The sequence below is a fragment of the Nesoenas mayeri genome (genome assembly GCF_963082525.1).
Source record: "Nesoenas mayeri genome assembly, chromosome: 1".
NCBI classification, from domain to species: Eukaryota; Metazoa; Chordata; class Aves; order Columbiformes; family Columbidae; genus Nesoenas; species Nesoenas mayeri.
Window position 1 is genome coordinate 126,048,180 of NC_137541.1, and position 241,176 is coordinate 126,289,355.

Sequence of the window (241,176 nt, forward strand, 5' to 3'; positions counted from 1 at the left end):
AAATATAAACAGAGAAAATATTACTTTTCTAAGTAGATAATTGTTGACCTGCAACAAGTAACAAAATGGCTGCAAAAGCAATAGGCAATAACAATTACCGTCCTGCTTTGGGTGGAACAGAGACACAGTTTGACCTCCCAGATGTTGAATGTCACTGAGTAGCTTTGACTTTTTTCTTTCATCATTGGGATCCAAAGGCCCCCTCATTTCAAGAAGGACAGGGAACTGCTGGAGAGAGTCCAGTGCAGAGCAACAAAGATGATGAAGGGAGTGGAGCACCTCCCTTATGAGGAAAGGCTGAGGAAGCTGGGGCTCTTTAGCTTGGAGAGGAGGAGACTGAGGGGTGACCTCATGAATGTTTACAGATATATAACGGGCGAGTGTCATGAGGATGGAGCCAGGCTCTTCTTGGTGACAACCAATGATAGGACAAGGGGTAATGGGTTCAAACTGGAACACAAAAGGTTCCACTTCAAGATGAGAAGAAACTTTTTCTCAGTGAGGGTGCCAGAGCACTGGAACAGGCTGCCCAGGGGAGTTGTGGAGTCTCCTACTCTGGAGACATTCAAAACCCGCCTGGACGCCTTCCTGTGTAACCTCATCTAGGTGTTGCTGCTCCAGCAGGGGGATTTGACTAGGTGATCTTTTGAGGTCCCTTCCAATCCCTGACATTCTGTGATAGATTCTTAGTCTCTGAGCTTCTCTCTCATTTGCAAAAGATGAATTTCAACAGGCACTTCTCACTGACAAAACAAACAAACTCCCCCCAAACAAAAACCAAACCAAGCACCCAGACCAAAAACAGACCAAAAAGACAAAACCCAGAAAGTAATACTTAAAAGTAAAGTTATGACTGAAAAAAAAAAAAAAAAGTAAAGGAGAAAGAAAACAAATACAAAAAAGTGTTATTTCTTCTATTGCCTGGTATATTTTAAGCTTAAGAATCAGAAATCAGGAGACTGTGACTGTATTTGGCTTTTGTTATTTAGGTATTAGTGAGAAGATTTCCTGGGGCCGTCTTGCACTGACTTTGGAGTCTTTGTTTTAGAGTTTACTGCTTTATCTACTCAGAATTTGAAAGCAAGAGAAAATAGCTTTGGCCGCAGAGCTGCACCAACCAGTCTCACTCCTTAGAGAAGAGGGAGATGAAGAACCATCTCCCTTAGACACACCTTCTTCTTACCCCTTCCAGAGGTCCATGTGGCATAGGTACTCCTTCCCACACCGCACTGCTGTTCAGAAAGGAGCCTTCAAGATTTCAAGACCTAACTTTGCAACTAGTAAGGCTCCTGCCAATATATATCAGCTGAGCCTCTAGTCCACGAGATCTCTTGTCCATAATGGTACACAACGGAGCAAGAACCCAAGATGACCTTTCAACCAGGAAAGCCCTCTGAAAGCACAGTGAGGTCAGAAAGGTCTAAGGGGCCCAAAGTTTAGAGGACCTAAAATACCAAAAAGCAGTATTGCAACATCTCATTATGAACTTTGCTATTTCCTGTAGCAGTTAGGCCTTGAGCCAACGAAGTCTTCATATAGCTGCTTAAATTAAAGCACACAAGCAGCTGTACTGCAGCCAGTAGGATCATTCATATGTTAAATATTGACTGCAGTAAATGTGCTGGATCGGAGCCACCAGATATTTGTCACGAAGGGCTATTCCTTTAAAGAAAGCAACCACATCTAGCAAAAAAAGAAGAGAACAGGGTAAGCAGAAGTCTACCTGAATATAGGAAAGGGTGGGTTCCACTGCCTGGGTTGCTACAATAATTTTTTTTAGGGGTGTTGACTACCCAGGAGTAACGTATGGACAATTCTATTACAGTCCTCATCTGCCCAATGGAAGCGTGAAATGCCATTACTAAAGAGTCGATGGTGTCTAATGACCTCAGAAATCCTGGGGCTGTGTCACCTAGGGCAGTGGAACTATTTTACATCCATTCCTGCCATAAATGAGAGGAAAAAAAAGTTTAAATTTGTCTGGGTATTTCTTGTGGTTTAGTTTTCTTGTGTAGTAACCTATATTTAACTTTTAAAATTAAAAGCCTGATCTTTTCAGTTCCTATTTCTACTAACAGTCTCTATTCATTTAAATAAATATACAGATGGAAAGCTATTTTCAGAGGTGCTCAGCATTGGCTTATATTCTGTGGAAGTCATGAGTAAAACTCCTACTGATTTTTACTTGGGAGTAGAACTATGTCAACTCTGAACAGTTTTGAAAAGCACAACTTGAGCATCATTTTGACTAAATGCTGCCCAGGTATAATCTTGGAGAAATGAAGTCAAAACATGTAATTGAATATGTCATCATATTTTCCGTCCACATTTTCTCCTTAACGTGAGGGCCTTGTCTACACAGACAGAGACATACCACAGAATAGTCAAATACTTCCTAGGGATACTGCTGGTTTATTCAAGCTGCTATTATTACATGTTATGTAGCTCACAAAAGTTACCTGAAAAGTGTTGGAAATATGCCAGCTGTTTGCATCCTTGCTGCTACACATAACTCCTTTCCTTTATTTCTTTTTTTGAATGCATATAGCTGAAGAAATTTAGGTAATTTACATTTGAGCTTGAGCAGTACACCATTAACTAAAACAGTAGATGATGCAGTTCTGCCAGAATAGAAAAAAAGCATCCTTAATCATGGTAATTCCTGTTTATTCCTATATATTTACATCCATAGACACGTACATGGACATATGTATTTTAGTAATTTCAGCATGCTGATTTTTAATGCCCCTTTCACACTAGATTCAGGATGTTTCCTGAAGAATGAGGCTGTGCTTCCATGATAATTGAAGCCCATAGGTTGGAATAATTGGGCAATTGGGATAATTGCACAAACAAATCTTACAAAAAAAATGTGTACTACAGCCAAATCAGTGCTGAGTGGAGTTACTACCTGGGTTCTGGTGCTGAAGTAAGACAGACGGTAGAAAAGCTTGGCTGAAGGCAGAGGCACAGGCTACCCTCACACACATTGGTTTAAATGGCTGTGGAATTGCGCCAGAATATTTTCAGTATTCCTTGATGTGGACTGGAGAATGTAGGATGGTTCCCTTCAAATTCTGTCTCATATCTCCTAGTTAATAGAAGGGCTTTTGTTGATCACGATGAGACCTGGATCAGCCCATAAGCATGTAAGAAGAACAGTAAATATCCTGCTTTCTTAAGCATTTTTCATGAGGTAAGTGATTAGTGATGGTCTGGTCGTTTTTGAATTGTCGCCAATGCTGTTGCAACACTAACGTGTTGCTTCCACCAGCCCACATGATTAATAGGAGTCAGGGCTGTTTTTCTTGCCTAGACATAAAGTTACATCAATAACTACCTTAATAAATGTATACCTAAAAAATACACCATAGTGAGTGTACCATATTTTTAATATATATTTTTATATGTGTATATGATATATATTTTTTAAAATAGTTATGTATAAAAATAATTTCTGGGTATAGATACAGTGTTTAGGTGCCAGGAAAGAAATAGATACTTTCACATTGTGACAGTAAGAGGTCTACTACGTTTGGTGTAAAAGGCACTAGAAACGGAATGAAATTACTTAGAAATTAGACCCACTAATGCTGGATTTATTGGCTTGATTTCCTGCCTTTTTTTTTTTTTTTGCACTTTAGAGGCAGAACATCACAATTTTAATCTGTTTATTATTTTCAATATATTTAGGTTAATAGCCATGGTTTAGTAGATATACTGTATAGCTATTATGATAGAAACATTTGCCCATTATGTTTTGAGACGCTGCAAATTCCACTATAACTTTTCATTCATTTCCTCTGCCATAAGAAGTTCTCCTTCTGTCTCTTAAAACTGAATTTGCATGAGGTTTTCTGAATGTACTATGTTCAAAATTCAGAGCAATTCACAGATATATTTGCCACCTCAGCTATGCTGTACAACCCCCTGCCACCTTTTCAAAAAGATGGTTTTGTTTTTTTTAATTTGAAAAAACAATCAAGGCTTCATTTGGGGCAATGAATGTGTAAGTAAAATATGTCAGGTGATGTATTTGAAATAACCTCAGTGATTTCAGAGTCATTTCACACATTTTCAAAAGGGCCTTTAAACGAAATTAAGTCAACTTCAAACAAATCATTTTCAGAAGTAGGACTCTGTGAGCTTTAACTGGGTATTAGCTTTTCCAGCGTGATCTGATTCCCCCTATGATTATGCAGTGCAGTAGCTCACAATAAACTGAACTGGGAGTTAATACCCAGGGAGATCTTTCTTTTGTGAACAAAGCTAGGCTTCCACACGCAGGTGTTGGAATATCTCCTCTCTAGTGCACTGTGTCGATGTTTTGAAAAAAACAGATGGTTCTTCAAATGTCTAACATGACACTGACCCTCTTCAACTCTGCATATTTCCATGCTCTCATAAAAAAGCAGCCATATCACTTTCAACGCTTCACTAGTAGCTCATTAAAAGTATGCAAAGAATAATGCCAGCATCTCTGTTACGCTGAATATTCTGACGTTTGCACCTCTGCCGATGGGCACATGAGTGAACGGGCTGTGTGAGCTGGAGGGGTGCTGGGTGGGCTGGAGGGGTGCGGGGTGCCTGTGACCCACCCCCACCCTAAAGGCAAGGAAGGGACAGCCCTGCATCTCTCTGGTCCCATAGGGTGACGAAGCGGAGGGCACAGTGTGAGCAGATTGTGATGCTGGATTTGCGTGGTAGCAGCTGATGAGAGGAGTCTTACTTTAGCTTGCCAGTATGCAAAGTCTAGTTTTATCGCCTTTTTCAATGAAGCCTGCTTTGTCTGTATCAGTGGGCGCTTTTCACAAATCCTGCTATGGGAGAAGGAAATTTCACTCTCCTACTCTCATTATGTTTTTGTGTCTCTGCTATAAGTCGAGGAAAGATATGTCCATTTTTGTGTGTGTGTAAAGGAATAAGGCAGACGTATGCCAAATTAACTTGAACAAATATTTTAAAATCCTTTTGCTGAGAGAAATTGCAGGGTGATTACAAAACATGGATGATCTAAGGATGGCATTATTCTTGTATACAGAACAGTCTGCAGTTCTTCATTTCAATCCCCTACCCCCACCCCCTTCTTCAGCACAAAAACATCCATTACAAGGCTCCTGCAGTCACTGATTTATGTGCTTGTGATCAAACTTTCCTGCTTCTAATACTGTGAGCATTTTATAAAAGATGGTTGCAATTCCTAGATGGACTGAGCATGTCTGTTCCTGTGCCGTTGTGCAGCTGCTTTATTATGCTCCTGGCCTCCCATCAGTGATTTCAGTCTTACTATGAGACTCTACAGAAATTAATCTCTCGGAAGAGTTCATTTATATTTTGATGATCACCCAATCTGCATAGCTGCACGATGCACTATGCTTTGTGATAGCAGTCCATGATCCCAAAATCCCGATAGCTAACCTACAGCCAATTTTGGAGGCCACATGAGATGATACCTGTCCTTGTCCCAGAACAGTATCAACTGTCTCACCAAGAAATCTGATCAGTACTTCCTCATGCATGCATATTAGCCTTGATGCATTATTTTGAGCACCAGCTAATAGAGGAGAAAATGCCTCACATTCCACAGTTGCGTGCAAATTTCTGAGAAAGATACCAAGTTAGCTTACCTGGCAAGTGTGAATTAGAGCTGCATGCAGATTTCATGACAGGAATCAGCAAAGGATGTCATATTTTGAAGCTTGCTCCTCTTCCACATTTTTACATTTTATTCTGTGAAATAAATTTACTTCTAGATGATAAGCATAGTAGACATTAGCAATCTCTGTAGCATGTAAAAATATAGGAAGCCAACAAGAAGCAGTACTTTTAACTTAAAATGAATGCTTCCTTTATTTTTGGGTCTACCACTTGATTTGAACTGCAGATCATGAGGACAAAACTACTAGTTTTTGGTAAAAGAAATAAAGGAAGATTACATTTTTCTTTAATAACAATCTTGCACATACAGGGACTGCACAGGCTGATCCATGACATTCTTTCACAGTCACCTAACATGAATTTACAAAGAGCAAGCTAAGAGAGTAACAGAGGCACACTTTAACCTCTGCCTCTCACTCCTCCCATCACAAATGCTGCTGCAGTGTGGGACTGGGAATGCAAATGTACCGGCACTGTGGAGGGTGACAGCAGTTGTCAGCGTGAAAGCCCCAGTCACTTCCAGAGAGAGCATCTGGGGCCACAGCAGCATCACCACTGTTTGTAGCTCCCGTTTCTGTCTTAGCAGCCGGAGCCACAGACTTCCAGGGAATCGCAGAATCACAGAATGGTTGGGGCTGGAAGGGACCTCTGGAGATCATCCAGTCCAACGCACCTGCTAAAGCATGTTCACCCAGAGCAGATCACACAGGAGTGTGTCCAGGTGAGTTTTGAATGTCTCCAGAGAAGGAGACTCCACAACCTCTCTGGGCAGCCTGTTCCAGTGCTCTGGCACCCTCACTGTGAAGAAGTTTCTCCTCAGATTCAGATGGAACCTCCTGGGCTTCAGTCTGTGCTTGTTGCCCCTCATCCTATTGTTAGGCACCACTGAAAAGAGTCTGGTCCCATCCTCTTGACACCTACCCTTGAGATATTTATAAACATTGATAAGATCCCCTCTCAGCCTTCTCTTCTCCAGGCTGAACAGACCCAGCTCTCTCAGTCTATCGTCATAAAAAAGGTGCTCCAGACATCACGGTACTCCAGATGCAGCCTCAGATATCTGAAGGTACTTGTTCTGTCTCTCTTCCTTCGTCTTAATCAGCTTAATATTCTGTATCCACGGTTTCTAAAGACTACTACATATTCTCTGACATAAATACACATTAATGAGATGAAAGTATATTTTAACTTGCTTTTCTTAGTTCTTAGTCCAGAGGTCTGGAGACTGAACACAATGCTCTAGGTTTTGTATTTTTATCTACATCACATGCAGATGGAAGGGTGCATAATGCTTTTAGTCCTTCAAAGGGCTGTGTAGAGAGTGAAGAGACACAAACAGCCATCTGCTGCTGAAATCATCGCACCCATGTAACAGTTTCTTGGATTGGGTGCTTTTTGTCCACATTTGAAGTGTGGGCTTTTGGCTCAAGAGACTTCCTTGTTGCCTGATGAATATTGGTGGAGTTGTGTCCCAGCTGAATTTGTCATTTTATAACATAAAGCCCTCAGACTTCACTTCATCTGAACAGTCTCTGTTGACTGCTTCAGATTTTCACAACCTTCAGAAAAGCTACTATTTTTTTTTCTCCAGGGACAGTTGAGGAAAGGCTAAATCATGTGGTGAGTTAAGTCTCCTATGAGCAAACTGAGGAATGGAGATGCTTTTGTTAATGTTTCCTGACAAACAGCTGTCCTGTATTAAGTGGGGTCTGCTACAGTTATTAAATTTGTAAGTTTTAATTTCACTATTGCAAACTAGCTGGGACTTTCAAAATAGAGTCAAGCATTGTATTTCTAGCAACAGGTGGTAGGACAGGTCTTTGAGCATCTCAGCCTGGTGTGTTAACAATTAAGCAGGTATTTTAAGATGTGAGACACTATGCTGGAAGAATCAAAATAACAATGTATTTTCTTATCCTGTACAAAAGGTTTCAGTAAAATGAACTCAGAATCTATTATAGATTTTATGTATATACATACACACTATGTGCTAAATTTCCTGTTTCTGTTTTTTATTTCAGTTTCAAGATACTGTTGAAACAAAGCACCAAGTCTAACTTTGTACAGACTGTTCCTCTTGCCCAGTTAGTAACCTCGTTTTATCTTGGGATCCATTCAGACATCCATAGAAAGCTTGTGTGGCCTGAAAAAAAGTGGAAACTTATTCAAAAATACCAAGATCTTTAAAAGAAATAAGGTGTGTTAATGTGTTCCATACTATAGAAGAGGAGGTAACAAGACCCTAAGAACTGAGAGGGGTGTTTGTGGAGTTCTGGTCTTTGGGGAGGGCTGGGCACATGTCAGACAGGAGAGCAGCTCTGGGCAAAGCTACAGAAAAGCCAGGTCCCATGGAGGGGAGCCTGATGTGGGCAAAGCTTGAGAGCTGTGTTTGTGGAGAGATGGGGAAAGCTTATGGTGGAAAAAAAAAAGGAGGGGATAAAAAAAGAAGTCGATATTTAATAGCAAAAAATATTACTTTATGACTTTTGAATAGTGCTGAAAAAACTTATTAGGGCATTCAGAGATTGAGAGAAATCAAAGGCATTCTGTTAGTTGCCTCTATTTTTGTTAAATGTTAATGATTTGGGATATTCACACCACAAACTGCAATGTTGTTTTATCTGGGAGGACAAATCATAGTAGAAAAATGCTGAGAAGACCGTAACCATTTCATTTGGTGGCCTTCACAACATGTAAAAAACAGATTATAACTTTCAGTTAGAAGGGTGCAAAAAGCTAAATGTCATTTGCATAGTTGCTCTGGAGTTCCTGTGGAGCTAGGTGCTCCATGACTTGCCTGAAAAGAAATTGGCCTGTTGTACTGTAGGGTGACGTTTTTATTTGTTGGGAGAAGCATGTTGGTATTGAGATGTTTGCATATAGGACAGTGAGAAAAAACGACATAATACTTTACTAATAAATTGACCACATGAGGCATGAGGCCAAAAATATCTAGGAGGTTTCAGTACATGCAGTAGGAAAAAAAAAAAAATAGAAAAAATGTTAAAACCTGATTCTGCTAGGAGTATTTGCATTATGTAGTAATTGGGCAATCCAAATCAGGAGAATAGAATCACATGAAGAAGCAGACATTCTGAAGATCTCTCTACTGGCACCATCAGCAAGCAACAACAGCTTCTGTCAACACAGAGGGAAGCCATAATAATACCGTATTTTTTTTTGGTACAGAGTGATGTCCATGTGTGCTCACATCCTAATCACTGGAGCAATTACTGTTTTTTGCATCTCCATTTCATTTCCTTGGCTGAGCACTCCGGGGATTTTGGACTGTGATTTCATTATTCACTTGGCTCTGCCGTTTGTATTGTGTACCTGCTCCAGTAGATATCATCAACTCTTAATACTCCTGTGCTATGCAGAACAAAACATTTGCATTTGAGAAGGTCGCTATGGCTACTGGCTACCTAACTGTGTACTGCATCTGTAAAAGCCCCAAACCAAAGGTTCTTCGCAGAATTCAGACAAGGATCAACTGTTCGCTATTTGAAATCATATCCACACCCATTGTTGTTGCTAACAGCACGTACTTGTGTAGGGTTGATTAGGTACAATCTCTCTTCCTATTGTGGATTAATATTTAGAGAGGTTCTTTCTCAGGGCTGCAGGCTGACTCCAAAGGAAAAAAATGTCTTTAGAGGACACTTGCATGACAGCGAACAGATTAATTATACCTGCAGTGGTTCAAGGTATAGCATAAAACGTAAAGGTTTTCCATTAAAATTAATTATGTGCTATTCAAAAATACAAATTCATGCTGGAGTTGTCCAAAACAAATCTGGTAATTTACACTGTAGTAGTTTCCAGAGTACAGAAAAATGCCGTAACTGGGACTAACACAGAAGGTGCCCGCTCAGTAGGATCCAAGTCTTTAACTTGCAGAGGTTCATTCAGAAATACCAACCCTAGTGCTTTGTTCTGAATCACAAAGGCAGGGAAACAGTATTATCCACGGTAAAGAAAATGATGAACAGTGAAACGGAGCGACTCCAGAAGGAGACAGTGAGTCAGCATCAAAGTCTGGACCAAAACTTAAGTTTGCCAACTTGGAGACCTCTCCTCAGAGCTGAGAACAAATGGAGAAATCATCTCTGTGAAAGCACTGGGTGTAGAATTGTACCGAAAGAATCTGCCTGAAGAATCATTGTTAAGAACAACAAAATACAGCTGAGAATTGGGCTAATAACAATAATTTTCTTGATGTGGATGAAATAAACCTCCTTGAGCAGAAATTCAGTGAACATTGCATGTATTCTATAAAACCTCTTGCACATATTTGGAGACATCTGGCAGTGCCATAATTGCGGCAGTGTCGTAATTGCGTCCATGCCACAGGTTGCCTGTCCCCCTTCAGAAACTACGTACTAACCCCATCACAGCTCTCTGCTGCGATATTTATGGGAATAGCAAGGGAAAGTTTATTGCTTGAAATTAACTGAAGATTGTTCTAAGTGCTGCAGTTCAGCTTTTCCTCCATCCTAGCAAACATCTTCAATTAGCTATTATTTTGGGAGGGGGGCTGGAGGATTAAAAAATTTCCCTCTCTCCTCTTCACCAGAAGAACAGACTCTTTTTGAGGACAAAATATACGTCTGACTTGACAACATGCTGCTTTGGTAACATAGATGGAGTGAAATATCTGTTCACTTATTTACCACTGAAATTTGTCAGGTTATGAAGAAGGCTGAGGTGTTTTATTGCCAGTTGTAGAACAACATCAGCATTTGTGGATAAAGTCTACTTGCTTCATGAGTGTTCAATGAGAAATTGTGTGGCCGAAAAATGCTTCCATATATGTAATATACTGAAATGAAAAGGCTGTAAAACAATGATATACATCACTTGCACACAAAGATACATAAGCAGAACACAAAAGCATCTGAAAAATGAAACTGGACATGCATGCTTGGTTGTCACTTTGAAAGTTATCACATTAAGATGGAACAAGGAAGCTCCGCAATTAAAGGGAAAATCACATCTGAACATAGTTTGGCATTATTTCCTTAAAGCATTTTATTAGATTCTAATGTAAGCCCTATAATTTTGTGATCCAACCTCCTTCTTCAGGAAGATGCCTTCCATTATTCACTCTGTTGTAGGGTGGCAGTGGACTTTGTTGTGTTCCAGCTATGACAGCTTCCTTTGGTAAGACTGAATTTCAGTACCAAGACAACAGGTAGAGAAAGCAAGGAAAAAAATAATTTCAGACCTTCTATACAGATTCTGAAAGAAGATAGAGAGTGGGAAATAGGACACAATCACTTTTTTTTTTTTTTTCCTGACAGCAGGTCATCTACAAATTTTGTAGACCTTACAAACAGCTTTCAAAAGAGTCTTTAGTTATGACTTTTCAGTATGGCTAACAATGAAATCTTAACAAATATTGTCACTGGTTTAGATTAATAGACAGGTTGTAAATAGAAACACCTACCTGACAGGTCCTACTGTACCTTTGAGTTATCCCCACCTTTTCACTTCAGCCTTCCCTGCCCTTCCTCAAGGTGTGCAATGCCATGGGTCTTAGCCACAGGTAAAAGGGGCCTCCTGTCTGCCCACCATCAGGAAGGAAGCCTGCTTGGCTCATCCAGAGAAGCAGCTGTTGAAATACTGTTAAATTTTAGTACTAGGAAGAAGTGATTACAAAGAACTACCAAGCCAACTTATAATAAAAGGGCTACATAAATCTATTTCGGTCTTCCATCCACCCCATCTGGAAGCCAAATTTTTTCTGGGAACTTGCAAAGAGCTTCCTTCTGATTGCCTCCATTGTTCCTGGAAAGAATTGTTTTTGAATGACCTCCATCAGCTTTAGCAGGAAGTTGCTTGTTTGCAGCCATCACTGCTGAGTTTAGAAGCCAACTGGTTAGAAACATTTGCACAGCAAATCCTTCCCTAACCCCTCAAAGCTATGTGATCATTACCCTGACAAGCAGATGACAGTGTTAAATTATTGCAGCTAAGCCTACCATTGTTGCTGTTTAACTCATTTTAATTTACAGGTTGTGTTGTGTCACGAGTGTGTGTTTCTTAACAGCACCTACTAAGTGCACTTGTTGGATGTACTTCACATCTGTATTTTGAGGGGGAAGGAGGGGCCTCGTTTGTTATCTGCCTGTCAGATTCTGCATCTGCCTGTCTCAAATTCAGTAAGCGTGACTCAAGCGATTCCCCAAAGCCTTCATACATTCATACATACATTCATTTGTTTAGGAAGATTCATGTTTGCATAAGGACGGTGTTCTGGGGTCTGGTTGTTGGGGTGCAGCGCACCGAGGTCTCTCACTGCGTGTTACAGCCTGCCTGACCCAGCAGCAGCCCTGGTTGCTGTCACCCGGTAAAGTGTCCCCTGACGTGCCTTGGCCAAGTGTCTCAGTGGATTCCGTTCTGAATTTGGAAGAAGATGAGGGTGAGCATAGCAGGGAGGACAACACAGCCCAGGTGTCTGTTAGCCAGCTGTATGGTGAGGAGATGTCCACCACCTGCCCCTGACAGGGCCTGGCTGTGGGTCCCAGTTACAGGGTGGGTCTATTGACTGCCATTTTGGGGGCCTCGCTGGGTACAGAGATGCTGCCATGGAGTCTGCAGGTCCAAGTCAGAACGGGTCAAGCTGTGTCACGCTGCATTTCAGCTGCAGCAGCAGCTGCTTCATGATACTCTGTTAATGCTCATGTTTAGCTCTCCTTACAGGTTTACTATACCAATGATTACAATGCTACTGAGAAGACAAGAAAGTAAGTTTGCTTTGGCCTCCTGATTACAAGCTGTTTGACAAAACCCGACATTTCAATTTGATTTCTTCCTTGTTCAACTGTCACAAGCCTCAGCTCTGCCCATGCTCCCCTGTGCCTTTACTATCAACAGCACTCGCACAGATTTCGCATTCCTCTCGCCATGAGCAGCGGGCAGAGCCGGACCGCGGGAGCCAGGGCTGCCGCCCCAGGCTGGAGGCTGCGGCTTTGCCCGTGTGCACCGGTGTGCCGGGTACGGCCCCTGGGCCACGTGGCTGTGCTTACTCATCACCTTCCACCTGGAGACAAACCGCAGGTCTCAGGTTGGCGTGCAGCCTGCAAGCGCAGAATTTGTTAAGCAGCCTCTAAATCACAGACACGTGTTTGGGTTCAGGGTGCTTTTCTGTGAATGCCTTGCATTTCTGTACACAACACCGCAGAGAGGCAATGGCCCGCCGAGGCCCCGGGGCTCCCGAGGGCGTGGGGGGCTCCTGCAGCGGCGGGCAGGGCGCCTTTTGGGAACGGCTACTCAGGGTGCCCGAGCGGCTGAGGGGGCAGGTGATGCAGCAGGGAAACGCCCGCACAAGCGCAACCCCCTCCGCGCTCTAAGGCTGGCCGGGGTAGCCGAAGCCCCGAGCGGCCAGGACTGGGTCTGTGGAGCCGCCTCACAGCTCCGGGCTGACTCCTGGGTGGCCAGGCCCAGAAGGAACCGATGCGGTGGGCAGCGAGGAAAACGGGCGGGCCGGGCACGGCAGGACGCGAGCCGCGCCCGGGTTGCCGGCGCCGAGGCCGCCCGCCGGGCTGCACCGCTCGGGCGCTGCCGCTAGGGGTCTCCGCTGGGCGGGGAGGCCGGGCCGGGCCGCACCGCCCGCTCGGGGGCGGGCCGGGCCATCAGCTGACCGGCCCCGCCGCGGCGCTCGGCTGGTGCCGCCGCAGTTCAGTCGCTCTCCCCGGCAGAGGTGCAGCCCCGCGGATTTACAGCCGGACCCCGCCGCGTCTCGCCGGCCGGCCTCCCTCTTTCCCTTCCTTCCTTCCTCCCTCCCCGTCCCCCGCGATGCTGCCCCACTTAGCCCTACTGCTGTTGGCCTCCGGCGCCGCCCGGGCTCTCGAGGTAAGCGGGGCAGGGGGCGGCCGGGAGGGGGCTTCCCCGCCGTCCTCGTCCGCTTCCCCGAGGCTTTGTCTGCCCGCGGCCGCCCCTGTGGCGTGGGGTCGGCCGCGGCGAGGCGGCCGGGTGGGGGTCGCCGGCGCACGTCACGCAGCCGGGCACAGCGGGGAGATCCTCGCCCGGCTGCAGTCGCCCTCCCGCCGCCGAACAATAGGGCCGCTCCCGCCGAGTGGGGCGACGAGGAGGAAGAGGGTTGGGAGCAGCCGGGGCGGGCGCCCCCGCTCCCGCCACGCGTGTCCGCGGCGGGCAGCCGGGACCGTCCCTGCCGCCGCGGCAGGCTCCCTGCGCGGATCCGGCTGTCGCCGCCGGGGTATTTCCCCGTTAACTTCGGCCGCCGCCCGCGGAACTGTCTGGCGCGGCGGGGGGCGGTGGCGGGGGTCCGCGGGGAGGGGCGGCGGCGCCGCCAGCCGGGCAGGGCGGGGAGGGCTGAGCGCGTCCCGCGGGGGTGCCGGCCCCGCCGCGGGGGTTCCTCTGGCGGGGGCTGCGGAAGGGAAACTTTCCCTGCAGGGGAGCGAGGGGCCCAGCGGCATCCCCCCACGGGGCGGCGGCTGGCGGTGCGGCGCCGGGCTGCGGGTGCCGTGCAGCCGGAGGCGGGCAGGGCAGTGCCGTGCCGTGCCTCCGCCGTCGCGAACGCACGCAGGTGTGTGGGGTGGCGGTGCGGAGCTCCCCGCGCTCTGGCGCAGCAGCCCTGCGGGGGCGGGAAGGCGGTGTCCGCGGAGCTGCGTGGGGAGGGGGTGGTGGCCGTGCGGCCGTGGCCGTGCCCCCGCGGGCGGGCCGGCGCCCAGCGGCGCGGAGGTGCGAGAAGATGGCGGCTCTGCAGTGCAGCAGCGAGGCGCCGCCGTGTGCGCTGCGGCCGCCAGCAGCCCGCGCCCCTCCGCGGCCGCCCCTGCCCTCCCCTCCCCGGGGCGGCTCCGCCCGCCCGCCCCCGGCCTGCCGGCACCTTCCGCTGGCCCCCCCGCTGGGTGAGGCGCGGGGTGGGACGGGCCCCTCGTACCCCGCCTCTGGATGGGGGTGTGAGCGCACCGCGGCTCCTGCCGGGGCCGGGGGAATTCGGGGGCACCCCGGCGGGGCAGCGCAAGTCCGGGCCTCGAAGGAGGAGCCGGCAAGGGTGGGTGTCGTTCCGCCCGCCCACCCGCTTTCTCCCAAAAGAAAAAAAAAAAGTGTGGGAGGGGGGAGTTATCTCCCGGTCTCCCTTGGTCTCTGGTTGTCAAACCTCAGCCTTCAGAGCTTTTTGTCCTTCTCTGGTAATAACCATACCCTTCTGCCAAGGGGGGCTCGGGAGGTGGGTGTGGGTGAGGTGCATGACAGTGTTTAGTGTAAGGAGAGCGTGGAGCTTGGCAGTCACTCTTGGGCAAGGGGCTGCGGCTCAGGTGCCCTTCACAGGAGAGACCCTGGTACATGATGGTTGAGAGCAGACAACTCTGCATCCTGGCTCTCCATCCCACCACTCAGGCTGCCGACCACCGGTTTGCACTTCCAGCAGTGGTCTTGCCAATGTTCAGTGGGGTATATCAAGCTGAGCAGCTGTAAAGGTGCTCAGAGGTTTAAAGCTTCCAGTTACAAAACTCGTTTGGGTTTTAGCAGCTTGATGCAATGTTTTGTCATCTAAATGCAATGGAAGGAAATCTCTGCCTTGGGTGCGTAGCTGAAGTAAAAAAATGAGGTTTTATGATTGAGACCATGTTTCAGGATAGACCACAGAGGGATGGACATTCCTGTTAGATCCCTGTAGCCCTGGCCTTACCTATCGGTGCGTAGGTATTGCCGCTGTCCAGATGCTTCCAAGAAAGGGGGCTTGGATTTTGCACCAGAACTGTTTGAGGGAGTGTCTGTATTCAGAGACCTCTGCAATGGTGTCTGCCTTAGCAATATCCAGAATTTTCAGAGACGTTCTTTGCCTCAAAACGCTTGCTTAAATGGGCACTGTTGTTTCTGCAGAAGCCTTCAATCTTGTTCTGTCATTCCATATGAACATTTGAGGTTTTGAATTTATCCTTCCTTTTGATGTTTGGTAGCAAGGTAGGTTTTAACATCTGGTCTTCTTGTGATCAGGCATTTATCAGTCTTAATACTCTAAGGTTGATGTTTTGAAGAAGTAACTGCTTTTATAATACTAAAGTATTTCATAATAGGATTTGCATGCATGCGTTTACTGCACTTGAACTGTCTTCATATGCTCGAGTGTGAAATTTTGATGTTTGAATTAGGCTCTCTTTAGATCTCTTATGAAATGAAACATTTTTCCTGCCATTTTAACAAATGCTTTCTGGAATGCAGCAAAGAACCTGTACTTGCTTTCAGAGCAAACAGTATAAGGAAGAGGAAAAGCAGGAACAAAACAAATTCTTTCTGTATTACACATGGAGAATTCCTTTCTGAAATTACAGGTAGATGAATATTTATTTGTGGAGATTTAAAGGAAATGTTCCATAGCGATGCTGTGGTGATGCCATAATTGCTTAGCATGTTGCTTCTGCCACTCAGGTGAATCATAGTTACTGGGGTTAGGAAATCCATTGGCCAAGAGCCCTCATAATCTGCAAAATCATTATATTCTTCAGTAGCTTATTTTCCTTTTAATCTCTTTCCATTAATTTACTCATTTCAGAAGATAAATGCAACAGACAGTAGCAGTCCTTGTGAATTTGCTTGAACAATCTTGGTTTATAAATTAAGATTTCTTCTAATTAGCACACTGAGGTTATCAGCACTTCAGCCGTGCTTGTTCTGCTTGCTGCTCTACTTCCATAAGAGACTCTTCACACCACCTTACTGAAATTAAGTTGTTAAGACGTTGACATCATGTGCTGACCCTCAGAAGGTTAGTTGACAAAAAGTATGTTGCCTGACAGCTTTTTTTTTTTTTTAAACTTGGTAATGTAGTGCTTTATAGGTGTTTTGTTTGTTTTTATTATTTTTTTTTAATGGAAGACCCCAAATACGTGTTTCTTTGCAACGTGGGAAAGGGAAGGAAGCTTCTCCTTCACTTCCATTAGGGACTTTCATTTCCTTTTCCCATTTTTTCTGTTCCCAAATTTCCCTGGCAAAGGTTCAACATTTGTTCAAGAGTCCCTTTTGCATTTCCTATTTAAAATGCTGCTGTGTTGGGGCGGGTAAGTGGGACAGGGCAGGTGCTATGAGTGCTGTTCCCTTGGCAGTCAGGTGAACAAATTAGGGGAGTGAAAAAAGAACATCTTTCCAATTTTTCTGTTGTTTGATTAACAAATATCATACAATTTAGAGACTCACATTCTCTTCTAAAGCATTTTCTAGGGGGAAAAAACTGATCAGCCATTGTGCTTCTTCACAAAATGCATATGAAAACATGAGGGTGATGACAAGATTTAGAGATCTTTTTCCATGAGCTGTTTATTTGACAGACGCAAGTGATTTTTCTTAATCAGTTCTAATTGAGCAATGTTGAGTTGCATGCAAACCTGCAAGAAGTATAGATCATCTTTGATGGCTTTTTATGGCTTTCTCTTTGCATGTGTTTAAACTGTGGAGAATAAAACTTACAAACCAAATTGTTTTCTATGAAGAACAGGTATGTTGATTTATTTCAATTGGCAGTTCTTTTCCAATACAAAGCTCAGCAAAATACCTTCAAGCATAGTAACTTCATGTAACTGCCTGATGAATTTGCAGGTGGCTCTCTGGGCAAGAATTTTCCTTTTTTTTTTTTAGTGACTCAGTAAAATAATTAACACAAGTTGCTGGGTGTGGAGATGAGGTCAAGAAATAAGTAGATAGGATCACAGGATCCCTCAGGAGGTCTCTGGTCCGCGCCCCCCCTGCCCAAAGCAGGGCCAGCTCTGGGCTTTCTGCAATTGAGTCTTGAAAATGCAGCTCCAAGGACAGAGCCTGCACAACCTCGCTGGGCAGCCTGCTCCATCCACAGTTTGGTTGGTTCACCCTCTGGTTTGAAGCAGGTCTCCAAGCTGTTATTTGTTTGTTTTTAAGGTAGTGTCTCTAGGCTTAATTTACATCCTCAATCCTGAATACTCTGAATGTCATTTTGACATGTCGCATCTTCAAAAAATGCATGTAATAATTGGGAGTTGAAAAAAATGTATTTGGATTTAATTAAAAAAGTATTTCCTGTCAAATGTCCATGCATATGTATTAACATGTGTGCATACACGTAATGCATTAAAATCACCTAATGTGTCAATATAATGTATGCAAAATATTGAAATCTCCAATTTAATATGTGGCATTAATCACATGAATATAGCGTATATACACACGTGTACGTGTATAGGCTATATTAAACCAGTAGTCACTTACCTCCTTATATCCAGGTAATGAAGAGGTGGAGTTCTTGACTGCTACTGATAAAAATATAATTGGGTTTACATATGGTAATAGATTCATTGAAGTTGTTAGGTGAGCTGTCTGGTGTGGTTTTAACACAAGTCTAGAGCTGTGTGTTATTGGATTTAAATTCTGAGGATTTTGGAAAAAAGAATCCTGTGGTGTAAGAAGATTAAAAGTAAAGCAAATTGAAAAAATACTGAATGACTTTCCGTAAGCTTGGTTAACTGTTCAAGCGTGCTCTTGCGATGAGAGTTTACAACAGCTGCTGCCAGGCTGAGGATTGCCAAGAGCAATGTTGATACCAAGCTTGAGCATGGAATAATCTGGAGACAAAGGACTTGTCTTCAGCGAACTCAAAACTTTTGCTCTGACTTGTTTTTAGTTTTTGTTTAAAACTGAATGAAGTTGGTCTCGTGAGCCCTTGTTCTCACAGCTTGGTCTGGAATCTGCCCTCCTTCCCTGACTCTCCTTCAGAAATACCTGCAGCTGAGGTTTTGAAAATGTGTTTTCCTCTCTTTTTGGCGATACCAAACCACCTGAGAATATCAGCCAGTAATGGCTGGTGTGAGGTTTTGAGTCTTCAGCCCTAAATAAGTCACTTGTCTGCCCTTGATTGTAATGGGACATTGGTTCTGAAACCTGGGTATTTGTCATCTTCATTTATTAATTTTGATTAAAAACCTTTAGAGAGCTACCTGACTATTAAATCCTACTGTGTTCTATTGTAGATTACAAAAGCTCTGGAGTTACCTCGTTACCAAAAATAGCTACTCTTCCTTGTGAGAATTTAGCCGTATAACAAATGAGAAACAAAATAAATGAGGATAATGGCCTCTGTTCTAGGGGATCAGTTTGAATGACAGCCAATTAGTACATGTGTATATACATGAGTGTTTGTTTAAAAAATAAACATGAATCCTCAAGCACCTTGCTGTATAGAGGATATAGGATTGTTTTGATGCTGCACTTTGTATTAGAGCAAATACTTGAAAGTGATTCAAGTTAATTACAAAACAAAATTTCACATGATGGAAATAATGGATAAGGGTCAATACACTTTGCAGTATGTAATTAATGCCAGTGTCTTGCGGTGGCTCATAAAATGGACTTCCTAGATGACAAGCACATGTCGGTAAAGATATTAAAATAAGTGATGCTTTTTAGAAGGGTGGAAAAGCTTAAACCAGCTACTGATGGTAGGGACACTGCTCTTCTACAATTGTGTGCTGCAGGTTTCTTGCTGTGCAGTGACTAATAGAAACAGAAGTGTCATAGATTATGGGTATTGCTGGTTTCTTTACTTTAGCTTCCAGTGTAACAGCATTGTAAGCACTATGACTTCTTCAGCTGAGAAGCAGGACCTTTGACTTGCTGGGCTTCCAGCAAGTTCAGGAAAACTTTATCTTCTTTTGAGGACTTAATATTAAAGGATAAGTGAAGATTGCAGTGATTTACAAGGCTTTCCAAAAGGAGCAAACCTTCTGGTCAACTGATGGCATTCCATGGACTGTGGGACAGCCAAGCTTTCAACAGAGGAGCCAGCGTGCTTAGTGGTTTTGTAATCTGGCTGCTCTTCTCAGGCGGTAGCCAAACGCTGCCGTTTGGCGGCAACCCACCTAGCTCAGGAGCTGGCTGCCCAAAGCTGCTCTTGCTGCTTCTGCCAGTGGCCACACTCTGTAAAGTGAGCTTTTCAGCTCTCTTTGACACTTCTCTAGGTTGTTTTTGCGATCCTGTGCCTTATGAAAGGAAGGAGCTGTGCCATTTTTGGTGTCATCTCCTGCCAGATGCTTCAGAGACCTGAGTCAGAAAATGGCCACAAGCAGTTGAACTGGCCCAGCTAAAAGAGCAGGCAGCTGCTTTGGGGAAGAGCACCAACCTCTGAAACCACATTTGCTGAAGTTTACCTTAATAGTGTTTAATTAAGGTGCTAGTCTCTTTGCCTCGCTCTGGTGACCTGCAGCACAGGGCGTGAACAGTCTTTTCACACCTGACGCCTCGGTTCCCGGTTGTGAAAAGTTGGCGTCTGGTCACTGCAAAAGGCAAAAATCCCCAAGGAGCTTCATTCAGGGATGGGTAACTCCATTCAGTTCCCACTGACCCATTTTGAGCTAATCCAGGTAGGAATTCCCTGATCAGCCTTTACTGGTCTGTTTTCCCTAGAGCAGAGCTTATCTATTCAACCGCAGCAGATAACATATGACAGGAGTAGGGCAGAACTGGCTGCACCTGTTAGTAAAAGCATTTAAAATTACTCCTTTTCACAGCAGGCTACTAATGTGATCCAGTATGGCAGTCTGTAAGATTTATGTAATTTCTATTTGGAGTTGCAATTAGTAAAACAGAGCACGTATCTGATAGGAGTTTAAGATGGGGGCAAGGGTGAGGGTGAGAAAAAAACCCCCATATAGTTTGGGAACTGTATTAGTTCAGGACTTCAAGGGTTTTTTTTGAAACTGAAACAGGAGTTTATGCGTACACAGCTCAAATTTAGGTAATACAGTTACTTGGTGCTAATAGATTTGAAATATGCCATTAGTTTATTTTTTCACTGTGAGGGTGAAAACCGACTCCTCACCCATCTTCAAAATTTAGGAACAATATTTAATGGACACCCATTGGAAAAATAGCAATGGGGCAGGATTTTGGAGTTATTTCCAATCTCTTTGTCAAGTTATCACATCATATTTGTTCCTGCAGCAAACCACCTCTTACCTTCTCAGCACATTTTTAAAGTAGAAATTGTTCATTCTGAAGATCTGACCCTGTAAAATTGATTTTTCTCTAAATTATGAGCTCTGCAAAAGGGCTGATTTTTTTATTTTTTCCCCCTCTTTCTCACCTGCCTTGTCAGATACCATAATGCCATTCCAAGGCAAACAGCTAACTTGAGTTCTTCCTTAGTTATGTAAATTTATCTGTAACTGGAGTTTTAGATCTGAAATATGGCGTACTGAGATGATACAGTAGTTTTATTGCATTCCGCTTTCTCATCATTTGAAAGGTATCTTGAAAAAGTACATTTTTTCCCTATGTCTCACCTCAAAATATGGGGAAATAGATTTTTTGATGTATTAATGTTAAAGGAGTGATTCTATTGTAGTTAATTTTTGAACCTTCTCATAAGCTGAGTCATGGCTTCTAGGGCTTTCTTTGCTCTTTAATACACATCCCATGTAACACCTGTATATTTGTTTAAGTAAACAGTGAAAAATACAGCATTATCTAGGGGAAGGTAAACCAAGGAAGATAAGAAAACTGTAAATGCAACAAAAAGGCTGTGGCTTTAAAATGACATTCATTGTTTTGGGGGTATTCCTTTTTCTTTATAGGTGATGTAAATTTAAATGTACTACATGTCGATTGGTTGTAGTTTAATTGTTGAGCACTTACAATATGTAAAATCGGAGGGTTTTGTACATGCATAGCATTAGTAAGCATCTAGACCTGTAGCATTCATTAAGCTGTAGGGTTGTTTTGAAGCTTTTTTGATATTCCACAGCTCTGCTATGTGTGCCTTGTCTGTTCTCTGCCCAGTTCTTTTAACTAAGAAGTGCAATAAAATTGCTTGTAATGACATGTCTTTCAGGATCCTAATTTCATCGGTTTCTTTTCGCCAGTTCTGTCTTCAGTGCCATTAAATCTTGGAAGGGTAATATTGATCTGAAGTTGCTTAGGAGCAAACTTTTTAAAACAAGAGTTTTAGAACTCCAACTTTTCCTTCTTTCAGAGTTGCTTTGCTCCTAGAACTTCATTGCAAGCAACTTGGTGGTGGGAACTTGCCTGTAATCCCAGTGTCCAGAAGAATGTGATTTTACCACGAGAAAGTCAGCTTTACATCATTTAAAAAAAATAGCAAGCCAAAACCCTCTCAAACTTAGCGTTTATTATTTAAATTTAATGCAAGAGAGTAAGAGGGGGATTGGAAAGCCTGAAAAGTCAAAGACCAAATAAGAGACCGACAGTACATGTGAGTGTCTGAGAGAGTTTTGAGGACTTCTAAATGTTCCCAAGGGGACCTGGACACTGGCACTTGGTTTTAGATTAGTTTCTACTTTGGTGTTGTCTCTTTCTGTTTCTCATAGTGGTAATACAAGCTGTGGGGAATTTTTAAATTTTTCTTGCTAGCTTTAATGCCTGAAAAGCCATTTTCTCCTTTTCCGTGTTCAGCATGTTGTTCTAATCATGGTGCCATCTCTGAGTTGTTGAGGTGAAGTGTTTCGTCTTTGCTGGCCTGTCTGGCCTGTTTGAATCCAGGCTGACGTACCATCTCTGATAAAAATCAGCACTTGCTTGCTTGGGCCACAAACTGTGTTATTTTGGTGGACGGCCAAGATGAGATGGGTAGATGCCCATGATGGGCAGTTCCTGCTGTGCTGTCAGGGAGGGTTCTGGTAATTATCAATGCTGATAGCAAGCACTGCCACTGACCTGCTTTGTTAAGTCTCTGCTGTGATTATGGGGGGTCTTTCCTTTGGGCAGAGGAGCTAACGCCTTTCTGAACGTATTTGCAAGAAAACCCTGTGAACAGCTGAGCTTGGAGAGAAAATGTAATCTCTGATACAAACAGCACGTTAAAATTAAATCAAAGCATTTTATTTAGAAATCACAGTCTAAACTATTTCTGAAAACGTATTTGAATGAGGTTTAGGATTTGTCGAACGGCTTTAGATTAATGTAGAGCTACAGTACAAATTAAAAACTACTAAGTTCCTTTTTAAACCAAACAAAACTTTTGTGAGCAATGAGCAAAAAATACAGAAGAGCAAGACCAGGCCCTGAAAACTGAGGCTGATGTATGTTGTCCAGCTCATGTGAACCGTCCCCCTTTATTTCAGTGAGGCTGCGCACACTTAAATATAAATGTGTGCCTAAGTGTTTGCAGTTTTAAGGAAATTGTATCTCTTAACTGATAAGAGGAAGAAAGCTTTAATTAAGCTGTCACTTAAAAAAACCCTTCAGAGTTACAGTGGCTGTTTTGTACTATTTAATAAGCAGAAGGACGAGATGTGATTTAAACAGTGCCTTAGTTGCCTTCACAAAAAGAAAATGCTGGCCATGGAAAGGCATGCCAAGTATCACTGTCTGGAAGGCATTCAGGTAGGAAAGCAGGGACGTGTTCATGACAGTACAGCCTTGGGGCAAGCTGAGAAAGGAAGTAATTTCCCCCTCCCCTCCCCAGATGTGAAGACTGTGCAACTATTTTTCCAAAGAGGTAAATATGAGATGTGGGGCTCAGGCATGGTAAACAGAAGAAATGTAATAGCCTGTGGTGTGCAGGAGGAGGTCAGATCAGATGTTCTCTGTTCAAATAATCGGATTTAAATTCTGTACCCACAGGAAACTTCCAGGGCCTTTAAACACACACCCTGAGGGGAATACATTGGTGTTTGGTCATACAGTGTTTTGTAGACTATAACACTCTTTGCAAATGCAGCATAAGCTATTTGCTTGCTGATTTTAGGATATGAGTTTTGGTATTATCAAAACATAATTAAGCCTTAAATTTGATTATTTTTATTTTTTAATCTGTTGTGAGTTAGCATTTTCTGTGACAAACTGCTTAGTGTGGTTTGAGATTTCACAGATATAAAAATGCTTTAAAATTTGCAGAACTATTCAAGGAAACAGTTGGGAAGTGTTTGTTCTTAGTGTTAAATTGTGATTAAAAAAAAAAAAAAAGAGTGCTAAGTTTTCTGAGCCCTTGAAAAGTCTTATTTTTTTATCAGTGGTGCTGAAACAAAACACGCTGGAGCTGGCAGGCTGGGCTGTTTGGGTGTGTTTCCCATGCTGCTGGGTAGTGCCGAAGGAGTTTGGATTGTATCTGCTTACAGTTGTCTTTGCTCCATGCATTCAGTCCAGCTCCCTGGCTTTCTGAAACAGAAATTTTAATGAAAGAAAGAAACAGTTTTTAAGGAGTTGACTCAAGTTGTAAATGACCTTAACAGATAAGGAGTCCTTATACATTTTCAAGTGTTCTCATTTTTTAAATGTTTGAGCCTGCAAAAGAAAAATCCTTGGGAGGATAACAACTAAATAATGTATCTTAGGAGCAAAGCGATAGCTCCCCGGTGTATCTGTAGTAGCTGAGGCTGGTATAAAAGGCCATGTGAGCCTTTGGGGAATGCTGCATTTAAGCTGGAGCACAGGCTTGGTTTATGGTTCTTACTTACTGATTTTTTAATTACAGGGAATAATTTGGACAAGGAAAATATTTTAGATTTGAGGAACTGGCCACATCAGAATTCTCCAAGGTAAATTTCAGTATGGTACCCTTGCCCCTGCTGCCAGCATCTCTCCTTGGAATTAGGCTTCTTGCAAGGTCTGAGCTCGTCCAGGGAGGTGTAAGGAATCTTGAGAAATTATGGGTCTCTTTGCTTATCTCACCTCTCTATCAGAGTATAGTTTTTGTTGTCATTGTAATATGTTCGTTGGAAGTCTTAAGACTTGCTTTGAATTCTTGCCTTTACGTTGCTATTTACAGAAGGTTGGGTGGGGAGACCTTGTGTTCTCCCTGCCCTTGCCAAACAGTATGGTGCTGATGCTGCTCCTCCACAGCTCTCCAGCCACCCGGTTGATGTTGTCAGGAGCCATCCCTCCACGGCTTGAGGAGCTTTTGGATGTTTTCCACAGAAATGAAAATTCCTGTTCTTATTTACTGTGCAGTCAATAAACTCTTTTGTAATTCTAGGTTTGTCTTTGGGTCAGGGCTGCCTCTGCCAGGGCTTTTTTGATACTCGGCTGTTTTTGTCTTGCTCTAACAGTTTCAGTTCTTGTTTCAGGGGAAACAATGCAGTACAAGATTAACCTCAAACAAAAAAAATCAACAAAAGAAAAGGAAAAAACACCCCAAAGAAACAGCCGCCCCCATCCCCTAATTCTCACTCTAGCTGTCTGTCTTTGAGAAGCATATGGTGTCTCTGGCTTCCTAATTCAAAGACTGCTTTTAATCATGTCAGCAGCCAAATTGCTGGTCTGCCTGCAGGTGATCTGCAAGGGAAGAAAAAAAAAATTACCTTTTATGCTTCTCTGTGGTTTATGTTGTGAAGAACAGACTAAATGGTTTTTCTGAGTTGCTGGGAAGAGGCAATAAACAACTTATTTAGTGTTTTTTGGAAAATTAATGAATCTCTCCCAAGAATCAAGTGGAAGACTAGGGAGAAAGCCTTAGAATTACTAATTAATCTTTGGTGGTTTAGTACTTCCTAATTAAAATGCCTATAAATTTTAGGTAACACATATCTTGAAGATTCAACCTTCTACTGCTTTGTTTGAATTAACAGTATATGTTGTAGGATACCAAGTCTTCTTGCTCAACCAGGTGATACAGAAATCCAGGACTGATGTTTTTGTTTGTTTGTTTGTTTCACTCAGAATGTTCAGAAAAGAAAGGAGGAGTGTTTTCAGCCAACCATTCCCATGACTTCAATTACATGTCATAAAAAAGCACATAAAAATTCCTTTGGGAAGTGTCTCTGGGTTTTTAGTCCTATGCAGTCAAATCATTGGGGGCATCTAAATTGGTACAATGTTGGGAACATCAAAGGCGTTGAATCGTGTGTGCTGTGTCCCCCTTGTCATTCTGCTTGTGCTTTGAAAGGAAAAAAAACTTATCTGGGACACAAACAGCAGGCAGGTTGTGCATAGCCTGCCCGGCCTGTTGGGATGTGGCTCATTAAGTCAGTGAGAGATGCTTTGCTATGTATCAATTTACCTTTTCTTTTAGGAAACCGGGGGAGGCACAGCTTTCTGAAGAACTTCCTTTAAAATAATGTTTGTTTCTAGAAATGTTATTTTGGAGAAGTTGTTTAAATTGGAGGTGGGGAAGGGGTGGGTGTCACTAATTGCAAGTTAGGTATTCTGGCTACACCTTTCTGTCTTTCAGAGAGTGTTTATTTCTGTAGTCAGCAAAGCTGAGTATCAAGGGCAGAAGATACAAAGAGAGTAGAAGTGAAATAGAGACTTACCACCTACAGTTAAACTGAAATGTTGTATGTCTTTTAAAATGTATTTGTACAAATTTGTGCTAGTGGTTTGTTTCAGTCTGCTTAGAAACTTGCCTTCCCCCTCTATCTTTTCGTCTCAGACATGAAATGATACTTTAAAAGTTTCTTAATTAAAAACAAAAAACCCCAAACCAAAACAATGGCAAAAACCCCACAAACCCCAAACCAACCAGCCAAGCCATGAATTTTTGATTTCATAGGGTTCTTTTTGGATGTGGTGTTTTTTGTTTCGTGTGTGTTTTGTTTTGCTTTACCCAGCACTTGGTGGCTCCCTCTCTGACACACCTCAAAAATATTCTTGAAACTTCTCAGGCTGATTCTCCCATTTTTGTTGAATTGTGTGTATTGTACTAAAAAGTGTTTTTGGTGCCCAGAATAGTAAATGTTGTTGGTCTTTTGTTTTCAGTCTTAGGCAGATTACCCTGTAACAAAAACAGGCAAGTGGCTCGTAAACCAACAGTTAACAAGTAAATTGCATGAGTTTCAATATACGTTTTAAAAAAAAAATTGGAAGGATATAATGGTGTTGTTTTCAAAAGCAGCACTCTGGTTATGAATTTCTGTTTGCAGAACAGAGTAAATAATGCAGTTCTACAGCTTGCATTGTTTTGATTAGGTGTTCAGAAATGTGTATTATAATTGCTGGATCATTGGCACTTGCAACAGGCAGCTGGGATTTTTTGAGAAATTGCTGCCTTACAACACACCACAGGAGTGTTGGAAAAACAAAATTTCATTTTTTCGTAGTTAAGAATGCAATATTAATCAAGGAGAGCTTGTCATTTGGAATAAAAGGGCTTCATCCCACTGAGGCTCTACTGTCGCCTCAATTTACAGTAAGTTTTTAGTTTTTAGCTGGTTTCCATGTTAATGCAAGGGATGTTAGGACTTGTGTAAGGAAATAGGCTGCTTTAATCTTGTGGATGTGGGTATAGATACTGCAGTTGTCATATCATACACATAGGTTTATTTCTTTTTAATAAAAAGGTATGCTTTTATGTAATGGTGGTGTTGTATGGTTGTTTTGTTTTGATTGTTTTTTTTCTTCCCCTAGGTGAGTTGTTAGATCCATGTACATAAATCCTTAACACCTTCTTCTCACTGAGACATTTAGTACCTTGAGTTACCTGCAGAACTAATTTTGAGTTACAGAATGGGTTTGGTTGCCTGAAACTGGTTGAAATATGCAGCCCAGTTGTACCTGAAGGTACACATAGAACAAATATTTTATTAATGCTGGGTTAGTGGACACACCCATGTCTCTGGGTGGATTTCTTTCTCTTCCTAGCTCTTAATCATGGGAGGAGATGGGAAAGATGCATTAAAATTACATGCTTTGCTTGTAATAGTCATGGTTATGAAAGGTGATGCTCAGTACGTGCCTGCATTGGCTTTGGTGCTGGAAAGTCTTACTAACTTATGTTGGTTCTGCTTGGCGTGTCCCCTGCTCTGTCGCTGCTATACCTGTCACTTCTGCTCCTTGGCTTCTGCCTGCCTTTGTTCCTCAGCCTCAAAGCTGGGATGTGGGCCATGGAATAGCATCATAGAATCATTTGGTTGGAAGAGACCCTCAGGATCACAGAGTCCAACCATAACATAATGCTAGCACTAAACTGTTGTCCCTAAGAACTTCGTCTAAATGCCTTTTAAACACCTCCAGGGATGGTGACTCCACCACTTCCCTGGGCAGTCTATTTCAATGCTTCACAACCCTTTCTGCGAAGAATTTTTTCCTAATATCCAATCTAAACCTCCCCTGGTGTGACTTGAGGCCATTTCTTCTTGTCCTGTCACTTGCTACTTGGGAGAAGAGACCAACACCCTCCATGCTACAGCCTCCTTTCAGGTAGTTGTAGACAGCAATAAGGTCTCCCCTCAGCCTCCTTTTCTCCAGGCTGAACAGCCCCAGTTCCCTCAGCTGTTCCTCATCAAACTTGTGCTCCAGGCCCCCACCAGCTTTGTTGCCCCGCTCTGCACCCTGTGTGGGTTTCTGCTACATGCTGTGACTGTCTCCAGGAGCGGCTCTCTTGAGCCCTCTGAAGGGGTGGTGTTCCTGCCATCCTGCTTTAATTTTTGGTTTGCGGTAGCATGTGGGTGTACTTGACTCGGATTGTTGTTTTCCTTTCTCCACGTGTGAGCACATACAGTTCCCACACAGATAATTTTTCTGAGATGTCAGAAGGAAACAATTTGCTCTGGATTAAGCTTACTTCTCAGTATGATGTTCTTCTGAAGTGGGGGTGAGTGAATGTCTACCAATTCCCTTCTCCTGGGGAAGTGATGCCAGACCAAAGAGTAGGCTCTGGCAAGTCACTGCCGTTCCCCTACTAGCTGCATCTTTTTGTCAGATTTCCCCATTCTTTTAGGAGGGAAGGCACTCCTGATAGTTGTGAACAGTTTTTATGGCTTTGAGGGCTTCTTTTCCCAAGAGATACCAGTTCTGAATGAATGGCAGTGGTTGTCAGTTTGCCAGCAGGTCTCATAGGTCTATGGACTGTTCCTGATAACTTTCCAAAAGTAAGCTAAGAGACCAGCTGCCATAAGCCTGACTGTTTTGGACTAGGATGGGCATTTCCTCAACCTATTTTTAGAGCCTCTTAGGAGGTGGAAGCAATCGTGCTGAGCCTCGTCTGGTGGTATGGCACCTGCTGCTATCAGCTGATAAGGCCCATTGAACAGGCATGTTAAGCCTCGAAGAGGAAAATGTTGTCACACTGAGCACAGAGGATGGAATAGGTTTGTGTTGAGGTACAGAGGGAGTGGTTTGATGCAGCGCTTTGGTTTCAAGAAACCCAGTGAGTCAGATATTGGTCTTCCCTTTTGATTAAAGCTGGTGACTTTGTGCTGCGCCTATATTAGCATTTATGTTCAAATCACAAGCACGTGCCAGGAGAAGGTGCAGATGGGCTGACTCAACTGAGCTCAACACTGCTGTGGGGTGGCCTTGGGGCACAGGGGCTGGCTTCTGCCATGGTGGAACCCAACCGGAAGGTGTTCTTCAGGGGGGTATGCCTGAAATGTGTAGGCACCCATGCCATGTAACTGATCTAGGTATGGCTGGAAGTGAAACATGCCAAGGACTGGTGGAAACACAGCTGTTCTGCTCTGCATGTCTTCTCCATGTCTAACGTAGTTGTAGCTGCAGAGGTGACAAGAAGGACAACATCTTCCAGCTGTGACAGCTTGTAGGGACACTCAATTTGTTTAAGGTAGCGCAGTCACTGAACCATAGTCAGAAATGTAACAGTGCATGCTGAAAAGAAAAATGTGAGTATCTAGCTGCTTTGGAAATGTCCTTGTGACTGGCTGGTGCACTGCAAGGAGTTGCTGCTTCTCCTGTCTCCCAGTGTCACCTGTCTAATAAAGGCACTGGGGCCACTGTGTCCGTGGCCAGAAGCTGAGCTTACACACCACTGTCCTTCTGTTAATGCTCCAAACAAAGGGGATGTGGGATGTGATCTTAAATAGTGTTTGCAAAGAGAAAAGTTCAGCTTGAAGTTGATAGGTTTTTTTACACCTCTCCTCCTTCTATAGGGGCAAAAAATGGTATGCAGCCATTTGGGAAAGACTGATTAAAGCAATCCATATCTCTTACAAAGCTCTTAGTGACTCCTTGGTGTAATCTACAAGCACATTCCTCCAAGGGCACAGTCACATCCGCTGTCATCAGCACTGCGGAAATGTGCTGAGCAGGCATGTGGCTGGGACCCAGGTTCCCCAGGCATCTCTTCCCAACCTCAAGGAGTTTGTTGTTGTGTTTGTCATTTAAATGAACAGTACAAGGGCAAGAAATAGTTTCCTGCCTCCTTTTGGGGTAATTGCTGCTGGTGTTTGTTTTTTTCTGAGTCATCTCCTGTGGTGCCTCTATTTGGTGAAAACATTAATAGTTTCATAGATAGGAAAATAAGACTCTTGTTTTAGGTAATGACCATAGGGTAGAAGTATAAAGCTTATTGTAGGTGAAATCCAGACAGTCTGAAATGACACTGTTGGGGTTGCATATTTGTGCTTGTGTGTTGACGTGTGTGCATACTAAAGATAACTAATGCTAATTATGGCTAGCTGTAGAATGCCTATCTGAGGAAAGAGTCAGATGGACAGGGCTTATTAGCGTCTCAAAATTTATATTTGCTTGCTCAAGTAGAAAATATAAGCCTGGGGTTACCTTACCTGCCCCTTCCCATTCCTCCCAAATAAATAGTACATTGCCTCTTATCCTATGAAGATGTTCCTTAAATTAATCCTGCTAATAGTATCCTAAAATTTACCTCTAGAGTAATCAAATGTGGAGTGTAGCAGCTCAGATAATAGTGAGATGTGACTCTTCTTGCTCTGATTGATTGTGTTTGCACATGTAAATGTAATATCAGCTCCATGGCATCATGCAAAAGCATAAGGAGCATGGCTGTACATGTGTAGGGTTAAATGCTCTGACTCTCAGTGGGAAACCCAACAAACAAAATGTTACCCAACTGGAAAAATAAATAAAACCTACCCTGACTTTTTCTTTTATAGGTCTGTAAAGGTTTTTAAGAGTGTATCTGTATTTTCATACTATTTTGCCGAAAGTTGTGATACTGTTAAATTACTATCCAGTACTGTGCTCTTATGGCTCCTTCACTGAGCATATGAATTATATTTCCATTTTCATGTTTCACTTCTTAAGAACAACATGGTTAGTTTTAGCAACACAGCTCAGATATTATGTTTAAGTTGAGGTAGTTCTTAATCATCTTTTATTAAAATTGCTCATGTATAATTAAATTAATTTATGGTTAGATCTCAGGTGACTTGCAGAAAAATTGATGGTAATGCTCTACCATCATATTTTTCAGAACTTTTAGCTAACTAATTAAAGTGCTACTTATCTATTCTTGTGTTTTTCTTAAACTAACAATATACTATCTGTTAATAGTTTCTAGCTGTCATTTAGTATTTTTTTTTTTTTTTAGGTTTGCTTAATACATAAAACTAAGAAGGAACATAGCTATCATAGTTCTTGTAATTTCAATAAGCACCTTCCTTGTGCCCTTTTTATGAAAGTGTTCAGTAGTGTTACATAATTTGACAGTCAAAGGTCTTGAAAGGATGGATTTGGACAGAATTGCAGCATCAGTTGCTTCAGTGACTGCTGTAGGTATTTCCCAACATGATGCTTGGGAGTGCAAAAATGATCAAGCTACACAATGTAAGATGAGTAAACCATGGTCAGTTATTGTCACCTAGGTGATAGTCCCAGTTTGTTTCGCTGGTGAGTATGCTAATTTTTTCTTAATCACCTAGAGAGCTTCACTTTTTAGTCTGTTGTGAATAAGGTATAGATGTGCATTATGTGCGATCTGTTCTCTCAGTGCAGAATATTTCTCTTCTAATTATGTATCAGGTGTAGCGATGGTAGACACTTTAAAACAGTGAAGTTAAACAAATGTCAGTTGTAAACCTGGTCTTGCAGATGGAATAAATGACCAAGTGTAATTGAAGAATATATTGTGTTGACTATGTATGCATTGCATATCTTGAAGCTGAATGCAGTTACAGAGACTGGGAATGTGTACAGCATGCACTTGTCTCTTATGCACTGTAGCACCGGTATCCAGCATGTCTTCCTCGATCATTGTTATTGCTGGAAGAGATGTTCTGTCTTACCTGTAATTGCAAATAAATTGGTCTGACAGAGATGCTGCTAGGCTGGGCTCTGCTGTGTGTCAGGACCTTGGAAACGAGAAAAGACTGGAACTGGAAGAAAATGAAGAGGAACAGCTGGATGTGGCAGCTCGCATCTGAGTGGAAGGGTTTTCTTTTGCAGAAAGAAAGCAATGTTTTCAGAAGTGTAATAAACCTTAATGAATGCAGTAATATTCTCATCAAAGCATTACTTTTGCTCACGGTTTTCAGACATTTCGAGTTGCGGTGTGCTAGGTTGGCAGTGGAGGGGAAACCTGTGGAGGTGGCTGACAAAAAGCAAATGTTGAGTTGCTGCTCTTGAACGAAGACAAGATAAAAAGTCAAATGTTCCGTCTGTCTCGGAGGGAAATGTCTGAACTCTTCAATTCTAAAAGCTGGGCTGCTGGCTTTGGTCTGGAGTTGGTTCTCTAGAGGTGATCTTTTGTCTCTGTAAATTCATGGGAGCAGAAATTTTGCAAACCCAAGTTCGTGTAGTTGCTGTTTTGAGTAGTGTGAAGTTATTAAGGTTCGATATTGGTAGGCACTGATGTATTATTGCAGGGGTGAAGAGGCTGAGGCAAGGGCTTCATGCAGTAGTCACGATCAGTTTATATCTAAGTTTGTGCCACTGTCCGTCTGCCCAAATTAGATTTTGTGTAGTCTAGTGAAACTTAGACTGAGGTTGTTTGTGATCCAGGATACAGAAAAACCAGATGTGAAATCTGATGACCTAGAGGAAATGTTTGACTAGATAGGTGGACTCCTAAATCTAAATACATTGGAATCTCAGCACTCTGAGATGAAAACACTTCCTATTTATATTTCATTTTAGTTTTGGATGCATCACACGAGGCTGTTTGCTCGCAACTTCAACCTTTTTGATTTATTGAGGGTATTGCTCCATATTTTATGATGGCAAGTGAGGCAAATGGCATCAGTCACGTGCTCTGATGGCACAGGAAACTGCCCTGAAAATAAACAGCACCATTGCGTGTAAGGTTATATGCAGTGCTTAAGCTTGGGAATTTTGGGGTCCTGTGGGATGCAGTTATTCTGTAAGAAGTAAGAACTGAAGGTGGTTGAAGTCTTGAGGTTTTAACTAGCAACACTGGTACGGTAGGCACAATTAGTAATTTTATTCTTCTGCCATAGCTGAAGTTAAAATGTGTGTAAACAAGAAGTATTAAGAATGGTTTGAGGTTTTCTGGCTACCAGGCACTCAAAATTATCATCTTCCTAGAGGTGGATGGTGTTTTATATGGCTGCCTGGTGTTTATGGATCAACTTGTTGGAAGAACATCTATTCTTGCTGCTGTATCCTTATGATTTCTGTTGAGCTGGAATAAAAATAAACTTAGAACCATGTTTATAGTCAAGAGTAACAAAAAGAGCAGCCAAAATCCAGCTTTTTTCTGTCACTGACTTTACTTTCAATGCTGTAGCTATAAAAAAAGCAAAAAGTAGTTGTTTCCAGTTGTCACTTTTTTAGGGCGGTAGTCAGTGTTGCATCTGGACAAGAAGACAAAGAGGTTTCTTGTTTACTGTACTGTGAATTTCTGTGTATGCCTGCTAAGAGTCCCCACAGAAATGGCTGACAGTGTCACCATTATATGTTCCCCTGTGTTCGAGGAAGAAAGACCAGAAAAACAGGTCAGAAGCGAGCCTTAAGTACACGTGAGAGACTGGGTGGCTTTAGTGCCTGTTTACTTGCTGTATGAGGATCATCTCTTATAAGCGCTTATCATTTATACTGGTGTGTTAAGGGATGATGCCACAACCAGTTAGGTGTATCACTGTCCTGAAGCCTGTCCTTAGATTAATTTGGTGGATTTAATTAATTTCTCACATGTTCCCTTTTCCATAGCAATGTAAGAATAGAGTCTGCATACTCATCAACACTGTGTAAAACATTCCAGGTTTTTGAACACTTTGTGTGTTTGCTGAAACATGTTGAAACTTCGGGTAATAACACACGGGACCACTGCCAAAAAAAAAATTCTGATTCAAATGGAAATCTCAGCGCCGGAAACTTCATTGCAGCGGCTGCTTGGAGATGGACCCAGGCTCCTCTTGGTTCAGTTGTGGGGTGGCTGGGAAAGCCCCAGTTAGATGCCGGGGCGCTGCCTGTGCAGGCTGCAGTTTGTGTGGTGGGGGGGACAGGCATGATGGGGTGTGGTTACCTGGGGACACAGAGGTTTGCTTGCTTTGTTGCCTCAGGTTTGGCTTTGGTTTTTAGATGCCTAATTAGGTTTTCTCTGCGTGAGGCATGCCTGTTTGTTTGGGTTTTTTTCTTCCCTGTATTGTCCTCTCTGCAAGTTGGTGTTAATTAGGCCACCGCTCTACACCACTTTTGCTGACAGACGGGTTTTGTAGAGGCTCTTGCAGCGTATTCCTGCGCTGTGGCTGCTCTGTCTTGTGTAGTGCCAGCTCAGGTGCTGGTGGATGCCTCTTAATCGATTTGGCCTCGGTGCGACCAGATCAGATGTTGCTCTGTGTGATATTGTTACGGTTGCATCCTGTATCTTACGCTGAGCGGTCTGATGCCTGCCTGACCGCAGACAAGTTTATTTTCTGCCTTTTCTAATTTGTTTGTGATAAACTGAGTGGAGAATCGGAAAATGGGATAACATTTCTGTAAAAAAAGATCCGTGTGATCTGTATGCAAGTGTACACAGTTAGGTTTGTGCGGTAGCTCAGAATTGGTTGTCTCAGCCCCTGGCCCTGCGGGTGAAAGAAGAGCGGGCTTCTTGGTTGGGTTGGTGGCTCAGTTCATTATCGCCCTGACCTGAAGAAGGTAGTGGTTCCTGGGATTGTCTAATAGTCAACATTGTTCTTCAAAACAAGAAGTCAACAGAAAATCTGCTTGGAGTTGGTCTGTCTTGAGATGAGCATTTTGGTTTATAAGTGGTTTTGGTAGCTTCAGTGGCAGCTGGTTTCATGGGGAGCATCGTTCTACTGTGGGGAAGCGAGGGATGTTCCTCACCCGTGTGGTGATCTGGTCAGGCAAGGAACGTTTCACGCATCACCTGTGGGTTTGTGTGGGACGCCTCTCCTGAGGTGACTGTTTGGTTTGTTTGTGAGAAAATAATAGCACCTTTTACCCTTTAACTTGCATTCTTGGCAAAATGGCTAGAGGTCTATGTGTCCCACTGGACTTGGCTGGTGTATGAGATGGAGCAGTCATTGCTGTACCAATTTGTACATTGTAGCAGTCTTGTTTGTGCAGGAAAAATCAAAGGTTGTCTTTTTTTTCTTCCTTTTGTTATATGTTTTCTCTGTTTGTTTTCTTTTTTTAAAAAATGAGTAATATTGCTTTTGATTTTCCAAGTTTATTATTAATAAAAGTAACAAACTTTCATAGATCAGCTAAGATGGCTGTGGAGGGAGACTACAGATCCAAGAAAACAAATGTATATTTTAAATATATTTTTTTTTCCTGTGGCTATCTAGTGGACATTTGTATGTGTTTTGTGCTTTTTCTTAAAACTTTAAAGCAAGGATATAATTGCTGGCAATTTCAAAGTAGGTTTAGTTTCATGTCCTCAGTAAGTTGAAGTGCTCAGTTTGGGAGGGAAATTATTTTGGCTAATTGTATTAAAGTCAGGTTTGATAGTTGAATTGATGCAGAACCATGTAAGTATTGACAAAAACGTGCTGTTCCGTTCTCATATCTGGATTGTGAAGGTTGATTTGAGAGAAAAAAAATTAAATGGAACATTTTTTGCAATGTACTCCAATTACAGTTTCTGAAACTGGCTCTTGACAGCTACTTCATTCTAGGTTTTGCGTTTATTTTTGTATTCCTTGACGCTTGATAGACAATTAAATTGATACTGTCTTTGTGTTTGCTCTGCCTCAGTATATTTGTCCATAACAAATGGTTTCTAAAACTGAATTCAGTATGTCATATTGCCTAGTAGCAAATGCTTTCCGCGAAGGTTTAATCTTATATTTCAGCCTTTCCGTAGTCAACAGAACTGCCTGGGTAAGGCTTGAAGGTGGGCTAAAAGGGGAAAAAAATGAGGGATTTTTCCTGTCCCCTCAGTCATTTCCCCCTTTTCCTTATCACTTTTTTCTCTCTCAAGAGCCTGAATTGGTTTCTTCCAAAAGGACCTGTTGTTGTAGGGAGTACTTTTGTTGCAGCTGAGGTGATTTTACTAATGGCGAGAAACCTCCTGTTGAAGTTCGAAGGCTCCACTTTCTATCCATTGTAAACTGTCCTTTGCAAAGAGTGAGGAAGAACTCCCTACGTTTCCTTTGCACACATGCATTATTTTTTTAATATGATAATGTTGTAAACAAGTGATCCCTTCCAAGAGTAAAAGCTTGGTTTTATTTGTATTGTGCTGGGATTCATGGAAGACTGAATGGCATCTGGGGCAATGCAGGCTTCATAGCCGTGTACTGGTTCGAGTAGAATAAAGAATGAGAGAAGGAGTGCTTGAATGGTGATCTGAAGAAGCGATTTTGTAAACAAAATTTATTTGGGGTGTTTGCTCTTAAAATAGTTTGCTAATAACTGTCGACTGTACTTCACATCGAATTTTAGCCATAGTAAATTGCGTCATAACTTCTTATTTTTTCCTGGCGGACTTCACAAACTGTTTAATATACAGATAGTAGAGTAGAAATAGTTCCATATCTGCAAATCTAGATTTACAGAAAGAGTTTTATAAGTTGTTTGGTGTGGTGTGTTGTGTTGTTTTGTTTTTTTTTTCACCAACCTTGCTGGTTAAAGTTTCTGCCTTCCTCAGCATATTTTGAGTGAAATGCCAATATTGGGTGGGGCAAAGGAACTGATTGTTTTGTAACAAGCTTGTCGCCTTAATGTAGAAAGCAGAGTAAGGTACTTACTGTGCTGCGACATAATGTTTGAGCATTAACGCTGTCTGTGTGCATAGCTGCATCCCCAAGGGATGCCCGTCCTGGGAGGGAGGGTGGACTGAGCAGGACTGTGTCCTGCTGGCTTCTGCCATGGCCCTGACACTATGCAGTCTGGACTACTTATGTTTTCTAGTAAAACACAGTGTTGTTTTGCAGGAGTGCAGAAGACATCCTTTTGAGGAATCTTCCTGTAGGAACATTTATAAATCTGTCCACCTTACATCTCTCACCCAGATTTTCAGCATACTTTCAGCATTCTCTTCAATAGCAGTGGTGGATTTTCAGTGGTTCAGGAGTTTGTTTGGACATCTCTTATTAAAGCTTCTTGCGTTTCACTCAGTGCAGAAACCAGTGGCCTGAATGGTCCTGAACCTGGAAAAGAAGCATAGTGGTGGTTTTGTCCCTCCCTTATAACAGTCTCTGAAAACATCTTAATGTTGCTGGCCCTGTACTTCATTTACTTCTCACAAGCCCTAATGCAGAAGATGAAACAGTTTTTTTTTAGTGCTTCAAATGTTGCTGTACATATAATCATATGTGTCCATTGTGTGATGTTTGAAATGGATTTATGGTGTCTTTTTATTCAGGCTAATTGGTTTTGACAGATTTAAGAAGTTTTTTTGAATCAGGAGTGGGCAGATGCATATTTGGACAGCTTTTATCTTAGAAACAAGAAAGTTGTCTGAGCCAGAGACAGAACGTAGTATCTGTGTGAAGAGAGTTTTTACAAGTCCTGTGAAAACAGGCTGAAAAGGTCTGGTGGCACAGCCAACCTGAAACCTTGCAAACGTCAGAAAAAATGGTATAAAATACCTTACTTGTTTGAAAAGGCTAAGAACTGATGGTTTGACATTTTAAACAAGCTTGCATTTAATTCATTCTGCTACACAGTGTGGGAAGAAATGTATGTTATGGATTCTAAATTTGTCAGGCAAACATATTCTAAAGATTTACTAAGATGGTGAAAGTCATGGATATGGAATCCAGTTCACTGTGAATATGTAAGGTCATGCCTGGTGAAAACAATAACTTTTTCCGATTAAAAGCTGAGAAATTGTTGTAGAAGAACTAAAATTCTCACAGTGGTTTGCATTTGAAAACCAATAAGGTGAACAGATGTTTACCAAGAGATGTCAAGAGATGGTGTGTGTGGGGAAATCCGTCTGTGATAATTTACCAGTGCTTCATGCTCTTTGGAGCCTGGCGTGAGCTCATTGCTGTACTTTACTTCTGAAATGCAGTAAATGTTATTTTATTGTGATTGGACACAACTGAGTTCGCTTTCCAAAAACATTGTGTTATGTTGATGTGGATTAAAACTCTTGAGTACTATCTGTATCATGTGAAAAATTACTTGACTTCGTATGCTTTTCATGTTTGAAAAAATAGGATGTTTTATCTAAAATCTATATATGTTCTCAGGGAAGTAAGTGAGGCTTTGCAGGCGCTGAGCATTCCCATGGGCAGTGGGTCTGTGCAGAGGTCAGTACGTGGGACCGAGGGCTCCACGCTGGAGGCTGCGAGGTCCCCAGGGAGCATGTCTGGAGAAAAGGACGTGCATCAAGTCATCATTCTTATAGCTTGTCTAAAGCGTTAGCAGTCCTTGGCTGTTATCATACTGTTTCTGAACCTTATTTTATTAATGTAGATTTGATGCTTATTTTCTGCCTTTATGTAACAAAAGAAAATAAAAGTATCTGAAACTAAGTATGTGTTCTTCTGATGATAATCTTGGTTACCCTGAAGCAACTTTAGCTCTCCTTGTGGTTGTAATAGTGTGAGTAGAAAACAATGCTGGTGTTAATTGATAATATTCCCTATTGCAGTAGCAGAGGGAAAACCCACAGAACATACACTGACTGACCCCAGAGATTGAGGATGAAAGAAAATGTGGCCATGCCAGCAAAATGGAAAGCTGTACTGTTGGTTGGAATGAGCTGAGGCGCTCTTAAAAATTATTCTGTTTTCGAAGTGATGTAGTTGTGGGTGATTTGCTGATATAGAACTGTACTGTCAATAAAGGCCCATTCTTAACCAGGTACATACTGGGAATGTAATACCAAGCCTTGCCTTATTAATAAATCCTCAGTTTCGGGTTCTGTGTTGTGCAAGGTATCTCACCACTGCTGACTAAACATGATGATGAACTCTCAGCTTGGCTGAGCCTGCGTTGAATGCAAGTAAGGCAGCTGCTGTGTCCTCTCATGAGTGTTGCCAAGGCTTCTGGACCCAAACACTGTCCAGCTTCTGTGCTGTTTTAAGCTGGACCCTCCTGACATCTCAGCAAATGTTGGGAAACTATGCCTGCCTTCCTGAGCTTGTGGGCAGGAAGGTGAGAGCTGGAGGAAAGCTACTTGCTGATAGCTCGCTGTCAAGCTTGTCTCTTGCTGGAATGGTGGTGGTTACCACCTGGAAGAAGAACCCTAAGCTCCAATGCAAGTCTCCAACCTTTTCAGCTAGCTTGGGTTGAAAGCGCTAAGCAATTCTTGGTCAGTTTCTGTATGAATGTAGTGCTTGAGATGGTCCCAAGGCTGACATTAAACTGGATGCTACCCTACTTGGACATTTCAGCTCTGTGATGTGCTTTCAGGTCATCATTTTACTGTTTTCTCACTTTCCCTTTGGCATGTGCAAGGAATTCTGCCGAAGTGTTATTGTGGCTGTTATTCAGAGCTGCTGCTTCCAGAGCTGAACAGGCCTGGAGATGGGAAGGAGAATGAGAAATGAGTTTTCCTAAGGTAGGAAACAGGAAGGCAGCTGTGGACTGCTCTAGAATTTCATAGCCTGTACATGGAATTAGAGTGGAGTTTTAAGGTAATACCCAATGTTAGCTGTATTTTCTGCTGTATTTTTAGTGGTACAGTTTCTTTCACCCTCTCAGTATAACAAGTGAAGTGTAGTTGTATAAGACATGTCAGATTTAAAGGTTTCTTGCCTTGAGATTGAGAGTGTGAAAATGAATGTGCACAACTTTCAGAGAGCACATTCTTCAGAAGGGGGAAAAACATCCAGAGAAGAGACTGTGTTGCAGCTTGGGGCAACTGTTTTGTCAATGTAGGTCAGAACCAATTTTTAATATCTGCAAATAAATCTGTGAGGAGAACTGGAGGAGAAATGATCCGTTATGTTGCAGCTCCATAGTGTTTGGATCATGGATAGCTTGTGTAGAGCTTGTGCTGCTACATCTGGTACTCTGGTCATATTCCTGGTGAGGGATAAGCATCCCTGCTTAGAGTCCTTAGGCACAGCATCAAGTGAAAGAAAATAAATGTTATTTCTGCTTTCAATGCACATTGAGACCCAGCTAGTCTTAAATAAAAGTTGACAGCCATCGTGCTTGTTTCTCTATTAGTGAACAGAAATAAGGTTTCCTGTACTCTCCTTACCAGGCATCATTAGTACTCAGTGGGACTTTTTGTAGTAGAGCTCCAGGGTCAGTAACCAAATATTTTTCCTTCCTCTCTGTGGTTGGAGAGTGTGTGAAATCTTTCATGGTATAACTTGTTCTTAACTACATCTCAATAAAACAACAAGTGGGAGGTGGGAAAGCATAGTTTCTTTGTGATGATGGTTATCAGGATGCTATAAGTGATTAGTTTTAAAAAGCAAGATGTTGTATTAATCTTCCAGGTTAGTCATTTAAAAGACAGAAAGCCCCCACAAGCCACTGTTTGAAGGATATATCTGTTCAAAATAGCAGTAATATTGTGGGGCTATTGAAAAAGGAGCATTTTTTGTCTTGAAGTATGTGGTTCCAACATGATTAAAAAAATGGAGATTTTTTTTCTCTTAGGAGAGGGCTAATGCTTTGGTTTTCTTATACTTAATGATCTGTGGTGATTTCAGTCTACTTATTGCTAAGGAAACAGCACTTTATCTTTATTATGTCCTCTTATTTGGATCAGTTCTCTCATCTCTGATAACAATGGTTTACGATGAATAATCTCATTTATCTGCATCATTTGAGGATCTGAAAGTGCCTCAAAGTTCATCTTAACCTCTTTCATAAAAGTCTGTTAAATTCAATTAGTATGAATTTGAAACAGTCTTTTTAACGATGCTCCTTTTGAATGTGATACTTCTCAGGAGCCTTAACAGCAAATGCATGTGAGCATCTCCTCTTCTCACTCTTGGCAAGATTGAGAGCAGCTGCTGTTAGTGACTGTGAATTAGCAGAGGACTCTGGGAGTCCTTAGTATAGTTAAAAAAACCAAACCCAAACAAAACATAAAAAAAACAAAACAAAAAAACCCCAAAACAACAACAAAACCACCCAAACTCTCATTCTGAATTTTGGCATCTATTTCACCTCTTCAATCAGTTACTTTCTCCAGCCTTGTCTGAATGCGAGACGTTTGTGCAAGCACCATAATAACAGTCTTCTCATGGAAGAGCAAGTGCTGTCAGGCACAATTTTTGTTGTGTTTCAAAGTTTTGCATAACTAAACTCACATGAGGCCAGGCTTTCTTTCTAAAGTGCTACATGATTATTATGAAAAAAATCATGACACTTTAAATATTTACAATGAAAACCTGTAGTGAACACAGAGTAGCTGCTCAGAAAGAGCAGCTGGGTGCACAGTGACGGAGGAGAAAGCTTGTGTCTACTAGGATAGTAGGGTGTGGAGTGTGTTTTTTCATTATCTTTTTTAGTAGCAGGTGACTCGAGTACCCTACAATCAGATGCAGGGCAGGATCTGTTTCAGCATGGGATGTCTAGTAATGCCGTAATAATTCCCTTCCCATCACAGTATTGATGCTATAGAGAGGTAGAAATTAATACATTTTTAGGGAGGAAGGATTGGACCTTCAATTGAACTCAGAATGAATCGAAATCTGTCAACCATCTGTTTGACTCTGGTTTGTGTCAACTAGTATCAGGCTTCTGTACATCCAGGTAATTTGCTGTGTTGTTTAATCCTAGGGTTGACAGAGTAATTCCTTCGAGTTTGCTCATATTGGTGTTTTTGTGAGCTAAAAAAAGATTTGTGTAATTAGAGATGTGTTGGCATCTTGGGTAGCACAACTAATGTCTCAGGAAGGATCTTATGGACGTGCTCTTCCTTGTAGCAGTCAATGAGTCCTCACCTTGCCAAATGCTGATGGATAAAGTCAGTGAATGCCAGAAATATTTTGTTAATTCATCTTCACTTTGTTTGTGGAATGAAATTGTGAAATTGTTATTGTTATTAATAAAATAATTTTAGTAAGCCAACCAGTCAGACAACTTTCAGAGAAGACTGAGAGGCACAGAGAATAGTTCTGCATGAAATGAAGATGAAGACCTTTGATGTATGGAATGCTATAACAGTGCAAAATAGCTGAAACGCTTCATTTTAAAATTAGTGAGTTACATCAGACTTCTCACATGGCTCTGTTCAGATGTTTGTGGTTCAGCCAAATGGCAGCAGAGGAGGATGCCATTCTGCATTGTTTGAAGCATAACATAAGCAAGGTGGTCCATGGAGCAGTTGCTTTAGCAGCGTAGGTTGCATTTCTGTGTTGAGCGCAGATAACGGACTAATGAATGCAAATAACAGATAACGAATGCAAAATAAATAATGAGAATAAAATGTCAGAGCTTCAGAGCTTGCTTTGAAATTGAGTTGATGCAGGATGGAGGTCCTGTTTCAGAAGCAAAATTTCAGCTCTTCTGGCCGTGGTGAGCAGATGGGTTGCAGCTTCTGTTCCTTCTTGGAGCAGCTTGCAAAGTGCAGTGTGCATTTCTTCCACTGCAGTAATAATGATGTAGGAGGCTTAGAGTAATTAGTTTAGTAGTTTAGTGTTGTCTTTCTACGATAGGAAAACCTGTAAGTCTATGGGATTTTCCAAATCTGGTATCTATTTTTAGGGAAGTTTGTTTCAAGAAAGCTCAGGTGCCTTGTATACTTTAGCTCACTTTGTCTAATTGCTATATTGTCAAAAACAGAGGATGTTAGTACTGTGTAATAAATCAGTCATGTAAGAGTCATGCTTGGAAGTGTGGCGTGGGTGTTGTGATTTTCATACTGTTCTTAAAAATTTGTTGTTATTTATTTATTTAGAAAGTTACAAATACAAACATTTAAACAGCGGTGTTAGTCATATTTTCCTGTGTTTTGGGACTGTACTATAAACAATGTCTGCTGATTTGCCAGTAAAAGCATCCCATGTAGGATCTAAAAAGAATGAAAACAGTACTGAAGCAGTAATTTAAATGACTTGTTTCCTTCCTTTCTTCCTTCTTCAAAAAATGCTTCTAAATGAAAGATCTAATTCTGTGAGAGGTTGAGTATGAATAAATGTTATGCAATGGAGGTAAGATGTAAGCATCCCTGAAATGGAACAGCATCCTCTTACAAACTATCCTTTTGCAGCCCAGTTTAAGCAGGAAAAGTTGAAAAAATAACATTCAAAAGGAGTGATTATATTCTTCTTCCATGAGATGTTTAAGAGAATGAGGTGCTGGAAACGTGACAAATGAGATGTGAAGCTGTCTTAAAGTCAGCAGCTACTTCAAATGAATTCTTGAAAACTGAAGACTGCTAGTCTGTTTAAAAATAAAATCAATAAATTACAGAGCACTGACATTTGAGTAATATAGTTCATTTCAGAAACTGGCATTGCTCGAATGTTAACCTGTTTATCAAATTTGAACTAGGATTGTTCCTCAAGTTTTGATGTGACAAATATAATTTAAGTTTGTTTCACTGTATGGAGTTTGACTCTGCATATAGTAATTTTCCTTTTCACATCCTTCCCAGATACACATGTATTGAGATAGGTTTAAAATATATCTTGCAACAACTTGAGGCACCTTTTTTTGCAAGGAAAAAGTGCTTTAATATAAATGAAAACTAGATCTTATTTAGGGCTATTTTGTTTACTTTACGTTGTAGTTTCAGTTTTACAAGAGTGATTTTTCAGGGGTGAAATAGAAACCAGAACGTTACTACTGAGCTTGAAGCAGTTTTGTAGTCTGTGTTGCTGCGGAATATACTCTTTCTTAAACTTCATGTATTTATTTAAGATAAAATAAGCAATGGTGATTCTGAGCGTTGGAATAGAAAATAGTATTCTGGAATTACATGGATTACAATCTATGTATTTCAATGCAAAACTTTAATTTGATGCTGTAAAACAGTGTCTTATGTTTGTTTTGGGGTAATGAAAGGCTTCCAGGTGATGAGGTTTAAATGCAGTATCATAGCATTTCTGCACGTGTAGGTATACCAAAGCAAATTATAGCATTTGTCATATTTATCAGTATCATTAAACACTTCTTTCATCAAACTTGCACACCTGCTCGGTTGCATCCTTTTTTTTCTTTTTTGCCAAATGAGACAGAGGATATTTAATGCTGATAGGAGTTTTCTTGTTGTTTCTTGTTTACCCTGCTGCTATTAGTCAACACATTATATAGCCATGTAAATGACCAAAGACTGTTTCAAAATCTAAATGAACAGCTTGGCAGCAAGACTGGCTTTTTTTTCTACTTCCACCTTCTTAATGCACTTTTTATTCAGCTTGTGAAATCTTGATTCCCCCTGCCTTCCCCCCCAGCCCTTGTTAAGTGATAGTTGGTGCTGCACTAGCTTTAATACTTCCTGAAAGTAATTCCAGTCATGGATAATTTTGCTCAACCTACTTGTCATCATTTTTCTTCCTGCCCAAGCAGCAGTTTTTATATTAAAATGTGACTAAACCGTGCACAAGTATGTTCAGGCTGTTGTCATCTGGTAGGAATGAACATTTCCAGTTAATGTTACTGTTATATTGATGGCTAACTGCAAAATCCATAAATTTGACTATGGGCTCTTAAGTAACTCCAAAAGAGACCTGCTTGGGTCTGTCAGGGTTGTACCAATTTCCCTCACTGTCCCCCCACCTTTGGTGATACATGTCATTGAGAACATCAAACTACTTGTGCTTGTGGTCTGGTTGTGACCAAAGTTAGGCAGGCATTAGAGTAGAGTAGGATATTTTGGTTGGAAGGGGCCCTACAATGATCACCTGGTCCAACTGCCTGACCAATTCTGGGCTCACCAAAAGTCAATGCATGTTATTAAGGACATTATTCAACACTGATAGGCATGGCAGATTGATAACCTCTCTAGGAAGCTGTTCCAGTGTTTGACCACCCTCTTGGTAAAGAAATGCTTCCTAATGTCCAATCTAAATGTACCCCGGCACGGCTTTGACCCATTCCCAGGTGTCCTGTCGCTGGATACCAAGGAGAAGAGCTCAGCTCCTCCCTCTCCAGGTTCCTTCCTCAGGAAGATGTACAGAGCAATGAGGTCACCACTCAGCCTCTTCTCCAAACTAGACAAACCCACAATCCTCAACTGCTTCTCATGGGTCATGCCTTCCAGTCCTTTAATCAGCCTTGTTGCCCTCCTCCAGATACATTCAAGGACTTTCACATCCTTCTTAAATTAAGGTACTCAATTTGAAGGTTGAGGGAGTGTGGGTTTTAGGGCATTTTTGGAGGCCACCGTGTGTTGCTGGTAGGGGGCTCTCTAGTGTTGGCAGTGGGTGAGAACTCTTGACCCTGCACTTAGTTGTAGGCAAATGTCTTTTTATTATGTTCACATAGCTGACACAAAAATCTACCTTACCTGACTTGCTAGGAATACTGCCCCTCCCCCTGCACCCCCTTTTCCCCTCATACTTTCCTCACATTTATGACCATGTTCAGAGATGTTGATTTTTGTAGCTAAACTTTAGGTTTGAGTTTCAGCTGCAGGAGCATATTTTGGTGTGGCAAAGCTGGACAGGCTCTGCACATGAGCCAGGCTTTGGCTGGCCCTCCTCTTTGCTTGTCTGTGTTTCCAGGGGCCCTCATTGGGGAAATCCCTCCTGTCTTGGGCGAGCATTCGCATGTGTGTGTGTGTGTGCAGATCTGTTCTTCATTACAGATACGATAGCGAAATTCCTGGTGAAGTCTTGCAAATATCTCTGCTAAGCACTTGGTTGCTGGGTCGATAGGCCCTTTGGGAAGGGGAGCGCTTACCTCCCGGTTGCTCTGTGAGACAGCTGTGTAAAATCACCGTTTAATCCTGGCGAATTTTTGGGTTGTTTTTGATACATTTGGGTTATATTGGTTATAGCCAGGGCGAAATGAACATCTCTGATCTTCCAGAAGCTTTTCAGCAGAGGTTCTTACTCAGCCAAATATCAGGTGCTCCCTAGTTCACCTTAGTACTTGAGCTTCTCCCTAGCGAATGGCTTTTTGTAAAGGAGATGTGGGTCTTTCCAGGGTTTAGAGGTGCGACCCTTTTTGTTACTGTTTGCCATATACATTTTTTTTTTTCAGGAGAGAGCAGTTGTACTGAGCAGTTTACTGAGCAATCCGTGAAATGTTTTTTGACCTATTTCTGTAGGCTGTTGACAACGATAACTACTGCTGTTGTTTCTATATTAACATTATATTATAAACCACTGTTTCTAAATTATTCATGTTGATTTTACTCTTGTGACACTGTTTGTCTCTAAGAAGTTGGGAGATGGAGAATTTTCCTTGGTTTTGACAGACAGCCATCTTAAAGTTGTGGGGAGACAGTAATTTGGTATTTCATCCCTTTTAATTTGGGTGCTTTACTTTTTTTTTCCCTGATTGCATTTATAATAAAGGAAGAGATTTTTTTCATTGCTTATCTACATGAGCCAGTTTTTCAATATAAATAGTCTTTAAGGAGTTTGTGGTGTGCATAGATACCTAATAAAACCAGGAGGAGAACTAGTATTTTATGGCTTAAATAGGAAGTCTGGCAGTCTGTATTCTGTTACAGTCTGCTGTAAAGTTGACGGTTAACCAGCGGGCTAGAAGCCATGGATTTGTCTGGTGACACGAGCCTATATTAGCATGGCATTTGCTCAATTTGAACCATAGACTTCTGTAATTGAGCAGTGGTCTTCACTTGTAGGGTTCAGCAGACCAGAGATAGAGCAGTGGAAGAAACTTGATCTTTCCACAGAGAATAAGAAGGTTATCTCGTGTTTTACTCGCTAAATGCGTAAGGCCAAGCAGAAAGTCCTTTTTACACTTGTGTTATTTTTACCTCTGTTCTTTTTTTGGAGAAATTATCTATGAGCAGCCCCACTTCAAAAATAGAATTTATTTGATTTTGTTAATAGTCCTAGAGGAAGCAAACTGATTGCATCCAAATTGATGCTGCTTTAGTTAACAAGAAACCTCAAATTTCAACCTGAATGAGGTATAGAAGTTTGGAGGAAACACAGGCATGGTTTGGAAGGGTGGCATGTTACTTGGCTGTGTTTAATTCTTCAAAATATTTGGAACCTCTTTTGATTGTCAGCAGAAGTTTTAAACCTTTAAACTGTTGTCACTGACTTCTGAGTTGAATGGCAGGAACTGGTGTTAGCATGAAAAATGGAAAGCAGGGAGGGATTACTTTAATAATCTCCTAAAATAAAGAGAGCATTTGTCTCTCTTGAGGAAGTTGTAGATATGGAGGCTGTTATTGATTGTCCTCTCCTTGAAACTAATTGCAAATGAAGCAATTAATACAAATAAAATGCACTTTGAAGGCATATGAAAGTGGCTTCAGGTTGGTGTTTGCAGAATAAAACAACCTAAATCATAGAAGCCACCTTAGGGACCTCTGAGGAATGTTTTTTGGTGCTTTGGTGTTTAATAATAGCACACATAAGGTCTGATGCTTATTTTCATATTAAGTTGTACTCTTTAATTACAAGTTAATAGCTGAGCTATCTGGAGTGGCATTGAGTTACTTTTGTCCCATGATGAAAAACCTTTTGAAGGGAAAACCTTGCAGCCTATGTGAACAAAGCCAACCCTTGTTGTTGAAATAGGGATTATAAAGAACTATTAGCAAATACACTAATTACTTTTGTAACTGCAGAAAGCAATGACAGAGAGAGTGGATGAGGAGAGGGCTGCGCTTGCTGTCTTAAATAATGGTGTTTGATAGCAAAAAGTCTTTTGATGTTAAGATTAAATGATAATGAGCTAAAAAACTCCAAACGCTTTTTTTCGTTAAGGTGAAGTATTCTTTTTTTAATTAGATAAGCTTCTTTTGGTCTTCTCTTATGAAAATCCTTCTTGAGTGTCTTCAAAACCACGTAAATGGCATCCAGCATGGTGTGTGGACATGGAGTGCACGGACGCACTGAAGACCCTTTGCACCTCTCCTCAAATAGATGTGTTAAATTACCAGGGCTGGAAGAGGGGAAAGCAGAGGCATCTCTTTACTGCATCCTAACATGGGAAGAAAACAGATTCCCTATGTCTTAGTCTTTTAATGCTTGTGTAACTTTTTTCTTTCTTTATTATATCGACATTTTGACATCAAATAAATGCTTGGAATGACTGTTTTACCTCTCAAAACAATAGAAAAATAACATGGAATGCCAATTTTCAAAGACATTCAGTTGACTTTGCCAGGACTTGCCTTGTTTTGTCCTGCTTTGACTAGGTTTGTAAATATTTCTGTGACACAATCTGATGGGGTAACAACTGGATTATGTCCCTCTTCTTTCCTTATGCAAAGCAGTTATAACCAGTAAGCCATTATCTGCCCGATGGGCTTGCTCTTATGGAGTTGTCTTCTAATCTGAATCTTTAGTGCTGGCTGGATTTTCTTTTTTTTTTTTTTTTAATATCTCCAACTAAAGTATGAGTCCTTGCTGTGCTTTCTCCTTGAGAGCAGGCAAACTACTGAAACCTGTGCGTGAAAGGTATATTAAATGTATTTACTGTCAAATAATATTTTAAGCAGATCAACAGTCAGCAGGTTATAAGAAGGAAACGTGGCAGGGAAGCACATGGGAAGATACAATGTGAAATGAAGTGTCTTGGGACTGGCAGACGGATCTCTGGATTGCTGAAATTCTGTAAGGGAGAACCTGCCATCAGCATTGAGCATTACCACAGCCTTGCACATCCTATCCTTTCTTTCAGAACTTGTACCTTTACTACACTTTTGAAAGTTAATAATTAAAAAAAAAATATGTAACAACTGAATATTTTGTTTTCTAGATAGAAAAACGTTAGGTTGGTGCTTGAACATCTTGTGACATTAGTCTTATGTATTTATACAGAACTCTAAATAGTGTATGATTGAGGTATTTTTTTTCAGAATCGTAGCTGCCATTTGCAAATATGGTAGTGCTTTATTTGGTTTTTGAAAACTGGAAGTACTGTGAAAGTTAGCTTGACGGCATGCTAATTAGTCTTACTTATTTAATGATTCACCAAGAGGCAGGAAGAAAAGCACATGCTACTTCTTCAAGGTCATGTGCAAAGTGGGCTCAATAATATGTGATTACAGTTTCATTAATGTGCTTGGAGTTTTTACTTTTGCAGAATACTAATAGAACAAATAATGCTGTTAATGTAGTTTGTGTTCTGTGAGTTGTTCTTTGGGAAACTAATCTGCCCGAGAGCTTTAAGGATTAGTCAAGGAGAGATTTGCCACTACGGGCATTATTGTAGCAAACTGGACTGCAGCTTTATGTTATTCAGCATTACTGTATAGAAGCTGCTTATCTTTGTAGATTTGGATTATAGATTATTTAATTACACTAATGCAGATAATTTTGGGAATGAATGTAAATTAATTAAACCATTGGCTGTGAAGAAAACTTGAATGAAACAAAATTCTTCGCTCATATTTTAGCTGGATATACCTTTGATGTGACAAGTGGTTCATTAATTCGTGTGTTTTAAATGTCATGACAGCGTGTATGGGACAAATTACTTCTCACCTCATCTAGTTTTACTCTCGTTTCACTCTCCTGCCTTTTTTTTAGTTGTTTTAATCTCTTAAGTGTGTATGTGTTTTAAAAGAAGTCCTACTTTCCCCTCGGGCCTCGAAATAGTGCTGTTCAGTCTGCTTTGTATTGGAACTGCTGTCAGATATCTGTTAAAATCAGTAATAGTTCATTAGGTTTTACATTATCAGTAACTTGCGCAGACTAGAGACACTCGTGGAATCAGTTATCTTAGCTAAATTTAGTCTTTTATTTTTGGCTTTGCTGTGATAGTGAAGCATCATCACAGTGCAGTCCCTGGGGAGAAAACCAGTCTACATTTCTTCCCAAAGTGCCGTGATGCTTGAGGTCTTCAAGGCAAACTTGATGGAGAGGGAGAGGGTCTGAAGAGAGAGTTGTTTCTTTCTATTGGTGTGATATGCAATACGCAAGTGATGTGTTTAGTCTCTCACCTGGACATCTCAGGAAAGACTCAGCAGCACTTTCCACCACACTTTTCATTGCCTGGAAGGCTTTTCTAGCATGGTCCCAGTGAAATTATAGTTGTGCTGGGTGAAGCTTGGTCTTCAAATGGCAGCATAGCCCAGCTGTACACTAAGTACATCAGCTGGAAAGGTGTTTAATGTTTAGTACTCTGCGCTGTTAATGTTGGGAGGGGCAAAAGTCCATGGCAGAGGCTGGGAGATCTGTGTAAACCCATAAGACACGCAGGGGAGTGTGCTGGAGGTGAACACTTCTGAATGTTTGCGTTGAGAGGTGAAATGGTATGCAGGAATTTTGTTAGATTCTCCCTTCTTCACTGGTTCTTGGGCTTTTTCCTACCAATAGATGCCATGCTAAACACGTGAGCAAAATTACTGTACAAGACTGGCAGTTGGCGTGCAGGCCTTAGCAGCTCCGGATTATTTATCATAATGAAGTTTTAAAAACGTAAGGAGCTACTGAGGTGTTTATAAAAATGAGGTTTGAGGAGGTGCAGGCAGTAAGTGCTGGAGACCCCTGCCAGTGCCAGTACAGACCAAAGCAGCTTGAGAGGATTCATGTATCTCAATTTTTCTCCTTTCATATCAATCAGCCTTACAAAACTAAATGACAAGAATGTTTTCTGGAATTAATTGCTTAACTTACTGTTACTAATTTAGGAATGTGTCCTGGATTAAAATAGATCCCCAAAAAATCAAGGCTATGAGGACTGATCTCTTCCAGGCACCTTTTTGGCAGGCACTTTGGGAATGCTCTTGTGTTGAGTGGGGGAGGTGGAAAGAAACCAGAAAATGTACCATCAGAAATATTTGTCTTAATTATTTATCTGTTATTTAGCATAATTAGTTATTTTGGACCAAGAATGGATTTTTAGCTTTATGGATTTGAGCTTTTTCTGTGAATTTTGCTGTAATCTGAATGACTGCAGAGGAAAACAGTATGTAGAAGAGTGCAGTATTTAGCAGAACACAGTAGCTGCAGGTTTTTGCCAACAGTCTGAAAAATTTATGTTTTCCTTTTTTTCATGTTTGAATCACTGTCAGTCGCTGTGTTTGATGTGTTCACTCTTGGGAAAATAGAAGTAACAATGCTGTGAAGCGTATGCTTGCACAATGAAGTAAAGGGAAGTCTTTTAGTCATATACTCTTATATACATACATAGGAGTGTCTTGCTCAGGTGTTGTCAAAAGGCTCAGCAGAAGCTCTAAATCTAGGATAGATAAGGCCAAGGTCAGATCTAGTAATGCCTTCCTCCTTTGCCCTTGCATCAAAGAATGCTCTAATGCTTGATTGTTGTGTTTTGACCATCATCTTTGCAGAAAAGCCTCTATCAATGACACCTGTTTTGTGGATTTTGCAGCAAGACAAATTTCTTGACAAGCAGGAAGCTGCCAGTTTTCAATCAGAAAAAAGTGCCATAGCAGACCAACTTCTGCTATCTGATATTTCATTTCTGAAGATCATAAGAAATCTTAACTTAGAGATGTATACTATCTATTGAAAGAGCAGGGAGATGGCACAAAGCCTGTCTCAACAATGAGTCTGTTGTCCTGTTAAAACCTTGCAGTGTTCCTGTAACTTTCACGGGTACCTTGCTGAAAATGCAATGTATAAAATTGCTTCTTGTTACTAGAGGTGGGAGGCTTTTAGTTTAAACACCAGGGCTACACAGTGGTAGCAAGTGTTTACCTTCAGATATTAAATGATTTAATGAGTCTTTAAAACAAAAGCAAAAATCCTAACATATTTTAAAAGGTGTTATTTCCACTCCAACTATTTACAGTAAGCTAATTTGAAAGCTCAGTGTTGCATCTTAGCTGGCGATGTAACAGACAAATCCATTAACCTACTACTCTTGCTTTAAGGACACTCTTAACAGAGTTCAGCTTGGGAAACTGAGTATTTGAATTATTTGTGATCATGATGTAAACGCTTTAGTTGTGTTTACAGTGTCTTTTAATTGCTCCGGTATTTCTTTATGATCAGAAACATTTAGCTGTCCTAATCAATAAGATGAAGTGCTGTGCTGAGCAGTTCATTAGCATGGTTCTGTCAGCTCCACGTATAGAACGCTAAATGTGATCATGGCTTGCTCTGGTAGTCTCATTAATCTGGAGATGTTATGTGTTTTTTGAAGGGAATGAGATTTTAAGTAGACAGTCATAGGCTGTCATGTTGCTAGAGTTAAATTGATAGAATTCCAAGCAAACGGCCGCATTTTTTTTTCCACAACTTCAGATGTCTTCCTAGCCAAGGCAAAAAACCCTAAGAAGCTCCGTATTACAAAGCGACAAGTCCAGGTCTCTGTAAATCACCAACTTACATTTTTGAGTGAAAAAAAAAAAAAATCTGCCACAGTATGACTGCTGTGTGTTTTATTAATTCAATAGAGATCCCAGTTGGAAGAGCTGACTGTGAATAGAGTTCACATTCACACATGTCACCTGAGGAATGAGTTGCTTCTGTTTTTATTGAAATTTTGGTAGAGTTATGTTGCATCAATAAAGAAAAAATATCATTAATTTGGAGGATTTTTTGCAAGTTTTTGGTACGGATCTGTGATGTTTGAGTTGCTCACCAGAGTTTCTGAAGATACTAGAAGGAGTAAGCATGTGATAGTTCTACTGATCAAGGCAAGGTGGACCAGGTGTCATCCTATCTCTAATTAGCCAGTGAAAGGAGAGTGATGGTTAACTGTTAAATCGTACAGAACTTATTAGTTCCACAAGAGAAACTGAGAGAGTAGAGGGGAATCTCTGCCAGTAGAAGTGTTCCTGCTTTATTTAAGTTAAATTGTGATAACATGTTAACATCTTAAAGAAGGCAGGAAAATAAGTGTTCTTTCCTTTTCTTACAAACAAACAAGCTAAAAACTTGTTTTAATTTCTGTGTTTTAACTTGAAGCGTTGAGCTAATGTGTTAGGGTAGTTGGATGTTGACTCCTGTAATCATTTTTGGTGTAATTTTTTTTTTTTTTTTTTTTTAATTACTGTAGGCATATAAAATGCATCAAGTTTTTTTTGTGTTTAAACAAAGAGTGGAGGAACTAAGATGCGGGGTTTGCATACCTCTTGTAACACGGTAATTCTGTTTCTTTAGTTTTTCATGAATTTTTAAAATGTTTTTAATTTTCCCCTTGAGAAGCCTTCTAGCTAAAAGATTAAAAATAGGTATTAGACATAATTGCATGCTCTCCTGTACCTTGAATGGAACAGGCTCTCCTTTGAATTATGAGGGGCAATGGGAAACCGTTGACTTCTCTCGAGGAAGCCGACCCAAAGAGGAGACTTATGTTTGCCTTTTGTTGCTCAGGTGGCAAAACTGAAGCGAGTATCTTCAGCTTCCACCTTTGGATGTTTGCTCCCTCAGGATGCAGAGATCTCAAAGAGAGAGGTCTTGATTTGCCTTGATGATGCTGGTCCCACAGGAGAGATTGAAACCCATAGAATCATTTTGGTTGGAAAAGACCTTTAAGATGATTGACTCCAGCTGGAAACCTAACACTGCTAAGTCCACCTCTAAACCATGTCCATAAGAACCTCACCTACACACTTTCTTTTGAATGCCTTTGGGGATGATGACTCAGCCCCTTGCCTGGGCAGCCTGTTCCAGTGCCTGACAACCCTTTCCATTAAGGCATTTTTTGTGTTGAGGTTTGTGTGAAAGGAAGATTGAGTTGGTTTATCAATGCAGGTAGGAAGCTCAGAGATGTTTCAGAATTGCTTTCAACTGGGAAATGGAGGGTAGCTCTGATGTTTGGCTCCGTATCCCAGCAGCACTGGGGTGTTCCAAGGTGTGTGGGGTGTCCTGGGCAGCCTGCCTGCAGGAGGCGAGGAGGAGCCCTGCGGGCAGCCTGTGCTAAGCCTGAACATCTTCATGCTTGGTCGGGTATAGGGTGTTCCATAGTACTTTGCTGTGAGCTAGACCTTTAGCAGTCCCACTGGGATACCACTCCAGCCACTGCATTTTAAGGTTCAGTCAAAACAAAGTTTAGGTGGAAGCTGCTGCTTTTAACCTGCCATCTTTATAAGGCATGATGAAATACAGCCTGTGTGCTTGGCATCTAAATGAACTGGAGAGGGTCTTGAGAAAAGATACATCGTGGGTAGGTTTTGGTTTGGTTGGTTGGTGGTGGTTTTTGTTTTTGTGTGTTTTTTGTTTTGTTTTTTTCTCTAGGAAACTCCTGAGGAAAACGTGTTACTTATTTGTTAATTGTTAGTGAACTACTCCCCCTCAGTATACCAAGTCTGTTCGGAAAATTAAATTTTTGTAATTGCACCCTAAGTATGCTTGTTGTTTTGTGTTTAGCCCAAGTTGATAAGAAACAATTCTGGGCCGCAAAACAGTTTGCCTACAGCTTTACACTCTGTATTACACTGTCACATGCCTGGATATCTATGAAGACCACATTTATGTTTTTCAAATCTTCCTGAATCAGTTTCAGCCTTTGCCACCATGGGTGGGTGAGCACAGAATTTGGTTCAGGTTTACTTTAGCTGTTCCTGCTTTGGATGGACTGAATTGTCAGATGTGAGATTAATTTTTTCTTTTCTTTTTTCTTTTTCTTCCAGGTGCCTGCTGATGGAAATGCTGGGTTGCTGGCAGAGCCTCAAATTGCCATGTTCTGTGGGAAACTCAACATGCACATGAACGTTCAGAATGGAAAATGGGAATCAGACCCCTCTGGCACCAAGACCTGCATCGGGACAAAGGAAGGGATTCTCCAGTACTGCCAGGAGGTAAGTTCCGTCCTTAGGAACAACTGTGGTGGCTCTTCTGAAGCACCAAAGTGCAGGTGCATGCTGGAGAACTCTGAGTCTGTATGGACCTCCCTCTCATTTTTTGGTGTTTTTGTTGTTGTTTTTTGTTTTGTTTGTTTTTGGTTTTTGTTTTCTTCTGGTTTTTCTTTTTTTCTTTTGTCTTCTGCTCTATTGCCCTTTTCTTCTTTTTAAATCGGTTCTCTGCAGAGCCTGTTAAAACAGCTTCAAAACCTGGTTGCTCAGGGTCACCAAGGATGTTGGACAATTTTGTTCCTCTGTGTTCTGCCCTTGGGGGATAATTTTGTATCATAAATGCATGATGAACTTATTGCCTATGAAGTATTTTTAATGAAGCTGAGGTGGCATTATTTTAAATGTCCTTGTTCTTTCTGGGCTGATCTTAAAAGAGTCAGCTGTAACAGGTCTTCTGTCATCCTAAAATGATACTGAGATACACTGGGTCAATCTGGAGTTATTGGTCTCTGCTGCACACTGAACCATTCAGAGTTTCTTAATGGAAAAAGCTTGCCCTACAGATGAAGTCACAATGACTGATTTCATATTTGAGAGCAGAAATAATCCAGCCACTTATGACCTAAGAACAGATTGGGGATTTAATTTCGTTTTGTCTCCATGCTGTGATAGCATGATAACCTCGTGCCAGTGTGTGACAATTTGAAAAGAAAATGGGTATTTCATGCCATGAAACAAAAGGGCACGGCCTGAGTAGCTTTAGTCCTTATATCTTTCTATACCATCTCTTCCTTTTTTTTAAATCAGAGGCTATTGCTTATTGCCGTAGCACTAGTTGTCTTACTTCCTAAATGTCAAACCAATTCCTGTGAAAATGCCTGTTTAGAAAGCAAGATAATTTACTCTTCAGAGCTCTGCTCTATTAGCATCTTCATTCCTGTCCTTTCACCCATGGATTGTTCCTTCTGTTTCTTGCAGTGTTTTGTTCATTTTTTTCCTTGAATTTGATCTTTATGTTCTAGAATACTAATTTTGAAGGATGAATGGCTATTAAGATTGATTCTTCACCAGTAGCTTTGTTTTCTAACTAGAAGTGTTACTTTGTGAAATTAATCATATTTTTGTTTACCAAAAGCATCAAACCTGGCCTCCTAGTAAGGTTTTAGAGGTTTCTTCTGGTTTCCCTTGTCTCCTTTGAGTTACGTAAATGAAGTTGATTTATGCATGATTATATTATTGGAGGAAGGAATAAGGAGATGGACTCAATCAATCATGAATTAAAGTCCACAACACGATAAGTCTTTCTAAATTTATAGAAATAAATACTTGAATTTATGGGAAGTAAGAGTAGAAAGCTTCACTTGTTCTAAAGCATGAATAGCTCAGGTTGGCAGTTTGGTTACAAATGCTGTAGGTAGGGAAGGATTCCAGGACAAAGACTCAGAGCTGCGAATATCAGCTGAATGCCAGGTGACTTTGGAATTTTAGGTGACATCTTACCAAAAAAACCAGCCTTCTTAAAAAAAAAAAGTGAAGAGGAAAGCAAAAGCAGTCAGGGTATAGTAGCTGTATACTGTTAGATGACAAAGAGAATAAAGTGGAAAGCTGTGGCTGCACATAAGGTAAGTTCTTTGCCATGAGAGAGGCCATGTGGTGGCACAGGCTCCACAGGGTGCGGAGCCTCCGTCCTTGCAGACTGAGAGAACTTAACTGGGCAATGGCCCCAGCAACTTGGTCTGGCTTAGATGTGGGCCCTGGCTGGAGCGGAGGAAGGTCTAGATGACCTCTGTAGTTCCTGTTTTATTTAGCCTGATTTTTTTTTTTTTCTTTATGTCTGAAACTTTTTCCTGACTGGAGAAACAGAGAGGAGACAACCTGTTACTTGGGTTTTTAAAGATAAGTATTTGAACTCCAGTGTTGTGGTAACCTTGATTTCTGTGCGTTGACAGTTCATTAACTTCATATTAGGTGATCTTGTCACAATTTTAGTGTCTCTTCAGCTACAGTTACAAGTGTAGTGTAGGAGGTTCTGCACTGGCAAGGTGCTCGTGGGTCTGCTCCCTAAAAATGGGATGGGCATTTTACTGGTTTTAGTAAATCTATGTGTCTATGGGTTTGGGATTAAGCAGTGTGCTCTCATTAACTTGAAGTGAGCAGCTCTGCTCTGGGAGTCTGGCTAAAAGCCTTTTCATTGCTGTGCTCACCAGCAGGCTTACCTGTTTGTGGGATACTGCCAGTCTCCTGGCTGTCATGCCCCATCCTTCACCCGCCCCCCCACCAGTACAACTGGCTGTAGGACACTGGTGGAGAAGGGATAAGCTGGTCTGGGGTGATAGAGCACGTGGCAGCACTGTGGCTCTCTGTCAGCAGCTTGTTTGACAGTGGGGAGGAATCATGTGAGCCCCTATTTTTTCATACTGGTAATAAATTCAGAAATAGATAGCAAATATTAGGATGGTCAGATCTGCTGACAGCAAGTTAAAAACAAACCAACCAAAAAAAGGCGTGACATGGAAGTTGATACAGCCTGGCAGGATGGAAAGAAGCTCCTGGTTGAGTACAACTCTTCCCCACAGCCTTTCATATGCCCAGGCCTGTAGCATGGTGGGCTTTGGCCAGGAAAGGGCACTACGACTTTGCTTCTGTTTAACTTTCCCATGTCCTGACAAGAGAAACAGAAGAGTCAGATAAAAAGCACCCTCTTCTATTAAATAAAGGAATTTGTAGAGGAGTGCCAGTAAATGCAACTCAAAATGGCTTCTTAGCTGTGGGGAACCCCTTGTTGCATGATGCTCCAAATATGCTTTAGTATCCTGGGGGGAACAAGTGAGGTGGTTTTCCTCTTGCCTTCTGTTATTTACATCGGCTGTGAGACAGTGGTTGCTATGAGATCCAGGGAACAGGGTGAATTTGCATTTGCCCATTAACACGAAGCAATAGGCATTAAGGCTGAGATGTGGTACCTCTTGCATTGGAATAGCATGCAGGTACAAATCTCCTTTTTGATTACTTTTGACAAATATGACCTTTTCCTTCTGTCCTTCCTTCCATCCTTCCTTTTCTCCTGTTCATGCTGCTTTTTTTCCCCAAAAGGAGGGCTGCTACATCTTGGGGTGCATTTTTTCTCAGTATAGGCACAGTCTGAGCATATTTGCTCTGCTGATCAAGCAGATGGGTACTCCGCCTGAATCTGTGTTCTTCATGCTCCCCAGCAACACGACAGCTTCCTTAGTTCCTTGGTCTTGCTGTAGCAGCAGCTGTTAGTACCACGCTGCTGAGGTGCTGGGTTTTTCCCCAGCTCTGAGCAGTGCCTTGGAATGACACTGGGCACGAGAAAGTAATTATTATTATTTTTTTAATTATTATTTTTTTTCCCCCTTCATCTCCCATGAGAAATCTGTCCATCCTGGTTTTTGCTGCAGATACCTTGTGTGGCTCTGCAACAGGCATTGTGATTATGGCTGTAGTGCAAAAGATGATACTCTACTGTGGTAGGTCCTGTAGAGTTAGAGTGTGTGCCCAGTTCCTCCTACACCAGGGGCATATTGAAAGGAAACAACGGGGCAGAACTTCAATGAGCAAGTGCAGCGGAGATCTTGCTCTATGGCTCCTTGGCTGTAAAAAAATACAAGTTAGTAACTTTTACCAGGAAACTCTGGTTAATCCATAATGATGCTCTATGTAGTCTCTGGCTTTGTTTTTTCCCATGGAAGATAACTTACCAAAAGTAAAAAAGAAATCGCCTCTTCCAGCAGAACTTACAAGTCACATGTGTTCCTCTGCCTCCTTACAAGCTGTTTGCAAAGAGCTTTTCCTGACATTGCCAGCCCAGATGCCTGGGTGGTGGGCAGAGCACTGGGCTGGAAGGTGCATGAAGTACAGAAGGGCTTCCATTTCCTGGGAGCCTTGTGTCTTTTCCTTGAGATTGTCATCACTGCCTCTCCTCGTCCACTGCCAGTGTAGGTGGATTTTGAAGTCTTGATGTAGGAAGTAGCAGTAGAGGAGCGTTGCAGGGGCAGAAAGGGAGGAAAGGAATAAGCAGAACCACCTACGTGTTTTAAAGATGTATGTCACTTGTTGCTTTGCTTCTTTTGAGTGGGAGTTCAGTGCAACACAGGAACTGTCTGGTTTTATATTTGGACAACACATCACACAGTTTGAAGATGACAAAGCTCAGAGTGTGCATTACTTATTTGAAAGGAAATGGGAGATACTTGGGTGCTACCTTCTACCTTCCTTGACTTCAGTTAAACTCTGCTACTGAAGTCACATGAAGTGGTTCTGGAAGCAGAGCACATCCATCTCCTCTGCATTCGAATCTGCATGTTCTCCATTGTTCAGCCTGAGCTGATGGCTTCTCTTTTTTAAAATATAGCAAAATCAGCCTTTCTTGGGTGGAATGAGATGCTGGTTAGAGAAGTACAATTTACTAGTGGTATCTTTTAATCTCAAACTAGTTAGCGTGCTGGTACATTAATTGTACCTGTTATTCAAAAGTAAAACAGTGTAGGCCCGATCTGCGAACAGCTGTCACATGCGAGTGCTGCAGGTTCTAAAGCAATGTTGCATTAATGTAAGTGAGGTGGTTACACCTGTATGTGTGCCAAAATCTTTAATGTGTTGTGAGTGTAGTAGCTGACACTTCAGATCAAGCCATCGGTCAGTCTTGTCCTGCTGCTGACACTGCAGTACCAGCTGTTTTGCAAGGATGTTGGCAAAACCCTGCCATACACAATTACTGGGTAACTAGCCCTCTGAGGAAAGTTTCTTCCTATCAGTCCCTGATGGGTGTTCAGCTAATGTCTTAAAACAGGTGGGGACCGCTGCTCCTGGGTTTTGCTTTTTCTTGTTTTGTGTAAGAAACCAGGTACCCCCACCCACACACGTTCCATGGCAGGGGTGGCATGGTGCTGTTGAAGGAAAGTGTGTTTGGGAGCTGGCTGTGCTTCGCTGGAGGCCACTCAGCTCCTCCTGCTGAAGAGTTTCCCCAACACTGATCTGGAGCCTGCCCTTTGCCAAAGTGCGTGTTTTCAGAGCCAGATGAATATGCAGAGTAGGAAGTTAATTTAGGTGTGCTCAGTTCCCTGTTCAAACAGGATGAGTGTTCAGATGGAATGTATTGCTGTATGTTTTATGGTATTAGCAATTTTGAACAGCTACTGTGTGCTGAATTTTATGTCTAGTAATTAGGATACATTATACAAGTTCCTTGAAGGACTGAAATTATTTTGCTGTCTGTGCTGAACTTGGTGTCCAAAATGGATTGTAAAAATAACAGTTAGAGCTGACAAAAAACTCATTTTGTCTAATGCATGTTTTTTTCCTCCAGTTAGTTAAATTTTGGAGGTGCTCATTTACATTTTAAGTATGCAAGGAGTTGAACAGAATGGAAAGGAATGGTTCTGAAAATTGTTTGTATTTGTAGTTTTTGTTGTTTGTTTGTTCTGATTTTTTTTTTCCCGAGACCAAACCAAAACTAGAATAAAACTAATTTGGGTCTGGATAATCATGTACATGGTTGACTGGATGGAGTGTAAACATAGGAGCCTGGAGATTTAGCTGCACCTTGTAATCAGCAGCTGGCTCACTGTGGGACCTTTTGCTAAGTGCTTAGAATAACTTTCAGATGTAGAGTATATGTTGACTTTGGCAAGCGTTGAACGTGGCATCTTTGATACCACATCATGACTGTTTGGTTTTTCTTGTAGAGAGAACATGTGATCACCTTCTTTCTAAACATCATTGAAATCTGTGAGCGTCTTACACTGAATGTGTGTTCTCACAGAAGTGCCTCCCCAGAAATTAAAAAAAAAAAAAAAGAATTATAAATGCATACTACCATGCCCTTAACTATATCTTTGTGTTACATGGAGCAGAAAATAGTAGGGTAAATTCAGATAACAGATAATTCATTATAACTATTGACAGAATAGCATTGTAATTTCTAATCTCTAATCATAATATGTCTAAAAAGGATCTTCTTGTCATTTGCACAGATCTTCTGTGTTTATGCCACGTGTTTAGGTAAGTTGCTGGTGAAACCCAAAGCCACTTAGCCAGATCCAGTACAAGCTGGAACGTGACCATAATAAGGCTTTGACATTAATTCACCCCACAATCTCTAGTTTCATAGTAGTCCTCAAGTCCCTTGTTTTGTACATGAGCCAAAAGGGCCATCAGACGACTGCCCCATCTTCATTTTATTTACTTGCTTAACTCCCTACTGCCTTTATCTCAGATATATCTTTCAGCACCAGGCAGGAGTGATGGCAGCACTTCCTTCCCTCTCTAGTCTTTGTCCTTGTTGAGAGCTTCTAGAGATTTGTTAAAGGGTTTGTGGAACTGGCAGGGATGCTGAAGATTTTAAAAAGAAAAAAAAAATAGTTTGGCCTTTTTTATTCCTGAGCAGAGAATTTAAGATGCAATGAAAATGGTTTTGCTGCTTTGATAATGGTTTCTCTCCATGTTACCTTGTCATTTTCATCCTAATATGAATTGTTGCTTTTATCTAGGCTGCATAATGTGCTCCTTCTAGTTTCTCAAACCAAATAACCACTGCATTGAAGAAGAAAATGAAATTTAAACCTGTGCTACTCTAAATTCAGCAGCTTAAAAAGCCGTACATTTTGCTCTGAGGAAAATGATCCATTTAATGAAACATTATGGAAAACATACAGATTTTTTGGCAGCACAGATTGTCCTTAAAAGCAAATGACATTTTCAAGGCAAATGTGTGTTGTTATATTCTGAGATGTGCACAGTCATGCTTAAAAGCTTGAGTGAACAGTACCTTAGCACTCTTCACATTGATTATTGAGGTCTTCTGTTTTACTTAAGTTTTGATCCACAGCAAAAGTGGCATTAGTTCACTATGTCTACTAGTCCTTAGATTTCATTTGCTTTAATGAAGGCTTAGATTTTGGAAATGCAGGGACTGCTACTGATGTTATATTTGTCCTGCAGTTAAACTTGAGTATACTCACCATATAACCTTCTTGACAAAGAAGACTGAGCTTTTTAGCCCAGGCTGTAGTCTGCCATTTAAATGCATTTCAAATCAAGTCAAAAATAAAACTTGGAGCCTATGTTGCAATATAATGCCTGCCTTTCTTTTGTTGATAATAAAAAGGTCACTTCTCAGTTTTTCCCTATACAGATATTTTTTGCATGTCTCAAAAATAAATAGCATTAAAACCTTCATGATCTCAGTATGTTGTTGCTTTTATGATAAATTTTCCAAAGCTTTTCTTGTGGAAGGAGGCTGCTTCTGCTTTGAGGCTGAGGGAGGAAAAAGGATGAAAATGGAAGAGGATTGTCTGCATAAATATATATTTAGGTAAATGTGTACTGCAGTGTTTAATGAAGCTGCGATGCTGCATTTTCCCCTAGATTAATTTTGGATTTCACAGATATAATGGAGTAGATAAATGACTCAACTTAATCGGCAGGTTCCACCAGCACAGCATTTGTGCCAGGAATACAAATGTTCCTTCTGTCCTCTAAAATTTATAAATGCAATGGTTGTATGCAGGGTAGTCTTATTGCCTTTTTTGGTTCATAGTTGAACTAGCAGACAACCATTTAGCATGTGATCAAGATGTCAAAAGACATCTGCTAGATTAGAAACATAACAGACAAGAAGATGATGTTTTACATTATCATCAGCGTGCTGTGTTCTGTGATCGTGGTTTGCACCTTAAGGTTACAGAAGGACTGTCCACCACGCTTGCACAAGTCTCCCTGCGTGCCTGGGGACCTTACCGAAGCCCAGGAAACTTCTAAGAGGCCTGTGTGGTGTTGGATGTGGTCTGTAGAGATGTTACTTTTCCTATGCCTGTGATGCTGTATGGAAGATGTCCTGGGGGGGGGGACAGCACAGCAGACCTTTACTGCTCCATTTCACCCTTCTTTTTTCCTTCTAACATACAAAGTTATTGTAGTAAGCTGTCTGCTGTTTTCTTTACAGATAGATCTCCCAAACATCTTGTACTATGTAACTCTGAGATGGACTGGTAGCAGCTGTTCCTTTAATAAATAATGTTGTAAGTCTAAGAGAGAGATACTAGATGTAAAGTGTGATGATTACCCTAAGTGAAGAAAAATCTTTTATACAGTTGTTACATTTCAGCTCTTTTGAGGAGGAAATTGCCCATGCTAATCCGCTTCATTTTCTTCTAAGTTTTCAGACCATTATTGCATGGACATTTCTGTCTGGCAAGGATCTATCCCACTTTTGCTGAAGTCATCCTAGGTCCCCTTTAACTCCTGGCAGTTTCCACTCTGATGCAGTTTTTATTTTTGAGAAGGGATGTTTTCAGAAGTAGGTCAGTTCCTTGATCTGGCTCCTGTGTTAGCGCTGGCTCATGGAGAGGTGTTAGCAGTTAGATGGCCAAGTGGTGGAATAAGTCAGGAATCGTGCCCTGGCAATATCAGGCTTGTATCCGGTTAAAGGCACTGAAACCACAGCCTGGCATCTGTGAGGTACCTCTGCAGATGGATGGGTGCAAGTGTGACTCCTTCTTGGGACTGGTGCTGCTGAGAGACTACCAGCAGGATTTGGGTGTTTGGGTGGTTTTTGAGTGTTCAGGGGCTTCAGGTGTTTTCGGTCTTCATTACCTCTCTGTGCATGACTGGATGTGTATGTGAATTACCAGTATGCTTGGTGGCATGCCCTAGTTTTTGGGTCATCTGCATCCCTTATCGATGGCTCTATGACTTTCCTGTGCTGTATCTTGTTACTTTTTCGTAGAACCATTTTGATTGGAAGAGACCCTCAGGATCATCGAGTCCAACCATAACCTGACTCTAGCACTAAATCATGTCCCTAAGAACCTCATCACGCATCTTTTAAACACTTCCAGGGATGGTGACTCCACCAGTTCCCAGGCCAGCCTGTTTTCACATGGTGGTAGCGTTACTTTCCTCCCTCCCTCCCTTCCTCCTTCCCTTCCTCCTTTACTCTCTCCCTCTTCTCTAGTTTCCCCCTCGCCACTCTTGTCTATCAACTTTGAAATGTATGGAAATCAGAAACATTGACTACAGCTGTGTTTATCTCACTATAACAGTGCGTACGAAGCTTATTAGTAGCAAACAGGGGGCTGATCTGTTTAGATCGGTAGTACAGAATAGGTTCATGTTCAGAAGTCTGTATCTGCAAGTAAAAGATTATTATGCACATATTTTCAGTTGTCGGTTCTGCAGGCAAAAAATTTTTTAAAGAAAGAGAAAGTTTCTGTCACTCCATAGCTTTGAAGCTGTTGGCAAGGTGATGCTTGCTTGAATTCATAGCAGGGTAATGCCTCAAGGTGGGATAGGGGAAATATTTCTTGATTTCTGAGACATTCATTTTTTTCCCAAGCAGTTTATTACCGCTGCTTTCTAATTCATACAGCGGCATTATCATCCAGTTAGTCTTTATCCAATTAAAATTATACTGTACTGAGTGCCTGCTTTAATCTTCCAAACACTGTATACCTCTGGCTAATAAAAAAAAAATCCCTCTGATAATCTGCTTTTATAGATGTGTGCTCCTTACAGAATATTGTTCTAGATGGTTGTGGATTAGTTATAATTTATAATCATGACGAGGTTTCTGAATATCTGGCCAATTATTACTGGCTTTATCCACCTTTTTCCTTTATATACATATAGTATGGGGGTTTTTAATAATTTAACCAGAATTTTACTTTTTTTTTTTTTTTTTCCTTACTTGAGTGGAGTGAGAATTTCACTTAAGGGATGTTATTGCAAATTGTTAATGAAAAAGTTGGAAAGGTGAGGATTTTACATATTTAGATTTTTATTTTTTTTTCCAGACCTCTTGAGGTATCTGGTTGAACATTGAGACTGAAAACAGCATTGAATTTAAGGTCCCTGAGACTATTGCAAATTGTTATGAGACACTAGAGTTAATCCTTGCTAGGGAAAGGGAGAGTGTCCTTTTTAGCTGAGACAGGAGTTTCTACTAAAAAGATACTTTGTGCTGTTTAGAAGATGTATCATAATATCTGTTAAAACATCAGCTTTGTTTTTTGTGGGTGCCAATGGCTGTTGCATATATCGATAAGAAAAAAATAATTGTACAGGAATGACAATACCGTGTTTGAGTTTTTTCTTCTGTCTGGGTGTATTGAAACATGAATGCTGTTATTCTGGATATGAGGAAATAGGATCAGATACAAATTCTTTTTCTGGCCAGCATAGTTTCTCTTTCTGTAAATATCACTCTAAGTCAGAGAAGTGCTGACCCTATGGAAATGTAACGATATGCAAGATGTCCTATACCAGCTATCTGAAGAAACCACATAGTCTTTCTATTAGAATATGAACCAGTGCAACTTAATTTAATTGGTTATTATCCTAAGTCATATGTCTTCCTGAAAAACAGTGAAAATTAAGCCTTTTTTATAAAACGCCTGATGTCCTTCATTGATAACTCGCTTCTTCCACTTAGCCTGGGAAGATAGCTCTGCCAGAGTTGTGGACAATAAACAGCTTCTTGTAAATTCAACTTCTGAGTTGCGTATGGGAAACCATTGTTTGTTGAGGCACTATCAAGATCCTTTAATATATTTTGCTTTTCCTTCTCTGAACCAACTACAGACTTAAAAAAAAAAAAAAAAAAAAAAAAAAAAGATAAATTTGGTTTTGATGAGTATTCCTTTAAAGATCTGTGTAGTGTTGGAGCTAACGTTCCTTGTCCAAGTTCCTACACAGCTTGGCAAGTCTTTATGCTCCAAGAGGAAAAAATAAATAGAATGCATCATCCAAGAAACAGGAATTATATTTATGCTGCTAAACAAGGAACCTAAGGGGATGTGGTAAGACTGATCTTAAAGCTAAACTTGTAATACCATTGAAGTTAATATGTGTATGTGTTTCAGTATGTTAGAGGAGATTGTCATAGAAGCTCTTGTTTTGAGCTATTGTGGAGAACATATTGGTGAATATGCTAATATGCAATTACTTGCTGAAGCCTGGAAGATGGCTTTTAAGATTTTGGTGCCAGTGCGGATCAGAGACACTCTGCTGAGCGCTGGTGTGATGCTTTCCTATCACCATTTAATTCCTCTGCCCCAGGTGTTTCACACAAGAGACATTTGTCACTTGGAGTGACACAGCAGACTGAGAAGTCTCCCGTATTCATCCAGGTTTGAAGTTCTGAATGTCCTCACTTTTACATACTTTTAATTTTGGTATCTCGAGCTGTTGTAGCTTAAGATCTGTAGCAAGAAGGAAACAGTCTGTCCTATGAGATGGTCAGATTATGTGAGCTAATTTTAGAGTTTCTTACCAAAATAACAGGAGTGCTGCCATGGAGCGGTTTAGCAGAAGTGTTGAGCTTAAGTGGTACATGCTGTTACAGAAAGAGTCAAGTTTTGTTCCCCTCCTCCTCCTCCTTTCTGCACTGCCAGATTTTAGCATATGTCTGATCTTGCGATGAGCAAATTTAGGGAACTGAACTGGCACAAAGCTAACCCCTGCAAACAAACATAAAAAAAGATGAGTTACTCTCTCTGACCCAGTTCAGTGAGGGTCAGATGAAATGATATGGAGTGATAACACAGGAGAGGTGGAAGGGGAGGGCAGGACTACCCTTTCCTATGGAAACGAACCAGTGGCTGGCTTTGCTATGGTGTTTGTACAGCCTGTGAAGGAGGAGCTTTTTAGATATTTCTGAAGGCACTATATCTTTCTGTCTCTTGGTCCTATGTGTTTTCAGAAGAACATAGCAGTTAATTAATACCTGAATTTCCCCAGCAAGTTTTTTTCTGTTGATAGACAACACAAAGAATTTAAATGGTGGAAAAAATGGATGTTATGGGGTCTAGAAGACAGATGTCAAACCAAGCCTGTGATGAAGAGCAGGCCACATGTTAATCACAGATGCAAATGTGGCTCCATGATTTCATTTTGGGCAGCAGCTGGAACATAAGTGAAGAGTGAATAGATCCAAAATACCAGAATCTGTGCAGAAAATGAGAGAAAATAAGGCAGATCAAAATAAAGAAATGTCAACAAGACTGGAATTTTTAGACAGGATGATGACAGCAAGAAGGATGGAGGAGAACTGACAGATGAATGAAAGACTGAGAAATCTGATGTAATGCAGTATCCTTGTAGTGGTTATCTGATCTGAAATCTAGTTTTCTTGGGTCATTTCCTAAACTCTTCTTCCACAAGCCTGCCATAAATATATTTAGAAAAAGGAAATGGATCCTCCATCACAAATGTAGAGTCCCAGCTGCTGCTGTTTTTGCTGTTGCTTTTGCTTCTGCCGGGTTTTGCAGCTGGAGGTGAAGGAGGAGCGGCTGCACTAAGAAACATCAGTCTCACATGCTCTTTTCTAAGATTAGCATTCTTTGTTGCCACTGTTTGGCAAACTAAAATCCTTTCTTAAGCGTAATGCAGAAGTGGAGTCAATCTTTGCAAATTAATGAGATGTGTTAATTTATCACATGGTGTAGCTGGGACATAGACTTTCTTGTGGGAGAACTGCTGGGCTCTCACAGGGTCAGCCTGGCAGTTGTCCCAAGGCTGCACCAATAGGTTCTGTGCAAAACTGCTCACGCTGCGCTAGGAGTTTGGTGCGGAGTTATTTGAAGTCTGTGAAAATCCTTACACAGACTTCCATGCTTAGATTAGTCTTTGGAGAAGGAACTTCAGTCTAGTTTACTAAAGTCTCACTTTCATGAGTACTAAAGAAATTAAAGCTTATCTCTGAAACAGTTATCCTGCTAAACAACAGGAACTACTAAGCCACGGAGTGCAGTAATAAAGTAGATTGCATCATAACATAATCCTGAAGATAAGAGCATTTAAAGCTTTGATCTGCTTTTTTCATTTCAACAGAAACGTAGGTGCGTTTCTGCAAGGCGAGAAGTAATCTCTCTCCTAGGATGAGCCAAAGCAGTATGGAGTGTTAGGGTTTTTTTTTTTCTTCTTTCTTCGTCAGTTCAAAAATCCTTTCCATCAGAAATACTTGATTGGAATGGTCCAACTTAATTTATTTATTTTTATTTCAGTCCAATTTAGTCAACTTAGTTCATGTTGGAGGAAGAATGCCGAAGATGGTTTTAAATTAAATGTATTGTTTGCAGTCTTATTTGATTGTATTACTGCCGCCTGAGTTGCAATAACTATAATGACTGCAAATGTACCTGTTTCTTTAGCAATTAATACAGAAAATAAGTTTTTCTGCTTAGCTGCTATTCATGATGCCAGTCTGTTAAATACTGTTGTAGTAAATGTTTTCTATAATGAAGGGCAAGTCAGTTTGATGCCAAAGGCTAAGTTTGTTAGTGCCTATACAGTGGTACTTGAAGACCATTTTATTTTTCCCTTGACACCTTCACGGGGCTTCCCTACACAGTATGTCTTGTTCTTGAGGTGCTTAGAGCTTGTTTAGTTGCATGCAGCCTTAATAGTTACATGTTAATTATTTGCCTCCAGCAACTGGCTAATTGGGGAATTGTTACACAGTGAACAAGTAGAAATGATGGTAGACTCTATCAACACCTTTTATCAGTTGGTGTACTCAATGTGTGGTGTCATCTTCTGGGTGCTCATAGCTTCTGTTTTCCTAGCTTCAGAATTGAAAATGTTAATCTGCATCATACTAAAGCTTGCTTTTCCTCTCACTTTTCCTGTACTGTTTTGTCTGTGAAAGGTGTTTGTATATCTGCTTGGCGGGGCTCTGTTAGATGATCTTGCTCTTCATCTGTGCAAAGGCACTGATGTCCAGCATGGGAATAAGTGAACACTTGGGCAGGAAAAGGACCAATGCTACACATCTGCTTTTGCAGTTGGCTTTTTTTAAAGAGTATTCAAACAGGGTCACACTTTCTTTCCTGATTTTAACATTACCATACCATTAGCCCAGCCTATCTTAAAAATAACATTCAGCAAGACAGGAAACCAACTTGAGAGTGCCAGCAGTCAGGAATGGCTGAATTGGCAGTCTGAAGCCTCAGTCTTCTTAATGCAGTGGAGCATTTTTTCTGGTCACGTCTTTGTATTTCTTTGGAGATTGTGCCTCAGTGAGAATAGGGTTCAAGCTTCAACAGAAATGAAATCCTGCTGCAAACCTCATTGTTTTCCTCTTCAAGAGCGAAATATACTACACGTTTGAGGTGTGTGAAGTTCAGAAATGTCTGTGGAGAATGTGCAAAGCTCTTCGAAACAATAGAAGTATTTACCTATTCACCCCCATGTATTTGGAGATGGTAGAAACTGGTTTTGCTACTGTGTTTTGGGACCACATTACTGAGCAAGTGTGGTTCAGATTTCAAGTAACAGCATTTCACCCAGGGTAGTAGGAGTCAGAGCTTGGCAAGTAGTTGTGTCACACCATTGGCAAGATGTTAACGCTCTTACTCATATCAAGTAGACATTATTTTTTCATTTCATGTTGAAAGCCTCATTCATACAGTGTGTGGACAAGAATGCGTGGTTATTATTTACCCTTTTGACCCTGTGACAGTATCTAGTTGAGCTGGGTGCTCTTTGCTCATGTCCGGGGTGTTATGCAAGCAGGTTTGGAGACCTGCTGGTGTGATGTATGGTGCAGAGGGGCATGGGCATGTTCCCGCTGTGTAGTGTTCTGGATTGGAGAGCAGATGCAGGATTTCAGTCCTTCATACTCTGTCCTTTAAAATTCAGAATGGACACATCTCAGAAGATTCATAATCGACATGGACCTTTAAAATTTATTCTAATGCTTCCTTTGCTCAGCATGCCTTTCAGCGCTTGGAAGCGCACATCCCATTTTTGCTTGAATAAGGTCTTAAATATTGGTGTTGAAATTTTGTTGGGTATGGTTTGACTTGATGTTATGCCACAACAGTGTTGTTCTCTAGGGATTAGCATCACTGTGGTCAGTTGAGTCATTGGGAGAAATTTGAAGTGCTTCTGGTTTCTCCATTTGGCAACCATCCTAATCCTTTTGAAATTGTTCTTTTGTAAGAGAAGGGGGAAAAAAAAGGCTTTTCATTTTTCTGGCTTTCTTTGAGTTGGTGGATTCAGTCTTTCTGCTAGAGAAGTTGGTGTCAGGGTTCCCATTGACCAGTGGAGCATGCAGTACAAGGCCTCAAAAACTGTTTTGCCATCTGTGTGGGAACAGACTGCAGGAGGAAGAATGCTGGCAAGAAAATGTTTAGCTTCTTTTTTTGTGGGGGATGGAGCACTAAGACAGATTGTTCTTTGGTTTGCATGCTTTTGAGCTGCTTCTGTTAAACTTATAGAAGCCTATAGACAGCCCAGTGACTGGGAGCTTCCTGCACATCCATATTTGGTGCTTATATACCAATTTATGAGCAGCTTCTGTCAGAACCTTTCTGCTCCTCATGTCCGCAAGGTTCAGTAGCCAGCTCTGCAGCAATGTTTACTAGCTGCAAGTGAAAAAACTGACTTAAAGCTTTGGCTCCTAACCTCTCCTGTGCTGGGTGAACAACTTGGAGCCTGTGAGTAGTAGGACTTGCGGTGAATGTGCCGTGGGGAAGCGTGGGTCTGAGGGGCTGTGAGCAGCACCTCCTGTGTTCTTGCTGCTGGAAAATAAACCAAGCCAAGTGCTTCTGCTGCCGTGACACAGCAGCAGAGGAAGATTTTCTGCTACGTGGGTTTTCACTCTGAAAATACATTAATAAGGCATTACGATGTTACTACAAAAGAGTGCAAACCGAGTGATAAGCAGCTGAATTGCTCTGGGAGATGCTGCGTGTGTGCTTCTGTTTCAGACCCAGGGCTAACTGAGCAGGTGTGGTGCCTGTGTGTGTGCAGTCCGGCAGACTTGGAAGTCTGTTGTAGAAAAAGGATGTTAGGGCTTGGCTTTGTGGCAAAGCACAGATGATGATGATGCCTGCTTCATTTCTTGCTTTGCTTTCCAACTGGCAGTCACCCAGGGACTCCAGGGCAGAGCTTCACCTGAGGGTGAAGCTGAGAGCCCTTGTTCTCGAAAGGGGAGGTGGCTGTGAGCTCCTCCTGTTAAATACCCACATGGACATCATTCACAGGGTCAGGATGATGGTTTATTTCTTTAGCAGCTACAGTATTTAGCAGAAAATTTGGATTAGTTGGGTTTTAAGTTCAATTTAGCAACTGGAAATGATGGTACAAACCAGTTTACTAAAATAAGTGGGAATTTTTACATCTTTCTTGGACAAATTTTCAAGCTTTTTTGCAAAGACATCTGCAGGGTACAGTTGTTAGAGACCTCTCCATACCCTTTTTATCTTTTGTCACCGCGGGGATTTGAAAGGTTACGAAGCACACACAGTTAGAGAAACAATAAGTGCAATTTATGAGTAAAAGTGAGTTCTAAGTGACCTGGGGAGCCATAATACTTTTAATGGTCAGTGAAGATTTCTTAATATCCTATTGGACATTAACTTTCAGTAATGCTTTGTAGTATTATGAAAGACAGAAGCAGTAGGTCCTGTTCCAGATAAAGCAGAGTTTTCGCCAGGTATGCATGAGCTGCTTCCTCGACAGATTTACTTCATTGTGTGGCCTGCTGAGGCCTTCATTGCCTGGCACTCCCCCTGCCCCTTTTCCACCAACATGATTTTCTGTGTTCCCAGGCCCAAAAAGAGCTGGTTGTGTGGGAGTTCACAAAATACAATAGTAATTAAAGGCATGGGGGGAAAGGAGGAATGAGGCTGAAAAAGCCCTGTTCTTTGAAAATATCCTTCCTTCGAAGCTGAATACATGAAGCAAGTGAAAGTGTTATGGAAGTTTTCTGGTCTCCTGAAGTGGGGTGTCCCCGTTTTTGAAATGTTTCCAGTAGTTTGTTTCTCAGTGCCTTTATATATATATTTTTTTTAGGAGTGCAGGAAGCATATAAGCATATCCTTGTACAAACATTTGTATCATAAGAGTTATTCTGCATTTGAAAGTTATTTCAGGTTAAAGCATAATACAAGTTCAAGACAAAATCGTGAATAAGTCCGTGTGGGTCTAATGAGGCTGAAGTACATTTGTTTGCTTTATTCAGCTTTTGTACTGGAATTTATTGCTGGTGTTTTGGAGCATTGTTGTTTATTTATAGAGTCCTCTATTTGAAACACAGACGCATGTGAAATGAAAAAGACTGAATCAACTTCTGTCTTGGTATCAGCTCCAAATTACAGTTCCCTTGAATACATAGGGCTTCAGAAAATTCTTAGTGACAGTTTCTATAGGTGAGCTTTGACGATGAACTTCATTCTATCTGACATATAGTTAATACTGGTAAGGGAAGTAAGAAATGCCTTATTTTTATCTTCAGTGATGTATTATCCAGGTTATTATCCTAAGAGAGCAGTTTGCAGGCAGAAGAACTGTATCTGTGCAAGACCATGGCATGGCAGTTCTGATTACTCTGGACTAAATGTTATGAGAAAGACTTAAGTTAGAGAAAAACACAAATTCATAAATATTTGTGAATGAAGATATTATTTCTTTAGGAAGGCAACTTGCACTGTTTTATACTGATATTCTATGTTTGTGTTTCAAAGCTATAATCTATATAATGTGTATCTCATGCAGAAGAACAAGAATTATTAAAAACCACTGCTGCACAATTTAAAAGAAAAAAAAATACAGTGTCATCTTAGAGCCAGTGAAGTCAATACTGTAGGTATCCTGCTTCAAAGGACCAGTCAAAGACATGGAAATACGAAACAATGAATGCACAGTTCCGTGCTGTTCACAAACAAGGAATGTTAACGGTTCTTAATCTTTTCTGAAGATGTGCTCACTTTAGCTTTGTTCCTCATGTTCAACTTAGTTTTTTTTTTCAGAGTCAAATACTTTAGAACATCAGGTAGCCTGTTTCTGATTTACACATTTCCCAGGCTTTTTCTGTATTCCTTTCACTGCAGGGCTAAATCATGCATGGATTTCTTGTATTCTGGATGGTGGAGTACAACCACTATTTCAGAATATAACGTTATATTACCACTTCATGTTCTTGATACTAGAGCCTGAAGTTGATTTCATGAAAAGAGAAATCACCGCCGCATTTGTCTCTTGGGGCATGCATGCAACTGAATCCAGGCTTTTAGATTAATAAATTACCCTTTGGCTAGTTCCACAGTAAACTCAAGAATGCATAAATTAATTAGATTATTAAAAATGAGTTCCCTGGCCTGTTACTTTGTGACAGTTCTTGCATGGCCCTGAGGACAATTTTGACATAAAGTAGGTCATTTTGTAAGCAGTGGAACTTGGAAGTAGTTGAATAGAGAACAGTTACATTTTTTTCAAGTATATTTTCATGGATTGTATGCTACTGCTTAGGTACGTTTTATACTGTGATTTACTCAACAAACATAACTAACAACTTACAGTCATGTATGTTCCCATTTGACAGAAAGGAGGTTTCTTTAGGTGAAGCTTGCGAGACTAGTTCATGTAGGTAGTTTGACAATTTAAAATGTGTATTATAGCCCACATACATCGATGATTTCTTTCAAAACCTGTGGAAAAGGAAATTGTAACTTTCCACGTGTAATGATTTTCACAAAGCTGTTAAATGGTTTAATTTCATGCCTTCAGAATCGTACCCCATCTTTGGGCAGAAATTGCTGTACAAGATCTGGTTCTTTCCCTGCGGGCCCTTTTTGAAATGTATCATGCTTCAGATGAAATACAGTGTTGCATCTTCATAGTGATAATACAACAAAAAGGAAGATCAGGCTTTGTAGTTGTCTGTTTGGGTTTTTTTAATTCTTTTTTTCTTCCAACGTTCACATTTTTAAAAGAGTAGTCCTACCAAGGACTGTTTCTGAAGATGCAAGTCAGGTGGCTGAGCCTTCATTGTTGTCCCTCGGATGCTGGTGATGTAGCCAACACAGTTTAATTAAACACTCTTCTTGCATGTTAGTTGTCTTATACAGATCGCTGACACTCCATGTATTGATGTGATCAAGGAGGGAGTTGCTGCCCAGAGAGCACTGTGTCTCACCTTCCTCCCACTGACGTGTGCTGTCAAAGGGATGGCAGCCTGCAGGAGGATCCAGAAGACCAGAACCAGGCTCTCTGGCTGCTTGTTCTGTCCCACCTTCCTTGGTATGGTGACACATCATTTCAGGCAACCCTTAAAGAGAGAATGGGATGGATGAAATCTTGTATTGTGCCTGAAGGGGGAGGTTTGTTTTGGTTTTTTAACTAATTTTGGCTGCCTGTTTTTTCCCTCTTGGGAGGACAACAGGTCCTCATCCTTTGTACATGGTATGTTGCTTTCAGTTAAAAATAACCTGTTAACTTGATTAGGTAGTATAGCATCTAATACTTAACCTGATTCCCACAGAAATTTAATTAAAATAAACAAGCAACAAAAACAAAAAGCCAAGAATTCACCCTCCCCAGTAAAACCAATCATTGCTTAATTGCTTCTAGCAATGCTGTGGAGTAAGAAGCAGATGTAGTTTCATCTTCTGTGTTTGTACTTGAGCAGAGTAAAACTGTGAAAGGGTTTATGGTGGCACAAAAAAGTGGACTTCGCTGTGTCTGTGAATAGAAATTTCTGCCTACAGAGAAAGTCCTTGTTGAATTTAAACCAGTCGGTGCTTAAGATAGACAGGGAAGTAGCTTAGAAGAGACCCTAAGTCCAACCCTGTTTATTCTGAGGTTTTACAGTATGAGCAGCTGGAAATCCTCTGTAATTAGATGAGAGAGACTTTAGGGACCTAGTGTGGTAAACAGAGTTTGCCTAGCAGGGCTCAGATTTTTGGTTTGGTTTTCTTATTGCATGCAAACATATTTGTGTCATAAAGTCATGGACTTGAAAGGCAGCGAGGAGAATGTGGTTGACCGTGCACCCTTCTTTCTGCTTACATAGGCTTCTGCTTTTCTGGTGTTGAGAGGAAAGCACTCAGCAAAAGCCAGTGCGTGAGGGCTCGGTTAAGTCTGTGCTAATGGCCGGAGCCCTGTGTGTGAATTGTAGTTGAACAGGCTGCCTCACATCGGGCACTTTTTCTGATTGCTTCAATTATAAGATAAGCAGCAGTCTTCCGTGAAATTCCAGATAAACGGCACGTTGGGGGGTTTCGAGAGAGGAGATTGTGTATATATTAAGCTTCTTGTCGGCAAACCAGCCCAACTAGCCACTGTACTAAAACCAGCTCATGTTTCTACCACTCTCAATACCAAAAGCACTTGGAATACTGTAGCAGGGTTTTGTACATACCCTCATCACAGTGAAAAGCAGCGAGTGCGTGTTCTTGTGACCAGGAGTGAAACTGCAGCAACGTCTTGATCTCTTCTCCATGTCTGCCCCCATTTTCTCCCCTCATCTGTGGATAATACCTAGAAGATTAATGATCTACTCACACACACACACACCCCCCTGTTTGTTGTTGTTATTTTTTTTTTCCATAGGCTAGGGTCAGTAATGAAGGAAACTGTTTGAGTGTTTAAATGTATGCTGGCTTTGCATGCTTGCAGAAAAGAATAAAAAGGTTTGAAAGATGCTTAGGAGAAGAGGAAAGAGGATTTGCCTCTTAGCATGGGACTTAAGAGTCGCAGGTTGGGCAGACAGTTTAGAAGCGGGAACCAAGAGGATGCCAGAATGAGTGACTGGAGGAGCAAGAGTTGGGGTGCGAGGAGTGGGAATAGAGGGTTAGTTTCATGGCAGGAAACTCTTGAACAGCAGCTCTGTGTGTAATAGTGAAGCAGCTGAGTTACTGGAAGGGAGGAGGATGATTTCTCAGATGAGTCCTGAAAAACAGTTTTAAGAGCAATGTGTGAAACTCCTAGATAAGTGTTGACCCAGATAGCGAGCGAGGCTGCAGCCATTAAGAACTGAAGGATGTCAAAGATGGCTGCTAGGTGATATGGCTGAAGATAAGAAGTATTATGTCTTTGGAAACTTGTCCTCAGGGTTGAATTAAAAGAAATAATTCACTGGCTGGTTTGAAAGACACTCAGCCTAGGATTATTTATTTACTGTAAGTAATAGGGTATGGTTTTGCTTTTAAGGATTAATTACTTTTCTTTTAAACTGCAAGGTTAAAAGAGTTCTCTCTTCCCAAGTGACAGCTGGCAATTACTGTGAACATTTGAGATGTTATGCTGATTAAGTTGCAGAAGCAGATACCTGGGACTTTGTGGGCAGAGCTGTTCCTTCTTGGTCACCTTTTTGTCAGGTTGGCTCATGGCAGCGAATTTGGACACTGCTCCAATGTAGCTGGTGCTGGGTTTGACTTTGCCGTCATAATCCTCTGTGATTGTTGCTGAGGATAGGTTAGCCAGAAAGAACACAGCACTATTCCTGCATAATAACTCTGAGAAAAAGTAGAAGAGACTAGGATGTGATAGTTGGGAGATGAGCCAATGTGGCCATATACAGTTCACCTCTTGTGAAACACAACAGCTGCTCTCTGGACCTCGGGGGCTCTCTGGAGTACTCTACTTAACCACACATTGCATGGTTTTTGTGTTGGTGTGTTAAAATCTTTCTAAAGCTTGCGCAGCTTCTCTGCTTTGCCTGTTGGTTTGGTAGAGGGGTTGTGCCCATGCCTCTAACCATGCGAGAAGACTGCGGAGCTGACGCACCGGAGGCTTGCTGTGCTGTATGGTTACGGTGAGCATTGTTTCACCTGGTAAGCCTACACGTCTAATCAGGAGTTACAGCTAGGGCAGAGGCACACAAAGCAAGGGTTAAAAACCTTAACTTGGGACAGCAATTGCTGAAGAAACAGGCAAAAAATTAGGACAGCTGGTTGAGGTGAGTGGGAGTGTAAAGGTAATAAGCATCCATAGTTGTGTCATTTAAGTGCCTGCAATTTAATGTCTTTTTCCTTTATTTGTAAATAAAACAGTCAAGGGGGACAGTCTTTCCACAAGAGTTTGAGGCTCATAGTCTTTTTTTCATGGAGGTTTTTAGTTTGACATCATTTTTGGCCTTTAAGTTACATGACTTTGGAGCAGAAACTAAAAAAACAGCAACAACAAAAAAAAACACAGACTCTCAAAAATTTATGCTTCTCAAGTCCAAATTCTGAGTTTAGAATATTAATGAATGTATAAAATTACATTATTCTAAGACCCTCTATAGTCATATAGAGAAGTAGTTGTAAAAACCAGTATAAACTAGAATATTTTGACATGAGACGTATAATTGCATCTGTGTAGAGCTGCTTGTTTTGCAGATACAGATTGCAGGATTGAGAACAGGGTATTTAATTCAGGGCTGGCAGTGCTTGTCTGTCATTGCTGCTCATGTGATGCTCTTACTGTTGCAGCTGATCTGGAACAGCTGAGACTCTGCAGTGTTGCTGCTTCCAAAGTCATAGATCAGAAAGTTTGCAGAGCTACTGTGCATGGACACACAGAAATAGTTATTGTATAATTCTTCTGAGGGGATGTACCCAACTTGTGAAAAACGAGCGCAAGGTGTCTGCTTGTTACTGTTCTTCATAACATATCTATGCAAAATACTGGGAAGCAGCTGGTGTTTTGTTTTTCTCTGGTTTTAACATGTAGGTTGCTTTCTGCTCTCTGACAGGAAAATCCTCAAAAGGATTAAATATGTTTATTTAAAGCGATACTCTAAAAAGGAATAAAAATAGTTTTAACCCAACTATAATTTGTTAATCTGGAATTGAAGGTTTGGGGTTTTTTTTTCATAGTTGAAGCATTGTTTAGCTATCCTTCAGATACACTTGCTGTTAAAGGACATTTTCCACAAGCAGTATTAAGACCACAGTCTTCCTAGACACTGGTTATTAAATGTGTGTATTCTTTTGTACTTGCACTTTGCAGAGTACTTCACTGAAGTGATAAAAAAAGTCTTCGTCCATTTACATCACAGAGGTAAATCGTTACCTGTGTCACATCCATGATTTTTGTTTACAATTTTAAAAAGCAAATTGTCTGAAAGTTTCTGTGAATGGCTCACAATGTTAAAGTAACACAAATATTGTAAGTATAGAATATTCAAAGTACAAAGTTTCATGGTCCATTTGGAAGGGAACTTGTCCACAGACAAACTTGTTTGGTTGCCTTTTTTCAGGGAATTGTGGGGGAGGAGAGCGGACACGGAGAGTCTGGATGTAATCAAACTGTATCCTAGTTTGAGTTATCGTTCCCTTTCTTTAAGTAAGTCAAAACCATTCAAATGATTCAAGTTGCTAAAGCTGCAACTGCTAAATCCACCCTAATTTTTGTTCTGACTTTTTACAGCAGTAATTTTTTTCATTTCTGTTATCTGAATGAATATTTATTTCTAACGTTTCTATGGCCAGTCTCGCATTCAGTTGTTAATGCACATACTGTCACTGACTGCCTGAGACAGATTTCAAGCAGAATGCCAGGTCATAAATACCTGTCGGATCTGGGACACAATAGCACCGGTTCTTCAGTGGCACATTGCAGGGAGACTGGACAAGGTGCTTTCGGAGAGACTGTGCAGCCTTTTCTCGTTGTGAGAGTAGAGAGTCGAGGCTTACATCTGAATTCAAGCTGGCATCAAAGTCCTGCTGTGCCAGATGCTGAAGCTTAAGGTAAAAGGAAGATCTGGAAACCAAATGTGTGTTCTAGTTGTTCTAATAAACCACGACATCATGAGTAGGTACAGCAAACAATTGAAGGATTAACTAAAAAGAATAGAAAGAAATGATAATAAGAAAATGTGTCCACTCCAGACTGATGCAGCATTTGGTGGCAATTAAATTGATAGACATCTGGTATTTGGAACAGTCAGAATTCAAACTGATGTGGGATGCACTTTGGAGAAAAATACCAAGATGTTCAAATAAAAAAAAAAAGGCAATTGATTACAAGTTAATTTTTGCACCTTAATTTTAAACAATTTTGCTTCTTGCCCAGGTTCTCTGCCATTACAAATTGCTGGTGAAGATATACACCAATTCCAGATTATGCTCTATAGTTTTTTAGTCTAAGATACTGTTGGTTTTCTTCTCCTTTGTTTTTTTAAATACATGTTAAAATGTAACACCACTCTGCATTTTACAAGAGGTATGTGTCTGTGTGTGTATGTGCAAGTGTGTGCATGTGTGTGTTCCGTTGAATGGTTTCCGTGGACAGAGAATACTCCATTAGTAACTCAGACGATTTGTTACTCTGAAACTGAATCTTATTTTCTTCCCTATGATGATTCTGCTTTTGGAACATGCAGGAAAAGATCCTTAATTTCAAGCAGAAGTACAAATAAATCTGTGCCTCTAATTCCAGTCATATACCTTATGGTAGTATTTCAAGATTTATATATTCTTATTTCTATTGCTGTTGGTATTTTAATTGTGTAATAAAAAATGCAAAAGTAAAATGAAATAGCTCCACTAACCACCTAGTCGCCAGCTAACCTTGTAAACCTTTGAAAAATTTCTTTGAAAACATGATAAAAGAAGCAATATTCTGAACGGTCAGAATTACTCTAGATGATGAGGGGCATAATGAATAATATCAAGAGGTTAAATACTATGCTTTTTAATCTAAATGTTTTTTTTTCGTGTCAGCGATGACTGTGTCTCATATGATTATGGTGAAGTATTAGTTCAAGATTGCACCAGGATGTACAGAGTTCGTTTGCTTCTGCTGAGTGTGTATGGCTGGGTGGAGAAACCTATCTATATAATCATCTATCAGGGATTGATTAAAAAAAAAAGTACATCTCTCAGAGATTTGAGTTGCATTTAATACTGGTATTTGAGTGCTGGCAGGGGTTACCCATAGAGGCTGTGGAGTCTCCATCCTTGAGATATTCAAAAACCATCTGGACATAGTCCTGGCACCTGGCTCTGGGTGGCCCTGCTTGAGCAGGGGAGTGGGGCCAGATGACCCCAGAGATCCCTTCCCACCTCAGCCACACTGTGATTCTGTATGGATCAGGGCGATCATCAAAGACAGCTAGCATGGTTCATAGGATGTGTTTCCAAGTATTATTGCAGTAGCTGAGGACTGTTCTTGTTAGGTAGGTGCTTCCCGTTTTAACAGAGAAACCTCTAGTAGTGGGTAGGCTACTTGGAGAAGCACCCTCAGGGTCACAGTTGTTCAGTCTCAACACTCAGTAACTCCCTCTTCTTAGCTGTTTATGTGATAGGTTAAGACATTCAACAAATTTTAAATTTCTGAAGGGGATTGTAAACTGCAGCCAGGCTTGGCCATGCTAAATGGAGTTGAGCACTTCCTCCATGCGGGATATGTGGCGATCTTGTTGCTCTTTGGTGACTCTTTGAACTCCTTCCAGTGTATGCAAGTCCTCCTGAACTGCTGGGCCTGGTGTTCCAGGAGGGGCCATGCCTGCCTCTTGCCCGCAGTGTGCCCTCAGCAGCTGGCACTGGTCCCTGGCTGTCACTCCCTGCCCCAGCCACCCTTCCTCAAATGGCCTCCCCGTCCTGTGCAAGGGGCCTGGGCCTGGCCATGCTGAAAGGCCTCTCAGCTGGTCTCCTTCCTCCTCACAGGCAGGAGCGATGGCTGTGGTGGTGGTGGCCCATCCGAGTGGTTGCTCTAATTGTTTTCTCTGCCTCCTAACTTCATATCTTTCTGTTTTTCCCAGATTTGTTTCAAAATAATCCCAAATCTCCTGTTGAGTTACACATATTTGAGGTTGCCATAACACTGTCACCATTGTATCATCAACAGTTTTGTATGCAGACAGATCAAAACGCCCTTTCTTTCATTAAGCACGTGTACATTTTAGTCCTAAATCCATGTGTCATTGGACTTGGTAGCAGTAAACACAAATGTCAACAAGATTATATTGATTTCTGAGTAGCCTGAGTGCAGAGGCTTTTTAGATTTTTGGTTTTTTGTTTCTGAAGTCTGAATGTAAGGAAACTTAGTAATGAAAATGGGAGTAAATTAAGATCTAGCAGTAACTTCTGATTGCCGGTTAAAATTTTTAGAGTTTGTTGACCTCTGTTTCTTCCACTGCTGCTTTTAAAGTGTACTAAAAGAATTACTCTGCAGCAAGTTTTGGTAACACTGGAAGTTGGATCTCCCGTAACTTTCTAGAGCTGCTTGCTCTGACTCTCTAGGAGGATCAGTGGCTCATTAGGGACACTATAAATAAATATGGGGCTCATTTTTCTGTGCCACTAAGTAGGTCCCACTTCAGTTCAGAGCAAATACCTTATGTAAGTCTAGTGAGGGGTACTTTCCTCAGAGCATACATGTTGCTGGCGTAAGCCTATTGATAATGAAATTCAAAGCCTGTGTTCCCTTGTGAAGGGTGGACAGAGCTTTGTGTGAGCTGTCAAAAGAAATTAGGAGTTTAGTAACTGATGTAGAAACAGAAGAAGAGACTTCTTTGTATTTCTTTCTCCTTGTGTATTTCTGACAAATACTGTTAACTATTTAGAATTGGGTCCACTGTACTAACCAGAAGTTAAAAATATGGTTTTGGGCAATAGTGAAAATGAAAATAATATATTCATATCCATTCCCTCCTCCCTCATCTTATTGTTCCGATAAGGAATTACAGTAATAGTTTAGTCTTGCTCATTAGAAATTCACCTCAGGAAAGCAACTAAGTTTGTCTTTGTTCTCAAGGATCAGAATCCTATTTTCTAGCATTTTAAAGCTGTGTACACATTCCGGTGGGTGCATAAATTGGTTTGAGGCTTCTGTCTTAAGTTCCTTTTTAACATTGCAATCCAGCAATTCTGTAATTTTGTAGTTGTCTTTATTTAAGACATTTACTTCCTCTGTACGTGACAAGTGATGCTTAACCCTGAGGAATGTTTAAAATGTGACTGCTGAGAATGTGTCGGTGACCCTGTGATACACCAAGCGCGTGTTTCGTGACAGCATCTGGTATTACGTAACCATGGGCTGTAATTATTCAGATGTGGTGTCTGCAAACCGATGGAGCTTGGATGACGGTAGCATGATGATGCTAAAAGCAGTGTCCAAAGAAAATCAAATCGTTCTCTTGCACCTTGCCCGTTAGCTCTGGAGGCCTGCCGTGCCTTCTGATATAATATTTACACAGCAGTTGAGGTGTGAAATTGCCTGCCATGGTGACATCCTAATCTATTTTGGCAGTGCTGTGATAAGTCGAGAGCATGAACATGTACAGACCTGTTTGGTGAAACTGGGAGGGACCCAAGGGAAAAGATAAAGATATTGGAGAGGAAAGGGGAGTTTTCCTTGAATTTGCAACCTTGTTGTTTCAGTTCAGAGTTCAGTATTTGAAGCACTGGTGGGCGCGCAGCAAGTTCCTCTGGAGCTACTTTCTGTGAGTAGTGTAAAAATAGTGGTACATTTGTAATCAGCCCGGGCCACCTGCTGACCAAAAGAACAAAGCAAAGCTACAAGCTTCTGAGTGCAGGAAACTTTCACCTTTAAGTTTTCCATTCTACTCTGTGAGCTTCCCCTAAGTGGGCTGTGTCTCATTTGCTGGGTTAGCACAGAAGGCTGCATCTGAAGCCTCTGCACATGCTTTAACCATCCACTGCAGTGAGGTGAGGGTGCTGTCCAAGCTGACAAAATATGTATCAGATGGCTTCTATGATGTGCTTATGCAAAGCATGAGGTATCTGAATAAAAAATGCTGGTTTGTGATATAAGGCAAGATTGATGTTCAATCTCTTTAGCATAAAGTGCGTTGCTTAAGTAGTGTTTCTCTAGTCATTTTCTTGGCATTGATATTGTACCTGGCGTTGTTTTGTGCATTAGCCCTTTAATATAGTTCAAATTTACAATTTGCTAGGCCTGTTTCTTGTCTTTTAATAAAAGTGAGAAGTTCTTCTCAAGTCTTTCCAATCACACTTTGATTACTTCCTGTTGCTACTGTGCCCATGGACCAGGCTGCAGTCATTCAGAGGCTACCGGTCTCAAATCTGAAAAGACCATACTCTTGTTCATTAGTGTCTTTTAAGGTTTGAAACTTTTACTTGAGCTGCAGTTAAATAGCCTGCTTGCTTCATTTTTGCCACAATTATATTTTAAACCTTCAGTCAGGGGAGTACCAGGAGGCACTGGCACACTGACATGCTGTGTGCTTGGGGAAGGTACCTGATTGAGACAAATCCTTTCTCCTCAGGGATCTTACAGTGGTTTTCCAGGCATCAGTTGTGGGTTCTCAGAATTCACCCAATCTTGACCCAACCCTCTTTAGTTGGGATTATGTTCCTTTTCTGCAGGGTGTTTTTGGACCATTTCCAATTACTTATTTTTCTTCAGGCTTGTTCCTATTTCTCTTTTCCTTTTCCACTGGTAGGTATGAGTAGCTTGTAGTTTTCAGTTCATCTGAATCCTCAGATATGACACTCAGAAATTGGTAAGGATTGCTTGAGGAAAGACAAAGGAATACTAGTCCTTTCTGAACTTCATGTTAGGGCTGATAGATTGCCAATTTGAAAAATCCAAAGCGAGTGCTGTAGGCTTGTGCTAGCAACTGGTGTGGTGCAATGAGAGCTCAGAGTGTGGAGTGAAGCAGCTGGGGCTGAGCATCCATGCTGGAAGCATTTTGCAATCTTTGCTTTGGTTAGCTTTAGCCTAGTGGTGTGGAATAACCATCCATTAGGTATGTGCCAGGAGCACATCTTCCCGTCTGGTTTTATCCACAAGGAATCTGGTTTGCATTCTTGAAACTCCTCTACATCCTGAACTGCAGTGGGATGTGAGATAACATGATCCCAAGGAGTTGAAATGTGCACGTAGATGCCCTTGTGGAAAGTGTTGGATAAAGAGACTGACTGGGATAAAAAGCCAAATATGTAGCTTGATCCAGGTTGTGGCTTGCCAATGAATCAGTCATCCAGTTTGCTGGTGGCACGGTTTTAGGTGAAGTGCATTGCAGTATTAAGAGCAGACAGGATTTTGGTCTCTGCAATTTAAGGAAGTTGGAAATAGGTTTGTATTGGTGATATAAACCTAAATCTGAATACCTGATTCAACAGGCTATTAATACTGTGCAGACTGCAGTGGGAAGGAATTATGATGGTGTTTGTTAAAATAATAGCATGCTTTTACGTTTATCTCTATTAATTCTAGATGTATGGAGATTAGGCCAAATATGCCCAGTTCTGCAAGGAGAGTGATGGCTTAGACATGGAAAACACGGTATTTTAGACAGCTGTTTAGCTGATCTTTAGCTTAGGCAAATGTAACTGGCGGAGTTACATTTTGACAGCTAGCTGTTACCACCAGCATTTTCTGAGTGGGCAACCACATGTTTTTACTGATGAACAAACATACCAGCTTTCCAGGTAAGTGCACATACTCATACTGTGAAGTAAATATAATACAGAGGGGAAAGATAGGAAAATGAGGATTGTATTGTGATATCTACATTACAAACATTTAACAGTAGTGCATGACCCAGAGTGCCTACTGGCGATGACATCTCTTTTTTTACTTTTAACACTAGGTCTACCCTGAATTACAAATCACCAACGTTGTCGAAGCCAACCAGCCAGTTACGATCCAGAACTGGTGCAAGAGGGGATGGAAGCAATGCAACGGCCACCCCCATATTGTGGTTCCCTACAGGTGTTTGGGTGAGTGACTGAGTTTCTGTCTGGTTTTTTCTGATCTTTGTTTTTTCAGTCCCTTCATTAAATAGAGAGAATCTACCTAAGTATATTTTACATCTTTGTATTCTGTGAGGTGGCTTTTATCCTCGTTTTCAGTCCTTTAGAACTACATTAACTGGAGAGAAAATACTCCTGCTCTTCCTAATACTATCTTCATTAGTATTCAAAAGACTGCAACTAGGCTTTTGCTTACTTCCCTGATTTCTGTCATTATCTGTTCTATCCCCTCTTTTTCTCCCATGTAGATATATATGTATGTGCCGTTTACAGTTTTTTGCTTATCAGCTATCCATCTTTTCCCTAAAGAAATACTTTTTTTCCCCCATTGTATTTTGGATATCTAGTACTTGGTCTCTTACTGCGAAAGACAATGAGAATCTGTTTTTATTGAAAGCAAGCAAAGGATAGCTTATAAAGTCCCCTGTTTCTTTCTGCAACTATATTTCTTTAACAGTTGCTTGCTATTCTGTCCTGTGTCCTTAGTGCTTCAAATTGATTCACCAATCTAAAAGGGAGATCCAGTCCTTCGTTTTTTTCTTTTACTCTTCTCTGTTAGCTGTCTGTCTGCACTCAGAAAACAGAATCTTATTAATGTGTTGTTTTCATTAACATTCTAGGCACAACATTTTCCTGAGGTTTTTCTGTGAGCTATTTAAATATATTGCTTTATCCCTGCCATTTGAGTTGTGATAAACTGCCTGCCTAGTTTCATGTTTAAATGTTCAGAGTTGGAACTTGCTTTTCTACTAAGCCAGGGCAGCTAAAATGTTGTATGGAAAGCAACTCAGGCCAGTTATGCCATGAAATAAATAACAAAAGAAATCCAGAAAACATGCATCTTTCTAGAATTTTTGTTCATTTGTGTACCATAGGTAAAACACATGGCACACCCTGCCTGGTGCCCATCCAGTCAGTGTGACAACTTAACAAAGGCAGGACTGCAGAGTAACTCGCAAGCATGCTTACCACTGTGGTCAAAGGTGCCAAAATACCATAGCAGAGATGCAAAATCTATACTAAGAAGTATCATGGAAATGTTATTGTTCAGTGAAGTTTCTAGATCTGATGTTTGTATGGATATGAAATAGGTGTTTCTGGACCTGCAGTATATCATTGTTGGTGCTACCACAGGTAAGAATAATTAGTTTATTCTGAGTAAAAGTGTTCAAGGAGAACCCGAATTTCAAGACTTATGGAGGAAGGACCTGCCTTTACTAGTATGAATCCTGACAGCGGGAAGCAACCTACTGCTTTTTGTGTGTTTTCCAGGCTTCTACGTGAGTTGAGTTGGTTGCTTCCACCAAAATTTTGAATGCTAAAAGGCACATGCTCTTCTACCTATTTGTTGCTGTGTTTACTTTAGCTTTTCATGCTTAAGGTAAAAACATCAGCTCATAGTTCCGATACCCTTGTAGGGCCAGATAAGCAACTTGTTAGAGGTGAGACAGAACTGCAGTCTCACTTAGCTTCATCATGATGTATTTGATCATATTCCATGTGAGTGCACTTGCACTAATTGGAGATGTGGCAGAAGAAGATCAGACTAGTGCAACTGTAAAAATTAATTTTTATCATTTCTTGTCATTGTAAGCAAGCTATGAATTATAATCAGGGAACTATTATGCTCAGGACTATCTGTACTTATGTAGATTTGGTCAGTGCCCTGCAGAACTCACAACCTGATTTAAGATAGAAGACAATGTAATCATAAGAGCAAATGAATATAAATTGGCCATGAATAAATTTAACCTGGAAATTATAAGGACGTTTCTGCAAGAGTAAGGAGCTCCAACAGTCTTCTGGCAAAAGGAATAAGAAGACTAGTAATTTAGATGGAAGCTCATAAATTTATGAACAGGACTGTGCAGTTCCCTGCAGGAGTGAGTAACTAGACTTGAACTTTTAAGGTGTCTTTCCAGAACTGTGGTCTTGAATGAAAAATTATCAGGAGTTGAATGCCTGTTGTCTTAGGTGGCAAGGTAGGCTGTGCTTGCTAAAGGCAAAAATTTTAAAGACACTTAAGCACCTCGTGCCTATTAATGCTTTGCCCTTAGCTGCTATTTTATATTTTAACATACTCTATTTTTTTTGTCTGATTTCTTTATAATTCAGGCTTATTCAGTTGTGTCTGCCTGCTTTTATGTGTTTTGTCATCCTTCTCCTATGCCACCCTTCATCTTTTGACCCTGAATAGAATAAAACTGATAGAAGCAAAAGCCTTGGATACTGATGTTCCCAAGAGTTTACTGGGGGAAGAGTGGCCACACAGTTACTTTGACTGGAGGAAAAACAGTGAGCATGACGGTTATCTATAATTTCTCCATTAAGCAGCCATCCACTTGTTCTGTGTGGTTGATGTTGGGACTTTCTTGCATGAAGGGAGAAGGTGGGAGGAGTGGGTCGCTGTCCCACACATGAGGCTGGGAGTACAGCCCATCCTGGGAAGCTGGGCTTGCTTAGTACCCAGTAGCTTGGTGTTCATCTATTGCCAGCAACCCACGGTGTCCTCTCCTGCTGGCCCGCTGCCTTCATAGTGGTGAAGCTGGTCATAAGATGAACAGATCCTCTGACGTGAGAGGAAGTCTTGAAAGAAAAAATTAAAAAAGTGTGGCTTGGGGTTTTTAACAAAGACTGTTGATTTACTTTTCCTGTTGGACAGTTACCCTTTTCATGTATTACTTTGATTTTTTTTTTTGTAGGCTAAAAGTTGTGGTAAAATACCTTGAATATACTTGCTGCCTTGTAGGCAGGGAGATGGTTGAATGCAGTCTGTCAATGTCTCGTGACTTTTATGAAAAATTATCTTTTTAAATAACCTTATGGGATATCACGTTGATTTTCCTTTATTTTGGTAACTAATCTTGTAGCCTGTGCAGACAGGTCAGTATGGGGATACTTATTTTATTTATTATCACCGTAAGCAGTACTATATCTGTCTCTGAATACTTTTTTCTTTTTTTCCCTTTTTCTCTTATTACTCCTTCAGTGTTAAAAGATATTTTTTTTTAAAGCTGGACCTTGCATGTCAGCTCTGTGTATGCTTCCACTGTCCTTAGGGTGGTAGCTGCTAGTGGGTAATTTCAGGAGTCAGGCGCTGGCAGTGCCCATTCCTCAGTAATTTTAGTGTAAGTAGACCCTCTGTGTAGACCACCATTAAATCCATTGACTTTGCGAAGAATTAAGATGCCAAAAGAATGGCTGTGGGCAGCTGACTGTAGGATTGAGCATTATAAATTTTACTTTGCTGTGAGAGTCACTTTCAGTATCTTGAGTCAGCTTGTAGTTTCTTCCATCTTGACATTTGTTTTCCACAGAGGTGAGAAGCACTGAGTGACAGAAATGTGTCTGCTTTCAGGCCAGAGCATCTTCACGGTCCATTTCATTTCAGTCTTCAGCCGAGGCTTTCTGAGACGTGTAGAGACCATGTCGCTACAGTGCTTGGCTGCTCCATTAGTTTTTCCTCTTTGAGACTTGTGCGTGATCGTAGTTACTCCAGCTATTTGTAGGAGTATGCTTCAGTAATGCTGATCAGCTTTATTAGATTACACAGCTTCGTGCTTTCTTTTCCAAAGTAGATGCAACTAAAACATGAAAGCAATAATTTAAGTAAGGCAAAATGAAAGCCCCTTATTTGAGTCAGCCATGTGTCTTTGCAGTGAGCACATAAATATGCCCTCTAAAAATGTTCTAGTTGAACTCAAAGAAGAAAAGCACTACTGGTTTAATTTAATTTTAAGATACAATTTTGTGCCTGTGTGCAGGGCTTTGCAATGTTCTTACAACTGCAAGCTTTGAGAAAATGTTCTCATGCGATAAATCTGATTTACTGATGTATTCATTGCATGCCTCCAGGGCCACAGGGGATTAATGTACAGTTTCAGTTAGTTGAAGAGGGGACACTTACTGTGGAAAAAAAAATTGAGTAAACTTTAGTTACCTTTCTGAACATACTGAAGGCATTTGCCTTAAAACTATCTTTATTTTTATCTTCCTGCTTTTAGAAAATGACCTCTTACAGTGTGTGCTTATTCTGGCTCAAAGCTCTGTTAGCCACCTGATGTCAGACATAGGAATAGAAGTGGATATTTAGGTCTCTTGAATGATGGTGTCTGACTGCCGTCTTCAAGGGCAAAAAAAGTCTGGGGTTTGAGGAGAGTCTTTAAGTAATACAAGTATTAAAGGATTTGAATTACAGTATTTGAGGAGTGTGTTGCTTGACATGGAGCCATGAATGTGTTTTGGTGCTCGGGCAAAGACGATGAGCTGTGAGATGCGCTGTAGAAGAGCGTGGATCCACAGCGCTTCCTTGGCACAATGCAGGTTCTGTGTGCTGGTGTACTTGCACCTGCAGCACACAAATAGTGGGTACTTTTTAAGAAGAAGCCCTCCAAAATAGTGACTAAGCTTGATGTGGGGACAGGCCACAGGGTTTCATCGGGATGTGCCAAGAAGCACATGATTTCCACTTTGTTTGATGGAAACTGTTCTTGAAAAATAACCTGGCTGTGTTAACGTTGGAGTGAGGTCAGCCACTGGCTGCAGCTGGAGGGCAGGACTTCTGCCTGGCTTGGGCAGCCTGGGCAATAAGCAGTTCTGATTTGCTCTCTCCTCTTTCCTTTCCTGAGGAAAAAAAAGCTGGCAAATTTGTGCAGCGTGGGCTCTGAAATTAGGTAGTTCACTCTGTGTTCACATCTGTTGGTGGGACCGGGCATCCTTGTCCCAATGTCTTGATTCTTTGAATACCTTGGATAAACATTGTTTATTCAGAAAAGGATAGCCATACATTTCATTTACTGTTGGTGAAATATCCCCCAGCCTAGCTGCTCATTGTGCACCATAGCCCTGGAGAGGGAGAAGCAAAATAACACAGATGTTCATGGATCAGTCTGTGGGCATGGCGGTCAAACAACTGTGAGATGGGGTAAAGGGGAATCACCAGGGCACCGATTAACTGAGCTGTGTAAAGTACTTGCTGGCTCACTCACATGTGACTCCGTTTTGTTACCCGTCATGTATGCTGCTGAACACTGTATTCAGACAGTGTTTGAAGGATCCAGATGTAGTGGAATATCATTATGTATGTAGCCTCCATCAATCAAAATGGGATTACTTGCAATCATTTGTTCATAAACAAGTGGATTAGTTTATATGACAAGTATATTTTGCTGTTTGGTTATGCAGTGAAAAGCTGGCTTCTGTCTCTGGTTTTAACAAAAAAAAATCTTGTAAAATATTTATTAACTTGTCATGCTTTATTACTCTTAACAGCTCATAAAGTTAACCACTTGTTGATGTCAGAAGAAAAGGCATACTCAAGTTTTGGTACTCATGCCTAGCAAATTATACCAAAGAAAACACCAAGGTTATGCATGCATTGAATCATTTAAATATAGATACATGTAATTGTCAGTTCTCTTGGTTCATCTGGTAGTTTACTTGCAATTCTAACTGTGGGATTTTTTTTCACACAAGCCTATTAAACTCCTGTTTACTTCTGCTATGTGGCAATATTTTTTTTTCCTCTTCAGCTCCCTGTCTAGAGCACCTATTTCTGTCTACAGTGGCAAAGCTTCTCTTCTAGATACCTTGGAAGCGCTTTCTGCTAGCTTCTCCATGTGGTGCCTAATCAACAGAATGACAAGAAATAATTATCTCAGAGTTTTCCTGTCCCTGCTAGTTTAGCTATCCACCTCCAGCTTGCCTCAGCCTCCACTCCGCCACGTGAGTGATGCAGACAAGCCTCATGCCACACTCTTTTCCTAAAATATAAAAATGCACTTAGTTTCAGCCTACACGACTACATCATGTCTAGTTTTTCTGACAGCACTAGCTGACAGGAAGGAGAGGATCTCCATAAAGACTGACAGTCTGAATTGCTTAGTGAGGAGACTATGGGTAGAGAAATCCCAGGCGCACTGAAAGGCACAACTGTTCTTTGGGAGAAATACTTCATCTTTCTCCTTTTCTCCCTCACAGACAATATTCCTACCTACTAGGGGTATTTCAGGTATAGTGCTGGCGGGCGGATGAGAAAGCCCTGCCTGCACAGACTAGGCCCGTTTCTTTGTGAAACTGCAAGCGCTGCGGGGATAACGAGGTGCCCTAACACACTGGCTTCCTTCCACTGCAGCAAAGTCTTGGCCAGAGCTCCCCAGCCAGGTCCAGCCCAGGCCCAGAGCCGTGCCGTGCTGCTCAGGGCAGCTCTTGGGCACTGTGCCAGCGGTCAGAGCTCTTTCCTGTCTGCGTCCTTGCAGCTCAGCCAATTCCAGCAAGCTTTTAGGGCCTCGGTTCATCCAGTGCGTTCTTAAAAGTGCTTCTGTCAGTGGTGTAATTAAGAGCGTGCCCTGACATGCTTCATTGAACAGAAATGGTTTTCTGTATATATCTGAACTCTGTTGGCCTGAATGTTGTGGTCAGCTTCGATTATAGAGAAGAAAGTGGCTGTTAAGCATCAATTGGGTTACTGATCACTCATACAAGTAATGAACTTGTCTTTTAATTACAATTCTAGGCAGCTATGTTACCTTGTGATTTATAACTGTCTTTCCAAGTATTTTCTTCACAGAGCAGGACTGTATAAACTGTATTTAAAAAAAAAATATAAATTAAAGTAGTCTTTGGCATGTTTCAGGGAACCAAATACCATCAGCTGGAGGAAGAGGTTGGGAGTGGGCGGAGAAATGCTAAATGAGGTCGCCCACCAGTAGCACGAAAACTTCCTCAGGCAGTCACAGATCTGTTTCTGGAGGATTCCACCTCCTCACTCGAGCCAAACATCGGTTCAATTGTTGGTTTAGCCAAATCCTAGCTGAAGGCGTGGAAACCTTGAAGTGAAGAGATAAAGCAAAATTAGCATTCTGGTGGTGACCAGAATGTACCCTCATGTATGACTAAGAGTAAGTGTAAAACGTTTGTGTATAATAAGCCCAGAAGAAATAAATCTGAACTTCTGTATTTCTGTGCATTTATAGAGTGTATGCATGTTTTACTTGTTTGGTAGCTGCAGCAAGGTTTTAACAAGAAAAAGAACAGGTCAAAATACAAAAACTTCTTGAGGTCTTGAATGTAACAGCTCTGCAGATCTACTTACTCATAAAGCAGTAAAATAATTCCTTATAGGTAAACGTTGAAAATGAGGGGCTTATTTGTCTCTTTACAATGGACAAAGGAAACCAGAACCAGGTGTTGTATATACTTGTGGAGCTCACAGGAAGCAGTCTTCTTCATAGCTTTCTATTAAAGACAGCATTACCAATTGTAGTAAATACTGTGTTTAGTTTTGTTTTGTTTTTCTATGTTTAGGAGCTTGAAAAGAGAAATCTGTTTTCTGCTCTAATGACCAGATGATCTTTTGAGGTCCCTTCCAGTCCCTAACATTCTATAATTCTGTAACCAATGCTAGCTGGACTAAGTTTTCTGTGTCTTGTAACTCTGTCCAGGCTGAGTGTGTCAGGAATTAAAAGCAGTGTGTTCCTGTTTTTTCTGCAGTGCTGTATATAAAATGAGTTAACCACAAAAAGTAGTGCTGCAAGAGTATTAGTGAGGATAAAAATTGCTCAAAAATTAGGAACAAGGGAAGCCAAGGTGGCCTTCTGATCATAGTTCAACCCTTGCTGTGCAAGCGGTACCAGGGAGGCTGCAGTTGTGGGGTGGCCCCTCATGCCTGAACAAAGTTTTTGGTGTGTTCTTCTGGCCTCCTGGCTCAGTCTCTCCCACAGCCTTAGTTACTGCTTGCCACTCCAATCTTGCCTGAAGACAAAAAAGACTTTTCCTCCCAGAAGTTTCTCCAACCTTACCCGAGCACTTGGGAGACACAAGTTTAGTTTCACAGAGATCATGAGATGAGGAGTGTCATCCCTAGTTTGTAGTTGGAGGGCTGGGGAGAAGTTTCAAAACCAAAAGTGTCTGTTCATAGTCGGGCTCCAAATGGTAAAGCATTTGAAAAATCATGTATGTGTATTTATGTGTATGTACACGTGCATACAAGGATTCTTTATGAAACATACACCTATATTTGGCTTTGATAGTTGTGTACATTCACACACACATACAACCTGTGAGTGATGCATTAAACCACTGCGTGAGTTTCATAGCTTGTTCATTATATACATCCATTGTATGTATCATCTGACTGAAAGCAGTGGATAAGATCTCATCCTAAATACATTCTGGTCTCAGAGGAGGGTTGAATGTCGCCAACAGATTTGATGCAGTTGTGAACTGAAAAGGAAGAGTCAGTGGTGAGAGTCACTGGATATTTCTGAAAGATGCTAGGGAAGATCCTAGAAATGCATTTCAGTAAGCTTGTTTGGGGGTGGTGATGATGCTTTTTTAAGTGCTGAAGACCTAGGAATATGGAACTTCTCAGTGAGTATGATATTGAGGAAGAGGCTCTTTCAGTTTTTTTAAAGGAGTAGGTAGGCAAGTGGATAGTGTGTCTACTTCAATTTTTCAAAAGAAATTTAACAAGGTCCATTACCAGAAGCTATTAAAGAAATTAATCTACCATGGAATAGAAAACTCTTATGTGGCTAAATAAGAAGAAAGATAAAGGCAGGAATTAATGGTCCATCCTCAAGGTGGAGAAAGGTCACCAGTAGAATCTCAAGGGACCATTTCTTATGCCCGTGACATTCAAAATATTTGTGATTTGGAAAAAGAGTGTAAGTTGTGAGGTGACCCATTTGACGATGACACTTAAGTTATTCAGGGTAAAATTAATAAAGGCAAACTATGAAGAATTTCAGATGGGTCTTTGACGTTGATTGACTGGAGGTAAAATAGTAGGCCAAAGTAGATGTAGTGAAGGCAGAGTACATGGGAGAAGCACAAAATGAATTAATCTTATCTTAGTGTATATGGTGATACTCAGCTGAGACCTAGGGTATTAATAAAGTTTATTTAGTGCCAAAAAAAGTGGTGTTAGGGATTATTGGGAAAGGCACCGGGAAACAAGACACAGGACATAACTGTACCACTTTGTCAGTTGTGGACTTAACCTGTAAATACTGTGTGCCATTCTGGTCGTTCTCATAAGTAGCATTATATATAGTAGAAATTGAAGAATTTAAAGAGCGATGGTGAGTGCTTGCAATGTGACACAGCCTTTGCAGAAGAAATGCCACAGTTGAATGTGTCTTTTACTGCTTCTGTAGTCCCTTTCGGCCTGGGAACAGCTGAACCACCTCTGATTGCATGAAACATAAATTAGCAATGCTTCCAGGGGATCAGCAGCCTCTGGACAAAAGCTGTTATTGTGCACTTGGAGTTGTACGTTATGTCCATGTTATTTTTTTTTTATTATTTTCACAGTATTATTTTGCCCATGCAATTTAGAGTTGGCCTTGCATTTAAGCTCTATTGCTTTGAATTTAAGTTGTTAAGTGGTTTGTAGATTTGGTATTTTTTTGTGCCGCAACACTTTCACCAAGATATCAGAGTTACTTTTCATAAAAAAATGTTGCGTTTTTTTGATTAGCACAGTAAAATAGTTCTTAATTTGTCAACCATAGCAATAAAATAGAAAATACATGTGTAATATAGCCAACACGATATGTATTTGTTTTTTGTTGTCAGTGGTGATATGAATTAATCTCCATATTTACCTTTTTAGTTCAGGCAGGCAAAAATCCCTGTGTTTAATGAATTAAGTGGTTTTCTGTGTGTTTTGTCCTCCATTAAGAGACTTCAGACATGTGTTCATAAATTTGCTCTTACGTTACCATCCTTAGCAGATAGTCCGGCTTTTGGGGAAGATTTGTGTCAGAAGGCTCATCTGTAACCTTGGAAGAGTGTTTGCAAAATGACTTTCAGTAAGTGTGGGAAATAACTTGGCTAATTTTCAGTGCAGTATTTCTCATTTAGGGCACGTTGCCCTTCAGGCAGTGAGGACTGATAAAGCCAGCACTTAGGATGTGACAGCACAGCACCTCAGCATTTGTCTGCCCTCAAAGGATAAATTGTCCATAACTGGCAAGGGGAGGCATGGCAGTATTACGGGCCTGTGCTGGAAGCTTGGGTCTAGAACAAGTTCATTCCTCAGACCTTGTTGCCAACAGCCCAGGGATGAAGGAGAGGTACGGCCTCGTGTCGACCAGGCTTGGACCCAAGAGTGTTCAGTGACATGACAAGCTGGGATTCAAGGTCTGTGTCCACAGAGCGGTGTTGGCATGGCACCATGCATCTTCCCACCAGACTGATGGCTGATGTCTGTGCTCAGACTGTGTCCCTACGGAAAGAGTTATAGCACTTCATACCTGTGTAAACTTCCAAAATCTTCGCTAGATGAACATGCTGACATTTGGAGGTCAAACACATTTCAGTACTTCCAGTCCCTTACCCACAAGCACAGGCATCTTTATCATGCGAGCAGAAATTCCCTTTGGGTTCCTTCCTCTTTCACATGAAAGCTTATACTTGTGGAGGATGCTAAAAACTACTGTGTAACAGCAGATAATTTGTCTTCAAATGTGGGGGTTTATTTTCTTGCAGAAATCTTCTGCAGTGGGAAATATAAATTGAGAATGGTTATATGCGAGTCATAAGAACAAAGCATCCATTAACCATCTAGAAATGCAGGTTTTGATGAGTGCATGTAGACTAGGTTCTCTTTGAAATGGGAAAAGCAGGCTGCTTTTAGTATGCTTATCATGGAACCAGTGGCAACAGAAACCCAAGAGCTTTCTCATGCAGTTGCCTTTGATGTTTTGTTGGTGTTTTGCTGTTGTGTTTTTTTGTTGTTGTTTGGTTGGTTTTGGGTTTTGGTTGTTTTTTTTTTTTTTGTTTGGTTTGTTTTTTTTGTTTTTATTTTTTTAGCAGCCTTTAATCTGACCCCTCTTCCAAAATCAGTGAAACAGTAGTGTATTTTTTTTAAGGAACCATTTGGACTGTGTGTGAGAAGACTGCTGGGAAAGCTGCACTGAGGTCAGGTGGGGGATGAGTGGTCAGTTTGGGGGTGAGTGGTCCAAGGAGCCGCCAGCTTGGCCCCATGAAGCCAGGGGGCTGCTGCTGGGTAGTCACTCTGTCCCCTTTGAGCAAGCTTTTGCTTCCCCCCACCCCGCCAGTCTTGTCTGGCTTGTTAGCATAGGGGATGTCATGGGTTTCTGTAGTTTACTCATCCCTGTTGTTACAGGAGGCTAAAGGAAGAACAGCTACAGATCCCAGGGGTAGGAATGCACTGGCATTCACTTACCAAGGCAAGCACATGATGGGATTGTCTGTGTGGTTTTTTAATCCTGTGCTTGCATTTCTTTATTTATTCTCCATGAGAAGATTTGCATTCATTTTATTTCAAAGGGACTGTACTCTTTTCTACTTGTGCCTTTGTAGGGTTAAAAATGAAGAAACATGCAAGTGTGGGGGAGTTGCACAGTGATGGAAGCAAAAAATCTGCTTCTGCAGAGCGGTTATGCATGGCCAGTTTGGTTTTAAACTTCCTAGACTTGATCTGTTTGTGCATAGATCATACCAGCATAATACTTATAATGCCCACAACCTGCTTGTTAACAAAAGTAAAGCTAATGCCTTTAGTACTTCATTAGCTTGGAGAATTGCTGCTGATTTACTGATTACAGTATGGTCTTTCCTCATGAATAGTTTCATATGTATTAGTGAATGCATGATTAGTCCTGCATTTTGCTTTTGCTGTGGATTTAAACTTTATTCAAACATTTGGAACTTTCTTTCTGACCTCCAGGTTGAGAAATAACAGTAGGGTTTTTTAGTATGTTTAGAATTGTGTTGAAATTTTTCTTAATAATCACTAGGGGAACTTAAAGGACAATATTGTTCCAGTTAAATATGTGAACCTGAAGCTAATACAAAGTACTTCAGGTTTAGTAGAACATGTGAGTATTCTTAAGAATTATAGTCATAACCTTTCATCTTAAATTTTTGTTACTGTTTTTGACCCAGGAATTTTTTTGTATTTACCTAAAAAATGCCAAATTGCTAGATAAGAGTTGTATCTTTGTTCTGTTCTCAAACTGATGTACTTAACCTGGCCATTAAAAATGCTTCCTAATTGTTCAGTTTGAAATACTGAAAGATAGCAAAAACTTGTACCTAGGGATGATGAATGAGGATCATGAGTATTGGAAGTTATTTACTTCCTGCATTAATATGTTTGATCTTTGACTCCCAGTGGATTCATCAGTAAGTTCTTGATGTATAAAATATTTAAATTACCCCATTTTTTTTCTATTAGATCATTGCAACTAGGTCAACAGAAAATTGAATCATAACAACTTGATATCAAAGTTAATTTTGGTAACAAAATTAATTTTGGCTCTGTAGTAATACCGGCTTCTGCTTCTTTTCCCAGAAGGTAATCAAGTGAATACATAAGCAGTGTCTGCTCCTCAGGAAGTCTGATCCTCCATGCTTTGAGGGAGACTGGGTTTTATTTTAGTTTTTCTCTTAGCTGATACCCATCGAGCTGGTCTTATATATGATATGTTTCATACCTTTTAATTGTAGTTTAACCTAGGACACAATTTCTGAGTATCTGTTATTTTGTCAAGTCATTGTCTTCCCCTTGTGATTATTCTTAATCTGTTACAAGATTATTGATTATTTACGATCAGCTCCCTGTGAGTACAGCTGTTTGGAACCAGTCCACCCAACAGAGATTACAAACCCTTTGGGAAAAGGGCTGCCGTACTGTTTTTATGTTACTTAACACAGGAGCATCCTGCCCTATGACTGAAAAGCCCACATTTCACCTTATAGTTCAAATGAGAAATGATCAACAGCAAACACATGAGCCCACAGCAGGAACTGTTTCCCTTTACCTGTTTTCTGGGATTCTTTTATTCATTCTGTACTGAGTATGTGATAGGCAAACCGATTTGCATACCATGGACTTTTTTGTATGCATAGTTTTCTGTTTGGGTAACAGCCTTCAGGAATATTTCCTTCTTACCATGAAATCCCTTGTAAGTTCTGTAATTGATCTCAAATTTTGCTCCTTGTGTAGCAGCCAATTTCTGTTACATCCATTTCGTAAACTGGCTAAGCTTGAATTGAATTACATGTTTTTTTTTTACTCTGAGAAGAAATTGAAGTCTTCTGGGAAGGGTTTCCATCCGATGGTGCTGACACTGCCACAGAGAGACCGATAACCATCTATGAATGCTTTGCTGGACCAGAGCTGAAAGACACATTCAGATGTTATTGAATCTGGACCCAACTTTCTGCTGCCTGTCCTCCAGCCTTCCCCTTGAGCTCATCTTCAGTTCAGCAAAGATCAGCTGGCCAACAGTTTTGGTGAAGAGTGGGCCAAGCTGACTAAATAAATAATCCCAAAATTGCTATTTGGTAAGGGGTGTTTAAAACCCCCCTGTCTTTGGTCTTACTGATGGCATGGTCACAGGTGTGGAGTGCTGGCAGGAGGCCAGGCGGAGGAAGGGGAGAACATGGAGACACTGTCTTTTGAGAGAAACAACATATACAGCATTCATTACTTTTTGAAAATGGTACCTCCCATGCTCGATAGCCCATGAAATATTTGGCTGTCTAGTGTATTTTTTGCTTGTCATCTCGGGTTTTATACCCTTAAATATTAGGTTGGCTTTGAAAATAGAAGACATACCATGTGTAAATCACAATCATCGTTATATTGTTGTTGTAGAGCACTGAAGTGATAAATCTTTCATGTTTCTTTTCCTGTTTCAGATTTTGGAGGAAAAAAAAAAGTCAAACTTCAGACTAGTTACAGTGTGAACTTCGTTTCCACGTGCTCTTTAGCTTCGTTCTGTGAATCATAAACATTTTCATATGTCACTTTGTTCTCAGTTAGGGTGGGAAACAAGATTTTAGATTAAAACTTGATAGAATCTTAATATATATTTTTCTTTTCTGTAGCTTACCCAGAACCTTTATAGTACTTAATTTGCTCTTCTTTATTAACTAACAATGATCCCTCAAGGTAATTTGATATATCATAAAGAAGTAATACTGAAGTCTCATACATTTCCTTTTTGCTAAACTCTCTAAAATGATAGGCAGCTGTGAAGTTTTATTTCGATTTTCAGTTATGTAACTGCCTTCATAATTTACAAAATGTCTCCTGTGTCAAGGTGTTTCAAGAGGAACTTTTAAATTCTAATAAAAATTTAAGGTGTAATTTCAAGTTAAACTCTAATACCATTTTTATTATGTATGAGCAGTTGGCTGTGTACAATTACTGTTATCTGGTCTGTTACAACAGAATCCATTTACAGCAGGTTTTTGTGCATTATCAGAGGCAAAGCTCTTAAGGAAAACGTACTCTAAAAGAGTACTCTGCTGAGGCCAGTAAGAGCATTGAAGAAGTGGAGGGGATGTTTTTCTGAGCCTCCCAAGGGCTTTGAGGTGCCACCTCTTTCCCTTTGTCACCCTCCTGTCTTCCAGCAACATGTCTTGCAAGGTGTCTCTGAGGTTGCTCATTGCTCAAAAATGATGCTGCTGTCAACTGCCTGTCCAGAGGACAAAGCGTGAACGGTGTCTTCACTGTGTTTTGGGCTGTGTGCTACACCAGGGGATGTGACCTAACTCATGCCCAAGCATTCAAGCCCTCTTTGAAGTTGGTTATCAGGAGACAATACCTTCTTGGGACATTGATGCCTAGAAGTACCCTTTTTTTTTTTTAAGTAGAATTTCCAATTACTTTCTCAATATTTCTGTTTATCGTATGACAACTGTAGCTGGGATGAAATGAGGTAAAACAGCACCTTTGGGGAAAACCTGCTAAAGGACTCATTGACATTGCCTCTCATCTGGCAAAACTGATTTTTGTTTTTTTAAGTACTGCTTGCAGCCAAGTGCTGGTTCTGTTGGATTGGGATGTCAGCTCAGTTGACCCACTTACCTGATATGGCAGGTTTTGATCTCTGAGCAAGAACGGCCGTGCTGCGTGAAGTTCTTGAGCACCTTCCCTGCCCCAGCAGAACCTCTGAATGGGGCTCACCTTGAACCTCTTCCCCATATGAGGCAGCTGTGGTCTGCAGCCTTGGCTAGACAACAGAGTCCAAGCAATTTATCCAAGAAAAAGAGGTTTTGACCATGACAGTCTGTACAAAAGTCTTATCTGAATAATTAAGTCCTAATTAGGTGAAATTTTTCTTGTTTCTGATTTGAGTTCAACAGCAAGCAAGCAAGGAAGGAGTCACTTGCTGTCCTGTTTGGTCAGTCCTGCCTTGAGTACATTATCAGTTTATTGACAAGGTGTCCCATCTGGTGGACTTTGAGAGGAGCACTGAGGGATGGGATCAGCTTCCTGGGCAACTGGAGCAGAGGCACTAAGGGTGGGAAGGGGCAGCACCACCAGCAGTCATTGTGCTGGTGCACTCCTCTGTGTATATTCTCTATTTTTAGTTACCAAAACTGGTAGTGAGCTATCAGGAATACTGCCTTACTGCTGACGTTAGAGGTGCTGCACAGAGTAACATCGATTTTCATCTGCTGCTTTGAAAATTTTTGTTGCTCACTGATTACTAACCTGCCCTTTAAAGTTGTTTCCATCCTGCTGTTGTGTGTAACTCCATCCTAATGTAATTTAGGTTCCCTAGAACACAGCCCTTGAAACACTTCAATCAGCTTACTCCTAGTTCTCTCTGTGTTGAAGCTTGTAAGATGTGTTGCAGCTTATATATTCATATACATGTTGTCAAATATGTAGATAAAAATATATAATGTACTCACTGTGATTTATTTAATATCATACTTGTGTTGTTTTACACACTTGGGACAGATGCTTTACCCTTAAATTTTTTTCAGTAGTAGTTCAGTTAGATGCTTTTGACTGGGGGCAAAAATCTGCAAATAATCTAATTTTCAAAAATAAGCTTTTATAGACCTTTCAGATGCATTACAAAACGTTCCATCCCAGTGGTTGGTCTTGATTTATTCAATCTAATTTGTCATCCTTGCTGTAGGCCTACAATATGATATATTTACTGTTCTTGTTGAGTTTAATGTCTTCCTTACTGTTGCTCATCTTGCTCTGAAATCCATTTACTCTCTCAATTTTTTAATCTGGTGATGTGATACAGGCTATTTGAATAAGAAATCTTCATTCTGATACTGTGGATTAGACTTAGACAGTAGACAGTGTTTCTGATCATAAAGTCTATGTAAATAGCAAATATTATTTTATCATATTGCCTTCAATATTTGCATGTAACATACTGTTTATGTTGGTCCTTAAGGACAGGATTCAGTTCTCAATAGAACATGATCTTGCATGTTAATCCTGACTTGGTTTCTGTCCACAATGACTCATGTATGAGGAAGAGAAAATAAATAAAGCAAGTTGGAATTAATTACTTGGTAAAATACGAACATTTTCTACCAGCTCTTTGTATAATAACTACTGCTGTGTTCACTGAGTTTAATTCTTGCAATGAGAACTAGAGAGGAATGATTTTGTTATGAAGTAGGGCTTTTGTAGATAAAAACTACACTGACTTCTGGGTCATTCAGTGCTCTCATGGGGAGGTGAGTGACAATACAGAGCTTTTGCCTTTTACTTCATTAGAGCAACTTGGCCCCATCATTAGTAGCAGTCATTACTTTCACATCCTGTTTTATCTTGGAGCAGGTTCCTGAACCCTTTCTGTTGTCAGTCTGTTTCATGTTAGAAGCCAGAAATTACATTTGCTTTTTGGAGTATCTTTCTTGCAATGTGATTGCAGCTTCTGCCTTTCTTCAGACATCGGGAACCTCCCCCAGACTCTATGATGTCTCAAAGATGGGTAAATCAGTCAGGTTTTGCTTTGAACCTTGCATCACAATCTGGTTTATAAGTCAAACAACTTGAAGCTTCTGACCATGAAGACTTTATTAGAAGAACCGGTGTATGATAGCTGTACAGAAGTTCCAGGGAGTTCTCTGTTGCCCTGATACTTAAAAACATGGGTTACTAGCCTTTCAGAACTGTCCTTACCTGAAGAAATGACAGCTTTTATCAGTTGTCTGTTGCTTATAATTAGTGTTTTGTTTCTAAAAAGTGATGCTCACTGGATGCAGAATGTGATGTTGCATTTAGCTTACCTGAGAGCGTATCTTTTAGCTTCCTTGAGTTACCGTGCCCGAGTCAGCCCTTCTCTTTCTCCCAAGCTGTCCCGTCCCAGCTGCCTTGTAGCTGAGCTGCCAGACCATGCTGCCATCCTTCCTGCAAGACGAGTTACGGCTCTGCTTTGTGCAGAGCAAAATCACATTTTGTCACATGATTGTTAATCTGGTTACCTGTTAACTTTGCAGGGCATGAAAGTAGTTTCTTATTTTCCCACATTGCTGTTAATACAGTGAAGTCCTTTGCCCACAGGCGGTAACAATTGGAGTGGAAGTTTGATCTTGGCAGATAGAATATTCAGGGCTCAGTGATGTTATGGCAAGTGATTGCTTAGGTTGTTAGTAATCAGCAAGGTATTTCTGCAAAGTTGATCTTCAGCTGCTGCTTATGGAGTTATTTATTCACTCATCAGAGCCTTTGCACAGGATGGTATTGCAGAAACAATTACTGCCTGCACTTGATTTCATAGTGATTTCTGTTCAATGCCAGAAGAGAGAGAGCAACAAATGAATTAAATTACTGCTGAAGTAAAAAGAATTCATTTTTTTATAAGGAAAAATGCAGTATGAAGTTGTTTAGGAGAGGAAAAAACCCAAAATCTTCCTGAAGTAAACGTTTCATTGTTTAAAATGTAGTATATTCCTCATTTGAATCCTGGCGTTTGAAATGGCTTTTGATGGCCAAGCCTTAAAGGTGTCTGTACCATTTTCATTCTTGCAACCAATCTATAGGTGTATGATCGTTACTCCCTCTAGACATCAGTGGATTAGTGGGGCTTTCTCTAGCCTTATGCCTAATGCCAGATGCTTTACCCCAATTACTATAATAAGAATGACCCATGAGAAATAATCTCATCATATAACAATGTATAGCATGGTGGGATTACTGGTCCCAGGTGTGCTGAATTGTTTTGAAGCATCCTGTCTTTTTGTCATCCTAACATTTGATTGGTGTCTTTAGGAAGTCACTAGTACGAATACATAGGGTATGCATGAATTAATTAATCCAATTACATCTTATTGTATGCTGTTTCCACTTCAGAGTCCATTTTCCAACTAGAACTTGAATAGTGAAGTGCATTAAATGTCACTTCAACCAGAAGGAAGGCACAAAATTTTAGACCTCTTGCTTGGAGATTGGCACTTGCAGATCTTGCTGCAGAACATGTCTGCTGCCTGCAGTGAGTGGGGGGGCAGGAACAGTAACAACCAACGTGCAGCTTGTTGTGCATCTCACAGCAACAGCAGAATGTGATGTTAATAGCTGGAGCGTTAAAATCCCTGCATTTGGAAGCATTTATGAAGTGTAATCTGTTTTGAAGTTGAGATGTATTATAGCTTGTAAAAACCTGAAGGCAGCTAGGGGAAAAATAATATTCACAAAGATGTGATTCCTTAAGATTTGGAATGTATCCACTTTTGAGAAATATCGTTAAGTTATATTTGGTATTTATATTTAAATATAAAGAAGAACATTAAAATGGGTCCTGCAGTATCAGTCATCTTTATCAAGTGATGGTATGCAATTTTGTTAAAAATTTCCGAAAAGGTTCTTAGAAATGTTTTTATTTTTAAAAACATGCTAGCCTTCGTTTTCTGGACATTTTTGGAAATCAAACTTTGTTAAGATCTTAGTACGGGAAAGAGTGAACGTTGCTTTAAATAGGCTTGGGAACAGTTAATGAATTTTTTACTTTAGATAAACTATACAGATTGAAAACACTTAAAACTGAATAAGGAGGATTTCTCTTTATTTGTTGTCTAACTAGTGCTGACTGGTGTTTGCTGGTGGGAAAACTCTAGGCTTGAAGAGGTCCAACACTCACACTTGAAACTAAAATACTCCCCTATTTTAAGAAGTACTTTGCCGGAGAAGGGGATGTGTTGAATTTGTGTAATAAAATGAGGAGATCACGCCTCCTCAGTTTTTCCTTACCGTTCTTATTTCCATGTTGTGATTGCCAAATGCACGCCCTGGCACACATGTTTCCAGTTCTCCTTCTGAATTTAGAACACGGGAAGGGCAGGCAATTCCCCCTCCAGTGGCACAGGATGGGAGGACCAGATGACAGGAAGTATCACTGAGTGATGTCCAGTCTGGTTTCTCTGATGGTTTCTGTCACCTGCTGTGGGAACCAAGGGCACTTGACAAGGATCTGCGAGTGACCTGCACTGACTTCCCACAGGTAACTTCTCCCTCGACAGGCTTTTTCAGTGTTTGGTGCTTGACTGGTGCCCTGCTCTGCTATTGAATGTCCCACTTGGCAGTCGTGTGAGCAGAACTGTAAAGGAGCTCATCAGCCATGAAGAAATGCATAACTGGGAGTGGATCTAAGTACGAGAGTACAAGGAATAAAGCAAATATCTGAAAAGTCAGAAGACTACAAGGCAGGAGGCAATTGATATTTTGAGATGTACATGAAAAAAATCAAAATATAAAGAAGAGCCTGAAAATTATAAAAAGAATGTATTTCAGCAAATTATTCTCCCCACTTGAGGCTTTTTCTTAGCATAACTTTTTTTTTTTTTATTTGCAATATCTCAACACTGGCCTGATGATTCTGATATAAAGACTATTGTGACTGTGTACCAATGACCTTTTTCTATCGTGAATGAAATAGGTCCTTTCTTGAGGTGATAGGTGGTTGTTTACAAAGAATATGTGCAGCATCCCTGTGGATGGTGAGGCCAGAATAGTGTTTCTGTTTCCTCCTCTTGGGGGTTAGTGAGTCCAGATAGTAGGGCTTTTTTGACTTCTGGTAGGGGGATTCTTGAAAAAGTGTCCTTTTAAGAAGAAAACTTTTGTTTCAGCCAGTTCCTCAAATACTTTGGTGTCTGTGGTGTTATACTTCGTGTTTTACTTGGATTACTCAGCAGCTGATGGCTTTTGACTTTGAGGTCCTGGGACATGCTCAGTGATGGCTTTTGTGAAATAAACACTGCAAAAAGAAGTGGATGTGGAGAACAAAAGGCCTTAATGCACAATGAGTTTAACCACTGGGTGATGGAGAATTGCTCTGTATACAGCACCCTCTCAAAATGCGGAATGGAAGCAGGGGAATCTTATGTGAGTAAAAGAAGTAGTACCTGATACTCAGAGTATTTTCTGCTGTTCCATTCTGGTAATAGGAGGTCCTCAGCATATGAGGTTGGATTCAGGAAACTTTTTTGTTTCCTTTCCTTTTGTTTCTCATTCCTTGTACCCCTACACCTCACACATTGTATTTCACTCTAAGTACTTGACAGGAATGTGTAAAATTGAGTGTGGAAAAAAAATAATTCAGCTGTTGTGGAGGAGAAGAGACATTTGTAAAGAAAACATTTTAGGTTTTATGGTTTTGTTTTCCATGGCAGCTTTTGTGGGCACAGAAGGTCAAGATACTCTAATCTCTTTTCCCTTGCACTTCCTTTCCAGACTGAGGTGGTCAGTGCTTAGAGGAACGTCATCTCTATGTTTCTTTTACTGCAGCTTGCTGTAGTAAAAAAGCTACACGGGGACAGGATGCTTTTCATGCGGAATGGCAACAGGCATGTAATAGCAGGCCTATAACTGCATTTTGCAGACAGTACCGTGTAGACAGCCTGAGTGGAGTACAAGTGCTGTTATTTTTGAAAGTACCACTGTCCTCTTTCCTTCCCGATTTTTCTGCTAACTTGGTTGTGGCTCAGGACACTTCAAGTAATTTTCAGAGTCCCAGGATTCTACTTTGAGAATCTTCACAAAAAGCTTACTAAATCTTCACAAAATGGTCTCATGAAGCCTTTCACATCTCATTTCTGTTCTTCAGAGTTTTCTTCTACTGTTTCTTTCAGGCTTTTTCCTTTCTGTGAATTCTACCAACTGTTTTCTGTAGATCAAACAATTTCCGGTAAATTCTTGGGTTATTCTGTCCTCCTGTTTGATGAACCCAGTAGTTCCCTCAGGTACACTGTATGCAGGATTGAACAGTATTTTCTAACTTGCCTTGGTTTCTAGCAGCTTCCAGCTTTTTCATTGCTTGCTCTTTTTATAGCACTGCAGATCTGTTCTTACTAGACATATTGCTGTCAGTTTAGGATGGGACCTGGAATCCCCCAGAAACCACACATCCCCTGCTCCAAAAACTATGGAAAAAAGAAACCACCACCAAATGACTCTGCAGCACGTACCCACAAGTGACATCCTTCACTTGATCATCTTTTTTCCACTGTAGGCAGCTAGGCTGCAGTCTCCAATGCATTCACCAGCCCTCCAGAGCAGCTCACCATGTCCTGCTGCAGATTTATCAAACAGGACTACTCTGATAATGGAGTGAAAAGTAAAAAGTAGATCTGAAAAGTCTGTTGGGGCTGCAGAAAAGGGAGGAGAGGGAAGCAATAAGCAATTAAGCATGGTGTGGGAGAAAGAGCAAAGATTTTTGCTTGGGTGGCATCACATAAGAGCTCTGTGACTGAGGCAGGATGGAATCAAGCTATCCAGAGTTACATCTCTAGACTTCATTACTCCTGTTGTTTCCTAACTCACTATCTCCAAGAAAACAGGTAGGATTACATAATGTGGTGAGAGGGGGCTGTGTCTGCAACAAGTGTGCTCATTTGTGGCAGAAGCTTTGCAGGTGTAACCAATGCGCTGAGGAACTGGAAGGGAGAACAACTCAATCCTGAAATTTCTCAGCTTCCCAAGCTGAACTTTGCAGCCCACTTTTGGGCCTGTTTCTACATAAATCATGCTTGAGAAGCAGCATTTTGATTTGTAATGCAGGGTGAGAAAGTTTGTAGTGTGAGCGGCTGGTGCCTAGAGAAAGCAAACCGAAGGGGAAACCCTTCAGATAGCCTCTTGGGGGAAACCTGTGCTGCTGGTCATGCTGATAACAAGTTCTGGGAGGGAGTTTTTTCTCTTTGTGGGCCTTTTAGGATGTTGGGGCAGGAGGTGGGATCCCAACAGGTGACATAACCCATCATGCTGGGGTTATAGTGGGCTTTAGAACACTTCTGTTACATTGCATTAATGAGAAAGAGAAGGACAGAGAAGGCATCTTATTGTGCTCCCAGCAAGACTTTTCCTTGAAGATGGAGGAGACAAGTGGAAAAAAGGAGAATAGTAAATGAAAGTAATGCTTCAATGAACCATTGAGGTGCTGCGGACTTTTAAGGAATGTTTATAAGCTTCATCTATAAAGATGCCTGAGTATGATGATGTGTATATGAATCTTCTTGTGTGTTAAACAGATGTATCTGTCATTGGCATAGCACTCCAAATCTGAATGACACTTGTGTTCTATCTGGAAAGTAAGACAATTTTATCAGAAAATGCAATCAGGCAAAAAAGCAGCAAAGTGAGCAGAAATTCCATTTATGTCTGTTGTGGTTTAACCCTAGCTGGCAACTAAGCCCCGAACAGCAACTTGGTCACTCTCTCCTGGTGGGATGAGGGAGAGAATCAGAAGAGTAAGAGTGAGAAAACTCGTGGGTTGATATCAAGACAGTTTAATAAGTAAAGCAAAAGCCACATGGGCAAACACAGGAGAACAAATAATTTATTCACTGCTTCCCTTGGGCAGGCAAGACAGCAGGGCTCCGTTACATGTAATGGTTATTTGGGAAGACAGATGCTGTAACTCCCAACAATCCCCTCCTTCCTTCTTCCTCCAGTTTACATGCTGAGCATGACATCATATGGTGTGGAATATCCTGTTGGTCAGTTGGGGTCAACTGTCCCAGCTGTGTCCCCTCCCAGCTTCTTGTGCACCCCCAGCCCACTCGCTGGTGGGTGCTGTGAGAAGCAGAACAGGGCTTGGCTCTGTGTGAGCACTGCTCAGTGATAACTAAAACATCCCTGTGTTATCAACACTGTTTTCAGCACAAATCCAAAATGTAGTCCCATACTAGCTATTGTGAGGAAAATTAACTCTGTCCCAACCCGAGGGAATGTCAGGAAGATGTGCCTTGGAAGGTTCAGGTTGGACATGAGGAAAAGGTTCTTCCCCCAGAGGGTGGTGGAGCACTGGAACAGGCTCCCCAGGGAGGTGTCACGGCCCCAAGCCTGACGGTGTTCAAGGAGAGAGTGAATAACGCCCTCAGACACATGGTGTGAACTGTGGGGTTGTCCTGTGCAGGGACAGGAGTTAGACTCGATGATCCTTGTGGGTCCCTTCCAACTCAGGACATTCTTTGATTCTATGGAACCAGGACAATGTGTGTGAGCAAAGGGGTAGGACAAAGAAGGTTTGAGAATAAACTTTTCTATGTATGGTACCTTATGAAATGAAGACATAATAAACACCATGAAATACTTACAGGTATATTTCTTAGTATATGGTTCATTATTTTTATCCAGAGAAGTGGACTTTGATGGATTGTACCTAAAGGATTTTAGCCCTTTGACTCCAGAATTTCAAGTGTCCTATTTGGACTTCCCAGAAATCACAGCGGAACACATGATGTATCAAGACTGGAGCTCCTTATTATGGTGCATGCATGGGTATTTAGATGTCAGTGAATTCCTTACACTGGGTTTTCTTTTACTTGGATCTTGTATCCCAAGTATGGTCATATGTTGTGTGCTACCACAGTGTTTCTGAAAAATACTTAATTGTTGTGATTTCTCAAAATTGTTTTAAGAGCATCAAGGCACTAAGATGTAGTATAGCTGGAATTACCAGTTAGTTTGTATTCTAATAGAAGAGCTTTGTTCATCCCAAATTGTTGCCTTTTGTAGCAAAACAAATGGATAAATGTTGTGAATAGTGAAGGTGGTTTACTTGAGAGTTGTTGCATCAGGGTGTATTTGCTGTTACAAATGCTAAATAACAGAACAATAAACCACTTTTTAGTGGGTGTACTTTCTTTACCTTTTCAAGTTTGATTGAAAGCAGGAATACAGAAGCATTCAAGGACTTCTTTGAAGCAGAAAAAAATACTAAAGCAATAGACGTGTTTGATGCTGTGAAAATATCTGTTGGAGAACCACTGGCCTTACTTTTAGATGCTTAAAACATAGTGGATGGGTTAGCTCAAAAAGTAATAAAAAACTTAAGCTATCATTACGGGAAATAACTTCTTGGAACTTTATGAGGACGAAAGGGGCAATACAGAGGTGTGTTGATGGAGTGAGTGTTGGTTTTGGCCAAGATCCTGGAAGGCCGAAGAGCTGCAGCTGCTCCAACATCACACCCCAGAGGTGGCTGCGCAGGTTGTGCTTGTCACTTCTCCTGCCCCTCAAATTTGGGTCTGCATTGCTGTCCGTCTGCCGTGCCCTGGGGCTCCTACTGAAATTCATGCTCTAGGTTACAGATAAAAGGGCGGGGACAGTTTTCTTACGGAGCTGTTTTGGGACGCAGTTTTATGCGCAGGTAGTAAGCCTGTTACTCATCAGAAAACTACAGATGGTCCAAGCTGCTGGGACACCAGGCAGCATGTTTTATCAGCACCACCTTGTCTTTCTGTCAGCTGATGATGGGTTTTAGGGAAAGGCCTCTAATTTTGGCATTCAGGATGGGGTCAAGGGAGGTGATTTTGAGCTTTTAAGGCCGCTGGGGTTATGTTGCAGTGCCAGGCTCACTGGGGTCACTGCCTGCAACCTCCTCCACAGCCTGCTTGTCACAAGCCACTGCCCGGGGGCTTCAGCGTTCTTCTGAGCTGCTCTCAGTGCCTACAGGTTACTCGCAGAGGAGGTACAGTAAGGTAGTATTTAATACAGTAGGTACAGTATTTAATACCTGACTGGGTACTGGTATTAATATTGGTAGTCCTTAATAGGTAACGGTCTAGATAAAAATTATCTTTTATGTGGGTTTTAACATGCTTTCTAAACAGTGCTGCTTTTTAACTTCCATTTCAAATTAGATTTGGAATTGGAGAAATCTACAAATCCCTTGTTTACTGTATGCTGTTAAAATCTCTTAAACTCAACTGAGGATCTTTAACAGTCCAGCTTAACATGTCTGGCAGCTGAGTTCAGAATAAAGCTGGACTGCACCTCAGCATGGCATCCAGCCCTCCTTCAAACCAGGTTTTGACAGACACAACCTCTCCCTCTTCATCTGTAGATACTGAGTCTAAAACAGTGAAGAACATGATGGCTACTTGTGTATGTCGCTAGGTAATTGTTCTTACTGAATCATTTTACGGAAAAAAGGAATGTGTTTTTTGAAGTATCTAGGTGCTTTGCATCTTCTCTGCTTTTCTGGACTTCTGAAGAAAAGAAAAAGCATTTTCAATGAAGTGTGGTTTCTTTGTATTTGAGCCCACTGTGTTTGGCTTGCACTGTGATGCAGATTGCAGCTAACCTTTAATTACTGACTTTATAAATAAGAGAAAGCATCACACATCAAGACTTACATAAACTTCACCCTTAATAAAGGCACCTAAAGTTATATGGCTACTTAAATAAATGTAACACCGTATGTGGAATGCAATATGTAATAAAGGTGCCTGGGTAGGCAGAGGTGGTGCAGGGCAGAGCAAAGCCCCGCAACAGCAGGATGGAGAGCAGCGCAGAGCTGATCTGTTCCTCGCTGCACCATACTGAGTGTGTTGTGGCTTGGGATAATCTTTGTGAAGTGACAGAGAAACGACATGTTTGTCTGAATGTTCGTAAATACGTATGGTGCAAGCACCTGAGCTTGTAAATTCATTTTAGCAAGGCTTTTTGTTCTCATCAGTGACACGGAAAATGAAGTCTTGAGTCCCAGAGCCTCAGCATGTGTGCTGCCTCCTCATGCAAAATTTAGCACAGGCTTTGTTTGAAAGTACTCCTCTGAACGTAATTTGAACACGCTTATTCTTTGGTTGGGATCCTAACCATCTGCAGCAATCTGCTAGCAGGTGTTTGGTTTTGTCACGGTTTTTGTTTTATTACCTTCATCATCTTTGCTCTCTTTCTGTGCAACGTTGGATGAATCCTCACATCCCATCTGGTTTAGGCAGTGGATGGAAAATCTGCTGCTCAGGACCGTGTCTCACACAGGGTATAGTATTTCAATTCTGAATTACTTTGCCCTGATATGTCTCCCATTAAGCAGATAGGATAGTCATCTTCTTACAAGCATGCCCACTTGCTGGGCCCTTTTCTTCCTGGAGAAGATTTAAATGTGTGTGATCAGTTACCTTCACAACAATCTTAATTCTTTTCTTAGAGGTTGATTCTTAATGCTCTTTCTTAGTCTTTGCTGGGTTGAAAAATGAAATTTCTGATCCAGAACTTCTGACATTATAGCACAAAATCTGTTGTTGTTCCAAAAGTACTTTTCAGAAAATAGGATGTGCTTGACTGAAGTAAAATAATTTAATAGTAAAACATGGCATCATAACCTTTGGCAAAACTGTCTTTGAAAAATGTGAACCACTAACACATTGTGATACACCAGGATGGGGCAATATGAAGAAGTCCTCTACAAACACTATAGAGAATTAGGCATCAGAAATGGGATTACTGACATTAGAAAAAACCTGAAATTTTTAAAATGTGATTTACTACATTGGCACGGTCTATGTTCCAGTGACATGCGGACAGTTAAAAGACATAGATTTGAATTAGTACGAAGCAACTTTTTCTTACAAGGGTGAGATTTGCAGCCTTTAGCTAAAGGAATTCTAAGCACAGGCTCCTTGTTTTTTTAACATGGTAACATCATCTCTGCCCAGAATTCCCCCTCCAGGCTGTTTTCTCCAGATGGGTCAGAAACCCACAAGCCAGAGGGATCTGGTTTTGTCCAGCCCTTCCCTGCAAGAGCGAGTAAGCAGCTACTGCGAAACAAGTAGCTGCTACACTTGTGTTTTGGATTGCTTGAGGGAGCTTAGTGATTTATGAGCTCACCAATAGACAAATTGTGCCATTATGGTTTAGTATTAGAGTACCTCAGCAGAGCACAGATGTACAGCTGTAATCAAAATACAAGAGATGCAGAAAAAATAAGAATAATACAGGAAAAAACCATAAATGTAAGCCTGACAAAGCACGGGTGCTAGCTATAACACCAACCATTTGTGTTACGGAGTTGGTGCAGATTTTGCAAGCCCTTCTGTCTGTGGCGTGGTCGTGGTTTAGTTGTGGCTTGCTGGGCCATTCTGATGGATCTGTGTTTCCGTTAGACTAGTGCAGGCAAAATAAACATTGCAGTTGTCAAGTGAACTTAGTTTAGTTCACCGAACTGCCACTTGAACATTAATTATTTAAAATAACAGGAACAAAAATAGAACAAAAATTCAAAGCTTTGTATTTAAACTTCAGTAATAGTTATAATGAAACAAATGGAAAAAGTTTCCAGCACAGAAGTTCTGTGTATGTCTAAATAATGGGCAGAATTGACGTTTATTTGAAATTAAAAAAAAATTGAAGGCAATAGGAATCACATGCAAAGCTGCAAATGATTGTTATTGTCCAGATTTTCACAACCCTACTTAATTTATTATAATTCCACATCATGAAGGAGTGTTACGTTAAATAACAACTCTTCTTCCCAGCTATTTATTTCCTTCTGAAAACCAGGGGGTAGCTCGTTCCAATGGATTGTGCATTTCTGTGAAATTCAGCAACTGGTTGCAAAATGGAGCCTCATTTGAAATGAGAATTTGAGTTACCAGAAGGATGCTACCTTATTTTCAAAGAATCTGATTTTATAAAGCAGATACATGTTTTGTGTATAAAAGTTAGATCTGTTACTCTACTTTCAATTATATCCATATCTGTCAGATCTGGTTTGCCAGGGTAACATGCACTCCGGGTTTTGGTTGGGGGTTTTTTGTTGTTGATTTGTTTTTTCTTTGGTTTTGTAGAAATGCCATAAAGGCTGCTCTGAATGTTTTGTATGCTTGAACAGCCAGAAAAGTAAAACTGTAGTTCTGTATGAAGTTGTATGTCCTAGGAGAGCAAAGTCCTCATACTCCGTGAGACTTCAGCAAAACACCCACGTGCTTTCTTAGTGCTCAGGTACTTGGCTAAATTGAAGCGTTAGAAATTACTTGGGTTCTGAGTGGCTTTGTAGGGGATCATCCTGCCACATATCCAAAGACAAGTGTGGCTAAAAACAAGGTACAAATTTATTCACATTTCAGTATAAGATTAGGGCGTGATACCACTGAGAGCGGAGACTTCATTAATACAAACTGCAGATTTTATATTTTGGGTTACCAGAAAGTGTTTTAACTCATTACTTTTGCAAGTTTATTTTTGGATGCCTCTAGAAGGCATTTCTGTTAATAATTTTCAGACATTAGAGTATGTCACTGAGGGAAAAAGATAACAAAATCTCTTTTTTCCTAGTAAACTGACTGTGTTTTAAAGGTGTCAGATCAAAAGCACTGAAATGTGGCAAGGAAATTCATGTGAAGTACACATCTTGGTGATTAGCAAAGATATATGCATCCATTTGCTGAACTCTGATTTCCCCCAATGCATTGAGTGTTGATTATTTTTAAAAATGACTTTTAAGTTGTAAGCCTCAAGAGCCACATCATCAGCTCCCTGAGACAACCCTCTACTGCACAGTAAACTTGTAGTCATCTCATTTTGATTAATTAACCTGTTATTAGATCCATGCAGCCATTGGGCCACCTTAGTTCATTCATTAGTAGGCAGAGGCTGTAGATTTTTGGAGGTTACAGACAAGCGTGCTTCAGGAAGCTGATTTATGCCAGTGGAATCATCTGCTGTACTGATCAGTAGATCAGCTCCTCAAAAGTACTCTCTAATTTTTCCTTTAAAATATATCATTGACAGGTCTTGGGGTTATTTAATTGCAATGCCAGAATTGTACACAATTCCAGCGATTTTAATCTAATAAATCATGTTACTTAACAGCTGAATTTCTTCTTATTTTTAAGTACTGAAGCTGTGAGCATTGTTTATTTCAGTAGCATGTGAATTTTTGTCTTACTGCTGTAGACAGTGCAATCGCTCTGGTCACTTATCTCCTTGGTAAAGAGTCATTTTTTTCCACTTCAGTCTGACGAGGGATTCAGGTGATCCATGAATCATCTTGTTCCCTGGCTGATGAGCTCCATTTGCTCATCAGCCTTCTGGGCTAACCTGAATTCATCTGGATGATGAAATACTGTTGCAATAAAGAGGCTGCATCAAGAAAAATAACGAAGTGGACTATGTTGGTGTTTGTGCTTTAGTTCAGTAGAAATACCCTGGAATTGTACTAAGAATTTCTAAACGCTTCAAACCCTCTCCCTACTGCTGCTTACATGTAAAATGTAGTTGTCCCTCCACCACCCACATCTTAGATGGGTCCTGCAAGTCTCACACAGGGTAAATGGAAGTTAGCGTATTACACAAAAGTCTTCGTAATCTAATATGTCTCCAAGATCAAAGGCAGGAGCTACTTTCAAATGGAAAGTCTGAAGAAGAGGCTAAAGGAAGGACCATTTGGAAACTGTTTCATTCTCTGCAAACAGCCCCTGCCACTTATTCACAAAATCTGCCCTATCCCTAGCTAAAGGTCTATAAGGATGAGGTACTGAAAGCAAAACTAACATTTCTCGGGGGTTTTTTGTTTTTTTTCTTTCAGTGGGTGAATTTGTGAGTGATGCCCTTCTGGTACCAGACAAGTGCAAGTTCCTTCACCAGGAAAGGATGGATGTGTGTGAAACTCACCTGCACTGGCATACTGTTGCTAAAGAGGTATATTCATCTGTCTTAAAATTTCCTGCCTTCGCTTGTTGGAGCTGTATCACTCTTCTGAGGATGAGTTTAAACATAGCAGTGACATGGAAAACAAAAAGCAGTACTTATGTATGTTTGAGTGAATGGCTTTTTGTTCTGCCAAAATGGGAAATGGGAGTCACTCTGCTGAGCACATCAGAGTCCTCTGTTGGATACTTAACGTTGACCTTTGAACATTGACCCTATTTCATAAGCAGTGTTTTTTCCCCATGTCAGCTCACACATCCACCATGTTTTCGGCCTCCCCAACGTGATGTGTTGGTGCTGGTCTGGAACTAAAGGTTGATCACTAATGCTGAGGTCTTGCCTTTATTATCATCGGCCTTAATAAAGGTGTTTGTGTGTCAGGTGCTTCACAAAGATCACACAGGCCTCAAGAACACGGTATGCGAAATTCATCATAAAAGGGTAAGAGAGCTGGTAAGACATAAGAGTAGCCAAAGATATTTTGCAGTCAAGCACAGAGTTTTTACAATTTACCAGTGCTTTATGGAAAACAGAAAAAACCCTGACGTTATAATTGGTAATGAATTTTGGATTATAGGAATAAAAACTGAGATGAGCTTGAGGAAGATTTCTGGCTGCTATTTTGTTTGGAACCTCTTAGTTTGTGTGTTATCCCACCTTCTGGAGATTAAAATTGGAATGTGCTTAGCAGCTTTGCAGATTTTCAGTTCTTGCTTGAATCACACTGTTGCCCCTCAAATGAAGCATTTAAGGCACCAACCTTCATACAAGCAAATTCTAGTCCATTCTAAGTACTTGCAAACTTGGAATGCCATAGCCTAGAAGAATATCATCACTGTGCATCATGGAACTATTTTCCTTTTTTCACCTCTCCTACATCACTATGTATTTTTGAACTACATTGCTGTATCTTTAAGGTATAATTATGCACGACTGACTGTTTTCCACACAAGGCCAGAAGGCACTGTAGTGGCAGAGGTGTCAGACCAGGTACAGTGTGTTTCCAGTATATCAGATCTTCAAAATGTTAATCTGTCTTGCAGTGAACTCCTTTAATAGCATTAATGCATCAGGATTGGGATTAATACATCAAATTATCGTTCTGCCGTTGGGCTTTCTGTCTAGGAGGCACAGCCTGTGAGGATTTTAGGCAAGAGATTATGGAGTTGTCAAGTATATTGGAAGTGACAATCTTGCCATACTGGCAGAGACTAAAGGGCATGGGAGGGGAGAGCTTGTTGTCACAGTAGTCATGTAGACACAGGCAGGGAGGTACCTACAGTGCAGGTACTGAATGTACATGTGACCACTCTAAATCGTGCTTCAAAATTCAGAGATCATGCAGTTCACTGTCTTCAACCTCCTAAGGCAGTATGCAGTCCCTCATGTTTTCTTGAGGTCTGTGACATTTTTTTTTTCATCTTCCGCTGTGACATTGTTGCTGTTTTCTTTCTATTTCCTGTAGTCCTGCAGTGAGAAGAGTATGAATCTGCACGACTATGGCATGCTACTGCCCTGTGGAATTGACAAGTTCCGTGGTGTGGAGTTTGTTTGCTGCCCCTTAGCAGAGGAAAGTGACAATCTCGATTCAGCTGATGCTGAAGATGATGATTCAGATGTCTGGTGGGGAGGCGCAGATGCAGACTATGCAGATGGAAGGTAAGAGTGACTTTCTACCCTTCAGCTTCTTATTATCATCTCCTGTAAGATGCCAGAAATCTGTCTAAAAGACCTCAATGTGGAAGAGTCACTGCTCCTTATAAGAGAACTTGTAGCTACAATGGTTGAAAACATCAGTGTTCTACTCATTTATTTGTAACTTTCTACAGAAAAGCTTATTGTTAATACAGTTATTGTGCTTTTAGTGCAGTCATCTTTTTTTCAATAAGCAGTGCCATATTTATAGCAAAAATGCTTAAATCCATACTTTCCGACAACTAGATGATATATACTGTACTCTGAGATGCTCCATGTGCAGTCTGGGGTACTGCAGCAGATACTCAGCCAACATAACCACTGGAGGTGTTGAAATGTCTTCATTCATAATAGGCATTAGCTATGTGCCATTATTACCTTAAGAATGTTTCTTCAGCTGACAATTACTTTCTAAATGTGATTTAAAAGAAAAACTGCTTTAATATCTAGCCTATCTAGATTTATTAATATGCTACTGTTAGCTTGGAGTATGGAGGTTTCCTTTGCGAGACAGCAGTGGATGGGAAGATACCATGTTTGTCTTTACCCTTTAACATCCCTTGTGCGTGTAGGCTGATTTTGAGCCAAAATATGGGTTATGACTGTGTTGTAACTGAGTGGTCTGGTGCTGTCAGAGCCTTTTCATGTCACTCTCCTGAGCGTGTTAAGCAGCAGTTGTGAGAACAGAGTACAATTACGTCCTTGCAACTGAATTCAAATATCTCTAAGATAGCTTCATAGAACTAAAATCTACATTTTAATTCTGTCTGTGTTCCCTAGATTTCCATCACTTCATGCTGTGCTAATGCCGTGCTTCTGCTTCTTAGGTGATGATGTTGCATCTTTTACAAATAATATACAAATCTAAAAACTTGGAGCAGATTACTGGTCATTTAGAGGAGAACCCTGAAAAAAAATGGGAACTGAATGATGTGAATAATATGGAAAGTTAATAGTTCTGAATTGTGTAAAGTTTGGGGGTTTTAATAATCCAGATGGAAACAAGTTCAGGAACAGTGTAGAGATGAAGGACAGAAATTGAATTGCTGAAATTTGGTGCAAAGAGATGACATGAAGACAATGAAAAATTAGAAGCCATGTCATGGTGGGCATCTAAATCTTCCTTGACAAAGCATTATGAAGTGTTGCAGGGAAAAGTTCTTTGTGAATAATGGAATAAACTTAATTAAAATATTTCACCCTTGTGATTTCCAGTTTTCTTTTATAAATAGCACTGAATGGTCAGAGCTGCTTGATGCAAGAAACCTGTGTCAAGCAACAGTGCATCTTCCACCTTGACACCTTCAAGCCATTTTCTGGCTTGTGACACTTTGACAGCTGTTGGAAGTAAAATTTGTAACCCTTTCAGTGGGATTTGTTAGCCGCCCTTTGGACTGTTGCTGTGTCACTTCTCTATATCTTTTTAAGAGTTTGATTGGAATATGTTCTCTTAAAATAAGGCATGAGTTGTGAGAACAGAGTACAATTACGTCCTTGCAACTGAATTCAAATATCTCTAAGATAGCTTCATAAAACTAAAATCTACATTTTAATTCTGTCTGTGTTCCCTAGATTTCCTAGATGACCTTGTTCTAATTGACGCAGATTTACACACACAAGATAGATACATAGATCTGTCTTATGCACATATTACCTGACTTATGTGTATGTCTTATATTTATTACATATCCCTACATATAAAATATTTAGATATAAAACTTCTCAGGTATCTGATAAAAGATTCCTAAAATATTTTAAATAAAAGAGCGCACGGGTTTATATAGAGTAGTTCCATTTCTAAAACAGATATCCCTTTTCTTTGTCATTTTCATGTTTGTCACTGAACATTCAATTTACTATTCTAGTCTGTTTTGTTCCTCATAAAGCAGTACAATATCTGAAGAGATGAGTTCAAGAATAACTTTATAAATTTTGTATCCTTCAGGAACAGGAGCTGTAATTTCATTTGAATCCATTCAGTAGTTCCAGGCAAATACTGTTATTTTTTTCCTCCCCACCCATAGAGGTGCATGCACAAGGAAATGCAAATGATCCTTTTATGGTGCACTTGTACTTCAGCTGCAGATGAAGAGCCAAGCAATTTGTAGTTCTTTTACACTGACTCACTCATATTTCTTGCTGCCTTTTCAGCTTCCCAACTGCATTTAAACTGTGCATGCTGGAGCAAGAAATACTCTTGAAATTTAGCCATATAAAAAACAAAACAAACCCCACCTCATTTCTCATGCAGCAGTAAGTGGTAGTTCAAATTGTGTGTATATATGTGTATATTCATACATATATGAGCATATGTTTGTTTGTATACAAATATATGTGTGCTGCAGCCCTTCAGCTTACCTGGGTGATCTCACACTGACAATGTTTGCTTTGTCTTGAAGCCTTCCAAAGAGTTTAAAATCCTTTAGTATGTAGGTACATCCGTGGTGTGACGCTGCCTGAAGGGAAGGGGCTGGCAGCTCTTGCACTGGCTGATGCCGACCTCGCTGCTTGGCAGCTCTGAAGCAAAGCGCTCTGTCAGAGGAGGTCTGGGTTCTTTGTGGAGCCCCTCTCTGGATGGGAAGTGGGGGTATCTGCTAGCAGATCTGGTGGGCAAGGTATCCATCCAAGTATTTTCCTCACTCAGGAATCGTGACAGCTGTTTCTTGGGGCACATCAATGGAGTGCATGTTCTTGGTATCTTCCAGTTGGTGGCTTTGCACACATGCTCAGGCCGCACTCCAGATGGTGAGATGCGTGCTGTGTATTTCAAGGTGGGGAACTCATTCTGGGGAATTTTTGTGTTTGCTTCGCTGGTCATTTTTGTGGCCGCTGCTACAAGTACTTTGTGCAAAGGCATGAAACTGAGAAGGTAGGAGCCGGTTCCTTAGAAATGGATTTTGTGCTGTTCTCTGCTGTGGGTTTGCAGCAGGAATTCCACAGCATTCCTCTTGCAGTGGTTACTGGGTTGACTTATTTTGTACATTTCTACCCAGAAGTCAAGATTTCTGAATAAAATTAGTTGCCAGTAGCACATGAGTGCTTCAGTAATTGATCTTCTATTTCTTTGTTTCATTAAGATCTGGGTTTGGTTCTGTTGTACAAATAAGCCCTTCTAGATGCTTTGGCCATGCATATCTCAGTATCTTCAGTATTTAGAGTCGCTAAGTGGTCCAGCTGGAACATAACCCACTCCTTAAACCTAGGCAGACACCAGTCTGCTCTAAATGACCCCAGGATTTCATATTCCTTGTTTCTCACATCTGGCTGTGGGGCCTTCTGCTGAGTAGCTGCTGGTGTGTCTCTCCCTGCCTGTGTTTGGTACCTCTCCTGGGGAGCGAAACGCCCGGGCTGGCTGCTTCACGCTCTCGTCTTTGTAAAACATCATGGAAAAACATTGGGCACGACCCACTCCCAGTTCCCCGTCAGCAGGGAGTGGCATGGTGACTGCCGTGTGCCTTGGCCTGTGGACCTTTGGAAGGGCTGTGGCTGCTTTAAAATGCACAAGTGAAGGCACCATGTTTGAGGTACAGGTGCCAACGTGAGAAGCAAATGACTGTGTCCTCCTTTCTCAAACTCCTGTCATGACAAAGCAGAATCCAACAAATGTATGTGATGTACCTACATTTTAATGTGTCTTTATATCTCATACTATTCAGATCTAAATTTGAATATATTTGCATTTATGATTCTGGATATTTAGAGGAAACCACATTGCAGTCATTAATTTTGTGAGCACACTTTTTCAGACCGTTGTATATTTTTACTCCCAACAGTTGTCTCTGGAAGACTGTGTTCTCTTTTTTGTTTTGCCGTGGGTGTTTCCTTACTCACAGGAGAAGGCTCATGGAGGCAGCTTAGGCTGTGGTGCTGTCACAGGCAGCGGTTCTTCCTGCCCCATGTCTGACCACCGCCTGGGTCTGGGCATGAAAGGAGGTGTCTTGTTGGCGACATTTGGGGAAAGGAGGGACAGTGTGTTTTTGTGACAGGTGTGTTGTACCCACTTTTTGTTCATAAGGCCAAGAGTCAGGATCTGCCCGTGCTTTTGAAATTGCATCATGTCATGCTCATCCTCAAGTAGCATATAACTCTTACTAAGAGGTCACGAGCATTTTTCAGCTATCCGCACCTTTAATTAAAATTTACCTTCAAGACTGCCTGAGGGACAGCCAAATACAGGTGCTAGCTTTCAATGTAGCTGCATAGCTAGAACTCAGTCAAGTGACCTGCAGGCTCTGGCTGCCCTTGAGACTCGGCACAGCCTCATGGCCCTCCTGCCTATGCCTGGGCACTTGCTGGAAGCTTTGGTGTCCTTGATGTCCAAGGTTGAACATCTTTAAGACTGATGATTAAGCTGTAAACCTCTAGGTTTTCTCTCTCTGCATCTGTCTCACACTCACCTCCTTATCTTCCTGTCGCTGCATAAGACCTTCCAGGCTGCTGTCATTTTCCTTCTTTCACAGCAGGGAAACTGAGGCATGATAAGTTGAGTTGTCGAGGGTTATATAGAAAGCTTTTCCTTAAATCCCATGGCTCAGGAGCAGAAGATGGTGCTTTAACTTTGGCCAAGTCTTGTTTTTTCTGTACAATTTGAATCTATTTTCAAGTTTGAAAATAGGAGATTTGATTTCTCAGCAGGTTAGGCCAAATTAGTTTTGTCTTTTTGGTGTACAAAACATATACACAGGCTGATGTAACGACTGGGTAGTGTTGCAGATGTTACATTGTAGGAATTAGTGTATTTTATAAGAATTTGGTTTACGGTTTCTCACAAACTTCTGCAAAATGAAATTTTGTGGTTTGTTCATACTTGCCATTAGGATGGTTAATACAGTAGGTTTTTTACTACAGTGAATAATCCCAAAGGGTGCAATTGACTTTGGGCTTATAATTCGATATCTGTGAAGCAGAAGTAAAACTAAAATAAATTTGTGCTATACAGTGTAGTAATCATGTTTTTTGGTTTTGCAAACCTGTACTGGGCTGAGCTTAAGAATGAGTGCTTATCTCCTAGATGCTGAGAAAAAAGTAGTTAAAGTGCTGTATCCTTTTTGATTGTTATGTGGAAAAATGGTCTTTTTTCTTAATTGCCTTCTCCAACTCTAATCCAAGAAATCCTGAAAGGCCTTTAAAACTTTTCAGTTTTTTCTGATAGTAAAACCAGCATTGTATATGTGCCTGTTATGCTGAAGTGTAAGTCTTTATTCTTTTAACTATTAGTCTTGTTCTAGCATTTGGGGAAGAGGAGTCACAGGGGCCTAGCAGAGTTACTTTGCTGAGTAATTTGTTAGAGATCCTCACTTGACATGGAGGAAATGTACATTTCATTTCTTTTGCTTTATAGCTCATTTTATGTCTTTATCTATGACTTAAGTGGTACAAAGATGTCAACACATATTTTACCTACTGTCTTCCCTTCAGAAATGTCTGTGAGTTAACCTCAACATCAAATTAGTTACAATCAGCATTCCCCAAAGTGCTGTCATTAAATCACAAGGTGTGTTTAAATTAGCCACGGTCATATAGTGTCCTATATAACAACACACTGAGTCCTGGTGGTGTGTCACACTACTGCCTTGACACAAAGGCAGCAGACAGGCAACTGGGGTGTCTGCCTCTGCCACGTATTTATGAAAAATGCCGAAGTCTAAATGGTGACACATAGGCAAGTAAATTTATTAGTATACAAGCATCAGTATAAGAATATTTCACAGTATCACAGTATGTTTGGGACCTCAAAAGATCATCTAGTCCAATCTCCCTGCTGGAGCAGGAACACCTAGGTGAGGTCACACAGGAACATGTCCAGGCGCATTTTGAATGTCTCCAGAGAAGGAGACTCCACAACCCCCCTGGGCAGCCTGTTCCAGTGCTCTGTCACCCTCACTGGGAAGAAGTTTTTTCTCAAATTAAAGTGGAACCTCTTGTGTTCCAGCTTGATCCCATTACCCCTTGTCCTATCACTGTTTGCCACCGAGAAGAGCCTGGCTCCATCCTCATGGCACTCACCCTTTATATATTTATAAGCATTAATAAGGTCACCCCTCAGTCTCCTCTTCTCCAAACTAAAGAGACCCAGCTCCCTCAGTCTTTCCTCATATGGGAGATGCTCCACTCCCTTAATCATCGTGGTTACCCTACGCTGGACTCTCTCCAGCAGTTCCCTGTCCTTCTGGAACTGAGGGGCCCAGAACTGGACACAATATTCTAGATGGGGTCTCACCAAGACGGCATAGAGGGGAAAGAGGACCTCTCTCAATCTACTAACCACCCCCCTTCTAATACACCCGAGGATGCCATTGGCCTTCCTGGCCACAAGGAATATTTAATGGTGTTGAGTTATTTCTCTGCTTGGGAAATACACTTTCCTTTTGCAAGTGTAGCTTTGACTAGATACTGCTTAATTACCTTTCTTTGGGTCTCTGTGTGCCAGAGCAGTGGGAGATAGAGTGCAGGCAAGAGTTGGGAAGCTGTTGATGTTTTAATTGTGAATGTAGGTGAAAGCAGGTAAATACTACAACTGGTGTGGCTCTTCTTTAGTGTTCTCTATGCTCACAGTGTTCACTGGCAAGGGCTATGCCCTGTTTCTCCCCATTACATCTCCCCATGTTCCTCTCACCCTTATTTACCCCTGTGTATCTCTTCATCCACCCCCAGAAAATGTATTTGGAAATTACGGCCTGAAAGAAGAGCCTTCAGGGGATTGTTTGACTTGGACATATTACTCGCCATTGCGTATTAACTGACCAGGGAGATTATAATAAAGTAACCAAATTGAGCTAGTCTAACTTATCTGTTGCTCTGATGGGTACTTTAGTCTCTTTGGCATTTAAACTACAACTGGAAGAAACAAACAAGGGTGAATGTGGAGAAAAACACGGGTAAAACTAGGACAATGAAGGTGGGGGTGCCTTGGGCGTCAGAGGCCCCATGTGATGGGAAATGCTGCACAGCTGAGGAAGAGTCAGGCCCTGACCAGTGTCTGGATATGGAGCATTGTTGGTGCAGAAGTCAATGCCAGAGCAGATCATTCCAAGATTCTTACTGCTTCTTAAATCCTTCAATTTCTACCTGTTTCCTCATACTCATATCTAGTATGTAGTGACATTGTGTTAGTTGACCATTCTTAGCACCTCCTCCTTCTCTCCCATTGTTTTTTTTACCGTTAATATTGTCTTGCGGCACTGAGTCAAAAATCTAAGGTTTAATTGGAAGTCCAGCTCTTAGCTCAGAAGATGTCTGAAGAACATAGAAATGGGGTATCTGGAGGCTTTTTGAAGTTTTTGCTATTCTAAAGCTAAAAAAGTGTTATTAATCAAGAAAAAGGAAAGTATCAAGGCTAAATTCTTCATTGGATATGTGCTTACTGGAGGAAAAAGAAAACAACATTTTGTCTCTGTTGAGTATTTATCTGTTTTCAAGCCATCTTGTCACTTGTGTTAACACAAACAACAAATTCTTGTTGATATAAGCTTTTCTCATTAAATTGGGAAATCAATTTCTAAAATTTCAGTGAGAAATGCTCCAGTGGAGATGTCCTAAATGATTCTTAAAAAAAAGGAAAACATTAAAAACAAAAGAAAATCTACCCCCTAATCACCAAGCTCTTGAATTTGTAAGACTGAACCAGATGTGAAGCTGGCCGAAGGGTCTGTACTGCAGATTCTGAATTAGAAGCAGCAAATGATTCGTGTTTGGATGGATAGAGAGATTTCCATTTTTCCATACTGTGCAGACTGAGCTGTAGGCTGTTCATACCCCTGAAATTAAGGAAAACTGACCCTTGTGCCAGCAGGGGGATGCCTGTTGCAGGAGTTCAGTCGCCTGTGACACAGGAGCTGGCAGGGGTGCAGCTGGAGGTGATATTCTCATCAGCTGTCCTAATACAAATTGTTCCTAATTGGGAGTCAGTGCCCTAAAATGAACACTAGGAATTACAGACTTGCTTAGTTTTTCTTGCTTTTTTTCTCTTCCTCTGCAGTTTGCCATCAGTATAGGTTAATGCCTATTATTGAAGTAGGTGAATTTTGCATCATGTGAATTGTCCATCACTAAATTGGTATTTTAGAGAAACTGAATTCATTTGGGGAGATAGTGTGGAAGGTGTTCTGATATCTGCAATATTGTATTTTAGCTAATTCGTCAGCAGTTCGTATCTTCTTGATTTTTGTATTACATCTCTTAGAAACTGAAATAGAAGAATATCTTTCCTACCTGTTCTAAATACCTGTTCTAAACCAATATTATTGTTACAGCTTATCTAAGAACTTAGTGTTTTTATAAGTATTTTAATGATAAAACCTAATTGGTTTCTTTATAAATTGAACTAAGGCATCACCAAGTTTGTAGGCATAATGTTAACTGCCTATGTTGAATAACTCTAGAAGTATTTTGTCTTATTTGCATATTTTATATGCTATTAGTGTATTCTGTGTCTCACATTCCTACATTAATTGGGTTTGTCTCTTGTGTTGGCTGTTATTTAATATTCAGGTAACTCATGATATAGTTTTAATAACCATTTTTTCCTTTTTAACATGGAGGTTGTTAAAATTCAGAAAGCATAGAAACACCAGAGCATTAATGACTAGAAAGACTGGTAAGAGTTGGATTTCTTCTTAGGACAAATAAAGTTAGAGCGGAATTGATGAAACAGCGCGTTGCGTTGAGAGGTAATTACCGCGATGCTGAGCTGGCAAATCCAATCACCATTTGAGTATAAAACATTAACTGAAGTGATGGATGAGGCTATGGGTGGAGAGAATTAATCTAATTGAGGAAGTGATGAGTAGAAGATAGCCAGGCTTTCATGACCCCTGATGAAAGCAGTTTGCTAGCTGTGCAGGCTACCTCTGTGGCTTAAGTGAATGTTGAGCTTGTATCAGGGGGTTAATGGCATCAAACTTTCACATTCAGTAGAAAGCTGACTTGCAGAGAAGGGTTATATTTTTTTTTGGCCTCACAAAACCGAACCATGAGCCGCTGTGTTTTCCTTAAGTAACTGACAAAAATTTTATAAGCAAAAATTTTGAGTTGTCACTTGTAATGACTTGTGATGACTAAAACGTGGGAGAGAAATGTTCCCTATATGTCTTCATGTAGTAACCAGCTCAAGAAACCCTTCTGATTTGCCTGTGAGGTGTTCTGAGGAGTTCTTGTGACATTGTGATATGTAGCACCCCATTTCAAGTGCTGTACTATTTATAATGCATGAGAAAAGTGGCAAGTGAGAAATCTACAGCTGGGTTTTTCAACACGCACTGTCACACTAGCATGACTGTGTGCTGGTGCATGCGTAGCTGGATATCCCTCCATAAAGTTATCCAGCAGTGCCTTCTCTATTTTACCCTTCAGTGATAACGTGGAATAGTAGTTTTTCTGATCCATGCTAGGAAGAAGAGCTCAGCATTGGGGTGATTTGTGGAAATTTAAGAATCCCACCTCTGATCTTGAATGCAAATCTTTTTGCTTTGGCTACATGATGACAAACTATTTCTTCACATGGGATCTATATTTTGATCACTGGTGAGGAAAACATAACACACAAATTGTGAACTGAGTGAAGGTAAAAACAGTAAAATGTTGGCCTGGAGAACTGGATCTGTGCTTGTGTCCCTCATCAAAGTCTTCTGCTGGGCTTGGCATGCTGTGGCCACCATGAAAAGCTTGGTACAAAAGGTGCTGGTTTTTCTTCTGGCTGCGTTGAGTGGAGGTGATGTGCTCTGCACAAGTCCTGGCCTCTTGCAGCTGCCGCTGGTGGCAGCTGTATTTAAAAAGTTTAAAATAGCACAGTCTCTGAAAAATGTTAGTCAGTGTCTTAAATTGAACATCCAGAGTTGTTACATGCTTCTGGTATTTTCTTGCTTGCTTTACTAATTGTAAACCAAAGCTATTCTTCCAGTTTTACCATGTTGTTGTGTGAGGGTACAAAGATGATGAATTCCACAAACAGAGCAAGTACTTGGTTTCCTACAGAGTTCACACAGCATGCCTCAGATAAGCTGTAGGACAGCAGGTTGGACAAAGAAGCACTGAATAGTCCATTCTGAGTATTGCAGATGTTTTGTTGAAACTAACGTTTGTACCAGATCCAGATTTTTCTGCTGATTCCAAGACTGCCCTCTTCCATCATATTCAGTGTTACTGCGTTTCTGACGTCTGGATTTTGAACATGATATTTATTTATTGTCCTCAAGCTCAGGGCTTGATTTTCTCTATTTGCTGATGTTTACTTTTCTTGTTTTTAAGTTTCTCTTTAGCAAAAATAATCGAAGTGAGAAAGAATATGGGTTTAATATATAATTACTCTGTCCTCTAAAAATGACATTTTTCTTCCGGAATCCTCCTTCTTCCATAGAAAACTGTCAGAACAGTAACACCAGCAAAGGCTTTGTTTCAGAGAGCAAACTAGGTCAGTTTTGAAAAAGTATTCTGCATATTGTTCAACAGGTACCATTTGAGAGTGCACAAGATCAAATGTTGCATGCTAGCTCATATGCCTTCTTTTTAAGCAGGTCAGGTGTGGAAAGAAATTTCTAATAGTATGAAGTGTACCTTCCTTTTTACTTACAGGGAAAAAGATAAATGTATCTGTTAGAGGCAGTAGGACAAGGAATGTGTATTTGTTTTTATAGATCTTCTGTTTAAAAATTAGATTAAAAGAATGTTATTGGAACGCCTCTTGTTTTCTATCAAAGTTAATGAAACCAGGCACGTTTTGGAATTGTTTTTGTATAAAGGTTAAAAAAATACAGTAGAAGGAGAAAGTCTGAAGCACACACTTGAGTTGTTTGAGAAGGTCTAAGAACTCAAAAGCAACCTATGTGACAATTCTTGAAATAGCTGGTGTCAGGTTTTTTTTCCCCGTTAGGAAATGTGAGAATTAAGATAATTGCAATCTCTTAAGAAAAAGAAAACAAGAAGGAAGGTAATTAGAAGTGACAATATGCATGTCTTATAAACACTAGGCAGTATGAATTGCTCATCCCAACTTGCTCTGCTAGGTTCTTAATAGTTGTCTGTCTCTTAATAGGTATTTATATATGTCTGAACATCACATTATTTCTTCTTCTTGTGAGAAACCTGATTTACTAACCTAGAATAATCCAACCTTAATGAAAATAAGCAGAGCAGTTTTTAAGCAGTTTGTGCTTTTGTGGTCACTTAACGGACAGACCAGAAACATTACTGCTGAGGTACCTTGTAGGTCAGACATTCAGTTCTGTAAATCACTGCAGTTTTCCAGACTGTGATGCCAATAAGCCATTTAAAAGATCAGTTGCATAGACTAGAGGTCTGGCATAACCCTGTTCTTTCCTGGCTCTGTGCCTAATCTCACAGCTGCAGTGCAGTTTAATTCTTGCCCTGCTGTCCATTCCCACCTCCCCATATTTCAGTAAAATAGACCTTTCTGGTATAACTCCCTACTCTTAGACTTTCAATGCTGAAATTTCATTTCACTCTTGGTTTTGACATCCTTTCCTCTCTTCTACCACATCCAAAATTACTTCAGTGGTTTTTGTTTAAATTTGCTACCTGGATGTTCAGTTTCACATGGTAGTTGTACTCAACTTAGTCTTGAAGTCGACTAGTGTACCAAAGGCAAAGTTAAATAACAGAAGGTACAGTGAGGTGGGTGTTCATGTGCCAAAGTGCACTGTTGGCTTAGATTTTAGCTTTAAGTAGTTGCTCTCTTGTCTCGTGTCTTTAATTAATTGCACCATTCAGAGGAGTGCAATGGTGGGAGCAAACACAGTTGGCAAGAAATCTCATCGTGTAGTCAGAAGAACATTTTCTAGCCTGAAAGTTTTGGAATAATGTGAGTTGGAAAATACCCAGGCCTCTGATGTGCAGGTTTGTTGAGGGAGAATTTAGTTCCTTGCCTATTAACTTTCTGATTTGCTTTTAACCAAAAGCCTGGTAATTAGGCCATCTCAAGCACACTCATCTTCTTCTTTGGATTCCATGCATGTGTCCTACTCTTGTAATTTGCTTTGTGTTTGTTTTGTGCTTTCTGTTAAGGCATTAACTCTAAGGCATGTAGAAGTTCACAGTTGCATCTCTGTTTCCTCTCCCATAGTTAAAGACCTTTGTGCTCTGGAGCTTTCCTAAACACAGGAATAAATATGTATGTGTGCTCAGCATTAATATGGAAACAAAGCTAGACCCAGCCTGGATGCTTGACAGTCCAGTCCTATCACATGTTTCCTGAAGTTCATTTGGAGGAGGTGTAGAAGAGTGGGGTTTTTCATGCTTTTGGGAACCTGAAGCACAAGATGCTGGAAACTGAGATGATGGCACCCGCAGCAGTAGAGGCTGTGCTTGCGTAAGTTACCATCAGCTTGGCCTGTTAGGCTGAAGAGCACAGGCTGGAAGTTATGTGCAGCAATTACTTCTCTTCTGTTAATTCCCACAGCTGTCCAGAACTAATGTACATGGCCTTGCTCTCTAGGCAGATGGTGGCTTGTTACTACTGCTGTTTCGGTTCCTCTCCTGGAACTGGCTTTTCCCCAGCTATTTGCTCAGGCTTGGTGGCTGCTAAAACCCACAGTCCAGATGCCATCTGTTTGCAGTAAAATACAGTTGTGAAGTGTAGTGAGCGCTAATCTTACCAGATATAAAAACATCTGCCTTGAACACCTTTTCCTTCTTTTTCACCCACTGAGGGAGTATACGTTTTTGTTCAAGTTACCTGGCAAAATCATGATTTCAGTGCATCTGTATGGATGAGCATTTCTTGCAGACAAACATAAGCCCCTTCACGAAACCAGTAATTAGTCCATACTTATTTGTTACCCTAAAATGAAAGCTTTGTCACATTTTTGTCTGAAGCTCATAGTTGTAGCCAGAAACCTTTTCTTAAAACACAGCTTATGCTGCAGCCCTATGAGTTCTGAAACACTGTTAAAAAGAAAACTCACTGTCTTCATTGTCTGTGTTCTGCCTCTGTTGCAGGTTATTGGAATACAGAAAGGAAACTTCTTCCATTTACTAACATTTTCTTATTTCTTGAACAGCAAAAAGTAGCACAGTTCGTTGACCTTCACTTTCCTTTACCTTTCCTTCAGTTTTAACTTCACAAAGTAACAGGATGATGCACATTTCTGAGTGAAGTGAATAAATATTGCATTGGTGCCAGCTCTTACTGCAGTGATGGACTGAGAAAAGGAAGTTATTAGATATACATGACAGGTCCATGGTTCAAACATTGCTGTGCTTAAGTGCATACTGGCAGGAGTTGTGCAGTGGTATACGTTTTAAAACCATTTTTAAAACCACCCATTGAAGTAGTCAGTATGTTTCTGTTTGGGTCAATGGAACCAATTACTACTTAGGCTGCCTTGAACCCCAGTCTGTCTGAGACATCAGAAATAAGAGCTGAAACCACCAAATTTCAAATAACCTGTTTCACCACACATAGGAGCATATGTGATTTGTGTTAGTGACCCAGGATGCTAGCTGGATACTTGAGGGAAGCCTCATTTCTAGGATAGGGGGAATGGATTTTAGTAACTTTATATGAGGAGGTTGAAGCAGAAGGTTCAAAGCCCTGATGATCTCCACATCCACCATGAAAGGAAAGTGCCAGCCCGGCTTGCCAAATGTCTTCACTGATGGGAGATACACTGATGTTGTAGGGAGAAGTTCGCAAATATTTTCATGGCTGTGTTCAAGCCTAACAATTTACCTCTGTTGCCTACTGCCGAACTGCTAAACTCAGATGATGATAATATGATTTTACATATCTGTGAATCTGTCAGTGTATCAAGTAATTTTTTTGAGTAGCCTTTGAAAAATCCTGTCACTGGCACCACTGAGCTAAGGCAGAATGTCAGGGATTTCTTGCAGACAAGACACTGCAGTCTGTGGTGCTAATAAAACCTTGGCTGGGACAGTATCAAGGGAATATACAGAAAAAACTGTCAAGGTATCATGGTTTCAGGGGAAACAAGACTGAGTCATACTTGTTTACTGAAGAACATAAAATGTAATAGCAATACAGAGAAGCACACCTGCAACACATATTAAATAAAACTCTTAAGACTTCTGAGAAAAATACCAGTATTCACATTCATTTGGTAGTAATACTTTGTTTAGAGACAGTGCATTTAAACTGATTACTGTGAAAGGTGTGCAGAAGTTAGGCACGCTGTCTGGGAAACAGCACTGTGGTGGTGCTAACTGAGAAATATGAAATGGTACCAGAGCATGTAGCATGACAGGGAGTGACAGAGCTTTGCAGGCTGTACCACAGGGAGGATTTTGCACCTGTTTGAAGAGCTGATGCTTTATTCCAAATGTTGGAGAAGAGAAAGAACTTATACTTCATTGTTCTCTATCATCCCTCTCCCATGCATACTCTTTGAAGAAGAGCTAGGACGATAACAGTGGCTAAACTCAAGGAAACAAAAGCAGGCATATTTTTTCGTGTTTCCTACAAGATATGGTACATTTGCTAATAACCAATAATATGTGAAGTCCACCCACTGTCTTTGTTTACAGCAGAAAGCACATCAAGATGTTTGTACTAAACCTGCATCTTCAAGCATGGGGCTCGAAGTTCCCCAGTGACCGACAAATACTGGGGGACAAGCTCCTTCCCCTTGGCTCTGGGCTCCTGAAGAGCGCTGCTAAGGGACCACTTGACAGTGTTGATTTCCTCATGTCTGTCATGACCACGGCCTCTTGAGAAGGTGGGGTCATCTTCTGCTTGCACTGCTGAGCATGGTGACTGTGAGGGACTTGATGAGTAGCCTGGGCATCTAACATGGCACACTTGCTGTTGCTGTTGGGGCTTTCCAGGGCACCGTCCCTGCCCCTTGTGTATCATGCCGCTTGGTCTGTGGTACCGTGTGTTACAGCTGAGTGTGATTCAACCACCAGAATAGCACCAGGCCAGTTGATTTCTGGTATTTGGCTTCGTTCAAGAAGAAACTTGTTAAGAGAGCATGAAGCGCTTCATCTTCCCATCCCCTCCTCTTTGGAAGACAGTGCTAATAGGGGAAGAGACTACCTTATATTTGTATAAATAAAAATAAAATCAAGTAGACATCTGGGAAAATAATTACTTTTAGAGAAAGCCTGGAGTGCTTATTTAGTAGAACCTGTCTATAGCTTCACACTTCTGTACATTAACAGTTTTAAAAACCTGTTAAATAGGGAAATGGCCTTCTAAAACTGAATTTCAGGCATCTTAATTCTGTAAGTGTGTATCAAGGCTCTTGCTTCTTTAGATATCTAAATCTAAAGCAAAACCACTTAATTTTCACTGTTCTTTTTTTTTTTTTAACTTGCAATAAAATATAATCCTGTGAAGTGCTACCCTTGTGGCTGAGTCTTGCAGAATATGTTGGTAGCAGAAATGTGATTTTTCTAGGAGTGAACAAAATACAGGGTGTTTCAAAAAGATGGACCCAATTTTGAAGCAGTACTTTGAAATTGGGTCCATCTTTTTGAAATACCCTGTAGTATAAGGAATATTCCAGTGCCTTTTTGTGCAAGCTGTTTATCATGTTTTCAGGAGCCTGATCCTGTAAACTGTTGTATTTTTCCATAACTTTTGGCTTTTTTTTTACCTTCTCAGATGTCTAGTTCTTCAGCAAGTAGCAACTCATAAAGGGGGTGCAGGTAGGGGCTGCCATTAAGTGTGTAATTCTGGTAAGTTAGTGGAGAAGAAACCAGGGCTCACCGGAACAGTGGGCACAGCCAACCAATACACACAGAGAATTGTCTTCTTTCATCCTACATCCTTCACCATCACACCCCTTAAAAATAAAATAAAAAAAAATGTTTCAAAAAATATAGGAAAACCAAAAAGCTTGGCCTTGATGCTCAAAATTTCCCAACAAAATGCTGTGGACTGACATAGCTGAGTTGATTGGTTTTGTGTAGCTAAAAACAGATAAATATTGGATGCACACATAGAAGTTATTTTTGAAGTGGCTTTCCATGTCACTAATTGACTTCGGTTTGATTGTTTCATTATGTTGTTTTCGTTGTCCTTTTTTAACTTTATGAGCTTGCCAGTATCTGAGAGTGATCATTCATGTGAAAGGAAGAGGAAAAATAATTGCAGTTTTTTAAAACCATGCTGTGTTTGTAGCTTAGGTGAGAGAAGGACAGAGAGCAGCTTTCTTTAATGTTGAAAGGCACATGGTGTCTGATGCTCTTGATCAAAATCTGCATGTTTTGTACTCAGCATGCCTAGTTTAAAGGTCTATAGCTAGCCAAGACTAGAAGCCCCTTAACCTGGAGATCGTAAACAGATGCTGGTCTTATAAATCAACCTCCATCTTGCAGTTGAATGTTGATGGTATACATATAGCATTTATTTCATGCTCATAAAAAGGTGAACAGGCTTCCCAGGGAAGTGGTTGAATCACCGTCCCTGGAGTTATTTAAAAGATGTGTAGATGAAGTTCTTAGGGACACGGTTTAGATGAGGACTTGGCAGTGCTGGGTTAACAGTTGGACTCAATGATCTTAAAGGTCTTTTCCAACCAAAATGATTCTATGATTTTACTTCGTGAGAAAACTAAAAACTGAGGAAATCTGTTGTTCAGAAAGGAGTTACTAAAAATGAAGCAGAAAACTTCAGACATGCTGAAAACAGAGTGACAGGGGAAAACCACACAGTGGAGATGGTGAAATTTATGAGCCAGTTCTTTGAAATTGAGAAGAGCCCAATGGCTTTGTGCCCCTTTTTCAGTCTTTCTCCCATGTAAATGGAACCAGGTCATCCCTTTTTCAGACTCCTCTGAAAGTTAGCTGTTACCTCATCCGTTTGTATAACCTACTTGGGCTTGAAAGCTTCATTGTTACTTAAAGTCTCTCTTGTGTTTCTGGAGGCCAAATATTGTAGTGAGGAAACAACAGGAGATTCGCTCTTGTTTGTATAGAGACTTAACTTTCTCCTAGCAGAGTCAGGCTTGTGGCATACAAGATTTTTATCAGTAAGTTTTTTAACTTCTTCTTAATACCCTATTAAGAAAAATCGTACTATGCTCCTTTTTTCTGTGCGTTCACTTTCAAAATCGTAGTAGGCAATCTACTGTAAGTGAAATATTACAGCTTGGCCTCTGAAATGAGATGAAGGAGAGAAGTTGCTAACTTCATGTAAAAGGCTGTTCAGGCATATGCAATCCCATGAGAAAGGTGCAAAAACACTTGTGTATGAAGGCAACAAATAGTCATTGCATGTTTAAATATTTAAGGATCATTTACTCATTAGTAGTGAATTTCAGGTAGGTGATCAGATTAGCAAACCTGAGACCTTGTGACAGCTGGGCACTCAGTTAGGAAGCCTTTCAAAAGCAACAGTAGCAGCACCTGAGTGTGCATGTTTTGGCCTATTGGCCTGTGTATCGTCCAGAATCAAGACTGATCTTAGAAAATTCTTGGCATATTAAGCCACCAAATGCATTTGATAGTCAACTGCTGTATTCCCTTCTATCGTCTAAGATTGATTAAATCCTGAGGATTTTAGGCAGTTATATGAATTTAAAGCACTACAGTGGATAATGATATTTAGCCAAATAGTTTGGGGTTTTTTTGAGAGCACAGGACTGCTTGTGTTGGCACCTGAATATGCATTGGTACTGCAGGTCTTTTAGGGAGGCCTTACGGATCAGCCGTGTTGGTGGTGCAGAGCATCTGAGCAGACCTTTCCATGCTGAACAGCTGCACACATTGGCCAAGACAGCAGCCTCATTGGCAAAACCATGTGGCTTTTCACTTCTACATCAGTGCTGCTGTCACACAGAAGACCAAAACTGGGTCCTCTCCTTCTCTGGGCCTTAGATCCTGAAAGGCAGTGTAATGGCCGCTCTCTGCTTTCAGGCACCAGAAGGACGTAAAACCTCAAAGACAAAAACTATCAACAGCTAAGCAGGAGTCGAAGTGTCACATGTCGATTGTCTCTGTCCTGTCCAACGTGAGAACAGAGAGATCTGTGCGCAATTCCTGTAGAAGTGGCTTTTCCATTCACACAGTACTACTTAACCAACAGAACAAAAATCTGAGCGATCAGTGTAGACAATTCCAGGCCAGTTCAACCCTTGGTAGTCCTCGGTGAATGGCATGCAAGGTAGTCAAGAGTAAGCCTCTGGGTATGATGTCTCCTGGGTGAGAAAGTCCCAAAGAACTCTCTTACTTCCATGTGCGTATCAACTGAGTACATTTTGAACTAATTGCAGCTACTTTCAAAATAAAGATTGATTTGTTGATGGCAGCATGGAGCAAGCATGTTTGGAGTGTTATTCAGCTGTCAAAATACGGTATTGCTGATTGGAATTCTTTTTCTATCACTGTACAAAAGCAGGAGCCCGTCTGGCATCTTGCTACTTTTCTCACTGCATTGCTAATGTTTACTTTTTTCGCTTTTTTTAGCATTTCTGATTTCTCACTCATTGAGATGTTCCAGAGTCCCTGATTTTTTTTTTTTTTTTTTTTTTTTTTTTTAAATGTATAGCTGGTGAGAGATGGAGAAACAGGTAACTTGTCCTTGGAGATTTTCTGAATAAAATGTTCTCTCTTGTTATCTTGAAATAATTTTGTTGCTGATGCATCATTATCATTTTCTTTATTTAGTGAGGATAAGGTAGTAGAAGAACAACCAGAGGAAGACGAGGAGCTAACTGTCGTGGAAGATGAAGATGCTGATGACGACGATGATGATGGTGATGAAATTGAAGAAGAGACAGAGGAAGAGTATGAGGAGGCAACTGAAAGAACTACCAGTATTGCTACCACTACTACCACAACTACAGAGTCTGTGGAAGAGGTTGTCAGAGGTAAATTCATGGGCATTTAGCTTGGGGCTGGAGAACAGGTCTTGCTGCTTTGTGTATTCGCCCTTTACAACAAAAAATGTTCCAAACAGCAAAATATCTTCAGTTGCAACATTGTTATGCTTTGGCTTCTGTAATTTGCGGGTTGAATCCCCTCCCAATTCCCTTTCCCATTACAAATGTTCTTTGTAGGTTTCTGTCTATGAAGTGTGGTCGTTCTGTATGATGTGGGTGAAAGCAGAGAGATTAGTTAAATTTTAAAGGAACTTTAAATAAAATTTGACTGCCATATGTAGCAAATAACACAGAAAAGGTGTGTGGGGGGTGGTATCGTGCATTTGTTGCACAAGGATAGGGAGTGTCAGTTCAAAGCAGGAGGTAGCACTAGCTGCTTTGGTCTCTTACATTAACAGCAGTGATTCGTTATTTTGTGTGATTCTTGTTAGATACCTGTTTCCAGTATTTCTCCATGATCTAGTAAATCAGTTAAATTAGATGAAATTAGAAATAACTATGCAGAAAAGTGAACCTAACTGACAAGTTGCGGGGTGGAGACAGCAATGCATTACCCAAAGAAGAAAATGTGGAGTGAGAAAGAATTCTTCATTTCTAAATTTTGTTTTTCATGATACTTTGTAGTTACTAACATAACTGCATTTTAGAGTTTGATTTTTACCCTAGTCCGTGGACAACATAGCAACATAAAATTTTTAAATGCCCCATTTTTTCTATCATACATGTTTGAATTAATTTGCCTTATATTTCTATTTTAAGATGTACAATTCCATATGATGTAAATCTCTGTAAGGTAGATGTTGATTTTTCTACAGTGCTTACATCTTTACTAATAAGCTCTGGAGACGATGGCAGAAAATTAAAGGCTACAGTTGAAAAGAAAGAAGTTGGGTCTTTCTAGAAGCAGAGGCAAAATGGCAGCAATTGGGGCAGTTGTGAAATGAGCCAGAAAACACCTGGCCTGGCTCCTTTACTTTCCCCCTGCTCTCCCACCCCAGCTTCTGGGGATGTTTGGGACTGAAGTGCTGGTAGAGGCCCCCATTGTGTGTGTGGCAGTGTCCTGTTGTCCTGAACATGGTGCTGCCATTGGCAGGAGCGGGTCTGGAGCAGAGAGTTCCCGCCGATGATTCACTGATGTTGCGAGGACTGCTTTGGAAAAAGCAGAGTTATTTCATTTAGGTTTGTCAGTTAGGTCTACGTGCAGATAAGCTCAGTAATCAAAAGCGCAAATGCTTTGCTAAGATCACTGGCAAATGTTTCTTTCTAAGGCTGGCAATGCAGTTTTGTGCATTTCTGTCTCACAGAACTGTGTTGAATGTTTTGCTCAGTTATTGGAGAGCCATCTCAGAGAGGAGGGAGCAGGAGAAGATTGTGTTTAAATCTTTAAACCAATTAAATATATTTCCATATGTGAGCTTGCACCACCTGGGGATAAAACGTCTTGTTCTCACTGGTATGTGAGTATCGAGAGGGGGAAAAAAAAGAACACTTGACTTTAATGAGATTTTGGACGAGTGGAAATGAGGACAGATTAGGTAGAACATGTTTCTTTACAAAGGTTGACATTTCGAAGAGGTGAAGATGTTTAGCCTTCAGGAAAATAGTATGTAATAATATGAATGTAAAATACAAAAGAGATGAGGCAAACTGTTGAAGCCACCTTTTAAAAATCCTTTAGAAAAGTATACACTTGGAATGAAATGCTATTGTCATGTTTTTCCCAAGTCTAAACTTTTCCGTTTTGGATGACTATGAGTAAAATATGTGGCGCTGCAATGAGGTGAGGATAATCCGTTCCTGATACAATCTTTCGGTGCAGTTCTGCCACAGCCCTTTGGGCTTTCTGACCTCCACTGCTCTTGGGGCACAGAGGATGCTGAGACTGCCCCTGGGTGTGTAACTGGTGTCTGACAGAGCTGGCTTATTTGTACATGTAGCAGTGCCCAAATTGCTTAGAGCCTTGGAGCACAAGTCATATGAGGAGATGCTCGGAGAACTGACGTTGTTTGTAGAAAAGGAGGCTGAGGGAGGAGACCAAATCATTCTCTACAACTATCTGAAAGGAGGTTGTAGTGTGGAGGGTGTTGGTCTTTTCTCCAAAGTAAAAAGCAATAGGACAAGAGGAAATGTTCTCAGGTTGCATGAGGGAGGTTTCAGATTGGATATTAGGAAACAAATTTTCACAGAAGGGGTTGTCAGGCATTGGAACAGGCTGCCCGGGGAAGTGGTGGAGTCACTGTCCCTGGAGGTGTTTAAAAGGTGCATAGATGAGGTTCTTAGGGACATAGTTTAGAAGTGGACTTGATAGAGTTGGGTTAGCGGTTGGACTTGAAGACCTTAAAGGTCTTTTCCAACCAAAATGATTCTATGATTCTACTTCCCTTTCTTCACTTAAGCGAAAGCTTCCTTCAGGATCTCCATCCTCCTGGTACAGATGGAAGATCTGGCATACAAGCTTCGGTGCTGAGCATCTGCTGTTGTCTTGCTGTTACAAACAGAAAAGTTTGCTGCTGTCAGTGCAAATAAAAAAGTTAGAGTTGCCTTGTAGGCAGATGTACATACTAAGTGGTCCATACTATGGGGGCACCTTGACAGCCTCTCCAGGTGGGTTTAAGTGTTGGAGCTTCATTCATGTGAATGTGAGCTCTGTTCAGGCTACTTTTCCCAAGCATTAGTCGGTGCAGTTCATAAAATCTATCCTAGCATGTTCTTCACAGATACTTTACTGCCAGTTTTATGTATGCTTTATGAAGCTGTAACTAATAATATGTCATTAGCATTAAAGAGCACAGAGAGTGGGTTTGTGCAATTTGAGAGGAGTTCCTTTTTGTATGTGAAATCAACGAAGACTAAATGTTCTAAAAACCATACATTAGGAGCCAGTTGTGGGCTGGTACTGAGCCCTTTCTCCCCCAAATCAATGGAATGATTGCCATCAACCATAAATAATTTAAAAGCATAAATGTAATGTTATACTTTAAAGATACTCGAGCTACTGTAGAATCAATTTATCAGACAATTTTATTTGTATGCGTATTTTAATGAATCATGATTAAAATAGCAATAGTAGAAACACTTCAAACTTATTTTCAGTGAAAAAGGAACTTAGTCTTGCCTAGAGAATGGGAGAAGTCAGTGGCAGGAGAACAGTCTCTTCATTTTCTGCAGCAACCTTATTTTTATGAGCTTTAGTGTTTGTTAAAAAATGTGAATAAACTTTCCATAGCACAATACTTGTAGCTTTTGTGAGAGACGATGTTTACTCTCAGTTCGTATGGAGTAGGGCAGCAGACCCAGTTCAGACTTGCCAACATAGTCTTGCTGGGCTTCAGATGTTAAATCCAGCAAGTTGCGGGTCTGAGGTTGCAGGGATCCAAAGAGTGAAATTAATGTTAGGTCCACGTTTTTCACTTTTAATCACTAGGAGATGTTATTATTTGGGCTCCTCATCTTAAGGAAGGCATTGAAGTTCTAGAGAGAATGCAGAGGAGGGTGATGAAGCTGGTGAGGAGTCTGGAGCACAAGTCTAATGAGGAGCGGCTGAGGGAGCTGGGGCTTTTCAGCCTGGAGAAAAGGAGGCTGAGCAGAGACCTTATTGCTGTCTACAGCTACTTGGAAGGAGGTTGTAGCATGGAGGGTGTTGGTCTCTTCTCCCACGTAGCAAGTGACAGGACAAGAGGAAGTGGCCTCAAGTTGCACCAGGGGAGATTCAAATTGGATATTAGGAAAAAATTCTTCATGGGCAGGGTTGCAAAGCTTTTGAAACAGGCTGCCCAGGGAAGTGGTGGAGTCACCATCCCTGGAGGTGTTTAAAAGGCATTTAGATGAGATTCTTAGGGACTTGGTTTATTGCTAGAGTTGGATTATTGTTGGTCTTGCTGATCCTGAGGGTCTCTTCCAGCTGAAATGATTCTATATGAATTTGTGCTGAAGAAAGTATGACTTGTTTATGAAGCCCTGCAAGAAAACTGTGCCTCTTGACTTCTGTATCTGTATGGAGCACGGGAGGTGACTCTCAGCTGGCTGGGATTTGATCAAGGGAGCAGTTTAGATTTCTCCTGCCGTCCCCACAGCATCACAGCTGCTGCTGAGGCCTCCGGGCTCCAGGTGGTTCTTCCAGTGCCCGAGCGAAAGCAGCAGGAGCGCTGCTCCCCCATCACGTGCAATTCTTTGTGATTTCATTTCTGCTGTCCTTCAGCACAGTAGGTGACAAGGAAAATCAGCCTTTCTTGGCATACAATAAAGAATAAGCAACTTCAGCTTAGTACTTCCCATCAACATAGCAGTCAATCACGTCTCATTTAAAGGAAAGCAGTGGGGTCAGTGCAGCAGCCTGGAAGAAAACACTTGGCAGCTTCCTCGCATACCTATCAGCAGATGCAGGGGGCTTTGCAGCATAAGCCTGACCTGCCTCATCTAGCATATAATGTTGCCCTTTAGCAATTGGGTTTGCGTTCTCTAATTCAGCTGGATTTCCTTAAACAGTTAGGAAAGAATTTACACGGTGCTGCTTGAGGTGACATTTTAACTATGTTTACAATCTGGAATTGCAAACGAGAGACCATATGCTGGTTTCCTAACAAGAAAAAGGTAGCCTGATGTTTATATGGTAGCTCTTTATTGATCTAGTATGTTAGGTTTTCCTGCTGAAGATTTTTATGTCTAAAAGACTTTAAATCCATTCAGTGACAGCTACCATCTCTTCTAAGGCAAGAGAGGTTAACCCTGATTGCTAGACCTGTCAGCTATAAATTTGGGGATAATATTAGTAGTGTATGCTAGATTGATTGGGCCTTTTTCACCCTTGGTACCTTTGCCCCACTTTCCTCCTTGCAAGGTTATTATCTTTCTTTTGAAGTAGTAGTTCCTTGTTCTTCTTTTGCTTCAAGACTACACAGTATGTTTTGTTAGAAAGTGGTAATGCGTAGTTGTATTCCCCATTAAGAAAACAGGGATAGGTAGCTATATGAATAGTACACATTATGATAACTCTTATTTTTTGTTAGATATTCATTAAGAATGATAATCTACTCTAATATATGAACAAAAGCTGGTAAAATTCACCTAATGGATTTGCGTTAAAATAACTGACTGCTTTTAATTAGTCATAATTTAAGCACAGCTATTCCACCATAATATAATACTTCAAGATACATTGCAATTAGAAGAAATCTTTTTTTATGATATTGTAATCTTGTTGACAGAAATGCAGTGTATTTATTACCATTTGGAGGTAGGGGCAAATGTACTGAAATACTTCATACAGTGTGGTTTCACGTAAGGTTGGAGAATGGAGAGTGGTTTTATTTGGAGTATATCCTGCCACAGGCAATCCCCCAAGAATGTGTTTTGGTAGAGAAAATGTGGTTTTACTATATTTAAGCAAAAATTAATTTAATATTTTGTTTTTCTGTGTAAAAAGGCTGGAATGCACTTTGGGGCTAATTCTCATATTTGCTGTCTTCCCACATTAGCATAATCATGATATTATGTGGCAGCTATACCTTTTTAAAAATACACATAAATTCATGACATTTTATTGACCTACATTTAAAATCAAGCTGGATTTTTTTATGTGTTCTAGTCATTGGTAGTAACTGAATGGCATCTTTGTTCAAAATGTGTTAGGCACAAGTAAATAGAAAATGTATTTTCGCATATTTGTCCCACTTCAGAATTGTAAAGTATTCCAGCTAAGTATACAATTACCTTTTTTTAATATGCCAAATATCTCCCTCCAGAAGAAACATTGAGAGAAATTCAAGCTTAATTGTGCAGAATGGAAATTATAATTTTAAGGGGTTTAACAATTTTAGAAGAGCTGTTATTCAGTATTGCATTTAGAACTCGTAATTTTACTTTTTTCTTTTAACTTCCTCTGTAGAAAGTACTTTAGTGATTGTGTAGCTTGTGCAGCAACTTTATTCCTAGAGTATGTGCCAGCTTCACAGCTGTCTCCTCCTAATTCTAAAAATGTCTTTTGAAATTAGCTTTTGTCTTTGAATACTCAAAGTAAAATTTGGCCACCTCTTGTAACCATATATTCAGAATGAGGAAGTTTTGCTTAAACAAAATTATCTTTAAATATTCCCTTTTGATTAATTCACTGAGTAAAACAGTTTTGTGCCTTTCTGTAACAGGAACTTAGCATAACTAAGAGTACAGTTATTCTTTAACTTGCCTAATTATTCTCAGCTAGATAAAATATGTAGACTAGTACAAATACAGGTGTGTTAATATCCTCAAACTATATTTCTCAGTTCCTGAAGACACAGAAACCAAAATTACTCCAGCTGTAATATTATAATACTAGCGCATAATAAAGAGGAGCATATGCCCCATGATACGTATTTGAGAGGTTCACTCCTCTGGCCTCTCTTGTATTAAATGGATTGCTCTGTTATTCAGTGAAATGTAAGTGGTAAAATGTAAGATTGTGATTCCATATACTTAAGCACCTAAATGCATTTCTTGTTTGGGTCTGACGTGATTACGATGCAGTTTGAACTGATGGCAGCACAGACAAAGCGAATATGTACCAGTACTAGTGACTTGGCTTGTAACACCAGTACTTATTTATATATACTTGACAATATCCACTTCAAACTTGAATGGCTGGTAGCACAGAGTCATAAATACATTATTTTTTCCATTCACATGGCTAAATTAAAGAACTTGTAATATTTGTAAGACAACATGATTGTGTCTCTCTGATGTACTGTTCAGGTACAAGTTTTTCAGAGGTCCTAGATAGGACCAAGGTAGCTTGGAGATGATTGTCTAACTCCTGCTGTTTGTATTTTTTTCTGAAATTCTACTCAAATTTCATTTCTGGTTTAAAATTTGGAACTGACTGAGCCAGCATTTAAATGAGCTTAATTCTGAGGATCACGTAAATAAATTAAATCCTGAAGAAAATACTGAGTAACCTTCAGTGGTAGAAGTATGTAAATATAGCTTTAATTTTTTTTCCCTTATTAGAAGTTAAAATTTTATTTCCGATTTCTCAGTTGAAAAAGTTGATGTTCACAGAGTGGTAGTCCCATGTGGAAAAAAAAAAGCATGGAGTTGAGAGTTTGACATAAAGCAATTATAATTTCACTTTGATTTAAAATCAATTTTCTTCCAAGGAACAGAAAAAAACAATTACTGTGGTGATGAAAAATTTTAGAATGCCATTCAGTACGTATTTTATATTTCCTTCAGTAAAAACTGATCTTCAACAGTGTCTAAAATGTTTGCACATAAATTCTAATTAGTTCTACTAACAGCATTTTGGTAAATGAGTGTTTATGGAAGTACTTTGTGTAAAGCCACTGTAAATCAATGTCCACATACTTGAAAACTGTGTATTTCCTAGAATGCTGAAGCCTGTACTTTTCAAAGGAAAAATAACACAGTCAATGCTGATGTTTAGTGTAACTAATTTGTTTTCACTATAGCACTTTAACTATTGATTGCAAAGCAAATCAAAAAGCTTTGCCACAGTAATGTCTTTCAGGGAATGATCTACCTGCTTGGTTAGAAACAACTTTTCTTGCATTAAGAGGCTTGGAATAACTATAAGAAGTTTAGAATAAGGAAAGCTGAATTATACTGTCCTGATTATCTCAAAAATAATTTGCCAGCTCTAAGGTTTTGGTGAGGAGAAGTATTGGCAACTGTCATCTTTGGTTTAAGGCACAAAGAAGTTGAGATACATTTTTCTGTTAGGGAAGAATGGTGTGAAAACTGGAAGTGTCTGAAAAGAGAGTTAGAACTTAGACCGCTTGTGAACCTAGATTGTGGCAAAGGCTTGTCCTCTTCAATTTTATGCAATGCTGTGGAGCCCAAGGCAAAAATGCATCTTTGAAGGGGGAAGAGTGAGCGTGGTCCTTAAACAAAGCAAAGCTCACTGATAATACTGTACTTCATACAAATTATTTGTGTCAAGTGAAATTGAATTATACAGTGTCAAAAAGTAACTCCTAATCGGTTTTAGCAATAAGATTGATATATGAAGGAAAGACAGCTTTTAATTTTTTGACGAATCATTTAGCAGTATATGTTGCCTGTCTACTGCTAATATCTGTGAAAGTACTGTAGCTCATCCATCATAGGCATTAGGAATGGTGGAAAAGGAAAGAATGTTTGAATTAATAGAGCAAGATGATGTGTTGAATTTCCCGTCTTTGTATTTCATTTCCCTATCTTCTTAGTTGTGGTGGTGCAGCTGAGGATCAAATGTTGTGACTTTTTTATATGAAGCCAAGTGAGGGGGATATGGAGGGGCATGAGAGGAGCAACTGGTGCAGCAGGAGGAGCAATGGGACCATTTCCTGGGCATCAAAGCTGGTTTAAAATTGTATCTTTGCACCGAACCAGAGAACAGGCAACGGTGGAGTCATCACTGGGAAAGGGGTGACAACAGCAAGAAGTTTCCTAGACTGGAAGAGCAACATGCCTCCTTCAAACAGTGCAGCTGTAAAACAGCAACCCAGAGCATTTGCTCCCCTCCTTGTTCATCTACATTTAGGTCATAAACTGTTTTCACAGTAGGCTATTTCTCTCTGTGATGAAATAATTACCATTTAGGTCTCACCAAAGAAGTACAGCTGTGCAGGCTGGTGTGCAGGATGTCCCCCCACTGCCCTGTAGTGTCACCACCAGCCTGGTGGGCAATGACAGGTCGGGTGGGCGTCAGACCGCTGGCCACAATGCTGGGCTGTGGTGCTTCAGGCTTGTTCTTTCTGATGTGCTGCCCTGTGATTTCTTGAATGATTGTTCAAGTGCATGTTCATGTGCATAAATGACTTTAGTTTCCGAAGAGCCAATTCCTTGTTATCACTGGCATCAGATATTTGATGGAAAATTGCCATCACTTTTGCACGTTATTTGTACCTGCCAAAAAACCCTGCTGCTGTTTCTGCGAGAGAGAGGTACCTATAGGAAAATTCTGATTAAATCTGTGAATTGTTCCCATCCTGATAGCCCTTAAGTGTTAACAGTGCAAGATGAAATAAGTCAGACTTCATAGCAAAACTAATATTTTGAGGGAAATGTAGAAGGTGCTTATTTTATGGGGTAGGTGTCAGCACCTCATCAACATTAACTAAGAAAGACTGAGTTGAGACCTTTGTGGTTTTTTTAAATGACATTTCATGTCAGCAAAAATTCTCTTGATTATACCTGTCTCTTTAATGTCAAGAGTCACTATTCATTTTTAATTGACATGTGGCAGCTCCTCCAAGGCTGTGCAAAGTTAGCTTTGTGTGAAGATTTGACTGTATAATTGGATGGCAGGGCTGGATTTGATTTTAAAATAAATCAGGAGAAGCACCTGTATACTAAATGTGGTCTATAATTAATCATATGTAGTAAACAATTAGTTGTAATTAATGTATTTTACAATTAAATACACTTTTTTTTTTTTTCTTAAAGAAAAAGCCCCTAATATTCCTTTACCCCCTGCTGTTCCTTTCTCCTAATTGCTTGGGACAGAGCTGTGACAGTTGTAGCACATCTTTGATGATCGCATAGGTGGATCTGTTTCTCTTAGACCAAATGAATGTTCCCTAAAATTGACTCTTGACATTATTTACAGGTACTGTATATGATTATGTTAAATACGTGTGAAATTATACCTCTGTTAAATATATAAGGAAATGTAGATAGACACTGACTATCAATTACAATTAAATATAGAATCTGTTTATAAGTATCAGTGCTCCCAGGGAGAATGAAGTGATGGATTAGGACAGATTCTGAAAGGCAAGGTTCTTTGTAGCCAGCATCCAAGAGGTAATGAGCGTGAGGGGGATTTTCAGTGCTAATGCACTGATAGTTCTTCATACCTTGCAACCCTTAGGGATGTGCCTTCCACAAAATTCAAATATATGCAGAGAATTTAGAAGCCTCTAGTTGAACTTACCAGTTTGTCTGCCAATGCAGTGTGTGGGATGAAAGCAAATGAGGGGTGTATTGGTGTTTAAACGTGATGTAGAATTGAAATTACTTACGCAGCACGTTGAAAGATAAAACTGGTTTTGTCTGTTTGGAACATTATTGGTAAAGGGCTATATATTTACATGTGTAATTGGCTGAATTCCAAACTGTGGGCCTAATTTGCTTTGTCTTCCTTTAATTTGTGTGGTTTGGTTCTTCCCTCAGGTTTTCATGTGTTGCAGGATGTAGGCAGAGACTGTGGCAGCTAACAGTGAACACAAACCGTTTTAATTTTTTCCTATATGTATTCACTGGGGATGAGATTTCCTCCCATGGATGGGATAAAGCTATGGCAGTAATTTGATATATGTGAACCCTCGAACTATGAATTATAAACCCTGTGCTGGGTGGATTGCAAGAGGGAGTTTCTTCAGCAGTGAATGTACATAAAGAGGTGTCTGAAGAGAATTTGTTTTCCTCTATAACTCATAAATATTTTCATTTTGTTTTGTTTTGTTTTTCTTTTTTTTTTTTTCCTTTTTTATAATGTAGGAAAGCTTCTCAGCTGGTGGGGGGAGGTTAGGTGGGGGTGAGGAGGGTTTGGGGAGGATGTACAGCTAAAAAAAAAGAAAGTGGAACCTTCTGCTTTCAGATGTTCCCCTTCCAAAGAGGTGCCGAGTGGGAACCTGCCAGGGACCTTCAGCAAAGCCCCATGGGCAGGAACTGGGGGGTGGTTGTACCCCCCCAGCCTGGAAACAGATGAAACTTCACACTTGCACCATTACCACCATGCTGGAGCTTGTTTCAGGGCAGCACCTCTCAGTGTGTGTGGGTAGAGTAGCTAAAAACATAAACCAGTAGGCAGGTTAAGGAGATTTAGTGGCACAAATCAAAGATTCGAGTCAGTTCAAAATGTACCTTGGTTGTCTCCGGGGTGGTTTTCCAAGTAAGGGTTTCCCGTTCCCCGAAACACCCTCTTGGTGCAACTCCCTCCTCACTGGCGCATGTGGACGTCGAGAGGCACCTAATTAAGAAACCGAGACAAGACAATTCCCATGCTAAATGTGGTTCCTCTGGGTCTCCCGTGACTAGAGGTGTGCTCTGAGCAAGCCGAGACGGGTCCCTGCCGCGCCATGATCTCCCGCTGGTACTTTGACGTGGCCGAAGGAAAGTGCGCGCCCTTCTTTTACGGCGGCTGCGGCGGGAACCGGAACAACTTTGACTCGGAGGAGTACTGCATGGCGGTCTGTGGCAGCCTCAGTAAGTCCCCTCTGCACCCCGATGGGACGGGGCTCACACTAACCCCCCGGCCGCGGGCTGTCCGCTCACTGCTAGGCCCTCTCTAGTCTCTATTCTCGCTAACCTGGTGTAGCAGTGGGCGACTTCTGGGTGCTGTAGACGGGGCTCTGCAGGGAGGTGGCTCACAGCCTAACGCTGCCTTAGACGAGGCCTTCGCACTCACTTTCTCTTCCTAATCTCCTGTCTAACGCGTACTGACATTCCGCGTGGCTCTGGGGGGGGTGTGTGTGTGTACAGTGCATGTGTAGGAACAAAGCACAAACTCTTGGAGAGCTTCAGGTAAGTTTGAGAATAGCTCACTGATGTTGTTTTCATTTATTTTTTCATGTATTATTTCTGTGTAATTTCATGTGTTATTTCTGACCTTTCTTAATCAAAGCAATTATAACAGAGTGTTTATTTCCATTTTTTTCATTTTTCATTTTGCCTGTTTGTTTTTAGTTTCTTGTAGTTTGTTTGTTTTTGCGACGGAAAGGGGAGAAATGACATCTGATTTTTTTAGGTTTCCCTGAGGGCTGCGATATGAATGGATGTGAATCACCTCCCACTTACTTTAACAGACCTCATATTTTAATTATCACTTTGCCTGAAGAAAGAGTGTTTTCACTGTGATTTTTTTGGTTTGAGAAGGATGGATTTCTCCATCACAGAATACTAAAGCTGATGAATCAGACCCTAGATTTATCAGCTGGGTTTTGTTTTGGGAGCCTCTGGTATGCTCCCCTCCCAACTGCCTCGCCAGCACATACTCTTGGGGGAGAGTATTGCCTCCTGTTTGGATCTGGCACAGTAAAGAGTGAGTAGGTATCTCACTGCACTGCCTGCTTACCGGGCACGGAGGAGCAGGCCAGTAATGAGTTAAATTAGGACAATAGTGGAGAAAAAGAGAGTATTTTAAAGAAGAAATAATTATACAGTGAAAAATGGAGGGGGTGTGATATTGAGGAGCAGTAGATATTGAAGTTGATATTGATGCTGACGGTAGCTGGCTCATGCAGATGAGAAGCGAAGAAGAAAGCGGCAGTGAGAGAGATGTTGAACAATAATTCTAAAAAAAAATACTCGAGCTGTTGTACGTTTAGTTTCAGATAGCTGAGTTGAGGCTGTGTTTATTCTTTACTGCCTTGACTAATAGGGAATTTGTGAAGGGCAGTTACCATTTTCAGTTGCATATGGGTAAGTATAATGCTGAAGTCGTGACTTGATCCCAGACAAGATGACGGCTGTCAAAACTAATAATGGAAATAACTGAGAAACTGAATCTTTTGCTACTTTGCATCTGGAAGTAGTCCCAGTTAGCAAGGGAAAAATGACAGGTCTGAACATGATTTACTTGCACACAGCTCTGGATACTTCAGGCATTCGCTTGATCTATAAGAGGCAAATGAAAGTCACCTACCACTAATCTTACACCTCTTCTGACAGTACCCATTCCTTTCCCCAGAAATTAAAACTATTTTTTAAAATGGGGGAGTGTGTCTTCATCCTTACATTTCACATCCAACAAGGCAGGATTAAATGAAAAATAGCTGTTGGCCCTTTGTGCTGAGCATTTTACCTTTATGGTCAGTAGAAGAGTTTCTAAAAGCTGCATATGCTGGTTCTTGTTGGAAAAAGTCAGCCTTTTCACATACCTGGTAAGAATTCAGAATTATTACTGCCTTTGTCAGCATTATTAAGAAATCTAGAGTATTTTGTGAAGGCTGGGCAACAGCATAAATAAGGACTTGTAGGAGATCCTGATTCTTGCAAGATTTGTTTTGTTGAATGTACGTTTTTTTCAGGTTTGTTTTGGTTCCTGCCCTTCAAGTTTATCCATTTGGATGCATTTTTTTGTCCAAATTCTCCAGTGGCACTCTGTGCAGACTCAGAGATCTCCTCACACTGTGTATCTTGGATGCAGAGCTGCAGTTACCCAGCGCTGCAGTCTGAGAGTTTCATTTCTGCCTTTCATAGTGCTGCAAAATTATTACGCAGAGGGAAGGGTGTTGCTAAAGAGCTGTCACATCACAAATCAGACTTCATGAGTCTTATTCTTACACAGTAAAACTTGGAGGGATGAGACTCTGGTCAAACTGATAATGCAGTGCTGTTGCCTTCCATATACAGTTTATAGCTGAAATCATAGCACCAACTGCTTGTAAAAGTAAGCAGCAGAGTTTACTCTGTCAAAAGTGAGACTGCTCAGATCCATTTCCCAACAGCTAGTGATCTTTTTGCAGGAAATCTTCTGCTACAAGAGATGGCCTCGGTTATGATCTTAAAAAGAATATTATGGGTTTAACAAAACTTAGAAATTACAGAATCACAGAATGTTAGGGATTGGAAGGGACCTCGAAAGATCATCTAGTGCAATTAGATTGTCTTCCTTCTTCAAACTTGTCTCTTGGCAGCAGAAGTTGTACTATTTGTGCTCATGCTGTTTAGGAGGATAAACCATCTTCAAAGACTGGGATTTCTTATGCAGCATGTAAAATCAAAAATGGAGAGAGAAACAACTTCTAAAATTGCTGTATAATATATTCATTAGGATATTCAGATAAGCCCCGGAGATTCCTCTCTCTCTCATGGAAGTTGTTTTGGGGTTTCTTTTAGGTTCAGTTCAATAAAACAATGCCAAGAGCATTACCATTTGTGTTCTTCCCATAGATATCTTGGTTTACTTTGGGATTCACAGTTTTTGATCCAAGTCATTTTCTTTTTAAGGAAAATAGAGTTAGGTTGAGTACTTGAGATACATGGCTTCATTTGCATAACTGGCAGTAATGAAAAATAGAGCTGGTCTTTTCTGTTAGAATAGATCTCCCAGAGGGCTTTTTTTCTGGGTTTCTTCAGTATTTTCTCAAACAGCAGTTGAGCCGATAGGGTGCACTTTCCAAGCTACTTTAGTGATCTTTTTGTTCCTGTATTTTCGTGTTATTTCAGTGTGCTCTATACCCTGGTGTATACACCTGTATAGATTCCTTTATGTTCCTCTGGGCTCATCTACTGTATCTAGGCCACCTTTGTTCTGTCCTGTCTTTCCCCCCTCCCCCATCACCCTTAATAGTTCTTAGTTCTATTTTACTTTTGTGCCCCACTCCCCAAACTCCCCCACCCCGCTTATTTATTTACTTTGTTCTTATTCCTTTTCTCTCCAATATTTGCATTATTGTTGCTCCCTTGTGAGTCTCTCTTAGAGAGGGGACAAGATGGACATTGAAAGCAAGGCTTTTCTTGGTCTAACTGCAGTTTGCGAGAAAAACTAAGTTAGATTTTAAAGAAAGTAATACTAAATATTGGATAGTGGTTGGGTTTCTCTTGAATAGTGGGCAAAAGATGAGATAGTGGGATATGAGTTTATTTTTTCTCATAATGCATCAAAATTCAACTGAAACAAATCCTGAGGATGTTCTGTTGTCAAAAATACTTATATACTGTGAATACTGAAAGTACAAATATGGAGTACTAATATCCTGAACACATTGTCTACAGAGAAAAAAATATATCATGTTTTGTTCTGCTTCCTTGCTGAAGTCTCTTCATCTTGATGTGAAAAGGTGAGTCTGATCTCTCCATTATCAATGAATTTGACCAGTGCTCCGAGGTCTGACAGAAATGATTTGTCTGTTGAGTAGGAGCTACTGCTGTCAAATTTTTTCATTCATCACCCAGCTACATGGGAATTGATGTATAATTGCCCTAGAAGTAGGTGGCTTTAAGGATCTTGTTACCAGTTCCTTTAGCCTGCTCTCTATTGATTTTTAATAAGGATGTTCAATACTGTCTACAATTTCTATTCAATATAAAGACTCAGACTCCTACTGTGTGACTGGCCATAATGGCTCCTTTGATGTCATTAGGACCTATCAGGCAGTTAATTCAGGTTTAATGACCTCAGGATGGATGTGTATTGATGAGAATAAGCAGAAGACGATAAATTGCTGTTATTAAAGGAATGATTTCTGTCTTATTGTCATACTAAAAAGTAATCTATTACACAATTTATTTTCACTTGCCTCTTAATTGTTAGTTGTTAAACATCCTTTAAGCTACAGGAAATACATATTTTTAATAAGAACTATTTTGAAATTAAGTTAATGTTCAAGCCTTAACTTGGGGACAGAAGGAGCTTCAAAGGTGAGAAAATTAGTTCCCTTAAATGTGTTTCATTTGTCAGCTGTTGCACAGGAGAAGGCTCTCCCAGCAGCTCCTGCAGCCGCAGCATGGTGCATTCAGAGGGGAGTGGAATTTGTGCTGCCTGAAGCTGGAGGGAGCTGGTCTCTGGTGGCACAGTCAGATTTTCAACACTTTGACATACCATTGAAATGACCTATTGTAAAATGGGGATTTTATCATTGTACTGAATTCCTATGGCTAACAACAGAGGGAACCAACAGGGTTCAGTGTTGTCAGTTGCCTCCTTCTTACTGTAAACCCTGAGACCTCATAATAAGTTTAAATGTCAACATGCATTGCTTCGTTTTCAATCTTTCTAAGTCCTGATCACAAATTTTTGGTGAATTTAGGTAGCATAGTATTTATTCTCTAGGCTAAATGTTGTAAACTTACAAACTTGCTAAATCTGGTGATGATTTTTAAGTGGCAGATACTTTATTTCCATTTCAAATGGAAGATATGAAAATAAATACACAAAAAGCTACAATTTCGTAATGTACATGGAATGTCAAACCCTCCTAAATATAGATCAAAACATTTTCACGAGACTAAGACTAATATGGGAGATCCACTCTTCCTGCTTTTCATGTAGGCTAGCTTCAGCTTGCCTACAGATTAGTATCAGTCTGTCCCTGATAATTGATGAAATCGATCTTAGTGTGTTTCCATTTCATGCTTTTAAGTGAGGGGAAAATTCAAGACCTCTAGTGTTTTGCTGTGTCCAGTTTAATTTCTCTTCAGAGGTACTGCAAATAACAATCTGTACCTTCTAACAGCAAAGACTTACAAGGTGATACTCCTATTGTCAGAATTTCCTTTATCCATTTGTTACTTGTTTAGGGTCTTGACATCTCCCCAGGTAGCAGTAAGTAAAGTGTTTTGGCAGCTACACTTGGCATGCCAACTTCCAGAGCGTGTCTAAGGCATTAAAGAACTGCTGTGGAATCCGGGAAGCAGAATGGTAAAGTATACCCACATTTTAATCCTCTGTCTTATTTAGTGGGTGGTTGCTCATTTTATGTGTACAACTGCAGAGACTGCTTGAGCTTGAGGTCAGTTAGAAGGCTCAAAGACAGAAATTAGGGCCACATCTGGAGCACTGGAAACTCTTTATTGCAGCAACTAGCTACAGCACTAATTAGTCATGGCACTACAGGAGAGAGATAGAATTTAAAATACAGGCGTCTAGTGATAACATTGCAAATCCTAAAAGTCTGTCTTTATAAGTAATGATACTGCAAGGAAGCATTTCACGTAAGTACGAAGTCTTCTATTTGAATGAATAGAACCCCTGAAGTTATTACAAATTCACTAAGCCAATCACTCTAGGACAGCCTGTTGCTTCATGACTAGGGCTCTTTATAATCAATTGTTGAACTGCTTCCCAAATTAGCGGTAAAGGGGACATTACCTCTCAAGGCTTCACTTAAATGTGTCCCTCTCCCACCCTCTCTGGCATGAATTGCCTGTATCTGCTGGTTTTATTTTCTCTGGCATGAGTCATGTGTCTTGGTGGAGATGAGGCAAATTTCAAATAGTGTAGGTGAAATCTTAAGAAAAACCTTTTTTTGCAATTCGTCAGTCATTGTGAATGTTTGACACTTACCATTCAGTGCCTAGAAGCTGTAATGGGGTGCGTTCTAATAGAACCTATTTAAATTGTTGATTTTGACTATCACCTTTAGTGGATGCAAGTGACTAATCTATTTTTCCTAGTTTCTTTATCTACGTAACTTTGCACTATATTGCACTCTTGAACAACACATGGAGCCAATGTTGGAGTGGGCCTTTTTTAAAAACCAATTGGGTAAAGTTTAGGATTCAAAAGGGAAATTATGCAAATGTTTTCACGTACAAGAGTTAGACTACTGATAATTTCAAGCACTAGGAATTTTTTTAATGTAATCTGTTATTGTAGACACTGGTTTTGCTGTAATTTGTTTTCATGAGTCTAACCACAGGTCTTTTTACTCTGTGGAACCTGATGACTTGTTTACAACCTTGGCAGCAGTCATATTCATGAGAATACTTCTGGCTTGTATTTGTTCATAGCAGTCTCATTTGATGTAGCAGGTGAAGAATTTAGTCGGGGTTTTTTCCCCTCATAAATATTTAAATTCATGGTGACGAATCAAAAGATAATGACCTTGAAGCAGAGTATTGCAAAGATGCTTGAAGAAAGTTTCCTTTGGGGACCTCCTCCCAAGCACTAAATGAAACTAAGAACTCAGAGGGGGTGATCCAAGCAATTAATGGCTGAGATGAGTGTTGGATGGGTATGAGCAAGACAAAATTGCATTTGTCAGGGCTGGTGAAAAGGAAGAAGCATTCATGGAGATGCAGTGAAAGCATGATTGCCAAGTTCTACCTTTGCATTGGTAGGAAATGTATCTTGGAAGTTCTTACACAAAGGATTCTTGTATGAGAAAATTTAACTTAAACCTAGTTTAGCTGTCAAGTATCAACTTTAATTACAGCAATAGATGAGGAATAATACGAATATGGTATGGTTTTTCTCGCCAGGCAGTCTCAGTGAGGGATTTCACTAAACTTTCTTTCAAGCTGCCTATTGTTTTGATGCCATACCAACTATTTAAACTATAACACATCAAATGAAGATCGGATCAGTCTTTGCAAAGTAAAGTTCAAGGAGTGTAACTTTTAAATATGTGATTCTCTATCTCCAGACAATTGTATTTTCAGGCCAGAGTTGCTACATTGACCTGTAGTTGTTCTTTGAGTACTAATGCAAGTTACGAAATACTCAAGGAACTATACGCATTTTTTTATGACAAAGTAGTTTAGCCTTGAGGGATAACAAAACACTGAGATAACCCAGCTACTAAGAAAGGGAAGAGCATCGCTCTAGAACACTGGGTTCTCTTTCATGTGTTAACTCTCTTCATGTCACCTGTGCATGGAATCTCTTTCAGCTAAACTAGTGGACGTTTTTAAACATTGTCCTTTCTAATCCACTTTAGGAACACTTAATTTAACAAAATTTTGGAAGCTAAGAAGCAGCTTGAAATTGAAGGTTGACAAGTCAAGTCTCAGACATGATGGTTCTTTTTACTACTTCAGATATGATCCCTGAGTGTGCAACCACCACTGTTAGAGGGGGCTTTTTTTCTTAATTCAGTACCAATGTGCATATATTTTTTCTGGCAGAAGAATATATTTCTTTTTCTATAGTCTGTTAGTCCATGTTTTTTGCTTTCCGAGTCCCAACTGTTGCAGTCAGAATCCCTCAGTTTTTATGAAGAAAGCTTTACTTTCAAACACTTTTGGATGTCTTAAAGATAATTGTCAAAACATGAAGATCAAGCAAGCGTGCAGGATAAATAAAACCCAGCTGAATGGTTTTGTGATCAGGCTGAGTCATAAATATGTATTTGAAATGGTTGAGCCTTATTATCAGTGAATAACTTAATGGGAGTTTGCAGTATTGATCATCTTTGCGAAAACTAGAAGACTGAGCAGCTGGAGTTGAGTGGCCAGAAGGACGGGAGCCTCAGGCTCTGCAGGTGGTCAGAGCAGGTCAGTGCTCTGCATTTGGCTTCCAGGCTGGGAGAAGTGCTGATGAGCCACTGGGTGAAAGATCTGCCTCCCAGAGCTCCTGCCAGCCCTGGGAGCACAGCAGTGCTGGCTGTTTGCCCCCAAAACCCTAAAGAGAAACCAGCAGCAGCAACCCACTGCTTACAGGTAAAATGGTAAAACTGGGCATATATCTGGTTTTCATTCTCACCAGGTCTCCCTTGTGTTATTGACTGTGAGAGGAACTCTGCCTTCCCCTTTGTCTTTTCGTTTTAGACAGGGTTCAGAAAGTGCTCTTGGTGAAAGCATGTATGAAGATAAAGTAGTTAAAAGGTAAAAGGAATGACACTTTGCTGATCCTCCAGTTTACAGTGCTAAGAATGAGAATAGTTGTCTCTATAATGCAGTAGATTATAATTTATATATACTATGTAAATACACTTGACTGCTCTGTGCCCCAGTATTGCTCTCTACTAGAAGGTGTACCAATTTGGCACATGCTTTCCTCCAAATAATTCAATCATATTAAATTCAACAATTTCTTATGTAAAAGCTCATCCTTGTACAGCTTTTTCCCTGTGTTTAAAATAACGGTAATTTGCTACAACATTTCCCAGGCCTCATTTGTCTTGTCTCATTCAGTCCGTAATGTATCTGTTTTGTAATAAAAAGGTAATTGTTATTTTCCTTCCCTGTTGTTTAGATTCTGTTCATTGGTTTTGCCACCCTGCTGTAAGCAGAGTAGCTTATTCACAAAAGGATGGGGATACCACCTTGTAAAAAAAAGCTCATTTCACAAGGTAGCAGTAGCAATAATAGAAACCCTTCTCGCTAAAGATACTCCACATGCACTTGTGATTGTCACAAGTGCTAGAATTAGTTGTGATCTTAGTTAGCAACTGAAAGCTTTGATCTTAATCCTTCATTAATGAGACAGTTGCATATATGGAATTCATAGGCAACAAATGCATCCACTGAACACTGCATTGTAGCTGGGTAATGCTCTCATTTCATATGTTTTCCCATCTTATATGCAACAGCCGATGTCATTCAGAAAAGGGGCATCTACTAATCCTTTCACTTAATATGGGGCTGGTGAGTGACTGATCTTCCTTCCACTGGAGAGGCTGATATGGATTATTTATTTTTATGTGAAATAATAAAGCAGGATCTGGGGGCATATGGTCCCGCTTTTTTTTTTTTCCCTGCTCTCCTGTTATGTAAGAATTGTTTTTAAATAGCAAAATGTGTCTCCAGGAAGGTTAGAATTTTAAAGGATTTTGAGGTTTTTAAAGTCTAATAAAAATTTTAAAAAAATATATGTGGGAATTGACAGGTAAAATGAGTGTGCAAGTGTGAAGAAAATGTCATCTGATGCTACGTTTCTTCCACACCTGTCAACACACACTTTTTGATCAGTCTTCACACACTAGTAGAATGAGTTACCTTATAAGAGCAGATGTGGTCAAAAAATGAGATCAGACTGAAGATTTTTAAGGAATCCTTACATGTAACTCATGTCTGACCAGCTGTTCTGAATTTACTATGAGAAAACATGCGATACATCCCTAGAAACAAAATTCCCAAAGGTATTGGTGTGCAAAGGATAGGTTTTGTGCCAATGGCCTTGAAGAGATTTTAAAATGTTTCTGCTTTATGCAGAAGAAGGGAGGCTCAGTAACCATCTCTTTTTCTTGTGAGGGGCAGCTGCTGGTTATTGTTATGTTGGAATCACAAGGGTTTTTTAAAAATACTGTTGATAAATTTATTTTTTTTTTAATACTGAATGGAGAAGTTGTCACAAAATCATTTGCAGGCTTTATACATACAGGGAGTGAAATCTTGTAGAGCTACTTAATTTTAAGCAGACTGGTTATTTTATGTCAGAGAAACAATTGTGATCTCAAATTATGCGCATAGCTAACCACTCAAAAAAAAAGCTGCTGAATCTCAGTTGTAACAGAAAACAAAAACATATATGACCATTTCAACCCACCTTTGAGTATTTTCCTAAACATACACACCAAACTTCTCTTTAATGAAACTTATCCTGGTTTTTTTAAGAGTTCAAACAATGTCTGTTTGCAGAATGGGACGTGGTTGGTGCTGTTACGTTGGTTGGCCTCTTTGGCCACCAGCAGCTGAATCAAAGTTGCAGGTTTTTGGGCAAATCTGTGTATCTTTGCATAAGTTGTTCAAATAGTTAATTGCACTTACTGCTGAAAGTGTGTGCCTTGTTTCTGGTCTGAATTTCCAGCCTTATTTCTGCCTAGCTTTGGCTTCCAACCGTCAGACCTCAGTTGCTTCTTTCTGATTGGGCTGTCATCAGAAATCTTTTATCTGTAGAGATTTTCTAAATCAAATTAGTAGTCCGCTGCCTGGTGAGTAAGTGTAACTGATTGAGCTTCTTACTACAAGACAGGCCCCCCAAGCTCCCTTCTGCCCACATGCCCGTTCCCAAGCCCTCTTTCTTTTTGGGAGTGCGCAGCAGAGAGCCCCGTGTGGTGTTACACCAGCCCTTTGCCTTTTGTGCAAGGTCAGGGATAGCAACTTTCTCCTCCCGTGCATTATTGCTCTTTGTTAGCATTACCCTCTATAGCAGTAACTACTCCTACATTTATACAGTCCTAAAATTACATTCAGCCCTTTGAAGGCAACCACGAGGCTGATGTGTCTGCCGGTGAAAATGAGTTCGACACCCTTGCTCCATAGCACCAGCTTGAGAGAGCGGCTTGCAGTCAGGTATCTGTGCACTGCCCGCATCCTTTCTGCTACCCCTGAGACAGCCTGGCTGTCTCGGGCATCCCACTGTGAAGTTCATTGTCCAAAAACCTGGACCATAAAGGCCACGTGTGTGAGACGGGAGCTTTTGCAAGTCAGACCTTGAATGTACAGGTGGCTTAACTGATCTCAGTGCGAATGCTGGTGACCTTTTTTCCTGTTAAATAAGTTAAAGGTTAAATTTGCATAATTTATTGGACAGTTACTTTAATCATCACTTCTTTCCACTCACATTTGTACAGACTTAAGTTCAGTTTAAAAAAAAAACAACAAAGCTATTAAAAAATGGAGAAGGATGGCAAATACCTTGGAGCTCTCCCCCATTTGATCTTCCCGTGCTAAATCCTGCTGTGTCCTCCAGAGGCAGTGATGGAGAGTCTAGAGAGAGGAGAAACCACGAAACTCATTGCCACACCATATTGTGAATGTTAAATCTCATGCAAGTTTTTTTTGGGGGGGAGAGGGAGAAGGTAATTTGAGTCCTGGAAGGAAAATCCAGCAAGGTTGGTTAAACATTGGAAAGGAGTATTTACTGCTCTTGCCTGGGGGTGTTTGATCCCCTTGTCAGGAAACAGGAGCCAGGAAAGAATGGACTTTGCTCAGTCTGACTGTCTTAAATTTCTTCCTGCTTTGAAATAAAATATCATTTTATAATGGAACTAAAATGTATTGTACTTAACTGCAGCTTCTAGAAAGGTAGATTAAATTAATTTGGTGCTTGAGAGATTAAAAAGCAAAGATATTTACAAATAATTCTAAGCATTACAGAAATGTTTTCACTCAGTCTGAGCTTTGGGTGGTTTGTTTCTGGAATTTATTTACACTGGCTGTAGCCTTTCGGGCAGGCAGCACTACACCCCCAGCACAGAGCACAGTATCGTTGAAGACGGGTTGTTATCTTCAAGAGTTTAAAATGAAAGAAAATCTTTATGCTTTTGTAACAGTATGAGAGACTAAATTGTCTGAAGCTGTAGGAGTACCCACTGAAAATATTTGGAGTTGCATTTTATTTTTGTAATTTTTGTGGCTAGTTGGGAAGCTTATTTGTTCCTATCTTTCATATATATATATATATATATATATATACACACAATAATTTAGTAACAAAGTTTAAAATGTTAGATTTTGTAAACTTGTAATTAAATATTTATGAAACAAAGAGAAAAATGGTGAAATGTTGGGAGGAGAGATAATTTGCACTGCATATTACTTCTCAGTTGGATTTTTTTTTGTTGGCTTGTAGATTTTGTTGTTGTTGCTGTTTTGAGCCAAGCAATGCCTTTCCTTTGGCCCAGGGAGTAACTTAGAAAATCTCTTGTGCAATTTATACAAACAGCAGCCAAAATCATTCATTCCTATTGCAGAGAAAATGTAGAGGTATCTCAAATGCAGCCAAAGCCAAAGGCTTTGTGTTAATTTTGGGTTTTTTTGTTTGTTTTGCTTTTGGGGTTATATATCTAAGGTGAAATACAAGGAAGTGTCTGGATTTTGCTTTAATATTTTCTTAAAATTTGAGGATGGATTTCATTGGGACTAACTTGTTATACTTCTGTTTGGAGTTCATTTAATAATTTAATATAGATATTTCAACTTTTTTAAGGGAAAGTAGTAATAAATAAATAATGGTTCTTATTACTCAGCCTGATCGTAAGATTAAAGTTTACTTCTGTTGAAGACATTGAGAAATGCCTGGGGTCTGGAGGGGTCCTGGCTTTCTCACTACCTGTATTAGTCTATTGACTAAAATGTAGTACCCCTGTAAATGAAGTTAACTGTGGTGTATATAGTCAAACAAATTTTAAAAGAAATCCTGCACAGACTATCTATATGGTCTTTGTTTGTTTGTTAGAATTCTTAAACCAGCTTTGCAATCGTTGGACTAAATGGGACCAGGGAAATTAAAACAGTTCTATACTAAAATATTTAGGGACAATATAGTTGAAATGAAGTAGCTGGTCACCATTGGAGAGCTTTTTAAAGTGCTGTTATGTCTCTAGCACAGAAATGTTGGATGTTACTGCACAGCCAAGGAACTCTTTCTCAGTTTGTTTGAATTAACCCACACGCAAATCTTTCTGCTACTGGTTTGCTTATCCAAAAGGAATGACTGGCATTTAGTGCATGCTTGCTGATTATTTCTTGCATCCATGAGGGGTTCTCTTAATCAAAGTAATTTCAAATAAAGTAAATATCTGTGAGACCAAACTGTTGCTGAGGGAAGGATTTGAGGTATTTCATTAGGCTTCTGTGGAGTCTGTAGTTGCTTTAGAAGATACTTGCGTTGGCACTTGTGTGTGTTATGGTTTACCTTTTAAAAATAAACTAATATACAAAGCATGTGACTTTGCATAGGGCTTTCTGCTGGTTTATGTACTTTAGTCATTGCCAAGCTTGCTTTTTTTTCTCCTTGGAATTTTTCCTTTGGTGGCAGTTTCTAACGTTTTTGAATAACATTGCTTTGTTCACTCTGAAGAGTTTCTCCTGGTTTATAAAATGAGGCAAGGGGGAGAAATCCCTGTATATTTATATATATTTGCTGTATGTAATATGCGCATCTAACCAACATTTTTATATTCTCATCTGAGGTCAAATGAATGGCTTTGTTCTGGTGGAAATTAGACCAGATGTTTCTTGCTTGGTCCAACTAAATTTTACCTGTACTGAAGTAGACATTCTGCTTTTCTTCCCCCTTTCTTCTCTCTCCACTACCTCAAAATTTTACCTCAGTCCCTACCACTGCCGCTAGCACTCCTGACGCTGTTGACAAGTACTTGGAGACGCCTGGAGATGAGAATGAACATGCCCATTTCCAGAAGGCCAAGGAGAGACTTGAGGCTAAACATCGTGAAAGGATGTCTCAGGTAAGGGCAGGTTTCTTTATTCCTAAATGCGGGAGTTTTGTCTGTCAAGTCATAAAATGCTCAGGATCCCCGCCATCATCTTATTTCCCAAGGCTTTAGCCAGCTGCCCTGCTTATTTGCCGTGTTTTAAATATATCATTTACTGCCTTTCTGACTCTGCCTAATAAGTCAGCTGGCTGGGACATACATTTGTTGTGAGGTTGCAGCTGCAGACATAAGTTGCTACAGTTACTTATGCTGGTAAACAGGAAAAAAAAAAATCTGTTAAATATTGCTCTCATCTTTGTGGAAGAATGTTTAGTTTGTGAGATTATTCTTATTTCGAAGTGTAGAACTTGACCACTGTATTAGTCATCCTTTCTTTGTAGCAGCTGAGGGAGGTTGCTTGTGATGAGCTTTGTTATCTGTGTGTAAGCGTACATGGCCATGCCCTGGGGTAACATAAGCTTGCATTGTCTTGAGCCTCAAGGTAACGTGAAATGTGTCTGTAGCCAAAGAAAAGAGGAAAAATCAGTGCCTTTGAACTGAACCAAAATCCAACTGAATCAATCGTTTTCTTTCCTTTAACTGGAAGGATTTCTGTAGCCTGAAACTATACACTGTTTTTAATTCTGTTGAGCACTAAGAGATGAGCTATCCAATCTCTCAGAAATAATTTATAATAGTGATGCCAATAAAAAATTGGCACAATTCTGCACTAATAACAATGAAAAAATATAAGAGGTTTAAAGGAAAGCCTGTGGTGCATATTTTTTTAGGATGGAACAACCTCAAAAATGAACATAGTATAATTCAGATGCACTGCATAAGTCTGTGTAACTATTTCACTATAATTTTTCTTTGTAACTTTGTTCCCCTGTTGTATTTTCAGTGTTTCTGTGTATTACTGACACAATAACCTTTAGCTCTGTGCTAAAATGTTTGAGTAAGCCTGAAATTCAGTTCTTGGAATAAGTCTCTGTCAACTGGCACTGTAGCTATGCCTCACACTTTTCTCATAAACCGGGCCGGGCATCTTACCTGGAGCAGTCACCGATGGGTGCAAACCATGTGCTGTGAATATGACAATAGGTAGAGTCATAGAAGCATAGAATACCAGATTGGAAGGGACGAGAAGGATCATCTGGTCCAAGTTTTCTTGGCAAAAGCACAGTCTAGACAAGATGGCCCAGCACCCTGTCCAGCTGAATCTTAAAAATGTCCAATGTTGGGGAGTCCACCACTTCCCTAGGGAGATTGTTCCAATGGCTGAGTGTTCTCATAGTGAAAAATTCCCCTCTTGTGTCCAGTGGGAATAGGAAGATGTGTCAGTCTGCCTCTGCTTGGGGAGTGTTGTAGCACAAACAAGCTGTCTCCTTAAAGAGAGAAAATAGTCCCATTTTAATGCTTTTTAAAGTGTTATCATTTCCTTTCCTCTGGATGATTAAAAACTGCGTTAAAGTGACCTGTGGCCGAGGTGTGAGCGTCGGTACGAACAGCACCCAGCAGGGACCAGCCTGGAGCCCCGGGGGAGCTTGAGGAGGTGGGCAAGGGCTGGCCGTACACCCGTGTGCTCTGCTCCCACCCAGGGAGCCACTTGTCCTGCTCCTCTACCTGATAAAACTTGTGTGTGGCTGCAGCACTCAGGCTGGAGGTGACGGGCTGGGAATAAAAAAAGAGAGCGGCCCTGCTCCAGCCAGGCAGGCGGAGGGTCAGGTCAATGGGTAACACATGCCTCACCTCCTTATTGTCTCCCCTTGTGTGAAACAGCCCCAGTTAACAAACAGCGCCAGGGCGGGTGTCCTGAAAGCGAACCGCATTGGTGTGAAAGGCAGGTTTCCCTGGAACAGTCCCCAGATCCTCACCGTGGTTTCGAGTTTGTCTCTGGAATCCCATGTGCAGTGCCAAGGTTAAGCCGAGTAATTAAGGGCAGTATTTGGGTGGACTGTGTATTTTCCGTTTTCTACAAAGCTGATGGTTTGTGGAAAAGAGGTAATTGAATCAACAGGCACTCAGAAAGCGCCAGCAAAATTAACTGGGAAAAGCACTGAACCATGGCATCAGAAAACTTCTGGGCAAATGCACAGCACATTTTACTGTGCGCATTTGGGGCAGCCTCACAAACACAGTTCAAGGGTTTGACTGAAGATCACGCTGGTGCTGCGTGTGCTGTGCCCTCGTTAGCATGTTCCCAGCCATCCTTTCTGTCAGCGCTAATGAGCCTACAGCTGTGGGGTCAGGCAGGTCAGCTCCCTCATCTCCCTGCCATGTCACTCTTCAAAAACAAAAAATAAAAGGTAAGATGACCGACCCTGGCCAGTTCAAGCTAAGTCAGACCTGAGAAACAGCAACACAATAGTACATCAACAAGAAAGGATCTTTGTTCTTTAATTTGCTTAAGCTGCTTATGAAATCACAGCTTAAAGTATGTATGTCTTGAAGCACACAAAACCCCTGCAGAGCTTTCAAGAAGAGAGATAACTTACTGAAGTTTTTAAAAAATCATTTTCCTTTCTGTAAATAATGTCTTGTACAGCACTGAGCTAGCCCCTCCCAATTAATATTTCGAATGTTTAAAAAGTATAAAATCTTATGGAGAGATAGAAAAGCCGTGTACCATTCTGTGTTTTGTTCCTCATGTAAACTGTGATGTGTCTGTGTCCTGTACCACTGGTCTGCTTTCCTGGCATTTTTTTTATAAATTTATTTTTACAAATTCATTTTTACTTTTTCTTTAAAATCAGGTAGATTCTTAATATATATTTAACTAAAATTAATTTGAAGCTATTCATTGTTTAAAACTATGCTAAACTATGCTAAAAAAAACCTATGCTAAATAAATTAGTTTAGTAAAATTTTGCTGTCAATATTTTATTATTAAAAAAAAAAAAGTTAGCGAATAAGAGTCACTAGCTAGGTCCTCCAGCAGCACCAAACATATTCATTTTTATTTACCCAAACAATAGCTCAAAGTCCAGTTCTTTCAAAGCTCAGAAATCGGGGCTTATATAGGAACAGAAATGCCCATTTTTCTTCTATTAAAATAGAGAGGAAATGATCAAGTGATCAAATCATTCTTTAATCTTTATAAATGTCATGATCAGAAATATATCAGCTTGTTCACTAAAAACAGATATTTCTTTAATAAAGCAGGTAGTTTTAAAGCAGTACTTGATTTGATGCACACGTTGCAGCAGCCAATCAACTAATAAAAATACTCATACATTCTAGTTCACATAAAACATAATCATCTAAGGAGCAGGGAAGTTTATCATGAAAAAATTAAATTGAAATGAAATATTTTAATAAAAACATCATAAGGGCTCATGCAGATTTTCTCTATATCCTCTTACTGAGATTTCTCTTTGTTCACCATGAAATTCTGACAACTCGTGTTTCTTTTTCTCTTGCATAAAGATATTCACAAAGGCAGAGACCCAGCTTCTGTCGGTGGATGTGTCAGTTCATTATTCACAGCTCCGAAAAGATTCTCTCTCTTTGCTCTTCTCGTACGATGACCTGATGCACCTCTGGTTCAGACTGTTTTAATCCCTCTGCTCTTAAGTGTCGATCCCTTTAGACTATCGACCATGAACATTTTTCTGCCATTATGTCTTGCGCAGCACCTGGAGCAATGAGGCTTATAAGCATTCCTAGGCAGTACTGTAAAGAGAATTACATTAGCTTTTCTCAAGAATTATTAATGCTGCTCCAAATAACAACAAAGCTATATTCCCACATGAACAGGACAGCCATTCAGCAATGCATGTGTATGTAACCTTTAAATGCTTCCTGTTCTCTGACGTATAACAGGGGGAGATTGTGCTAACTGATTGCAGGATGTTGTAGTTCTTGTTTCTGCTTTGGGACAATTTGTCTTTTCCTCTCTCTTCCCAATTTGTTGACTCCTGTACAGCTCCGTCGCTTAAACAGTTGCTAAATAGCCAGGTAGAACCAGATATTGAACCTTACTCAAGGGAGCAGTGTATTTATACATTTCTTTCCGCAAACACCTTGTGACATCCTTGTGTCTATAATTTACTCTAACCCCTCTGGCTGTTTACAACATTTTAGGAATCATAGTGTGTACAGTGCTTATGATAGAAACTTAATGATACCTTGTCTCCAGGAATAGTCTTGCTTCTTGAAAGTTCATTTCCAAAACAAGCATCTGAAAATACTGCAGTCCTCAACCATCCTGAACAGGACTGGTGTTATGTTGAAGATTCTTTCAGGTCATTGCATGCCACTAGTTCAAACATCCTGAAGAGATCTTCAGCTGGTTCTTAGTGCCAGTGGCACCACAGAATCACAGAAGGGACCTTATAGATCATCTAGTCCAACCCTCCTGCCATGGGCAAGGACAACTTCCACTGGCCCAGGTTGACCTTCTAGCTAAGCAGACCTTCAGGCAAGCACCTCTGCTGGTCTGAATGCTGTTACTAAAATGTCTGTCCTAAATTCTGCTCTTGCAGATACACTTCTGTGCCTCAGTGTAAAAAAATTGGAGTACATTCTGCCATTGTCCATATAATGAGATTTTTACGTTTAGCATCTCTCTTACTAATGAATGATGCTTTCTGTACTTCCTTTTTTCCCCACTTGCTGTCCCCTACAGCCCAATTTCAAAAGGAGACTGCCAGGCACTAAGTCCTGAGTTCTGAAGAAGTTTGACTTGGAAATGGCTTGCTTCTTAAATCTCAACTAGGAGTTGTCCTTTTCCCTGCACGAAGCCACCCAGCCTTGAAGAGCCATAAATCTGTCTGGCTTCGATAGGTCTGTGCTTTTGACGGATGGGTTTTTAAGTGAAGGTTTGGTTTATAAGTGAAGGTGAAGGAGAGTAGGTTTATAAGGCCAAGTTCAGCCTTTTTCTGCAGATCTGTACCTGGGGAACTTTTTTTCCCTTCCTGTCTTTGGTTTCCTGCAGTGTGCTACGGCATATTTCATAGTCACTCATAATTCCCCAAAGCGATAACCTTCGGTGAGAGCAGAAGTTTTCTCTGGCAACATGGCTGCCCATAGCTGTATGGCAGCTGTACCTTCAGTTAGTTAGCATGCACACAGAGATGCTTTCAACCACTGAAGTCTTCTCAGTTGCAAAAATTGGCATTCAAAGCCCAACTACTGCAGTCTTTACATTGAATATTGTTTCTGCGAACAGCCGTGTCATTCTGTGTTTTTCACAAACCATTCATTCTTGTTGCACCAGAACTGAACTCTGAAGCTCATAATTTACATCCCTCCCAACTAGCTCTGTAGGCTGTCAGTTTATCGTCCTACCTTCCATGCTTTAAAAGGTTTAGAGAAATAAAGCAGGCAGAGACCTGGTCTAGCCAAAGGTCTCCTTATCACATTATCCACAATACTTGTTTTCATCATATGGATTAGCAGAGGGTTAGTTTGGGGGATAAAGATGGCAAGGAAACTGTTGTTCTGAAAGCCCATCAACTGCTCATTCAGAATGAAAGAGTATTAAGCAGATGTCAGAGATGTGATTTGGAAACATAAAAGGAGAGGAGGGAGAAGAAAATAATAAAGTTGCTAACCTAGGCCAGTGCTCAAGCTTGAGCACATCATTGTAGTTTATGACCTGAATTAATGCAGTAATTTCTGGGTCTTCTGGAATGTTCACATCCCAGCACCAGTGACATTTCAGGTCTCTAGAAAGGTGCTGCCTGTGTACACGAATTAAGTTTTCTCAGCCACCACAATCATATGGCCTAAGTGTACAATTAAGAGGTGAATACCTAATGTGCACTCAATACACAGCAGCACTCTGAGCATTAATAAGTTTTTTCCAGAACACATCACAGTACTCTGAGTTGTGGTGTCGGTTCATGTCCTCTAGTCCTGCTTTGCCAGAGAAGCAGTAACATCTTCTGTGCCCAAGTACTGGGAAAGTAACTGGTGATGGGGCGACCTGTGACTTCAGTGCACTGCGCATCATGTTCTCTGTTGTCAGCTGTTTATTGCAGCCCCTTGCAAATGAATTGTCTTGTCTCCTTGTGAACTTTGGTTTCCTGCCTCCCTAGGGCTTGGCTGCAATTTGCACATCAATGCATATTTGTCTGATGAGAAGATAATGTAAGTTGAAGAGGTACTTTTAGGCTACCAGTTTGTGTAGGTTGTAGTACAGTTCTTGAGACTGAAGTTTCAGCTCACAGTTACCAGTAAAAAAAAGTGGAGTGAAATTAAGACTGTGATTTCTAAGTACTTAACTTCAGGTCTTTGTGCTTACAACTGCTGTCTAATCGTGATGCTGATGAAGCCATGAAGCTGACTAAAAAAAACCCAAACAAACAAACAAAACCACAACAATTTTCCACTCTAAAGTTCTTATCATTGCCTTAGTTTCCCAAAATATATGTCTCCAATCTCCTGGACTGTTATTGAGACCAGAAACTCTTACAGCTAAATAATTTCACTGAGTTGGTCTGTTATTACTGTGACTGATTTATTGCTGTCTTGAAATACAGTCCCAGGCTTTGGGTGAAAAGGAAGATGAAAATTTGAAAAGAAAAACCCATACATTGAGTCAGTCTTGAGTGCAGGTGTCTCCATGCTGGTTAATCGTTAGGTCTACAGCCCTACATAGGACTGAGAAGGGATTCTATTTCAAGGACTAGGACTTGTGCATGTGGCCTTTGAGCCCAGGTTTTGTTGCTCAGTTTTTTTCAAAGTCACAGGCTCAAACAGATAGCCTGAGGCACCAACGATGCTCTCCAGTCTGTCCATCAGGAGCCTGATAAGCAACATCCAGCACATGGGAAAGCTCAGAAGCCTGAGACAGGAGCTGAGTGGTAGAAGCTTCACTTCCAGACATAAGACACAGCAGGTTTAATTTGTCCTGCCTTTGGCATTGGTCTTGGTAAAATTTCGGTCATGTATGTGGACTTGGAGCTTTTCTGAAATCCCTTTTGGAAACCTTATATTTTACTATTTCTATTAAATGGTATGACAGTGTGGTTTGTGGTCAGAAAGAAAGGAACAGAATTGCACATTTTGAGTAATTGCTTCTAGGTGTTTCTTCTGTCGACCTCTGACATGGTGCTAATCCTGCAAATAAGTCACTTATTTGTGTGCATCGCATTCAGTGAGAGCAATTGTTCCTGCATAAAATGTGTTACTTGAGGAGATTTCTGTCTAGGTGTGAAGTAAGTCCCTGAGTAAGACCACAAGAAGGTTTCAGATGTCATAGGCAGCAAGTTAAGACTAACTCATTCCTTGAGTATTGAAATACTGCCCTGTGTTACAGGAGGAGGTGACCTCTCACATTGCTGAAATGAATGGTACCAAAAGTTCTCCTACATCATTTTTTTGTCAGTCTCTTACTTGAGTTGTAAATATATTCAGTTCTTGAAGTGTTGGACACCTGTTTCTGGACAGACTGGCAGAAATTGCATTGTAATTCTTGATCCCTCGAGCTCAAAGGCCAGCAACATAGTCTGAATAAATCTGAAAATCTTTGTGGTGCCAAAAAAAGCATCAGTTAGAATGTGTTGAAATTCACTCATTTTGACCAAGGACATACAGTAGATGGAAGTGGTTTCCTTTGTGTCTGAGATGAAAAGGGGTTGGTATGCTCACCCCTAGAGACCTTCACGTCCCTTGCTTGGGCTGGTTCACGGCTGTATTGCTTCACAGCGGAGTTGTGAGAGCTTGACATGATGTTCAGACACTGAAGTACCATCTTTGTTTAATTTAATAACAGGATCCCACCTTTGTTAAATGTTGTAACTGCTTTTTAAATTGAGATAAAAGAAGGAGAGGAATATAAAAAGGTGCCTGTCAGAGCTGCAGTGCTTGGCTGTTGCTAAGCTCTAGACAAGAGAGGAAAATATGAAAGTCACGCTCCTTTTTTTTTTCCTTAGGTCATGAGAGAGTGGGAAGAGGCAGAGCGTCAAGCAAAGAACTTGCCAAAGGCCGACAAGAAAGCTGTTATCCAGGTAGAGGAAAACACAACCATAACCTTGCCATCTGAGGCCACAGTTAAAATACAAGGAGTGCTGGGTGTGATATAATTTTAAAACGTACTTCCATGTGGATTTAATGTTAGTCTCTGCTGTTTCTGGTTTTGTTCCCAGCTGCTAGTGGCTGCTGGGTGTCTCTGTACTTTGCGGCTGGTCCTTGGAACAGCAGTGCAGGATGTTGCTCTTGACTGCATGGAGGGAATTTTTCTTGAATGTAGATTTGCCTTCTGTGAGAATTGAATGTAGATTTGCCTTCAGTGAGAATTGAAAACTCAGTTCCCATGGGTCCCTTGTAAAATTTAGGCTGTGATAAACCAATACAAGCTGCAGGACCTAAGCTCAAAGCAGAGATGGAAAATGTGATTTAAGGAAGGAATCACCATCAGTTTTATCTGAAAGAAACTCTCAGCCAAAAATTATTTTATCCAAAATTATACTATAATTCAAAAATTCTGACAAGCCAGACACTCCTTGAATCCCACTGTGGCTATGTCAGGTATTATTTAATACTGCTAGAATGATTTCAATGCAAAACTATAAAAAGGTAACATTCAGAACCAGATTGCTTTGCACATGAGATCCCACAGCTTCGCTCTCTGTGCACTTTACCGAGTCAATCTTTTCCTTTATTGGAATAAGTTTAGGCTCAATTTTTCTTCCTGGTGGCCAGTTTATAAGAAATTATGCTGACTCTGTTCAGGTTGGAATTTTTTTCACGCATGTAGACTTACTTGCGAAGTCATGTCAATGACTCGTGGTGGCAGGGGACATATGCTTTCCAAATTCCACCCCACTGTAGGCACGATTCTCTAGTGCTGAACCACTGTCTTGGGGCAAATGAAGGTGGCTGTGCTGAATGTGTCAGGAATATTTGATTAGATTAATAAAATATGGCCAGGTGTTCAGGAATTCAGGGCATCAGGAGTTCCCACTGAAATCAGTAAAAGATGCATTCGGTGCAGATTTCCTGGCAGCCAAGTTAAACTGACTTGAGGAAAGATTTTGGTGATTTGCAGACAGAGATGTTCATGTCCCACTGGTCTCTGCTGATGTCTTTGTGTTCCTGTTGTGATGGATGTTTTTTTCAGCATTTCCAGGAGAAAGTGGAATCACTGGAACAAGAAGCAGCGAATGAAAGGCAGCAGCTGGTGGAGACTCATATGGCACGGGTGGAAGCCATGCTCAATGACCGTCGCCGCATCGCTCTGGAGAACTATATCACAGCCCTGCAGACTGTCCCACCCAGGGTAAGCACAATACCGCAAGCTCTACCAGCTGTGTCAAAATCACTGAAGTTGTCCTTGGGCAAAAGCTCTCAGATAGTTTGAAAGTTAAAAGTTTAGGCTTTGTATGTACATAAATGTAGGCACAAGCACAGATGCCCTCTACATACCTATGGATAGATGCATACGTAACGATACTTAAGCGAAAAACGTGAAAGTGATTTGGTTGTCAGAAATTGTAGCCTTTCACAGATCCTGCAGAAGGATGATGAAGCATCCCTCTAAGTGATGGACAGTAGGATACTTCATCATGTCAAGATGGAGCTTAAGGGTGACAGTGGTTGTGATTTTCTGTTTCTTAAAGTGTCAAAATGTTTGGTGAAGGATCTTGTGATGGTTGTTGGATGGTTTGAAGATAGCACACTAACAATTTGAAGTTGTCTGTGTTGGATGTGGTGGCTATTGGTGGGTGTAAAAACTAAGTTCAGAATTTGGATTGAATAGACTTTTTAATGACTGTATATCTGTGATGTCTGTATTCAGTACCAAAATAACTGGTCTGTGACCTCCAGAAAAAGAGAATCTGCACAAACAGTGTGGGAAAACAGTCAAATGTTGTATATACCTCTGTCCCTTGCACACTTACTTGATGGAAAAAACTGTGTGTTACTAAAAGACTTTGGGGTCAGCAGCGTAAGATGTAGCCATTAGATCCTGAATTGGCCTCACAGGGAGTTAAATCAGTACAGGCAACCTGGCAAAATTACATGTTTTAAGTGAATTTCCTTCTGCAGAGAAGCCTGCATATTTATTGAGCGTGGAAAAGTGATCATCATCTTAGTTCTTTATCATTATCAAACTTTTTTCTCCACCCCATGGCGGAAAACTCTTATTTTTACTGTGTGCCAAGTAAAAGAGAAGTCTTTTACTTAGGTAAAAGTGTCCTGGGGAAACTTCAGGGTAGTTGTATTAAGAGTTAATCTGTGTTTTGCAACATAGTAATTAGTGAAAAATGAAGTTAATCTGTATTAAATTGGTAGAACATGTTGTTTGGTCTGAGTGTGAGGATGCATATTTTAACCTCTGACTGTCCTGAGGGTAGTGAAGGGCTTGGACTCAAGTGTCTCCTTAGGAGGCAGATGAGTGAATTACAGGCTGGGATGCAGCTTTCTTTGGGAAAATGGAGTCTGCAGCTCAGAACCGGGGGTGAGATGAGGTGAGTGCACACACTGACTGCAGGTGTTTCATGTTCGACTTCAGCCAATCAGCTGTTGCTGTGAAGTTGAGCCTCATGGAAATGTAATCCTGTCTGAAAAGTATCCCAGAAAAATGGTTTGTTTTCAAGTTGTGTGTGGATCAGGCTGACAGCTTGGTTCTGCAGGTATCTGATGGTGTGGAACCTGAGGATGGGGACCACACATGAGAGCAGAATGGTCTTCAGAGCTGTCAAAATGTGCAACTTTATTCTTAGCACAAGAGAACTTGACCTTTCATGTTTGTGGACCCCAGATGACTTCTTCACTAAAAAAATTTTTAAAAGGTTCAGCTGCAGAACACTTAAGGAGTAAAAATGTTAACACGACTGTGGGACAGAAAAAAAACTGCATTATATGTTTGGGTTGCTTGTAGTCAGCTCCCAGAATATCTAAACTAGTAATACGTCTACTGTCTTAGTGGGAGAATATCAGGCCTGAAAGACTGTGTCAAAGAACACCATTTGATGCAGGACTCCAGTAGAAATAGATGTTAAAGGTACTGTTAAAAGTCCAAGGTGCATCCTTTATTGTATCCCAACAAAAGCTAAGCATTCTAAAAGGAGCAGGCAGCAAGCATGGGGAGGTGACATCAGCTGAAGGTGCTACCAAACAGCGACTCATCTCAAAACTAATGAGGGTGAATGGTTTGAAGGATAAGGTCTTTAAACAGTTCCTTTGCCATTCTTGTTGATGGTACTGCCCTTGCTTCAGCATCTTTTGTTTATGTGCTCTGTAGTTACTGACAGTTCAGGCATATGTCTCTGAACTACGGGCCAGATGTTTGCCAAAGCACATGAAAAAAAAAAATGACCTTGAATTCAACAGGAGGATTTATCTGGTTTTATTGTGGGGCAGAGGGTAAAACCTGAGGGAGTGATTGATGGTAGCTGCACAGCCTAATGAATTAATCCAGTCCGCTAACTGCTTTGCAGGATATGGAGCCAGAAATCTGGATACACTGTGAACCCAAACTTTGGCTGCCTAGCCAAAGAGAAAATGGGATTAATGGAGAATTCAACTCTGATACCCTAGATACGTTTTTCTATGGTGGTTCCCTCATAAAGTAGAAGTACACTTGATGCAATTGGGTTGTCTTTGTGAGAGTAAGTCATAAGCTTACTGGTGATTTGCTAAGTAATCTTAGAAAAGGGAGGTTTTTCTGCACTTCTCAAAAAATATTTTTAAGAACCCCCTTCCATCACCTGTTTCAGATTAAAATCACAGATAGTTTGAGTTGGAAGGGACCTTCAAAGGTCATCTAGTCCAACCCCCCTGCACTGAGCAGGAACATCTTGAACTAGATCAGGTTGCTCAGAGCCCCATCCAGCCTGGCCTGGGATGTCTCCAGGGATGGGGTGTCTACCAGCTCTGTGAGCAACCTGTGCCAGTGTTTTAACACCCTCATTGTAAAAAATTTCTTCCTCATGTCTAGCCTGAATCTCCCCTCTCTTAGTTTAAAACCATTACCATTTGTCCTGTTGTAACAGACCCCGCTAAAAAGTCTGTCCCCATCTTTCTTATAGGCCCCTTTTAAGTACTGAAGGACTGCAGCAAGATCTCCCTGGAGCAGAACAACCCCAACTCTTTCAGCCTGTCCTCACAGCAGAGGTGTTTCAGCCCTCCGATTGTTGTGGTGGCCTCCTTTGGACCTTCTCCAACAGGTCCATGTCTTTCCTGTGCTGAGGGCTCCAGAGCTGGGTGCGGGACTCCAGGTGGAGTCTCACTGGAGCACAGCAGAGGGGCAGAATCACCTCCCTCAATCTGCTGGCCATGTTCCTTTTGATGCACCCCAAGGTACAATTGGCCTTCTGGGCTGCAAGTGCACATTGCCAGCTCATGTCCCATCTTTCATCTACCAGTACCCCCAAGTCCTTCTAGGCAGGGCTGCTCTCAATCTCTTCATCCCCCAGCCTCTATTGATACTGGAGGTTGCCCTGACCCAGCTGTAGGACCTTTCCACCTCATGAGGTATGCATGGGCCCACTTCTCAAGGTTGTCCAGGTCTCTCTGGATGGCATCCTGTCCCTCAGCTGCGCCACTCACCTTGGTATCATCCATGAACTTGCTGAGGGTCTACTCAACCCTACTGTCTGTGTTATTGATGAAGATATTAAATGGTACTGGTTCTAGTACAGACCCCTGGGGGACACCATTTGTCACCAGTGTACATCCAGACATTGAGCCATTGACCACTACCTTCTGGATGTGACCAAACAGTCACCCACCAAACAGTCCGCTCATCAACTCCAAATCTCTCCAATTGAGAGAGAAGGATTTTGTGGGGGACCCTGTCAAAGGCATTATATAAGAGCAGATAGATGACATCCATAGCCCTTCCCTTGTCCACTGATGTAGTTACTCCATCCCATTAAGGCAAATAGGTTGGGCAGGCAGGACTTGCCCTCGGTGAAGCTGTGCTGACTGTCTTGAATCACCTCCCTGTCTTCCATGTGCTTTAGCATAGCTTCTAGGAGGATCTGTTCCATGATCTTCCCAGGCACAGAGGTGAGGCTGACAGGCTGGTAGTTCCCAGAGGCCTCCTGTCTGCCCTTTTTAAATTGGGTACATTGTTTCCCTTTTTTCCAGCCACCAGGGTCTTCACCTGACTGCCATGACTTCTCAAATACCATGAAGAGTGTCTTGGCAACTACATCAGCCAGTTCCCTCAGGGCTCTGGGATGCATCTCATCAGGTCCCATAGACTTATGTATGTTTGGATTCCTTAGATTGTCACGAACCAGATCCTCACTTATAGTGGGACTTTGCTCCCCCAGTCCCTGTCTTACAGTTAATTTTCCACTTGAGAAGTGTGGGAAGAGAACTTGGAAGTGAAGACTGAGGCAAAGAAGTTGTTGAATTCCTCAGCTTTCTCTTCTTTCTCTAAAGTTATGAGGATAGAATTCAGGTTTAAATTGAAAAAAATATTTAGGATTTTTATTGAAGCGCATGTCTTCTCATGTCTTCTGCACCCAGATGGGTTACCATAAATCTGGTTTCTATATATAATGTATATGGATATGTGTGTGTGTTTGCATAAAATTATTTTCCATGTGCTGTTTAATCACTTGGACATATTGCCTTGTACTTGAACATTTCCCAAGATTATTTAGTCTTTTGGCAAAGCACTTGAAGCAGCAGGATTTCGTTTTGCTTTTGGATGTCTGGAAGTCCATGACCAGTCTGTGCCTGCAGATCATTTATCAGAGGAACACAGTGAGTCTGGCACACGTCAGACTGATCATGGATGTGGTACAAGGTTCTCTGTGGGTGACAAAATCCTAATCCACTTGGAACTCCTGTTTCCTGCATGTGTACAGATTTTGTGGTGCTGTGTTCAAGGGGCAGCCTCCTCATGGAAGCTGGAGAGAAACTTCCTCTAGCTTGGAAAGTCCTTGAACAGGGGGAAGCTGGAAGATTATGTGAGAAGTACCACCATCATTTACTTGCTCTTTTGGAGGAGGCTTTCCTTGTAGGATAGCAAGATATGAGATATGGGGAACCTTTGGTCTGGGTCAGTAGCATAGTCATTACATTCTTATATACATGCCTAGAAAATGGATGATTTTCAGTGCCATCTACCTAAAACTACAAAATTCTGGGAATCTTTTATGAATAGCTTCTGTACAAGACAAAAAACTTTAACAGCAGATTTTTTTCAGGTGTTAGGCAGATGATTGCCAAATGCCGGTGTCAGAGGAGTGTTTCATTGTGCCGCTCTGGGCAGCAAGGGGGCCAGGGAGTGTACAGAGATGAAATTGCATCACTTCAAGGTCTGCTAGAAAACAAATCTGAGCAAAACTAAACATTAATAGTGTTTTCTATTCTCAGAAGCAATGTCATGCAGGCTGCCCAGAAACTTAAAATGTGATCCTCATCCCAGATTCCTGATACCACTTAGCTGTGCTGCTATACTTTGTTGCCTTGGAAAATGGGGTGCAGCTGTTCAGTATCCAATGTCAAAATATACTGTATTGTTTCATCCTGCTTGATGGCCTTACTACAGAAAGAAGGATTAGCGGCAGCTGGAACCAATATGCCTCTAGTTTTTAAAGCAGTTGGAAATTTTCCCCTTCATTTTGCAAGCTAAATAGAGGAATTCAAATCCATCATTCTCCCTGAGCAGGTTGATGCTATAATTTGTTTATATTCCATCTTTCACGTGCATATCAAATTTTGCTGGATTTATGTCTCCCTGTTTAATCTTCATTGGTAAGAGATGCACATTCTCTGTGGGAAGCCAGTGGCGGGGATGCAAAGAAAAACAGAAAAGAAATCCAACTCCTAGTGGTGAAATAAAGGGTTTCAGAGCAAGGAAATGTACAGGAAAACTTTGAAAGGTAATTAACTGCCTTTCTTTGTGTACAAAGTGAGCATATAATGGTTAAAATCAGTTTTCAATGCTTCTAATTTAGCACAATGTTACTGAAACGTAAATTATTTCTAAATAGAGCTTCAACTCTAGCATCTGTCTGACATTTTTGCCATGTTTTTTTCTTCTTGTCCTCAGCACTTGCTCTGATACTTTTTGTGCTATGGAAACAGTGTCTGTTCAAATGTAGGGAGCACGGTGCGGGTTGAAACTGGTTGAGTTTGGCTGTTTGGGCATGAAGGAGGGTTATCTCCGGAGGGGCCCTTACTCAGTGCCTCTGCATTCAGGAAGCTTGAAGCCTTTCCTGAGTCCAAGGAGGTTTCTGTGGAAAAATGCAGTTGGCAGCAGGCCAAAGCATCACTGCTGATCTGGTGATAAAAATCCCCCTGCGCAGGAGGAAAGAGCCGTCCAGCTCTGGTACTCCACCCTCTAGCTCTACTCCTCTAACCCCATACATTTACATACACTTGATTTGGTAGGATTTTGTGAAATAGGTGGCATGGATTTCAGCTCTGCTTTCAAACCAGGTCAGACCTTGAGAAGTGCAGTCACCTAACTCTGTTTTCCTGCAGCTTCTGAGTCTTTAATGTGAATAAAACCAGACTGTCTTGTTTTCTTCTCCAGTCTGGGGGCTCAAGCATATGGTATAGTCGTACACCTAGGCTTGCTGTAGGTTTTTTGTAAAAGCAAACTAAAAACAGAAGAGGCAATTCCAGATGGGTATTAAGTTCTGCAAAACCATGGCAGATTCATTATATCTAAAATGCAAAGTTTTAAAAGAATGAGCAGAAACAAAACTTGTCTTAATTTGTCAAAGTTGAGTAAGTTCAGATCCTGAAAAGAAAATGATGAGATGGAATCAAATACTGTTTTCATTTTCATTTTATTCTACCCCAAGAAAGGTCCTTGGGAGGGTAAGCAAAGGGTATTTTTTGAGTACCATTATAGTGATGTGTGGGGTTTTCTAATAAAGTAGCAGAAATTGTAAGAAGGCATCTTTAACTCCATATGAAAGGTATTATTGAGGTTTGATTGCGGGGTGACAATAAAACCGTGGCAGATATATTGTTAACTTCCTCTCCCCCTACTTCCCCTATCAGCCCCTCCCTCTCCACCCTTCCCACTAAGGACACGTGATTGAGAGGACAAGAAGGGCAGAGATGAGAGAGTTGGAAAAATTAAAAATGTTTTACTAATGCTACTAATAAAACAGAGAAAATAATACAAAATATACAAAACCAATCTTGAAAGTCCCGGCAACTGCTCCGGCAGATGTAGGGCCACCACCTGAAGTCCTGGACTGGACTCTGCAGCCAACTGGAACTGGATTCAGTCTGTCACTAGGCCTCAGTTCACAGGGACGACTCGCAAGGTCCTTTCCTAATGTCAGCCGTAAGGAAAAGGGAAAAAAAAGGGACACAATGCTCGTGATCTCCCACTTTTATATGAAGTATCACATGAATGGGATGGAATACTCAGTTGGTCAGTTTTTGGTCACCTGTTTCTTATCACCCCTCTCGCGGGATGTACATCCATCCTTCTCAGTGACCTCGCACTCCATTGCTATGTCTACCAAAACATGTATCTAGCTTTTCAGGAAAATGCAGCTAATAAGAAGGCTTTAGCTGACAGGCAAATTCACTAAAAGAGAAGCTTTTTTTAACAAAAGCAGGATGAGTATCTAGACAGGGAGTTAGTTCTGTATCACTCATGAGTGGGAAGTCATGCATTCATCCTAGCCAGCCTGTCTTGAATGCTCATGAAACGAACTACTATGCCCGTGTCAAATATGACCTGCAAGTTAGTAACAGCAGGTAAAATATATACCTAATGTGGTATACTAGGCATTCCTAATAAGTGAGTGAAAAGAAGCGATTGTTGTACATTTCAAGAGCAGTAACCAGAAAGGACTGGTGATTGATTTTTCTCTAAAGGCAAGATTAAATAGCACAATACAGCATTGTGAAACTTTCCTTTCTGATTTAGAGAGAATTTTGATCAAAATGACAGGCCAGCTCAGAATTTCCCCTGGAAGTTCCATGGCACAGAGCCAGGAAGTTGTATTTTAAATACACAGAAATGCTTTGATATGATTTTTGGGTTGTTTCTCTGTACTAAGTATTTTGAATTTCCATGGGGAGAGTGTAAATTATATTTGTAGCAGTCCAAACTACATTTGATGTTTCCATTTTCCAAGCTCAATGAAATTGCACTGTTTCATCCCTCCCTTAAAATCTGAAATAGTAGGCTAGTATCAATGTAGAGTTCATGGAGGATGCATCTGCCTGCATATATATTCATCTATATGTATTTATGTTTGTGTATTTAATTTATTAGAAATTTTTTGGGCATTTTCGATCTTACATATGATTCCTGTATGGGAGTAACCTTATCTTGACACTGATGCCACCTGAAATAAAGGCACTTGATTCCAGAGTCAGTGGAGCTGGAACTCACCACCAGGTAGCCAAGGAGCCAACAGCAGTTTCTGCTTCATTGGGGCTTATGTCTTGTACAGCTGGAAACCTATTAACCAGCTGTCAGGACTACTAAGTTAAGCTTTCAAACCAGGGCATTGCAGTACAGGTTCTTAACTCTGCCCTGTTGCATATTTATATTCACAGAACTATCTTCCAAATAAGAGAGTAAATGTATTCCCTACAGTTTGGGTAGAAGGCCTAGATTAGGGGTGTCAAACTCATTTTCACTGGGAGCCACGTCAGCCTCACAGTTGCCTTCAAAGGGCCAAATGTAATTTTAGGGGTGTATAAATGTAACTAATCCTGCATTTATACAGTCTTAAAATTACATTGGGACCTTTGAAGGCAACCGCAAGGCTAATATGGCCCCTGGTGAAAATGAGTTTCACACCCCTGGCCTAGATAGTCTATGTAGACCAAATACATAGTCTATGAATCTGTCTGCTGTGTACCAGATGAATGCATGCAAATCCCAATATGCTCACAAAATCTATCTATAAAATAATACTTTGACAACATTTTTCAGCATAAACAGGAGTTTAAATTACCAATAACCAACAGTGTTTCACCCTGCTTTGCCCACTGTGCGCGTTACTAGATGCATTCGGTCTTTTTTCCTGCATTTGACTAAACAGTGAACATGCGCTATGAGACTGAGGACTCGTGAAATAATACGTGTTCTGAGTTTGGTGCTGGATTTTGTTCCTTAGGAAGCCACTGGCCATTCTTGTCATGGAATAAATGACAATTGCCAGCAGCATCGGCCAGGGTGACTAAAAACATGGGAATAACAAAAGCCATGTTGAGAGTATCCTGGTGTCTTTCAGGGGAAGGTCAAAAAAAACAAGCCAACAAAACAAGTACAGACACTGCAAATAGTGGAATTATTTCATGAAGCTTAGGTAGCCCCTGGTGGCTGATAAAAGTTAGTTATTCCGCAAGATGGTTTTTTTATTAGGTGACTACAGATATGAATACATTGAGTTTTCCCTGGCAAGACACACAGCAGAATTTCAAGCACCAAACCCCAAATTTTTTAATGAAGTTTGGTAGTTGGTCCGTTAGTTGTAAAGAGAGAGACTTACCAAGCTGGCTGTGGGATGTGTCAGCCCTTTGTTCTTCTGCTGTAGACAGTGCCAGAGCTCAGGCCTCAGGACCTTAATTTATCTGACAATAGCACCACTTTCATTTATAATTTAATATGAGGGTTCCTGCCTAGGATCCAGGTCATAGATGGCTGTAGATATACTAGATTCAGACACAGGGTCTAGTTGTATCTCCTCAGCCTGTGGAGTTTTCCTTCTCCTCAGTGCTTGACCATTTGTTTTGGTCCCTCTGCTCCACCATCACAAGAGTTCATATCACTGCTCATTGTGCTAAATTTGAGGGGAATCTTGCTGGAAGTACCTCTGCAAAAAGTGCTTGTATGGGTGGGATTTTTAAGCAGAACCATTTCACTGCATAATGGCATTTAAAGGATAATGTGTGTGTGATGCATTAGAGGTGGGACTTGAGGGTGAGAGGTAATTTTGCTGATACAGAAATTTATTAAAACTTTGCAAGCAGCAGGTCTACAGTTCTAGACATTGATGAGAAAATGTTCATTCTTTGTTTTCTTTTGTTGTTTTTACTGTTAAATTTGCATTTAGGTATAAAACTTGGTCCTTATTTATGGTAACCACCCCAGTCGGGTACACAAAGCACAGTGGAGAGCTGCTGTCATTGCATGTCAACAGCTCCAGTAGTTTAGGCCTTCAGCCATGGCCCTTGAAGCTGTGAGGCAGTAGCACTGCAAAGCTGTTGAGAAGGTTGGAGGTCTGACCTGACCCATTGAGAATGGGACTTTGGACAGTTACGTCTGCCTACATACAGCGAGTTTCTAGTGGTTGATTTGTTCTTTTTTTTTCTTGAGAAAAAGCAATGTCACAGCCCCTGTAAGGAAACACCTTGCACTTAATATTTTTTCTGCATTGCCCTGTATTTGATTTATACTTTTCTGCTGCCGTCACAGGAAGATTTCTTGGCCAGACAAGGCAGAGGCATGTGTATCCATTTTTCCTTTATAGTGATAAGTTTGGGGCATTTCACGGTGTTGTAAAAGGCACAAAAGGTGAACCAGTTTACCCAAGTACTCAAATGAATAAATGCTCAAATGTAGAATGTCCTGAGTTGGAAGGGACCCACAAGGACCATTGAGTCCAACTCCTGTTCCTGCATGTGACAACCCCACAGTTCACACCACGTGTCTGAGGGCGTTGTCCAGGCTCTTCTTGAACACTGTCAGGCTTGGGGCCGTGACACCTCCCTGGGGAGCCTGTTCCAGTGCTCCATCACCCTCTGGGGGAAGAACCTTTTCCTCATGTCCAACCTGAACCTCCCCTGGCACATCTTCCTGACATTCCCTTGGGTTTTGTCACTGGTCACCAGAGAGAAGAGCTCAGCACCTGCCCTCCTGCTCCCCTTGTGAGGAAGCTGTAGCCACCATGAGTTCTCCCCTCAGTCTCCTCCAGGCTGAACAAAGTGGCTGCTGCTGTTAGTGGTATTTGACAGGTATTTTTAAGGTTGTTATCCTATTAACAAATCTGCTTGTGACTCTTGATGTAAAAGTTTCATTGACCTGCTGCAGTGACTACGAGCATACTGGAGGAAGACAAAATATATGTCCTTCTGGTGTTAGACATTACACTTAAATTGGAAAAATCTCTTGAAGAAACAGAAATTAATCCTTTTCTCTCCAGTCTGCCCAAAGCTGCTATCTTGATGTGTCTTGGGGGCAAGGAAAGATAACATTTTCTGTCTTCAAAATTTTCTTGTTAAGCTTTCTGGTCTTCTAGCATTTGTTCCTACAAAGCTTTACAGTTGACATTTCAGTTTGGTTTTCCATTACCATAATGTTGTGAAGATTACTTACTTTCCAACACTTGGCCACAGTTCCTTGCAGTTTGATCCAGGACTTGCCACTAAGTTTAATCATTTGGTAGGGAATGGCTTCACATCTATTTCTATCTGACAAATCTTCAAATAACCTTTGTTTTACTCTCTTTGGACATTTTAAAAGTCTGTTACTTCTCTTGATCTGAAGAGATTCTTAAATCTTTGAGCTATGTAGCTTAGTTATTAATCTCTTGCATAAATGTTAAATTAGTTTAGGCTCTATATTTGTCCATGAATCTAAGTCTTCTTAAAGCTTCACTTTCACCCACAGTTCTTCCTGCTTCAGAAATCTGTGCATGAAGCCTCTGATGCTTATTTTGTCACTTCCCCACCCTGTCCTCTGTATCTTGGCCAGGGCGTAGACCAGCTGTTTACCACTTCCACTCATTCTTTACTGCACAGTAAGGTCACCTTGCCCTTTCTTCTCACCTACCTTAACTTCATGGTTATCACTGCTCAGCAGCTTCAGGTGGGATGCACAAGCACAACAGCACGTGAAGAGTTGGAGTGGATTTCCATTGTAAACACAGAGTTAAAAGTTAATGTCTTAGCTGAAGGCTAGAGAACACTTCCCTGTTTTGGCACTGTATTATTGTATGGAATAGAAAAGTACATAAAAATACCAATTTCTTGGTCTTCACTGCTCTACCATTTGTCTGTGTATGTTTTCTTGTTTGCTTCAGCTATGGACCTTTCCTTTGTTCATATTCAGTTTTATGCCTTAAGGCATCTATTTAGTAGATTTTACTAGTTAAAATCACTTGCAGTATATACATACACTAAGATTTTTACAAGATCTGTCACCAAAGCTGAGTACCTTCAGAAGAACCAAGTGGATTGCCCTTTTATTAAGTTTTGCATTCAAGTCTGCTGATTATTCCTTGGCTTAGATTAAGTAGTGCTTTTGCATGGTCTTCTGTGCAGCTGTTGGGCAAGTTACTTTCTGATTTGAATCTGAATGTGTGCATTCAGTTTACTGGGGATAAAACTTCCCAGTTGTAATCTTTCCTGTTGCTAAAGTTTAACTGAAGTTGACGGATGTTGATACTGGTTGAGTATTCACCATAATAGAGTATATATGGGGAATCTTTGAAATGCTTCTTATGGAGTCCAGGTTTCAGGAGATCTTGAAGGGATTTGCCTGGTGGTGAAGACTGCAAAGCTGGGAGCATGGGGACTTCCTGAGTTAGGTGAGAGGCAGAGTGGAGCGATGGGGAGAATGGAAGCAAAGGCTAAGGCAAATTTAAGTTGGGTGTCCATTAACTGGCATGCTGAGGTGGCACTTGCCATCTTGTTGGGGCAATAGTACAGCACTTAGACAAGGAAATGCTCAAGTTACCCTTGTGGTCAGGGGTGAAATCTGAACACCCTCTCCAGGGACCATACCTACTCCCTACAACTGCTATTCAGTGGTGCATCGTGCTGAATGGCTTGAGTGGGTGGGTATTCTTTATAGTAGTCAGACCTGCCTTCAAAAGGCAGCTGCAGACACCAACTGGCCAAGTGCTTTTTGTTTGGATTACATCTCCAGTGCAAGGAACTAAACCATGTTATTGTAAACTAAACTGATTTTTTCCTCTATTTTTTCCCTATAGCCTCGTCACGTATTCAACATGCTGAAGAAGTATGTGCGTGCTGAGCAGAAGGACAGACAGCATACTCTCAAACACTTTGAACATGTCCGCATGGTAGACCCAAAGAAAGCTGCCCAAATCAGATCTCAGGTAATCTCCACTGAGGATTAATGGGGTCATGTTTGTTCATAACCATTGTGAAACTTCTGTGCACCTGTTTTTTCAAAAATACCTGACTCCCTTCTGTGGGCAGCTAAATGCAATAAAAAATGATCTGCTTTTTGGCAGAAGATTAGGGCAAAGTTATGTAGGAGTAGGGTGGGTATAATTTGTCTTCTGAGAAAAACTGAAAAGCAAGTTTTCTGTCTATCCAGACAGTGAGTCAGTCATGAGCATTTCCTGAGGAGCCTTCCAGCACATTAATGCCCAGAGCCTTTATTAGTGCTTTGATAAATAATATGTCTGGGTAAATGTCAGTAATAGATTTAGAGACCACACGTGATGATGCTTCCCTCAGCTGAAATGGCAGAACCAGAATGGTTTAGCCACCTGACTGCAACCAACCTTCCTGTCATCCTTGCAAAGGTACTTGTAGTGCCTATAAATGTGATTACTGCAAGGCACTTGAGTTTAACATGTTCTTTCAAAATAGACACTGTAGTTGGTGGCATTTTAACTGCTGAATGTTACTGCAGTCCTCAACGCGTATGTTTTGGAAGAGCTTTTATGTTGTCTTTGTGAATCATGGAGGGTGAAAAAGAAAAGAAAAAAAGACTGAGAAACGGCTTACAAAAAGGCAATTAAAATTGTAGGCATAATGGATAAGCTGTAAAAAAACATGCCATAATCTGCAGAATCAGCCACTGATCCATCTGCAGGATGCAATGGGAAGCACTGTGTTCCATCCACAGTTCTTGAACTGACTGGCATCACGAAAAGCCAAATCAAAACCATATACCTCTCTGAATGACACAATTTGCATATTAGACTTCTCAAACATCTGTTCCAGCCATACTTGTACATTGAGGTCATGCTGTCTTAAAAAACATGAGTTTTACTTTTTAAAACACTGGATTATTTAGTAACAAAAAGCAGTGAAATTTTGCAGGCTACAGCTTGCGTGGCAGCACAGATGAAAAATGAACACTGACGTTTAGGTAGGAGAAGTGCAGTGAATTGCTTATTGTATCATCACAGGAATGGGTATTTCTACAGTATCTTTGCTTCTTGAATTGGCCAGAAGCTTGGGGCAATGTAGGTTGGAGGATCTGATGGGAAAGTTTTTTTCAGTGGAAAATGGAAAACGAAATATTTTATTCCGAAGCATAAATACTGTATTTCAATTTGAAGAAATTTTACTCTTCTTCCGTGAAGTTGCTCTCCACAAGCCGTTTTCCTCTTTAGGCCTAATTGCCCTGTCAGTCTTCTAAGATGGCACCTCAGTTTCTGTTTCTACTGAAGAGAGGTGACACCTGTGGAGGGCACCCTGGGGGAGTGTATATCATGGGATGTCGTGACTGAACCCATAGCAGTGTACGGGAACCTGAGGCAATAGACTTGTAATCACATCAGATAGTACACTAATGCTTCTAGGTGGAAATATTTCTGTTGTCAGCTGAAAATGTTTGCAAATCTTTTAAATGTTTTTACCTAGGAAATTGGAGCTTTTTTTTTTCTTTTCAGAAAGAGCTGCTTTGTTTTGTAATATTAGGTTAACAGGAAAAAAAAGCTGACACGTTTTGATGCAACAATCATTGTGCCTCACTTGGTTTGTGTGTGATGTGGAAACTTACGGGTGTGGGAAATGTAAATGTTATTGAAGGATAAATGAGGCTGTGGATTTCTGCCACAATGGCTGCTTGTGTACATGCTCTGCCTCACAGCACATGTAAACTCTGCTTTAAATTACTGCATTCCCATGGGATTTCAGGTATTTACTATGAAAGAGCAACTAGAACACCATTTTTGTGGCAGCTGTAGGAGAGAGGTGAATTTCGCAATGGATCTTACAGTTTCAGTCCCCTAGAGCATACTGAAATTTTATCCCTAGCACAAGTGAAAATGGTCTTGCTCTCTGTAATGTAGAAAATTTGTAATAATTAGCAGTAGTCTTTCCCACCTTAAAATACTTTTATTTCCATAGGTTATGACACATCTACGTGTGATATATGAACGCATGAACCAGTCTCTCTCCTTCCTCTACAATGTACCTGCTGTGGCAGAGGAGATCCAGGATGAAGTTGGTATGTAAACTATTAGTGTAGAAAAAAGGGAAATATTTCTGTGATAAGTTACCACCAAAAGCAAAAATACCGCATCTTACTTCTCCTATTGATATACTATCCTAGCTGAAAAATAGGAGAGTAAACTTACCAATGTTCTTAGATTATAAATTAAATTATAATGATTATTTGGAAGACAAATCTTATAATTCATGCAGCAGCATCATATTGTTGTTAATGTTTTCCCTGAAATATGTTAATTTGCATTTGAAACCTCCAAGCTATATGGAAGCAGCTATTGACAATGGTATTTAGCAAATCCTTCCCAAGTTTGGATATTTAATTTATATGCTAAGTATTTATGTTATCTGATGTAGACATTTTGGAAATCCCCCCGCTAAAAAGTTAGTTGCAGGTGCAAACAGCTGAGAAAAGTGTAAGTATCAACTGGAAGTTACTAAGTGCACCTTGGCAGTATCTTACTGGTCATTGAGTTCTGATTAGTTGGTCATATGTGTGTTTTCTCTGCTCCCATTATTTCCAGTGCACAGGCTGGGCTGTGGACCAGTCAGGTAGCAACAGTCCCATGTTTGCACCTTCCTCAAGCGCTGTCCTAGCGAAGAGCTGTGAGAGAGAATGGTCTTTCCTCTTATTTGGGTTTTGCTTTTGGCTGTGGCACTGCTGCAACAGAGACATCTCCGTCACAGCATTAGAACTCTGCTGTGTGATGCAGCTGCAGCTAGGAAAGTTCTCTTAGCCTGTATTAATTTCAGATATAGCCACAACTCTGGACATCATGATGCTAATGTGCTTCTTTAAGAAAAATAGTGCATGGATGAATGCAAATGCTGGAAATGGGATGGTCATTGTCTTTGAAACAACTTTTTTTTTCACGAGATGTAATACTCTGCCAAACAGCAGTTAATGGGTTAGTTTCACAAATAACCAGCTTCAGCTGACTAAATAAATTATTGATGTCTGTAAAACACAAGAGAGGGAGGTGTGCTGTTGCGGTAAGAATTAGGATGCATTAGGACACAGGGAGGGGATGGACAGAGAGGAGTGGGGGATTCATTTGTCCAAAGCACACATTAGGGAGGAGAAGTGCTTCTGCTTGTGAGGTAGCTTAAAGGGGATGGGGGTGAGATCAGGAAGTTGGGAAAGAGTTTGGGAGGAAGCAGAAAGATAGCTGAATTAGTCATTATCCTTCACCATGGGCTTCTGTGCTCCACAGTTACAAGGCATAATCAGCAGTCTTAGTGTGTAGTTGTAGAGAGCTGTTCAGGGAAGAAAAATCAACACCTTATTGATCATTTGAAAGCATATCATTTCTGTAGCAAAAGAGATGCCAATATTGTTAGGTCTTCAAGATGCTCAGCTTGTTTTCTTTCTGCAGCACTATCATTTCCTTGGGTTTTTTGCTTGAAGTTTCAATTTCTTCTGTTATTGGTAATGGTAGTGCGGTGAGGACATTCTTCTAAATTTTCTTCTCCCTCCTAAATATGGAAGTGGAATGGGAATTTCAGAGGCTTTGAAGTGGCATGGGACCAGAAGTCTATTAACTGCTAAGTGGTTTACAAAAATCTGACTCCTAAGCTCAAATGTAATACTGATTTTTAGGGTGAAAAAAAGAGCCTAAAATTAGTAGGATATTATTTCATAATAAGATGAGAGAAGCTAAAATATCTCAAAAGAAGTATATCAGTCTCTCAAGTACATTTCCATACCTTGATTTTTTGGTGGGTTTGGTTATACTAAAAATTCTTCAAAGCATTGCAAAGTTTAAAGCGATGAAAAATAATTCTCATACTGGGAGTTACCAGGCAGCAAAAATTGAAAAAAGCACTATCAGACCTGGGCTGTACTCGATAAAATAGTTTTCAGTAATGGCAAGAAAGTCTATTCTCTTTCAGTATCAACATTCTCCTTGTTCATAAACTTGGCTGTATACTTGGGTTTGCGTATCAGTTTTAATGAAAGTTTGTTGAGGTCATTCCAATCTGTTAAAGGAGACAATATGCATCTAACTTGGAGCACTGATCAGTCTGTTTCAGATTCTGTTCTGAAATTATTCAATTTCTTAGTGTCTGTACTCTTCCTAAACTCATGGAAAAGGAAATCTATTACAGCTGCAGAATCTGTGGAGAAGTAACATACTAACAAAGTTGCACTTTGTAACATCCCCAAGAAACATTACAACTCTCATTAAAAAGATAAATGTTTCATTAAATACCTTTTGTTAGAATCATTGACTTAGAAAGTCTGAGTCAGTGGAAAAGTCGAAAAATGACCTAGATAAGGACATCTCACACGCACAGTGCCTGAATAATAAATGACATGTAAGGAAGCATAGTTGAAAATAGTTCTTCTCTTAGGCTGGGATGCAAGTTAGATGGCTAATCTTTTAGGTCAGATTTTTTGTTCATTATGCCTTCATTTTCTAGTTCCACGCTTTACTGCAGAGTTCTTCTTGAACAGTTTTCACCTTGAGGGATGAATAATGTTTGCTTTAGAAGACACAGCTCTGCCAAAGGTAGTTTTTCCCTGAATTGAGCAAGTAGTTCTGCGAGCAGCAACATGAATGAGATCTAGTTTCCTGTGAATTTCTACCATGGATTTAATTCATCTAATATCTAATAATGTGCTGGTTTTTAAGTAGATTTTCTCGTTGCTAGAAATATTAGGCCCTCTTTTGCACAGTTTCTCCATTACTGTTATAGCTGTTGACAGATTTGAATCTCAGGTCCTGGGTTTAATTATATTTTTAGAAACTAAACAATAAATACATTTAAATTTCCCTTATGTCTTCCTGACAGTCCACTACCAAAGGTTTATCCATGAGAAATAGGTAGTATTCTGTCATTGAAAATGATATGTGCCTGAAGATAAAGTGCACACTTCTAATTTCTGTCTGTTAATTTTGAAGTCTTTTTGCTGAGCAATGACTTGGAATTTTATGAAATAGAATCAAGGGGCATAGCAAGTGCATAGAGAATGCTTTCTTCAACAATCTGAAGATTTTTTTTTTCAATTAATGCTTGGTGGTCAGATGAATCACAATCCCGCAGTTTGGACATATGAAGTTCCTTTAAAATACAGGATATGTTTGAAGTTCCTATCTCAAGAGGCAAGTTTACAGCCATAGTTTTAAGGTGCAGAATCCAAAATATGAAATCCAGCTTCTACACTAAAAGCAGCCTTTTGAAACTCTTGGTTGTATTCAGACCTCCAGCAGAGACAGTGGCAAGAGGTTAGGGTAAAATTTAAGAGAGTTATAGTCCTTATCTGCAGGTGTTCATCACCGGTTGATGTTTGTTGACTTAGAGAAGATGCCTTGACTTGAGTATATAGATAAAGGGGAAGACCCACAGCACTCCAAAGGGTAGAAAGCAGCACTTAACACAAGGGGAGGATTTTTTTGCTGAGTATTTGACCACGGTGTAATATGCAAACACTCCATTAAGGCGACAGGTGCATATTGCAGCAGCAGATTTCAGATGTGTAAGGAAGAATACTGCTGGCTGGCTGTTGTTCACAGTGTGGCCGGGGGGAAAAGGATCAGTGTAAGAGTTGCAGAAGGTCTGTCTGACCATGATTGTTAAGGACAAAGCTTGGAAAGCATGAGCAGGTCACTTGTGTAGGAGACCATTTGGCATTCCAGCTGCAAATGATTTCTCAGGGGGCAGTGATGCAAATGTGCTACAAACCAGGTCACTCTCAGCATCTGATGTAGTTGTTGGTGTTAAGTGCTGTTTCTTGTGGAAAGGACTATGCCCCATGAATAGGAGCATGGCACAGAAACCTGAAAAGATATATTTATTTGCACACTGTAGGTGAGCAGATTATTTGGTTACCCTTGGTGTTTGTACTTACCTTTTTCCTCTGATAAATCTCATATACTGTTTATGTACAAAAAGCTCAGGGAGAGCAATGGCAGACTCTAAGAGAAATCAGCAGTTCCTTTGAGCACATCCTGCATTAAAGCCTTATTTGATTAGACTGCTTATCCATGTATGTAAAAGGCAATTTATTGCTGGGAGTGACACAGCAGGCACAGCTTCTGGATCAGAAGCTACGTCAGAGCTTTGTGCATCAATTAAATGGCAGGCGGTGAGCTGAATTTTTAATTCTGTCTTTGCTGCTGTATTTCTGAACTGTTGTCCTCAACTCCATGTTTTCTAGCCCACCACTGATGAAATATTCAGCACTGCTTACTGCAGTAGTATGGTAACTAAGCTCTGAAACATTCAGTGATGAGCAATAAGTAAAAGAGTATGATTTCATCTGTGCCTTGACAAATAAAAATCAAGCTATTATTACTTTATTATTCTGCTCACTGTGCCTGCCCCATTCTTCTGCAGCATGTTCTGGATGCCACATTCACATTATATAGCTGGAAGACAGGACAAACACAAGCAGACCCCAGGTCGCTTCTTGTGTTCATATGCATACTCTGTGCTGTGGGTCATGTGCGATGTCAAATGTTTATGTGCTTCAGCTTAGCATGACAAAATTTGAGCGGATTTTGCTTCTTGACATTTGGTTCACAACTTCCTCTGATTTTTTTTAAAGTATTTTTAGAAAAAGCTGTAAATACAGGATGAGCTACAGAGTTTTAGCCATTAGGTCCCTATACCTGTCAGTCTGTATCTGTGGAGGGCAAAGTTAGTGCTACTTCAGCTGGCTCTGGTCTTTCAGCCTTTATAAAACTAATTGTTGATTTATTGTCTCTAGCTGGTAATTTTGACCTGCAGTCAATCCACAGCCTTGCTGCATTTCTTGACATGAGTTGAATTAGGATGTTGTTCTCCATGCATTCTGTGCTATCCCTCTTAAGAAATTTTGAGGGCATTAGCTGCTTGGCACTGATTGACAGTCCAAAATGACAACCATTGTGGTTTGGGGATTTATATTGCAAAACCAAAACACACCCATGGGGGCTTTGCAAAAGCAAATCCTGTGTCTGTCCTGTGTAGTGCCATTTGTGATTTTCTTTGTCCTCTCCCTTAAACTGTTATGTTTTGAATATGTAATTAGTAATGTCTTTCAAACTGTAGTGGACCTCTCAGTGTCTCTTTTTTCTGTAACTCTTCCTTGTACTTTCTTTCTTAAGATTTAGCTGATGGGAAGAATTCTGCTTTCAAAAAAATATATAAATCATGAAGCAATGTGTAGGATCTCTGCGCCTTTATTTGAAGCTGAGTTGCCATATTGAGGTATCAGAATAAAGGAGGGAGGTTGACATACATTGAATGTGTCAATAGCTTGTTAAAAGGATGTTGTAAGGTATCATTCATACCAAGTAAGAACAGTAATTACCTTATAGCTCAATTTCAGTACATCGCACTAGAAAATTCTTGAAATTGCTTATTGGTCAGGGAGATGGCAGTTCCAGTCCACTCCGTGGGAACCAGTTCTGCTCTTCCTCTCAAACTAGAGGCAAAAGTACTGGTAGGAGTTGCTTGATGCAGTTCATGTCATGTATCAGAGTGGTTATAATGCCTTCATTATTTTTTTTTATGGTGAAGGACAACAGGGATGTTGGAGCATGGGTAAATGAATAAGCAGTCTAGGATTTGTCTGTACTGAGACAAACCAACTTCAGTGAACCTGAATAGAGAAAGATGAGGAATTGTCATCAGTGGTGTTCATTCTTGGATCAGCTGGGTTTTGCACCAGTTGACAAACCTGCTTAATCCAGTCGATGTAAATTCTTCTGGGTCTGTGTACAGCAGCATTTCAGCTCACATAGGAGTGAGCACATTTTGGTAACAAAAGTCTCAGTTGTTCCTATTTACTGTGGTGTTCCATTTCACGACTTGCTAGTGTAAGCGCGGGCTCTGACTGTTCTTGAGAGCGGACACTGGAGAGGTCCACTTGCTTCTTAAGGACAGGCACTTTCTAGCAGGAGGTGGAGGTGCGGAGAAGCACACTGAGGACCGGGAAACTGGAGATGTTCTTGCTGAAGAAAAGCAGCTCCTCTCTGGTTTTGGTTAGCCATACTTTCCAGTTAGGCTTTTTTGTTGTGGTTTTTGGGTTTTGTTGTTGTTGTTGTTTTTCGTTTTGTTTTTTCTTTTTGAAGGAGTCAAATGGAGTTGACTTTTTTACCCAGAGTAAAATAAACATCCATAAGTCCAGTGTACAGATGCAGTAGTTATAAAAATCTGTAGTTGAGGAAGGTTGGACAATTCCTGTTAAATTTTATACTTTCTGCCATTCTGGAGGTCAATGGAATTGTTTCTAAGTAGCCCAAGGCACTTGTCTTCAGTTTTGGCCACAGAGGAGAGTCATCTTTGCCAAACTGTGAGTGTTGAATTTCTGCTCTCATCTCTTTAAAACCAGCACATTTTTCCATAGCAGCAATTCTTTCATTCAGATTCAATGTGTATATCTACACCATACAGAAATTTCTCTGTAACAGATTTAAACAGATTTTCTGAAAGTAGTACAATTATGTGCAGGTCTTACCCTAAGGTACTGTAAAACCTTCCTTCTAGTTTCCAAGAGACTGGTGTTTCTGTGCTGTACCGTGCAGGCTTCCTGGTCTTCCCTGGCTGCTCTGCCCTTTTTGCCCGTAAGGATAATGCAACTGGAACATGCAGTCGAAAGAAGCCTTCAGAGAATATGTATCTGCACAGGTACCCTGGAGTGACTTCCAGCATGATGTGCTTTCTCCCCATAATAGACTTGGCAATTTGTGCATATCCAGCAACCTTAGTTTTCCAAAGAAAAATTTGAATTTTCTTGAAGTGGTTATTTACATTTAATCTTCTCCCTTGAAGCCCTATAGCATTCAGTTGAATAAATGATTTGTTAGAACTCTAGCAAAAACTGTATTGCTGGGTCAGTGGTTAAAAATAGCAGAGTTCTTCCACAAAAGCAAATGAATTCTGTGTTAAGCTTTGCACGGCAGCATTTAGATAGGGTCTTTTTATGCTTAAAAGCTGACATATGACCCAGCTGAACTGCCTGTGAGCAATTAAGACCTCTTCCACCTAAGGACATATTTTTTTAAAGCACACTTAGCTTTTTTTTTTTACGTATATAAATACACACACCCTTCTGTGTTTTGTTTTTTTTTTTTAGATGATTTATTTTTAATCATCACAAGCTTATGGTCTTTATTAAGCCATCAGTTTTGTCACTTCATTACCTCTATAAAATATTTTTATAGTTATTTAAATGCCATAAATAGCTCAATAAGATACCATTGAGCTATTTGTTGTAGCAAGGTGATGTATTTTTTTTATGTGGGGAATCAAGCAGTGTCACAGAATCACACAGTGACTGAGGTTAGAAGAGGCGTCTGGAGGTCATCTGGTGCAGGACCCCCAGCTCAAGCATGGCCACCCAGAGTAGGTTGCCCACGATGATCTCCAGATGGCTTTTGAATATCTCCAAGGATGGAGACTCCACAGCCTCCCTGGGCAACCTGTGCCAGTGGTTGGTCACCCTCGTGGTAAAAAAGTGTTTCCTGAGGTTCAGACGGAACCTGCTGTGTTTCAGTTTGTGTCCCTTTCCTCTGGTCCTGCCAGTGGTCACCACTGACAAGAGCCTGGCTCCATCCTGTTTGCAACCTCCCTTCAGGTATTTTTATACACATTGATGAGATCCTCCCCAAGCCTTCTCCAGGCTGAACAGTCCCAGCTTTCCCAGCCTTTCTTTGTGAGAGAGATGCTCCAGCCCCTTCTTCATCTCGGTGGCCTTTTGTTTGACTCTCTCCAGTGTGTCCATGTCTTTCTTGTAGTGCGGCCTCAGCAGTGCTGAGTGGAGAACAAGGATCTTAACCTGCTGGCAATGCTTTGTCTCTTGCAGCCCAGGTCACCATTTGCCTTCTTTGCAGCACGAGCACATCACTCATGTTCAGCTTGGTGTCCATCAGGACCCCCAGGTTCTTTTCTGCTAAGCTGTATTCCAGCTGATCAGTCCCCAGGATGAACTGGTGCATAGGGTGGTTCTTCTCTAGGTGCGGGAATTTTCATTCCTTGTTGAACTAACTGTCCTCCCTTTGTGTGTTACATTTTATTAGGCAAAGGTGATTGCCAGCTGAAATGACAGTTCTGTGTTGCTGATGCTTTGTAAATTCTGCACGCCATTCAGGAGCTTGGAAGAGCTGAAGGGCCTCAGTTACTTCTCCAGGTTGGAGGCTCAGCTCTGTCTGCTAGTAAAATATGTCCTTTACTGCAGCTTAGGATAGAAGGAAAAACTAGATTGAACATTTTCCTCTTCTAAGCATCTCTTATTTTCTGTCCAGATTATTTAACTGTCATAGAAAATCGGGCAGAGAATAGCAGATGATTAAAATAGATATAAATGTACTTCACTGACACTGATGTTCTCAAATGCTTTCATTAGTAGCATACTGTATCCTCCCCATCTTTTGTAGCTAAATGTTCTATTGTATCTTGTCTTGGGCACTAATATTCTTCAGAAAATACATGAATCCTGATTTTTGTGTGCACAAGCCCTCTTTTAATCTCATAAATATTGTGAACATGACTTTAGTCAGTAAAAGAATCAACTTCTTCCAGATCTTACAGATAATGTCAAAAGGATAAATGGCTTCACCTGACTTCTGATTGGGATGGGTTCTTCATCAGGGAAAACATGGGACATCTTGTTTTCCATTTGCTTTTCAGACACTTCATCAGAATAAAAAGCTCTTACGATGTTCATTAAGAGCATATTTTTCCAGTGGTTTGAAAAACACTGTTCTGTTTCACTTGCACCTCTAAGGAAATCTGGTCTCATGATCCAAGTGTTAGAATGAAAACCGGGAATTCTCATAATAATTATGGACTTGTAGATTTTAAATTTTTCTGGTCATCTGCTATTTCAGTGGGTATTTGAATCTTTCATTCAAAACAATTCATCCTTTAGCAGCGGAGGTTTAAATTTGTTGCCTTCATTTTTTCGAAGGAGCTGGTGACTGGAGCCCTCTGCCCTGCATTGGTATGTTCTTCTTGAAGTCTCTATTCTCTTGTCTTTTGTGTTCCTATATTCTGAAGTATTTTTTCATGGACACTTCTCTTTAAATAGCAAGTTATCATCCTCACCACAAGTCCCACAGGAAATTTATTACCAAGAAAGCACTCTGGACTCACAGTGACAGTAGGTTGAGGCTGGTACCATGTCTGTTTCACATGTTTGTTTTTTTAAATACCTCTCCAGAGCAGTCTACAGGTGACCTTTTTTCATCCTAGAATTGAGAAAAAATTCACTAAGCTTTAAATAACTGTCCAGTGGTTGGTTGTATTCACTCCTATTTTCTCTCGTTTGATTGGGTGCATGAAGATATGCGGATCTGATGAGCATTTTCTTCTAACTCTCCAGCCATTTCACGTGTCATTTTCTGGTGTTGTGGAGACAACAGGCTGAGAAATTCTTTCTTGGAGAGCATTGTTTGTGCTGGTAGAGCGGCTACAGTTGTTTGAAAATGTTGAACATACAGGAGTACATGTATTATTTTAAAACAGTATACTGGATATGCTTGATTTCAGAAAGCATCATAGCTCAGAATTACCTCAGTTACAGATTGGTTCATAAACATCTATTTGAGCTGATTTCTTGCTCTGTTGTGTCTTCGCCATAAGTGAAAAAATAAAAAGCTGGAGCACTTGTTTTTGAGATTATACAGATAAAGTCCGTGGTGGTACTAAATTTTTTTAAAGTCTGATTCTACTGTGTTATGAAGCAGGATGGTTTCTTTTGGCTTTTCTCTTTTGTATTTCCTGATAATTGCTTCTACCATTTTACTTTAAGGAAATAATAAGTTCATCATGTGTCAAATTTAAGATGTCATTCTTTTATTGGATGGATAACAAAAGTCTGAAAAAATCTTGCAGTTGTCCGATTCACAAATACGATCAGGCTGGCTCAGATGAGATTGACTCTGAGTGCTTCCATTCAGATGGGGAGGCGCCGGCTTGGCAAAACATTGGCCGCTCACAGAAATGTCATTATGCCTAGTTATCGAAAAATTTCTTGATGCACCGAATATATGTGTAATTTAATTCATAAATAGTCTTATTTCTGTTCTCTTAAATCAAGTTAATGATGTCGGTGTCTGTGACTACTGAAGCAGCCCAAAGCTGTGGGAGTACAAGCACTCCAACAACAGCTTTCGCTCGGTAGTTGCTGTTGAATGATGGATTTTCTTTTCCCAATCACTTGCTTTGGAAATACAGTTGTGTCATTCTGTGTAATTCACTCTAAGTTCATATTCCTAATAGGAACTCTTAGACTGTGAAAGAAGGTAATTAATCATCTTAATTCTTTCATGCCAGCAAATTACAGGTGTCCAGTGAGAATCAGTTACAGACTGTCTGCACAAGCTATTTATTATAGCTTTATATGTTATAAATTAGAGAGCTAGTGTGTCAGTTGCTGATCTCAGAATAGTCTCTGGTATTTATTGTCCAGAAAAATTATAACACTGAAGTGTGAAATGCATCGCTATGGGCAGATATCCTGAGGAGGAGGGCTGAATATGCCTCTAATGTCAACGATGTACTCAGTTTTGCTTTATTCAGGCATAACTTTCTCTTCAGGTGTGCAGAGTGAAAATTCATAGGTGCTTATTATGGCCAAGAATACCTGATATATTCTTGCTAGACAAGCCCTTACTATTGGGATGAAAAGGGAAGGGAATTAGTGAGGGTATGTGATCTTACAGGACAGCTGTATTGATGGAAGTGTTGCAGCAATCTCCCAACAGTGAGTTCGCATGCACGTGGCCTTACAAATGAAGCAATCTTTCATCAGTGCAGCTTTCTCCTGCTGCCTGGTTCTCGTATGCCCAATTTAATTGAAAAATTCATTTTGCTGAGTAGTGCTGCCTGAGTGGGGTTCCAGTCCTTTCACTGCTCTGCTTCCTGCTATTACATCATGCGTATGAAAAATGGCATAAGAGCCATCAGAATATGTCATATACCGTTTAATAGATATATTTTCAAATTCAATAAATGGATCTCTTTAGAATACTCAATCAACCCAGGATATATTTGACCTATCAAGTGCTAAAAATGCAGTTAATGAACAGGAAAAATATATTTTATCTTGAAGAGTGCTGTACAATTCAGTTTGGGTAAATTCTGATTTAAACTGTTTTAAGTCAAATTGAAAATGTTCTCTTTTGACCAAGGGAATCAGGTGCAATAAATTAACTTTCAGATTTTTATGTTTTAATGGATTATTTAATGATTTACAGGCTGCCTCAGAGTTCAGTACACATCAAAAATTGTTGTGAGATTCATAACTCTGACTTTTAGAAGTGTTTATATAAAATTACTGACTTTTCAGGTGTTACAAACTGATAGAGTTTTAGGTTCTACTGCAGTTTTGGGTTTTACTGTGTATTATAAGGTCAGGAAATAAACTGGTTTTACTAGTAAATAAGACCAAGAAATAATTTATAAACAAATAATTATTTGAGGGAAATAAGACAGTAAAATTCCATAGCCATTTTTCATGTAAATGTTATTTTTACAGGGCAGTTTCACTTCTAACCTACTTATTTAGGATGGAAATGTACTTGGCTTTTTCTGCTTCACCCAAGACTGAAGGAGCATAATGAATGCTGATTCATCTGGCAGAAATGTCAGTGACGTTGGGGGGAAGGGCTGTTTATTTGTTGTAATTTAGACTCTCCAGTCTATTTGAAGTACTTAATGATATGTTAATTTGGAATTAAATGTGGAGTTAAATTTAAACCTCTGGAATTTGTCACCATGCCGTATGTGGATCAGGATAATGACATAGAGTGTATGTTCTTGATTATGGTATAGAGTTTCAATTCATTTTTTCACCAAGCATTTTTTAATGTTTCCTTGTCTACCTTGATGTTAGGTTGCTATCGTCTTACATGGAGAGGAACTTTCCATGTTAGTAAGGAAAAACTGTTTTGTTCAGAATTTTTACCCAAAAGGATACCATTATATGGATGTGGGATTTTTCTGCATTTTCCAGAGCTTTTGAGGCTGTGAATGGTGAACTATTTTTCTGAGACAATATTCTTAATTTAACCAAATTGAATGAGGGGAGGGTGAGAGAAGGGCAGGAGACCACAGAAATGGTTAAAAAGGCTTCAAGTTGTGAAAGGGAAGAGCAGTGTCTCTAATTTCTATTTAGTAACTCTTTTTCAAAGATAAACACAAGCTTCTGTTTTGGACTTACTTTATCCCACAAACTTCCTTAAATATTCTCTGCTTTGAACTGAAGGGGAAATTCAGCCATTATTCAGTTGACTGGCTGTTAAATATTAAAAAGTTATAAATGTGCACACATCTGTAGCCTTATATTGATATTTAATTTGAGTTAATAACTACTTTATGTAGCTGTCAGGTAGCTAAGGCTCTGTAGTAATTATCATATTCTTTCACTGAAGGTGGAGTGTCATAGTAGCCTTCTTACAAAATTAGACAAAATTTCAGGACCGCGAGTTTCACAACAGACTGTAAAAATGGGAGAGAATTATTCTGGTTCTTCCTTGATGAAGTGGTATGGAAATTCTCACAGACCTTTGCTCAAAGCTCTCTGCAATTTCGTAGCCATGTACAAAACTGAATTTGCATTGAAATTCAACCTTAACAAAAAAGCCACCTTGGGCATGTTGAAATTAATCATTACATGGAAATCAATGTTTCCCTGAATTGGATCTTCCAAGCTTTCTCATGCTTTTGAACACTATTTGCTACCAGAAAGCTTGCTATAATTTGGTCTACATCCAAAAGAAGAACAATTGCATTCTAAGTTACACATATTTTGGTGGGGTTTTTTTTATCATTTAAGTCAAATAGTCTGCAAGGGAAATCTAACTGCAACATTATTAAATGTACCTGCTTACAGGAGGAGACTCGCTTGGGTTGTTTCTAAGGTGTGGTTTGGGAAACGTTGAAATCCATATGTGCTGAAAGAGAAGAAGCAGCAAGAAATGGGAAAGAAATGGAAGTGATAAAGTTGTTATTTTAAAAAAATATATTAGAAGCATGTTCTTTTTAGTATAGTTCTAAATATTGCAACTATTCTGAAGTTCAAATGTGTATTTCTTCTAAAGTTTGGTTCTTAGGCAACAGGGTGCTGTCTAAGACTATGGAACGGTTAGTATATTACTGACTTCTAGGAAAAATGTCTTAGGTCAGCTGTTTCATGGTACCTTAAATACTCATTTTCTGAGAATGTGAAAAAAGGAGAAGTCCTTTTACCTTAATGAAAAAGATTTTTATACACCTAAGAAATTTCTGAAATCTGGAAAACTACTGCTGCTATTTACTCTTGCTCTAATTCTGATGTCTCTAAAAGACAGAAAATAAGAACTATAAAATACTGTTTCCTATGGTTCTTGCTATTTCGGCCTCAGTTTAACCCTGAGAGAGAGACATATTGCACTGTGAAGGTTTCCATATAAGAAGACCTCTGGTGTAATTTCACATGCTAACCAGAAGAGAAGAAACTTAAATCTGATGCTGTGGTCACATTTGTCTGTCAGTATGGATCTGAGCATTGCAGGTTGGGCTCATTTCCAGAATTTCAGTGTAATGACCCAGCATATTGCTCTTTCATCATCATCTTCAAAGCATGCAGGCAACAAAGCCACTCTCGCACCTGCCAGTGGGCAGGTCACTGCCAAAAAAGTTCTTATCAGAGTTGCTCTCTGCATTAAATTTGACTTGTACTGTACAAATGGATTAGTTCAACACTGAATACCACATAATTGTGTTTTGCAGTTTGATAATGTTGTAATTATGACACCTAGTAATATCACAGAATCACAGAGTGGTTAGGGTCAGGAGGGACCTCTGGAGATCTGTCGAGAGTTTGATTGCGGGGTGGCAATAAAACCCTGGCAGATGTATTGTTAACCCTCTCTCCCCTTCCTTCCCCCTTCAGCCCCTCTCTCTCCCCTCTTCGCACTAAGGACAGGTGATCAGGAGGGAAAGAAGGACAGAGAGAAGAGTTCGAAAAATTAAAAATGTTTTACTAATGCTACCAATAAGAATAGAGAAAATAATACACAATACACAAAACCAATCTTGAAAGTTCTAGTAACTGCTCCAGCAGATGTAGGGCTGGCACCCAAAGTCCTGGACTGGACTCTCTAGCCAACTGGAGCTGGATTCAGTCTGTCACTAGGCCTCAGTTCACAGGGACGACTAACAAGGTCCTCTCCTCATGTCGGCCATAACAAAAAGGGATGAGATCCTCGTGATCTCCCACTTTTATATGAAGTATGATGTGAATGGGATGTTATACTCAGCTGGTCAATTCCTTGGTCACCTGTTTCTCGTTGCCCCTCTCATGAGATGTACATCCATTCTTATCAATAACCTTGCATTCCATTGCTATGTTTACTAAAACATGTATCTGGTTTTCCAGGAAAATGCAGCTAATAAGAAGGCTTCAGCTGACAGGCAAATTCACTAAAAGATAAATTTGTTTTTAACAAAACCAGGGCAAGATCATCTAGTCCAACCCACCTGCTAAAGCAGGTTCACCCAGAGCACACCGCACAGGAATGTGTCCAGGAGGGTTTTGAATGTCTCCAGAGAAGGAGACTCCACAACCTCTCTGGGCAGCCTGTTCCAGGGCTCTGGCACCCTCAGAGTCAAGAAGTTTCTCCTCATATTCAGATGGTACCTCCTGTGCTTCAGTCTGTGCACGTTGCCCCTCATCCTATCATTGGGCACCACCATGTAACATTATAATCTTATAATACATCTTAGAATAACAATATGCTTGAAATTCAGTGGAGCTTGACTCTTTATGCACAGACTTCAGTGTGATTACATTTAAGCATGTGCTTGAAATTTCCACCGACTTGGGCAGAGGCTGGTGGACATACCCATGATCTTTTCTGGTATATTTGCTCCTTTCACCTCAGGTGAGGAACCCCTGCTTGTTGCAGTAAGTTACGTATATGAAAGCCACAGAATATACCAGTGACTTAACTACCTTTCTGACGGTAGAATTTGCATTCATTGCAGGAAATCCTTCAAACAATAAGTATTGCCTCTCTAAACTTGTGCTAATACTTTGTATTTAGGAGTTCCTTACATCAACCCTTATTTACAGCCTGTCTCAGTAGAAATAACTTGTAAGGGGAAATGTATGTGTGTTTTCAATGTGAAATACATCTGTTCATTTGCATGAAGTTTGTGGAAGTGCTACTGATGAAATTGTGGGTTACAAGTATGCTGTCAGTTTGTGTAAGAGATCTAATGTGAGTGCAGATACACAGGTAAATAATGTTTTGGTTTTGGGAGGTTTTTGTTTGTTTGTTCGTTTCTGAAGTATGCACCAAGGCAAAGTCTTTAAGGAGGTCTTGTTTTCATGTTTACCGGTTTGAGGGAGTTTTGATTCATACAGCTGACAAGATGCAGACATGCTAATTTAGTTAAAACCTGACTGCATTACACCAACACAACTCCTTTGGGCACATGCTTGTGTTGAAGATTATGAACTGTGACACACAGAATTAGCTCATAAAGTAGGCGTACAACTGAAAGCTGCAGCTGAACGTTACCTCTTACCAAGTCGCCCGTAATAAATGATTGTGTAAATGTTCTTATTGAATCCTAATTGTGACGTACAGCATTTGTATGATGTAAACTGCCTTAAAACTGCTATGAGATAATTAGCGGGCACATGCAGATGAAGCAACTGCTATGACTCAAGCACTCTATAATTTCTACCATTACGAAGAGTGGGGAGACTGCTGACACTTTTTAATTTTGTCATTGTGAAAGCACATGCTCAAAAGAAACCATAAAAAAACATTCAGTTCAGACTGAATAGTGACTGATAAGATGATGAGTATGAGGCAATAAGACGCTGCATTTTTTTTGAGCTGCCTCCCAAACCTGCATTTGTTGAGTCAATATATATTCTGTCACATAGATGTCATTTTACAAAGAAAGTGTGGTGTTGGGTCAGAGCTATGACATTTAATTTGATGGTGTCTTAATTAGTATTTAAAAGAGGTGGTTTAGGTGCACTTTGGTTTTGATCTAGTTTAAGACGTTAAATTGCTTTATAGAACTTCCAAAATTACAATTGCCAGTTTTAAAGCTTCTTTCCAAGTAAATTCAAAACTCTTGCACATAGTGATTGCAGAGCTTTTCATCAGGTAGATAGGCTCCTTGAAAAGACAACAATCAAATTTATAATTACTTCAGGAAATTTGAAATAGTGGACCATGAACCAACTAAAATTGATGTTTTCAAAGGTAACTAATGGATTGTCTTCATTCCAGGACAGCAAGTGTAGCTGTTCCATGTGAAACTCTTGTCTTTATAGCTATTGCGGTTAAGGGCTAGGATAAGTATGCCCTGGAGTCCAACACTGGAAACAATGTTGTATGCCAGTAAAAAGGAGATGAAGTTACAAAACAGCGTGGTTTTTGCCACTCAAGACACCATCAGCTCTGCTGGGATTTGTCAGCGTGTCTATGCTAGTACAGTGCTCTTTGCAGAGCCTTTCAAGTTGAAGTGTGGTCTGGGACATTGTGGACAAATGGCTTCTAACAATCCAGTGTCCACCAGAAGATTTTGTAATAGATTTTATTTCTTTTCCTCTGCTCCTTCTTTGCTTTTGACTCTCTGTGTCTCTTTGCAGGATAGGAGAATAGTCTTGAAAGGAGATTGTTGTGGTATTACCCTTCTGTTTAGTTTCCCAAGCTTATTTCACTTCAATTTTTCTAGCTGCTTTTGTTGACTAGTAGTGACCCATGGGAAAATGCCTACAGTGAGCACAAGAATGAGTGAAACTTCCTTAGAGATGATGATAAGTCTGAGAATCATTTTACTGAAGTACTAGAAGTGAGCCTGTCACTCATCTTGAGAAAGAGGAGTTTGGCTGCTTGAAGGAGAAACAGTGGGTTCTGTGCCCTCACACCAAATCCAGAGCTGCTGGGAGGTCTGCAGTCCCAGCTGAGTGTGGGTTTTTTCAAGGTCATTGTTGCTTTTGAGCACGTAGTCTCAGAGGGACAAAAAGTTTCAACATCGTCCTTATTCTTCTCTATGGCAGGACTTAGCAGAATGCTACAAGGAGATAATGAGCCGAGCAACAAAAAGTTTATTATAGGAACACTGTCATGGAGTTTTTGGCCTGCTAGTTTGACTGGAGACGAAATTTTGAAGAGCAGCCTAGAATCTCTCTGTTTTCAGCACCTAAAAATGAAGATATTCACCACACAAAGAAAACCTCTGAAACAGTTTTGAATGCACATCCTAGCCTCCAGCTGTGTCTGTACTCCCTGCTTATTTAGGGAATTGTCTTTTGCAGAGTGGGGGAATTGAGTTGGCAACTGTGGAGAAGAGACAGACTACTGTATTGATGTGTAACAGAGAGGCTGTATGGCTTTCCATTAGCGTAACTGATGATTCAACTAGCCATCGATACTTTGAACAAAATCAGCACTGAAAAATTGATCTTGGACTTTGCCAGCTAGTGTCAGTAACTGGAAATCCTAGGGCAAACTTTTTTGACAGTTCAGAGATTGAAACAATTGTTTGCAAATCATTTACTCGTTGCAGACACAGCTGCCTCACTCTGATGGACTCCAGCACAGTTTCTAAGCCAGGCACTTCCAATTTCTCCCTGTCATTCAGTGTCTGATTCATCATGTCAGATGGGCTTGATTCATTTTGGCCATTGTTTTCCCATTTGTAAAATGGATGTGATCATAATCTACTGGTTGTAATATCTCTCCGCCTCACTTGAGCTATTGTGAGTGTCAGTTAATGTCCGTACTGTGCGCTGCAGCTGAATGGGAAACAATGGAGCCTGCGAGCACTGGTGACAACGTGCTCCTGGTTGGGTAGTGCTGAGAGAGGGGCTTTGTGTGCACATCCCTCCCAGCCGCTGGGGACTGGGATACCAGCGCGGTACCGTGACAGCAGTCGGGTGCCCCTCGCTGTCAGCCTGGCGGGCCCAACGATGCCTGCACCGTGGCCTCCCCCCGAGTGCGGTGCCAGCCCCGGTGCCTTTCCTCTGCTGCTAGAGCCACATCCTTCTCCCTCTGCTCCTTCATCTCTGTGCAGTGCTTGTCCCTTTTCAAGGGCAGGAGCTGTCTGCAGGTAGTACAGACCACATCAGGAGTGGGGAACGGGCAGGAGTTGTGAGGAATTGGCACCGCTCAGAGACAAGGGGTGACTGAGACACAGCACCCCAACACCACCCCCTGCCACTGCTGCACGGGCTGCAGCTCTCTGCAGCTGCCCCACAGGGATGGGGAGGACAGTGGAAACAAGGGGAGCTGCACCCCAAAACTCTTCTGGTTCCTGGGTACGAAAGGCTTGCAGGCACTAAGATCATAGAATCGTTGCGTTGGAAGGGATGGTCAAAGCTCGTCCAGTCCAACCCCCTGCACTGAGCAGGGACATCTTCAACTAGATCAGGTTACTCAGAGCCCCGTCCAGCCTGGCCTGGAATGTCTCCAGGGATGGGGCATCTACCACCTCACTGGGCAACCTGTGCTAGTGTTTCACCACCCTCATTGTAAAAGATGGTTAGCAGTACTGTAATACTCACTTTCCTGTGATCCGTGATGACTTTCTATTATAACATGCTCAGCTGGTACTGCCTGTGGCTTCCAGCAAGGCTCTTGAACACCAGACTTCTCACTAAGGCCACTAACATCCAGCTCCTTTTTTGTCAAGTTTTTTTCCCTAGCTAATGAAAGTTAACATTGTCACATGATATGATGTCTGCTCAGAATATTGAGGTGCCTCACCTGTCTCTCCACTAATACAAGGAGACGCTTTAATTTGATAAAGGATTTGTGTAAGTGCAGTGAGGAGATAAAAATTGTATTGCCTTCTATGCTGAAGATTTATTATGTATCTTATAAAATAATATTGTTTTCAATAAAATGAACATGAAGGGAAAAACAATTCAGTGTTATATAGGTTTTCTGTGCTGTCTAGTATGTCATTCTAATGAACAAATCACAGAATTAAATTTTGTATACACAGTAGGCTTACTGTCTACTAAAGCAATTGCTGTTTAAACAGAAAGATTTGTTTTAAAACATCATTTTACAAGATTCAAGACCCATATTTGCCCCAGGACTGGAATTACAACTTTTTGTTTAGTTTTGATGTACCGAATTTAGTGTAGTAATGGGCTGGGAGAGAACTGCATCACTAAGAGGTGCTCTTTAAAGAGACGTATTGTGGAGCAGAGCCCTACAACATCATCGCTGACAAAGGCACTAAAGTGGTGCCAACTCTAATGCTCCTGACTCACTGGGGATCCTTTCTGAAGAGCTGCTGCATGGGTGCAGTGTACTGCTGTGGTAGTATAGCACACTGCGAGACTGCGAGGGAAAAACATGCGAAAGATTTTACTGAAGGCTATAAAGCTCTGGTGTGTATAGATACATAGATGCATTTTTGCACTGGTGATACTGGGAAATAAGTGAGTCCCTATGGAGTAACATAAAGGGCCTGTCAAGTAGAGTGGTGATTTCTGTCCCTGAATTGCTGCAGGCTTCAGATGTGGCTGTGAAGCAGTGGCCATCAGGGTTCCTTAACAAAGTGAAAGGAGAAACCAGTCTTAATAAAAGCTTTTGTATCATCAGCAGTCATGTGAATGCAAGGACTTGCGTAACCTTTATGATCTTTGATTCTGAACTATTTAGCTCTGCAATATCTGCCTACTAATTACATCCATATATTATTAGCAGTTATCTTCTTCATTGCAATTGCTTGCTTTAATGTGTTTTGTGCACTGAGTTCTCTCAGAGTACTTGGAAGTATTGTGTTGCTCCTACAAAAGAAAAGGCAATGAAGGGGAAGATGAAGAGTAGATGAACTACTGAAAAGGGAATTGAAATTTTAATAATGAAGCACACACTATCTCTGAGCTTACTTTTAACACTGAATTGGACAGTCTGGCCTATACACCTGATGGAGCTGGAAGTGCTTTGATGGTTCTCACTGTGCTTAAGTCCAAAAAAAACGCAACCTAGATAATACTGCACAGCTTTCGGTTGTGGTGGCTAGTAAAATAATTTGTCTGTAGACACCTATGACTACTTAAGATTTTTAGCAAAGAACTACTGCAGTATTTTGCAAAAGTTATGTGTGTTAAAAGAATTAATGTTTGTTCAGATTCAATGTGTTACAGTAAGCCCAATTTAATATAGTAACTGTTGTGGTGATGTAGGATTTAAGAGCCATGATGAGCTTTGATAGTGAGCATTTAAGAGGAAGGGGAAATAAAACAGACATTCCTTCCCGTGGGCCTCTTGACTCACAGAAACATCCTGAGTTGAAGGGAATTGATTTGTACTTCTTAGAAAACTGGTGGGGAAGAGTCCAGGAACTTGTAAAGCACAGACCTGTGATCTCTTAAGTGGTGGATATGTGGGTAGGAAATGCTATTGAACAATTCTGGTTGATGTTTCAAAAAAATGCCTTACTTAGCAGCAGTGCGTATCAGTTTTGACTATTCCAAGCCTTTATGTTTTCTTTATCATAAGAAAACAGAATCTCATAACAGTAAATGATTAGTTTAATAGCATTGGAATTAGCTCCTCAGAAATGCAGGCTCCTTCAGATAATTTCTATGTTGAAATTTCCTTGCAGATGAATTACTTCAGAAAGAGCAAAACTATTCTGATGATGTCTTGGCCAACATGATCAGCGAACCCAGAATCAGCTACGGAAATGATGCTCTCATGCCTTCACTGACGGAAACTAAGACCACAGTTGAACTTCTTCCAGTGGATGGAGAGTTCAGTCTAGATGACCTTCAGCCATGGCATCCCTTTGGTGTTGATTCTGTTCCAGCCAATACTGAAAATGAAGGTATGTACAATAGTGGGAGAAGCCACAGAATATTCTGAGTTGAGCTTTGGATCTCTCTTCATGTTGTTCCCTGAAAATTGACGTCTTTCTGATGTAAGCAAGATAGAGGTTTTCAAATCTAAGTTTAGAACTGATATACCGTGTCAGCTGTGTCTCTTTGATGGAGCAGAAAATCCTGACTAAAATTTGGAACTTAGACACACAATGAATTTCAGTGTTGAGCTTACTTTCCTTTAAAAACAAACTAAAATAAATTCCAGGAAATTATGACTGACAGTCATATAAAATACACGATGACAAGCTAAGGGAGATAGAGAAGTTGTTAGATTTTGTGCCATGATGAAATTAGCGTTTTAGTGAAGGAAGAGCTTTTTAGTTGCTGGCATGAACATAATTACATACCCAGCACAGTCCTAGCATGAGAGTTGATTATATTTCCTCTCGCACTGTTTTTTCTGGAATATACTGTAGATGTGTTCCTGGATACTCAGCAATGCAGCTGTCTAGTGAAAACCTTTTTCCTGAGGAGTATTTTATGTTGCTCATGGACTAATTTATTGAAGTGACTGTATAATACTTTAATAATTTATGTATAATCTGGCATTGGTAGTTTGCTTAGGTGCCGGAGCCAATTAATCAGAAACCTGAGGGATTTAGATCATGTCATTCCAGTTTCTCCTGTTGTGTTTGTTTTCCTTTATCAGTTCAACTCAGTGCTAAGTTAATCACAATAGTGGAAGTTTGTTACCGCAAAGCAGACGTAGATTCATAGGGGCTGGAGCTACTGAAGTTCATTTTTTCAGGTGGATCTGTGATGTGTAGCTGAACTGCACAGCTGTTCTCCATGTAGTTGGCATATGACAACAGCTTGACATATGCAGGTGGGTTTCTAGGTAGAAGGACAGTCTTGGCTTCTTCACTGCAAAGAGCTGTTGCACTACATGAGAACACATGTTCTCCAGAAGTCTTTTGAAACCGCTGTCTTAGGCTATTCCTGCTCTCAGAATGGGTTTTGGGGACCCACCTGACACAGTCTCACTACAGCGTGATGTGTGAATGACTGTGGGCAGCTGGGTGCCTGGGTGTGAACATCAGGTGTGAGCATCGATTTGCCAGGTCTGCTGTTGGTGCCACGTGAAATCAGGGGAGTCAGAACCAGTTTTGTGATCAAAGTGGGTCATCCCCAGGAGACAGAAGCCTAAGGTCAAGTGAAAAAAGGACATGGCTAGGATCTGAGCAAAGGTCAACAAACCTGTAAGGCAGAAGAATACCAGGTTTGAGGGGAAGCAGAGAAGGCTGGTCAGGAGCAGGGCTAAAATCAGACCAGTGTCAGCAGTAGAGGTAGTGACCAAGAAAAAGAGCAGAGAGAGCTGGAGCAAACTCAGTGGACTGTCCAGCATCAAGAATCAGAAGACAGGAGGTGGTGACAAGGACTCCAGGTGTGTCTGGAGGGCACTCGCAGCCAAGTGACGTGCTGAGCAGCCGAGAGCAGCTGGTTGGATTGTGTCAGGTGCTGACTGGTGGTGCGGGTGGCTGAGCAGGACCAGGCTGAACTTCACTTTCCAGGGGAATCAGCTGCAGCTCGCTGTAGCATCCGCGTCAAGGTGTCTGCCACAAGTGCGCCACTGTCTGGGTGGTGGTGTCTGTCCTGCAGGAATTTTCCAATACGGTTCTCACTGTAGTTTTCCCCATAGCTGAGACACACAGGGCATCGATTTCTATACCCACTGCCTGCTTTCATTAAACTTGGCAGGGGGAATTAATTACTTTTGAAGTCTGTCTTCCCAGTTTTCAAAACGTACTGATCTCAGTCACCAAGTTCAAAAGTTATTAGGTAGACAGGTGCACCCAAACATACAGTTTAATCACACAAGCCTTTTTTTCTTTCAGAAATTTGGCTAAGTCCAGAATTTAATAATGAAGGGTATATCCTTCAATGTGACACTGAATTCCCATAGGCAAGTATATTGAGGGTGGTTCTCCTTTTAAAATACATGACAGCAAATAAGAAACAAAAACTCTCCTGCTCAAATAACATACTGTTTAATTATGAATCCTGTGTATTTTAATGCACTACATAGTTTGTTGCAGCACTTCTTAATGTTTACTGTGGGACCATCTTTTAACTTGCATGCCTTAAATTGGTTAAGGGTTTTTTTTTAATGTCAGGCTTGTATTTGTCTGAAGTTACTGTGGCAAACAATTCTCCTAGGCCAACCATTATTAGTGTTAAGTTGGCACAGTTAGAAACAGAAATTACTTAATGATTTAAACCTCTTCAAATCCTTCTTGTTTCATATTTCTCTGTCAGCTATTCAAACCATAATATTGTTAATGTGATCATGCCTAAAACACCTTCTTTCTCTCTTTAGATACTCTCTGTACCTTTGCCTGTAGTATCAAAGGGGCATTTCAAAGCTTCATCTTTTTCCTTTGTGTTTGTCTCCCACATCTTTTTTTCCAGAAACCCAGGACTAACTGTGCCATTTGTCCTCACTTCCCATGCCTGTGTTCTTCCATGGCCATGGTCTAATCCCAGACTTTGTCTAAATTGCTTCCAAAAGCATGTGTCTGCCTCGTTATAATATGTTTTGGAAGTAGCAAGAAGGAAATAACAATTGACACAATCTTTCTTCCCCCTTTTTTTTTTTTTCCCCTCTACCTCTCTATTGAAGGTCTTTTTGCATAGTCTGTTTTTCACACAATAAATTATGCAGAAAGGCTTTTGTATTTTATGCATTACTGAGCAAGCATTGCTATTTCTTAACAGATAACCACTGATCAAGAAAGGTCTAAGTTCAAAAATCATATGCTAGAGAAACCTCAGATACTGTAGAGTGACTAGCCATTGCAGCATTAGTGACAGTCAGCATCCCTTGCTGCTGAGAGATGCTGATCATGCCAGCAAAAATCAGAGAACTGAGCATCTCAGCTTCCATTTACTTGGGTGAGGGCTGAGGGTACTCAGCACCATCAAGAAAATCACAGCATGTTCCATGTGAATAGCCTGGTACATGGGAAATCTGCTGAGTGACCGGTCCAGCAAATTTAACACAGACCACCAGAGAAGTTTCAGACAGCAAGCGAGTTACAAGCTCAGTTGTTGATATTAATCTAGTTTGAAAGCTGAAGTCAACTTTTCTAAAACTGCTGGACACAAAACTGGAGTGCTATTAATAACAGCTTGACATATGCAGGTGGTTTCTAGGTAGAAGGACAGTCTTGGCTTCTTCACTGCAAAGAGCTGTTACACTACATGAGCAATAGTTTTCTTCAGTCCTGAGCAGGCACACCAGGTAAATCATTTACCTCATTGCACATTTGCATTTCTGTCAAAACAAATTTCTAATGGGACTATTGGCGTCTGAGAGGCAACTATAAACAGATCCCAGAGCTGGCTGGGTTAGGACCTAGGATCCCATCCCCTCCAGCACAGTCACAGCAACAGGACTTGTTTTTAATGAGCTTTTTAATGAACCAAAATGTGGCTGTGGAAAAAGTGGAAGGAAATGCAGCCATTAAATCTTAGTTTCAAAGTATCTAGTGTTTTGCATATAAGTGATGAAGTTAAAATACTACAAAAAACACCTCAAATTTGTCATTAGTTCCCATGCCTTTTTTCTTCCATAGCCATGATCTAATCCTAAGTTTCTCCCAGAGATATTCATCATGTATTGGATTGGTATGTTGCCATATAATCTCAAGGTTTCATAACTCCATTTGAAATTTTCTCAATCTAAACTGCATGTTTAGGTAAAAGGATTGGTTTTATGCAAACAATTTATTTTACTAAAATTGCTTTTTCTGATGAGCGAGTGAAAAATAGTCTACAAATAAAAAGACCTTGAAAGCTCAGTATTTTCTGAAACTATTTCCTTCGTTGTTGTTTCCCTGAGGTAGTTTCCCAGTAAAGGTCCAAAGAAATGAATCTAAAGCACCAGGTAATACACTACACAACTTGAATGGCTGAACATGTGTCTAGCATATTGCGATACAAATTAGGTTAATGAAAAATGCTCCCCTGAGGACATTGCAAAAGGCACCACCAAACTGTCAGGAAATTGGATTTTAACAATGAAAAAACGCACCTTCAGAGGTGGGGGTAGAACCCCAACAGCTTGAAGCTCTGACACTGCCAAGGTCCCTGGGCATTTTGCCAATGACTGACTGGGTTTAGGGTTTTACCCTTCGTATTTTGCCATGCAGTTACAGTTAGCCTTAGTGACAAAGTATTTAATTAAAAGTGAGATTTTTTGTGAAAGTACCATGTTACCTTTATGACTTGGCCAGTTACTCCCTTCAACACTGTTCTTGGTGGGTGAAACGTAGCTCTCCTCGCCTGCTGGTTGTACCAGCTTTTGAGTTTCTTGATCCACCTTTTATTTTTGAAAAGAGAAGCAACCACGTTCTCTCTTGCTCTTCTGAGATGTATTAGCGTTAGATAGAAGGTGGGGATGTGTACCCTATATGCAGCCGGGGTAGTCAGCATAAGCGGTTACCTACCAATTTAGTTTCATAAGGCTATTTGGAAAATAAATTTTCAGTCATAATTCTGTGGACTTCTGTGCACATGGAAGCATGTCCAAGAGAAATATGATTCTGGAGCATCAAACAGAATGCATTTTTTATAATAATACACAGTACCTGTAGAGTTTTGAGTATTGATAAATACTATAATAGATTTAAACTTCTCCCTCTATATCAATTGTGAGGCGGTGTGGTCCAGTGGGGCAGGCAATGAGAAAGCACATGGACAAGATTTTCCAGAGGTAACTGCTGTTTGACTGTACATCAATACCAGGGCAAGAGCAAGCAGGTTTTAAAATGCAGCTGAAATTCAAAAGCTGGCAGTTCATGGCTGTCAGAAACCAGCCTTTCTTCATGTTGTGCTGCCCGAGGCACGCTGCCCTCAGTTGCCTGGAATCACTATCTGCTTTGGAAGACCCTTGGCTTCGAGCTTTGGCCTCCCGTTTTTGCTGCCTGCAGCTGGTGTGTGACCTTGAGCAGGTTGTTTCACGTTTGTGTCTGTTATGAAATGTGCCAGTAATGTTTGCCTTTTCCCCTGTAAAGTGCTTCCAAAACTATAGATGACAAGAAGAATTATTCATCACTAGTACCTTCACCTAGTGCCACAGATACTGCATTACCTGAGGTCAGGTCCATGCAGCTGTACAACAGAAACTTCCTCCATCCTTTTTTCCCTTCACATACTCTCATTTTTATTGCTACCAACAACCTGTTCTCTCTCAGTTCACCATAGCTATGGGCATGTAGGGTTACAGAGTGCTGAGTGGGATGGAAATAAAACCCCTCAGCCTTCTAGGGAGGAAATGGGGGACAGGGCAATGGAGGAGGGTTCTGCAGGGGCAGTTTGGGTAGTATATGTCCTTGGTTGTTTCTTCCTTCAGTCCTTTCCACTGAGACTTACTGCTGACCTACCCGTGGGTTGGTGCAGACAGTATTTCAAAACCTTACAGAAGGCTTAAATAGGAAAATACTCAAAACTGTAGTTTTTAGTTAAGGATGGAAATTGGTTTTTGTATAGCACTATGTAAGGAAAGCAATTACATGGTCTGGTGGTGCCAGGCTGCACTGCTGTGAAGACAGGGGGTTTGATGGCCTGTCTCTGCAGCACCAGACCAACGAGCTCTGTGAAAATTTTGCCATTCTGGAAACACAAGCAAGTCAGATGTGCAGATGCATTTTTAGTCTGCAGCTACTGCAAAGCTGACTTATTGCTTTTTTTACAGAGGCAGGAGCTATTGCAGTCATTTCCCATGATCAGAGGGCATGGCTGTCACACAGGCTCTCACTTACAAGCACCACAGGTTGCTTGTCAAACCCATAGCCACTCAGCAAGTGACACAGACTTCTCAAGCAGATGGGCAGCCCCTTGCTTAAGTCAGCAATATCATCAGGCTAGTGTGATTTCCTGATGCCAAATACAGCGAGCAGTTCATGATTGAAAACTATACTCTTGTCAGGTTTCCTATGTTATCGTTGCTCCCTTACTGCTGATTAGAAGGTTCATACTTGAATGGTGAAATCCAAATGTATGAGAATACCTTATTTAAAAAATTCAGAATTCCAAGCTACGATGTAAAACTTTATTTCTGACTTTAGTGTCTGACAGTGGCACTTGGGTAGATAAGGAAGGTGACAGTATTGCAGCAAGAGAGAAACAGGGAAAAAAAAAAGGGGGGAGGGGAAAAAAAAATCTGAATGTTTTAGTGAACTTCTTCAATATGTTCAGTTTGGACTTAACTGAGGCAGTAGGTAGTGACTCAAACAGCATTAAAAGTTTTGCACATCCTGTCTTCTGCTAATGGCAGTGAGCTCCATCAACCTTAGGTTTCAGCTGATAAAGCCTTAGTACAGTAATACAAGAGCTGTAAAATTGTGTATGACACACAATCAGGTAGAAAGTGGTGTATCTCCTTTGCTTCCCTTTCAAATATTGGAAGACAAATTTGCTGTCTACAAATCACAGCATATCAGAATGAAATATTGATTGTATTTTCAAAATGTGCTTTACTTTTTTCAAACCTCATAGCTGATGCTGTAAAGAATCCCTGTTGAAAGGAAAAAGGCATCAAGATTCAGTGGGTTTGTCAGTCAGCATTGATCAAGACTGGCTGCAAGAACTTACTCATCATATCTGTTCTTGCTGCCAATTCTGATGAGGCAACTGGTTGCATGTAATGAATATCGTTTCACTCTATAGACAGAAGTTCTGTGATCTTGATGGCTTCTCACTTTAAGCAGTAACCAGAATATGATTTAAATTGACACATCAGCAGTGAAGCTTTCCTTTTGAAGTTGTGCCTGTCCCTTCCCTTTATTTCCAGGATTACCTGAAGGCAGATCTTTTCTAGCTGTTGCTTTGTTAACTTTGTTTATGCAGTATGTCTCTCCTGCACTGTCCCAATGGAAGAGCAGTTGACTTTATCGTTTTGGGGGATTTTGTTTATTTTTTGTGTGCTTTTTTTTTTTTGTTTCTTTTCTGCATATGCCCAGTTGAGCCTGTTGACGCCCGCCCAGCTGCAGACAGAGGACTCACCACACGACCAGGTATATAACGTGCATGGCTTTTACCTAACCTGTGTTTTCCCAGTGTGCATGTGGTCTCCTTGAGCTGAAATGATCACCTTTGCTTTGGTCTAATTCTCTCTTAAAATGTAATGCTCTGCCACGAACCAGGGAAGTGTTCCCACACCAGCCCCATCAGCCTGTGTGAGTGCTGTCTGTCACGGGCGCTGATGGGCACTGGTGGAGGGAGTGGGACCCACAGACCCAGAACTGATACTCCGTTCAGGTTGTCTTCAGGCAGTGATGCTTCGGCAGGTGCAGGGGGCAGTACCCTTCAGGGCAGAGAGTACTCTTCATTTGAGAATATGTGATAAAAATGTTGGTACTTTTATGTAGAGTGTACAGTTTCTTGTAAGTTGAGGCTAATAAAGAATTCATGCATGTGATTTTAGAATTGCAAGGGACCTTAGGATTTTTTGCTGTGATATTTATCTTGGCTAACTCCAGACATCTAAAAATTGATACGTATATTTTCCCTCTTGGATTCACTGAGGACACCTCTATATGGCTATTCATTCCATTCTAGGATAAACAGAGGTGATTATTTGCCCTCTGTAGGTACTTGTGTCTTCCTGTTCATTTCAGAGGAATATCAGATGACTGGTTTGAGTTATGCTAGAAATGTTCAGAAAATTGAAATGTGGCAAATCCAATATTCAAAAGTAAAAGATTGGGTTTCATACTAACTTTTTTTTGCTTTTTAGGTTGTTTCTTTTTCCCCCTCATTTTTATTTAGGATTATCTAGATACGGCTGATTCCATTGAGAGCAGACAGCCTTTTATTTCAGAAGAGATTACTCTTCCACACATACTGAGATTAGATGGGTATATTTTAGGGTTAGAATTATTGCAGTGTCACATCGTCATTGCGTTTTTTTCCTTCAGATCGGATCAAACTGATCAATTTGTCCTCTTTCCTTTCATCTTTTCCTCCAAACTTCCATTAGAAAGTATTATGGTCAGCACTCTCCTAGTTTGCGTTTATATCTTTGAGGTAACTCAGTGGTGTTTACTGACTACAGAAAATTGTACACTGGGAAGTAAAATGAACTCCTATGCTAGAGCAATTGGGATACAGGTCAAGGCTGGCCAGGTGATTTACTCCCGGCACTGTTTGGGGAGTCTGAGGTCTTGACTTGTGTTTAGAATCTTAATTCACTCTGTGAAGAGAGCCTTGAAACAGGTGCAGAGCTATCTCTACAACCATGCCAAAAATCATGGGATCAAGTAACATTCCTCCAGTACTGGATTGTCTCTGCCTTCTGGATTAGATTTCTTGCCCAAGAGCACTAGAATAGAAATAGCATCACAAATGAAACATAAATGTGTTGAATCCAAAAATTGTAGTGTCAGTTCAATCTAGGAATTTTCTTGTATTATTAAGTTAGTGATTGTTAACTCTTTTTAATCTCATTGTGAAAAATCTGGTATGAGGTTCATGTTTATTACTAAAGATTATTCCTTCCTTCAGTTCACACACGCACACATAGGCGCACGCACAGCGGCAGAAATTGCTGGTGTCCCTTCCCAAAATAGGATTTTCTCACACTGCTGCGCTCCAGTTTCAGAGTGAAATTATTTCAGCTCAGGGTATCAGAGCACTTTGGTGGTTGGGATAATATAAATAGTACTGAAAGTACGGCTAGCACAGGTCATGAGGGATGTTTGTGAATGTACAATAGACTACTAAGAAGAGGGAAGAAGACTACTAAGAAGGGGCCTGTGTAGCCTTTACCACCTTTAGTGCAGAGTTCATGTGCTTAGAAGGCCCCTGCTCTGCTTTTGGCACAGAGAGGGAACCCCTGCAGCCCAGCAGGGACACACGTCATGTTCCTCCAGTAGAGGGATGGTTGTTTCACCAGAGAGACTGAGATCTCTCACTGCCGTGCCTGCGTTCTGCATTTCACAGCATAAAGTGTCTTACATGTGCACATGAAATAGAGATTTTGCCCCTTTACAGTAGCGCTAAATGTATCATAACACAAAGCACAACGTGTTCTCTTCAGCGTTCTTGGTAGACCTTAAGTTTCTTAAGTCTTCAATTAGCATGTCCAGACTTCTGCAGATTTGCCATTACTGATAAAAAAATCTGGCAATAAATGACCACCTGATTTTTCATCATCCTTTGAATACAATTTGTCTGTGATAAAATTTTAATTTAACAGAAAACTGATACCAGTCTGAGTAGCTTCATAAACTAGGAGTAGAGTAAAGCAAATGGATGCTCAGTTAACCTGTGAATTAAAAAGAGATTCTGTCAGTTAAAAAATATGTGCTCTAAAACTCTTTTACTTGTTAATTGTAAACAAAATTTATATGTTAGAGGTTAAAAGAGGAAAAGAGACACTTTTTTGGTAGTCCCTGTCCTTTTGGGATAGTCAGTTTTTACAGTTTGAAGCTATTTTTTATGTCAAAAAACAATCTGAAAAACAAGGATATTATTCTAGAATGACAAAGTATTAACAAGGGACCTGGAGGCAGGTTAGTACATGCAGCTGCTTGTAACTTTTTGTTTTGTTTTAGTTGCCTAGAGTCCCGCTGATTTCAAGAAAGGTTTCCCATTCTCACAGCCCTGACTTTTCAGCTAGTGCCTCTGCTTGTTTTACTCGAGCAAACAAGGCGGTCACTGCTGCAGGGTGAAAACACAGGTGTCCAGTCTGGCTGTCCGAGCTGAGGGATAAGAACAAGTGGACATTTTGTCAGTGTTGAAAATCCCTGAAGAAAATCAATTCTGAAAGGACTAAGACAAGCATAGAAACACATATCCTTTTTTCTCTTTTCCATTTTCTTTTAAAACTTTCACCCCCACAACATTCTTGCAACGATCACTACATTTTTCATAAAAGCAGATCATGCAGATGATCTTTGTCCCTCTCCCGCAAGAGAGGTCGTTTGGTCACAGTACAGAAAAGAAGAGCAAGTACTTAGTTGTTTGTAGTATTTATCATAACTAGAATCTCATTACTTCACCACATTGTTCTCTCTTATTAATAAATAAGGTCTATGAGTCAAGTCAGGAAATTTGAAGAGTTGTCCAATCCATAGGGCAGGAAAGCTTTTGAGGAAAGTCCAAGTTTAAACCATTTACTAAAATTTAAATCAGTTTTCCAAACCCCCGCCTCCATAGCACTCCACCTTGACTAGCAGTGATTGAAGCTTGAATTTGAATCTGATTTACATGTGTCCCCAAGAGGAGAATAGTGTCGGCGGGATCCTTATTTTCTAGTATAGAGAGAACATCTGTGTGATTCACACTGGTGTTTGAAAAGGATCCAAGTGCTTCAATACAATGTCCTTCCTCTTTGTAATTCACAAATGGGGGAACAAAAATAAGAATTGTGCCTAAGTTGCTTTCTTGACATCTCTGTCCTGAAAAGGAAGTAAACAGAGATGGTAAAAGATCAAGGGGAAGAAAAATATCTAGATGTACTAATCTATTTTTAATACAGCATGAAATGATAAGAGATTTATGGCATGTTTCTTGGTATTTATAAATTGCTTCGAAGAGGGAAACATTAGAAGGTTTCAGTCCAGCCTGAGAGCTTCCACAGGAAGACCTTCAAATAGAACAACTCTTTGCTTGGTAGCCTCCCTGTAACAGCTTTTTCAGTAGTGTTTCCTTCTCTCCTATGCCCTAGAGGTCACCTTTTCATTATGAACATTTAATTTCTTGCAGCTGAATTTTGGATATGTGTTTATGAATAACTTTTTTCTCTTTTGTGTGTGTGTGTTTGCATATATAGAGATAGACATATACACGCACACAAAGATACATATAAAAACATCTTTAGATAGGCAAAAGCAAGCTCCTTTTTATTCACGTTAATTCATCAGGTCTGATCTGTGGTAATTGATTGAAGATGAGAAAACCTGCCATCAGAATGGGTGTTGCTTAGTATAATATCAGCAGATTTTCTGAAATTCAAGGTGATAAAGGAAATAACAACCTCTCTGTTCAGTGTAGACTGTATTCTCATCTGTTGCACAGTTGCAGCTGTAATTACACCGCTAACAGCTGTAATTGTATCACTTGGCATGCCCATAATTCACAATACAAGGATTTTATTATATCAACTGAGTTATTTTTTTCCATGTAGTATAGTCTGTGGTTTGGTTTGGGTTTTTGCATTCTCCCAGCTCTTTATCAGTTGATTGTTTTTGCAAAAACAGTCAATAATTTTGAGGAGACGTTGCACATAAAGCTGCTTCTGTGTCTCTGGCCCTTCCGCTGATAAATCATGACTTGTCCATCTTTATTACATTATATAGAAAGCTGAGGGATTTTTTTCATGCACAGTTGCAGAGGCTCTGTAAGCCTGATGGCTCTTCTGCAGAATCATTAGCACATATGCTGCAATCTGTATGAGGTGAGGGCAGAGAGCAACTTAGTGAATTATTGATGATTTTCTTGCCAGAAATTGCCAGGGTTTTTTTTTCCTGTCTTAGTGATATTGGTTCAGTACAGTTGTCTTAAACCAACTGTCTGCAGCTACCAAATAAAAATCACTAATAGAATTTTTTCCTTTAGATTGTTTTATAAATCAGATAGTTACTGACTATGTATGCAATTATATGTGCAGATGCACGGCATCTGCATTGACATGCCAGAAAGATTACTGAATTTTACTTGGTTATTCGTTTTTACGCACATAACATAATCTCTGATATTCTGAGAAATAATTATTTCGTCCTAAATTCCAATTAGATTATTTTTTTAAAAAATATAACTTTATTTTTTGCACTTACCTTCTGCCTTCTCCAATTTGAGAGCCCTATAGTCATCCATGAAGTAAAAGTGAACCACCATTTCAGTAACTTCCAAGGAGAGACCAGAAACTTTTAGATCCATACAGTCTTAAAAGTGCTTACTCCTCAAAGATATTTGAGTTGTCCTTACAAACCTGAGTATATAATATTAATTTTAGTCTTTATAAATTAGAATGCAAGCTTCAGTATTCTTTAATTTCAAAATTAAATGACCTGCACAAAGTCATAGAGTCATATGCAAGTAATAGTTGAGCTTCTGGTGAGGACATGGAGCCACCTACCTGGGTAATTATTCAAATGCTGCATTTTCTTTCAATCCACCCTTTTCATTTTAGATGAAGCTTTACCCAGATAAAGCTGTTTACTACACTTATAGCAGGCCTTGATCCAACAAATCTTCTCTTGTTCTTGCCATTACTCAAATACAGTTCATGGACATGGAGTTGCATGTTTTCTGGAATTGCAGTCAGTATATCTGTTGCTTGAATATGCTATTTGGGGGTTTTCTATGTAGAGACCACCCATATCTGGCAGTTTCAACTGCGTTTCACCTGAAGGTTTAATTTTTAACTCTAACCGGAAGGCCACAGGCACATCTGATGCTCTTTCAGACCCTTGCAGAACACAATCTTGCTAGATTGTTATTTAACCAGTAGAAGAAGCAATTACAGGCAGTGTAGTAGATGATGTTCACCGAACAGCATCCTTGGTGGAATTCATTGTATCCTTTTTCTTATCCTTCTTAAAGCCTAGATATATATTTATACAAACACAAAAGCTCATCTGTGTGAAGATCAAGTGTTCCCCAAAACAGCTACTTGGTTTGTATTTCATTTGAGTAGCTTTTAACTCCATATGATTCCCCCCTCCCTTTAAAAGGCCAAGGAAGAATAAGGTTAGCATAAGCTGCTCTTTTTACTTTGTGTGTGCACACATGTGCATGTGTATGTATAAAAGTTAACATTACTTTTTAGTAACAATACAATTAAAAGCCCATCGTAGATAGCTCATTTTGTTGGATTTTACTAGATGCTTTTAAGCCCATGTTTTTGATGCCTGAATAGTTTTTTCAGTTTTTCTAAGGAGTTGCAAATTAATATCTTTACCAGTTGAATTGTAGTGTTTTTAAATTGAAGTAACTAGGAATGCAGCTCCCTAAAGAGAATATGTAATTCGGAAGAAAAAGCACTAATAATTATCATTATTTGTGAATTTGCAGTGAGGCTGTTGCTCTCATTTTTTCTTCTTTTACATATGTGTATTTTAGACTTGGTAGTGAATAAAACATCATTTTGTGTCAGAGTTAAAGATCACCTCATACAGATAACTTTTCTTCGAATGTTTGCCTTCAATGCAAGAGCAGAGTGATATTAGGCATCCTTTGCTGTTTGCGTCTTACCTGATTCACACACCTCTGAAGAAAGTTTTGGAAATGTTTTAAAAGACCCTTTTTTCTTCTTCAGTTAGTTTTTCCTTCTACAGTTCTTACCTTTGAAAAATAAATCTTTGATTATAGCATGTAGGACTATGTATGTAGTCACCAGGATAGAAAAGCGAATGAACTGGAAATGAAAAGAAATCTGTTAAATAGAAAGTCTAAGTTCTAAAATGTAGCATGGTGGAAGGGCATATATAACCCCGTGTCTATTTTTGTCTCATACCAGGTATTTAATGGATTCCAGTGCAGAGTTGTGCTTCTCTTACTATGTGATTAATTATTTGCAGAAGACCACGTTTACCCTAGTTGTACTTTAGGAGTCTTTTTTCCTCACTTCCAAGGGAGATGTGAGGAAGAAAAAAATTTCTATCAGGTTTTTTAGTACGAAGGAAGATTTTTCTGTTTCTAACTTTTTTCCCGTGCTAGCTGCCAAAGACAAGTGTTACTAAGTCTAACACCATTAGCTTCCTAATATCGGGTCCCACTTGGTATTCAGATCCCGTGGCATTTTTGGGGATTGATAAGGCCACGTAGTCCAACAGACCTTGGTTGCATGGCCCACAAAAAAAAATTCTGCCTGATCTCAAGGCTAAAGATTGTTTAACCTGCTGAGTGCTGGAAATATGGCTCCAGCTTTCCTGTTTGGTAGTAAGAGGGGGGAAGGGAACCCTCAAGGAAATGTGGCTTTAGGGAAGCCTGAGCCTGCGTTTTTCCAGCAGCTGTGACTACTGTGAATTCATCACCCTCTGTTGCTTGCTGATGTTAAGGCTCCTGACCTGTTCTCCCCCTGAAATTCTGCTGTAACTCCAGGCTGGGGCATTTGGCTCTGCTTAACAGAAGCTAACGAAGACCCATGGTCTAAGCTGTCTAGCTTGCTTTCCCTCTGAAAGTGATCAGAGCCCCAGAGCACAAGTACCCAAGCCCATTATTATCCTGCCCCTAGCAGTGACGCATAGAGGATGCCTACAGACTGCACCTCTGCCTTGTGCTCTGGCACATCCACTGAGCATTTGGCAGCCAGCATTCGATAGACTTCCAGGACTAGAAACTGTATTTTCACCGTTGTGTTTAGTAACCCTGGATGAACCTTGCTTCTTCGCATTTGTTCATTCATGTTTTGAACATCCTCATGATTTGTGCCAATGAGTTCCACAGTCCAGTTTTGCATTGTAACAAATTATATATACACTTTCGTTAGCTTTTAATCTGCTGTGTCATAGCCATGTTGATGTCCTGTACTTTCTTAGGACAAATAATGAATAACTGTTTCCTGTAGACATTCTCCTTGTCACTTATATAGATCTCTATAGCATTCCCCTTGGTTGTCTCTTCCAGTCTGAAGACTGCCGATTTGTCTAGTCCTTCTCATACAGAAACCATTCCATACCAGTGATCATCTGTCTCACCCTGCTTTGTGTCTTTTCTAGTTTTTCTGCCTTCATTTGAGGTGGGGTGACCAGAGTGCATAGCCAGATTTAAAATGAGGATACAACATTTATACAGTGGTGTAACAATGTTTTCTGTTTTCTCTGTTCCTTCGTAATTACTTCCAGATTTCTCTTTGCCTTTTTGACTGCTACTGAGCCACCTGCCCACAGAGAGTTATCTGCAGTGACTGCAAGATCTCTGTCTGTCCTGGGTGGAACAGACCTAATTTAGACCCTGTTGTGTATGTATAGTTAGGGCTGCATATCCCTGTGAGCACCAGTTTACATTGTATCAACATTTAATACCATTTCCCTTTTATTATGCACTCAGAATCTGTAATATCCCTCTGCAGTTCTTTGCAGCCGGTTTTACTTTGACTATGCTCTTTTTTTCTTTTATTTTTCATCAATAATCTTTGTCATGTCACTATTCACTCCCTGACCCAGCTCACTTTACAAGCAGCACGGCACAGATCCTGTTGGGACCCTGCTGGTAACCTTCCTCCGTTGTGAAAAATGGCTGTGTATTTACACTTTATTTCCTGTCTTTTTAATCAGTTATGGAAAGTCATGTAGGACTTTCCCACTTAATCCTTGCCATCTTAGCTTCTGCTAGAGCTTTGGTCAGGGACCTTCTCAAAGGCTTTTTGGAAATGCAAATACACTCCAAGGCTAATTAGTTTCCTATGCGCTTCCTAACTCTACCAGTGACCTCTAGGAGGTTTGGGAGGCAGGTCTTCCCTCAATAAAAGACAAGCTGATTCTTCACAGATGTATCTCATACATGTATTGATATGGATACTCAGTATTTATAGTTCCAGTGAATTTGTCAGCTGTAACAGCAGAGCCGTGCAATTCCCCAGGCCCTTGTCCTGGGGGACTTGCCACGTGATGCTTTTGCCAGCGTGTCTGAGGGGCAGCAAGCGTGGCTGTGGTGAGCAGCTGGGAGCCGGCCGCCTCTTCAGCCACTACAGCTGTGGGCATGAACCAAGTCCTGGGAAAACCCTTTCCCCTGGCTATTTAATTAATTTCCCCTGGCTATTCCACTGTTGGTTTTTCCCCCTCCTCTTTAATCCTAAAAAACAAGAAGGCGAGGGGTTGAAGAGGCAAGCCTCTGCAAGCCTCTGCGCCACCTGATGCACCTTCTCATTTTCTTTGCTTCCCATTGTTGCAGGTCTAGGGGGTATTTTGAGATGATACACAAAGGAGAGTAAATCAGATTATTATTTTAGCGTGGAAAACTAACCATAACTGCTTCAAAGATAGGAAGGTAAACCTCTTTGCAGGTACCATGTGGGTTTTATTTCCTTCATCTCCATTTCCTCTTGCATTTCATTGACAGAACATCATGGTTTTTTTTTTAAATTGCAATTCCTTAAGTGTGTTACGGTTCCTGATTTTGGAAATGGTCTCTCATGTATAAATGTCATAATATACTGGTGTCATTGGTGTAACATGGCATCAAAAATCAGATGCTTAATAAATTTAAGATCTTTAGGTGCCTTATTCCTTTAAAAAAGACACTAAGGTAGAATTCATGGAGCAGTCAAACTGTTCAAGAAAATAAGCATAAATACTTCACTGCACAAAGATAATTCTTGTTCTCTCCTTTGCATGTTTTACTGTGAAAAGAAAGATCAGAACCTTAGAATGGGATTGTCTGTACAGTCCAGAGAAGTTCTTGGGAAGGTCTGTTCTTGCTGACTCATAGTACAAAAATAAATCCACATTTAATGAAAAAAAGAAATTGCACATTCAAAGGCAATAAAAGGGCAATAATTCTTGCATTGAGTGCTGCTTTAGACTGTGGAGCTCATTGGCACACGGAAGTCTTTGAGAATTTATTGAGAGTCCAGAGACAGTGGAGCACAAGAACAGTCAGTAGTGTTGAGAATTTTCAAGAGTTTCTTCCTCTGCATCAGAGCTTAAGGTCAGCCCAAAATACTAAAAATCAGAATGAAGGCTTGGAGAGAGGAGTTGGAGTGATAAAATGCTAAATTAAATAATAGACAAGGAATATGAACCAATTTGTTCTGATCACATTAGACAGGGTGAGGAAATAACTTGTCATAAACATCATGCTTCTGCAGTGTTTGTACCTCTAAGAAATATGAGTGTCAGTCAGTTGATACAGAAAAGGAAAATAACCAGCTACATGAATACCCATATGTACTCTGTAAGTCAGAGCCAGCTTTTCAGGACAAAAACATTCATATATAGGATGCACTGCTCAGCTGTTCTAAGTCTGGCTCGTTCTCCTGAGGGTGTTTTCCAGGATGAAATCCTGTCTGCCTTTGCCATCAGACAAGGGCAGCATCTCCCTTTCGCACGCATAAGGGGACAACAGGACAGCAAACTATCTACAATTAAAATCACTGCAAGCTTTGCTTACTTGCTTTACTGTGTGTTTCTAATCAAGAGGGACAGTTATCGTTTCTCAGACAGAAGTCAAAACTCAGATTAATTCTGAGCAGTCTGAAATATGAAGACAAATAAGAGCCATGTAAGCTTCACAAACATTTTAATAATTCTTACTTGTAAATGTTTGTGCAAAAGGTAAAGACTCAAAGGAAGCAAGAAAATACGTCTGGGGTTCCCCACCTCACACCATGGATGTGTGTTTTTTCCTCACAGAAGCCTAATCTTAGGGAGCAGGAAGATTTTGGCCTAAACACCAAATTTTCTTGACGTTGCTAAAGAGGCTGTCAGAGCAGATCTGTCTGCATCTTGTGAGCCAATGCAGGAGACGGCTGTTGGTCCCTCGCAGCTTAGTTCTTGTGGTGTTTCATGCTGAAAGCCTTTGATGCTTGTACCAGCATAGCTGCAGTGGATTAAGAAATGTGTAACAGAGGAGAAATTTTACCAGCTCATTCTGTGTCACCTCAGTGGGACTGAAATATCAGACCTACCTCACTGTCCTCCCAGTTCCTTTTCACGTTGCATCACACCTCCTCTGCGTGAATGACGCTATTGCCTTCTGCTCTTGTTTTGGTGGAGGTAGACGGAGCATAATTGAGCCAATGACTTTAATGAATTCTCATTGCGGTGCGCTGCAGGTTCTGGGTTGACCAATGTTAAAACAGAAGAGATATCTGAAGTGAAGATGGATGCAGAGTTCCGGCATGACTCAGGATATGAAGTTCATCATCAAAAGCTGGTGAGTGAACAAACTGTGCTTTCCGCACGCGTATTTCGAGTTACTGATACATTCTTGAACTAATGGGTCAATCGTGGCCATGTTTTCCCTGGATGATGTGAATGCTGAAAGTATGAACGAAAAGTATTCATGTGAACAGGTGATGATTTTTCAAACCTGGGCTAATTTCAGCAGGCAGGGTGGAAAGTCTCACGTGAGAGGAAATTCTCACAGTTCCTGCCCTTGCATTGCCGTGGGACTGGATGTGGTCATATGGACAGTACTTGTCCCACAGTCCATCTGTTATGCTCACATAACTAAAGAGAAGGGATAGAGAGGACGGAAAATGCTAAGTAAGTCTTTTTAAATAAATAAAAAAAGTGTGCTGGAGACATGCAGCATGGTGCAGCAAGAAATAGAGTGACGCTGTTTCAGGAATAGATTCCTTTTCTGTCAAAACAGATGGTGGTGGTGTGTGAAGGAGGCTGAACCCCATGGAGCATAACCTTTAATAAGATTGCCTGCTTGGGATAAGAGGAGATTCTGCACTGGCTTTAATTTGTACTTGGCTGTATTTGTGTATTTTATTCCTTTAGATCTAGTACATTATTAACAGGTGAAGTGCAGGTAGGAGCAAAATATTGTTCCCCATTTGAACTACGTGGCTTATGAACACAAAAATAACAACCAAAAGCAATGTAAGTAAGAACAAGCATCTTCCAGAAGCTTTTTTCAGTCCCTTAATAAGTAATGAAGAACCTATAGAGCAGTGTTGGCTATAAACCTTTTCTGCTTCCTCTTTTGTAAAGATATATTACATGATGAGATTGCAGTTCTGTGACTTTCAATATCCTGATATTAAACTTGAAAGCTTTTTCTCTTGATATATTCTTAAAGCTCTAAGTAGTGCTGAAAATTAAAATTAACATAGGACTCAAATTTGCATTTGAACTAGGCAATCACTGTGTGAAAAGATAATTCTGCCATCTCTTTGATGCCAAGAACTGAGAATTCCCGGTCTGACGAGCTAATCCAAAATGCATTAGCACTAATTTGGGAAATTCTGACATGCTTAGCTCAGATGGGTTAAACATCCTGATGGAGTGAAATCATGGGAGTTTACCGAAGGAAAGGAGCTTGGAGGAATGTGTTTTAGACACAGTAGTTATTAATCCTGTGTCACATGCACTTCCCAGCAGCAGCCTTTCGTGTTTAAGTCGTTTACTACCATCCCAAGAAGTTTGCCGCTGGAAACTACCCTTACCATGGTGGCTGGTAGGGAACGCGTTGCGATTCCTGTGCTTGCGTAATCTGTGTGAGGCTTAAAATAGGACTTTTCCAGCTTTTTAAAACATTTTATGCCATACTTCTTACTGATAGGTACAACCATTGTTTAAAAATTAGGAAGCCGTCCTCTAGGTTATCCTTTCAGTTGAGACAGAGCAAGCAGTCTGGTGCTGCTGAGAAGGTCCCAGGCTGATGCCCTTCTCCCTTAGCTTTAATTCAAAAGCAGTCAGCAGAAAGTGCTTTCATCTGTGTTTTCCTTCTCCTGTGCTCTGGAGGGATTTACTGAAACAGTCTCCTTAGGATATTGCTTTGAATTCAGCTGCTCATTGTATTTTACATGCAAACTTCGGAATAGAGCTGAAATTGCAGTTATTTTCTCCTTTATGGGTGTTCACGTTTTTACTGTACATTAAGTTGATTTTCATGGCTCGGAGTGCTTAAGGCTTTCCTCTGTTGCATATGTATATTAGCTGGGTCATTTCACAGTGCTCCAAAATAGCATGGTAACACAATTTCATTCCTGGGCAGGTAAAATTGACAGAAGAAATTATTACTTCACATCAGCTTATGCCAACTCTGCCCATTGTGTGTACTTTCTAGTGAATTCTTAACTTTGTTTAAGCACATTTCTTGCTTATGACTAGGAACAACATAAATATTTATACTGCATGCTTTAATACCTCTCTGAGGAAGACTGTGTTTCTGAAGAGTGCAAATGTTATACAGCTCATTATAATTCTCAGCTGGTTTCCTGCTTCCCTCTGCATTTTTGTTAAATACTTGTCAAACTATTTAATCTTTCAGAGTGAGGTAGTCTTACAATTCGGTGAATGTAATTTATTCTCTAATCCTTTTTGCCCATTTTGGTTAAAAATAATAATAATAAAGGCCCACTATTGACAAGCAGACAAAAGGTTTGTGAAATTTGCATAGATGTAAAATAATCCAGCATACTCTTTGAATACAAAACAGGACAGTGAAAACAATCACCCACTTTTCATACCTGCTCCTGTTGTAAAAGCCCATCTTGTTGAATGCATAGTAAAGCATCTTGCTGTCCACTGTTTTGCCTTATCAGTACAAATAATTTAAGTGGATCTTCTCTGTTTTTCACACAAGTGTTTCCTCCACTAGGTCTCACGTGAGTATTGTCATCATCCAGGTATAGCTCATTCTCCCTTTTCCCTGCAAAATCTTGAAGCATCCCTTGGTGGTCACTTAAATCATCATGCTTGTTGTTGTTGGACTCTTGTCTCTTTGGTGGGAGAAGTTTCTCCCAGCTGGTTGCGTGCAAGTTTCACTTTTGTCCCACAGGTCTTCACTACTCCCTTATCGAATAAATGCATCTTAGTCCAAACAAGCCACACATATAGATTTATGAACATTTTCGTGATTAGCATTCTAAAAATAAAGAAACGTGCATGCTCCCTGGTTGTTCTTCTATAGGCTCATCAGTCATTTTGCAATTAGCTTGACTCACTTACTGAAGGAAGAAAAAAAAAAAACAGCTACTATCTAAGACCCATGTGAAGCAGAAACGTGGAGATGAGTCTTCCCCTTAGTCACAGCACTGCTACACCACAGGCAATACAGATTTCCCAAATTGCTCTTCTCCAACTATGAGAGCTTTGTGCTACAGCAATCCAGTTTTGAATAATTAGGATGACATACAATGCTGTTTAATTACTGATACGCCAATAGACTTTATATTGCTGTGGCAGCTGGACACATTAACCAAATAGTGAGCTTTTTATTAGCCACCTTCCTTTATTTTTCTTTTGCAGGTGTTCTTTGCTGAAGATGTGGGTTCAAATAAAGGTGCCATCATTGGACTAATGGTGGGAGGTGTTGTCATAGCAACAGTGATTGTCATTACTTTGGTGATGCTGAAGAAGAAGCAGTACACATCTATCCATCATGGGGTTGTGGAGGTAAGAAGAGACTGCCAAGCACAACTGGTGTCACACATGCAACACAGTCAACATGCTGCTCAGTAAACATATTTACAAATGAAGAAACCATGCTTTTGCCTAGCCCTGTGTTTAGAGTTGGAGTGGTGGCACCTGGTAGAGTGGAATCAAATTGCCTTATTTTGTAAATCCAGACGCAATATAAACCATGTTAAGTTGGTTGTACAACCACAAAAATATCTCCTGGAACTATACCAGATCAGTCGCCTCACAATGTGAAAGTTCATTTTATAGGAAATGTAACAGGAGCCAATGAGCAGACACTGCACAAGAGGAAAAATCTGGATTTACTTTTGTTGGGAATGCACACACATGGATTTTTTTCTTTAGTTTGCAAATAAACATTTGAGGCAGGTCTTCTGTGGATTGTGCTGGTCACAAGGATTTTTTCTACACAGATACTTCATTACTTTTTGTTCTCTAAACAAGGTGGTTTTTTTGCCATTTGCTTTTGATTTATGGCTAATCTGAAACGTATAGATTGGAGAAACAAATAAAAGAAACAAATATAATATATAATACTCTCATATGGGATTTTCAAGATCAAAACCTGTGTCTCTTCCCAGTCTACCAAATAAATTTGTGGTCAGTTTACAGTAACGTAAAATACTTCATGTATTGCTTGGATTTAAGAAAGGATCTCTCTAAGTAGAAAAACCTGATCATGGCAACTTGAGTATTGATATCTGGTCTCCTATGTGAGTGTCTGGTTTGCAGACAGTACTTAGATTAGCCAGCACTGGAAACATGTATATGATTTTGCCTTCCAAAACTGGCATTTTAGAATTTTGATTGAAACTCTGTTTTGTTCAAGTCCACAGTTAGGTTGTTTTCACCTTGAGTCAAACAAGCCTTGCTTTGGTCTTGCTGGAGACATACATGCTTCCTGATGCATGTATTCCACTGTCTGGGGCAATGAAGGGTCTTAAAAATATTTGAGTGAGCCTTGGCCTTAAACTTGTGCTTCTCCGTCCCTCTGTGCTGTGATTGTCCATGTGATTTGAAACCCTCCAAAGAGACATGGTCAGAAGAGCACCAAACATTTGGGGTGAGATTTGAGCAGACAGCAAGCCATGCAGAATTTGGACCGAGAGGCAGAAAATAGCAAGCAAGAATCTCAAATTTAACTTTCCATATGGAAGCTTCCAGTCCATCTCTTGGAGAATTAAAATAGGCTTTAGTCAATAGCCTAGTCAATAGCCGCTGCCAGCAGTTATGCAACCTGAGAGCCTCCTTTGGCTGAATTTAGCGACAGCAGAATAGGCCAGAAGCCTTGCCAGGCCAGGGCCCTGACTCAGACATTCGATGTGAACGTACCATTATTGTGGTCTGACCTTCAAATTTCAGGTGGGCTTCACCTGAAAGAGTGGTGTGGCAAAGGTAATCTTGGATTCCTCTGAGCTCTCTTCAGTGACAGTGAGCTTGGAAACATTGGACTAGGAGTAACATCCACAAGCTGAACAAGTAATTCATGTCAAAATGACAGCATCACTTAGAGAATAAAAATCTTTACAGATAAAAGCATAAATGTGGCTCTACCAAGAATATTAGTTGATTTATAGTACCACAGTGTAGACGGTGCTGCATTGTGTCTGGCATTGGCAGGCAGGATTCCTTATTCTGTGAGACTTGCTCTGTGGTCTTGGCAGACTGCATAGCCTTGCTATCTGAGCTTCCTGCCTGCAAGAAAGGCATCACATCTATTTTTGTCCTGGATTAGTGAAAATTTTGTAGCCCTTATTTTGGGGGGAAAAAAAAATCCACCCAGAGATCCATATACAATAGATGTTTAATATTAACATGTCTTCAAAGTTAAGCTGTTCCATTCTAAAGAGGATTAATTTATTTAGCAACAGCGTACCTTTAATGTGCTGTGCACAAAAAGCACACAAGAGCAAAACCACTTGATGTGAAAATAACCATCCATCAGCTCTAGGTTGGGCAAGTGTGTTTTAACAGATTTTGCAACCTTTTTATTGCATGTCTGAAGTTACTGTGAAAATTTTAACTCTGTGGTAATGAGTGCAAGATTACAAAACAGGTCCTGTTCCACCTGTATTATTATCTTCCAAAAAGTCAACTCTGACTATAGTACTCTTTCTCATTTCAGTATTTCTTTAACAGAAGACATTATTAAAAATCCTATTAGCCTTTTTTTGAAGCTCTGAGGAGCTATACTTGTCCTGTTTAGAAGTGTCGTAATAATTTTCTTCCAAGTCTGAGAATATAAACGTTTCAAAGTGGTTCAGCCTTTCCAGGAGAAGGACTGCCACAGTTAAGTAAGTGACAGCATGGATGAAAATTATGTATTTTGAAGGTGGTTTTGGCTAGTGCAGCCACCCCAGCTGCCTGCAGGAGGTTGCTTCCTCCATGAAAGCAGGTGGCAAAAGAGGAGTACTCACCTCTCCTGTGCTCCAGACTACAACTGACTGTCTCAACCCCTCCTCTTTCAGGATCCGCTCTTTGAAGCTCATTTGCTTCAGCCGGAACATGTGGGGAGAGGTGACAACAGGGGGTTCACAGCAGTAGCAGAGAAACCATTAAAATTGCTGCACTGATGGACTCCAAAGTCCATCTGTCAAAGTCCAATCTGCAGATGTATATTAGGCAGCATCCATTTACCATCGTGTAAACAACAACGTTGTGTTCAGCCCATCTTTGAGGGCTGCTTTTGATCTGCCCCATAGATGTAGAGGCAGCACATGATTTCTTCTGCAGCATTACCATCTTCCGGACTCCGCATTAGGATTTTCTGTGTGAAAGGTCCGTAGGGTGGAGCAGCAGGGGGTAGATGGACAAATAGCTTCAAAAGAGGTTATCTGCCTGACCAAGCTGTTCTTTCAAGAGACATCTCATCATAGAAAAGTGTCTAGGCTGCTTCCGTGCCAGAGTCCCTACACCTTACATGCTGTGTTCAACCTCTGCCACCTCCATAATGGGTGCAAAAAGCTTCTTAAAATGGTAAAGGGCTTTAGGGATTTACTGACAAGGAGATAATAAGGTTCAAGGCATGTCATTTGACAGAGCAATATCCAGGGAAGGGGTTGTAAGGAATGAGAGGAACAGTTTGGCAGAGCTGAAATGGGTAAAAATGAGTAGAAGACCTTTTGAATGAGTGATAGTGCACATAAGGTGGCAGTGAGATGGATTACCCCACAGCAGAGGGCTGCAGGAAAGAGAGGTGCTAGTGTACCAGCACTAGTCATTTTAAAAGCTGAAGGGGAAATTTAAAAAAAAAACCAAACTACTCAGACTGCAAGTAGAAGCCTCAATAAGTCCCTTGCATCTATAAAGACCATATTTCAGAGGCTATTGGACTTCCATTATAAACTAATTTTATCAAAGTGGGGCTTTTCCATATGGAATATTGTCCAGGGGCATAAAAAAATTCAGTCTGATTTTACTGTCCTTCATCATATTTTTTCATAATCTTTCTCCTGCCTGATTTTTTTCCAAGTTTCTCTAGTTTCTTGTAAATTCTCTAGTCTCTTCTGCCTTGCACTTTTCTTTAATTTTCTTTTAATGTTGTCTTACTCTGTTTCTTTCCTGGAAGCAGGTTATGCTGTGTGCTTATCACATCTTCTAGTCCTCAATAAGAAGTGCTGAGTGGGAGGCTTAAGCTAAAACGGGTGACAGAGTTCAATACCATGTTGTTTGGAGCTTAAATATGAAGGCGTACAGCACAGGTTCTTCCATACGCCTCCTTTGCATCCCAGCCTAGTGGGGGGAGCCTCCTAGAAAGGAAGATGCTCCCAGGCATGTATGGTACACAGAGACCACTGAACCCTCATCCCCAGAGCTTTATACTGTGCTTTAATTTCATGCTCAAAGAAGTTTTTTTAGAGCTGTGAGTGGTTTAGTTGTAAACTTCGAGGATTTCACTTCTTCATTTGTAGAAGCACCTGTAGTGTGTTGTTACTGTGCACAAGAACCAGGGCTGACTTGCTGCCACAACAGCCCCTTCCAGGACGAAAGGAAGGGTGGCTTGTCCTCTGCGCTTGCTTTGTATTCCTATTTTTCTGTAACTGCTGAAAATGTTACGGGAACACCTGCCATTTCCTTACTTTGTTCTTCTCTTCCATTCGCAGCCATGTTAGCAACAACTTTAGCAGCAGCAGCTGGCAGGTGGTGGCATTGTCACAATGCAGATAGTTAATGCTGTTAAATTTGCATGTCCCTAAGGGCAGGGATTAGGCCTTTTACATGTTTGTACAAAATCTATATGGAATGTGTTTATTAGGCCCTACTGTTGCTATACTGATGACATACATTGACAGCAAGCAAGGAATTGACAGAATTGACAGAAGCTGAGGGCCACCCGTGTCCTGGGTGCATCCAGCACAGCATGGCCAGCCGGGCCAGGGAGGTGACTGTCCCGCTCTGCTCTGCACTGGTGCGGCCTCACCTGGAGCACTGTGTGCAGTTCAGAGTGTCATAGGATAAAAAAGATATAAAGCTACTGGAGAGTGTCCAGAAGAGGGCTACAAAGTTGGTGAAGGGTTTGGAGGGGAAGCCGTATGAGGATCATCTCAAGTCACTTGGTTTGTTCAGCCTGGAGAAGAGGAGACTGAGGGGAGACCTCATGGTGGCTACAGCTTCCTCACAAGGGGAGGAGGAGGGGCAGGTGCTGAGCTCTTCTCTCCAATGACAGAACTGAGGGAATGTCAGGAAGATGTGCTGGGGAGGTTTAGGTTGGACATGAGGAAAAGGTTCTTCCCCCAGAGGGTGGTGAAGCACTGGAACAGGCTCCTCAGGGAGGTGTCACGGCCCCAAGCCTGACAGTGTTCAAGAAGAGAGTGGACAACACCCTCAGACACACGGTGTGAACTGTGGGGTTGTCATGTGCAGGGACAGGAGTTGGACTCGATGATCCTTGTGGGTCCCTTCCAACTCAGGACATTCTATGATTCACTGCATATGGGTATAGAAGGTGTGTCCTTGTGGAGGGAGAAGTCGGCAGCCCCTGGAGGAAGGACAGGCCCAGCAGCCGGCACCAGCCTGCTGGCGGGCACCACCTGGCTCTCGCTGCCTCTCACCCAGCCTCGCCACTGCCCTCACTGCAGTGAGGGACTCGAGCAGCAGGCACGGATGAGTCTTTGAAATGCGAGTGCACAGTTGTACGCTGACTGCTCAGCACACTGTTGTGCAGAAACGTTGTCAGGATTTGGGGGCAGAGGTTGAAGAGAGGGAACAGGTTATGAAATTCCCAGGAGTTGTCCTGATCTTGAGGGATGAAAATGATTGTTGACAGCCAAGCTGAGCGCTCTCTGCTCATGTGGGCTGGCCAGGGGAAGCTGGCATCCTGCAGTAGAAAAGGAACCTTTTTTTGTCAGTTCTGGAGAGGAAGGAGGGCAGGGGAAGAAAAACTATTTTTTATTTCCCCTCCTAATTTCTAAAACAAGCGAAACCTAGAAAGAGCAGCTTAAAGCAAGAGAGCACCATCTCTAAACAGGGTCTCACTGCCTGAAAGCATGTCACAGGAGGTGAAGAAATAGATGTATTTTGGGTTTGTTGCATAAGAGAATTACTCCATACAAATCCAACTTAATAAACAAAACCGAACACACACACACACACACACACAAAAAAAAAAAGAAAGAAAACCAGCCTTTGAATGTCAGTATTTTGACAGCAAAAAAAGGCCAAGTTATGTTGCAGAATCAGAAATGTGGGGAGCACGGTGTCAGCTGAGCCCAGTGACCCTTTCTGCATGGCATCCCACACCCTGCTGGCAGGAGTCAAGGGCTTGCTGGAGTGCTCAGGCCTCCCAGCTATGGAGGGTCTCACAACAGCTTGTGAGCAAAAGCAGTATGTGGCCCTTGGGTGTTTCACAAAAATGTGCAATTATTGCGTAAGAAAAAGAGATTTGATGTAAGATACAGGATTGATTGAAAATGCAGTTTGAGAACTGGAACATAGGCAGGGAGTTGTAGAACGCGCAAATAGGAAAATGGGTCCCATTTGGGGTTAGCAGTTCATCTGAGCAGTCCCGTGCATGTCCCACACACAGAACTCTTTCTTCTCTTAAGTAACAAGTAAAAGAACATCAAGACAGAAGATGGACAGAGAGGACCCATTTTTTTGGTGGTCCTGTGGTAAAACCCACCAAAACAAATGAACAGCTGCCAAAATCAGCTGAGCGGCCTGCGTTTGTCCCTGGTGTGGAAGAACATGCCTTTAGTCTTTCTCCAGGGTAACAGGTGACAACTTACCAACGGTCATAGTCTGTCATTGCTAGGCTGGGTTATTACCAGTATTGTAGAGTAGATTTGAAATGAGTATATGACATAACTACTTCTCCTTTGTATTTTTTTATTAAAATGTTAGAGTAAGTTAGCTTGCTGTAGAAGGCTTCTTGAGAGAATACACTTTTCCATTATTGCTTATTTTTATACTAAAAATAAATGGATGTTTTTCCTAAAGGTCACTACTTATCAGAATCCACAGGAAAATGTTCATAACTAGTACTTTAATGTAGAGTTTTAGGCACCTTCCTGATTTTAAATTTTCGATGATATGAAATTAACGTTTTACCTCCTTTCTGAAGAGCTATCAGACTCTAGAGAGAACAGACAGCTAATGAAATAGCTGACAAGCAGGCTTTCTTAATTCTGTTTTCATAGGTAGCTAGTAAGATAGCCAAGATACAGTATGTTTTGAATACACAACAGCTATTGAGCTCATACAGCAGAGGTAAAATACCTAACTAACATTAAGAGACTGCTCTCACCCGCTCTTAATTTGATGGGGTCTTTTATTTCTGTAATTGTTCAGTGAAGGAAGAAAATAATTTGTGGAGCTGCAGGTATTCAGTAGAGAAGTCTTGACTGAGCTGTCTTTATGCCTGTCTTCCAGGTAATCAAGAAAGGTCAATTTTTGTTAAGTAGAAATACTTAAACCAGTGCCGACACGACAGGTTTTTTGTCACTAAATTGAATGAAACTCGACCTTGGAGCCAGTTCCATTTCTGTGAAGGCAACAGGATTTTTTTTCTCACCTTGGAGCTGGCTACTCTGACATTTCCTTGCTACCCTCATTTTATTTTTTCCAATTAATTTTTCTTGGTCTTGAGACCACAGTATCTGCAACAGAGCTGAGAGCACAGTATAGGCAGAAGGCAGCCTCCAGCCACTTCCTTCAGCTTTTTAGTGAGATTTTTCTTTTCTTTTGAGACTCAGTTGATTCCAAGTACAGATACCAATATACATCCTAGGAGGAAAAACCTAATAATGGGAGACTAGTGGGGAGGTGCAAAATATACCCCAAGGTTTCTTTTATAAGACTTGGAGAATTGTTCCTGTTGCTTTACCTTCTTCTGCATATTACTCTGTCTAGAAAGTGAACTGTGACTGTTGCAGCTGTAAGGGCCGTCTCTTGGAAGTTGCTCTTTAAAGCTGTTTGCTGGCTTCTCATTCATTGCTGGGTGCAGTTCTGCCTGTTTATTTTGTTTATGATGCCACCGCAGTCCTGTGTAGATGGAGAGAAGAGTTCTCAGAGACAGTTGCCTCTTCAGACAGTGTTAGGGCCTCCAGGTACGAGGTTTAACACTGTTTAGTGGAGAAGTGTCCCTATCGCTTCCCAGCCACCTTTCTTTTAGACTTTATTATGAGATTTGGACTGAGATTGGGACCTAACTTACTTCTTCCTCTTCATTAAAAAAAAAGGGGGGGAGGGAGCCAGGGAAGAAGCTTTCAAACAAACCTCGTCTTGTGTGTGTTTCAGAGGACACTTTCTGCCTGAATGAACGGGAGGGGGTACACGGTATGTTGGGTGGCCCTAAAGTGGGGAAACATGGGGTGTGCTGTGAATTAAGCCAGACTCTGACCCTGGTTGTTTCTTCTCCTGACAGGTGGACGCTGCAGTGACACCAGAGGAGCGCCACCTTTCCAAGATGCAGCAGAATGGCTATGAAAACCCCACCTACAAGTTCTTCGAACAGATGCAGAACTAGGACACCACAGCAGCCTCATGAGTGGGACAGCAGAACGATTGCTTCACTGCCCATCGGTGTTCAGTTATAGAGTAATGCGGAAAGAAAGAAAAACACTCTGTTTTATTATTTACTCATTCTCGCCTTTTGACAGCTGTGCTGTAACACAAGTAGATGCCTGAACTTGAATTAATAAAATCAGTAATGTATTTTCTCTCTCTTTCTCTTTACATTTCCGTCTTTACACTACATTATTAATGAATGTTTTTTGTGTATTGTAAAGAGGTTAGCTGTATTTAACTAGTGCATGGGTAGATTCTCTTTCCCAATTATTTATCATGTAGCTCCTTAGCCAGTTGTATATTATTCTTGTGATTTGTGACAAAAATTAAGTCCTAATTGAAATATGCTTTAAGAATTGATGGGGGATGCTTTCCGTGTCTGTGGGGTTTAGCTGCTTCTCTTTGCTGAGCATTTTTTTCTGATCACTATGCATTTTAAAGTAAAACAACATTTTTTAAAAAGTATTCCAGATGAGTTACTGAAATTCTTTTCCTCTGCAGCTGCATTTTATTGTACAGATTGTTGCTCCTGCTGTATTAGTGATGTAGAAATCATGGGAATACACATTCGTTTCTTTGTGCCTGTTTTATGTGCACACTTTAGGCATTGAAAGGTAAACTTTATTTTCTTTTCCATGTATCTTTTTGATCTTAAAAAAAAATATTAAAAGAATCCCTGTTAATTGTGAGCACTTCTTGGGGGGAAAAGTGCCTGCTGGTCGAAAATTAACAGGGATCCTCTGCAGGATGATTGTACAGAACCATTGCTTATGAATTGATAGCTTTCTACACTGTGTTACATAAATAAATTAAGAAAAAACCACTTGGGCAAGAGTTTTCTTTGGAAGCAGAGAACAGAGATTTCTGAAAGCCACTTACATGGAAAACAAGGGTGTTCACGCTGAGAGAGGGTTGGGAAGGGGTTTTCCTGCGAGGATCATGGCACATGCAGTCAGAAGCAGCGAGACAGGGTGGGAGCGCGGGGCACCGACTTTGGCACATCTGCCCCTCTGAGACGTCAGCTCCTATTTTTTTTTTCTTCTTTCAGTTTGTATGAGAGCGTTTCAGTGTAAATAACCACATTCCTGGAGGAGCCCTGTTCCAGTGGTATGTTTTTGCGCCCACCGGCTGCCCCCGTGCAGAGGAGAGCGCTGGGCATGACTGGCCTCCCAGGCTGCAAAACCATCCAGCCCGGTGCTGCGGCATGACAGCAATTTTTTCCCCCAAATCTGCAGGAAGCAGGTGAAGCCTTTGGTGAGCTGTGGTGCATAAACCCCAGCCCAGCACCGTCTGCTCATTGCCAGCTGAGAGCTTCCTAGCCATGGGGAAAAAAGGCTTAGGGGAGGCCTTATCGCCATGGCCCAGTACTTAAAGGTGGCTGTAAAGAAGATGAAGACTCCCTTTTTACAAGGAATTGCAGGGAAAGATGAGGGGTAATGGGTACAAGTTACTCCTGAGGAGTTCCTGATTGGACACGAGAGAGCAATTTTTTCTCAATGAGAACGGTCTCCCCAGGGAAGCGGTGGATTCCCCAACATTGGACGCTTTTAAGATTCAGCTGGACAGGGTGCTGGGCCACCTTGTCTAGACTGCTTTTTCCAAGAAAGCTTGGACCAGATGATCCTTGTGGTCCCGTTCATCCTGGTGTTCTATGATTCAGGCCCTGGCCCCCTGGGGTCATGGCTGCAGCACAGGGAGAGCACAGTAACCCATGCACAGGGGTCACTAGATCAGCGAGGCGAGACCACAGTGGACCCGGTGATCTTCAAGGTGGCCCCTCTACCCAGCTCACAGCAAGGACCCCTCAGATGGAGCTAGGAGGTCAGTTGATGGAGCTATAAGTTGGGTTATGGAGTAAAACTGGAGGTGCATGTTGCATAAAAAAGAAATTACTGTTTCTATACAGCAAACAGGTTAGATAAAGCAGGACTGAGGAAAGAGAGCTAGGAGTGGAAGAAAGACAGCAAGATATATCCAGGGACAGCCTCTTCTTAACCCGGTTTGTCTGCAAGCCCCAGCAGCCTGCTCTCCAGCGTCACCTGCAGCTTCTGTCTCCACAGCGAGACGAAGCGTGGCTGCTGTGGGGCTGCACAGCTCTGGTGAGGGGAGGAGTCGCTCCAGACCTCAACTAAGAGAAGACTGCAGTTCCTAACCCTGCTGCACTGACTCGTCCTTCCCCATCCATGACATACACAACCTCACCTGTTTGGACAGTTCACCTGCTGGCCTGGGCCACGGGAGGTACCTTCATCCAGCGAGGGTACAGACAGGGCAGGTAGTTTCACAAGCCACATGTAAGGGTGCAGGGCAATGAAGAGTCACTTGCTATTCTGAACCAGGAGCAGGAAAAACTGCTGAGCTTCCCATTACCTGTCACTATCCAGGTGTTCTTTCCCTTTGTTCTCCCATCCCTGCAATAGCAAGGGACTCCAGGGCTCAGAGCCCTGGAAACATTTGGTGTTATTTGAAGGCCCTGGAGTACCAGTGTTTTATAAAGAACTTGTAGAATGTCCCCAGAGGATTAACCATCTCTGGTTTTAAAAATGGACTGTTTGAGCCAGAATATTGGGTGATGGGTATTTAGGCTTAGGGTCATGTATGTCTGAGTAGGTCTTGTTATACAGGTCACACAGACCCCCAGAAAGGAATACATAAGACTCTTGTCTGTGCACAGTTGCAATATCGCAGAAAAAGATCCCACTTTGAGGGAAGGCAGGACGTAATTCAATTTAGCGCAGTCTCATTAAAGGAGCATTATCAAAATTCCTTTTAGGAGAAGCTGCAGTAATCCATAAGATACAGAGGACCACTGGCCTTTAGAGCAAATCCCATTTATAATACCATAATCCTATGCAATCCCCGTTATAGAAAAATGCAATTGCTTTGAACAGCAATTCCCAGACAGTCAAGATTCCTGGTGTGGGGTTATTTGTCCGGTGAGACACCGATGCTGCTCTTGCTACTTGTGGACAAACTGTTAATCAATCACCCGGTTTTACACACCGACTAAGTGATCAGTTTTTACGACTCCCTCCACACAGGCACATTCCTGAAAGAAAGGCAATAAATGCACACCGTGACATGCACGTAAAGCACAGAGGATGAACAAAGTTCCTGAAACTTCAAGAGCAACACTCCCATAGCTGCTGCAACCCCAAAAGCTGCCCAGCAGTTTATCACAGTTCCCAGGTATCAGCAGCAGCCTCCTGCCTGTCTCTAGCCATGCAAGCTCCTTATTGTGGAAAGATTGTATTAGGTATGAATAAAAACAGTTTGACAGGTTCATAAAGTAGAAAAGCTGACAGAGGATGGTAGCTAAGCACCTGGCTTCTGCGTGCAGGATTGATTGAGTATCGCCCACTTTGGCGATAAACCAAGTGGAATGGTGGAATGCAGCTGTGGGCTGGAAGATGTGGAGTTCGGTGTTAAAAGCCAGCCTAATTTAAAATAAACAAAGGTCAAAAGCCTCGTGTATTTTATGAGCAGAAGATTTAACCTTGCACAGTTTCTGGAAGGAGGAGACATACAAACCTACTTTCTGGGGAAGACTGATTGTCCTACTTTAAGGGGAAGCAGAGACAGAGCTGTGAAGCCCTGACGACATGGAATAAACACCCATATCTTCAGTTTTTCTTCCTAGTTTGCTCTCGGGGGCTTTCCAATCATTATCCTGACTGTAAGACTTCATCTGAGGCTTGGGAACCAAACGGATTAAAACCAACAACAACAACAACAACCAAACAGCACAGCTTTTATGTACATCAGGTTTCTGTTGACCTGCCTAAAACCATGAGCCTTGGCATGTGGCTTTGGTAGCCATATGTGAGAACTCTAACAAGTGTAGCTGAAAGAAGGGATGTTCTGCAGCATTAGCAGTACTATGCATTCAAAACATGTGCTTAGCAGTGCAAGATCCTCAGCCTTGAATACATAATGCGCTCTTATCTGCCTCCCGATTTCAGGACCTTGAAGATACACTCACATCTCGCTTCCAAGCCCTCAGCTGCAGTCACGTGGACCGCAGCCTGCTTGTGATGCTGTGGTCAAAGCACAAGGCGAGATACTTGTGAGATTAGTCCAGTCCATCATCAGCCCAGATGAAATCCCTAATGCTCCTGACACAGGGCAAAACATCGTGCCCTTTTGTGATTATAAAATTGCCCCTAAAAAAAACAAAACAAAATAAAACCCAAACACTTCCATAGCAAGCTTGTGAAAGCAAGCAATTTTGTATCAGAATTCTTACCAAGTTAGCACACCTAAAACACATATGTTTTCCAAATGCAATGTATGAAACATTTCCTGTATGTAGGCAAGACATCAAGAGTCGGAGGCTGAGACTCGCAAGTGAGCATGAAGATTCTTTTTTCCCCAGTAAAATCTCTTAGCTTGTCAGTATGCAAAAACATAAACACAGCTAATATCTAATCAAACAATTTCTCTTGCTGGCTGGGAAGGAAGACCAAAAGTGTTACTATTATTTCTATTTTGAAACAATAAGGAGCTCTTCGAGGTCCACAGCTCTGTAGCTTTATAAAATACACAAGATTCTCCTTAAAACAGACTTTTATATTTAAAAGTTCAAATTTAAATACACAACTCAGGAAATGTTGTAAGTCGAAGGCAAGGATAAAAATAGGCCTCTATCACACAGTCAACTAACTACATTAAGAACACACACTTGTAGATGCAGCTCTGTGAACCTATAATTACAATAAACACTAAATATATGCACAGTGTAGGCAAGACAGTGTTAGCTGAATGGCATCTTAAATGGCTCCATATGCTTTTCACTAAACTACTTCGTTAATGTACACACTAAAGTCCTCAACATTTTGCTACTGCATAATGTTTCCTTCAGTTTTATAGCACTGCAGAATGTTACGCAACTCAAGAACAAACTCTGGCTCCATTAACACAAAACCGTGGATTTGTTTGTAAGTCAGCTCTGATGATTTTCCTCCCACCTGGCTGCAGCCTGCGTAAGCTGTAAACTCCTTGGAAGTTTCTTTTTTTAATCTGTTTTGATGGCATTTAGCTGAATGAAACTCTTGTCCAAAATCGGTGCTTCTTCAACAATAAATTATTAGACCTCAACAAGCACTATTAGCCTTTTCTTATCTGTGAGCAATGGTCTTAATTAGTTTAAAAGCAGGCAAGTTATTGCCTATGTAAACATGTAATGCTTTCCATTTTGTGTCGCTTCCAGCTTGGGGGCGTTTGGCTCAGGACTTCATGAAAGTGAGGAGGGCACAGGTCTTGTTATTGCAAAAGAAATGCAAGTTCTTGCGGGACTGAATTAGACAGAGCTGTTCAAGCAACTGGAAAAAGAGAGCAGGGGAACCATGAAATATAAAAGCTGTTCTGCAGGAAATGAGTGCTGAGATGCGTAGGAAACTTCACGCTGCTGCTGCCTTTGATGGAGAAAAAGCTGGTGTGACATCTGGCTCAGCCTACCTTAGCAATTAATGCCGTGCAATAAGTGTGGATCTGCTGATCAAAGCACTTGGTCCTGAGGCGTCTCACATCCCTGTTACGACCCAAGTTCAAGGTGTTTATTTCAAAGTATCTATAATCCAGCCTCCAGGGCTAAACAATTCGACTGCACGTACAGTCTGGCGCTTTCAGAAGCTGAACGACCCTAGCAAGCCCTGCCTCCCTCACTTGCCACCACTTCTAGAATGTACTGTGCTGTCCTTCTATCTGTCTTCTGTTCATGTGTCACTGCCCACATCAGCTTGTACACACGTGATCTCCCTTTTAAGGTTTAGTGCCTCTATTTCTGTCTTTCCTGGTACTGTTTGAGTGGCACCATGAAGATGGCTTCTCCATCCACTTCCCTGTTTATGTTTGGACAGTGTGACCATGGGCTGTGGGCTGAGGGTGGGAACGTCGTCCTGAGTCCATACTGGGAAGACACCTGACGTCTGTTGTCCTCATCTGGTTTTCTCCTAAAGGATGAGGATGACAGGATTTCCTCCTGGGTGGCCACCATGCTTGGACTCCTCTCCCCCAGTGTGACCATGGCCCTGGGAACATGTGGAGCTTCTGGGAGCTACTGCCCAGGGACATCTCACCATGCAAGTCCTGCCAGTCAGCCACTACCCATTTCGGATGGGCAAGACTGCCAGGGTAAGGTGGTGCTTAGGGTCTGTGAGACAGTCTTCCAGGCTTGAGTCCTTTGAGCAGTGCAAGTAGGAGAAGCTGCTGAAATAATGCAGCTCTCCAGGCCCTCAGTCCTCCTGGCAACCATAAACACACCAGGTGAGGGAATGAGGGGGTTGGGAAATGTGCCTCATTGCTGATGCTTTTGCTGTCATAGTAAATGTAACTTCAATATGAAAAGACTCCCCAAGATTTTCTCTGTTTTGTTTCCCCACTCCCTTTCCTCAGATATGGTTTATTCTTGCCTTCCTACATCCTCCTCTAAGATTTGCCTACTCCACTATGTCATTCCTAAGTAACACTCAATTTGCAAGCATGCAGCAAGCATGGTTACTTGGATTACACCTTCCCTGGCTCCCTGTGATTTGGGCTTTTACATTCCCATCAGGTGCCTATTTGAAACAGTCCTACCAGACTCGTGTCCTCTGAAAGGGATCTGTCCTATATACACCAAAACCCCTCCAAGAAACTAACACACCAACAGGGGAAACTAAATGGAGGCTCTTAGGGCGTGTTGTTTCAAACCGCCACATGACAACTCCTAACCAAACCTCTGGAGTCAACACAGTGATTATTTCTTGGGTGTGAGACACCATTAGTCTTTCCCATCTTCCCCTCCTCTCCCTTTCCACCCCTCCTTCCCACTTGTTAAGAAGTGTCAGCACCACACTCAAAATGCCAAGTGATTTTTCAGCTATTCCCATCTTGAATCTGGAACATGCTAAAAGTAGTTGAACCTAAGTCAGCTCAGCAGGAATATACATCTGCTTTTGTCTGACAAACATTTACAGATTTTTTTACCCTTTTACCTGAGTTTGCTTGTAATAACTACTTTCCCCATCTAACAAGTGTAGAGGGCCAACCTTTGAATTCACCAGACACACCACCAAAAAGCAGAAGCTTCTTTAGGTCTCTTTACCGCTCTCCCTGCCATGTGAGTCCAGGCTATGCAGTCTGCCAATGCTTTAGTGCTTTACACTATGTATTACAGGCAGTGGGGAGATTGTCAGTGGAGTCAAGCAAATGACTCATCTCAACCCAAAATTTACACGTTTGGTAAATGAATTACATGCTAAACTAGATCACTGTTATCTGAAATGAGAGAGGAGACAACTAGCATGGTAGGATGGGGGGGCTGTAGTTGTTGCAAACACCTCTCATGGCAGTACAAATGGTAAAAATCCTAGTCAAGGAGCTATAACCTTGGCCTGAATTGGAGAAAATTGTCTCTGTCTGGACTCCAGGTTCCTCTTGCTTCCTTCTATCTTTTTGCGGTGTAGGTGTCTGCTTCTAAGTGGCCTCTCCATTGACCATCATGGGTCTTCGGGACCCAGTCTGTGTTAACTACAGCTACGTGACAGAGATTTAAAATGAGGCAGGAAGAAGTGGAGTGGTTAAGGATGCTAACTGAAGGGGTCACTGGGTCTACAGCGAGGACTCCGTTTCAAAACTGGGAGCAAGAGTACCAAATTAGTGTGAAGTAGCTAGCTAAAACAGGCACTGTGTAAAACAATGATACATGTATTATGTATTCACCAATTGGCCAAAAAGGAACACCAGTAGGTAAACTTACTGACAGGAGTCCTTTTCCAGGGTAGAAAAAACAGGAATTCCTACAGGCAGTAGCTTAAGCCTCTTGCTTGAAATACCTGGGCAGAGAGGGCATTTTGTAAAGCTTTTGACAACTGCCTCAGAAAGCTTCATTCGACAATAAACATTTATTGGTGCAAAGCTGCAGCATTTTCCTCTTTCCCATTCTGACTGTAAGGCACCACCTTCACCTCTGTGCCTACAAAGTATTCATTAGACAGCTGGTGTGTGAATGCTGCTTGTCACACGGCAGGAGACACAGCAGCACACAAGGTTCGGGGTGTGAGCTGTGGGGCCAGCCGTCCCATGCTCGCCCCGTGGGCAAGGAGACAGAGCTCCTGGGGTCAGCCAGGGAAGGCGGACACCAGTGGCAACCCTTGTTCAGGGCTGGCTGCTGCAGAGGAGATCAGATCCGAGACTTTGCCGGGCAGGCAGAGTCTCTGCGCAGCTGTCTGCAGGCACGGGGCATCACGGGCCCTGGCTCCATCAGAAATAGCTCAGTCCTAACTAAAGAGAAGCTGCATTTCAGAAAAGCAGAAAGAGAAGTACCAGCTTTTGCAGAGGTGATGTAAAGACAGAAAATGTTAAGGCAGGAGGAAGAGGCAATCGAAACAAAAACTGCGGGCGCAAGCTGACTATCAGTGTGCTGCTGAAAGTGGTAGGAGAGGTTTTCCTCCTTTCCCAGGAACCCCAATTGTAGCTTTGTAGAGAGAAGCAGAAGTGGAGAAGAAACCACTGAGACTGACTTGCAGTTCCCAAGACATCCCAGACAGCTGATGATCCACAACAATTTTGTTTTGTACCACAAAATTATTTTGTCTGCTGGTACCTGTCCTCAAATGAGCCAGGAGCAAACCATACACCCAACAGTGTGCTGTGTAGGCAGGGAGAGAAAGAGAGATGG

At 40.8% G+C, this 241,176-nt stretch overlaps 1 protein-coding gene across 5 annotated transcripts; it reads left to right on the forward strand.

Annotated features, from left to right (window-relative positions):
- Positions 1-13,458: 13,458 nt before the first annotated feature.
- APP (amyloid beta precursor protein) lies at positions 13,459-232,476 on the forward strand (the record flags this gene model as incomplete). 5 transcript variants are annotated; one of them, XM_080345581.1, is made up of 17 exons in its annotated part: positions 13,459-13,515; positions 54,230-54,397; positions 83,709-83,838; positions 113,421-113,533; positions 115,008-115,201; positions 133,823-134,025; positions 145,054-145,221; positions 158,461-158,594; positions 166,445-166,519; positions 167,632-167,790; positions 180,401-180,529; positions 182,523-182,622; positions 203,190-203,411; positions 210,429-210,482; positions 221,189-221,289; positions 224,340-224,486; positions 232,375-232,476. In XM_080345581.1, 17 exons carry the CDS (start codon positions 13,459-13,461, stop codon positions 232,474-232,476), a joined length of 2,256 nt encoding a protein of 751 aa, XP_080201707.1. The 5 variants fall into 5 exon arrangements, with proteins under 5 accessions (XP_080201707.1, XP_080201708.1, XP_080201709.1 ...); XM_080345582.1 differs by lacking the exon at positions 210,429-210,482; XM_080345583.1 differs by lacking the exon at positions 145,054-145,221.
- Positions 232,477-241,176: the final 8,700 nt, after the last annotated feature.